This window comes from Mesoplodon mirus (genome assembly GCF_964341445.2).
Source record: "Mesoplodon mirus genome assembly, chromosome: 10".
NCBI lineage: Eukaryota > Metazoa > Chordata > Mammalia > Artiodactyla > Ziphiidae > Mesoplodon > Mesoplodon mirus.
The window spans coordinates 49,440,306-49,723,490 of record NC_138986.1 but is presented as its reverse complement, the minus strand read 5'-3'; the positions used below and the strand labels follow the sequence as shown (position 1 = coordinate 49,723,490).

At 41.4% G+C, this 283,185-nt stretch overlaps 2 protein-coding genes and 1 pseudogene across 3 annotated transcripts in view; 1 reads left to right on the top strand and 2 right to left on the bottom strand.

Moving 5' to 3' along the window:
- AK9 (adenylate kinase 9) overlaps nt 1-33,252 on the bottom strand; it is a 103,857-nt gene extending 70,605 nt beyond the window's left edge. The window contains exons 1-12 of the mRNA XM_082633552.1: nt 33,018-33,252; nt 31,686-31,749; nt 30,072-30,124; nt 29,875-29,971; nt 24,495-24,607; nt 21,138-21,320; nt 18,726-18,854; nt 15,019-15,093; nt 10,384-10,482; nt 6,773-6,912; nt 6,512-6,692; nt 1,632-1,776 (exon numbers count right to left, since the gene is read on the bottom strand). Coding sequence (XP_082489678.1) covers nt 1,632-1,776; nt 6,512-6,692; nt 6,773-6,912; nt 10,384-10,482; nt 15,019-15,093; nt 18,726-18,854; nt 21,138-21,320; nt 24,495-24,607; nt 29,875-29,971; nt 30,072-30,124; nt 31,686-31,749; nt 33,018-33,134 — 1,396 coding nt within the window. The 5' untranslated portion in view covers nt 33,135-33,252. The remainder of the gene's footprint in view (nt 1-1,631; nt 1,777-6,511; nt 6,693-6,772; nt 6,913-10,383; nt 10,483-15,018; nt 15,094-18,725; nt 18,855-21,137; nt 21,321-24,494; nt 24,608-29,874; nt 29,972-30,071; nt 30,125-31,685; nt 31,750-33,017) is intronic.
- On the bottom strand, nt 8,254-9,186 carry LOC309810896 (alpha-2-macroglobulin receptor-associated protein-like; annotated as a pseudogene). The gene has a single exon. The product of its transcript is annotated as an alpha-2-macroglobulin receptor-associated protein-like (transcript).
- A 7,805-nt stretch (nt 33,253-41,057) lies between the features above and the next one.
- FIG4 (FIG4 phosphoinositide 5-phosphatase) lies at nt 41,058-179,306 on the top strand. Its single transcript, XM_082633553.1, has 23 exons — nt 41,058-41,292; nt 67,039-67,137; nt 68,902-69,025; nt 74,760-74,916; nt 78,487-78,537; nt 83,084-83,232; nt 86,419-86,547; nt 88,825-88,925; nt 90,185-90,347; nt 90,791-90,888; nt 99,672-99,805; nt 101,078-101,194; nt 102,982-103,027; nt 104,123-104,271; nt 105,255-105,421; nt 122,631-122,769; nt 129,516-129,574; nt 131,548-131,695; nt 134,268-134,351; nt 136,119-136,314; nt 137,325-137,407; nt 139,487-139,573; nt 178,944-179,306. Exons 1-23 carry the CDS (start codon nt 41,227-41,229, stop codon nt 179,119-179,121), a joined length of 2,724 nt encoding a protein of 907 aa, XP_082489679.1. The 5' UTR covers nt 41,058-41,226; the 3' UTR covers nt 179,122-179,306.
- The last annotated feature ends 103,879 nt before the right edge of the window (nt 179,307-283,185 follow it).

The following is a 283,185-nucleotide window of genomic DNA, read 5'->3' as shown; positions in this document are numbered from 1 at the left end:
TCCAAACAGTGGTGGTTAAATCTAGTCTAAAATTGCTGGAGCTAATCTCAAATTTTGGATCCAGATCTTTGAATGTGAGGAAGATCCCACAAAGTGTACAGGAAGTGCTGCACTGAGAGTATTCCATTAAGAAGAGATGTTTAGGGCTTCCCTGGTGGCGCAGTGGTTGAGAGTCCGCCTGCCGATGCAGGGGATGCGGGTTCGTGCCCCGGTCTGGAAGGATCCCACGTGCCGCGGAGCGGCTGGGCCCGTGAGCCGTGGCCGCTGAGCCTGCGCGTCTGGAGCCTGTGCTCCGCAGCGGGAGAGGCCGCAACAGTGGGAGGCCCACGTACCGCAAAAAAAAAAAAAAAAAAAAGAAGAGATGTTTAGATTAAACTACTTTCATGTATTCTTTTTTTTTTTTTTTTTTTTGCGGTATGCAGGCCTCTCACTGTTGTGGCGTCTTCTGTTGCGGAGCACAGGCTCCAGACGCGCAGGCTCAGTGGCCATGGCTCACGGGCCCAGCCGCTCCGCGGCATGTGGGATCCTCCCAGACCGGGGCACGAACCTGTGTCCCCTGCATCGGCAGGCATACTCTCAACCACTGCGCCACCAGGGAAGCCCTACTTTCATGTATTCTAATGTGACTAGTTACATGCGTGCCAACTCTAGATAGAAATTCTACCAAAACCAATCAATAAATTTTCAAAAGTAGCCAAGAAATGAAAACTTTCATTTTTCCTGGAGAAAACTAGAAACTCGCCCCCCGTGCCCCAGACCAAAACTCTAGGTCTATTTTAAAATAATATGATAAGGAGTGAGAGTCAGGAAGAGGCACTTTGGAAACGAGGGTTCAAGTCTCAGCTGTGCCACCAGCTGGGTGAATATATCAGGAAGCCATTTACCTCCTGTGCCTCTGTTTCCTTATCTGTAAAGTTATGTAATTGTGTCAATGGATCACCAAGTCTTCTTCCGGTTTCACTGTTTTATAACTTTTGGACTTGAAATTAATATTCCCCCAATAGAAATATTTCATTACAATGAAGGCTGACACACAAGCCTAAAACAACGGCAACGGCAGCAAGAACACAAACTCCACAAGTCGGGTGAAGTGTTGTCACCACAACTGGTGTAAACAACGGCGCAAACTCTGCTCAGCCTCTGCCCAGCAAGCAGATCTCTTAAAGTAAAGAAATCTAAATTTGGAAACTCTGATTGCTTTCCTTAGCCGTCCAGAATTGAAATCTTTTTCTCTGTGTAAGATTCAGGTTTATGTATATTCATTTCTTCAACCACTTATTTTTTTTTTTTTCTTTTTGCGGTATGCGGGCCTCTCACTGTTGTGGCCTCTCCCGTTGTGGGGCACAGGCTCCGGATGCGCAGGCTCAGTGGCCATGGCTCACGGGCCCAGCCACTCTGCGGCATGTGGGATCTTCCCAGACCGGGGCACGAACCCGTATCCCCTGCATCGGCAGGCGGACTCTCAACCACTGCGCCACCAGGGAGGCCCTTCAACCACTTATTAAGAGGCTGCAATGCAATGTGCAAGGTGCCAGGGATATCAAGACAGGCAAACCGAGTTCTTGCCTTCAGGTAGTCAAGCTTAACTGTTGACCTAAGCTTAAAACACACATTTTAAAAAGATAGTTCACCTTGTTTTTTAGCTTGTAGTTCTGAGAGAAGCCGCTCTTTTACAGCTTTAATGGCTGCTTCAGTGGCCTCAGCTATAGCATTTCTGGCTAGCGTTTCAAGAGCTTTATCAAAACGTGGTTGAACAAGTTGATCGTAGTCAACTACCTGCAAAGAATATTTGAGAAAACCAACATAAGCACAAGTTACTCTGAATATTAAAGACACTGTTTATCTACATCTATTTCTATAGCTATACCTATCCATCTCAAAAATCTTAATGCTGCTTGAGGTATGTTATTCTCAGAATTCAGTGATTTTTCAGTATTTGCTTTCACAGAAATTCAATATATATATAAATATATATTTATATATGTATGCTCATGTAATATACATTCAAATTACATGTATATTTTTAAAATCAACATTTTATGGATAATCTACATACAATAAAAGGCACCCATTTTAAGTATAGAGTTTGATGAGTTTTTACAAATATATACATGACAACGACCACAATCAAAATATAGAACATTTATATTACCCCCAAAAGTTCCCTCTCATCCCACTTTATAGTCAGTTCCTGGCCCCTGGCAACCACTTTGTTTTCTGTCACTATAAATTAGTTTTGCCTTTTCTAGAATTTCATATAAATAGAACCATACAGTGTATAATCTTTTCCAAGCTTTTCTACCTTAGCATAATGTTTTTGAGATTCATCAGTGTAACTGTGTATCTCAGTAATCTATTCCTTTTTATTTTTGAGTAGTATCACTGTATGAATATATCATAGTTTTTAATCCATTCATCATGGACATTTGGGTTGTTTCCAGTTTGGGCTATTATAAATAAAATACCAATGAACATTTGTGAGAAAGTCTTTTTGTGGACATTACGTTTTCACATCTCTTGGATAAATGCTGAGGAGTAGAATTACTGGGTCACATGATTAAGTGTATGTTTGACTTTATAATAAACCACTAAACTGTTTCCAGAGTGGTTAAAGCTATTTTACAGTCCTAGCAGCAAAGTATGAAAATTGAAGTTATTCCACCTCATCATCAACACTTGGTTTTGTGAATCTTTCACATTTTAGCCACCCTAGTTAGTGTGAAATCTCATTGCAGTTTAAATTTACATTTCCCTAATCACTGACAATTTTGAGCTTCTTTTTATGAGCTTATTGGTCATTCACTTACCCATATGTTTTTAAGCATATGTTCAACTTTTGCCTAGTTAAAAAATTAGGTTAGAATTCTACATATATTTTGAATATAAGTCCTTTGTTAGGTAGGTAATATACTTAATATTGAATGTTGGGATGTTAGATTTATATATGCCTTTTAAGTTTAAATAATATTTCCATACTTCTAGATTCAATTTTGCTTTTCCTTCAGTATGCTTATATTACTTTATTCCATGCCAACAAAAATACATCCACACCATCATTTTTAATGGAGGAACAGTATTGTATTAGATGAATATATTACAACTTAATATTTAACTAAAATACCAATTATATTTAGATATATATGATTTTGTTATTATAAACTAGGTTATGAAGAACATACTTATGTATATGTCTTTGATAGTTTCTTCAGGAAAAACCTATAGTTCAAAGGATATGTATAGATTTTAGGCTTTTATATGTATTTCCAATTGCTATCCCTAATGATTATACCCTAACCAGCAATGTATGAGAATGTACTTTCCCAATCCTAGCCACACATCAATACTGGTTGTTAATATGATTTTTCAACAGTGAGATTGACATGACATATATCTGGTTTTTTTGGCCTCTCCCTGGTTATCAAGGTGATATCCCTTTTCTCATGTGTAATGGCTATTTGGATCAACTATTTTGTGAACTGTCTGTTTGCTATCATTTTCCGCTGGGGCTTTTTTTTTTTTTTTTGTGGTACGCGGGCCTCTCACTGTTGTGGCCTCTCCCGTTGCGAAGCACAGGCTCCAGACGCTCAGGCTCAGCGGCCATGGCTCACGGGCCCAGCCGCTCCGCGGCATGTGGGATCCTCCCGGACCGGGGCACGAACCCGTGTCCCCTGCATCGGCAGGCAGACTCTCAACCACTGCGCCACCAGGGAAGCCCTCCGCTGGGGCTTTTACATATTGATTTGTAAAAACTCTTTACATTTTAAAATTATAATTCTTTTGTCTGACACATACTGTGATGGTTTTAAAACATGTCCACAAACGCTTTAATATTCCTTTCTTCAGAAGGTGAAGCCTAATTCCCCTCTTCTTTAGTGTAGGCAGGACTCAATGATTTACTTTAAATGAATATAGAATGGTGCATTTTTCATTTAAAAAGGGAAATGGGGGCTTCCCTGGTGGTGCAGTGGTTGAGAGTCCACCTGCCGATGCAGGGGACATGGGCTCGTGCCCGGGTCCGGGAAGATCCCACATGCCGTGGAGCGGCTAGGCCCATAAGCCATGGCCACTGAGCCTGCGCATCTGGAACCTGTGCTCTGCAATGGGAGAGGCCACAACAGTGAGAGGCCTGCGTACCGCAAAATAAATAAATAAAAATAAAAAGGGAAATGGCAAACCACAGAGTGGTAGAAAATATTCATAATGTTTATTAGAAAATATTCATAATGTTTAGAATAAAAAAAATTTGTAGAGACAACATAAGGAACTCCTACCAATAATATGCAAAAAAGTTAAAAATGGGCAAGAGGCTTGAACAAAGTGAACAAACACTTCAAAAAGTGAATATCTGAATAACATGAAAAAATGTTGAACCTCATTAGTCATCAGGGAAATGCAAATTAAAACCTCAGTGAGGGGCTTCCCTGGTGGCGCAGTGGTTGAGAGTCTGCCTGCTGATGCAGGGGACACGGGTTCGTGCCCCGGTCTGGGAAGATCCCACACGCCGCGGAGCAGCTAGGCCCGTGAGCCATGGCCGCTGAGCCTGCGTGTCCGGAGCCCGCAACAGGAGAGGCCACAACAGTGAGAGGCCTGCTTACCACAAAATAAATAAATAAATAAATAAATAACACTGGGGATAGCTATGAGCGTTTATTGGTCAAAGGAAGGTGCATGGGCGGGGGATGGACAGGACGATTTCTTGGTCAGGAAAGAATAATCCACTTGACTAGGCCTAAACTCAAGTAGCTTAATAAAACCATGAAATTAACTTAAAAAAAAAAAAACCTCAGTGAGATATACCCACTAGGATGGCTAAAATTAGAAAGACTGACCATAACACAAGTTGGCAGGAATGTGGAACTCTCATACACTGCTGGTAGAATAGTAAATTGGTAGAACTAGTCTTGAAAACAGTTTGGCATTTTCTACACAAGTTGACTATGTATGTATACCTTATGTCCCAGAAATTTTACTCCTAGATATACCTTCAAACTATATAAAGATATGCATGTATATACCAAGAAACAGGTACAAGACTGTTTATAGCAATGTTATTCACAATTCCCCGAACTGGAACCAACCTAAGTTTTATTTACAGTCAAATGGATAATAAATCATAATATAATTAAATCAATAGAATACAATAAAACAATAAAAATAAGCTATAGCTATACTTAATAACATGCATAAATATCACAATTATAATGTTAAGTGAAAGAAGCCAGACACAAAAAACATAAACTGCTTTAAGTCCATAAAGTTAAAAAAATATGCAAAGCTAATCTATGGTATTTGAATGTGTACTTGCTTACATGGTAAAACCATAAAAGAAAAGTACAGAAGTGAGTATCATAAAGTTCAGGGCAGTGGTTACCTTTGTGGAAGGAGTAAGAGGATTGATATTAGAAAGAGGCATGAGGCGGCTTCTGGGGTGCTGGGGTTCTGTGTCTGACTTAGGTGGTGGTTACATGGGGGTTTGTTCTGTGATATTTCAATGAGCTTCACTTTTCTGTATGTTTGTCATATTTTACAATAAAAAAGTTAAAAGCAAGTAGGAAATGTTACTCCTGTGTTTAAAAGAATTCAATAGCATTTGGAATAAATTCAAACTCCTTCCCAGGGCCTGCACTGTCTGACTACATCTTCAGCCATCTCCACCTCGTGCCGTTCCTCCTTTCACACTACATGCTCCAGCCACACTGGCCTTCATATAATTCCTCTACATTCCAATCCCTCATCAAATCCTTTGGCTCTATCTTCAAATTATATCCCAAATCTGCCCACTTCTTACCACCTCTAATGCTATCACTCTGGTCTAAGCTAAAAGTAATTTCTCTTCACTTACCAAGGGTGGAGAATAAGATCACTGAGGGGAGGGGTCAAGGGGCTGTCAGGTCAAGGTGATGGGAGGGTCATCTTTGTATATAGTGAAATCACCAAGAATGATGACAGGAATGAGTGTGTGGAGGAAGGGTCGGTGGGCCAGGAGGGGTGTAACCCAGGGAACAGGAGATGAGTGAAACCAAGAAAGGTAATAGGTGGCACAGTCTGCATGACATAGCAGTCAAATCTGGGGACTTTCGGGAGTGGCTATGGTCTGGAAGCGGCACCAAAGCATCAAGGAAGACGCCTTCCCCACTCCAAGCCCAGTGGAACAATTACCCAGTTGACAGTATAAAATTAAGAAAGCTGAGCACAGGGAATTCCCTGGTGGTCCAGCAGTTAGAACTCCGTGCTTGAACTGCTGAGGGCCCAGGTTCAATCCCTGGTGAGGGAACTAAGATCCCACAAGCTACATTGTGCAGCTAAAATAAAAATTTTAACTTAAAAAAAAAAAGAAAGAAAGAAACACCTATCAGGCTGCATCAGAAGAATGATTTATTAAAGCTGGAGTTTGGAGGGTTTAAAAAAAAAAAGAAAACTGAGTACAAATGCTAAAAGTCCTACAATCCCACAAAGTATAATCAAGTATAGATAGGTAGAAAGCTAGCTAGGTAGCCAGCTAAGTAGTTACCTTTCCTTTGTAATGCTTGGCAAGCAAATTGCTAAGTGTTGTTTTCCCTGAAGACTGAGGTCCAAATATGAACACTTTAAATGGTGGTGCTGGCATAGGTGGAAGAAGATAGGGACGTGGGTTCAATAAAAATGTTTTTAATGCTTCTTCTGATGAAAGACAGTACATTTTACCTAGAAAACTTAAAAAATGCCATTATCATAAACAACTGAAAAGAGGTATGGGCAAGTTTTTAAATTAAATTATGAAAATCTTACTTACCTCACAGAAAAATCTGGCAATCCTTGAAAAATGTTACCTTCTTTTAAAGCCACCGGACATGTATGTCCCCATCTGCTTCTCTGCCATCTATATCTTGGTGCAAGAAGTTTACAAGCTGCAAGAGTACGGAACAGCTCATCCTGTTAATAGCAAACAACATTAAAAATGTGGGCATAAGTTTGGCTGAAATTCACATTATTATTTCATTTCGTATTTGATCATGTTCTACTATTTAAGAAATAATTCAGAAAGGAAATTCTGGGTTTTTTCTCCATTGCAACCATTCTGTACTTGTCCAAAATTTAATAAGATGAATAGTTTTCATTTGTTCTAAGACCTTGTTTAAATTTTACTGAGCATTTTCTCTTGTAGGTAGAATGAGCATAAGGTGGATAGAGCATTTTCTATTACCTGTTTCAGGAAACAGATTCTGAAAAATTCTTATTGAAAAGGTTTCAAAACATACCAGAATCTTAGCTAATTTACATACGTTTTAAAATAGGAAGATGTTACATGCAGATTTGCATTCACTTAGCTGTTTCATTCTTCTTGAATGTAAAGTCTCCCTCAGCAATCCTCCGTTCATCTCTTGCAGAGTAGCTAAGAACCACTTCTCTACCAACTGCAGACTGCTGAGAGGGTCACTGTCCTAGCGCTACCTTAGCGGGGACAAGAGAACTGGAGGAAACGACATGGTAGGGAACTGCTAGGGGGACAGGTCCAGGCTGGCTCCCTCCCACCTTCAGACGTGGATCTCACATGTATTGCTGGTTCCAGAACTGACTGTGGAGGACAGATGAGAATGGAAGCTCTGGTCTTGCCTGCACTGCTGCAGTATCTGAGAGCAAAGAGGCATGCTGGTGCGGGGATGTTGCATGGATGTCCCCACCAGAAGGCTGGAAGAAGCTAGATGGGAAGGAAACTGTCAGTGCTTAGGGGAGCTGAATGACACTGAGAACCTTGTCGGTGGGGCACATTTGGCTACCACCCTTCTCCATGAGTCCACAGACAATGAGCTAGGGACTGAAATGTACCCAGTTAAGTCAGGAAGCAGGCACTTTTTTCTAATCATCCCTATTTCCTGTCCAAACTTGGAGAAAGTGTTTGAATAGCAGACCATGCTCCTCTTTCAACTTTGAGCCCCTGAGGCTACATATCTAGCTGGGGGCTGAGGGGCGATGAAAAGATGAGCTTTCAAATGAATTTGATATCACAGCCGTAAAAATGATCATGACTGTCTCTGGTTAAAGGCAGACTGAACACATGCATTTGTGTTTGCTTTTTTCCTAAAACCTTGCAAAAATGACAGCAGAGCAATGAAAAAAGAAATGAACTCACGAGGACACAGAGACTGGGAGAAGAGACCAGACAGAGGAGCTGACAGCTAAGCAGCCTCAGCTATACACTTTTGTCAACTAGAAAGCAGAAGTATGTAGCAGCCGCAGCTACACACTTTTGTGTGTAGCTCCCTAGGCCCTCAGAGCTCACTGTGGTGAGCTCTGGAGACCCGGCTGGACAGATCCTGTCAATACTTCTTTACCTTGTAGCCTAGCTCCTTGGTCTTCTCCTCCAACAAGGCGTATCTCTCTGTTCCGTGCCTGCTGCGCTCCCGGCCGCCAACCACGTGTTTGTTCGTGATGAGAAATTTCCAGCTGCTTCTGATAGTTGATTATGCTTTTCGATTTTGGTGTCAAAGTGCTTAAGCTCTTCCCAAAAGGATTCTAGTTCCTTCTCTGTGAAGTTGGCTGACCTGGCCGGGTCCCACAGATCCATCACCTGGGGCTCGTCGAACTCTGCCTCGGCGCTGCAGCCCCGGTGGCTGACTTTCTGCAGGTGGTCGAAGTCCTGGCTGATGTCCCGCAGCCTGTCCTTCAGCTCGGCGTGTCTGCTCTGCAGCACGGCCTCCTGGCTGTGGGTCACATCGGCGGGACTGACGACGTTTTCCTTAATTTCTTCTGTCCTGCTCAGGGTCTCCAGAAGGACCTTATTCTCCTGGACCTTCTCCCTGTGATGCTGAAACTCCCACCACGACTGGTCCAGTTCTTCATTGAAAACCTTCCCGGAGGTCTTCGCCTCGTGCCACAGCTTCTCCAGCCGGGGGTCCTCCAGGCTGTGGTCCTTGGTGCCAGGGCTGAGGACGTTGCTGCTCACGGCCGGCCTGGGCGTCGTTTCTCCCGTCCCGACCGCACTTGGCCAGGATGACATTGAGACTGCTGATAAGTTTTGCTTCTTTCTCTCCATCTTCATCTAAGCCTTCAGCCTTCAATCTCTTCCTCTTGAATTCGTCCCTTTCGCGTATGCATCTTGAGGCTCAAGCTTGTATCTTGATCAGCATAGAGCTCGGACAATTTCACGGGAGAAAGATTAATCCGCTGGGCCTTCCCCCACAGCTGACTCTGCCTCTCCTGGCGGAACTACCCCCGACCCGGGCTCGCGCTCCGAGGGCTGCGCGGGCTCGTTCTTATCCCGCGAGAACTTGCCGCCGTGGCCGGCGGCCCGCCAGGCCCGGGCGGCTGCGGCGGCGGCGGCGGCGGCGGTGGCGGCGGCGGTGGCGGCGGCGGTAGCCGGCGGAGCTCGCGCAGCACAACCTGGACCCTCCGCGATACCGTCTTCCTCCTCTGGAAGCCGAGACCCGGGCAACTACGGTTCGGAAAAGCCCCCAGGTTTTCTGAATACTTTAAATTTTCCCTTCAGTTATGACCTAGAAGAAGTGACTCGGTACAGAGCTTCTGTGTGCATCAGGCCCACCTTTCCTCCTCTTCAGCACCAGTTCGTGTTACATATTCCAGCTATATTCAGCCATTAAGATCTAGGGATTACACAGTAACAAAAATGACCTCTTTCCTTAAATTTATTTCCATAATTTATTTGAATTATAATATCTATTTGTGATTCTGGTATTAGTTTTTTTATTTCTTTTTTTTTTTTTTTTTTTTTTGCGGTACGCGGGCCTCTCACTGTTGTGGCCTCTCCCGTTGCGGAGCACAGGCTCCGGACGCGCAGGCTCAGCGGCCATGGCTCACGGGCCCAGCCACCCCGCGGCATATGGGATCCTCCCGGACCGGGGCACGAACCCACGTCCCCTGCATCGGCAGGCAGACTCTCAACCACTGCGCCACCAGGGAAGCCCTATTTCTATTTTTATAGGTGAATCTAAACTTCCCAGAATAGATCAAATCCTCCACTTAAAAGTCCTGGTAGCCCTTTTAGCACTTGGCAATTATAATTTGATCACCATCACATCCACAATACATCAGGGCACAGTAGTTATTTTAAAAATTGGTTAAATGATTGGGGGAATGAATGAGTATAGAGTTGAGGGCTTTTATGTCTTTGCTTTCTTTGGTGCTGCAAAATTTTGAAACTGAACTTGGGTTTCTTTATTTATTATTATTCCTGTGGTTGATTGTTCTGATTTTATTGTCTTTGTTTCAAAACATTTGTTGTGTTTAGTGTCTACAAGAATATTGTGCCAATATTACAGCTTCCCAAAAATCAAATCCATTTTTATAAAAGGTATCCTGAGAGCCTTTTAAACCTTGAAAGGATGCAAATTAAGGTCACAACATATAGTGAAAGGGTAGACTTTCAAACAGTTAAAAATAACTTACATTTTCCATTGTGTCATTAATCTCTTCCTCTGTGCTCTGAAGTTTGGTTAAAACAGCTGCTCTTTTTAGGTTCAGATATTTAAGTCGATCCATAACTGTCTAAATTTAAAGAACAAGTCTTTTAATACATTGGCATTTGAACATCTCAAATGTCCTGAAAAAGTCATGAGCTCATGAGTAGAATACTTCCTTGTTCTTCCTAGCTTCTCGTAGTTTGCCAGCAGTGTTTGGTGTTGCTTGGCTTGTAGATGCATCACTCCAATCTCTGCCTCTGTTGTGACATAGCCATTTTGTCCCTGTGTTCATGCGTCTCTTCTCTTATAAGGATGCCAGCCATATTGGATTAGGACCAATCCTAATTCACTATGGCCTCACCTTAACTTGATTATATCTGAGAAGATCCTATGTCCAAATGAAGTCACACTTATAGGTATTGAAGGTTAGCTCCTCAACATATATTTTTGGGGACACAATTCAACCCATGAGTCTACCCTTTGGTCCCCAAATATTCATTCCCTTCCCTTGTTAGTTCCCTAGTTTATGTGAGAATCTTTATCTCATTGGTATTGAGCTTCTCCATGTAACTTGTTCTGGCCAATAGAATGTGGGCAGACGTGCCAGGGTGCCATTGCTGGCCGGGGCCTTAATAGGCTTGGCAAGTTTCAACCAGGCCTGTTGGAACTTCTGCCCTTTACCTTGAGGAAAGTGTGTCCCAGGTTGTAAAAAGTAGTCAAATTCTGGATATATTTTGAAGAAGGCTGCTGTATATGCTGATGGGTTGGATGTGGGATATGAGAAAAAGAGAGGAGCAGCTGGAAGGATGGATGTGACATATACTGAGAGGGGAGAACTGTGGGAGGAGTGTATTTGGGACACGGTGGTGGTGATGGCGGATCAGGAGTTTTATCTTGCACATTTAATCTGAGATGACAATTATACATCCAATTGGATATATTAGATATATTTAGTAGCAGTTGATTATACAAGTGTGAAATTCAGGGGAAAGGTCTGGTATAGTAATATGAATTTAAGAGTTGCCAGCATTTAGAAGGTATTTAAAGCCATTGGGTTGGATGAAGTCTCCTAAGAAATGAGGGTAGACAGAGAAGAGTGCTCAAGGAATGAGTTCTGGGATCCTCCAACTCTAGAAGTTAGAGATGTAGAGTGTAGAGGTAGAATGAGCTGTAGTAGTGTGGTGTCCCAGAAGACAAGGGAAGAAAGGAGCAGGAAGGAAGAAGTGATGAGCTGGGTCAACTATCGCTTCTAGGTGAATTAGATGAAGACCAAATAGTCACCACTGGCTTTGATCAGGAGATCACGGATGATCTTGGCAAGAGCATATTCTAAGTGAGGAGCTTCTCCCTAATTTGGTTGCACCGCCAGCATTATTACTTATGTGGCCACCAACCATATCAAACTAAAAATCTGGGCATTGCTTCTGACTTTTCTCTCTCCCTGTCCTCCTACATTAAGTAGCTCCCAGGTCTGTCTTCTGTCCATTCCCACAGTCACTACCCTGGGTTAGACCACCATCTCTTATCTGATGTGCTGCCAAAGTCAGAAGTAGTCTTCCTCCCACCAACCTGCTTCTCCTCAGTTTTTCCTTTGCATTGCAGTCTGAGTGATCTTTCTTAAATGGAAGTAGAAGCATTTTACTCTCTGGCTTAAAACCTCTCACTGGCAGCCCACTCTCTCAGGATGAGGTCTAAACTCTTCAACATGGCTTATGAGGCCTTTCTTCATGCAACCCCTGCTTATTCCTAAAGTTTTGGCACTATTCCACTCCTACTCCATCCCCCTAAAAACTCCTCTATCTTCCAGTCCTGCGTTCCGTTCCTAGAACTCACTAGGCTCTTTTTTGCCTCTGGGGCTTCACACAGACCCTTCCCTCAGCCTGGAACACTGTCCCACCTTCCTCCCCTCACCAGCCCTCATGGTCTAAGTCTTACTCACCCTTAGAGTGTCAATTTAGAAATAATTACAGACACATGGCCTTCCTCATGAGATTAGGTCCTGTCCTTTTGCCATGAGCTCCTATAGTACCTTGTACCTCCCAGATGATAACACAAACTGCCCTTTAAATATTTATTTTCCCCCAACATATTGGATACTGTGTGAGGGGAGGGACTCATCTGACCCCTTCCCATCTGTATCCCTAGAGCTTATCATAATGCTGCACACCTGTTAGGTGTTTAAGAAATAGGTAATGTATTTTTGTATTATTTTGTATTGGACTGTATATTTTTTGCTTTTATTTTTTTATGTACTGTATATTTTTGTATTTTGTAATTTTTATGATGCATATTATTTTGTATTATTTTTCTATTTTGTACTTTTGTGTTTTCCGGTTATTTTAAAACCATGAGTGTGTATAACTTTTAAATCAGAATGCAGATATTTTTTTAAAAAGGCACAAGCTTATAGATACAGAAAGCAGATTGGTGGCTGCCAGAGGTGGGGGGTGGAGGATGGGAGGTGGACAAAATGGTTGAAGGAATTCAAAAGTATAAACTTTCAGTTATAAAATAAATAAGTCCTGGGGATGTAGTGTACAGCATGGTGATTATAGTTGATAGTACTATATTGCCTATTTGAAAGTTGCTAAGAGAATACATCTTAAAAGTTCTCATCATAAGAAAAAAAATTCTTTATGTATGATGTCAGATGTTAGCTAGACTTATTGTGGTGATCATTTCACAGTATATACAAATATCGAACCGTTATGTTGTATACCTGAAACTAATATAATGTTGTATGTCAGTTATACCTCAGTTTAAAAAAAAAGAATGAAGATATTTACATTTTGGGGAAAAAAATGTACCTTCTCTTCCTTACATTCTAAGTGGGAAGTTATCACATGAAATATATTTAAATGATGTATTTAGTATGGTTACCATAAACAGAAGAATTACTATTATGTTTTCACCAAAAATCATGCATTAGTCTTTCAAATTCACACATTTAAAAAACCCCCTTTCCCAAACATTTTTTGCTTTTTTTCTGATCATAAACATCTTGAAAAAAATCTTTCTGTATATCTCCATGTATTTCCTTAGAATAAATTACTAGAAATTGAGCCTCTTTGGACAGATGATAGACATTTAAAAAAATCTTTTGGATACATATATATGCCCTATTATTTTCTGGAGGATTGTGCCCTGTATGCTCCTACCGAAAGGGTATAAGAGCATTTCGCAAACCCTCCCCACAATCCTGGATGTTGGATAAATTTGTTAAATCTGCTAAGAAAATGGTGCTTTATTCTTTGTGCTGTTTGCATTTCTTTGACTAATAATATGATTATAGAAGTTTAAAAAATATATTATTAGACATTTCTTGCTAAATTACCTGCTCATGCCCTTTGCCTGTTTTTTCTATCGGGATATTTGCTTTTTTCCTATTGAAATATCAGAAGTTTAAAAATATTTATAAAAGATACTCAGCATTTGTTTATAATAAGTATGGAAACTATTTCCCCTCATTGTTATTTGTTTAATAGTGAAAATAATATTGTATTTTCAAATATGCATATATTCTGTTTTAAAAAAGCTTTATTGAGATATAATTCATATACCGTATAATTCATCCATTTAAAGTGTACAATTAAATGGTTTTTAGAATATTCAGAATTGTGCAACCATCACCACAATTAATCCTAGAACATTTTCATCACCCTCAAAACATACCCTTTACCTGTTAGTAGTCACTCCACATTTATCCTGGGATCTCCCACAGTGGTAAACCCATGCCTCCCACCCCCTGCCACTAAGGAACCACTTATCCATTTTTTGTCTTTATAGATTTGCCTATTTTGGACATTTCATGTAAATGGAATCATGATATGTGATCTTTTGTAACTTTTCTTCTACTTAGCCTGTGTTCAAGATTCATCCATGTTGTAGCATGTGTCAATACTTCATTCCTTTTTATTGCTGAATAATATTCCATCGTATGAGTATACCACATTTTATTTATCCATTCATCAGTTAATGGACATTTGGGTTGTTTCTACCTTTTAGGTATTGTGAGTAGTGCTGCTATGAATACTCATACACAAATTTTCATTTGAACACCTATTTTCAATTCTTTTGGGTATATACCTAGGACATGAATTGCTGAGTCAGGTGGTAACTCCATGTTTAACCTTTTGAGGAACTGCCAAACTGTTTTCCAAAGTGGGCACACCATTTACAATCCTACCAACTATGTATGGGTGTTCCAATTTTTCTACATCCTCACCAACACTTGTTATTTATTGTCTGTTTTGTTTTTTGTTTTTAATTTTAGCCATCTTAGTGGATTTGAAGTGGTATCTCTTTATGGCTTTGGTTTGCATTTCCCTATGGCTCATGTTAAGCATCGTGTCCTGTGTCTCTTGGCTGTTATCTGCTTTTCCTTTTCTTTGAGGCACTTTTGGTCACACAGAGATTTTAAATTCAAATGCAGTTTTGATTTAAATATGGACAGATGAATAAATACCACATCAAAATTTTAAGTGTCAAGATGAATTTTTCAAAAATAAATGGCATTAAAAAAGTAAGTCTATTAATGATATTTATTAAAATAAGTATAATCCAGTCGATACTTTTTTGATTTTCCAAACTGTGGCATATTCTTACTGAGCATTGCACTTACCGTGAAGAGCTCCTCTGGGGGCTTATTTCCATCTAGCTCAATGAGATACTGGGAATCGTGTTCAGCCATTACTTCCTGCAGATAGTGGAAAAAGAAGCCTCATCATTCAAGATCATTGGCAAAAGATCAGAATCTTAATATACCATGAAGAAATATTTAAAGCTAAATTATTTGCTTTATACTTGACATAATAGATGTTATTTTCAGGAGAGCTTTTACAAAAGCCTAAACTAGTCTTCTTACCATGAATTTTACTCTCTTTCTGTTTTTTCCATTTTTCTCTACAGTGAAGTCTTAGAGTCTTTCCCAACAGAAGTGTTTTGGGGCATCTATCTCTCTGTATATATTCATAGAATAATTTCTACCAAACTGCTAGCTGAAGGATGGGGTTGGTTCATTTCACTTTTTATTCCCCTGGCTGTGGGTGATGTTCAGTATCCAGATATCCATCTCTGTAAACTGCCAAACCATAACCTCTGTGCAATTTTCCTTTAGACTCTTTCTTCTGCTTAACATTCATGGAGAATCTTTGGCCCTTATCTGCCATATGGTTTGTAAATGTTTTACCTTGCTATGATTTATCTTTTGACTTTGTTTATCGTATCTTTTGCAATATAAAATATTTTTATGATGAAATCTGTTCTCATTGTTTCTGGATTTCCTTCCTTGTTTAAATTAGATTTTCTCTATCTCAAGGATATATTAATATTCTTATAAATTTTCTTCCACTTTTTTTTTTACTATTAAAATCTAAAATCCAAAGGATTTTATTTTTTTACGTTGGCAATGTTGAACTCTATCTGAGTCTTGTGTTCCCAGAAAGTAGGGATGGTGGGGAGATAAGACCCACCTCCACCTTTCCTCAAAGACTCGGATAAGATCCATCTTCATCTTTCTTCATGATTCCCATAGGACCTGAGGATGGCTCCCTTGTTTACCTGCCTCCATAAAACCCCAGCCCCCTTACTTTTCTTTGAGAAAGTCCTCCTGAATGAACATTCTCCCTGTTGCAATGGTCTGAACAAAATCATCTCCTTAAACGTCCAGTACATTTTGTCTTTCATAATACTGCACAAGGTTAGGTTCTAAGTATTTCTTTTCTTATAGACAGAAGGCTCATTATGCCTGCATTATTTATTTAACCATAAATAACCATGTTCTGAACAAGGAAGTACATTATGCTTTTCTGCATTTCATATACTTTGCTTAAGCTAGATTCTTAAGAATGGACTTACTAAGTCTAAGGGTAGGAACAATCCTAAGGCTAAAGATCCTATACCAGGTCCGACCGGGAGTCAAGCTGGGATTCGAAGACAGGCGAGAATGAGGACTTAGCCTTGGATTACTCCTGAAGTAGGATATAAGCCAGAAAATGATGCAGGTTACTTTGCTCCCACTTGCTTTCCTCATGTCTTTTGAAGGAACACTGAAGTTTGGTGGTATTGGCCTTGCAAGTGAATTGACATCTCAGCCAGGTCAGAGGAGACTGGAATTGCAGGCTCCTACCTTTGAAGGCTCTCCCACCTCCCTCCACACACATCAGCACCTTGGAATTACCTTACAAGGCAAGCTATATACTATTCAGCTAGCATCACCTAGGCCTAACGTCTAGGTTCTTGGCTTTGAAATTCTTGCTCTGCTGGCACCAGGGTACTCGATTCTTATCTATGCTTTGCTGCAGGGTTTAGAATTTTTCCACTTCTGGGCTTTTTTCAGACAAGCTTTCTAAAAACCACCATACTAATTTCTATTCCTTTCAGCAGGGTATGAGAGTGTGTGCTTTACCATATATACTTGCTAGAATTAGTAATTCTTATTCCTTGTTCATCTTTTAAAGTTTAATCATGGAAATATCTCTTAATTTAGATTAGCCTTTCTTTATTATCAGTAAAGCTGGACATTTTTCTACAGGCCTGTTACTCTTTTGTCTTTCATTTTTGTGAATTGTCTGCTCATGTTTCTTGCCCATTTATCATCAGGAGGGTAAGACCTTACAGGTTTTAGAAAAATCATTTCTATGACCTTTTTTTCCACATTTTTAAAATTGAAGAAGAGTTGATTTACAGTGTTGTGTTAATTTCTGCTGTACAGCAAAGTGATTCAGTTATACACATATATACATTTTTTTATATTCTTTTCCATTGTAGTTTATCACAGGATATTGGATATAATTCCCTGTGCTATATAGTAGGACCTTGTTATTTATCCATTCTGTATACACTGGTTTGCATCTGCTAACCCCAAACTCCCACTCCATCCCTCCCCCACCCACCCTCCCCTTTGTTAACCCTGTCTGTTCTCTATGTCTGTGAGTCTATGACCTTTTAGTATATCAAAGCTTTAAATCTTTTATCATAGTTGATGTGGATATTTTTAAGTTTGTTGTCTTTTAATTTGAGTGAGGTGTTTTTTAAAAAATTATTTCCAGAAGCTTTACATGTAATGAAACAGAAGCTGTCATTCTTTTTCCTTTGTGATCTCATCACTTGTTCAGCTGACCATCTGTTAAGCATTTACCATTCACCAGGATTTGGGCATTGCATTGGGCATTAGTGATGCTAGGATGTGAGACCTGGTCCCTATCCAACCCCCTGCCCATGAATATAGTTTTCTAATCTTCTGAATCTGATATTAATTATGCTTTATTTGATACCCAGTGCCAGCCACTTAAGGAATATGTAGAATATTTTTGTTGAAGGAGAAAGAATATTATAGATAGACATGTAAATTACACTTAAGAAGCTATGTTTAAAGGTCAGGGATGGAAGAAGAAGAAGGAAGGAATCAAAGTCATACATAAGAAAACAAAAGTACTGAATCATTATGCTGTACACCTGAAACTAACACAATACTGTAAATCAACTATATTTCAATAAAAAAAGTAACCAGTTTGGTTCTCATTTTTTGGCGGGGCAGGGTGGGCAATGGTGATGAAAATGATCCACTCATTTGTCTCTAAAAATATATAAACATTATAAAACAGCATGAAACAAATTCTTTTAGTTTCTGTACCAGATGGGAAGAGGTAATTTGAGGACTGTTTTTTATTTTCTTTGTATTTCCATTGCTTAGCATGGTATCTGGCCAAATACCAGACAATAAATGTTTGTTGAATAAATCTCCAACATAAATTGGGCAGAGTCTGCCCTGAATCTGTAACCATAAAAATATGCTTTTCAATAATCATAATTTCAGTAATCATACTTTTAAAATGCTAATTATTTTAATTAAAAATTTCCTATTATAATATATATGGCCTTATCATGTTTACAAATAATCATCTTTGAATGGGATAAACAGAGAAACCAGTCTGGGATAGCTCTTCTTTAGACTGCAATTTAACTAAATTAACAATTCCTTTTAGAATAAAAGATACACCTTAAGTGTACATTTGTTTTGATAAACCCATAAAAGCTTTCACAAAACAATCTCTTGACATGGACTTTCCAACCTCCAACCATAAATAAATTCCCCTAATGACTTTTGAAAAATGCAATTTTCAGCAACATTCCTGCTTTGTAAGAGTAAAATAATATTGTTCTGTGAAACAGCTCTTGGAATGCAACCTTATTCTGATAGCATTTTACCAAGCTCAAGAGGAGGAGAATCAGGCAGATAATACATGAAGTGAAGAAATGTGAAAGTTATTTCAAGGATAAAACACAAATATCAACATTCCCATTTTTAGCAATATATCTTGTTCTTACTTCTAAAGGGTGAAGAATTATTTCCTTATAAAGTTTAACAATGTGTTCGATATTTTCCAAATAATCCTCAGGCCTCTGAACTAGATGTTGAAGAATTTCAGCCACCACCTGCATGTCAGCAATAAATGCCTAAATGGAAAAGATGTTAAATATCTTTATGTTAACTGTTACTTTATTTACAAGTCATATCCCTCCCTCCTTATACCTTGATGCCCTTTTGGGATGAGAAGAAGGGAGAATGGGAGATTAGAAACAGGATTTTCATTTTAGAGAGATAGAACACCCCTGAAGTTCCTTTATCAGATGGAATAAAGCTTTAAATTGACTTGGATACTTACTAATTTCTTTTTGCTCCCCAATAAGTAGGGAAGAGTAAAGGAATAACATCAGATTTTTAGAGACAAAGAAATTAGATCTTTTATGAATACCTGAGCTTGTAGCTCATTCATTCATTGATTCATTCATTTAGTAAAGCTTAAGTGCCTACTCTGTGCCAGACACTGTTCTAGGAGCTTGAGAGATGACAGAAAACAAAACTGGGGAACAGAACAGAACTGAGCCCTTGGGTTCAGAGAGCACATGTCCCAATTGAGGAAGACAGAGTATAAACAAGTAGACAACTAAATACATCACAGGTTAGGCTGTGGTGGTAAGAGCTAAGAAGAAAGATGATGCAGGGGAGAGGGGATGGAGAGTGATGGGAGAAGGTGGTCATGAAAGGGTTCTCTGAAGAAGTGACATTTGAGTAGAGCCACACAGATTTCTGGAGAAAGAATATTTCAAGGCAGAGGAAATAGTATGTGTAAAAGTTCTCAGCCCAAGACCTGGTAGGCATTCAATATCATATTTATTATCTTATTATCATATTTATTATCTTAATTACAATGGTATACTTTATTCAGGCTAAAGTGACACACTTTTATTCCTATTTGCTGTGAGGTTTACCTTTTTAAAAAAATCTGGTATATAGATGTTGACTATTATCTAATGCCTTATTTGCACAGGGAAGATTATTTTATATTTTTTAATGGGCTGTCTTATATTAACAGTTTTTTAAAAATTGAGATGTAATTGACATATAACATTAGTTTCAGGTGTACAGTATAATGATTTAATACAGTTGATCTTTGGGCAGCGTGAATTTGAACTGCATGGGTCCACTTATAGGAGGATATTTTTCAATAGTAAATACCATACTACTACATGATCTGTGGTTGTTAGGATGTAGAACCGTGGATATGGAGGTCGGATTGTAAAGTTAACTTGGATTTTTAACTGCATGGAGGGTCAGTGCCCCAACCCTGGAGTTGTTCCAGGGTCAACTGTATTTGTACATATTGTGCGATGATCACAATAAGTCTAGTTAACCTCCATCATCATACATAATTACAATTTTTTTCTTGTGATGAGAACTTTTAAGATCTACTCTTAAGTGAAAGAACGAATGTCAAAAAATCATTTAACCTATTAGTGAGGGAACCAGCAGGATGACAAAGCTGAAGTATCTATAATAACTGAAATCAGAGTGCAAAGTTTGATATCCTGCTTAATATCCTACAGGGCAATAAAACTGTAGCCTTTGGGGCTTATCTTTTCCACTAGACAAATGATTTGTGATGTAGCCATCTACAAATTAACATCTGACTTCACAGAGTCTAGGCCCTAATAGAAATAGTATTTATTCATAATAATTTACAAATTATAGAAATTATTTTAAATTATTAAACATTATAAATAAATAAATTTATAATAGAAATCACAGGTATATTTCAGTAGGGCAAGGACTGGCAAACTATGACCTGTCCCACCCCAGTGGGCTAAATCCAACCCATCACCTATTAACAGATTTCTTTATATCAATTTTCCTCATTAAGTCATGGTAGAAGATTCTTTTGAGGCCCTATTGCATTATGCTTACTAGTACTGAATTTAGGATTGTTGTATCAACATTATATGTGCAATTGGGCTATAGCTTTCTTTTCATGTGCTCTCTCTGTCAGAGTTTGAAATCGGGGTTATGCTAACTTCATAAATTGGATTCTCACTGGGCTACCTTCTTCTCCATATTACACTTGTCTTATATTGCTCTAACTCCTCACTCTAGCTTACATAGTGCTTGACACATAGTAGGTGACCAGTAACTCTCTGTTGCTATGAAATGAAGCAGATTAGCTGTCAGGATATGGAGGGACTTCCATACTGACAAGAAGGATGACCTTAAACTTGATGACCTCTACATTATGATCTAATGGTTCTTGAAAACATGAAATATTTTTGCTATTTCCTCCAGACTAAATGAAAACTTAAAGAAAGTGTAATTTTCTCTAGTAGCTGCTATTTTTTATTATTTATACTGTCATTTAATTTAATTATAGCAGTTTAAAAGTGTAGTATCTGGTATGGGGATATTACCTCTTCTTCTTGCTCTTCTTCCTCTTCCCTTTCCTCTTCTCCTTTTCCTTCCTTTTGGGCTTCTTTCTTTTTCCTCCGACTCTCAATGACTTCAGGATCCCACTGATCTCTTGTGAATATGTATCCTGTACTACTGTGCTGCCTTTGCCCCGAAATTCTTTGGCATAAATCATAGTCAGGACACTAAGGGACAACATTAGTAATTACAGAAAACATTTTGAATATGACTTTACTTCCTATTCACATATTATGCAGTATATAAACTCCCAAATTCCTCAAAACCCTGAGCAAATTCAATAATGTAAATGGCATTTTGAATCAGATTTTATCATATACCAAGAGAGGCACAAGATACAACTTTTATGCTATGACAACACTTTTCTTTACCCAAAAGTTATACATGTGAGAAAGTATCAGAAGCTTTAAGATTAAAAAAAAAAAGAGGGTTAAAATAACAGTAGAAAGAGCCAGAGAAATAGAATAGAAAATCAATTTAGTCAGCAAAGGTACACAGGAGGATTCTGTCAGATTAGTTTGAAAAAACTGAGAATGGATGAAAATGGGGGAATAGCCACAATCTTCTGACAAAAAATATATATCGTGTATTTATAGTATTTACTATCATTTACAGCTTTATGGATGAAGTATTTCATAAAATAGCATCAATGAGTGGGACCTGAAAGGTCATCTAGTTTAGTCTAATCTTTTCATTTTGTAAATGAGAAAACTGAATCTGGATAGTAAAAAAGGACAAAACCAAAGTCTATGAGTAATGTTCTCATTGCAAGCGCTTCCACGTGTGTAATATTTTACTCAATTCTTAAACTAACCCTGTAAGAGAAGTAATACAATATTATGATTAAAGCCATTTTGCAGATCAGAGAAGGACTGCTCTGGCAGGGTAAGGTCACAGTGTCATGAAGGGAAACTACAACTCGGGACCAGGCCTTCTGATCTGTAGCCCACGCTCTGTGACACATTATTAATGATAAACTAAGGTTTTGAGCTGTAAATCCTGCTCTGAATATTTTTCACGATAAACTCTGGATGACATTCTATAATAGTGGTTCTCAAACATTAGAGTGTAACTGTATACAGAGGACCGTAAAAAAAAGATTTCTGCTTCCCCTGTGATTTATTAAGTCTGGAGTGAGGCTCAGACATTTTAACAAACATTGTCAGTGATTCTGATGCCAACAGTTCATGCATCACACTTTTGAGAAACAAAGGAAGCAAGAAACTTTAGAACTTTTCGTGCTCATTTTCTGATTTCTTCAGACTACTTCTATATGGAGATGGGATGGGTATTTACTGAGGCAAGACTTTTATTTAGGGTTTCTAATTTTTTCACAAAAGAAGATCTCAACCCATTCTGGTAATTAAAAAAACCACACGTATATTTGCCCTCAGTCGGCAACCCAGAATACCCACATTGTGGGTCCTTGACAAAGACTATTGTCTCCTGTTTTCACTTATAGGAAGTGATTTATTAATCTTAAGGTGAATCTGAAGGTCTGCCTGGGAGCAGTGATCCTCAAACTTCAGTAGCGTCCGTGTAAACTGGAGGGCTTCTCAACACAGACAGCTGGATGCTACCCCAACAGTTTCTGCAGTTCTGGGGTGCTCCCTGAGAATCTGCATTTCCAACAAGCTTCTTGAGTGCTACTAATGCAGCTGGCTCTCAGACCAAATTCTGAGAACCACTGCTGTCGTAGATCACTGGCCCTTAATGCTTTTTTTTTTTTTTTTTTTTTTAGTATACAGACCTCTTTAGAATATGATGAAAGCCATAGGCTTTTGCTTCAGAAAAATGTCCATACACATAAAATTTGCATATAGCTTCAGAACGTTCATGGATGCTTAAGGATTCATGGATCCCAGGCTAAAAACTTCTGGTCTAGAAATACCAGACTCTATCCCCAAATAAGGCCAAACCATCAGAGAAGTGTGTGCTGTACTGAAGTTCTATCTCACATGAGGCCCTCTGATTATGCCCCAGCTACCTGTGGAAACTGCCGTGGACACCCACCATCACACAATATCAATGGGGTTAAGGACTTCATTCTCTATGTTAACAATCCTTATGTTGAGACCCATGTAAGATATATCTCTCATTTTGTTTTTCCTGAGGAATGGCTTGTCTTTTCATGGGCAATGTGGATTTTATATAACTGGTCACATTTCCCCTTCTGCTTTGGTTCATCAAACTTAGAACCAAATTTATGACCCAAATTTAGTGAGCATTTGGAGCCTTATGGCCTGTATATCTCTGTGTTCTTATTCCACCCAGTCTTAATTTCTTATATAATCTCTGTGTTCCATGGCCTAGACTTTATATTTGGTTTCAGTTAATTGTTTGAGATTTTTTTCTCTCTCCATTATACATATGTTCACATGGATGACATTCTGAAGGTCACACAGGGATTTTGATTGGCCTCTGACCATGACATTGGGCTGGGGCTGCAGATGACACCACACCCATCACTGAATGCCACCTGTCTCTCACAGCTGGCCCAAACACACCACTGAGTCCCTGCACTTGAGCTGAGGACCATCTAATTTATTTTGAGTTATCAAACCCTTTGGGGAATCAGGCAGGGTATTGTTCATATAAACAAGTGGTCCTCACCTCACTGTATTCTTACCACAACCCTATGAAGCAGCTATCTTTGTATCATCTTTGTGAAGAGGAAATTGAGGCTCCTAAATGTGATTTACCATGTTCTACAGTTGGTAAAGGAGAGAAATGGGAACAGGACCAACCCATCAGTGTTCTTTAACATTTGTACATCCAAATCATTTGTTCATTCTTTCATTTTATTTAACTGGCAAACGTATTAGGTACCACTTATTGTGCTAGTTGAGGTTTACAGGAGTGAGACATGGTTCCTGCCTCCAAGTAAGGCACAGTCTAGAAGAAAATGGACAATTACAATACAGTGAGGTAATATGATAGAAAAGAGCAACATGAATGGTCATCAGAGAAGTATTTAACTTTCCTGTGATGAAGCAGCTGTGGGGAAGAGAGAGAGAGGGAGAGAGAATGAGAGTTAGTTAATATTTGTGTTGTTGCAGAGGGGTTGGTTGTTGGGGAAAGTTCTGCAGAGATGATGCCTAAACTGGCGTTCAAAGGATAACTGTGATGAAGCCTGGTGAAGAGGCAAGGAAGTGTTTCCCGTGGATGGAGCTACAGGTGCAAAAGCACAGAGGTATGACAAAGTATACTTCAGACCCTATAACTGATGCATAAATTATTATTTTCTTAACTCCTTAAAACAATTAAGAACATTCCTTGAATTTAACTGTCAAAAAGAATGGTTATGTATACCATACTAGAAACACAACTAATATTCTTACCTTAATATTGATTATAATATCAGGTTTCAAATTTAAATTTCTAATTAATTCTATTTGCTGAAAAATAGTCATGGCATCCTGTGAAAGTGATGGTATTTCAGTGATAATATAGCCTGTAGAGTAAAACATAATTTTAAAAGTTTTATAATATTATCAATGTCTGAGAGCATGGATTTATTATTATTTATAAAAATATCATTTAGTTATTGATGAATACTAATGCTGGTCTTAAAATCATCTGTCAACATTTAAAAATTAATAGTTAAGGTTATTGCCACATGAAGTATAACTCTGAATAATGTTTTTCTGACAATAAATAAAACCATTGGGCTAGGAGGAGACATCTTTAAAAATTCCAAATCAATTTATTTTAGGCACATGAGGTGCCTAGAGAAGGAAATTCCATGCCAATAATTCTTTAACTCATGTTAGGAAAGCTCATATGATGAATGGTAAAGGTATATTATAGTGGGTTGCATGGCATATTATTTTTATTTCTTGAATTAATATTTCATAATACAATGGAATATATATGTATATGTTTATATAAGTTACAGAGAGTAATAAAATACCCATGTAACCCTCATACATTTTAAGAAACAACATTATCAATATGATTTTGGCTTAGTACATTTATTGGCTTGCATCCCTACCCAGAAACCTATATCTTCTCATTGAAATTCACCCTGGATACCATCATCATATTAGTTTCCTTAATATATTTCTTTAATTATGTCACTCTCTTGCTTGAGAAACCTTTCTCTTGTTAATAAATTCTTAACTCTGTCGCTGGGAATTAAAGGCCTTCGAACAATTTTTCTGCTGTTTTATAGAATATTTTTTTCTTGGAGGAACAACTGACAGACAAATTATGGTTATTAAGCTTTGATTTTTGGCAGACATTTTATAAAAACTGAATGGAGTGAGGCTGTCAAGACTGACCAGTGTCTCCTCTGGGACATGATGGCTGGCATTAACCCCTTGGTCTGACACATTGCAATTGTGGGTGCTGTGGTGAAGGGACTGCATGACTTAGCCCTAGATTGAATTCAACCTTGGATAATTCCAGAGACCAGTCAGTCCCCAGAGTTCATGCCCTCCCCTTCTAAGAAACAAGGGATTACACAAGACCTTCCTCCCATTCCCTCTGCTGCCAGCACTGCCCACATTTGTCTATTGTAAGTGGATGACAGAAAGATGCTTGGCAGTCTGTTTCCTGTGCTCTCCAGCACCCTGCCCATTACTACAACCACTGCCACTGCCCGGAGAGCTTATCAGGCATTCCAAGTGCGACTGTTTGCAGGCATGCCAAACCTTGGGTGCACATGTATATTTGAATGAGTTTCATACTTGGTCTCTTCCCTGGTGGAGGCAGCAGAAGAGTGGGTTGTTTCCATGGGGTCTGGCTCTCTCCTGATAGGCCATTATTTGGGTTGCCTTAATGTTCTGAGCAATGGATCTGGGGGCTCTACCCATTGAGAGGTGGCCAGTATCATCATATCCAGACCCTGGAAATCTGTCTATGGAAGAGTTGCGGCAGAGACGGTTACATCGCTTGTTTATCTCATCTTTGAAGATTTACAGTGGAATAACTTAGTTCTCTGGATCCAATTCTGGGAAGATCTCAGGGGGATACTTCTTAGAGCTGCTGAGCCCACTGTCAACCTCTCTAATCCCAGAGACATGTTGTGAAGATGGAAGCATAGGTGAGGATTCCACCCTCCGTCCCACTTCTCCTTGACACAATTACCAAGCCCTTGCACTCCATGCTGAAAACAGAGGAATGGTAGACCCCACGCCACTCCTTGCTGGAAGGCTCTGCATATACCATCATAGGCAGAATAGGCACTTGGCAGGCTAATGCCCAGCCTGCATCACCCCCACCAAGGGAAAACTCAAAGACTGTTCACACCACAGCCCAGGGGAAACCAACAGGCCCATACCGTCACTTTGCCCTCGCTTCCTGGCACAGTGAGAAGAAGAAGGTATTCCCTATAGCCACAAAACTGAAGATGGTATGCTACTGCTTTTAGATCGAAGTGTTGAGAGATTCATGGACATTGGGTAGCTTAGCATCCAGCCTGCCCTGATAGTCATCTCACCTCAGCCCAGCCTGGCATGAGTGGCCATATTGGTGACCAGTGACTTACAGTACCATCCACAATGTGCTATACCTGGGGCAGGGACTGCCCAGACCAGGGCTGTCCATCAGTCACTGAGGAAAATGATTTTTTCTGGAATTTAGAAGGAGGATGCAGAGCAGGGCTTCTCAGGGTGCCCAGGGATTGACTCTGCCATTTTCTCTTTGGTGAGGATGCAGTTCATGGAAGCTGATTTTGGCTCAAGGCCAACACAACATGACAGGTTGTGAATGAAGGGATTATAACTGTAGATTGTGTAACTTTTTTCTAAATAGTGACAGAACCTCCAAGTATAAAAGGGCTCTGGTACAGAAAAAAATTAAGATTGGATCTGGCAATACTTTACTGACAGCACATTATCTGTCTTTAGGAATCTTGGAGTCATCAATTACCCAGCCTTACCCAGCCGCTGACCCAAGTTAATATCTCTATTTTGAAAGCCCTTCACTTCCAATATTGCTTCTGCCATCTACCAGGCTGCTGGGTAAGACCAAACATCAAAAAGAATCCTTGCTTAGCAGAGACTTTCAAACTGTGTTTAGCAAAGTGCTAGGTTCCAAAGAAATTCCTTTGGGGCTGCTGTAGGACAGGTGAGGGGAGGCTGGGCAGAAGGGGCTCAAGGTCCTGCCTTCACTGTAGCCTTTAAATGAGCCCAGTTGTGCATGACTAGACCGTGGCCATGCAGTTGCATGCTGATAGTGTGGTCCTCAGACTCAAGAAATCATCTATAGGGACTTCCCTGGTGGCACAGTGGTTAAGAATCTGCCTGCCAACGCAGGGGACACGGGTTCGAGCCCTGATCCGGGAAGATCCCACATGCCACGGAGCAACTAAGCCCATGAGCCACAACTACTGAGCCTGCACTCTAGAGCCCGCGAGCCATAACTACTGAAGCCCGCGTGCCTAGAGCCCATGCTCCGCAACAAGAGAAGCCACTGCAATGAGAAGCCCGCGCACCGCAGTGAAGAGTAGCCCCCGCTCGCTGCAACTAGAGAAAGCCCGTGTGCAGCAACAAAGATAAATGCAGCCAAAAATAAATAAATAAATGTATATTAAAGAAATCATTTATAGCACTCTTCCTCTGCTAGCTCTCAGGATAAGTACCAGTGTACAGGAAGTCTAGGGGAAAGAGGAATACATTAAATGATAGCAGGAGGTGCAATCAGCAAAATCCAGAAGGTAGGAAACTCTAAAAGACAAACAACCAGTTTCTTCAGCATAGAAAACACAAGATGATGGAAAGAGGTAGGGGCAACTTACAGATTAAAAGGGACTTGTGACATACTGATCAGTAGCAATATGTGAAACCTGGTTGGTTGGATCCTGCTTCCAAAATCAAACAAACAAACAACACCAACTAGAAAAAAAATATGAGGTACATAGTGAAATTTGACAATAGACTGATTAGTAGATGATTTATTATTATTTTTTTAGGTATGATAATGGTAATGTGATAAGTTTTAAAAGAGTCCTTATCTTTCTGAGATACAGACTAAAACATTTACAGATGAACTGATATGATATGGATTAGCTTCAAAATAAAGTAGGTTGCGGGGGAATGTATGCAGAGGCATAGATGAAATAAGATGAAACAACAGTTGTCATTGTTGAAGCTGGGTTTTTGACACATGGGGGGATTTTATATCATTCTCTACTTTTACTTGAAATTTTCTGTAATAAGAAGTTAAAAGGGTTATGAACACTGTGAATGGCATAGCTGAGTAGATTTATTTTTCTCATGTTTTTTGCTTTCTCTTTTTGCCAATACTTATAATTTATGCCATTTTTTGTTGCCATGTAAGTCACTCTAAATTTTCTCAAGAGGTAATGTGAGGTAAAGAATAAACAAAAAGATATTTGCCTATCTACCTTTACATATGCATTTTCAGTTTCAATCATTATACTTTTTGAGGTCATTTATTGACCTATGTTGGAATTCCGTGATTGTCCTTTTTACCTTTTTATTTATTTTACTTCCCACATTCTGGGTGTTTTTCCCAAGTTCATCCTCTTTATTACTGATCAGTAGATAGATAAATGGATAGCATATTTATATGAAATAAAGGAGATGATATCTGGATATATATCTATATATGTATGAATAGATATAGTTCATTCTGTACATAATCTATATATAGACCTTTCTACCTGTAGACATAGATGATATACATATACATATATATATGGTCTTCAGTGACAAGTCTGCTGTTGCTATTTCCACTATTGATTTTCATTGTACTGCACTTTATTTGTATTCCTGTATTCTTTTTTTTTTTTTTTTTTTTTTTTTGCGGTACGCGGGCCTCTCACTGTTGTGGCCTCTCCCGTTGCGGAGCACAGGCTCCGGATGCGCAGGCTCAGCGGCCATGGCTCACGGGACCAGCCACTCCGCGGCATGTGGGATCTTCCCGGACCGGCTCACGAACCCGTGTCCCCTGCATCGGCAGGCGGACTCTCAAGCACTGCGCCACCAGGGAAGCCCGTGTATTCCTGTATTCTTAATAGTGACAATGTCATCTCTTAATTTACTGAGAATATAAAGCAGATCTCTAAATTTTTTTTCTCTCGTTCAATACATCCATTTCAGGTGGATGATTTTCTCCCAAACACATTTTGATTCTTCTTCCTTCTTTTGCAAATGCCATAGAGTTTGCTTTTTTCTTTTTAGTCATTCCGAACTTCAGTAGTCTTTCCTGAGAAATTATATCCAAAGCCCCTGCTCAGCATCCGTTTGAGGGCAGGGAGATTTCTTGGGTCCAGAGTCAGAGGGTAGACAGGCTACAGCCTGCCAATATCTGGAGCCAGAGGGTAAGCTGGTGTCATTCTAGTTCCCATTTCCAGCTTTATTAGTGTGGATTAATGCAGAGAAACCTAATCATTGTCAGGACTTAGTAATAAAACTCAGGGTGAATAGGAAAGCAATCAGCAGAGGCTGTCAGCACTGCATCAAGGACCACAGCAGATTTTTGATGCTTTTGCTGGATAACACATTACTAAAAGAAGATTGAATCATATAAACTTAAAATTTGAAAACAAATGTAGATTCTGAAGAATAAAAACAAGTGAACAAGCAAATAAAACTATTGGAGTTGCTCAACTGAATTCGGACTCTGGGATTCCTTTCCTATGCCAGGGCAAAAAAAAAAAAAAAATGCAATTTCAGAAATTACTTGTGCCTCAGATAAACCACGAGTTTTAAGGCTGCATTGATAGCCACTGCTGTATAAAAATAAGCATACCAAAGTGAGAGACTTCTGGGGAGTTGAGCTTCTCCAACATTAGCTTTGTGACAAGTTCATCTGGAATGCTTTGGCCACTGATCAGCATCGACTGCAACTAAGAACAAACACAGATATTGTACAATGATTGTATAATGTACCTGTGACACACAGCTTTTAAGGAAATCGTAACAATTTTGAAAGTTAGATTTGCTTACCATAGCTCCTGATTCAGTGTCACTGGCAATCTGTTCTTCCAAAATGGGTAAAGCTAAAATATGAATTCAAAATATTAGCACAAACTGTTATTAGAATTTCCAAGTTAAGAAACATATTTGTGTGTTTTTTAACTAGTAACAAAGATTAATATTTGTGTCACTTTAGAGTTTACAAAGCACATTTATACACATTATGTCATTTAAGCCTAACTAAAGTATAAGGTAGCAGAATGTATTCCACAGAAAACTTGTCTCTGACACTCACTAGCTAAAGGATCTTGGGGAAGCTAACTTCCCAAACACCTTTGTACCTTGCATGCTTGTGCCCTGTGTAGTATGCAAGGGAATACGAGGATGAAATGAGGTTGTATATGACAGTGATTTGGAAATTACAAAGTATCATACAAAGTATACAGTAGTATTACCAGTCCAGAACTTTTATAATCATACGTAGTTACATCTACAGCCCATTAATTTTGCACATTGATTGTATAAAAGGAAAATATCCATCAAGAAATGTTAAAAATAGATGAATACTGAAATTTATCTAGCAAAAAGGGGTCCTGAGGCTGAAATTCTAATAACTTGGTTCCTTTTTAAGAGGAGATATTTCATTCCATGATGGAAGATATCCTGGGACAGAAATGACAGAGGTATAACTTAGGGGAGGACCCAGGAGCTGATTATGTCCCTAGCTGCTAATAATCTATGGAAAGTTTGGTACTTTTTAAGATTTCCTACAAGTGAATTTTATTTTGATAAAAAAAGGGGAAATTTTTTAAGTTGTGTGTGTGTGTGTGTGTGTGTGTGTTACGTGTTGCAGAATTGTTCTCTCCCCCAAGTTGTACCAGATCACAATTTCACTAATGGCATGTGAAATCCTCATTTGATAACATTCTTGCCAACAATGATGGTAGAAACTTTAAAGATTCACTGCCAATTTATTAGGCAAATATAGATCAGCATTATTTTAATTAGCATTGCTTTGAGTAACAGTGAAGTTAAACTCTTTTCTTATATTTGTCCATTTTTATTTCCACTTTTATGAATTACAGATTCATTCTTTTGCTTATTTTTCTATTAAGGCATAAATGGTTTTATTGATTAAAAGAATATTTATATACAAAGACATCAACCCCTGTCATATATATTGCAAAGAATGCAAAGCAAATTATAAATAATAAAGAATAAAATTTATCATTAAAGATAATTAAGTCCTGGAAAATCTCCCCAAGAGCAGCTGTGAGAGTTCCATCTCTTTTCATATTTCACAGGGAGACACCCAAAACACACATATCCCCAATAGTTCTAAATTACGGAATTAGAGAATGGGAAGTAGTAGAATGGAGTCCAAGATGTTTCATAAACCTCCTAAATTCTATGACCAAAACTAAGACTAACAGAAGGGCAAAACATGTTTGATGCTATTTTAAAGATAATGTTCACTGGGTTGATAGTGATGTGTGACAAAGCAAATATAGCAAATGTTAATCATAGACTCTAATAGATAGTAAGTAGATGGGCATATGGGTGTTCACTGTACAATGCTTTACATTTTAATGCATATTTGAAAGTTTTCATAATAAAATATTTGGGAAAAAAGATAAAATTTACCTTCTACACGAATACACTTCCATGCCTGTGTTATCTGTTGGGCTAATGTTGTCTTACCAACCCCCTTAAAAAGAAAGATATTATTTAAAACCCAATAGAATAGCTATTTGCCAACAAAACAGATATTTTTAAAGATTCTATTGATGGTTACTATAATTACATAATATTATCAAGTAAAATTTTTTCCATACAATAAATAAAGAATAGACCCTAGATATTTATAGCTTCATTTTTCTCTATTAACTGTCCCATTTGCCACATTTTATGAAGCGATTTTTTTTTAAATTAAGAAAATAGCCCTGAAAGCAGGAAGCTGTACCATAATGGTATTCTAGGTATTGCACTCTTCCGATTGTTAAATTTTGTAATTTTGAGTACAAATCATTTTGATTATATTGAGATTCATCATTTTATTTCCTGCCTAAAGTTTATAATTGTGAATGTCTTGACAGACTTCCATTTAGTAACTTTCAAGAGCAAAAATTCCTTCTTAATGGACATCTTTGAAAAGTATCATAGTTTAAAGATAAAAGTTCACTTTAATGAAGTAACACTTGCATCTGATTGCTTCCACTGTTGACTTTTAAAATTCTATTCTGTTTTTTGAAACATAATAGAAGTTATTGGAACCATTTCTTGATCCTGTCCCGGAGTCTCTAGAAAATCAAGTCAGCCCTTAGACTCTGCTGTTTGGGAGAGGCTTTTATATTAACCGCCTTAGGCCCTCTAATGGTAACTACCAACTAAGCTCAGAGGCTGAAAAAAGCTCTCATCTAGAGGTCCTTACTAGAACTGCCTAGGAAGGCGAGCTATCTTACAACAGCCATTCTTGGTTTCTTCCTGTTTTGCAGAAAGATAATACATAGGTCCACTAACACACTGTGGGTAAAGATGAAGCACATCCCCTCTCATGAGCTTTAGACACTGATGAGAGTATCCTCCATTTGTCTCTTTAGTGTCCTGTCTTCACATATCCAGAGAGCCTCACAACAAATTTCACAGAAAGTTTTATATGAAAATTGAGTGTGAAATAACCTTGGATCACATACTACTAACAATTGTCATGGTGCAGTGCTTTGATGAGTTAATTTATTCATAATATAAAGCAAAGATAAATACAATCTAGGTTCCTTTTCAATAATAGTGTACAAGAGGAGAGAAAGTTATAATTTACAACCAATACTATATCAGAGTTTGTCATACAGTGAAAGTCTAACAAACACTCAAAAAAATTAGCACACGATGTGGTTTTCAATCTTGTATGGTCACATGAGATTATGACTTTAAAAATTAAAAAATATATTAAATAATAAGTTAGAAGAGATAACTTACTGGTTTCCCAAATACAACAAAGCAAACAGGTTTAGACAACATAAAGTTTTTGTCAGCTTCATCTTCATTAAATATATCCACAAAAGGATGCTCTTCTGTCTTCTCTTGAGAAGTCATAATACAAAATACTACAGTAAGAAAGAGTAAGATTGTTAAAGTGCCTAGTTTAGGAGGAATGGGTAGGCAGGTTAGGGAGAACTAGAATATTCTGTGAATTTACTTAGCCCAGAAGCCGTTCCATGCCACTAAGAGATGGATTTTGCCAATAATGGCAAATAAGTTAAACTGATCTATTAAAACAATAATAGGTTCATAGTTTGAGACAGAAAGCAAAAGCCAGCTATATGCTATATAAGACAGCTAAAATAAAGTATCTTTGAGAGACTAAAGGAAAAAATACATACATGTATATATCCACATGTATGTTTTGATGTGTATATTCTATTAAAGATCAAATTAGTGTACACACAACCAGCCAAACAAAAACCCAATAGCAAATGCTTTAAAAAATCAAACTAAATATGTTATATGTGTATACACATATAAATTTGTCAATGGGTATGTGTGTAGGGCCTACTAATGGCTCTAATTAGAAATCCTAATGGAAATGAGAAAATACGTAGAACTGAAAAATCATGGACATAATATATATCAAAATATATAAGCTCACAATTTAAGAAGTTAGAAAAAGAAAAATAGAAAAATATGTATTAAAAATTAATAAAATAGAAAAACATTATATAAAGAAGGGCAACAAAGCTAAATAGCGGTATTTTGAAGAGATTTACAAATAGAAAACTGTCAAGATTGATCAAGAACAGAAGATAGAAGGCACAATTAAATAATATGAAACATTGGTTTTTTAGAGGTGTGTTTTCTCACATCTCAAAACTAAGATTTTCCTACGTTTTTGTTGTTGTTGATTTCTTTCATTAATCAGAGACTCTTCTCCATATTATATTAATTATTTGCAATTTGTTGAGTCTTGCCTTATGGCCTACCACATGATAATTTTCAAAAAAATTGTCTACGTCCTTGAAAAGGATACACAATTTATATTTGTTTGATGTAGTGTTCTTTAAATGTTGTTTACATAAAGTTTGTGAATTTTATTGGTTAAATCTTCCATAATGCTTACTGATTTACTGTCTACTTGATCAAACAATATCAGACATAGGAGGAAGGACCACAGAGAAAATAATGCTGCAGATATATAGATAATAAGAGGCTATCATAAAGTTATCCCAAATAAATTTGAAAACTTAGGCAAAATTGACAAATTACTAGAAAAATCAGCTTCTTAAGAAACAGAGAAAACTTGAGTGGTTCTATAACAATTAAGGAAACAATCAGTAACTAAGAATCTTCCCATAAGGAAACCAGATGGTTTTATTGAAGTGCTCCAAGTCTTGCAATCTTATAGACACTCTTTCAGAAAAAGGATAAAGTGGAGACTTCTTACTTAATTTATGGCTCTCATATAACCTCCATACCTATACCAGAGAATAGTCCAAAAAAGCAAAATTATATGCCAACTTCATTCATGAACAAGATTTTAAAAAATCCTAATCAAAGTGTTAGCAAGTTGAATCTAGCAATATATTAAGAAGATAATAACATCATGGCCAAGTTGGGTTTCCCCAGGAATTCAAGGATGGTTAGTATGAGAAAATTAATTTATCATATTAAAATAAATTTAAGGAGAAAAACTATACGATTATCTTAATAGATGTAGAAATAATATGAGACAATTCAACACCCTTTAATGTTCAATAAAAGATAAACCTCTTAGCAACTAAGAATAGAAGGGAACTTCTTTTATTGATAAAGGGTATGAATGAAAGACACCCTTATATTTAATGATTAAATATTTAAAATGTTCTTTTTAAGACGAAAGAAAGAAAAGTGTAATTATTCCCAGTTGATATGACTGTCTACGTAGAAAACCCAAATATGTCACAGATAAATTTTAAGAATTAATAAGATTATCCAATTTGCTGAATTCAAAACCATTAAACAAAATTCAGTTGCATTTCTATATATCAAAAATAGCTAGAACATGTAACCAAATATAAATATGACTTAGCAGCAAAAATATAAAATAAACAGGATTAAATAGTACAAAAGATATACAAGCCTTTTATGGAAAAGTTACAAAACCTTATGAAAATACTTTAATGAATAGACTTGAAAAATGAAACAAAACTTTGTCCCAGTGGTCTGGGACATTGTTCACAGAATAATGAAAAATGGATTGGAGGGGGCTATATACTTCCAGGTAAATGAGATATGATTACATTTCTCTGTGGAAGTTAAGAATATTCAAATGGGCTTAATATACCAATATTATTTTAAGATGACAATATGAAATAAGATGTAGTAAGAAGTATTACTAGTATATTAAAAAGATTTGAGATGAAAACTTCAGGAACTAAAGGGCTGAAATTTCAAGGTTTTAAAAAATACCATCAAAATTAGTAATGCTAGTATAAAATGTAGTTGTAAAGGAGAAAATGCATCTAAACCTCTTAGAGAGATCATGCATTTATTGAGGAGTCTCCGTAAAGCACACTAAAACAAGGGCGATAAGGCCTGGGATGGGGATATCTAGTTGGATGTCTAAGTACCTTGAGTTTTGAACCCCAAGATTACCCCCAAATGCTCTGTATTAACAGAAGTAACCTCATTTATGGAAGAGAGCAGCCTCTCCGTGCCTCACCTGAGGCAGATGCCTCAGAAGACAATGCTCGACTTTTACAAGCTTATTTCCCCTCATAGCTTCTAGAGCAGTAACTGGGGTCAAGTGTCAGCCCAGCCCAACTGGGGAGGCACTGGACAGGAAGAAAGGTGTTATGCACCTAAAGAGCTCCAGGGCCTGGCTATGAGTGTACCAACAGGAACCAGGAGAACACGCCTGGGAAAGATCTTGAGGGTGTCAGGTGAGGGGAATGCAGACTGGATAGGAGTTTATTGATAGTGGGCTGTCTCCCATGACTCATAGTTTAACATCCTAGCTAGGACACCTGGAGCAAATCCTAATTCACTGCTGGTAATGATACTTGAAGCTTGGAAAAAAACAATGAGGTGTAAATTCCAGAACTGCCTTGACAGGGCACAGAGGCAGGTGTTAAATACTCACAGAAGTGGCATGTTAAATGGATTTATTATGTTAGGCCAGAGAACCATCAGCCTACTCTGCTCTTTGGGATGGACAGAGGGCACTCTTTTCATTAAGATGTTAAGGAATGAGCTAGTAAGGGGGCACTGGCATCATTAAGAAGCTCAGTGGTGGCTGTCCTTTTTTGGGCCAGGATTTAAAGTAAGGGAGAGGCTGCTATGATACTGGGTTCTCATGTGTCAGTGGGGATGACAGGGTCTGGAAGAGCAGAGGCCAGGTGGCAGCCCTTAACTGTCAGAAACAAAGTAGGTATAATTACTATAATGGGCAGCAAGCCCAGAATGGCCACAAGCAAGACCCACAGAGATCTGCGGTGATAGTGATAAACCATGGGCTCCCTAGGGGTGAGACAGATGAGCAGTCGATGAAAGTGTTGATTAACTTACATTTCTAAAAACAAAAAAGGGTAAGTGAACCAAAGGCTGATGTCAGCAGCCACAGTGGAAGTCATGACTCCTTGTTCATGATTCCAGAGCCCATTGAAGGGACGGCAAGGAGTCCTCGAGGATCTAGCCTACAACTCCATAGCAAGTATTTATAATAGGGATTCCCCAATCCTTCCCCAAGAGGACCTACAACAATTAACCAGAGAAATAGACACTGTGGAAATAGGAATATTCTCCTCTTTCAACAGTTATAGGACACAGGGTCTCAGCTGACATCAATACCAGCAGATCCAAAATGCCATCATAGCCTTGTATTAGAGCGAGGGCAAGTGGAGAACCAGTGACAAATGGAACCTTGGCTCAAGTCTGTCTTACAGTGCATCCAAAGGGTCTGAAGGATCACTCGGTGGTTATTTTCCTGGTCCTTGAGTGCATAATAGGGATTGCAGCTGGAAAAACCTTCACAGGGATTCCTTAACTGTGGAATAAGGGCCTCTGTGGTTGAAAAGGCCAAGTGGAAGCTCATGAAACTGCACACCTGCTCCTTAGCCTTTGCCCTAGATAAACAATAGTAAATCATCGTGAACGGAATGGAAGAGTGCTACCCCAAAACTATTTAAAAGATGCATTGTCCTGTTTAATTCTCTAGTCTGAGTTTCTGCAAAAACCAGATCATGACAGATGATACTGGACCACTGTAAATGTAACTGGGGCAGTCCCAATTGCAACTGCTGTGCAGAGAACTTTACTAGACGGACACAGCTTCTTATACTTGATATGTAGCTACTCAGCTGGAAAATGCATTTTTTTCCAATACACATCAAGGAGGAGGATCAGAAGCAGTCTGTATTTACTTAGAACAGTCAGCAATGGGCATTTAGTCTTACCCCGGGACTCTCCTGCCCTTTGTAACAAATATAGAGCAAAGGGGTCTTGTTGATCCACAATATTGACAATATCAGACCTGGTGAGCGGGAAGTAGCAAGTGTTCTGGATGCCCTCATAAGACGTATGGGCAGCAGAAAGTGGGAAATAAACCTACAAAAATTCGAGGACCTGTTATATTGGTGAAGTTTTAAAAGGCCAGTGGTCTGGGACATTCTGAGACCTTCTCTCCAAGGTAAAGGACAAGTTACTGTACCTTACACCTTCTACCTCTAAAAAAGAGGTGCAATATTTTGTAAGTCTCTTTAGTTTTTGGAGACAGCATGTAGCACATTTGGGAATATTGCTCTGATCCATTTAAGGGGTGACTTGGAAAGCTGTCAGTTTTGAGTAAGGCCGAGAGCAAGAGAGAGCTCTGCAGCAGTTTCAGGCTACGGTGCCGAGGCCTTGCTTCATGGGCCGTATACCTGGCCAGATCCCACGATGCTAGAGGTAGCTGTGCTGGGTAGGATACCTTTTGGAATCTTAGAATGTCTGGCCATGGGACGTCACACGGAAGTGCCCATCGTGAGCTGGGTATGTCATACAATCAAGTCCTCAAGTTGGGCAGGCACAGCAGTAATCCACTGAACGAGAAAAATGCAACACTGGGATCAGGCCAAATACATTTCATAAGCAAGCAGCCTAGACACCCCCATGTCACCTATCTCTGGCTCACCAGTGTCTCTTGGCTCATACCTCATATGGAATTCCCTAGGAACAGCTGATAAAAAAAGCGAAAAAATAAATCATGGATGAATCATGATATATTGGTGCAAGCTGTAAATGGAATGCTTTCAGGCTTTAGTCCCACTCAGGTGTAGCCCTGAGAGATGGTGATTAGGGGAAATCCTTCTGGTGGGTAGGGCTTTAAGCAGTATTCCTAGGTCCTCAATTTGGAGAACAGTGCTGAATGGCTTGGTGCAGGCCTGGAAGGAGCAAGACTGGATGATAAGAGAAAAAAGAGCTCTGGGGAAGAAGCATGTGAATGGGGCTATGAGAGTGGTGTAACAAACATGATATATGGTGATCCCCAATGAGTCACACCCTTGTATAAGGAGTTACTGCACTGGCAGGTGGAGGTAGTTGCTGCTGCATAATTGGGGGCAGGGAGATATCTGTATTTTTGTGCTTCCTTTTCTTTTAGAAACTGGGACCAGACACCACCTTGAAGAACCAGTGACAAGGTGCTGGAAATTTAATGTGTGGGGAGGGGAGTGACTATGAGTGGCACAGAGAGTGGAACGTAGCAGATGTTATTAGTGCCCTGCCCCTATCCACTTGATATGTGCCTTTTCCAGGGATGGCCAGCCCAACTTCCAAGGGCTGGCATGTGTGATTCTTTGTCTAAGGACTCTTTGTCTAAGGATTCTTTCTAGCTGCCAGAACTTATTCTGCCTGAGCACAGGGCAGACTAGAAGTTACAGGGAATTAATGTTCTGCCATAGCAGCCCTCAACCAATAACTGATGGGAGTTGGTGAATAAATACCCCAGCTCCCTTTCCCCTTACAAGGAATAACTGGGACAGACATCCAAGCATTCCCCAGTGAATTCAGCCCACAGAGAAATTTGCTTGATAATATTCCCTTTATTAGCTTCCTTCCCTTTCCTGCTGTTGTTCGCTAGATTATTGCCCATGTAAACGATTTGTCCTCAAATTTTGTCTCAGGATCTACTTCTGGGTGAACAAAACTAAGACCAGGTTCGAATGAAAGTGCTTAATTATAGTATAACATAATAACTGAAAACTAAATATTGGAAAACCAGAGTTCTACAGTTATTTCGAGTTGTTATCCTAAATAAAAACATGGTGCAAATACTTAACTCATGTTCAGAAGGGTTGGTTTCCATTATGAAGTGGAACAGAACTAAATATTTTTCCCAGTTAAAAGATCTAAGTCAATGCAAACATGGCCATCTTTCTAGTTCTTAATAAAAAGGGTCCCGAACTATGAAAGAAAATGTAAAATAAATAATTAAATGTTAATTTAAAAATTTTGTAATTTCTCAATTCTGAATTTACAATATAATCCCTAATGGCACATTATGGATTTTAAAGTTTAAAGTTTCCTTACACTTATAGCAGTTGAAACATCCTGTAGCAGTGGGTTCTGCGGTTAACAGGGGGCCCATCCCCTGGGAAACCTAGCACTTCTACTAGGCTGGGTTAGCTGTCACTACAGTACATCTTACATCTCACAGTAGGTGCTCAGTAAGTATCTGTGGAATGAAGACTTTGATACTTGAAAAGGGAACTGGGTTTAAAAAGCGGAATTTACGGAGATCCCGAAGTTTAGTTTTGCAAGAAAAGGAACTGGCCTGGGGTCCGCGCAGGAGGTGGGATTCCATTCGTGCGACACCAAAATGCATCCGAGCGGTGGACTCCGACCCCTACGTACCTGGCCGCAGCGGACCCCAGCGGACCCCACCAACAGGCCGTAGCCGCCTCCCGGGACTCTCTGTGGAGCGGTTAGCAAGGGATCTGCTGAGCGGTTACCAAGGGAACCCAGAGCTGAGAAGAGCGCAAAACCTCTCGGGGGGCGGGGCCTCGGGAGGTGGGGCTGTGATTTATTTTCTCATTTTCAATATTCACTTTTGTACCTAATTTTGTATTCATAATTATAATACACTCCTTTTCACAGAAATGGAAGGTGATGATCAAAGAGGGTACATGCATTGTCTATTTATGTTCGCGCACATCCAAAGGAAGAAACCTTTTTTTTTTTTTTTTTTTTTTTTTGCGGTACGCGGGCCTCTCACTGTTGTGGCCTCTCCCGTTGCGGAGCACAGGCTCCGGACGCGCAGGCTCAGCGGCCATGGCTCACGGGCCTAGGCGCTCCGCGGCATGTGGGATCTTCCCGGACAGGAGCACGAACCTGTGTCCCCTGCATCGGCAGGGGGACTCAACCACTGCGCCACCAGGGAAGCCCCGAAAACTTATTTTAACGCAAAACTACAAAGCCAGTGCTACACTGCACTGCATTACACTCGGCAGCTCATTTTTAGAATTTACAGATGGTTAACCTCGTGCACAAGTATGTGGCAGTTGGAAATTTCCAACTTTAGATGATTCAAAATAAATTGCTTGAACCACACACCCTCTGGACGATGTGGGTTTTGTTGACTCTTCTAAGGGTAAAACAGACAACAAAGAGAGCGAGGGCGGCGGGGGAAACACTCAGTGAAAGAACATTGTAGGTTTCCAAGAACACAAGGGCAGAAGTAGGCAGGGAAAAACAGACCAACTTGGGAATGGCTCTATCTGCAACTCGGAGAACCTCTTCAAAAGAAGCAATCCAGTCCCCAAATATCCACTTTTCTAAAGAGAAGGACCAAATAAACGAGAGATTCAACTAAGTAAACCAGCAGCTCTTTTCCCCGCCCACTTTTTCTCTTGCCAGTACCAAAGATGGCGCTCTTTGCGTCCTCCCTCGGCAGTACGCAGGTTCTGGGAACCTCTACACGACCTCTCTATGGTGCACCCTCCAGCCCCGCCCCCTCCGTGCCTGGGGCTGGGCTTGCCTGGAGGTGGGGCGTAGGATCCGGAAACACTTAAGCCGTATTAGCTGGTCACTATATATTTATCGCCCAGGCGGTGTTTTTTCCGACTGAAGCTGGGGGCCAGGGTCTGAGACGTGTTCTCTTCGAGTCTCCTGGGGCAGTCCACAACCTGGGCCGCGGCCTGGGGCCCTGCCGTGGGGGCCCCCATTAGCTCGGGCCATGCCCACGGCCGCCGCCCCCATTATCAGCTCGGTTCAGAAACTGGTCCTGTACGAGACTAGAGCTGTGAGTACCCTGCGCAGTGGAGCGCGGGCGGGAGGATGGCGGCCGAGTAGGTGTGGGGCAGAGGCAGCATTTCCACCCGACCCCCCGCCACCCCTATTTTCCCAGTTCCCTAATCCCAGCGGCGGGGAATATGCTCGAGGGGGCTTCGCCCAGTTACCGCACCCAGGGCTTTTGCACGTAAACATTTCCACTTAAAAGCCGCTGTCGGAACACACTGGCAACAGGTGTTTGTAGTATTTCATTAACTGTTAATGAGGTTTTATACGAGTTACTGAATTCTTTGCAACTTTCAGAAAGTCTTAAGAGTTCTACAGTTCACTGGTTACAATACAGGCAGGGGTATGGAGAATGTTTTTGACCTGTGAATCGGTAACTTGTCTGTTTTCCTATTCCATGGCATAGCATCGCTATGATTTATGTTAATTACGCGCGCTTTTATTGCTGACATTTTTGGTTCTCTTTATTTGAAAGGAAAGAAGAACTTATTCTGTTTAAAGACAGTTGATTTGTTGGGGTAACATTATTGTGCTTTTCACTTGACTTTTTTCCAACACATTTTATTTTGTTTTATTACTTCAAATTGCCATGAAAATAGTTGCTAGTAGAATAAGCAGATTCGTTTTTATGTTTAGGTTACTAGTTCCCTAAAATTTAGGGAATGGTGTTTATAGAAATATGTACTTTGTCATTTGTGTGGTTGGAAAATAAAGTATACTTTTTAAAATTGGGGTAACAGTGATATTAGGGTCTGTGTTTAAATTACACTTTATGGTAACAAGATTGCATGTGCTGGAAACCTGTACAGTACTCTTCCTTGTGCTATAGAGTGTCTTACAAGGCACAGTCAGTGGAACTTGGGTTGTCTCTCCTAGGTAGAAGAGTATAAGAAGGTACTTATCCTAACAGTTTCTCGGTTATAACAGGGTCCTAATAGCTTGTCTGCCTCAGGTCGTCATTATTGTAGAAACACTGTTGACCCTAAATTAGTTTTGGTGACAATTTCATTTGATTAGATCCAGACCAGAAGATGAAATTACCTAATATACTGTATTTGCAAATATCTTCAGTTGTCCTCTGAGGAGAGCTCTACAGAAGTATCATTTTGAAACAAAACCTTCTGCTTTCTGTACAAGTGCTGATAAATGTCCCTAGGTAGAAACATACATACTATATTTAAAACACAGAAATTTCAGCCCATTAATAAGCTGAACATTCATGAGGACTGGCTGAGATGCGAGTGTTCTTTCTAAAGCACAATTTGTATTATAGGGCTTTTCTGCTCAGAACCCTTCAGTGGCTCCCATTCTGAGGAGAGTAAACTCTGTATCTCGTAGTTGACTGTTTAGTTACTGGCAACTAAATAGATCCTAGGAATTAAAAAAAAAATGGTAGCAGGTTGTATTAATGAGACTAATAGCTAATGCTTTTGGAAGAGTTCTATGCCAGGCACTGGTCAAGGCACTCTACATACTTTATTATTTAATCCTCATAAAACTTCTAAGGGGCAAATGTTGTTGCTATTCCTGTTATTATTTGGTGAAGAAGAAAAATGAGGCAAAACAGGTTAGCACAGTGCTGTTGAATAGTGTGGGCTGGCAGCTGGTGCCAGGCATAGATAGTTTGTAACTGGATGGCAACAAATTGCATATAGAAATTGAGAGTGATTAGAAACTTTTACAGCAATTTGACAGAGTAATTGTATTTCAGATGAATCAGCTAAACATTGGGTTTATGGTTTATGTCTTTGGCTTTCTGTTTTTAGCTTTGTTATGGAAATTTCAAGCAAATACAAAGTAAACAGAATAGTATAATAAACTCCCATGTAGCCATCACCCAGCTCCAAAATTACCAACATTCTGTCATCCTCTATTATCTGTAACTTGTTCCACTTCCCACCCACAACTTATTATTTTATATGGTTCTTTTTCTTTAAAATTTATGTAAATCAAAATGCACAAATCTAAGCTATAGAATTCGGACAGAAGTATACATGTGTTAACCACACGCTTATGTTGCTGTGGAAAGTTCCCTTGTGTCCCTATCCAGTCAACTGCCCCCTTTCCCTTCCTGGCAACTAATATTCTGTTTTTTAAATGTTAGATTAGATATGCCTGTTCAAGAATTTTATATGAATGTAATTGTACAGTACACACTCAAGTCTAGTGTCTTTTGCTCAGCATAATGTCTTTGAGGTTCACCCATGTTGTTGTGTGTATCTGTAGTTTGTTTCTTCTTATTATTGAATAGTTGTCCATTGTATACATATTCCACAATTTGTTTATACGTTTTCCCTATTGACTGTTTCCACATTTAGACTGTTGTTAATAAGCCAGCTGTGAACATTCTTGAACAGTTATATTTGTAGACATATGTTTTCACTTCTCCTGGGTAAATACCTCTTAATGAAATTGCTGGTCACAAGGTTGATGTTAGGTGGTTGTGCCATTTCACACTCCCATCAGCAAGGTATAAAAGTCTCCATTGCTCCATATCACTGCTGGCATTTAGTGTTGTCAGTCTTTTTAGTTTTTCTAGCGGTGTATAATGGCATCTTATTATGGTTTTAATTTGCATTCCTCTAATGACTAGTGATGTTGAGCATCATTTCATGTACCTATTGGCCATTTTTATATCTTCCTTTTTGAAGTGTCTGTTCAAGTCTTTTGCCCACTTTAAAAAATTAGACTGTTTGCCTTTTTATTATTGATTTGTAGGAGTTCTTTCTATATTATAGAATCAAGTCCTTCATGACATATGTATTGTGAATATTTTCTTTCAGTCAGCGGCTTGCCTATACATTTTATTAATGATCTTTTTTCAGCTTTATTAAGGTATAATTGACAAACAAAATTGTAAGATATTTAAGGTGTGCAATGTGCTGATTTTATGTATATATATAAAATTTTATATACATACATACACATTGTGTTAGCAATCTTTTGACGAAGAGAAGTTTTTAATTTCAATGAAGTATAATTTATCAGTTTTTTTCTTTCATAGTTATTGCTTTCTGTGTCCTATCTAAGAAACCTTTGCCTACTCCCTGAGCACAAAGATATTTTCCTATGTTTCCTCTAAAAGATTTATACTTCTAATTTTACTTTTAGGGGTGTGTTTCATATTAAATTAATTTTGTGTATGATGTGATGCAGGGATTGCATTGCTTATCTATTGTGGTGTAACAAATTACCTCCAAACTTAATGGCTTTAAACATTTCGTATTTCACAGTTTCAGTAGATTGGGAATCTGGGTGTGACTTAACTGAGAGCTTCTTACTCAGGATCTCATGAAGTTGCAGATGTCAGGTGGGCTACAGTCCTCTAGACTGGGCTGGAGGATTTACTTCCAATATGGCTCACTCACATGCTTGGCAGTTGAGCTGGTTGTTGACAAGAGGCTTCAGTTCCTCACCTAATGGACATTTCCATAGGACTCCTTGAGTGTCCTTATGATGTGGTAGCTGGACTTGTCCTGAAAGAATTATCCAAGAGAAACAAGGGCGAAGCTGCAATGTCTTTTGTGACCTAGCCTCAGAAGTCACACGCCATCATTTCTGCAATATTCTATTGTTCATGCAGACCAGCCCTGTTCTGTGGTAGGGGACTATACGAGGGCATGAATACCAAGAGATGAGAGTCTTTAAGGGTTCTTGGAGGCTGGCAACCACAGGGATTGAGGTTCACTTCTTTCCATACATCAGTTGTCCAGCCTCATTTGTTGAAAAAATTATCCTTTATTTTATTGAATTTTTTGGTATTCTTGTGAAAAATTAGTTGAAGAAATGTGAATTGATTCCTAAACTCTCTATTTTGTTCCATTGATCCATTTGTTCTTCTTTATGGCATTTCCACGTTGTCTTGCTTATTATGGTTTTATAATTAGTGTTGAGATCAGGAAGTGTAAGTTTTCCAACTTTATTTTTTTCCAAAGTTGTTTTGCCTATTCTAGACCCTATGCATTTCCATATGAATTTTATAATCAGCTTATCAATATATAATAAAAAGCCTGTTGGGATTGTGATTTGGATTTCATTGAATCTATAGATCAAATCTGGGGAGAACTGAATCTTGATGATATTGAATCTTTCAATCCATGGTGTATTTCTCCATTTAATAGGTCTTTACTTTTTCTCAGCAATATGTTATAGTTTTCAGTAGAAATTTTATATGTCTTTAAAAAACCTATTCCTGGGCTTCCCTGGTGGCACAGTGGTTGAGAATCTGCCTGCTAATGCAGGGGACACGGGTTCGAGCCCTGGTCTGGGAGGATCCCACATGCCGTGGAGCAACTGGGCCCGTGAGCCACAACTACTGAGCCTGCGCATCTGGAGCCTGTGCTCTGCAACAAGAGAGGCCGCGATAGTGAGAGGCCCACGCACCGCGATGAAGAGTGGCCCCCGCTTGCCACAACTAGAGAAAGCCCTCGCACAGAAAGGAAGACCCAACACAGCAAAAATAAATAAATAAATAAATAAATAAACTCCTACCCCAACATCTTCAAAAAAAAAAAAACCTATTCCTAAGTATTTTATGAACTTTTATACTATTGCAAATGGAATTTTAAATTTGATTTAACAATTGATCATTGCTAGTATATAGAAATTGATTTTTATATATTGATCTTATATCCTGAAACCTTGCTAAACTCACTGTGTTGAGAAGCTGGAGCTGGTGTATTGAATTAAGAATATGCAGATTATGACTTGCTGAATGAGGGGGCACAAGCTATCCACAGGGGTTTGGCAGGTAGCTCCCTCAGTATCTGAGCTCTCACTTTGGGGACGTGAAGCCATGAGTTTGTTTTGATTGAAGGCATAGTTCGATTACATCCAAAGGAAGCAGGGTCACAAAATGTATTACTTATATATCTCAGAAATGTGGGGGGAGGCACAATGAACCAGGGGAAGGGCAGTCCTCCATCTCAGTTCACAAGCAAACAGGAGATAGAAAGAGTAGCAAGCGCCTAGTACGTTTAAGGTGGTTGGGGTAGAGGTCACTAACTTTTTGAGGGCTTAGCTCTAAGTGACTGTTTTAAAAGGTGCCCCGGGAAAAGCAAAGCAGGAATTTATGGCAGGACTCTGAAGCTTGGTCTTTATCTAAATGTCCGCACTGTTGGTATGAGCAGGGTAGAACACTGTAAAATGCCTAGGCAGCAACTCAAAATAGTGTTTTGTCTCATCACACTCACTTATTCTAGTAGCTTCTTTGTCATTTCCTTAGCATTTTCTACATGAATATTTCTATCATTTAGGAAGAGGAACACTTCTTCCTTCCCAGTCTGGATGCTTTTTATTTTTTTTTTTCTTGTCTTATGACCCTGGCTAGGACTTCTCATACAAAGTTGAATAGAAGTGGTGAGAGCAGACATTTTCTTGCTTTGTTCCTGATCTTAGAGGAAAAGTATTCAGTCTTTCACCATTAAGTGTGATGTTAGCTGTAGATTTTCATAGCTGCCCTTTATCAGGTTGAGGAAGATTTCTTTCTGTTACTAGTTCGCTGAGAGGTTTTTAAAAAATTTTATTTTATTAAAAAAATTTTTTAATGAGTATACTATTTTGTTGACATTTAAATTTCACCAACAATGAGCTCAAGTATATGCTGGCCATATGTTCAGATTTTTGAAATAAAGATAAAGGAACAGACAGCTTTAAGGGTGCAATGTATTTAACACTGCACAGTATATTCAACAATTAGAGACAATCTGGGGGGGTGGTTTAACTATATAACTATACACTTAGGAGCACAAGTATAGGGACAAGCCCTGCTATTGGAGGAAAAACCCCCCATGCAGGACTGAACAGAGGTCCTTGGTTGCTGACAGAATCTCCCCTTGACTTCAGACTTGAGACAAACCAAGGAGTCTGTCAGTATACAAAAACCACTGAATTCAGGACAAACAGGATAGATTGGCAAGAGCCAGTTAGGATTGTGAGCAGGGTTAGCTGGAGGCTGGACGTGTTGCAGGTGAAGTCCAGGATCTGTAGATTAGAGTAGCAGTCTTCTCAAAAATGCTTGTTTCCCAACAAGTTCCTAAGATGCTTTTCCCAAACAGGAGGAGGTCTTTTTTTTTTTTTTAAATCATGAATAGACGTTGAAATTTGTTACATGTTTTTTCTGCATCTGTATATGGCATTTCCTTTCTTTGCTTAGTATGGTGGGTTACATTAATTCATTTTCAAATGTTAAAAAAAAAACCCTTGAGTTTTTTTTGTTTGTTTTGTTTTTTGGTATATATTACTTGGTCATGCTGTGTTATTGTCTTCATATATTGCTAGACTCTATTTGCTAATACTTTGTTAAGGATTTTAACCTTTATGGTCAAGCTTTTGATTTATCGTTTTCTTTAACATCTTTGTCTGATTTTGGTGTCATGGTAACTCTGGCATCATAAAATGGGTTGAAGTGTTGCTTCTTCTGTTTTCTGAAAGTGTTTGTGTAAGATTGGTATAGTCAATTTACAATCTTATATTAGTTTCAGGTGTACAACATAGTTATTCTATATTTTTATAGATTATATTCTATTTAAAGTTATAAAATATTGGCTATATTCCCTGTGCTATACAATATATCCTTGTGGCCTATTTATTTTATATATACTAGTTTGTACTTCTTAATTCCCTACCATTATCTTGCCCCTCCCCCCTTTCCTCTCCCCACTGGTAACCACTAGTCTGTTCTCTATATCTGTTTGAGTCTGTTTCTGTTTTGTAATATTCATTCGTTTGTCTTATTTTTTAGATTCTACGTGTAAGCGATAACATATAGCGTTTGTCTTTCTCTGACTTACTTCACTAAGCATAATACCCTCCAGGTGCATCCATGTTGTTGCAAATGGCAAAATTTCATTCTTTTTTATGGCTGAGTAATATTCCACTTTACACACACACACACACACCACATCTTTATTCATTTATTGATGAACACTTAGGTTGCTTCTGTATCTTGGCTATTGTAAATAATGCTGCTGTGAACATTGGGGTGCATTATCTTTTCAAATTAATGTTTTTGTTTTCTTCAGATATATACCCAGGAGTGGAATTGCTGGATCATATGGTAGTTCTATTTTTAGTTTTCTGAGGAACCTCCAAACTGTTTTCCATAGTAGCTGCACCAATTTACATTCCCACCAACAGTGTAAGAGGGTTCCTTTTTCTCCACATCCTCACCAATTTGTGTTCTTCTTGACGATAGCCATTCTTACAGGTATGAGGTGATATCTCATTGTGGTTTTGATTTGCATTTCTCTCATGATTAGCATCTTTTCATGTACCTGTTGGCTGTCTGTATATCTTCTTTGGAAAAATGTCTATTCAGGTCTTTTGCCCATTTCTAATCAGGCTGTTTGTTTGTTTAATATTGAGTTGTATGAGCTGTTTGTATATTTTGGATATTAACCCCTTATCAGTCATATCATTGGCAGATATTTCCTTCTATTCAGTAGGTTGTCTTTTCATTTCATTGATAGTTTCCTTTGCTGTGAAAAGCTTTTAAGTTTAATTAGGTTCCATTTGTTTATTTTTGCTTTTGTTTCCTTTGCCTTAGCATACAGATCCAAAAAAAATATTGCTGCCTATGTTTTCTTCTAGGAATTTTATGGTCGCTGGTCTTATATATAGGTTGAGAATCCATTTTGAGTTTATTATTGTATGTGGTGTGAGAAAATGTTCTAATTTCATTCTTTTTCTTGTAGCTGTCTAGTTTTCCCAGTACCCCTTATTGAAGAAACTATCTTTTCTCCATTTTATATTCTTGCCTCCTTTGTCATAGGTCAATTGACCATAAGTGCATGGGTTTATTCCTGGGCTCTCTGTTCCATTGATCCATGTGTCTGTTTTGATTATTGTAGCTTTGTAGTGTAGTCTGAAGTTAGGGCAACTGATACCTCCAGCTTTGTTCTTTTTTCTCATGATTGCTTTGGCAATCGGGGTCTTTTGTGGTTCCATATAAATTTTAGAATTATTTGTTCTAGTTCTGTGACAAATGTCATGGGTATTTTGATAGGGATTGCATTAAATCTGTAGATTGCTTTCAGTAGTATGGTCACTTTAACAATATTAATTCTTCTAGTCCATGAATAAAAGATACCTTTCCATTACTTTGTATTATCTTTGATTTCCTTCAACAGTATTTATAGTTTTTAGAGTATAGGTCTTTCACCTCCTTGGTTAAGTTTATTTAACCCTAAGTATTTTGTTTTTTTGATGTGAATTTAAACAAGGTTGTTTTCTTGCTTTCTCTTTCTGATAGATCATTATTAGTGTATAGAAAAGTAACAGATTTCTGTGTATTAATCTTGTATCCTGCAACTTTACTGAATTCATTTATTCTAATAGTTTTTTGGTGGAGACATTAGGTTTTCTATATATAGTATCATGTCATCTGCAAATAGTGACAGTTTTACTTTCTCTCTCCCAATTTGGATGCCTTTTATTTATTATTCTTGTATAATTGCTGTGGCTAGGACTTCCAATACTATGTGGCAAGAGTGGGCATCTTTGTCTTGTTTCTGATCTAAGAGGAAAAATTTCAGCTTTTCACTGTGAGTATGAAGTTAGCTGTGGGTTTGTCATAAATTGCTTTTCTATGTTGAGATATGTTCCATCTATATGAACTTTGATTAGAGTTATTACCATGAAAAAGTGTTGAATTTTGTCAGATGCTTTTTTGCATCTATTAAGATGATCAGGTGATTTTTATCCTTTGTTTTGTTAATGTGATGTATCACATTGATTGATTTGTGGATATTGAACCACCTTGCATTCCTGGAATAAATTTCACTTGATCATGTGTCTGATCCTCTTTATGTATTGTTGAATTCGGTATTTTGTTGAGGATTTTTGCATCTATATTCATCAGACATATTAGCCTGTAATCTTGTTTCCTTGTAGTGTTGCTGTCTGATTTCAGTATCATAGAATGAATTTGGGAGTATTCCGTTCTCTTCAATTTTTTGAATCATGGAGAATGCTAGGTATTAGCTCTTTATATATTTGGTAAAATTCCCTTGTAGAGCCATCCAGCCCTGGACTTTTGTCTCCTTGGAGGTTTTTCTTTTATTACAAATTCATTTTCACTACTGTGATCCATCTTTTCAGATTGCCTATTTATTCCTGATTCGGTCTTGGAAGAGTGTACATTTTTAGAAATTTAACCATTTCTTCTAGGCTGTCCAAGTTGTTAACATATGAATGTTTGTAGTAGTATTCTCCTAAGATTTTTTGTATCTCTGTGATATTGGTTGTTATTTCTCATCTTTCATTTCTAATTTTGTTTGTTTGGGTCCTGTGTTTTTTTTTTTTCTTGATGACCCTGGCTAAAGGCTTATCAATTCTGTTTATCTTTTCAAAGAAACAGCTCTTGTTTTCATTGATCTTTTCTTCTTTTTTTTTCTTTGTCTCTATTTCATCTCTGATCTTTATTATTTCCTTCCTTCTGCTGACTTTAAGCTTTGTTCTTTTTTCCCTTATTCCTTTAGATGGTAGGTTAGGTTGTTTATTTGAGATTTTTCTTGTTTCTTAGGTAGACCTGTATTGCTGTAAACTTACCTCTTAGGACTGCTTTTGCTGCATGCTATAGATCTTGGAAAGTTGTGTTTTTATTTTCATTTGTCTCGGGGTACTTTCTGATTTCCTCTTTGATTTCTTCGTAGACTCATTGACTCATTAGTTTTTTAGTAGCAGGTTGTTTAGTCTCCACGTGTTTATGTTTTTCCCATTTTTCTTCCTGTACTTCATTTCTAGTTTCCTACTCTTGTGTCTGGGAAAAATGCTTGATATAATTTTTGTCCACTTAAATTTGTTGAGACTTGTTTTGTGGCCTAGAATGTGGTCTGTCCTGGAGAATGTTCCATGTGCACTTGAAAAGACTGTATTTTGCTAGCTTTGGATGAAAATTCCTGTGGATATCTATTAATTTCAAATGGTCTAATGTGTCATTTAAGACTGCTGTTTCCTTATTGATTTTTTTGTCTGGATGATCTGTCCATTGATGTAAGTGGGGTGTTAAAGTCCCCTACAACTAGTGTATTATTGTCAACTTCTCCTTTTATGTCTGTTAATATTTGCTTTATATATTTAAGTGCTCCTATATTAGGTGAATATATGTTAATGAATGTTACATTCTCCCTTGTGTTGATCCCTTTATCGTTATATAATGCCCTTCTTTGTCTTTTGTTAGACTGTTTCAAAGTCTATTTTGTCTGATACGAGTATTACTACCCCAGCTTTCTTGTTTTCGTTTGCATGAAATATTTTTCCAGTTGTTCATTTTCAATCTGTGTGTTTGTTTAGCTCTGAAGTGAGTCTCTTATGGGCCTCATATGGATGGGTCTTGTTTTTTAATCTGATCAGGCACCCTGTGTCTTTTGATTGGAGCATTTAGTCCATTGACTTTTTTTTTTTTTAATTTTTGGCTGTGTTGGGTCTTTGTTGCTGCGCACGGGCTTTCTCTAGTTGCGGTGAGTGGGGGTTACTCTTCATTGCGGTGTATGGGCTTCTCATTGAGGTGGCTTCTCTTGTTGTGGAGCACAGGCTCTAGGTGCACAGGCTTCAGTAGTTGTGGCACACAGTCTCAGTAGTTGTGGCTCGCAGGCTCTAGAGCGCAGGCTAGGTAGCTGTGGTGCTTGGACTTTGTTGCTCCACGGCATGTGGAATCTTCCCAGACCAGGGCTCAAACCCAGGTCCCCTGCCTTAGCAGGCGGATTCTTTTTTTTTTTTTTTTTGAGGTATGTGGGCCTCTCACTGTTGTGGCCTCTCCCATTGTGGAGCACAGGCTCCGGACACGCAGGCTCAATGGCCATGGCTCACGGGCCCAGCCGCTTTGCAGCATGTGGGATCTTCCCGGACCGGGGCACGAACCCACGTCCCCTGCATCAGCAGGCGGACTCTCAACCACTGCACCACCAGGGAAGCCCAGAAGGCGGATTCTTAACCACTGTGCCACCAGGGAAGTCCAATCCATTGACATTTAAAGTGATTATTGATAGATTTGTACTTACTGCCATTTTGTTTCTCGTTTCTGGTTGTTTTTGTAGTTCTTCTCTCTTCTTTTTTTCTTTTAGTTACTTCCCTTGTGGTTTGATAGTTTCTTTAGTGGTATGCTTGTGTTTCTTTCTTTCTTTTTTTCTTTTTTGCGGTATGCGGACCTCTCACTGTTGTGGCCTCTCCCGTCGTGGAGCACAGGCCCCGGACGCGCAGGCCCAGTGGCCATGGCTCACGGGCCTAGCCGCTCCGCGGCATGTGGGATCTTCCCGGACTGGGGCACGAACCCGTGTCCCCTGCATCAGCAGGCTGACTCTCAACCACTGCGCCACCAGGGAAGCCCTGTGTTTCTTTCTTGATCATTTTTGTGTATCTATTGTAGGTTTTTGATTTGTGGTTACCATGTGGTTCATATATGTTGACATATTGACTATATCTACTTGTTTTAAACTGGTAGTCATTTAAGTTCAAACACATTCTAAAGGTCTATATTTTTTTACTCTCCTCCCCACGTTTTGTGTTTTGATGTCATGTTTTATATCTTCATATTTATCCCTTAACTGTGTGTTGTAGTTATAGTTGATTTCACCATTTTTTTGTCTCTTAATCTTTATACTAGCTTATTTAAGTGATTGATCCACAGTCTTTACTATATATTTCTTTCCTATTGTGATTTTTTCCTTTCTTATAGATTCTTATTTGTTGTAGCCTTTTCTTTTCCACTTAGAGAAGACCCTTTAACATTTTTTTAGGGTAGGTTTAGTATTGATGAACTGTTTTAGTTTTTGCTTGCCTAAGAAGTTCTTTATCTCTCCTTTAATTCTGAATGATAATCTTGCTGGGTAGAGTATCCTCAGTTACAGGTTTTTCTTTTTCAGCATTTTAAATATATAATGCAACTCCCTGTGGCCTGCAAAGTTTATGCAGGAAAATCAGCTGATAATCATATCAGATTTCCTTTGTGTGTGATTCCTTGTTTTCTCTTGCTAGCTTTAGATTTCTCTTTTTTTCTTTAACTTTTGCCATTTTAATTGTGATGTGTCTTGGTGTGGGTCTCTTTGGCTTCATCTTTTTGGGGACTCTGTGATTCCTGTGCCTGTATATCTGTTTCTTCTTCAAGTTCAAGAAATTTTCAGTCAATTTCATCAAATACATTTTTTAAAAAAGATTTATTTATTTTTTAAAAATTTATTTTTGGCTGCATTGGGTCTTAGTTGCAGCATGTGGGATCTTCGTTGAGGCATGTGGGATTTTTCATTGTGGCGCGCGGGCTCTTTGCAGCATGTGGGCTTCTCTCTAGTTGTGGCATGCGGGTTTTCTCTTCTCTAGTTGTGGCACGCAGTCTCCAGAGTGTGTCGGCTCTGTAGTTGTGGTGTGCAGGTTCCAGAGCACATGGGCTCTGTAGTTTGTGGCACGCAGCCTCTCTAGTTGAGGCGTGCCAGCTCAGTAGTTGTGGTGCGTGGGCTTAGTGCCCCGCCGCATGTGGGATCTTAGTTCCCTGCCCAGGGATCGAACCCATGTCCCCTGCATTGTAAGGTGGATTCTTTACCACTGGACCACCAGGGAAGTCCCTCAAATACATTTTTGACCCCTTTCTCTCTTTTCCTCTGGCACCTCTATAATGTGAATATTTGTACACTTGATGTTGTTTCAGAGGTTCCTTAAACTGTTTTCATTTTTTAAATTTGCTTTTTTTTTTTTTAACTTTCTAGATGGGGCGATTTGCATTATACTCTATTCCAGATGACTGTGTGTCCTTCTGCATCATCTAGTCTGCTGTTAATTCCTTTTAGTGTTTTTCAGTTATTGTATTCTTTTGTTCTGACTGGTTCTCTTTTTATATTTTTAGTTCCTTGTTAAAATTCTCAGTTTGTTCATCTATTCTTTTCCCTAGTTCAGTTAGCATTCTTATTACTAAAATGGTTTGAACTCTTTGTCTGGTAAATTACTTACCTGTGTTTCTTTAGTTGTTTTTTGTGTTTTTTTCCTCGTTTTTTTTTATTTGAAAGAAATTCCTCTATCTTCTCATTTCACTTAACTTTCTCTGCCCTGTGAAATTAGGTGAAATAGTTACCTAGCCTGGTATTGAATGGTGTCCTTTTGTGGGAGTGTGTCCCTATACAGTCTGCATGTACCCAGTGGCTTTGGTGGGAGAGCTAGATCTGTTGTGAGCATGAGTCATGTCTTCCCCCATGGTGTGCTGGTAGCTATCACCTTGGTAAGAGGTGGGCCTGGGGATGGAGGGGTTGGAGCCACAGCCAAGTGTGAACCAGGGCTTCTCTCTGCTCATTGGACTACACCACCCTATCGGTGGTGGGGTCAGATCCCAAGTTGCTAGAGGGTCAGGTCTTAGCTGGTTCTGTTGCCTCTAAGTGTGTGCTCTCCCCACTCCCAGCTTTGGCACCTTCACCCCAGAGGGGAGCAGTGCTGGAGAAAGAGGGGCCAGCGTGGTGCCTGCTGTAGGCCAGGGTGCACTAGGGCAGTCTCAGCACACCAGTCAGAGTTCCATATTGCTTCCAATCTTTTGCCTCCATGAGCACCAGGAATGGCTGCCTTTGCCCCATTCAGATGTCCTGCTGGTCCAAGCTGGCTCTGTCCCCCAGAGTTGCACACTGTCCTCAGTTGCAGCAGCCTCTACCCTAGTGTTCCACAGAGCAAGAGAGTCTGGAGCCAGTGCTTAGCTCAGACCAGCGCACGGTCATGGGAAGCTGGCCAGAATCCTGGTCAGTTTCAGTCTGCTTCCTCTGCCTTGTTTCAGGAGTAAGTGAGCACGTGTGTGCTCTGCACAAGTGGAGTCTAGGTTTTTACAGCCCTGCTGTCAGTCCCACTGGTTTTCAAACCAGTTAAGAGGACTTGTCTTTCTGGTGTCTGACCCCAGGGCTGGGGGGTGCCCAATATGTGGTTCGAACTACTCACCCCCTGGGGAGGATATCTCCAAGCCCGTGTAACCCCCCCTCCTCTTCTGTGTCCCCTCCCAGGGGCCCAGGTCCCAAACTGATTGCTTCTCTTCCCTTCCTACTCGACACCATGTGCTCTTTCGTAGAGTCTTGGCTGTACAAGAGTCTTTCTGCCAGTCTCCAGTTTGTGTTCAGTGAGAATTGTTCCACATGTGGATATAGTTTTGGTGTGTTCATGTGGAGAGGTGAGCTCTGCATCCTCCTGTTCTGCCATCTTGATCTCCTTCCTGTTCGACTTTTTATAAGTTTGCTAGAATTTACTACTGAAAGCATTTGGACTTGGAGTTGCTTTGTTGGGAAAATTTTGATAATGAATCTTTTTTTATAGTAGGTATAGGGCTATGCAGAGTTTCAGTGGGTCTTGAATCACTTCTGATAAGTTGTGTTTTTCAGTGAAATTTTCCATTTCATCTTAGTTGTTGAATTTACTGGCATCAAGTTGTTCATAATATTCCCTTATTAACCTTTTGATCTCTATAGGATTTGCAGTGAAGCTTCTTTTTTCATTCCTGACATTGGTGTTTTGTGTTCTTTATCATTTTTTTGGATCCACCTTGCTAGGCATTTATCAATTTTATTACTCTTTTGAAAGAACCAACTTTTGACATGGTTAATTTTCTCTATTGTTTGTTTTCTGTATAATCAGTTTTTGCTCTTAGGCTTATAGATAAGCCTCTTCTTCTTACAGATTTTGGGTTGATCAGTTCATTTTTCTTAGCTTCATAAGGTACAAATTTAGATCACTGACTTAATTGTTTTCTTTTCTAATATAAAGCATTTAAAACTATAAATCTAAGTAGAAAAATAGCCGAAAGACTATGGAAAAAGTATTAGTAGCCTGAACAATAGATAAAGCAGTATATTCTTATGTACAAAATTTTTTTTCAGGTGCTTATTTTTAATTTTTTTTACAACTTTATTGGAGTATAATTGGCTCACAATGGTGTGTTAGTTTCTGCTTTATAACAAAGTGAATCAGTTACACACATACATCTGTTCCCATATCCCTTCCCTCTTGCATCTCCCTCCCTCCCACCCTCCCTATCCCACCCCTCCAGTCGGTCACAAGGCACCGAGCTGATCTCCCTGTGCTATGAGGCTGCTTCCCACTAGCTATCTGCCTTACGTTTGGTAGTGTATATATGTCCATGCCTCTCTCTCGCTTTGTCACAGCTTACCCTTCCCCCTCCCCATATCCTCAAGTCCATTCTCAAGTAGGTCTGTGTCTTTATTCCTGTTTTACCCCTAGGTTCTTCATGACTTTTTTTTTTCTTAAATTCCATATATATGTGTTAGCATACAGTATTTGTCTTTCTCTTTCTGACTTACTTCACTCTGTATGACAGACTCTAGGTCTATCCACCTCATTACAAATAGCTCAGTTTCGTTTCTTTTTATGGCTGAGTAATATTCCATTGTATATATGTGCCACATCTTCTTTATCCATTCATCGGATGATGGACACTTAGGTTGTTTCCATCTCCGGGCTATTGTAAATAGGGCTGCAATGAACATTTTGGTACATGACTCTTTTTGAATTATGGTTTTCTCAGGGTATATGCCCAGTAGTGGGATTGCTGGGTCATATGGTAGTTCTATTTTTAGTTTTTTAAGGAACCTCCATACTGTTCTCCATAGTGGCTGTACCAATTCACATTCCCACCAGCAGTGCAAGAGGGTTCCCTTTTCTCCACACCCTCTCCAGCATTTATTGTTTCTAGATTTTTTGATGATGGCCATTCTGACTGGTGTGAGATGATACCTCATTGTAGTTTTGATTTGCATTTCTCTAATGATTAATGATGTTGAGCATTCTTTCATGTGTTTGTTGGCAGTCTGTATATCTTCTTTGGAGAAATGTCTGTTTAGGTCTTCTGCCCATTTTTGGATTGGGTTGTTTGTTTTTTGTTATTGAGCTGCATGAGCTGCTTGTAAATTTTGGAAATTAATCCTTTGTCCGTTGCTTCATTTGCAAATACTTTCTCCCATTCTGAGGGTTGTCTTTTGGTCTTGTTTATGGTTTCCTTTGCTGTGCAAAAGCTTTGAAGTTTCATTAGGTCCCATTTGTTTATTTTTGTTTTTATTTCCATTTCTCTAGGAGGTGGGTCAAAAAGGATCTTGCTGTGATTTATGTCATAGAGTGTTCTGCCTATGTTTTCCTCTAAGAGTTTGATAGTTTCTGGCCTTACATTTAGGTCTTTAATCCATTTTGAGCTTATTTTTGTGTATGGTGTTAGGGAGTGATCTAATCTCATACTTTTACATGTCCCTGTCCAGTTTTCCCAGCACCACTTATTGAAGAGGCCAAATTTTTTTTTTTTATAAAACTAAAAAATAAAACACCTGACAAAAAAGGACAAGGACCTGAATAGGTGATTTGCCAAAAAAGTATGAATATGAAATGATGTTCAACTTGCTAATAATTAAAGCAATAATGTGAAAATAGATTCCCATTTTTCACTTGTCAGAATGGCAAAGATTGGAAAGATTGACACGACAATGACGTGTCATTGTCGACACGTGTGTGAAAGAAATGGGCATTCTTGTTTTAGTTGGTGGGGAGGGTGTTAATTGGTTGTGAAGGAGTTAGGGGACACATTGAGGAACAAAAGAGACAGTGAGCAAGATAGGGTGCCTCTCGTACTGAGCCTTCATTTAGAAGGGTAATTCAGTAGAATTGCCCCGAGGTGAGGTTCATATTGGCATTGTCACCTTGTGCTTAGAGGTGGATTTTGAGGACTGTTTGGAGAGGAAAGGGAGATGGGTTGCTAGATAGCGTGCAGGAGATACAGTTCTGGCCTTGGGAAGGTTCTGCTTCCTCCAAAGCTTTACCTGTTCTCTCTGTCACTCAGCACCTTCATGTTGTCCTTTGGCTCCTGTGACCCAGGCCTACAGATAAACTAAGGCCAGATCCAGCCCTGATGCTCATACACCCCAGTGCAACTAGGAGTTGCCCACAGGTGATTAGCAATCTGAAGTTATCCTGGAAAAAAACTGCAGGTTACCTTAGATGATTTCCAGTTTCTAGCCTTTAATACATGATGCCCTAGGGGTCTTACCATTGCAATAAGTGACCATTGCATAACAAAGAAATGAACACAAAGCAGTTAACTTTAAAATTGGTAGCTGAACAGAACTGTGGCAGATTTTTATGTCTGCATGATTTTTGTGTCTGCGTGTGTTTTGTGGGAGTGAAGTTGTTAAGATAATTTTTACTTTTGCTAGCTCAGAATTGTTAGTGTGTATGTATGTATCTTTGTGTTTATTTAATTCCTGCCTCGTTCTAAAAAGATTTAAGGAAGCTTCTCCCTCCTCCCCACCCCATCACACGAAATAGAATAAAATAAGTAAGAACCACTTCATGAGGAATGTAGCTTATTTAATTAGCCCTTGATATTAGTCTTGATTTGGGAATTAGGGGATAGGAGAGGACAGCATAGGATGTGGTTCACTAAGGGACTGTGGAACTGGGAACCAAATGATATAAACGGGAGAGAGAATCATGGTGATGATAGCAGATTTAGAAGATGTGGTTGGAGGTGACAAAGTTTCCACCTGTTTCTAGAGGTGGTTTGACACTTGCCCATCCGTAAAGCCCTGAAGCTGTGAAGAGTGAACTTGGTGACATCCCTCTCTATCAGAGGCTCCTTTCCCTTTCTGGGCTGTGTTACCCGTTGTGGGATTGCAGGAATCAGAGAGGTGGCAGGCCTGCAAGATTGTTAAAGATTGTGAGGAAGGGATGTGGGGACAGATGTATATGTATGACTGATTCACTTTGTTATAAAGCAGAAACTAATAAAAAAAAAATTCTGAAAAAAAAAGATTGTGAGAAGTAACTTCGTGATGATCTTTAAAAATAATACCTTTATTCTGAAAGTTCAAGTGAAGTTTAGTATTAATTGAAGCTGTCAGACAACCTAAAATGTCTCCTCTTTCAAGGAGGCTGATTTTTCTTCCCTCAGCTGAAAAGTGAGTGATTCATTAGCCTGTCATTATCAAAGGAGATGATAATGTTAGTAGATACCGAATTTCCTGTTAAGTGGATTACCTACTGTATTCCATTTGGAGTTCAGGTATATATTTTAGAAAGACATTCATCTTTAAACCAGGTCACCACTGTTAAAGCTACATATTGAAACTTTAAGCTTTTTCTTGATACTTAACTTGCAGAAGAGAGCCAGCTCAGATCATCTTCTATCTTAATAGGCATTTTAAGGTAGCTTTTGTTGGTATCCTGATTTTCCACCCCAGTTCTTGCCAAACCGCCACCCCCAACAAATCTACTAACATACACAGATGTTCCCCCCCGTGGAGTCGATTCATCTCATCCGCGTCTTATGCATGCATTCAGGCAGTCTAGCTGATGTGTGCCTGATTTATGGAAGTCTTGTACACTCCAATTACTGCTCCCTTTTCCTTCCCGGTTGCTTTTGGGCATTTTATTTACCTCCTTTTTCACCTTCACCATTTGAATTTCAGACTGCCAGTACTTGAGATGACCTTTCCTTCTTCCTACAATCTCTAGTTATTACTAAGAATTTACAATGAATTTAACCCCAACTTCCCAGATATGTAAGTCTCTTCTCAGCACATTCACACCTGTTAGGTATTCTTACTGGCTTCATCTTCTTGAAGCAGTGGCTCAAATCTGGACTGGTTACTCCCAAGGCCTCCAGCACAGCCGCCATCCTGAATCTCCCTTGACCATCATTCAACAACCTCTCTTGTGATGATCTCCTGACTTGCCCAGAGCCTGTAGTTTTTTCTCTCTTGATTTATGCCCTCATTTTGGTGGAGCACCTCCTTCAGTTGCTTCATGAGAAAGTGAAACTGTGTGACTCAGATTGGGACTTGAACGCACAGGCCGGGACTCGAATCCAGCCAAAACCCAGGTTGGGACTTGAACCCACAGTCTTTTAACTGAGATCATACCCTGGTCTCAGGACCTAGTGAAGCTCAGGTTCCTTGATGTCTCATCGCAGAAAGAATTCAGGGAGAGACAAATTGATAGGTAAGAAGTGGATTTATTTAGAGAGAAACACACTCCACAGACAGAGTGTGGGCCATCTCAGAAGGCAAGTGAGGCCCCAGGGTATGGGGTTGTCAGTTTAGGGGTGGGTAATTTCATAGACTGATGAGTAGGAGGAGTGTTCCAGCTATTTTGGGGAAGGGGAAGGGATTTCCAGGAATTGGCCCACCACCCACTTTTTGACCTTTATGGTCGGTCTTGGAACTGTCATGGTGCTTGTGGGTGTGTCATTTAGCTTGCTGATGTGTTACAATGCATGTATACTGAGGCTCAAGTCTAGTGGAAGTTGACTCATCTGCCATCGTGGACCTATTTGGTTCTAATCAGTTTATGTCATGTCCTCGAGCTATGTCATTCTTTTAAAGGTTGTGCCCTACCCCCTTCCCTCCTGTTTCAGAAGGGTTCATGGAGAGGAAGTTTTTTGAGCCCATACATTTCTGAAAATGTCCTTATCCTACCCTCAGGTTTGATTGATAGGTTTAATGTTGAATTAAAGATTGAAATTAATTTTCCCTTAAAAATTTGAAGGCATTATGTCCCTGTCTTCCACCTTCAGTGTTGCTGTGGAGACTTTCTAGTGTTCATTCATTCATTTATTTATTTATGGCTGTGTTGGGTCTTCGTTGCTGTGTGTGGGCTTTCTCTAGTTGCGGCAAGCTGGGGCTACTCTTCGTTGCAGTGCAAAGGCTTATTGCGGTGGCTTCTCTTGTTGCAGAGCATGGGCTCTAGGCATGCGGGCTTCAGTAGTGTGGCACGTGGGCTCAGCAGTTGTGCCTCACAGGCTCAATAGTTGTGGCACACAGGCTTATTTTCTCCACGGCATGTGGTATCTTCCTGGACCAGGGCTCGCACCCATGTCTCCTGCATTGGCAGGTGGATTCTTAACCACTGAGCCGCCAGGGAAGCCCCAGTGTTGCACTATTCTTGATCTTTAGTTTGAAGCCTTTTTTTTCCTCTTTAGAAGCTGTGCTAGCTCCTTTTTAGCTTCAGTTTTCCGAAATTTTACACTCCTACCTCCAGAGATAAAAGATGCCACAAATTTCCGTGCCTTTGGAGATTCTGTAGTATAAATTAGATTGCTTCTTGACTTCCCACTGCTCTCTTGGGCATGCTTTTCAGTTTCAAATGATTTTTTTTTGCTGCTACTTCATTCTTTCTCTTGCCCTTGGGGCTTATGTCTAAAAAAAATGACCATAAAAAACTTTATTATGATTTTCATAAGGCTTCTGGGAGGAATAGAGGTGTTCACTCCTCTGTCTTTAGCCAGAAGGCTACTCATTTGCTCTCCACCCAGCTCTCCTGTGGATTTTGCCCCCACTTCACGGAGACTGCCCCTTGCCCCTGGAACAGCCACTCACAGCTCTTATTGTCAGACCCCCTGGACACTTCTCTGTCCTCATCTCTCTTGACGTCTCAGCAGCATCTGATGTGGCAGTGACCGCTCCCTTCTTTTCCAGATCATCCCCCTTTGCTTCAATGACTCCAGCTGCCCTTCCTCTCAGTCTTCCCAGCAGGTTCCTTCTCCATATTCAGCCTCTAAATAATTTTATTTAGATTGCCTCAGGCTAGGGTTTTTTTTGTTTGTTTTTTGTGGGTTTTTTTTTTTTTTTTTGGCTCTGTCTCTATCTTTACTCTCCCAAGGAGGTTAATCCAGTCCCATGACTTCACTTTAAATGCCATTTATGTGCTGATGACACCCTCTGAGATCTCTCCTCTGAGCTCCACGCTCAGTTCCCACTTGATCCCTTTGGGAATGTTGTAAACAGAAATCTTGTTTTTCCTTCAAACCTGCTTCTTCTCCAGTCAAGCCTACATCCGTAAGTGGCACCACCATGTAACTAGTTGCTCATCAAGCAAAAGTAATTGGATTGATTACTCCTTCTTTTCCAATTTAATCCATTAGCAAGTTCTATGCCCAGAATCTATCTTCAATTTACCTTTGCCCTTAGGTGTCTAGCCCAGTGCCTGGCGCATATGAGACATTCACTGGTAAATGGCCAAGTGAATGATATCAATAGGGAACCAGGAAAATTGGTGTTAAAAATGTGAAGTTTTAAAAATGTTCTGAAAGACAGTCTTTGAAAGTAAAGGCAGAGGGACTGTTCTAGTTTAAAAGACATTTTTAAAAAAAGACCTGGGACTTCCCTGGTGGCACAGTGGTTAAGAATCCGCCTGCTGATACAGGGGACACAGGTTCGAGCCCTGGTCTGGGAAGATCCCACATGCCGCGGAGCAACTAAGCCCAGGTGCCACAGCTACTGAGCCTGCACTCTAGAGCCTGTGAGCCACAACTACTGAGCCTGCGAGCCACAACTACTGAAGCCCGTGTGCCTAGAGCCTGTGCTCCGCAACAAGAAAAGCCACCGCAATGAGAAGCCCACGTACCGCAACGAAGAGTAGACCCTGCTCTCAGCAACTAGAGAAAGCCCACGTGCAGCAACAAAGACCCAATGCAGCCAAAAATAAATAAATAAATAAATAAATTTAAAAAAAAGACCTGGTAACCAGATGCAATGCAGGATCCTTGATTGAATTCCATTTTGTTTTTTAAGCCAGCTATTTGGGGAAATTTGGTGGATTGTATATAGGTAATATTGTATCAATGGTATTATGATTATGTGGGAGTATGTCCTTGTTTTTAGGAAATACAAGTTGAGTTGTTTTTTTTTTAATTTATCTGTGGCTGTGTCAGCTTTTTTTTTTTTAAATTTATTTATTTATTTTTGGCTGTGTTGGGTCTTCATTTCTGTGCGAGGGCTTTCTCCAGTTGCGGCGAGCAAGGGCCACTCTTCATCACGGTGCGCGGGCCTTTCACTGTCGCGGCCTCTCGTTCTGGAGCACAGGCTCCAGACATGCAGGCTCAGTAATTGTGGCTCACGGGCCCAGTTGCTCCGTGGCATGTGGGATCCTCCCAGACCAGGGCTCGAACCCGTGTCCCCTGCATTGGCAGGCAGACTCTCAACCACTGAGCCACCAGGGAAGCCCCTAAGTTGAGGTTTTTAGGGATGGTGTATTATGATACCTGCAACGGGTTTTTCACGTGGTTCAGCAGGGAAAAAAAAAGCTTAATCTCAAGAAGGAAGGAGGGAGAAAACAAATGTAGCAAAACATTAACAATTGGTGAATCTAGGTGAGCGGTATATGGGTTTTCATTGTACTATTCTGTTCATTTTACTGTAGGTTTGAAAATCTTCAAAATAAAAAAATTAGAAAAAATCAGCAGTGGAGAAGAATTTAAGGAAAAGATATTTCAGGGCAATTTTTAAGCCCCCAAATGCTGAAATTCATTTTGAAGCATAATATTAAATATCATAAAGCCTAAGTATATACATAATTATAGAGCTGATTTATTTAACAAGATGGAAATAAAACCAAGTAGAAATAAGGCCTTTCTGGAAAAGTTACTTCTTAAAAATTTGGTGTGAAGGTCGATGGTGAACCGTCCACCAGAGGGCAGTGCAGGAGAGTGATTCTGTGCACAGCTGAGAGCTCTGGTTTTCTTTCTCACTCAACTGGATCCACAAGAGGTCGCTCCTCTCGGCACAAAACATTTTCAAGATTCTTAGACCACTTTAATAGAGAATGTGGTGCATTTAATGTTGTCCCAGAGGTCCCTTGTCAAGATGCTATATATAAGCTCAAGTTCTGACCACCCCTTTGAGTTACTCATTGTTGAGTTCTCCCACGTGTAGGCACGATGCATGTGTTAATAAACTGTTTTTTTCTCCTTAAAAAAAAAATAGAGAATGTGGATGGTTGCACTGCTTTCCGTTTCTTTCTCCCCACTCTGATCTGCTTCTGAATTCTTTGGATTTTTGCCTTGGCCCCTGTGCTTCGTGGAGTAGGCTTCATGCAAGGGTCTGGGTAAGGGGTGTAGATCTGCCCTCCCGTGTGTGCTCCAAAGGCCAGTAGTGCATTTGCCCACTCGCATCCCAGGAATTATATCTGTCTTTTTATTCCAAGCTGCCAAATCATAGTCCTACTACAGTTCATCTTTAGATTCCCTAGGATCTATTGAAATTCTAGGAATTTCACTCCGGGGTTTTACCTCTCTTAAAGCTGTGGTGTGCCTCCTTTTACTGAGTGGTTGACTTAAAAGGGCTGTCTTTCTGTGTAGGTAACCAAACAAGGTGGGTTAGTATAAATGTTGTAGAAAGTTACCCAGCAGATTAAATGATTAGTCCGTGATGAGTGGTTGTTCTTTCACTTAACATTTACCCAGTGCCTGTGGAACCAGATTGTGCTACTAGACTAGAATTAAAAACCACAGGGGTTAGGGGGTTAACCCCAGACTCCTGAGCTGTTTATATTTAGGTGAAGGGGGCAGACCTGCCCCAAACAAATTTGGACAAGGTGCTCAGAGGAAGTGCTAAATTCAGATATAAGCAAAAGTTATTTGGTGGGGGCAGGCAGGAGGGAGTGGGGGTCATGTGCTCTATCTTGGCTCAGTACATCAGGTCCTGTCTACAGGTCCTTCAAGGCCAAACTCAGCATCAGGACAATACCAGCCTCTCTGGCTAGCTTGCTCTGACCCTCCCCAAATGAGTGAAGTGCCCTTCGTGTGTTGTCATCATGTCCAGTTCAGACGTCTATTACAGCACGGTGTTCATGGTTGTTAATTTGCATGCTCATCTCTCCTGAGGACAAAGCCTGATTACTAATAGATTTGTGCATTTTCCCACTCTGGTTCCATTCTGGTTTTGCATATGCTTTTTTCCCTCTGGGGTATCTCTTTTTTCCTCTTTTTTGGGGATCTTTTTCTCAAATACAATGGCATAGACTCGCGGACATCTTAAAAAACAAAGCAAAGAAAAGGAAGTAACACTCCTTGAGTGCCTTCTTTGTGTTGAACACTGTTCACTGTGTTAGGTGTTTTATGAGCATCTTCTCCTTTAATCTTGTTCCTCTAACAAACTCGCCAAGCTTCTTCCCCTTTCAGGTCTTTGCACTTGCTATTTCCTTTCCTGGGAACTATTTTTCCTCAACTCCTCAAGAAGGTGGCTCCCTTTTATGCTAACAAACATGTATAGTTTACAAACCATTCTTCTGAGGTTGATTTTGTTAGGCTGGTGACCCTGTTCTCCTCTCAGGGGTGGGTAGGCTGTCGGGGAGGAATTCGCTGAGGTCAGCCCGAGAACGTTGGATGTACTCCCTCTCGCTGTGTCCTTGCCCTTCTAGCTGCTTCCCCAGTGCATCCTGGTCACTGGATGTCTCAAATTATTTTACTAATTTTTATTATAGTTGCTTTATTTCTACCTCATGATAATTGGTACCGTCATCCAGACTCTACCTCTCCCTAGGAGATGAGGGATTCAGTATTTTGGTTAGCTTTCCCCTTAAGTCTGGGCTAAGCCGTCATCTTTTTTTTTTTTTTTTTTTTTTTTGCGGTACGCGGGCCTCTCACTGTTGTGGCCTCTCCCGTTGCGGAGCACAGGCTCCGGACGCAAAAGCTCAGCGGCCATGGCTCACGGGCCCAGCTGCTCCACGGCATGTGGGACCATCCCGGACCGGGGCTCGAACCCGTGTCCCCTGCATCGGCAGGCTGACTCTCAACCACTGCGCCACCAGGGAGGCCCCATCATCTTTTAACATAGAGTTTTGTTCTTTATAATCTGGAAGTCTAGGTCAGATCTTTATAAACAGATATATACTTAATAATTTAAAAATCCATCTATTTCTACAGATTTAGCATTAAAACAATATAATCAAGTGCTTATATTCTGTTATACATATCTTCTGTTATAAATTCTTACTTTAAAAAATCTTCCCCATCCTTTGAGGCTTAATTCAAGTCTTAACTCCTCTGACGTTTTCTGTATCTGTAGTACCCAACATTAATCTTTCCTGCTCTGAGATCCTGTGGTCTACATACTTCAGTTTGGCCATTAACCTAGAGAATCTTATTTGTTATTTAATTGTTTTGTGTATCTGTATCTATGTGACCTATGAGATGGTTAGATGCTAGTTGATGGTGGCAATGTGTTCTCAGTTTTTGCAGTGTTTAAAAAGTGTCACTTCAGAGGACTTTTTTGAAGCAAAATATCTTTAAATAATTTATTTTTCCTAATGGAGTTTTACTTATTTTCTTAAGCACAATTCAAAACTTATTCATCTGGTTTAGGTTTTCTTAAAAGCATTTTCTTTGAATGTAGGATGATTATTTTTCTGTGTTTTTACACACACTCCAAGGAAGTGTGTCAGAAAAGAAAGAATATTAATTATTTCCTATGGCTTATCTATAAAAAGCATTTGGGAAAGTACACTCATTTTAATCTTTTATAGGACTTAGGGGTGGATTTTTATAGTTGTTATATTAAAGTCATTTTTAGTCTTCTACAGAAAATTTGTAAAGATTTGATTAAAATATCAATATTTGATATTGATTTATATCAATTAGCTATAATTGTCTAAGCATTCCTAATTATATGTTGAGCTTTCTAATTCTTACCAGAGCTGCTGCTTCCTGGTAAAGTTTAAACATCAGTCTCCAATCAGTTAGGTTAATCTCTGTATAATATAATTAAATTCATCTGACCTGGTTACTGGGTACATTTTAAATATCAGACTGATGCTTATCATGACACCACTACGAATATTTCAATTTTAAAGTTGACCTTTTAGAATCAGCCTTTCTTTAATCTGCCAGTTATACTTAACAGAAATATTTCTTTTAAAATGTAACCTGACTTTACTGTATTTAATTTAAAAAACTGAAGTGACTATAAAATGTGTATAAGGCAAACTGCCTTAAAAAACTAATGACATTTCTTTTTATTTATAGAGATACTTTCTAGTTGGAAGCAATCATGCAGAAACAAAATATCGTGTTTTGAAAATTGATAGAACAGAGCCAAAAGATTTGGTAATAATTGATGATAGGGTAAGTATCTTGAAAACCTGAATACAAACAGAAACTTTTGTACTTGTTGTTTACAGGGTATGAAATATCCTTACAGCTTCTAGTGATATATACTTTTCTTTATCATACATCTAAAAATTATAATTTTTCATGGTTGGCTAGAATTTGAATCTCTTATCTGGTTTCTAGAAATTACTGATGTCGGAAAGTATGCCAGGATTACACTTTGTCCCTCATTTTGATTTGTTTTACAAAGCAAATTCTTTGGATAAGATAATGAATATATTTTCTTAAAGGGGTGCCATTTTAAGGATTCAATATAACTCTTAATATTTCATCCACCAAAGAGATTATTTATTACTCTGCTTTAATATGAAGCTACTTGAAGTCACAAAGGACTGGTAGGGTCTCTTCTGATCACTTGCTGGAGAAATGTTAAGCTCTTCTTATCCAGATGTTATATTATCCAGAGTTGGAAATACAGACTTAATTCAGGTGGCACAAAAATATAAGGCTTCTAGTCAAAAGAGAAATACAATAAGGTGGAATTGAACAGTTAATTTTAACTCTCAAATGAGAGCACCTAACTAACCCTTTGTATTGAGGTTCCTGTCTGTGAATATTTCTGAATCCATGTAGATTCCTGGTTTTGCAAATATGTTAGTAGCTACAGTTTGGAAGCCATTTTACATAAGCTCTTTGCAAAGCTATTTTCTATATTATAATAATTTTAGATAAATTGTATTTTGTGACTTCCTGTACTCCTGGGCGTCATGGTTCCTATCCCATCCCCAACACACGCACCATCTGGGAGTTTTTATTAATATAATGTAATGATTCTTGGCTTTCTTTGTGGGTAGGAGTGGTTGATCAGGGATCTCTTTGAGAATCTAAGGAAAGCTATGGGCCTTCTCATAAAAATGCACATATGCACATTTAACCAAAACTTTGCATACAATTTTAAGGGGTTTATAGATTTCTTGAAACTTGTCTGTGGATACGTTAAATCTCTGAATCTCTGTCCAGAAGATAAGGTTTTGATACACCTTTTTAGTACAGCAGCCTGGGATCCAGGAACCACCCTTAACTGCTAACGTTAAAGAATTTGTTGGCTTTAATAAAAAGAAACGAAATTGAGTTATTTGTAGTGAGGTGGATGGACCTAGAGACTGTCATACAGAGTGAAGTCAGTCAGAAAGAGAAAAACAAATACCGTATGCTAACACATATGTATATGGAATCTAAAAAAAAAGAAAAAAATGGTTCTGAAGAACCTAGGGGCGGGACAGGAATAAAGACGCAGAGGTGGAGAATGGACTTGAGAACACGGGGAGGGGGAAGGGTAGGCTGGGATGAAGTGAGAGAGTGGCATGGACATATATACACTACCAAATGTAAAACAGATAGCTAGTGGGAAGCAGCTGCATAGCACAGGGAGATCAGCTCGGTGCTTTGTGACCACCTAGAGAGGTGGGACAGGGAGAATGGGATGGAGACGCAAGACGGAGGAGATATGGGGATATATGTATATGTATAGCTGATTCACTTTGTTATAAAGCAGAAACTAACACACCATTGTAAAGCAATTATACTCCAATAAAGATGTTAAAAAAATAATAGTTTGTTGGCTTTTTTAAATTGTAGCTTAGTCATGCACTATTTTATATACTTCTCTGAAATAACTAATGATGTAAAGTTGTAGGCAACTTGTAATTTTCAGGGGTAAATAAATAATGAACCTAAAAAGCGAGCACAACCTTACAGATTAAATTTGCTTATTTCTAGCATGTATATACTCAGCAAGAAGTGCGTGAACTTCTTGGCCGCTTGGATCTAGGAAATAGGACAAAGATGGGACAGAAAGGATCATCTGGCTTATTTCGAGCTGTTTCAGCTTTTGGTGTTGTAGGTAAGAAACATGCATCCCTCTTACTACCTCTTTTTTTTTTTTTTTCCTACATAGACTCCTTGAAGATAGTTTGCAAGGCTTATATTTATATAGGTTTATAAATATGACCCATCCTCTGTGGCTTTGGTTGTTTAACACTGAATTATCTATCAGCCAAGTATCAAACAGCCCTTATATAGCATCTGCTATGTGCTTAGGACTGTGTTCAGTTTCATGTAGGATAGGAACAAATGTAATGGTGGTTTGGACCTTTAAGGAGTCTGTCTTGTCAAGGAATGAAAAAGTAAAAATTGGCTTGGACTGTAAACATCAGCTGGAAAAACAGATACAGGTAAAACCAGCTTTTAAATTAAGAGGAATTTCTCCCAAGGATGTGCTAGTGTAAAGTGTCATAACCCCTTTCTCTGAATGGTAGTTGCTTTCTTACTCACTGAGGAACTTTGTTCTCTAAAATCACAGACTATGAGAAACTTTGCTCTTTACAATTGTGTCAGTAAGAGAAAACATGTCTCTCTTGCCTGGAAGAGCTAAGTCATTTTGACACAGAGAAGCAGCCTCGATGGACAACTCATGCAGAGTTTCAGATAAGGGGTTTCTGGACACAACAGTCTACATCTCTGCTAACTTTATTGCTTTCAAAGAAATGAGACCACGAGTCCGCTTCACAATCTAGACTTGATGTTTATCTCTTTACATACAGTCTTGCTTTGGTATAAGTCTCTTTGTTTAAATTCTACCTAATCGTGTCCCCAAATCCTATAATAATGCCTTTATTTATTCATGAACAAGTATAGAAATGGCCTTGGCCTTTAAGTAGTCTGTGGTCTGGCTTGTGGGGCATTTGTGAGATTCCCCGCAGTTCTTCTGGTGTGTTGTCCTTAGTGGGTCAGTAAACCTGTCTTTGCTCTACCATGGGTTTGTCCCGGGGAGTCTTAAGATGTTTGGACTAGGATGGGGGACAAAACCCAGTGCATATGAAAACAACTCCAGGATTGGAATTAAGAGCCCAGCTGTGTAGTCAAAGGTAAATGGTATTGGAGATTACATAAGAGGTAGACTTCTTGGACCTGGAATGACAAGGAAAGATTTCCTGAAGATGATGAGACTCAGGCTGGACCCTGGAGGAGAGGCAAGATTTGGATGGATGTGGGGAAGGGAGGAGAGAGCTCCAGTAGGGGCAACAGCAGAGGTGCCGGCATGAAGATGCCCATGGGTCCTGGGATGCTGGCAAGTAGTTGGGTGAGGCCAGGTCACTGGGACCTTGGAAGCCAAGCCAGAGGGCAGTTGTATCTCAGCTTCCCTGTTGGCAGAGCCTTATTTTGAGTCTTTTTTTTTTTTTTTTTAACACTTACAAAATTATCTCTCTGTTTCTTAAACCTACTGGACTTTATGCAATATTGACTGAGTGATTGCTGTCTATAGATGTTAACAAAATTAATATGGTCTGAACTATGCTATATAGTTTCATATTCTCTTATGTTAATTTTTCTGATTAGTACTTTCTATTTGGTGACCCTATATTTGTTGAGACTTTGATTATGCATGTTCTGCCGTATTTGAAGTTCATTTTTCTCGGTGTGCTCTCATAGCCCTTCATGTGTAATCCATTTAGGTGCATTTTGTGCCTTAGGTGGCTGCCAGGGAAAGTTGAGAGTGGTAGGTGTGATTGGTTTCCTCTCCATGGGACTGGCCCCTTCTCTGTACATTCTGCTCAGTCTTGACAAATCCCTTGAGGTTTCATGTTTAATGGGTACCTGTTTGTGGGCATGTGCATGTCGGTGTATGTCATGTGCGTTCATGTGTTTAAATTCCATATATTCTATATGTGTTAAATTCCACTTTAAGTGTTACTTATATGTTAAAGAAAAAAAACTTGTAAGTAAAATGTGTCTCAAATTCAGTAGGCTTAATTAGTTACTTAATAGGTTAAATTCATTCCTTTAAATGCTGATACTTTATTACAGCTTTTTAAAATGGAAATTTCCTAAAGTGTATGTAATATTGAATGCCTCATTAGCCAGGGTTAATTATTCAAAATTGAACCTTCCTTGATGATTAAGTATAACGAATTGAAGATCAGTTATTGAACTATGTTTAAAAATAGCTGCCCTTGGGTGTTCTGGAGTTGTGTTGGGCAGTTTGCCTTTATACTAAGTGGCCTCTAGATGCTGTACTGTGTTGTTGTAATGGTACTTTCATCATTCTTCATTGTTCTGGGCATGTTTGCTTTTAGCAATATTCCTTGCCTCATTTTATTTTATTTTATTTTGAATTTTATTTTATCTATTTTTATGCAGCAGGTTCTTATTAGTTATCTATTTTATACATATTAGTGTACATATGTCAATCCCAATCTCCCAATTCATCCTTGCCTCATTTTAAATCTGTTGATAACTAAGCTTGTAAAACCAAAGCTTTGTTTTAATCAATTGATGACCAAGTTTATAACCAGATACTCATTTTATACACAAGTATTAGTTAATAAACTTTGGGTAAGGGCTGAAGGTGTCTCCATGTTTCCCTTAGGTGGCATTCTTAGGTATTGTGGTAGCAGTTTCTCTCGCAATTTGAGGCCTCTTTGAGACTGTCATTGGATGGTGAAGTCACTAAAAGACTAACCTACCAGTAAAGTGACACAGTAATGTACTAAGTAAGCATTTGTTATTTTCAGGGCAGTGCACTTTATGTATTCTAGTTCAACCATGTAAATAAAGCTTAGAATCTTTAAGAGTAAATAAGGAGTAAATAAAAGGCTATGATTTGTCTAGTGCTGCCTTAGAAATAATGAGGGCTACTGAAATAGCAAAACACAAAATGCTTATCTTTGAAAAATGTATAGTCTGGTTGTCAAAATAATACATGTGTGAAAGGACTAGAGTGGTTGTCTTCTGTGACTGAAATATTTTCTCTCAACTTTTTCAGCATGCCTAATTTGTGAATAGTACTTTGGCTGGGATGTTTTGGACTGTTATCGTGGTTAATTTAATTCACAATCTATAAGAATCTAGAGCAGTGCTTCTCAACTATCTGTAGTAAAGGACCAATTTTTTTTCCAGAAATGTGTCACAGACCAACACAGGATCCTACTGTGCATAGCTTGTCTTCAGCTTGGGCCACGTGTGACTCATCACATAAGTTCAGTAATACCCAAACTAGTTCTGCCTGTTCAAGGCAAGTTCGTTGATCATGAACTCAGATGTTTCTAAACCCTTACTTTCAGTTTGTTTACTTGTCTTTTCGTGGGCTGGTACCGAAAGCTCAGGGACCATTACTGGTCCCCAGACATGGATTGATCCTGTCCTGTAGCTACCTTGCCCATTTCTGACCTGCTCCATTGTTATTTGGCAGCCAGCAGGAGGCTTGGGAGACCACTGGATGGGATCTTGAGCATCCCTCACGTAGTTGTCTTATCTGGTCCTGGGGCACTCGGATGGAGTCGGTGGCTGGTGGCCTGTAGTCCTTACTACTCTCAGCTCTGTGACCGTCCAGCCCCTTTTGATATATGTCCTTTTCCTGCCTGTGTCACCTGTCAGAAGATACTCTTGTAAGCTGCTACTACAATGTGTCATTATAGCAGACTAAGTGATGGACTCAGTTATTCTTTAAAGCAACACCCTTAGAAATAAATTGCAGATCCAAGGTACAGGGAAAACAACAATAAAGTGTGAGCCTCAGACTAGTAAGGGAACAGTAGATTTGGTGTTAGAGAGTCACTTTGGTCCCTTGTGGTTTTTTTTTTTTTTTTTTTTTTTTTTGCGGTATGCGGGCCTCTCACTGTTGTGGCCTCTCCCGTTGCAGAGCACAGGCTCCGGACGCGCAGGCTCAGCGGCCATGGCTCACGGGCCCAGCCGCTCCGCGGCATGTGGGATCTTCCCGGACTGGGGCACGAACCCGTGTCCCCTGCATCGGCAGGCGGGCTTTCAACCACTGCGCCACCAGAGAAGCCCCCTTGTGGTTTTTGATAATTCTCTACCAGAGTGCTGTTCTCCCTGAAGGCTTTTTTTTTTTTTTTTTTTTTTTTTTTTTTTTTTTGGCGGTACGCAGGCCTCTCACTGTTGTGGCCTCTCCCGTTGCAGAGCACAGGCTCCGGATGCACAGGCTCAGCGGCCATGGCTCACGGGCCCAGCCCCTCTGCGGCATGTGGGATCTTCCCAGACCGGGGCACGAACCCGTGTCCCCTGCATCGGCAGGCGGACTCTCAACCACTGCGCCACCAGAGAACCCCTTTTGGGTGTTTTTATGCTGCTCCCAAGACCCTTAACTTTGTAGGTTTTAGCCTTCTAAAAGGATAACTGCTTCCTAACTTGCTTTTAATGAGATTGACATTAGCTTTTTCTCCTATCTTAAATCCTTTAGCTTTAGTCAGGGAATTTTTAGCTAGTCTCCAAGGGGAGGTGGGGAGGAGCATAAACGAACATTTTTTAAAAATGTGCTTTGTGGATCTCTCAAATATAAGTATTTTTCATAGTTTTAATAGAAGTAGCCAGGTTCATAAAATCCCTGAGGTGTCTTTTATATATTTTGGCTCTTTTATGTTAATATGTTCAATTACTAATTTTCTTTTTTGTCAGTTAAGAATAACAAGACACAGACAATGGGTATTTGCCAATTCTAGAGCAACCATTTATAGCACCAAGATCCTAGCTCAGGCTTTATAGAGTGTAACACTCAGAGAGAGAGAGAAAAAGAGAGCGAGTGAGTACACCCACACATGCACATAAGAAAGTTAGTTTTGAAAAATGGTTATGCTGTATATAAGATCCTTGGCTGAGTTTTTCTTTCAGTGCTTTGAATATGTTATCCCACAGCCTTCTGGCCTCTACTGTTTCTGATGGGCAGTCAGCTGTAAGTGACCGTACCTGACTCACCCTGTCAGTGAGTGGGGGTGATGGGATCCAGTATTTGTGCTGGGGTAAAGACTCCACTCTACAAGTAGGACTGGTTAGAAGAAAGGAGCCCCCAGTTTCAGATGTGCTTGCCTGGAATAGAACATCTGCAGCACAGAGCTGGAAGGAATGGGAAATGCTGGTGCCCTGCACCTCCTGAGCAGAAACCAAGGCTCTAGACTGAGAGCTGGGGAGGAAGGAAGCGGTACTGTCTTTTTTGGCGACACCTGCCGGGAGTAGATATTCTGTCCCACTGAATTGGGAGAAGGGTGTAGAAGGGAAACAAATTATGGTTCGTATGTCACAGACTTGCTGTTCTTTCTAAGATCTAGTAGAGTTTCTTGAATAAATGTTTCTCCATTTGCTGTATGCCATTAGAATTTCCAGAAACTTTCAATGTTTTGTTTTGTTTTTATAATTTTTACCAGTTGTGGTTGTTTCACTGGGGAGAGGCTCTGCTGAGCTCCTCACGTAACCGGTTCAGAAGTGTTCCCCTCCCTCTCCCCCCAGCCAACAAGAGAGTTAGTTTTAACTCCCAAAGCAAAAGTTCTGGGAGCCAGAACATTTTTAACCAAGACTGTGTGGTTACTAGTGTGTTGCTGAAAACTTAGTGCTGCTGAACATTAATACATATGGTCTTTCTTTAATCAAGTTGTTTAGAGCAATATTTTTAAGTGAGATAAATATTTCTAGAGAATAATTCTAAGACAACCGAAAATTTGTATGGCTGTAAATCATAGAAATAATAAAGTAGGAAATGTATCAAAAGTCTTTTGCCCTTTAAACATGTATCTAAAAGCATTACTAAGTTTAGGAAATGTATTTATCTTTCTTTTTTTGTTGTGTAGGTTTTGTCAGGTTTTTAGAAGGCTATTATATTGTGTTAATAACCAAAAGGAGGAAGATGGCAGATATTGGAGGTCATGCAATATATAAGATTGAAGATACAAATATGATCTATATACCCAATGATTCTGTACGGATTACTCATCCTGATGAAGCTAGGTATGTACTGGTGGTAACTGCTATTTTTTTTTACCTGGTAGACCAATTAGAAAATAAAACGTAGTCAAAAGATTATAAATGTTATGTTAAAATGTAAAATACTGGCTCAGAATGCTACAGCTTTTGTTCAAGGGCTATTAAAAACCCTCCGTTAAAACAATTGATTTGGGCAAGAATCAACAAGGGCTCCTAAAACCATTAGGTGAGAGGTTATTATTGAGGAACAGATATTCACTCAGTCTCAACATACCATACTCCATAACTATCTTTATTATTTACAAAGAGAAAAAAATGACAAACATACTTACCAAATGATCAAACTTAGCATCACCAATAATGAGACAAAACTGACATTATTTGCCTCTTAACGTGAAGCAATGGGAAGGACACCCACTACCTGTGTAGTTTTCTTACTAAAAATATTTAACTTGAATCTAAGCATGAGGAAATAATCAGATAAATCCATATTGTGGGACTTTCTGTAAGACACTGGCCTGGACCCTTCAAAAATGTCAATGTCGTGCAACACAGGAAGAGCCAGAGAGTTGTTCTAGAGTTTAGAATAGACATGACAAGTGCAACACTTGAATTTCTGTTAGATCCTGGATTAAAACATGCGTGCATGCTCATGTACGCGTGCGCACACACACAGAGCTATAAGGGACTCTACTGGAACAATTTGTATATGGACTATATACTAGGGGATATTGGATCAGTATTAAATTTTGGGTGTATAATGATATTGTGGTTACTCAGGAGATTGTCCTTGTTCATAATAGATATATAATAAAATACTTAAGACTGAGGTTTCATCATGTCTGCTACTTACTGTAAATGGTTTAGAAAAATAAAATGTACATGTGTATTTAAGGAGAGAATGTATGTTTGTATAAATGTATAACGAGAAATGTTCAACAGTGAATTTAGGTGAAGGATATCCTGCTGTTTATTACACTATTTTTTCCCCCAATTTTTCTATGGATTTGAAACCTTTAAAAAGTTTTGGGGGGAAATTACTGGAACCTTGGGCATGTGGGGAAAGGCTATTAATAAATTAATAAAATGATAGAGAAAAGACTAGAATTGGTTTATTTTAATATTATAAAGGTTAAAATGGAACAAAGTTAGGCATGCTTATAAGTTTTTAGGGAAGGTAACAGTTTAGATTTTAATTACACTCAGTACTTTCATAGTGTTGTTCTAGATACATGAACCGGGATTTAAAGGTGGTGTGGCTCTCTTGTTTAAGACCCTCTTAGATAGTGGTTTTCTGGACCTTTGTGACATATATATGTATATGTCTGTGGTATTTGGAAGTGGAGTATTTAAAAAATAAGTTGTTTACACGAGGGTAAGTAGAGTTAACCGGGTAGAGTGGACTTTTGTCTTACACTAACTGAAAAAAATTATGTCTCTTGTAGCTTATAGGCAGGCATAGTATATTGAATAAAAGTGAATCAGAGAGGAATCCAAAAAAAATGATACAAATGGACTTATTTACAAGACAGAAATAGACTCACAGACATAAGAAACAAATTTATGGTTGCCAGAGGGGAAGGGAAACAAATTTATGGTTACCAGAGGGGAAGGGGGGGCGATAAATTATGAATTCGGGATTAACAGATACACACTACTATATATAAAATAGATAAAAAACAAGGACCTACTGTATAGCACAGGGAACTATATTCAATATCTTGTAGTAACCTATAATGGAAAAGAATCTGAAAGAGTATATATGTATATATATGTGTGTGTGTATATATATAACTGAATCACTTTGCTGTACACTTGAAACATTGTAAATCAACAATACTTCAATAAAAAATAAATTAAGGGGCCTCCCTGGTGGCGCAGTGGTTGAGAGTCCGCCTGCCGATGCAGGGGACGCGGGTTCGTGCCCCGGTCCGGGAGGATCCCACATGCCGCGGAGCGGCTGGGCCCGTGAGCCATGGCCGCTGGGCCTGCGCGTCCAGAGCCTGTGCTCCGCAACGGGAGAGGCCACAACAGTGAGAGGCCCGCGTAATGCAAAAAAAAAAAAAAAAAAAAAAAAAAAAAATAAATTAATTTAAAAAAGTGAATCAGATAGGCCAGTGCATATAAATCCAAGGGATGGGGAAAAATTGAAGAGGTTTATATTATTTATAAGCCTCATCTTTATGATTCTTTAGCTGACAATAGTAAAACAAATTACGTTCTTCTATATAGTGATATGACTATCTTTAAAGAGTGAACTTATCTTGTGATTAATATTGTGTAGTAAATGGAATAATCCAGAATAAGATACAATTATATTAATAGCTTGTTATAGGTGGACTTATACTATTACTGGATAGGTAAACTTTTACCATACTTACAAAACTATGTAATTCAATAATGCATTTAAGTAAAAATGTTTGGTATGATATTAGGAAATAAAGTACTGTAAAACATTTCATACAAAATGATAAGTAGAGGTTACCCCTTTAATGTATGGTTGTATCAACATTATAAAGTTTGCTAGAGCAGTTCACCATGTTAAAATATTGTTGGGAAAAATTATGATTATCTTAATATATGTAGAAAATATATTTGAGGGAATTCCCTGGCTGTCCAGTGGTTAGGACTCCACGCTTTCACTGCCGAGGGCACAGGTTCGATCCCTGGTTGGGGAACTAAGATCCTGCAAGTCGCACGGCGTGGCCAAAAAATATGTGTGTGTGTGTGTGTGTGTGTGTGTGTATTTATATATATTTTTTTCATATATATATATATGACAAATTCAATACCCATTTGTTATCAGTGTCTTTAAAAGGTTGAAATGAATATGAAAAAGTGTTAACATTTATTAATCCTGAGTGGTAGATACATGGACATTTTATTCTGCACTTTTTTTTTCAGTTAAAAAAAACTTTTCAGCTTAAAATTATGGTGACCCACAAACATTTGTGCTTGTTTTTGTTCCTCCACTCTCTCCAACCTCTCCATATTGTGAAAACAAGAACAGTATTTACTTCTGTCTGGCCCAAAGTCTAAGCGCCCTATGTATGTAAGGGCATGACTTTCCCTCTCTGGCATAATCAGTGATGAGGAAATGGTCAAACTAAAGTTAAGGGTCTCAAGTGATGATCAGGATACTTAGAAATTGCTCCAGATGAAATCTCTTCTCCAGTTATGGATTGAATTTCTCAGTTTCAATGAGTGTATTTATAAATATAAATGTATATATATATGTATATGTTAAGCTATGAACAAATAATGGTGTTGTGTGAATGCAGTATGCTTTGGGGTTTTTTGATCATTTTTTTCCCCAGTTTTATTGAGGTAAAATTGACATACATCACTGTGTTAGTTTAAGGTGTTCAGCATAATGGTTTGACTTAGATATTGTGAAATGATTACCGCAGTAGGTTTAGTTAGCATCTGTCATCTCATATAGATACAATAAAAAGGAAAAGAAAAAAAAGAAGAAAATTTCTTTCCTTGTTATGAGGACTCAGGATCTACTCTCTTAATTTTCATGTATATCATATAGCAGTGGTAACTATAGTCATCAGGTTGTTAACTATAGTCATCATTTTTTTTTTTTAGGTATCTACGAATATTTCAAAATGTGGACCTGTCCAGCAATTTTTACTTTAGGTATGTTTGAGCTGAATTTTCCTCTTATCAGTCTCTTAAATGTTTATATAATTTTCCATAGGGTAAAAACAGAATCAGTAGTACTTAAGTTATTCTTTTTTTTTAAATAGCCCAAAATTTTCATCTAAAATAGTACAAATACAAGTATTTCCTCCTTTTAAATATCTGATATTTGAAATTTTGAATGGATAAATTTTAATTATTCTCACTATAAAAATCATCTTTATTAGGATTTTAAGGAAATATTCTTATTTTTTAGTTTTGAACTACAAAAATGAAATCTACATTCAATCTATATACAGAGTTGTAACAGTTTCACAGTTTTCAATTTAACAATCTAGCAAAATTAGGTAAAAATAAATTCAAAATAGGAAGAACTGTTGAAATACCAACATACCCGCTATTGGCATTGTAAATTACTAATTTTCCTGGAGAGGAACGTAGCATTAAGTATATAGGAAAATATGCCTGAAGGTAATAAATCAGGAGAGAAAATATTAATCCTTATTTGTAAAGGGACATTAATAGCTTCTCTATTTATCATGGCCCAAACAAGCAAACCAACACAGGGACAACCCAAATATCGATAATTGAAAAATAAGCAAGCAAATTATAGCAGAACATCGTGATAAAATATTATACCACTGATGATGTGACCAATATGCAGGCCAGGTAAATAGAATTTTCCAAGTAGCCTAATAACTTTCTATCAGCTATAATGTTCAAAGTAAAAAGTAGAACATAAATAGCATAGAGCAATAAGGACTTGAGTCATGGGACTAGAAGAGGACCCAGAGTGCTGTAGCTATTGGTATTACATACTTTTGGGGTACTTTGCATTATTTTAAATTTATTTTTAAACTGTTAATATAGTTAACCATTTCTTTATGAAATAAAGAAAAACTTGTCTACTGTGTAGAGTGGATTATGTCTTCATTGATGTGAAACCGAAGACAATTAATTTAGCAATAGTATAGTGAAGGGCTCCTAAAGTAGTTTTTTCTTCCACAGTTGTTTATTGAAAGTATATTTCCATTGTATTTGTTTCCATCATTTGCTTTTCAGCCTTTATTGCTTAATTATATTTATAGTCTCTGCGAGTTATTACTGAAGCTCAGTGGTACCATTAGAAATGGTCTTCTGCTTCACAGTTTTCAACTTCGTCTGCATCCCCATACTGAGTTCTGAACAAGTTATTCCATAAGTAAATATATGAGGTTAAAGTCTTCTGAAAAGGTTATACTGCATTGTTATGATTCAGCTAGAATAAAGCAGGAAGAATTGATTGTTAAAAGTAAAAGCCCAGCTTCTCTCCACCCCCCAGCTTTATTGAGATATTATTGACATATCTAAGTTTCAGTTGTACAGTGTGATGATTGATACATATATAGATACATGTATATATTGCAAAATGATTACCACAATAAGGTTAGTTAACACCTTCATCCAATCACACAGTTGTGATTGTGTGTCTGTGTGTGTGTGCATGTAGTGATAACATTTAAGATTTACTCCCTTAACAAATTTCAAGTATATAATTTAGTATTGTTAATTATAGTTACCATGCTCTGTACATTAGATATCCAGATCTTATTTATCTTATGGCTAAGAGTTTGTACCCTTTGACCAACATTTCTCCATTCCTCCCCCTGCCACTGGCAACTACTGTTCTACTCTCTCGTTCTGTAAGTTCAGCTTTTTAAGATTCCACATGTAAGTGAGAACATAGTCTTTGTCTTTGTCTGTCTAACTTATTTCACTCAGCATAATGCCCTCCAGGTCCATCCATGTTGTTGCAAAAGGCAAGATTTCCTTTTTTATGGCCAAATGATACCCCACTATTTATATACGCCACATTTTTTTTATCCATTCATCTGTTAATGGACTCAGGTTGTTTCCATGTCTTGGCTATTGTCATTAATTCTGCAGTGGGCATAGGGGAGCAGATATCTCTTTGAGATAGTGATCTCGTTTCCTTTGGATATGTACCCAGAAATGGGATTGCTGGATCATATGGTAGTTTATTTTTAATTTTTTAAAATTTTATTTATTTATTGTTTTTGGCTGCATTGGGTCTTCGTTGCTGTGCGCGGCCTTTTCTCTGGTTGCTGCGAGCGGGGGCTACTCTTCGTTGCGGTGCGCGGGCTTCTCATTGTGGTGGCTTCTCTTGTTACAGAGCACGGTCTCTAGCCACGCAAGCTTCAGTAGTTGTGGCATGGGGCTCAGCAGTTGTGGCTCGTGGGCTCTAGAGCACAGGCTCAGTAGTTGTGGCACACGGGCTTAGTTGCTCCATGGCATATGGGATCTTCCTGGACCAGGGCTTGAACCTGTGCCCCCGGCATTGGCAGGCAGATTCCCAACCACTGAGCCACCAGGGAAGCCCTATTTTTAATTTTTTGAGGAACCTCCATTCTGTTTTCCATAGTGGCTGCACCAGTTTACATTCCCACCAGCAGTGCAAAAGGCTCTCTTTTCTCTACATCCTTGCCAACACTTACTGTTTCTTTGTTTGTTTTATAATAGCCATTCTAATAGGTATGAGGTAATATCTCACTGCGGTTTTGATTTGCATTTCTCTACTGTGATGTTGAGCAACTTTTCATGCACTTCTTGGCCATTTGTATGTCTTCTTTGGAAAAACGTCTATTCAATATCCATTCAAGTCTTAAAATTGGATTATTTGTATGTTTGCTGTTAACTTGTATGAGTTCCTTATGTATTTTGGCTATTAACCCCTTAATAGTTAGATGGTTTGCAAATATTTTCTTCCATAAGTTGCCTTTTTATTTTGCTGACTCTTTTTCTGTGTAGAAGCTTTTTAGTTTGTTTATTTTTGCTTTTGTTGCTTGCTCTTTTGGTGTCATATCCAAAAAACATCTTTGTCAATAACAGTGTCAAGGAAATTTTCTCCTATGTTTTCTTTTAATAGTTTTATAGTTTTGGGTCTTACATTTAAGGCTTTAATCCATTTTGAGTTAATTTTTTGTGAGTGGTGTAATACAGGGGTCCATTTTCATTCTTCTGCTGGTGGTTGTCCAGTTTTCCCAGCACCATTTATTGAAGAGACTATCATTTCTCCATTAGTCTTTTTGGCTCCCCTGTCAAATATTAGTTGACTATATAGGAGTGGGTTTATTTCTGGGCTCTCAATTCTATCCCATTAGTCTAGGTGTCTTTTTTATGTCAGTAACACACTGTTTTGAATGCTATAGCTTGGCAGTAAGGTTTGAAATCAGGAAGTTTGATGCCTCCAGCTTTGTCCTTCTTTCTTAAGATTGCTTTGGCTATTAAGAGTCCTTTGTAGTTCCATACAAATTTTAGAATTGTTTTTTTCTATTCCTGTGGAAAATGTCATTGGAATTTTGATAGGGATTGTATTGAATCTATAGATGGCCTTGGGTAGTATGGACACTTAAACAATATTAATTCTTCTGTTCCATGAACACTGGATATCTTTCCATTTATTTGTGTCTTATTTTTTTCATCCATGTCTTATAATTTTTAGTGTACAGATCTCTTACCTCCTTTGTTAAATTTATTCCTAAGTATTTTTTATGCTCTTGTAAATGCGATTGAAAAACCAACTTTTTAATACAGATTTTACCCCTGTGAGATTAGATGCTAGTAAAACTAATGGCTCTATCAAGCAAATGTGGTAAAATTTAATTTCGCAGATGAAATAAATCAATTTCAAACAAATAAATAGTAAACCAATAAATTTGATAATTAATAAATTAATGAAGAAATAATTAAAATATGTGTGTGAGTCTCCAGACAAAATTGTAACCATCTTAAAATATGACTAAAATACTTTCAAATTTGTATAGACCTAAAGAATTCTAGATACTGTCTGAAATTCTGTGCTAAAATATATCTAGGGCTATATATACATATATATATATATATATATATATATACATACATATATATATATATATATATATAGCTAGAGATACTTATAAAAATTGTTAATTTTGTGCAAATTTTGTTTGCACAGACTGTTACAATTTTTTGGATGACTATTATGCTTTTCAAACATATTTTACTGTGATGGCTTCTGTTATTTGCTTATTCTTGTTTTATTACTAAGTCAGTTATGGTACCACCAGTAATAATTAATAGAATTCTTTTCATTCATAGGTAAACTAGAGTACAGACCATGCACTGTTGCAGTGGATATTGTAACATTTTTAATACTCCATTCAGATACATATGAGAGTGTGACCCCTTTGTACAAAGCCCTGAAGTTAGATTAATTTCAGCGTGAAGCAAAAAATGCACATTGCAAATCAATTAATGTAGGTTACTCACATTGTATTGTATATTTCTAGTTATGCAAATGCCTAAGTCATGCAGTGATTTTTAAATTTCCAATTATATTCATGGTTTACTGTGTTTTAATGTGCTTATTTGTACAGCATTGCTTCCAAGGAAACTAACAGGTGATAAGTAATTTAGTTCATAGGTTTTAATTCCTCCTGGGAGCCAAGACTATGAAATATGTTTTGCTTTTCTAATTCTTATTAAGTTTCAGTTCTTTTCTCAGTTACAGCTATGATTTGTCCCACTCACTTCAATATAATCTCACTGTCTTGCGTATGCCCCTGGAGATGTTAAAGTCAGAAACGACCCAGACTCGCCAGGAGAGTTTCGACATCTTTGAAGATGAAGGATTAATTACACAGGGTGGAAGTGGTAGGTGGTTTTCAGCACATCCAGTATGTGTTAATGTGGCATCTATGAAACGGCATCTCATTAAATTCACTCACATTTCCCTCATATTTCTCCTTTCCTCTTTACTCTTTGTCCTTATGTCAGGTTGCTTCAGGTATATGAACTTGACCAATTCATTTTTATAGAGATCATGCATCACCAAATGAATTTCATTTGTGGGCAAGCCAGAAAATTGTATACTGATGTTTTCTAGCAAAATTTGATGCACCTTTTATGGAATACATTCAGTTTAGTCTTTGAATGGAGAATTTTCTTTTTAAATATTGGAGAATACACACCACCGCCATATTTTTCTTCATAGAGACCAATTGTGTAAGGATTGAGTTTTAGAAAACAGTTACCATGGCTTGCCTATTGCATCCTAGACATTTATATGTCATATCTCTAATCCTCATAAAAACTCTGCTCAGTAGGTATAATGCTACTTTGAAAGAAATAAAGGCTAAGTAGGAAACTGAGGCCTAGAGATTAAGAGCACAAGGCCAGGGCTTCCCTGGTGGCGCAGTGGTTGAGAGTCTGCCTGCCGATGCAGGAGACACGGGTTCGTGCCCCGGTCCGGGAGGATCCCACGTGCCGCGGAGCGGTTGGGCCTGTGAGCCATGGCTGCTGAGCCTGTGCGTCCGGAGCCTGTGCTCCGCAACAGGAGAGGCCACAACAGTGAGAGGCCCATATACTGCAAAAAAAAGAGCACAAGGCCAATGTCTAGAGGAACCATTGCAATAGGTCAGAGGCTGTTCTGACTTTGATTGGTCTCAACTTGCCCCTCTGGTCCCTCACAAGCCCTGCTTCTGTCAGGACCATTGTGGGATTACTGCAGGACCTGTGTGTGACTAGTCTAGGATGACCCTGGACATCTGGGACTAACCAGTCACAGAATAGAATTGGTACCTTTATCCCTAGATTTGGGCATTGGTCTAGAAATCTAAAGCCAGAGACATTGCTAGAGTTAATGTTGTAAAGGAATAGCTTCAAACTTAAGACAGTTTAGCTGAATTGGGCTTACTATGGAAACATAAAAAGTCAGTAGTGTCTTTGGGTGCCTTCCTCAGTGCGACTTCTATATAGTGATGGAGATGTGAGTGCAGAGGTAGAATGTAAGTTCCAGAAGGTTTGTCCTTACAGGACACACAGAAAGAGGCTGTACTCTGTTAGCATTTTGCCAAAGGTTCTGGTCTACTCTAAGAAGACTTAGACTGTTACTTAGACTGAATGCCATCTCTATTATTGCCTTGACTCTTGTTAGTTTATTAGATTGAATGTCTTTTGAGCTAAGGCCAAACCCAGTGCACCCTCCCTACCCCAAAACATCTAGATCACGTAAATTTGCCATGGTTCAGACATCTGGATTGTAACCTGTGCCACTAGAGACAGGTGGAGGGTAAAGTAATGTGTGCCTGAATATTTGTCACATCATTTCTTCTAAATATCATACTTAGTAATAGAAAAGCTAAAAGTATTACTAAATTTGCACTGTGTCTCATCTCACATCTGAATTTGAATATCTGTTCTGGGATCTGAATTAAGCCTCTGAAAGCTACTTAATTTTTTACTATCTGTCAAGCAGTTCTACTTGATAGATATGAATAACTGTGTATTGGGTTTTTATAGCTGCTATAAGAAATTACCACAAACTCAGTGACTTAAAACTATACAAATGTATTATCTTACGGAAGTCAGAAGTCCAAAAGAGGTCTCAGTGGACTAAAGTTAGAGTGTCAGCAAAGCTGTGTTCCTTTCTTGAGGCCCTAGGGAAAAATCCATTTTCTTGCCCTTTTCATCTTCAAAGCCAGCAATGGCCGGCCGAGGGTTTTCCCACATTCCATCACTCTGACACTCACACTCCTGTTTCCCCCTTTCACTTATAATGACCTGTGATTACATTGGGCCCACTTGGACAATCCAGAATAGTCTCCCCATCTTAAGGTCATCTGATTAGCAACCTTAATTCCATCTGCAACTTTAATTCCTTCTTGCCATTGTAACATAACATATTCACAGGTTCTGGTGATTAGGACATAGACATCTTTTCTGTAGGGGAGGGATGCATTATTCTCCTACTACACAGGGGGAGACTGATAGGAAAGAGAGGGTGAGGGTAATAGGTATCGGGGTAGGTAGAAAAGGAAAATAATACATTTTTTAAAAATCTCTAATGTGTCACGCAGCATGTTAGTCACTTTGCATATATTTTTTTAATCTGAATAATATCTCTGCGGTGAGTAGTACCATCATTTCAGAGTTTAGAAAATTGAGGTTCTGAGATGTTAAGTAACTTGCCAAAGGTCACAGAGCTGGTAAGTGACAAAGACGGGACTCCAATCCATTATTCATGCTCAGTGTAATGTCATTGAAGGGGTAGAGAAGGCTTAGTTTTTATGAATAAAACCAAAGTGTTTGTCATAGTGTATAAACACTCTTAACATACATGTTTTGAGAAGAAAAAGAGTATTGACTGCCTCTATCCAGAACTGTTAATGATCTTTTAAGCCATTATCTTTTAAATATACTTGTTTCTTATTTTGTACTTTATGTAAGTTTTGTAAAACTCATTGATGTTTAATAAATTTATTTGGATATCCTGAAATCATGCTTGATGGAATTAGTTTTGTTGTATAGAAAAAGCTTGATATAACAACTACCATTTATGGAAGTATCAGTAAGACACCAGACTTGTTCTGAGCACTTTATGTGCATTATCAACTTACCTCATCTTTATAACAATCCCATGATACAGGCGCAAATGAGGAAACAGGGGCACTGGGAGTAAGTGACCCTCTTGGTCACACCCGTCACCCTGCTGATGGGGCAGAGCTCGGATTCGGACCCGGGCACTCAGACACCAGAGCCATGCTCCCAGCTGCTGTCCTTGCTGTCTCTTGGCCTTATTCATGTATTTGTACACGTCTCCTTAAGTTCCCAGCTGTTTTCTTCTCTCTTAGGTTAAAAACTCACAAATCAGAAAATGTGTGTTTTCTTTAACTTTGTACAGAATCAGCACAGTGTTCTGGGCAACGAGATGAGTTGTATCTACTGAAAACAGCAATGATATTAATCAGGCATTTTGAAATTAAAAACAAAAGTTTAAGAACTTAAAAACAAATGTCAACCAATTTCCTTATCTTTCTGATACCAACTCTTATTTTTCAGGTGTATTTGGGATCTGTAGTGAGCCTTATATGAAGTACGTGTGGAACGGCGAACTTCTGGATATCATTAAAAATACTGTCCATCGTGACTGGCTGCTGTATATTATTCATGGGTTCTGTGGGCAGTCAAGTATCCTTTTTTAAAAAAATTAAGATACATATTATTAAACTTACACTGTACCAATTTGTAGAAAGCTATGTATGAATTATAAGATTACAATTATCTATGCATCCAACAGAACCTGTGCATTCCACGTAGTTGAAATACAAACAGGAATGCAGATCTACTGTGTATACAGACAAATAACAAGGAAGAAAACACTACGTGCATAGGAAGTGATACAGGTAGTAAGTATCATTCTTACCGGAGAGAAGGAGCAGAATCCCTGACAGGTGGGGAGGATGGGGCAGGCTCCCAGGGAAAGTTGAACTTGGCCTGGCCTCAGTCAAAAAGCAGGCCTTGGCAGTGAGATTGTGGATTGAGAAAGCACCGCGAATGTGGAGATGGAAACGTTCATGGGAGTGTACTTGTGGTTTGTATATATCGATAAAACCCCTGGAAGGTACAGGGTAGTGGGAAGGAGATCGTTTAGGGGGAGTCAGACTGCCAGTCACCAGATTGCTTTGGTAGTCGGACCAAGGACTTTGGGTTTGGTGCTAGAGCTTTTGAAAGTTTTTTTTCAAGAGGGTAACATACAAATTAGTACTTAGGAAGCTTGAGTGGATAGCTATTTTCAAGGTGGATTAAGTAAAATGAGACTAGAACAAGGGACACTTGTTAGGAAAAGATTGCCGTGGTTCAGGCATAATGTAATGAAGGTCTGGATTAGGGCATAATAGATTAAATAGACATAGGTTGAGCCTTGGGTTAAGCTGATGAGTTCAATTTTATAAATACCTTTTGTCCTTGTATTTAATTTCTCTATGATGAAACCTCTCAAGAATGTGCTATCATGTTATGAGGTTTAGGAAGGCAGTGTCTTCTTTCTAGAAGTGGTGTTTAGGTTTTTCCTGTCCCCTTTTGAGATCATGTAGGGCATTTGTGCACCCAGCCTGCTTTCTAGTTGACATTCTTCCTTGTGTACTAGGTTTTTAAAAAACTTAGAGTGAAAACTTTAAAGGAGTGGTTGTTTTGAAACCATTAAGTGGGTGAATGTGATGAACCAATATTATGCTTTCTTGCATCAGAACTTTTGGGAGGAGTGGAGTCAGGGGGTAGAGCTGGAGAGATTAGCCTTGATGAGGACCTGTGCTGCCTTCTTTGTGGCAAATGAGGGCAAGGAGAGGCTAGATGTAGATGCAGAGGACTTCTGGAATGAAGATGAGTGAGATTTGTGTGCTACACTTGAAATGGCTCATTACTTTGTAATCATTTTCAACCAGTGGGTGGTATTATCTGCTTGATCATTCACTGAATAATGAGATTTGGCTCTGAATTACTCTTTCTGCTTCCAAAAGTAAAATCAACCTGTAAAAGCACACAGTTTTCACCACCAAGGACAATAAAAAGAATGTGCTGCAGTTTCTAAGGACAGTTTCTAAAAGGTAATTCTAAACTGTTTTGTATTTCTCAAGAGCTAACTCAGGGCCTGGCATATATTAAGTACAATAAATGTTTTTTTTTAAAGTAGTGAATAGCAGCATAGATTATAATTGTAAAGCTCGTTAGTTGAAATGTTGACTCCAGTCTCCCAGTTATCAAGCATTTAATGAATTCTGGAAGTCTATAATGAGATCAAAGTCATTGCTGTTTACTGAACGTTTGCTATAGGCCAGGCAGTAGTAACCATCACACACATTACCTAACCTAGTCTTCCTAACCACCTAATAAAATTGGTTACTTTTTTTAGTACTTACACCATTTTACAGAAGATGAAATGGAGGCTCAGAAAGTTAAATAAGATGACATAATTAATAAACTTTATTTTGATTAAACAATTCCCAGTGTTCAGTTTTGCAGTTAGGTGACAAATTTGGGTACTCTCACTGTATTATACTAACTCCATTCCCTCAGAGTTACCTATTGCTTCATAATTCAAACACCCTGTTAAGTGACATTTGCTCACTTCGACAGGTATATGGTCTCTGAAGACTAAGGAAGGATTAGTTGTACCTGTTTACATCCATACTTGGCTATAAGGAGGGACCACAGGTGTTCCCTTGGCCGATAACCCTACATCTGGTTATCATTTCCTCTGAAGTTCATGGAAACCACTCCTTAGTGAGGTTCGTTTTTGCCTTAATACCTGCATAATTGGAAAGAACAGTTAGACCCAATGTTGTTCCATTCTTGGGTGGAGCCTTTTGGTGTTCTTTAACCTACTGGATAAAGTATATTGGGTATAATGATTCTCTTGGTTTGGTGTGACAGTCATGAATGGTAAACAGCTTTAACTTGATTTCCAAGAGCTGTTGATCTATGGACGACCTGTGTATGTCACTTTAATAGCTAGAAGATCCAGTAAGTTTGCTGGGACCCGTTTTCTCAAGAGAGGTGCAAACTGTGAGGTAAGATGGGAAAACAACAACACTGCTGGCAATTTAACTTTTTACATCAGCTTTGCTGGCGGGTGAAGGAAAGTGGAATTTTAGAAAGTGGAATTTCTTAGTTTGGGACATTCTCAAGAGAATAATGAGTTCTCTAGAGTATCGGAAACTTGTGAGAAATATGACTAATGTACAGATATTTTGAAAAATCAACTGCCGTAGAGTTATGCAATACCTTAGGGGGTTATGAAATGTCTAATGTTTTGGAGGATGAGTCATTTCTGTAATATATGAAAAAATGTAGTACCTATTTAGTGGAGAGACTAAAATAGCAAAGCACCTCCACCCAAGGAATAAATGGAAGGGAGCACTCATTGGGAATGCATCCTTGATCAAAAGACTGAGCAGAGCAAGGCATGGGAGACCCTTTACCCCCTTCCCTCTGCTTTAGTTTGGCTCAAGACAGACTCCTTCTCTACTCATCCCTAGAAAATAACAACAAATTTATCTGTCCTGCCTTCAGTCACGTAATGTCCTTTGAGTGTTCCATCTCTCTTTGCAATAGACAACTTGAATCTTAGGCAGATGTGTGATTGAGTAGACAGATTGAGCAAGACATTGGGTTTTGATCCTGCCTTAAAATAGCAACATTTGTTCTTAAAATTATATCAACAGTGAACATAGTTATAACTGGTGCTTTAAGAAAAAAGCAGAATTTTGCAACTCTATTTTTTACTTTTGAATATTTCAAGGGTAATTAAACAGGTACATTATTAATGCCTCTAAAATTATTCTTTGTCATATCATTCATATACTTTTATAGGTAAAGCTATCTGAAGATTTTTTTTTTCTCTCCGTCAGGCATCTTTTATTTGAATCTCACTCTTTCTTTTGTCCTTTTATTCCTCCTTGGTCTTCAGAATTGAATTTTCATATTTCACTGGTCTTCCTAACCTCCTGGATAATTTCATGTGATTTTTTTTTTTTTTGGTCTCCTTCTCTGCCATTTATATCACTCAAGCTGTTCTCTATCTATTTCTTGTATTATTAGCTATTTAATTTGATTTTTCCCTTGTCTATTCTCTGCTATTTTTAATTGCTTCCTTTATTGCATTTTAATGATTTTCCTTTTTTTAATATGCACATTGAATGTTGATCAACATTTACCTCTTTTAAAACATTCTAAGACTAGGAATTATATTTTCATTGTGTACTTGACATTTTTTCCATTAAAAAATTCTAAGGATATAAAATATTTTTAAATGCATGTTTCTTTCCAGGGTGATGTTGCAAATGAAGTGGAAACTGAACAAATACTCTGTGATGCTTCTGTCATGTCTTTTACTGCAGGAAGTTATTCTTCTTATGTGCAAGTTAGAGGATCAGTTCCCTTATACTGGTCTCAGGACATTTCAACTATGATGCCTAAGCCACCTATTACATGTGCGTGGAACAGTCTTTTTTAATAGTAACTCTTCTTTACCCACATTTAGAGATAGTGAACTACTATCACAGAAATCTCGTAAATGCTTGGGTTTTAATGAAGTTTTAGTACTGAAAATTAGATCATTTAGAAGAAGGACTACTAATATTTTTATGTAATAACTTTTATATATGTATTTTAAATTTTGGCCACTAGTAAATTATTTATATTATGAAATATAAATGTAATTATTTATATTCAGAAATGTAAGAATCATTCAAATTCAATAAATATATGAAGAATGATTGATAAGCTCGAGAGGAATTTGAGACATGAAACTACCAGAAGATTAGTAGAATTGCATTTCTTTAAACATTATAATGCAAAACAAAACACTGTACTTCTTTTATTCTTTCCTTACAGTTTTCATTCTGGTACTTACTCATTTTTTTTGTCCCCCCAGTGGATCAGGCAGATCCATTTGCCCATGTGGCTGCCCTTCACTTTGACCAGATGCTTCAGAGATTTGGCTCCCCCATCATCATCTTAAATTTAGTGAAGGTATGACGTGCTATCTGTTTGGTTATGAAATTCGGTTACACTGGACAACATGGAGAGGTTTAACAAGCCTGCTTTGCCTCTCCCCAGAGGAGAGACTTGTGGATTTATCATGCTGTGATGGCTCATGGTGTCTGAACTGTCTGAGCCTCTGTCCTTTGGCCTCTGATTCCATGTGGCCTCTTCCCTGGGTACGTGGGAGAATCCGTGGTGTGTTCCCTAGGGAAGAGAGCAATGAGCATGTCAGTCTCCTGATTTTCTGGGGTGAACTAGGTGCGGGTGAAATTCTGCCTCAGCTTCTAGGACAGCTTGGAGAAGGAAGCATGGAGATGAAACAGCCACAGCCTAGCCTTGATACAACCACTTCTGTTGACCATCCACAAGATCTGCTGGGCAAGATAATATGTGGTAATGGGATCTAAAGACTAGATTCAGAAATTGGGTGTGGTTGTAGCTCAAGGATCGGGTGCACAGAGTGGTGGTCTGGCTTCATAATTCTGTGCTTCCTTGTCAGAGTACACTGTCTGGTCAACGTATCTTGTGTATATGAGTAGGCAGTCAGGTCAAAGGCCTGGGGTAGAGGGCAGGGCGACTAGATAAGAAGAAATAAAAGGAATCCAAATCGGAAAAGAAGAAGTAAATCTGTCACTGTTCGCAGATGACATGATACTATACACAGAGAATCCTAAAGATGCTACCAGAAAACTACTAGAGCTAATCAATGAACTTGGTAATGTAGCAGGTTTCAAAATTAATGTACAGAAATCTCTTGCATTCTTATACACTAATGATGAAAAATCTGAAAGAGAAATTAAGGGAACACTCCCATTTACCATTGCAACAAAAAGAATAAAATACCTAGGAATAAACCTACCTAAGGAGACAAGAAATCTATATGCAGAAAACTATAAGACACTGGTGAAAGAAATTAAAGATGATAGAAACAGATGGAGAGATACCATGTTCTTGGATTGGAAGAATCAACATTGTGAAAATGACTATACTACCCAAAGCAATCTACAGATTCAGTGCAATCCCTATCAAACTACCAATGGCATTTTTCACAGAGCTAGAACAAAAAATTTCACAATTTGTATGGAAACACAAAAGACCCCAAACAGCCAAAGCAATCTTGAGAATGAAAATCGGAGCTGGAGGAATCAGGCTCCCAGAGTTCAGACTATACTACAAAGCTACAGTCATCAAGACAATATGGTACTGGCACAAAAACAGAAATACAGATAAATGGAACAGGATAGAAAGCCCAGAGATAAACCCATACACATGTTGTCACCTTATCTTTGATAAAGAAGGCAAGAGTATACAATGGAGTAAAGATAGCCTCTTCAATAAGTGGTGCTGGGAAAACTGGACAGCTACATGTAAAAGAATGAAATTAGAACACTTCCTAACACCATACACAAAAATAAACTCAAAATGGATTAAAGACCTAAATGTAAGGCCAGACACTCTAAAACTCTTAGAGAAGAACATAGGCAGAACACTCTATGACATACATCACAGCAAGATCCTTTTTGACCCACCTCCTAGAGAAATGGAAATAAAAACAAAAATAAACCAATGGGACCTAATGAAACTTCAAAGCTTTTGCACAGCAAAGGACACCATAAACAAGACCAAAAGACAACCCTCAGAATGGGAGAAAATATTTGCAAATGAAGCAACTGGCAAAGAATTAATCTCCAAAATTTACAAGCAGCTCATGCAGCTCAATAACAAAAAAACAAACAACCCAATCCAAAAATGGGCAGAAGACCTAAATAGATATTTCTCCAGAGAAGGCATACAGATTGCCAACAAACACATGGAAGAATGATCAACATCACTAATCATTAGAGAAATGCAAATCAAAACTACAATGATGTATCACCTCACACCAGTCAGAATGGCCATCATCAAAAAAATCTACAAACAATGAATGCCGGAGAGGGTGTGGAGAAAAGGGAACCCTCTTGCGCTGTTGGTGGGTATGTAAATTGATACAGCCACTATGGAGAACAATATGGAGGTTCCTTAAAAAACTACAAATAGAACTACCATACGACCCAGCAATCCCACTACTGGGCATATACCCTGAGAAAACCATAATTCATAAAGAGTCATGTACCACAATGTTCATTGCAGCTCTGTTTACAATAGCCAGGACATGGAAGCAACCTGTGTCCATTGACAGATGAATGGATAAAGAAGATGTGGCACACATATACAATGGAATATTACTCAGCCATAAAAAGAAATGAAATTGAGTTATTTGTAGTGAGGTGGATGGACTTAGAGACTGTCATACAGAGTGAAGTAAGTCAGAAAGGGAAAAACAAATACTGTATGCTAACACATATATATGGAACCAAGAAAAAAAAATGGTTCTGAAAAACCTAGGGGCAGGACAGGAATAAAGACACAGACATAGAGAATGGACTTGAGGACACAGGGAGGGGGAAGGGTAAGCTGGGACGAAGTGAGAGAGTGGCATAGACATATATACACTACCAAATGTGAAATAGATAGCTAGTGGGAAGCAGCCGCATAGCACAGGGAGATCAGCTCGGTGCTTTATGACCACCTAGAGGGGTGGGATAGGGAGCGTGAGAGGGAGACGACACAAGAGGGAGGAGATACGGGGATGTAAGTATACATATAGCTGATCACTTTGTTATAAAGCAGAAACTAACACACCATTGTAAAGCAATTATACTCCAATAAAGATGTTAAAAAAGTCACAAACCAATAATAAAATAATACTGAATTTTGTATTTTAAAAACAAACAAATCATAGCCGTCTCTGTTGCAATGAAATGAAATGGAAGAATCTCATTCTGTGGCCAGGAAAGCTCTGAGTGTATGAAAAGCAAGGGTTTTGTTATGTTATGTTTGTGGCAGTTGGCCGACAAACTAGTACTATCTGAGATTATTCTAAGAAGTTGGTTAGTAAGTATGATTCAATTTAATTAAAAACCAAGGAATCCTATGTCCATTTAGTCCACCATTTGACAAGCAGTTTTGAAGGTTTCCTTTGTGCCAGGGCAATCATAGAAGCAGTGGCTGCCTTCCCAGGGCTACCAGTCTAACAGAGGAGATGGTGAAGTGATGCAGAGGTACCGACACTGGGTTACGATGCTATGAGAGCTTATAAGGGGAAAGAAGTCTTCCCTGAGGAAGCGATGAGTCAGCTCAGCCTGACCGAAGAGGCATTAACAAGGCCAAGAAGAAAGAGAACGGCAGGTACAAAGGCCCTGAGACAGGAAGGGATTTGGTGGGTTTAAGGAAGAAAAGGCTTGTCTGGCTGGGTCCCAGAGGATGAGGGAGTTATGCCAGACATGCAGAGCCTTGTAGGGTGTGTTAATGAGTCTGGTCTTTATCCTGACTTTCCAAAACGATTGAAGGTTTTGTATGGCTGAGAGGATGGTGATCAGATTTCTGTTTTGAAAAGATTGTCCTGACCTCAATCTAGAGAATGAATGGATTGGTACAAGGCTAAAGTCTATGTTGGAAGACCACAGGCTGTTAGAATTTTCCAGAAAAGGGTAACTGGCCTAAACTCGGGTGGTGTGGTAGAGGTGGAGAGAAGTGGACACAGGCAGTAGACTCAGTGATGAGCTGGGTCTGAGATGAGGGAGAGGGAGATGTCAGGCTTGATTCCTAGGTTTCTGGCGAGTATCAGGTGGATGGATGGTGATGCCATTCACTGAGCCAGGGACCATGGACTCAATCTGTGAGGGAAGATGGTGAGTACAGTTTGGATGTGCTGAGGTTTGAGATGGATTGAGTCCTGTCAGAGGAGCTGGCAAGTGAGTGGCCGGTGTGTGAGATAGAAGCTCAGGAGAGAGGTCTGGGCTGAGATGTGATTTTGTGGCTCATGTGTGTCCCAGCGATATTTGAAGACATGGGCATGGAGGTGATGCCCATTTAGAGGGTTCAGAGTGGGAAGAGGGAAGAGCCTCCAGTCTTGTCTTGAGGACCCCCCAGCTCTTAATGTCCAGTTAGAGCAGGCGGAGTCTGTAAAGGAGCCTGGGAAAGAACAGACAGAAAAGTAGGAGGAAAACCAGGTGAGCGCTGTGTTATGACAACTAAGAGAAAGCATGTTTCATGATGAAGGAAGTAAGCAACCAGCAGTGGCAAAGGCTGCTGACAGGTCAAGTCAGATGAAAACAGGAAATATGCTCCTTGGTGTTACCCACACTGAGAGCACTGACTGAAGTGGACTGAGCTGTACGAGGACTTCCCTTGTCCTGGGGAAATGAAGTACCTAAAGAGAAATGAAGAAGAGTTGGTGTTTTCATCAGTATGTTGTTGTTGTTGTTTTTTAAGAGAGCATAATGCTGTGTTTAAAAGCCTGTGGGAAGGATCCATTTGGGATCCTTGAGAGGTATAAAACACAGGAGAGAGAAAGGATGATCAGGGGCATCATGTGCTTCAGAAAGGAGGAAATCTGAAACATGGAGGGAGGAATTATTTTAATGGGAGGACAGAGAATAGTAAGGGTGTGTGCGCGTGTGTGTGTGTGTGTGTGTGTTGTGTATGCGTACATGCTCCTTCCTGATGACTTTAACTTCTCCTTGAGGTAAGAGGGAAGGTCACCTGCTCAGAGCAGAGGTTTGAGGGTGGTGGAAGTTTCACAGCCTTCATGTATGTGCGAGGGTGGATTGACCAGAGACCTCCAGGCAATGCTAAGGGCTAATTTCAGGTTGGTGATCAGGATTTCTTTCTTTCTTTCTTTCTTTTTTTAAATTAATTAATTTATTTTTGGCTGCGTTGGGTCTTCGTTGCGTCACATGGACTTTCCCTAGTTGCAGTGAGTAGGGGCTACTCATCGTTGTGGTGCGTGGGCTTCTCATTGCGGTGGCTTCTCTTGTTACGGAGCACGGGCTCCAGGTGCGTGGGCTTCAGTAGTTGCAGCACACGGGCTCAGCAGTTGTGGCTCGCAGGCTCTAGAGCGCAGGCTCAGCAGTTGTGGCGCATGGGCTTAATTGCTCTGTGGCATGTGGGATCTTCCAGGACCAGGGATCGAACCCGTGTCCCCTGCATTGGCAGGCAGATTCTTAACCACTGCGCCACGAGGGAAGTTCCCCAAGATTTCTTTTTTTTTTTTTTTTTTTGTGGTATGCGGGCCTCTCACTGTTGTGGCCTCTCCCGTTGCGGAGCACAGGCTCCGGACGCGCAGGCCCAGCGGCCATGGCTCACGGGCCAAGCCGCTCCGCGGCATATGGGGTCCTCCCAGACCAGGGCACGAACCCATTTCCCCTGCATCGGCAGGCGGACTCTCAACCACTGCGCCACCAGGGAGGCCCCCCAAGATTTCTTAAATTCTGCTATTGCCTGACTTTTCCTGGCAGGGCTTGTGTATGGCTGTGAGCACAGAGGAAGTAGATAATTGGGTTCGTTCAGTTCTGCCAGGCAGGCATGATGTAGAAAGACAGATAATAGGAGTTTTGGATGTTGGCGGAAGTCTGATTGAAGCAGACCATGAAACCTAAGCTGGAGGAGGGGGAGTAATGGAGAGGGTGATGGAGAAAGCAGTGCTGTCGGTGGACTGGGGTCCTGGTGAGGTGGGCTGTTTAAAACAAGCCATCTGAAAATAAAAGAGGTTCTGGATAAGAAATGTTGAAGGCAGAGGAGTTACCTGTGGTGATGACTTGATCTGAGATGTGAGGGTGGGAAGGATGGCTTAGCTAGAGTGGAGGAGGAGCAGGTACTGGGAGCTGCCCAGGCCGGGGGCACAGACCGAGATCCAGTTGCGGGGAGAGGACCCTAGAACTAAGTGCGAGGGTTCAGAGGAGCAGGGCGTGTGTGTGCCTGCGAGCGTGTGGCTCGGGGGAGGGGAGTGGGGAGGAGGGGCTGGGGACAGTGAGGCAGGAAGCTTTATTTCTTCCTTTGTTGCTCTTTGCTTTATGAAATTATTGCATCCTATCAGGGATTGACTTTGTAAAATAAATCATTCAGGTATTAAATACATCATTTTTTAGACTTTTGTTCACATCAGTTCAGAAATTTCATTTTCACGTCTTTCCCCCTATCAACTCAGAGTAATATACGGCAATAGGTGGATGATCCACAACCTCAACCTGATATTGAACAATAGCTATAAGAGACATAATCAAAAAATTCAAAAAGGAAAACTCTAGTAATAACCCTCATGAACATTTTTCTAGTAAACTATAAGCAATAAGAGATTGTTAGTATAGAAATAAATTATTGCTGAAGCACTAAATTACAAGGTTATCGCTAGAACATAAACATCGACCTTAATTAGTGAATTTTCTTCATATTTTACAGAGTCCTTATAGTGTGGTTAAAAGCTATGGTTAAGTGGAAATTCAGTTTATGATATTTGAAATAATCTATTTCTCTATTAAATACGCAGGTTCAGAATATAATATCAGATACGTGTGGTTGTAAAGTGTTCCTGCCCAGCTTTCTCAAATGAACATTTATTTCTTAATATTTAAAGGGCAGTCAGTGGATTTTAAAATTGTCCTTGTTCGTTGTTTCATTGCCATAAAAATCCTGGCAACGACTAGAAAATTGTTTGGAGATTAAGTTGCTGTTTTGTAGAATAGAAAAAAATGTTCTGTTGTTTTTGTCATTAGTTATTTTATTCATAGGATAAGAGAAGATGTTTATTCAGTTCACTTAGAACTCATTAACTTGTCAGAGAATGTGTGTACGTGTGCGTGTGTGTGTGTGTAGCATGATATCAGCGAATATTCACTCTTTATTCTGCCTCCATATGAAGTGTCTAAAGTGGAATACTTTTCTTGATTTCTTTTCTCTTTTGCCCTGTGCTGTGCACTATCTCCTGCCCTCCCTCCACTCCACCATGTGGAGGTTTGAGACACTGCTTGTCAGACATTTTGGAGCAATCCTTATACTGTCAGTGCTGCTACTGGGGATCAATAGGAAGCCAACCAGGGATCTGATGTCATTGTACATCAGAGGACTTTAATCTGGGGTCCATGGACGGCCATTGGGGGGGTGTCTCTGAACCCTTTGAAACAACCACTTGCATATGTGAAGTTTTCATCTGGTTGTTAAAGGGGTCTGTGACCAAAGAAGGTCGATGAAACAATCCACTAGCTAATCCACTGTGGGCAGACAATGCATAAAGCAGATTCTTTACGTAGAGATGATTGAAAGTTGATGAAATAACCTTATCCCTCTGTCTCATTAAATGTCAGATTTGATATAAGAAATTCAAAAACTTTTTGTTTCTCTAGTTGGCTTAAAGTGCTTTTGAGAAAGTTACAGGTATACAATTGAATTTTCTCAGATGTAAAAATAAGCTAAATATTTGTTCATCCCAAACTGGTTTAATGCTGTTCTTAATCAGTTCTTATCTAATTCCTCCATATATACAGCTGTGCAAAATAGACACCCTTTTTCTGTTTCTCAGTGATTATCTAATTAAATTCATGACAGTTGAAAAGTAATCACCATGGTTGAAAACAGTGTAGACCTATTTTGATGCCAGCAATAGTACCTCAGTGCTGTATCCATATTGCTGAATTAATTGTTTTTTGTTTGTTTCTATGTGAAGTCCTGATCAGGATAACAATAAAGTTAATTTTTATTAATCCTTACCATGTGTCATATGCTCTGATAAGAAGCTATCATGTTTCATCTCATTTAAACCTCACATTAATCCTTTAAGTGAGATACTACTGTTACCCATTTTACAGACGAAGAAATGGAGGCCCAGGAAAGTTGAGAACCTTGTTCAAGGCCATGTGGCTGGTAAGAGGCAGAGCCAGCACTCCAACCACAAAGCTGGACACTGTGCACCAGCTCCTCTTGAATGGGAGGCAGTATGATATCTAAGGAGCTACAGCAGGCAAGGAGGTGGACAGCCAGGTTTAGTTCCATGAACGCCTCTCAGCCTCAGTTCATCCAGCCACAGTGTAAAAGGGGAAGACATGGCTGCCTTGGCTACCTCATGGGGATTTTATGAGAGTCAAGTTTAAAAGCCTATGAACAGGACTTCCCTGGTGGCCCAGTGGTTAAGAATCCCCTTGCCAGTGCAGGAGACACAGGTTCAAGCCCTGGTCCGGGAAGATCCCACATGCCGTGGAGCAACTAAGCCCGCGTCACAATTACTGAGCCTGTGCTCTAGAGCCCGTGAGGCACAACTACTGAGCCCGTGTGCTGCAACTACTGAAGCCCACGCACCTAGAGCCCATGCTCCACAACAAGAGAAGCCACCACAATGGGAAGCCCATGCACCGCAATGAAGAGTAGCCCCCGCTCGCCGCAACTAGAGAAAGCCTGCACACAGCAACGAAGACCCAACACAGCCAAAAAAACCAAAAAGCCTATGAAGCCTGCGAAAGCGTTCTCCACTCTGCCAGTTTGGGGATTAGCCATCTAGGCCCAGTTGATTTCTCTCTGGTCCTTAGCTGGCGGGTTGGAGGGTTGGAGGTTGGAGGTTCCTTTCTTCTGGTCCTTGGGAAGTTTTCCTTTGCCAAAGTGGAGTGTGCGGTGTGGAGTGTGTAGGACGGGCCTGTGTAGGGTGAGCTGGGCTTCTTGGGACTGTAGGAGGTGATGAGGAAGAAATCTGATCTCCTTGAGTCTTTAATGTTCATTATCTGTTGACTATAATTCAGTGATGCATTTATTTCTTTGCATTTATATTATTTTAATTTGAGTAGGTAGGTTTCATTTTTGTATATTTAGCACTTCAGCTTTTTGTCTTAGTGGCAAAGTTATGTTAAAAGTCTGTTCCTCTGATTTAAGGTAGTTAGAACACTGAAAATGTTTAATTTTTGGTAAAGGAACGAGAGAAGAGAAAGCATGAAAGAATTTTGAGTGAAGAACTCGTAGCTGCTGTGACCTACCTCAACCAGTTTTTGCCTCCCGAGCACACGATTATTTATATTCCTTGGGATATGGCCAAGTACACCAAAAGGTGAGCAGATGCTCATACGTCTGGTTATATTTTCCTCTTCTTGTGATGTAAAATAGCAGGAAGCTGATCTCTCTGGTAAAGTGAATGTTACTTTTTTCATTTCCTTTGTGAACCGGCTTGAGGGGCTGTTTAACTGCTGGTGTATAATTTGAGGGCTTAAATTAGTTGACCAAATTCTTTTTGCCCACCATTTTTACCATTTAGAAATTCTCTTTGAAGTATCTAGTGACCTCAGAACATCTTTACTCTGCTGCTTTTCCTTAAAGGCATTAGTTTCACTTTTTTCTATTTCATTCTTTCTCCCTGTTTAATCACTTTCTCAGACACCGCTTTCAGATTATCTCACGCATGGATGAACCAGCACTAACTCTTGACTGTTTATAGTAAATCCAAACCCCTTAGTGTAATGTTAAAGCCCCATCACCTGGTTGGTTCCAGAATGCATAACTTCTTCTTTATTCCCAGGGCTGTTCTGTTCCTGAAAAGCTAACCTTCATGTTCTGTCCCCAGTGCAGCAGCCAAGGTCCAGTTCTGGAACCTTTGTTCCTGTTGTTGTTTCCCCCTGCCCTCCGCTGGCTGCTTTCCCACCTCTCTGTCAAGATCTGATTCAAAACTCATCTCATCCAAGGAACTTGCATTCATTTACGAGGGGTCATACAAACATTAGGCTCATATTGAGGTCTCCGTTATTTTTAAATGTCACTGTATTGTTTTGCACTTGACTCGTACTTTTTTCTGAGTCATTTTATGTAGTTAGATACATGCATGTGTGCGCACACAGAAACATACACACACACACACACACACACACACACACATACATACTTTCCCATAGTATAAGCCTGGTTGCAGGTTGGTGCCATTAGTAGTAATTTATTTTCCAGTGTTTTCTTCCCCTTCCACTGCACTGCGCATTGTGCTCTCTTCACATTTCATGAATCCATATTTAACTGACTGTACTCTTGGGGAGTGAAAGGCTTTGGGAAAAGCTCTTGCAGGGGGATGTCATGCGCCCGAGTTTAAGGCTTGCCAATAGTTGCTGTCGAGTTACAGGCCCTTCATGTCTCCTTGCGCCAAATCTTGCTAGTTATTGAGTACACATTGCATTCTAGAAATTAATTCTTACAATGTTCCTATTGAGTACAAACCAGAGATTTAAAAAATTAAATCCCTGAGTGTCATTACTGTAGACTTTACTTTAGATGTGAGAATAAATATGTATTAAGACGTGGGCTCTTCTCACTTCTCTTCATTCTTCCTCCTTGCCCTCAGCAAGCTGTGTAATGTTCTGGATCGCCTGAACGTGATTGCAGAAAGTGTGGTGAAGAAAACAGGCTTCTTTGTAAACCGCCCTGATTCATACTGTAGCATTTTGCGGCCAGATGAAAAGTATGTATGGTGTTTTAAAACCTAAAAGAAATCAAGAATTTTGCTCTTACAGATAAAAAGTATTCTAAATATGAGCAGTTTGACTCCTTGGAAGATGGATGATTTTATTCCTTTGGGGAGACAAGACACGCAGCCCATGGGACTGTGGAATGAACATTCTTGATGGCATGCAGTTTCCTCTGCGGGTATATACCCTGAGATGGAAGCCATGGAACCTGTTGCTTCTTAGAATAAACATTACATAAAATATTTCTGTAAAGTAAAATTTTCTGTAATGAATTCTATTCTTCAGTATTAAATAGGAGCAGGAAAATTTTTCTAATAAACCAGTGTATACATTAGTATTTAAACTGACATTTTAATGAAAATGTATCATTGTATTATAGTTAGTTGCTCACAAGTCTTTCCTCATTACTACTTTGTGAGCTCCTTCAGATCAAGCAAATGAGCTTTATTTATCTTTTAAGGGACCAATATTATATATTTCCAGTATTTTATTTTCAGTTAGTAAAGTTAACTATAATGGTAAACACACACACACACACACACACACACACACACACAGGGAGAAAGCAAAAACAAAAAACAACCAACTACTAATGTGTACGTCTTTGCAAGTAATCCTTTTGTTATAGTTTGAATTTCGGGGCACCTGTGACCAGGGTCCCCAAGACCGCTCCCAGGCTCAGTGGTTCACTAGGAGAACTCAAAGGACCCAGCATATTGTTGTTCTCTTGGCTGTGATTTATTACTACCAAGCAAAACAAAGCAAAAGTAGCCAAGGGAAAAGGCACATGGGATGAAGTCCAGAGGAAATTAGGGTCATGCTTCCAGAGTCCTCTCCTGGTAGAGGCACACAGCGCTAATCCCCCCAGCGACTTGTGACAGTGTGTGTGTGAAATGTCACCAGCCAGGGGAGATGATGAAAGACTTGGTGCCAGGGTATTTATTGGAGGTGGTCCTATAGGCAGCCTCTGCCTGGCAGCTTCCAAAATTTCAGACTCGCAGAAGGAAAGGATGTTCAGCAAACCATGGTGTTTCTACAGACGGCTTAGGCACATTGATCCATTCTTGTCTGTTCTGGGAATGGTGGGAACTGAAGTTCCAGACTCCGGCCAAGGGCCAGCCTTGTAAGCAGGCCTTTCTGAGGATAGCAGTCAGGCCTGCTGTGTTAATTTTTTTCTTCACTGCACCTTGTTTTAAATAATTAAAATATTTTAAATAATTAAAATAGTAATATCATTATATAGTACTTACATAATAAGAACATTTCCCCAGGCATTCATTAGCACGTGGAGAAAGTATGTAGGAAAGAAAATAATAAGGAAGAGTGTAAAAACAACCGAAGGACTGTAACAAAGCTCCATGAAGAAAAGCTGGAGGAGGTGGGGCCTCCTAACGTTGAGGGGAGAAGAATCAGGCTTGGAAGATTTTATTATAAAATTGCCCTGCAATTATTAGTCATGTCTGTAGAGACCAAACAGGAAATGGGCTTAAATTAAAGCACGAGAGATTTTGGTTGAACATGGGTGACAAAATGCTAAGAGTGTAGGGCTGGAGCAGGTTAAGATGCTCCTTTCCTGGTCTCCCTTTAGAGCATGGATAGCATTCCATCTCTGTGACTTGCATATTCACTTTCCTGAGAGAATGAAAGTAAACTGAATCAGCTGATTATTCAGGGGCATTCAGCCCTATTACTTTGATTCTTAATAAAGAGCTAGTACCAAATATGAATAGAGATTATGTTATTAAAATTTTTTAATTAAAGCATGTATTTTTAAACACAGGTGGAATGAACTAGGAGGATGTGTGATTTCCACTGGTCGCCTGCAGGTATAGATGACATTGTATTAATAATGAATAGAATCTGTATCCACAGTGTATGATGTTTTCTGAAAGCAATCATGGAGAGAGATACTTCTTACTGAATGCAAAATTATTAATCATTTGAAAATGAGGGTTTTTTTTAAAATATGTTTATTTATTTATTTTTGGCTGCCTTGGGTCTTCGTTGCTGAGCACTGTTTTTTTCTAGTGGCGGTGAGCAGGGGCTATGCTTCATTGTGGTGCACGGGCTTCTCATTGCGGTGGCTTCCCTTGTTGTGGAGCACGGGCTCTAGGCGTGTGGGCTTCAGTAGTTGTGGCACGTGGGCTTCAGTAGTTGTGGCTTGCAGGCTCTAAGAGCGCAGGCTCAGTATTTGTGGTGCACGGGCTTAGTTGCTCCGCAGCATGTGAGATCTTCCTGGACCAGGGCTGGAAGCCGTGTTCCCTGCATTGGCAGGCAGATTCTTAACCACTGTGCCACCAGGGAAGTCCTGAGAATGAGGTTTAAAAGCCTTACTGCTAGTGTTTAACTCTTGCAAGGGATGTGTAGCTGAAATAATAATCGCCCACAGATTTTTTCTATATAGTATACATTTTGTTATTGGAAATAGAAACAGAAATGTGAAAAGAATAAATGAAAGAATATGAATGAAATATGAAATGAAATATAAAATGAATGAAATGTGAAAAGAATAAATGACTTTGGAAAATGAGTCAAATACAACAGTATATATATTAATTATGCTTTAAGAATGAAATGGCCTCACCCACTGAATATTTTAGTTTGTATAGTAAAGGAGATAGATCAGGGAAAAAAGCACATATTTTACTAATTGATACATGTGGAAAATGTTAGCTATTTTTATCTTGTTAAACTAAAGAAAATAATTCAGATATAGACTAGAGGGTGCAATGATGCTGTTGCGGCAGTATTAAGTGAACAGCAAATATAACCTTTTATAATGAAAAAAATGTTCTTCACTATTTGTTCAGGAATAATACCCTGCCTACAGCTATCTTCTACTGCTTAAAGAAATCTAAAGTAGGATGGAGGTAGTTTTGGTGACTGAATAATGAATGACAGTTCAAGGTGTTTCTCTTTAGACTGGTGTTCTTCGAACCAACTGTGTGGACTGTTTGGATCGCACCAACACAGCACAGTTTATGGTGGGGAAATGTGCTCTGGCTTATCAGCTGTATTCCTTGGGCTTAATTGACAAACCGAATCTACAGTTTGATACAGATGCAGTTAGGTAAGCTTTATTTTCTGCCTTTCGAATGCCTTTCATATTGACAGAAAGCAAACCTGATTAATAAGGACTTTTATGAACTTGTTTCTCCTTTCAGCTTCTTAAAAACTATGTTGTTAAAAGACATTATTCAAATTAATTTTGTAATATATATTTCTATTAAAGCCTTGTGTATTGTTACCATGGTTTTTATTTTCCTATTTGTGTTAATTATCAATAAACATTATGTACTTCAGATAAATCCATGGTGGGTTTTTAAAAAAACAAATCCAGACTGCATTAGGAAAAAAAAGTAATAAGGCTTCATATATTTTGAATTAAACATATAAGACAGATAAAAGATTGATTCTTCAGTAAGGAATACTGTTTATTCGCTGTCCATTGGGTCCATGACATTGTGTGAAGTACCATTTCTTGAAAATGCAGTGATCACTGTTATAGGTCCTCTGAGATAGTCATAAAGGCTCTGTCAAAAAAAAGTGATGAGCTTACAAATGGCCAAGTCCTCAGATATCACTGCACTAAAAAGTCTTTAACAGGCACTTGAAGAAACATAAGTTTCAGACGTGTATTTCTAGGAAATAATACGGTTTATTTGTGACAAGAGCATGTCCTTTTTTCCCGAAGGCAATTCAGAGAGAACAGAAAATTCTGTCGTGGGAGGTAAATTGATTTGGCAGGCTGCAGAAAGTTAGGATTCTTTTGATAGAGTTAAAACCACCTTGGTCTGGCTTTGATGGGTTATGCTTTTGGTGCCCCTGCTTTTTTTTTTTTTATAGCATTTTCTTTGACTTTGTTGCTTATTAGACCATTACTGTAAAATATATTTTGCATGTGCATATATCTTCAAGATGTTGAAGAGTCTACTTGAAAAGAAAGGCCTAGAGGAACTCATACAGTAAAATACTTGTTTCGAGTCCACGGCTAAGTGAATACGTGTGTAATACTTTGGGTGAAATTCTTTAGTGTTTGTGTGTTTTGCTCAGGTTATTTGAGGAACTCTATGAAGATCATGGGGATACCCTGTCCCTTCAGTATGGTGGTTCCCAACTTGTTCATCGTGTAAAAACCTACAGAAAGATAGCGCCGTGGACCCAGCACTCAAAAGACATCATGCAGACCCTGTCTAGATATTACAGCAATGCCTTTTCAGGTAATTCTGGAGTAATATGCATTTTTAAGACTTATCCTGATGTGCATTTTTTTCTTATACTTTTTTTTTAAGCTAACTGGATAAGTAAAGTCAAAATTAAATGTTTTAAAAGTTTAAATAAAACAGTCTGTCACTTAAGAGGTACTCAGTAAATATTTGTTCAGTAAATGAATGAATAAACTTTGTATTTTAAATAGGGCACTTTGGCCACCCACAATTAGAGCTTTTACGTACTTGAGAATATTTGATTCCTCGGCTTCTGCCTTGTTCTGAATTTCTGCTTGCAAGAAATAGATAAATTTGTTCAAGAGTGTTGAGTAATTATTTTAAATAGAGTTCATCATTTTAACAATTGTCTAAGAATGTAAATATCACTGATTCTTTGAAATGTCAGCTAGAAATGAGTTGTAACATCAACACTAAATTTTACTCTTTTCTTATTTTATGACTTGGGAATACTAAAAGAAACAGGTGGTTAAAATGGCGCTTTTCCTGCCTCCATTCTGATGGGATTTCCAAAACAATAGATATCACAGACCAAAGTGATTGTGAGACAGATCCCAGGCACAGAATTATAAAGGAAGTGCTCAGGCTGATTCCATGAGTCTTGGACTCTTGAACCAGATCAAAGATAAAGATGTTTACAGGGGCTTCCCTGGTGGCACAGTGGTTGAGAGTCCGCCTGCCGATGCAGGGGATGCGGGTTCGTGCCCCGGCCCGGGAGGATCCCGCATGCCGCGGAGCGGCTGGGCCAGTGAGCCATGGCCACTGGGCCTGCGCGTCCGGAGCCTGTGCTCCGCAATGGGAGAGGCCACAACAGTGAGAGGCCCACGTAACACACACACAAAAAAAAAAAAAAAAAAAAAGATGTTTACAGAACGTAGAGAAGAGATTGGTAAACAGAGTCTTCGGAGTGCACTGTTGCCATGCAGTGACCGTCATCCACCCCTACTCCTTCACCTCCAGCCTAGAGAGAACTAGGACTCTGGACAAGCTTAATGTAGTGTTCTATTGTTGGAGGGACCCCATGGAGCTGTTGGCTTTGGACTGCTGTGTAGCAAAGCTGAAGCAGAGGGATGGGCTGAGGAGAGGGCTGCCATGTTGGGAATGGCCTACCCTCCCAGAGTTGGTTAGGCCAAAGGATCCTTGAGTGTTTATAGGTGCCCAGAGGCAGGCCTCATGGGGGAGAGTGCTGGCATGGTGTTGGCCTAGGTCCTGGCCAGAGGGACCGTAGCAGCAGGAACCAGGAAGTGATCACTGGATTCCCAAGGAAGGAGTAGCAAGAAAATGCCTGATGTGAGAAGATACATGTGCTCACACCAAGGGAACTGCAGGAGAGTCCCCAGTGTTGGGAACCTCAGAAGAGTGCCTGAAAATATCCATAAGAGTCAGCTTTCAACATTTCCTATGCCCAGAGAGAATGCAAAGGCTAAACTACTACTAACAGTTTGGTATACTATGGTTCAAGTGTATTAGTTTTCTATGCTATCTAACAAATTACTAAAAAGTTAGCAGCTTAAAACAACATGTATTCATTATCTCATGATTTCTCTGGGTCAGAATTCCAAGCACAGTTTAGCTGGGTTCTCTTCACAGGGTCTCACAGAGCTATAGTCAAGATGTCAGTCAGGCTGTGGTCTCAACTGGAGGCCTGATTCAGGAAGAATCCACTTCCCTGCTCATGTGTTTGTTGGTGGAATTCAATTCCTTGCAGTTCCACGTGGACTTGTTCCTTGTAGGACTCATAGCGACTTGCGTCTTCCTAGTTGGTATGGGGAAGATGGTCTCTAGAATGAGTCTGCTAGCAAGACAGAGTCTTGTATAACATAATTAATCATTGGAGTGACATGCCATCACTTTGCCATATCTCGTTGCTCAGAAGCAAACCATTGGTCCCACCCACACACAAGCAAAATCTGTATCAGTTTCCTAAGGCTGTTGTAAAAAAATAATACAAACTAGATGACTTAAAACAATAGAAACTTATCTCACAGTTCGGGGGTAGAAGTTCAATATCAAGTTGTCAGCAGAGCCAAGTTCACTGTGAAACCCATAGGAGAAAGCTTCTTCCTAGATTCTGATATTTTGCCTGCAGTCCTTGGTGTTCCTTGGCTTGCAACTGCAGCACTTCAGTCTCTGCTTCCATTGTCACGTGGCCCTTCTGCCTTTGTATGTCTAGGTCTGTGTCATTTCCCTCTTCCTGTAGGGACACCAGTCATATTGGGTTAGGGTCTACCCTAATTCAGTATAACAACATCTTTGTTTTTATCTTTTTTTTCCTGAAGCTGAGACTCTTTTTTTTTACATCTTTATTGGAGTATAATTGCTTAACAATGGTGTGTTAGTTTCTGCTTTATAACAAAATAATCAGTTATACATATACATATGTTCCCATATCCCCTCCCTCTTGCGTCTCCCTCCCACCCTCCCTATCCCACCCCTCCAGGCGGTCACAAAGCACCGAGCTGATCTCCTTGTGCTCTGCGGCTGCTTCCCACTAGCTATCTACCTTACGTTTGATACTGTATATATGTCCATGCCGCTCTTTCACTTTGTCAGAGCTTACCCTTCCCCCTCCCCATATCCTCAAGTCCATTCTCTAGTAGGTCTGTGTCTTTATTCCTGTCTTACCCCTAGGTTCTTCATGACATTTTTTTCTCCTTAGATTCCATATATATGCGTTAGCATACGGTATTTGTCTTTCTCTTTCTGACTTACTTCACTCTGTATGACAGACTCTAGGTCTATCCACCTCATTGCAAATAGCTCAATTTCGTTTCTTTTTATGGCTGAGTAATATTCCATTGTATATATGTGCCACATCTTCTTTATCCATTAATCTGATGATGGACACCTAGGCTGTTTCCATCTCCAGGCTACTGTAAATAGGGCTTCTATGAACGTTTTGGTACATGACTCTTTTTGAATTATGGTTTTCTCAGGGTATATGCCCAGTAATGGGATTGCTGGGTCATATGGGAGTTCTATTTGTAGTTTTTTCACCTTTTTTTTTTTTTTTTTTTCCTGTATGCGGGCCTCTCACTGCTGTGGCCTCTCCCGTTGCGGAGCACAGGCTCCAGATACGCAGTCTCAGCGGCCATGGCTCACGGGCCCAGCCGCTCCGCGGCATGTGGGATCCTCCCGGACCGGGGCACGAACCCGCATCCCCTGCATCGGCAGGCAGACTCTCAACCACTGTGCCACCAAGGAAGCCCTATTTGTAGTTTTTTAAGGAACCTCCATACTGTTCTCCATAGTGGCTGTACCAATTCACATTCCCACCAGCAGTGCAAGAGTGTTCCCTTTTCTCCACACCCTCTCCAGCATTTATTGTTTCTAGATTTTTTGATGATGGCCATTCTGACTGGTGTGAGATGATATCTCATTGTAGTTTTGATTTGCATTTCTTTAACGATTAAAGATGTTGAGCATTCTTTCATGTGTTTGTTGGCAGTCTGTATATCTTCTTTGGAGAAATGTCTATTTAGGTCTTCTGCCCATTTTTGGATTGGGTTGTTTGTTTTCCTGTTTTTGAGCTGCATGAGCTGCTTGTAAATTTTGGAGATTAATCCTTTGTCAGTTGCTTCATTTGCAAATATTTTCTCCCATTCTGAGGGTTGTCTTTTGGTCCTGTTTATGATTTCCTTTGCTGTGCAAAAGCTTTTGAGTTTCATTAGGTCCTATGTGTTTATTTTTGTATTTATTTCCATTTCTCTAGGAGGTGGGTCAAAAAGGATCTTGCTGTGATTTATGTCATAGAGTGTTCTGCCTATGTTTTCCTCTAAGAGTTTGATAGTTTCTGGCCTTACATTTAGGTCTTTAATCCATTTTGAGCTTATTTTTGTGTATGGTGTTAGGGAGTGATCTAATCTCATACTTTTACATGTCGCTGTCCAGTTTTCCCAGCACCACTTATTGAAGAGGCTGTCCTTTCTCCACTGTACATTCCTGCCTCCTTTATCAAAGATAAGGTGACCGTATGTGCGTGGGTTTATCTCTGGGCTTTCTATCCTGCTCCATTTATCTGTATTTCTGTTTTTGTGCCAGTACCATACTGTCTTGATTACTGTAGCTTTGTAGTATAGTCTGAAGTCAGGGAGCCTGATTCCTCCAGCTCCGTTTTTCGTTCTCAAGATTGCTTTGGCTCTTCGGGGTCTTTTGTGTTTCCATACAAATTGTGAAATTTTTTGTTCTAGTTCTGTGAAACATGCCAGTGGTAGTTTGATAGGGATTGCATTGAATCTGTTGATTGCTTTGGGTAGTAGAGTCATTTTCACAATGTTGATTCTTCCAATCCAAGAACATGGTATATCTCTCCATCTATTTGTATCATCTTTAATTTCTTTCATCAGTGTCTTATAATTTTCTGCATACATGTCTTTTGTCTCCTTAGGAACGTTTATTCCTAGATATTTTATTCTTTTTGTTGCAGTGGTAAATGGGAGTGTTTTCTTGATTTCACTTTCAGATTTTTCATCATTAGTATATAGGAATGCCAGAGATTTCTGTGCATTAATTTTGTATCCTGCTACTTTACCAAATTCATTGATTAGCTCTAGTAGTTTTCTGGTAGCATCTTTAGGATTCTCTATGTATAGTATCATGTCATCTGCAAACAGTGACAGCTTTACTTCTTGTTTTCTGATTTGGATTCCTTTTATTTCCTTTTCTTCTCTGATTGCTGTGGCTAAAACTTCCAAAACTATGTTGAATAAGAGTGGTGAGAGTGAGCAACCTTGTCTTGTTCCTGATCTTAGTGGAAATGGTTTCAGTTTTTCACCATTGAGGACAGTGTTCGCTGTGGGTTTGTCATATATGGCCTTTATTATGTTGAGGAAAGTTCCCTCTATGCCTACTTTCTGCAGGGTTTTTATCATAAATGGGTGTTGAATTTTGTCGAAAGCTTTCTCTGCATCTATTGAGATGATCATATGGTTTTTCTCCTTCAATTTGTTAATATGGTGTATCACGTTGATTGATTTGCGTATATTGAAGAATCCTTGCATTCCTGGAATAAACCCCACTTGATCATGGTGTATGATCCTTTTAATGTGCTGTTGGATTCTGTTTGCTAGTATTTTGTTGAGGATTTTTGCATCCTCGTTCATCAGTGATATTGGCCTGTAGTTTTCTTTCTTTGTGACATCCTTGTCTGGTTTTGGTATCAAGGTGATGGTGGCCTCATAGAATGAGTTTGGGAGTGTTCCTCCCTCTGCTATATTTTGGAAGAGTTTGAGAAGGATAGGTGTTAGCTCTTCTCTAAATGTTTGATGGAATTCGCCTGTGAAGCCATCTGGTCCTGGGCTTTTGTTTGTTGGAAGATTTTTTATCACAGTTTCAATTTCAGTGCTTGTGATTGGTCTGTTCATATTTTCTGTTTCTTCCTGATTCAGTCTTGGCAGGTTGTGCCTTTCTAAGAATTTGTCCATTTCTTCCAGGTTGTCCATTTTATTGGCATAGAGTTGCTTGTAGTAATCTCTCATGATCTTTCGTATTTCTGCAGTGTCAGTTGTTACTTCTCCTTTTTCATTTCTAATTCTATTGATTTGAGTCTTCTCCCTTTTTTTCTTGATGAGTCTGGCTAATGGTTTATCAATTTTGTTTATCTTCTCAAAGAACCAGCTTTTAGTTTTATTGATCTTTGCTATTGTTTCCTTCATTTCTTTTTCATTTATTTCTGATCTGGTTTTTATGATTTCTTTCCTTCTGCTAAATTTGGGATGTTTTTGTTCTTCTTTCTCTAATTGCTTTAGGTGCAAGGTTAGGTTGTTTATTTGAGAGGTTTCCTGTTTTTTAAGGTGGGATTGTATTGCTATAAACTTCCCTCTTAGAACTGCTTTTGCTGCATCCCATAGGTTTTGGGTCATCATGTCTCCATTGTCATTTGTTTCTAGGTATTTTTTAATTTCCTCTTTGATTTCTTCAGTAATCACTTCGTTATTGAGTAGTGTATTTTTTAGCCTCCATGTGTTTGTATTTTTTACAGCTCTTTTCCTGTAATTGATATCTAGTCTCATAGCATTGTGGTCGGAAAAGATACTTGATACAATTTCAGTTTTCTTAAATTTACCAAGGCTTGATTTGTGACCCAAGATATGATCTATCCTGGAGAATGTTCCATGAGCACTTGAGAAAAATGTGTATTCTGTTGTTTTTGGATGGAATGTCCTATAAATATCAATTAAGTCCATCTTGTTTAATGTATCATTTAAAGCTTCTGTTTCCTTATTTATTTTCATTTTGGATGATCTGTCCATGGGTGCAAGTGGGGTGTTAAAGTCCCCTACTATGAGTGTGTTACTGTCGATTTCCCCTTTTATGGCTGTTAGTATTTGCCTTATGTATTGAGGTGCTCCGATGTTGGGTGCATAAATATTTACAATTGTTATATCTTCTTCTTGGATCGATCCCTTGATCATTATGTAGTGTCCTTCTTTGTCTCTTCTAATAGTCTTTATTTTAAAGTCTATTTTGTCTGATATGAGAATTGCTGCTCCAGCTTTCTTTTGGTTTCCATTTGCATGGAATGTCTTTTTCCATCCCCTTACTTTCAGTCTGTATGTGTCTCTAGGTCTGAAGTGGGTCTCTGGTAGACAGCATATATATGGGTCTTGTTTTTGTATCCATTCAGCCAATCTGTGTCTTTTGCTGGGAACATTTAGTCCATTTACTTTTAAGGTAATTATCGATATGTATGTTCCTATTCCCATTTTCTTAATTGTTTTGGGTTCGTTATTGTAGGTCTTTTCCTTCTCTTGTGTTTCCTGCATAGAGAAGTTTCTGTAGCATTTGTTGTACAGCTGGTTTGGTGGTGCTGAACTCTCTCAGCTTTTGCTTGTTTGTAAAGGTTTTAATTTCTCCATCAAATCTGAATGAGATCCTTGCTGGGTAGAGTAATCTTGGTTGCAGGTTTTTCTCCTTCATCACTTTAAATATGTCCTGCCAGTCCCTTCTGGCTTGCAGAGTTTCTGCTGAAATCAGCTGTTAACCTTATGGGGATTCCCTTGTGTGTTATTTGTTGTTTTTCCCTTGCTGCTTTTAATATGTTTTCTTTGTATTTAATTTTTGACAGTTTGATTAATATGCGTCTTGGCATATTTCTCCTTGGATTTATCCTGTATGGGACTCTCTGTGCCTCCAGGAGTTGATTAACTATTTCCTTTCCCATATTAGGGAAGTTTTCAACTATAATCTCTTCAAATATTTTCTCAGTCCCTTTCTTTTTCTCTTCTTCTTCTGGGACCCCTATAATTCGAATGTTGGTGCGTTTAATGTTGTCCCAGAGGTCTCTGAGACTGTCCTCTGTTCTTTTCATTCTTTTTTCTTTATTCTGCTCTGCAGTAGTTATTTCCACTATTTTATCTTCTACGTCACTTATCCATTCTTCTGCCTCAGTTATTCTGCTATTGATCCCATCTAGAGTATTTTTAATTTCATTTATTGTATTTCTAATTGTTGCTTGATTCATCTTTAGTTCTAGGTCCTTGTTAACTGTTTCTTGCATTTTGTCTATTCTATTTCCAAGATTTTGGATCATCTTTACTATCATTATTCTGAATTCTTTTTCAGGTAGACTGCCTATTTCCTCTTCATTTGTTAGGTCTGGTGGGTTTTTATCTTGCTCCTTCTCCTGCTGTTTGTTTTTCTGTCTTCTCATTTTGCTTATCTTACTGTGTTTGGGGTCTCCTTTTTGCAGGCTGCAGGTTCATAGTTCCCGTTGTTTTTGGTGTCTGTCCCCAGTGGCTAAGGTTGGTTCAGTGGCTAAGGTTGGTTCAGTGGGTTGTGTAGGCTTCCTGGTGGAGGGGACTAGTGCCTGTGTTCTGGTGGATGAGGCTGGATCTTGTCTTTCTGGTGGGCAGGTCCACGTCTGGTGGTGTGTTTTGGCGTGTCTGTGGACTTTTTATGATTTTAGGCAGCCTCTCTGCTAATGGGTGGCGTTGTGTTCCTGTCTTGCTAGTTGTTTGGCATAGGGTGTCCAGCACTGTAGCTTGCTGGTCGTTGAGTGAAGCTGGGTCCTGGTGTTGAGATGGAGATCTCTGGAAGATTTTCGCCGTTTGATATTATGTGGAGCTGGGAGGTCTCTTGTGGACCAGTGTCCTGAAGTTGGCTCTCCCACCTCAGAGGCACAGTGCTGATTCCTGGCTGTAGCACCAAGAACCTTTCATCCACACGGCTCAGACTCCTCAATTTGGGATGATTTGTTGTCTATTCATATATTCCACAGATGCAGGGTCCATCAAGTTGATTGTGGAGCTTTACTCTACTGCTTCTGAGGCTGCTGGGAGAGATTTCCCTTTCTCTTCTTTGTTCTCACAGCTCTCAGGTCTCAACTTTGGATTTGGCCCCACCTCTGCGTTTAGGTCGCCGGAGGGCGTCTGTTCTTCGCTCAGACAGGACAGGGTTAAAGGAGCAGATGCTTCAGGGACCCTGGCTCACTCAGGCCGGGGGTGGGGGGAGGGAGTGGCACGGAGTGCTGGGCGAACCTGCGGCGGCAGAGGCCGGCGTGACATTGCACCAGCCCGAGGCGCGCCGTGCGCTCTCCCGGGGAAGCCATCCCTGGATGTAACATCATCTTGACTTGATTATGTCTGCAAAGACCCTATTTTCAAATAAGATTACATTAATGGGTTTTGGGGTTTAGGGCTTCAATATATTTTTTTAGGGAGGCACAATTCACTACACAGCACAGATTATGACACTAAGGCATGAACAGCAGGAAGTGGGGAGCATGGGGTCACTTTGGAGTCCACCACATCAAGTAAGACCATCTCTACTTACACACTATGGAGGGGTCGGAAACTGGTTGGCAGCCTGGCGGGCGTAGGAAGGACGTGCAGGACAGACCTAGAGGTTCTGGGTGGTCTGGCCCCGCCTACCTTGCCATCCTGCCTTTCACGCCATTCCCATCCCCCATCACCGCTCTCCAGACACACGGACCTTCTCACTGTTTCCTGAGTAAGTTAGGCTTCTTCTGCCACAGGCTCTTGCTCCACCCATTGGAACACATGACTGCAGTCTTGAGCTTTAAAGCTCACTCTCCTTTCACTTCCTCAAGGAAGGTACTCAGTTTCTGTTCTTGTAACATTCTCCACCTTTGTAGCACTTGGCACAATTGCACTTAACTTGTTAGCTGTGCATTAGTCGTGTTGTGTGTCCCCCCAGCCCCTACTGTGACACCCAAGTGCTCCGTGAGCATCTCGTTTCATATGGTGTCCCTAATGCCTTGCTCATGGCACAAGAACTATTTATGGAATGAATTAATAAATTAATCCATTCCCTGTGTCTTCTCAACTTCCCCTTTTCCCTGAATTAAAAAATTGACAGGACTGTGTATGTCAACCTAATAACATGTAGCCTATCAGTCATGCTCTTAGCTGCTCAGATCATGTCTTTCGAATTCACTGGGAATTACGCCCATTGAACAACTCCGGGTCAGCTCAATGTATAACATAAACAAAAAAGCCACTATAGACCTTGAGAGTATTTAGATATTCCTCTGTATGCATGACTCGTGAGCTGGACTTACGAACTTTACAATCGAAGTATATTAATCCAAACAAAAACTAAGAGTTAGGAAAGTCAGATTTAGAAATTCAAGCCAGTGGCATAACTTTAAATTCTAGATTTCTAAAGCAAAAATGTTAAAGTATTCCCATCATCCTTTGTTATACCTACTGCTGTGGTTCTCAATGAAGATACTAATATTTATTGATGTATTCCAATTGGCTATACCATGTATTGCAAATAATTATTATAAAAATAACACATGGTTTCACTTGTTTTTATAAATTAGGATGGTTTTAAGATGATCTCTCTAAAGGCATCTCACTGGCTATGCTTCATTGTTTTACTAGTTTCCTAGGGCTTCTGTAACAAAGTACAGCCACAAGCTGGGTGGCTTAAAACAACAGAAATTTATTATTTCACAGTTCTGGAGGCTTGAAGTCAGAAATCAAGATGTCAGCAGGGCTGTGCTCCCTCTGAAGTCTTCAGGGGAAGATCCTTACTTGCTTCTTAGCTTCTGGTGGTTTGCTGCTGATCCTTGGCTTGCAGCACTTTAATTTCTATCTCTGGTGTCACATGACATTCTCCTCTCTGTTGTGTCTTCGTGGCGTTCTCCTACCTGAGTGTGTGTGTATGTCTCTTCTTATAAGGACACCAGTCATACTGGATTACGGGCCCACCCCACTCCAGTGTGACTGTATCTTAATAGGATTATATCTGCAAAGACTTGATTTCCAAATAGGGTCATATTCACAGCTACTGGGGCTTAAGACCTCAACATATCTTTTGGGGGGGGACACAATTCAACTTGTAACAGTTGTGTAAGTTATGTGCCAACAAATACATATACCTCTCGGTGTGTGTTACCGTGAAAAAGGTTTAAAGCTGCCCTGATGGAAAGGGTCGTCCACTCTTCTGCCCTCTCCTGTCATGGTTGTCCCTGAATTGGGAGTCATTATTGACACTTAAGGATCAAGTAATGTGGTTTTATTTTAAATAAATTTATTTGTTTTATTTATTTATTTTTGGCTGCATTGGGTCTTCGTTGCTGCGTGCGGGCTTTCTCTAGTTGTGGCGAGCGGGGGCTACTCTTCGTTGTGGTGCTTGGGCTTTTCATTGCGGTGGCTTCTCTTGTTGCGGAGCATGGGCTCTAGGCATGTGGGCTTCAGTAGTTGTGGCTCGCGGGCTCTAGAGCGCAGGCTCAGTAGTTGTGGCACACGGGCTTAGTTGCTCCACGGCACGTGGGATCTTCCCGGACCAGGGCTCGAGCCCATGTCCCCTGCATTGGCAGGCAGATTCCTAACCACTGTACCACCAGGGAAGCCCAAGTAATGTGTTTTTCAGTAAGATTAGAGCACAATGAATGTGTAGCTGTGCATGATTAAAAAAGAAAGGAGAACCATTAAAAGACAGAAGAAGGTCATGAATAAGTAACATGCACCTGATGGAAAGGTAAAGCAAAATTATGCACAACTGAAAGAGGAACTATTATGAAAGGAATTATTTTATGAATAATGTGGCTAAAACAGATTTCTTTATTTTGAGAAGCATGGTGTCATTGGGGTGTACAACTTACTTTTAAGTTACAATGGATATTATATAATGGTAATATAGTAATAGAACCATTTTCTTTAAAGCACTCAAGATAACTTTGTAGAAGTTAATCTCCTCATGTTATGCTTCTTGGGTAGGCGGGAAGGTACTTGAAATTAGGTTGTTAGGAATTTTATCCTTGGTTCATATAGACAGATTGATGCAATGTGGGTCACTCACCTGACTCCCTTTCACGCTTATTTTAATAAAACCTGTTCTTGAGGGTTCACATATTACCATTTTCTGGGGTTTGTCTCTAAGAAATGTCCGTTGGTTTCTAATATAACTGACTACATAAGCAGTTATGGGATGCCAACAAGGAAAGAATAGGTACCTCGGTACTCCTTTTGGATATTAGGAAGAACTTTGTCATTATAATTCACTGAAGGACCCTGTCAAGCTCTTTCTAATTTTTTTTTTTTACATTTATATTTGGGTAAGCCTGACTTTTTTTTCCCCTGAAGCTTGTTGAACTGAAATCCTATTATAAGAAAAAAATAAAAAGATAAGATACCTGCAACGGTTAATAATAGACCAGCTGTATATATATACACACACACACATATATATACATACATAGATGCACACAGGTGTAATTTAAATGTGTGAATGTGTGTGCATGGAGGGGAGCCATATTCTCCTCAAATAGAGATTAAAAAAAAAAAAAAAGCTCGTGGGGTAAAGACTTCAAAGCTCACCATGCATGGAATGCAGTGATTACAGAAAACAGTGTCGAGATGGCATTGCCAGCATTATGGTAGTGCCGTGAGATAATGGAGCGGTGTCTTCTCCTTTCTGCCCACCCATGAGAGAGGGACATGCAAAGGAGCATCTGAACACATTTTTGTTTATCAAGAACACTGAGCTAGCCTTCCAAGGTCATCCTTCTAACAGCAGGTTTAGAGTGAGTAAGCTATATTTGGCTATAGCAGAAAGAAGACATTTGGAAAATGTTATGTTTTGATAACATTTGAAATCACATTAATAAAACTCTGGCTAAAACCCAACTGTCCACCTGTTCTGCCACCAAAGCAGTTAAACGTGGCAAGAGAAAAAGTTGGAATTATGACCCTCAGTTTAAACTGACTGCAGTTCTCTGAAGGATACTCAAAACAGCCTGACAGTCCCGCTAAATTTCCCTAATATGTTCATTCTTTCACTCTCCAAAGTGACCATTCATACCTTGTCCTCTCTCTCCCTAAACCACTCTCAGCTGGTATCTTTGCTTCATTCTTCGCTGAGAAAATAAGTCATTGGGGGGGAACTCCTTCTTAGCGCCAAATGCAGAGCGTGTCCTTCCCTGCACCCGCTGTTTCTACCTTACGTCGCACAGCTCTCTGTCATATGTGTCCATTGCTCCCCTCTGCTGCCGCATTTCTGTTAGCATAAAAGCACACCTTATGTTCTTCGTCTGATCTTCCCTCCTGCCCTTAATTCCACACCCACCACTAGCTAACGTCCTAGTTCTCTGCTCTCCGAAAGCAAAACCTCTTGAAAGAGTTATCTGCACACCTGTTTCCTCTCGCCTATCCTGTTCTCTCCACCTGCCTCACTGGGCCTCTGCCCAGTCATGCCACCGAACCAGTGCTTGTCAAAATCACCAACAATCCCCCGTTGCCAAATCCAGTGACTCCTTTCCTGTCTTCATCTGACTCGGGCTTTCGGCAGCTTGTATCACAGTTGAGCGCTCCCTCTTTCTTGAAACTCACCTCTGTGTTGTCTCACTCAGTCTCCCTGGTGACTTCTCCTGCCCTATTTCTAAACCTTCCTCTTCTCTTTCTATACTTTCACCTTTGGGGCATCTTACCCAGCTTTTAAGTACCATGCATTTGACACTCAAATTCATATCTCTTTCCTTGACTCCTCCACTGAACTCCAGACTTATTTATCTACATGCCTACCTAGCAGGCATTTCCTCCAGAATACTGTGGTAGTTTTCTATAGGTGCTGTAACAAATTGTCACAGACCTAGTGGCTTAAAACAACACCTGTTTGTTACCTCACACTGCTTGTGGTTCAGAAGTCTGGGCACAGCATTACTCAGCTGTGTTCTCTGCTTAGGGTCTCACCTGGCTGAAGTCAAAATGAAAGCAATGAAGTCAGATGAAATCAAAATCAAGTCAGAATGTGGATGCTGATCCAGAGGCCTCCAGGCTCCTTCAGGTTGTTGGCAGAATCCCAGGCGGTTCTAGGGCAGATGTCCCTGTGGCTGGGGCTCGTTCTTGGTTTCGAAAGGCTCCTTGGCTTGTGGCCCACTCCATCTTCAAAGCCAGCAACGGTGCATAAACCCTTGTGCTTCGAATCTCTCTGCCTTTAGAGGATTCCTGTGATTACAGTGGGCCCACCTGGATAAGACAAGATAATTTCCCTATCTTGAAGTCAGTGATTAGTAATTTCAGTTACATCTGCAAAGTCCCTTTTGCCATGTAATGTAAGATATTCATGGGAAACGAGGGAGGAAAGGTCATGGGGCCAAGTTTCTCCCTACCGCAGATATCTAAGAAGAATCTCAAACTGATCATTTCGGAGACAGGAGCTCTTGACTCTGCCCAGACCTGTTTCTCTACTTGTTTCGTTTTTTGTTTTGTTTTCCACCTCAGCTCCCGCTGTTCAGTTCAGAATCCTAGGAATCATCCTTGATTTCTTTATTCCCCTTATCCTCCCCCATCTCATCTCAGCAGATCTTTTTGGCTTTAGCTCCAAAATATATCCCAGACCCTTCTGCTGTGTTTCATCCTTACTCCTGCCGGGCTGGTGTGCACAGCTGCTGGCTCTCATCTGAACACCTGCAGTGGCTCCTGATTCCTCCCTCTGCCTCTCTCTTCTGCCCTTGCCCTTCACAGCAGCCAGAGTGATCTTTTCAAGACTTAGATCTTATCACTTCGCTCTCAGAAAACCCTTACAGGGCTTCTGATTGCATTTAAAAATCACACTCTTTACCGTGACCGACTAGGCTTTGTGTGCTCCGCCTTCGCTGTCCCTAGTCCTGCTCTTCCCTTTGCTCCCTGCCCTCCAGCCCCCTGGCTTTCGTGCTGTTCCTGGAGCTGCCCAGCCTCCACCCACTTCCCTGACCACCCGACCTAAGTTTCCCTCTCCTTTCTCATCACTCTCTCGTCACTCTTTTATTTTTTTCATAGAACTTACATCCTCTGGAAGTACCTTGTACATTATTTACTTGTATATTATTTTTGTTCCCCACTGTGGAACATAAGCCCTACGAGAGCCAGAAATCAGTCTTGTATAGACTGTATCCCTAGTGTGGGACATAGTAGGCTCTTGGATAAATGAATGAATGGTGTATTTTTTTAATTATGAAAGTAATATATGTTAATTATAAGAAGTATAGAATAACTCACAAATCATGTAATCCTCACCTTTCAGAGATAGCAACTTGTTCATATTTAGCAGAACGTGATCCTTCTAGTTTTACTATACAGGTACTGTGTATCTGTTTTTGCCCTTTTAGATAATGTGAGTAATCTTTATGACCCTAAATATTCTTTTACAACATGATTTTTGGTAGCCTTGTAGCAGTCTATCCTTTAGAAGCACCATAGGGAGGTTATTTGTTTTTAGTGTGCATTTAGGTTCCTTTTAAACAAACATCTTTGAACGTATACCTTTTTTTGCATATTTTTTATCTTATGAAAATTTCAGAAGCATATTTATTAGGTCAGAGTATAGATATTTTCAGGACCTTTTAAAAATATATATATTGCCAAATAGCCTTACCAAAAGGATATAGCAGTCAAGTCCCCCTCAGCAGAGTATAGGAGAGCCCATTTTGAAAAGTATTTGCCAGCTTAAAAGGTAGAAAAGATGGTATATTGTTTTCAGTTTGCATTTGTTTAATAACTAGTACAGTTGAGTTTATGTATGTTCATTGTCTATTTGTTTCTTTTAAAAATTGCATGTTTTTCTTTTTCTGTGAGGGTGTTGATCTTTGTTTTTCTTACATTTAATTGGTATTTGTTTCAACGTACAGTGTGAGGTAGGGATCTAACGTCACTGTCCACTCCCCCACAATGGTTAAACAGTACTGTTTATTGAATAGTGTCCCTTTCCATTACTGATTTTAGAGGCCACTTTATCACGAACTTAATTTAATATTAGGTCAACAAACATTCTAGTTTCCAAGTTAAAATTTTTGGCTAATTAAAAAGAATTGTTATATTCAAGCCTGACCTATTTAAATACAGTGCATAATAAAACTGGTTAGTGTTTAACCTGTTTGGATGGAGTTTGAAAGGTGCATATTCTTTTTTCCTTTAGAGCATGATTGATTATAAAAGTAGATAGTCATTTTGCCCTCTTGTTATCTGCAACTGCAGAGAACCTACCTGTTTTAAGCTTTTGTCTGTGTCCAAAGTACTGCTGTCTTCCAGAAGGTGATAGCCTTATTTGCAGTCAGAAGTAGCCAGGAAGATTCTCAGGCTCATTAGGGCTGGCCTTAGATTCCAAGCTTAGTAAGTGACCATAAATACTATGGATATATTTTAAGTTATAATAACAGCAGGACATTCAAGAAGTGTCCAGTATGATCCTTGGAAGGAATATCCTTTATTTGGTTATGTTTTTCAATCTTACATTTTATCATACTTGCTAAAAATTAAAGGAAGCTACTAGTAAGCTTAATAAGGAATAAAAGAAACTCCTTGAAAACAAGGCTGAAAATGGAAAGCTTCTTTAGATAGTATTGATATTTTGGGGTACTGCATAGTGTGAATTATTGTGCCATTAAGGCCATTCAAGAAGCATAAAGAATATAATTACTATAAAAGCAGTATGTTTACTTTCATATTGTGTTAAGAGGGTGAAAATTGGAGCAGTAATGCCTGTATCATTTAGTACTTTGATGTTTTCTCTCAACAAATGGAAAAAAGGCTCCAAATATATTGATCATATAAACACATCCCTTTTATATATTACTTTTAGCCTAAAAGGTAAGTGCTGTTTTAATGGAATGCTTCCTGTCAAAATATATAACTGGAATACATGTTTGATGTACTGTATTTCATTTATGCTTCTGCCAAAATGACCAAATAGCCCAATGAGAACAATGTTGCTAATTTCAGATTTTTCTGTGTTTCACTATAGCTGTTGGAAGGAAATTGATTTTATGACAATGTTATCCTGTTTCAAAGAAATTGATTTTATGATAATGTTATCCTGTTTCAAAAGCAGTCATTTCTATTGTGCTGTCTTTTTGGTTCTGTGCGCATTTTCAGAAAGAGGTTATTATTTATATTGTGGAAGCCTGCCCCAAACTTGAATATACAAGGGAGCGGAGATGAGAATGGAAAGAAGGAAATGAGGGGAAGGAGTGAAGGATGCTGGGGAGGGGACAGTGCAGAGTGGGAAGGATGGCTCATGAGGCTGCTTCAGTGCTTAGCATCATTTTTACCAAAATATAATGGGGAAAAAGAAGAGATGCAGCATATATATATGTAGTCGATTTTATTAGTTCATAGTATATTTTGAAAAGGTAATTTTGGAGTGGTTGAATGGTTAGAAGGAGACTGTTTTCCACGTGCTCACTCTGCCTCCATTATCAAGCACAGCTGTAGGAGACAGAAAATGTAAACATTGTCTCTGCTAAAGAAATGGAGAATGTCTTTCCATGGATTAAAAGCAGAAACTTGGAAGCTGACTTGTTCAAGGTTGTGCAACAGAATATGGATAGAAATTGGGTCACTTTATTTGTCTTTGACATCTCTACTTGTCTTTGCAATAAAGTGAAGATGTCCTTTGTTTCAGGTAAACTAACACACAGTGAGAATGTTTTCTAAAAATACAATCACTAAGGTACTCTGGCAATTCTTCAAGATGTTTAAGAGTCTCTCAGAATTCAAGAAGCAGTTTATGTTCACTATCCTCTGTGTTATGAGAGGTACAGAGTAAAAAGGAAACATTTTGAAGCAAGATTTTAATTCTCAAAATTTTGGTTGTTTTAGATTTTGTGTATGTGTGACTTTTGAAGTATAAATGCTATTATTTTCAGAGGGTATGTTCTATGAAATCACAGTTGTACCATTATCCTCCTAAGAGAATATGCCCCTGAGTTGTTTATGTCAGTAATGGATTTCCTGAAATACATATTTTTGCTTTTTAGATGCTGATAGACAAGATTCCATTAATCTCTTCCTGGGAGTTTTCCATCCCACTGAAGGGAAACCTCATCTCTGGGAACTCCCGACAGATTTTTATTTGCATCATAAAAATACCATGAGACTTTTACCAACAAGAAGAAGGTATTTGTTTTCCTAGTCTACTATGTAAACTCAGATTTGATGTTATTATGAATGTGAGATAGTTTTCTTTTTGAGAAATGGTCATATAGGCTAACATAGTCAGTCTGGCTACATGTTTGCCATGAGGAATTTAGTATTGTCGATGTCCTGATAGTAGGTTTGGGAAATCATCATTAACAAATGCAGTTGTTTGGCATTTTCCATAAGATATAAAGTTTCAGAACTTAACCATTGATTGTAAGTTGAAGCTACACTCGAGCAAACCATTAACATCATTTTTGACTGCTTCCCACAAATGTGGAATGGTAAAGAGCTCAGCATTTCAGGAGTCAGTCTTTGGTTTTTAAGTGTGGTGTCTAAGCAACCTCACTTTGGAATTCCAGCGCTCTTTCCTCCAAGAAGCACAAGGAACTCTTGGTGACACTAGGGAGGACAGGAAACTAGAGCGGTGGTGCGAGTGGCAGATACCACTCCCACCACCCCTACTGCTCAGTCTGAGCTTTCTAGAGTCATTCACCAGTATCGGTTATTTTGATGACAGTTAAATTGGTAGTAATAGTCCCCAAAGAAATGAACTGTTTCCCTGAGGTATTTTGACAGAACGCCCTGTGGCCCAGGCCTCAGGGTCAGGTAGAATTGGAGTCTCTGCAGTGATGTGACCTTGAACTAGTCATTTAACCTCTCTAAGCCTCAGTTTCCTCATGTACAAAAAGTAAATGACAGGACACACATCACAAAGTCATTGTGAGGATTTAATTAGAGGACTCTAGCATTTTTAATTGAAGAGTCATGTACTAATAATGGGCAGCATTTTTCACATGTGAGGTTGGAGCCTGGTGCCTTGTGCTCAAAGGCCTGTGATGTCAGGTTTGCTCCTAACGCTTTCCTCTCACAGGATCGGTGTGATGTAGTCCTTATTTTGCACAGCGATGCCTCTCAAGCACTACAGGGGTCATTGCCAGTCTGGGCTAACTGTGTGGACAGACCACAAATAACTGGTGAATTAGCAAGTGCTGATGTTACAGCTGTTACCAAATTCTGTGTTACTTCAGGAATATTTACAATATTAAGGAAACGTCAGAGTTTATATGTTTCTCAGCTTTGTACTTTTAAGTACATATATTATTGGAATAGCCAGCTTAATACTTGAGCTTACTTTCCCTATAAATGAAGCAGTGCTGGTTTTTCCACTACATTTAAGATTAATAAATGATTGCTGTGAATTTTTGCTGACAAAAAATCTGGAGCTAATTATGTTTATTTGATGAGAGATAAGTGTAAATACCTATATTTAGCTTTGTTGATGCAGCTGACTATGAGTAAATGTGGTTGACTTTCTAAAACTTTATATTAACTTAAAGTATTGAAGCTATTCAAATACAACTTGGGAACAAACAAAACTCGATTTTCTGTTGCTGAAATTAGCTAGTAAATTACAAGCGTAAGTTAAAACCACTTGCTTACCTTGAGTTACATAACTGAGGCAGGCGGTGTTGGCGCTTATTTGTGGGAATAAAAGGAAGCTGATGTTACATTCCCATTTTAAAAAAAAAAGGAACTGAAGTGCGGAGAGGATGTGTCTTGCCTGAGATTATTCAGCTGGTTAGATCGTCAGCAAGAATCAGCTAAAAGTCTCCCACTGAAAATAAACTTTTATCAAAGTAGATACTGTGTCTCTCACAGTTGACTTGGTCTCCTGGTTTGTTTGTTTGTTTTTCTCTAGAATGTCAAAATTCCAAAAATTGGTTTTTGGCATCAACAATTGATACTCCTCATCCACAGTACTTATAAAGACTGTCAGATAAATGTCAGTGCTTTATTTTGGACTTCCTAGTGTCACTACCTCTACCAGTTATTTTGATGACAGTTAAATCAGTATTATAATTCTCAGAAGGAATGAACAGTTTAGCCAGAGGCAGTAACCAGACAGGAGCATGGACGTCAGGGTAGAGCTGAGTTGGAATTTCTGCAAGTGTGTTACATCTGGAAAACTTGTTTTCTAAACATCTGGAAAACTTGTTTTCCCAACTGTAAAATGGAGATGACCATACACACCTCACAGGTCATTTTGAGGATTAAATCAGAAAATGGGTGGGAAGTACCAAGTACTGGGTCTGACACACAATCAACACAGTCCTGAAGCAGCCAGGCTCTAGAGAGGCTGCCTGCAGTTAATACCTGTGTGACCAGAGGCAAGTCACATAACTGGTCCAGTTCTCAGTTTCCACATCAGTAAAATAGAGATAATGATAGTGTCTGATTTGTAGGTTTTTCTGAGAATCAGATGAGATCATATAAATCCTGAGCACATAGTAAGTCCAACAGATGTTTGTATTGTTATTATTTTTTAAAGGGATTACATTCCCTAGTTGTAACATTTATTAAAAATCATATAGGATGGCCATAAAATCTAGAAACTTAGATAATATTATTTTATCACTTATTATAACATAATATCAATGAACACTTTATTATGTATTCGCTTGTGTTTCCAAACTTGGTGACCATCATGTATTTTATACTGTGTTTACCAGTGATTTATTCTGAAATAACATTTTTATTGAATGATAAGGGAAGGGGGAATAAACCTAGCTCTGCCTAAAGTTTGTCCAAACCAATCCTCTTGAGGTAACTACTTTTGTGACTCAAAACCCCATGTTTATTGATCTGTTCAAAACCACCGATTGAAGCTTTGTTCTGAAATAGGTTAATATGTCATATATCATCTCAGATGCCATTTATTGAATGGGTGTTGATAATGTCACCACGATATTTTTAGACATTAAGCATTAATTATCTCATTGACTCAGAGTTGGGAGGTTTCCTGGCTCGATTCTCTGTCTGATATGTGAGTTCCCTCTGTGTATTCCCAGACTATGCTTGTCTGGCCCTGGTTTTTCAAAAGGGGCGTGTCTTGTTGAGAGGTAGTTGTTTTCGGACAGTTCACTTACACGATTCTTCCTCATATCATGCCGATGTCTGCTTCTCTATAACTTTACCTACTAATCTTCGTTCAACCCCTGAGACCTTGAGAACACAATTTCCTCATCCACTTGATAGTCTTTTAAATAGATGAGGACAAGTTCACACGCTCTCAAAATCTCTTCTTCTCCAGGTTAAATATGGCTCCACTTTCTTAGCTGTTTCTCTTATACTGTAGTTCTAAGTCTGTTTAGCATTCGGAAGTCTCTCTTCTGTATTCCAGCCTATGTCAGTGCTCTTTTTAAACTCTGGTATCCAGACCTGGGTCCAATAGTAGCCAGAGTTTGGTCTGATTTGTGCCAACTGTTATGGGACCATTGGTACCATTATTCCCCTTGTCCTGGATAATCTGTTTTTTAATCATTAAGTGTAAGATTACATTAACTATTTTCAGTAATGCCATTGTAATGTTAATTCCTTGGGCTTCCTATCCAGTGGGGCTCCCAAGTCTTTTTAACATGTCCTATGCCACGCCTTATCTATGCCATCTTGTCATGCTTGTATATGCTTTGCCTGCTTCCCAAAAAAGTATGTAAATATATATCCTTTTTATTAACTCTTTCCTCGAGTTTTGTAGCTTCTTCAGAATTAATCAGCTGGCCATCTTGATCCTACAAGTCCTTGATGACACAGGGTAAGTCCTTGAATAGAATAGGGTAGATGGCAGAGCCCTGTGGGATACCATCCCACAACTCCTTCCACCTTAACATTGTTTTGTGATGTTTGGTTGGAATCATTTAAACAGCTGTAACTTACTATGCTGTCAACACTTGACTATCCTGTCATCCTGCTCACATTTCTCTGTATTGTTCACATGTATCAGTTGCTTTGCTCAAGTCCATATATATTATTTCAGAGGGCTCTCAAGTTTACTAGGGGAATTAAAGAGTCTTTTATTTATTTATTTATTTTTTTTTTGCGGTATGCGGGCCTCTCACTGTTGTGGCCTCCCCCGTTGCGGAGCACAGGCTCCGGATGCGCAGGCCCAGCGGCCATGGCTCACGGGCCCAGCCACTCCGCGGCATATGGGATCCTCCCAGACCGGGGCACGAACCCGTATCCCCTGCATCGGCAGGTGGACTCTCAACCACTGCGCCACCAGGGAGGCCCTAAAGAGTCTTTTAAAATCTTCCTAACCTTTGTATGTGAGCCAATGGAATTGAACACTCTTAATACTGGGGACTGAAAAAGAGAAAAGAAGCTGACTTACTAGGTATTTATGCAAAGGAGGAAGTGGCACCAACCTGCACTCTCCTGTCCTCTGATACCTGGTCCCAAAGCAGATTTCTGTCCCAGTGCAGGTGCTCTTCCTCTGAGTGAAAGTGCCTGGTGGGTCGGGTGATGGAGGTCCCCCAGTCCTGGGCTCAGTCCTCTTAGATGCCCTCCTCATCCATCCATCTCAGCCCAGCTTCCCCAGGGCAGGTATTTCTTTGGGCTTCTTTGCTTGAGACCCACTCAGAAGAGTTGGACCTTTATTATTTATTTGTTTGTTTGTTTATGCCTCACTGCGCAGTATGCAAGATCTTAGTTCCCTGACCAGGGATTGAACCTGTGCCCCCTGCACTGGAAGCGTGGAGTCTTAACCGCTGGGCCGCCAGGGAAGTCCCAGAGTTAGACTTTTTAAAAAGTATTGTTAAGTTGCTTTATCTTGCTTAGGGAGATACAGTTTAGTCATATTAAAAAAAAATTTATGGCCTGGTCTCAAAGCACTAATACTAAAAAAAAGCACTAATTAAGATGATCCTCTTAATTCTTTTTCTCCACATGGTACATTCTGAGTTAAAACACCTTCTTTATAATGTTTACTTCTTTTTCCTAAGTAAGCTCATCGTGTGCACCATTTTTTAGGAATTACTTAACGCAAGCAGATACCTTCTCTTGCTCACATGCGAATTCTCTCTCTCTCTCTCTCTCTCTCTCTCTCTCTCTCTCTCACACACACACACACACACACACACGTCTTTTTCATTCCCCTGATCTGATAGTCTGAGTAGCCTGGTGTGGCTTGTTTTTGTGAATATATGTGGATTCATAGAAGCCACTGGTCATCTTTTTAGGTTACTCACAGTACGTCTCTAGTAAGTATTTGTTTCGTTATCTCGCCTGCACTGACATCACACTTATTGCTCTACAGTTTTTGGAATCTTTCACCCTCTCACGTTTGAACATCAAGACTGCATTTGCCCATTCCCATTGTCAGTTCTCTTCTTCACTGTTCCTTAAAAGATTATTGATCTCAACTGTACCAGGACACTTGAGTGCTCTTAGGGATGTTCTGCTGCTTCCTTCTACCTCTTGGGCTGTGCACAGTTCCCTCTTATCTTGTGTATTTCTCTTTCCAGCATGAAACTTACTATGCCTGGTGAAGATGGAAACAATACTGGAACTAAGTAGCTCTACACTCTCTGTCATTATTTTCAACATGGCATTTCTAACACATAGAGCAGTATTTGATACACAGTAGGTGCTTAATAAATGTTGAAAGACTGAATTCTCTGTAAGCAACAGACTTATCCCTTTTCTGTTCTTTTCATGCTTTTAAAGCCTTGCTATTCAAAAAGTAGTCTAAGGACCAGCCCCTTTGGCATCACTGGGAGCTTGTCATAAATGCAGAATCTCAGGCCCCACCTGCTGAATCAGAATCTGCCTTTTCACAGGATCTCCAAGTGATTTTTGTGTGTACACTGATTTTGAGAAGCACTGCTCTAAAGCATAACTTCAGTCTCAAGCAAAACTTTAGGAGTCTTTCCTGTTATCATAGTACTACCCACCCTACCCCCACAGTTCACTAGGCTCCCCGGTTCTTTTGTTGGTCATCCTTGGTCATGTATCTGCTTGCCATCTCTAGGAGAGTTCTCTACGTTGCCTATTTCCTTTAAATACTCCCCATTCATCATAATTGGAGTTATTCAAGGTCATAATGTCAACATTTTATTTTTAGAAAGCCTTTCATTTATTTTAAACGATCTTTTAGCATTTTTGGCTGTAGGCTCTTTTTTCTGAACCTTTTGAAAATCTGTTTTTTTTTAAATTTGATATCCCATTTTACATCATTCCCCTTCCTAGCTCTCATTAACTTTGATATAGCATTTTCCTCATAAATATCCATTTCATCGGAATTTGATTTAGAATTCAGTGTTCAGAGAAAAGGCAGTTCAGGATTCTTTCAGATTCTCTGAGTTTTCTAGCAGAAATCCAGATGATTGAAATTCCCAGCCTTACTCTGACTGGCCTCTATAATCAAGTAGTGAATGTTTATAGTTAAAGATTAACAGGGGCTGTACTATTTTTTAAGGAAATTTGTTCTTTAGGCTTATCCATTTACTTAATGATTTTGCTGAACTGTTTAACCATATACACAGACCCAAACACATAGAGCAGAGTAGAAAAAGTAATCTAACTCTCAGATAACTACACGCAGGAGAATCCTACTTGTAGGACTTGGGTCACAGTCGCGCTGCTCACTGGGTGGCAGGGTAATAAAGTAGGCACAGTAAACAGCAGCTCATAGAGTCTGGCTTAGTATACCCGAATCATTTTTAGCTAAAAGTAGGTAACATCACAGTTTTGTAGATCTATGATGTAGTTGAAACAAGAAGGGGTTGGGAAAGGAGTGAACATGTTGAAGACCTACTGTGCCAAAAGCTTCACAGCCATGTTTTTAAAAGCATCTTACTCTAGACCATACACCCTTTTATCCAGTGAATTGTAGAAAATCTACATTTACATTTGGGCCATCTTATCCCTTTTTTTTTTTTTAATAGTTATACTTACTGGTGGACGCCAGAGGTAATAAAACATTTACCACTGCCTTATGATGAAGGTAAGTCTATTTTATATATAGTAGTGATATATGTCAGTCCTAATCTCCCAATTTATCCCTCCTCCCTACTCCCCTGGTAACCATAAGTTTCTTTTCTACATCTGTGACTCTACTTCTGTTTTGTAAATAAGTTCATGTGTACCTTTTTTTTTTAATTCCACATATAAGTGATATCATATTTGTCTTTCTGTGTCTGACTTATTTCATTCAGTATGACAGTCTCTAGGTCCATCCATGTTGCTGCAAATGGCATTTGTTCTTTTTTTATGGCTGAGTAATATTCCATCGTATATATGTACCACATCTTCTTTATCCGTTCCTCTGTTGATGGACATTTAGATTGCTTCCATGTCCTGGCTATTGTAAATAGTGCTGCAGTGAACATTGGGGTACAACATCTTAGCTTTTTTTTTTTTTTTTTTTCCATCAGAGGCATAGCATTTTACTTTCAATCAGAATTCAAAGCTAGTACAGAAACATTTTTACCAAAAGGTAAATTTGTTCAAAAGGTAGAAATTTAATATAAAGATCATTTTGGAGGTTGTATACTCGACAGAGGAGCCACCAACTGCATTTGGAGTTCCTTACATGCGCTCTGTGTACCATTCATCACTGTCATGCTCTGAGGAGCTCCTAATCTTCCTCCTAAAGCCTTCCTCCAGCCTCACAGAGGAGAGGAGTGAACTACTCAGAGGGAACACGCTCAAGATTACAACTCCGGGCCACAGAATTTCCTCTGATCTTTCAGGAGGAAAACAGTAAATAGAATTAATTAATGAATTAATCAAAATTTTGAATTGCCTCCCCAAATCGCAAGCATTTATTGTTGGGAAGTTCTAGTGCTAATTTTTTTTTTTTACATCTTTATTGGAGTATAATTGCTTTACAGTGGTGTGTTAAGTTTCTGCTTTATAACAAAGTGAATCAGTTTTTAAGGGCAGAGATTGTGTTATACTTTTATCTAAGTAGCCTGATACGTTATATTGTATCTTACAGTTATTAGGTATGTCCCTCAACAGTTTAGTAGATATAATATGTTAGTTCATCATTTAAAATTAGTACTTGATGTATGTCTAGATATTTAGGGGGAATGGGGAGGAAGTGAAGACCCATTCACAAGGAAAAATAAAAACTTTTCCTATATCTAAGCAGTGAAAAAAAGTACAGATGTGTGTGTAAAAGTACATTTTAGTCACTGAAGTTTAAATTTTCAATTTGTCTGAAAGGCAGGAAAATTTTTATATTAAAAGAATATAATTTGTTTCCAAATAAATAATTGACCAGTTTGCAATAGAGTTTATTCTTGATTCTGTTACTGATTCCCCTGACCACAGGCAAGCCAGTTTTCCCAGTTGTGAAAGGATATTAAGATCTATTGCCAATCTGGAACATTCCAGTTGAGGACTCCATCTAGTCATGGTTGACCATCCCAACTTTGGGTGGTGAAGGCCATAAAGTAAAAAAGGTTGCAAATGACTTTTGGTTCTTAATAAATTATTAATTAACTTTTAAAAAGTATTTGTTACCTTGAAATTCTGGGCAAAATCATAACTCATTGCTAAGATTTGGTTGTTCTGGGAAAAAGGATGGGACTTCAGCAGCCTAATATTGCCCATAAATAGGATTTGAAATATAAAGGAAAATTTAGTGAAATTGCATAATTTTTATCTAGAAGGCAGAGGGTATTTATTTAAGAGCAAAAAGGAATTTAAAGAACTGAATAATTTGATTTCTAAAATAATTCCCCACTCCTACCCCAGCTTCCAGAGGTCCCCACTTCCTTAGAGCTTGTCATGCTCAGCTTTGCAGTATACATTCTGTGCACATATCTTGTTCCTCTTCCAAGCGTGAAAGTGCCAGAGGCAGGAGCTGAACTTGTTCAGTGCGCTCTCTGTGAACACAGTTGATATTACAGAAACATTTGAGAGATGTAATCTAAAGGCTTTAAGAGTAACAGGCTGTATCTCTCTCAGTTATCTGTGCTGCGAACTTAAAGAAGCTGATAGTGAAGAAGTTTCACAAATACGAAGAGGAGATTGACATCCACAACGAATTTTTTCGACCATACGAGCTGAGTAGCTTTGATGACACCTTTTGCTTGGCTATGACGAGTTCAGCGCGGTATGTTGTGAGTTCTCTGAAACTGGAAGAATTGGGGAGCTATAGTTTTCCTAGTTTGTACAGCTATATCTTACTTTACTCGGAATCTGTTAGCCTGCTAGCAGGTGGTTTTCCAGCCTCTGAATTCCTCCTGCGATTGGGAGCCCGCTACTCAGGAGGCTGTCCTACAGTTAGACAAGTGGAGTTAAATTCTTGTCTTAGATAAGTTGAAATCTGCCTCCCTTCGGTCCTAATTTGTCATTTGGAATAAACTCAGCTTTTTAAGTTGAACTTAGAAATTGAGAGCCAGCATAAATTAGTGGACAAAAAGCATAGTCTTTGGTATTAGAAAGGCCGGAATGTGAATCTTGGACCAGCCATTGCCTACCTGTGTGACCTTGAGAAAATTATCCAACTTATGTGAGTCTGTTTCTTCATATAGAGAGGGGTGTGTATCACACAGAAACACATGCACCAAGTGCCTAATGTAGTACCTGACACAGGTGGGTTACTAATAAATGGTGACTCTTATTATATTACTATTTTTATTAGGCACAGGACAAGTCTAGTTCCTCTTCTGTGTGACAGCCCTCTAGATATTTGAGAAAGCAATATTAATTTTTTTCAGGGTAAATATCCTTCTTTCTTTCATAACTCATATGACATTGTAGACATCTCTCCACCTTTGAACATACTTCATTTCTCTGTCTCTTTTTGAGTTTGGCAGAGCCTTTTAGGAAGATGATGGTACTAGATTAAAAAATTAGGCAAAGAAAATCATTTTTTGATCACTATGTTTTATACTAAAGTTTATATTTTTGTATTTACATTTTGTATTTTTCATTTACTTCAAATGTGATATATATATGCCTAAACTTAACATGGTACATGTAGAAACATATTCCATGGTTTGTTTCCTAGAAATCACTCTACATTTTGCTTCAGTTTCAGATAGAAAGTTTGGAATTTTCACTTGCTTGATTTTCAGTTACACTTGTTAAAGTTTAGCAGTTGTAACTGTAATGTTATTGTCATTTTCCAGAATTTTTCAGCTCAGCAAAGGGTGAATGATATTACGTATATGTGTATGTACAGATATACAATCGATTTTATTTATTGGCAGCAGTTACGCTCTGTAAAGTTCCTACAAACACTGAGTTAGAGGACACTGAACCATTGCTCTTCGGAGAAATACAGGGTTAGTTTCCTGAAAACATCTGGTCATAACATTTTCCTCAACCAATCAATACGTAATCTTATTTTGTATGCTTCTGTTAAAGATACCTTGTATAATATATATTGTCAATTCATTAACATTGATCTCACAGCCAACAGCACTATAACTCATGCCTGAATGAAGCTTCTCTAACTCATGTATTTTCTCTATAACATACAACTTTCTTCTGCTTAGAAACACCAGGCAACTTCCACACTATGCTTGGGGGCCATTGTAGACAGTGAAATCTCCAAAAAGCACAAAAATGTGAAAAACATGGCACTAAATAGACTGTGAAAAGGACACTTGTTTTCAGTATGAGAGCTAAAGCAAGAAGGCAGAGGGTCACCTTGTTCTCCCCTGGTTGGGAATGTGAGCGTTGGGTTACTCTAATTTTTCACTGCTCTGCACATGCGCTTGTCTGCGAGTGATCACAAAAGCTCTGAGTGTTGCCTTTGGGGTAACAAATAAATTTTAGTGAGTAAGCAGATTCTCAAATATGGCATCCACAAATAATGAAGATGGACTGTGTATGTTCAAAAAGAAAGAAAGAAAAAGTAAACCACTTGCATTTTGAAAACAACATTTTCAAACTGTTAAGTAGGCATTTTGAGTCAGATTCAATATTACTTTCTTTTCCTTCAAAAAATGTAATATTGAATCACACACTTGGAGCAGTATCCTTGCCAGAAGTTATGAGTCTTATCTGCATAAATCATGCAACTGTTGCCTTTTTGGCATCTAATATAGGGTTTGGTCTGGCTTCAGTGGTAATAATAAGGTAGGCCCTGTATCATGAGGAAGTAGCTTCAGCTTATCTCAGTAAGTGGTAAATTAACAGTTTCTATTTAAAGTGTTCCAACAGTGTTTTAATGAATTAACCCCAGCCTAATGAGGTGGGTGTTGATACTTCAATTCATACCACTGCGTTTTTGATCATTATGTCCACCTCCTTAGGTGGTATTGTGTTATAAAAACATTGTCCATAAAACTGAGCAGCTAAGTGTCTTGCCATTGGTTTTATGAGTTTAATTTTACCCGAAAACGAATTCGTGATACACAACCAGAGGGTGTGCATCTTAGCAGTAACTCAGATACCAACTCTCCTCCAGTAAACAAAATCTTAAATTCAAAACTACTGGGTCTCTTAATCAGAGAAAACTCACAGTGAGGACTGCTAACGTTGAAGTTACTGAGTACCATTAGTTCATGGGGTTTTATGGCCCAGATTACCTAAACTCCCCTGATTATTTGGCTTAGAATATATATACCTCCTAGGGCTAAGAAGGAATCGTGTAAGAATGTGAATTGAGATGGAAGTGGACAGTCATCTGGATGGACAGTGATTCACATGGAATTTTTTTCCCCTTTCTTCAGTGACTTCATGCCTAAGACTTTTGGCATTGATCCAAGTCCGTTTACAGTGCGTAAGCCAGATGAAACTGGAAAATCAGTATTGGGGTAAGATTTGCATATAGAATGAAATTTTAAAGATTCATGTAAAATAATACAGCGCTTACAATATAATTTCCACCAAAAACTAATAACTTCAAGTCACATAGTTTGGAGCAGTCCATTCACTGCATCTATACAGGTAGCTTTTTTATAGCACTGGGATCATTAAAAAGTGTTAGACACTGAAAGTATAATTCATGGGAATTCCAGCAACATGACGCATTTACTGTTTTAAATCAGGAGTTTCACAGATGGCATAAAGGCAGGTAGCAGATATTATGTATGTCCTTTAATAACTCAGCATCCTGTTTCCCACAACATAAAATGCTTAGGTAAAAATTTATATTAGTTGTATTTATTTTCGTTGGCATCCTGAGGCAACATTAAAGCAAGTGCTCAGAGGACTTAATAGATTTTCTGTGTATTACTGTAACATTGTTTTGGGGATGACTGTTATTATATGCAATAATATGAGGAAGAGAACAAACCATGTTTACAGCTTTGAGACTGGAATGAAATGTGTTCTAGCGTTAAGAATCTCTGTTACTGCCACTGACCTGAATAATCCCAGTGATAAGATTTCTCCTAGGCCCTGGCCAGAAACCCTGGCCAGCCTGTAGATTCTGAGTCCTAACTGTATTTGGGAGTGTGTACAGGGGCCTAATTGGATTCTAGCTACGTGTGATTTATACAATGAGATATATATTACTGTTTTCCAGATACACCATTTATGTGGCTTAAATATGTGGCCTTAAATAGCTGCATGTTAAGCCCTGGACCAGATGCTAAGAGGAATTTAAAAGAAGGTTAACATCCTCAGGACATTTAGAATTTAAGGAGTTCCTGGGACAAATACATAAATGATCAGCTATATTAGTGTATAGTACTGAAAAGTATCAACTTTAATTTTTAGTTGCAGAAAGTTAGAAATGAATTTATTTTCTGTAATATCTAACCCATGGTTAGATAGTATTGCATGTTTCTTTCCTAGAAAATGCAGAATATTATGGTATTTTAAGTTCCTTGCAGAAAATTTTTTAAAGTAAGAGTGAAATATTAAATATATTAAATATTTTTCATAAAAGCCAAAAATATTACCATAAAATGTTTTCTGAATTAAAACAATATTCTTACTACTCTCAAATTTGGCACTAAAATAAAAGTAAATAAGTGTGGGCTTTTTCTATGTTTTTCCCCCCATCTACTCCCTATTAATAGAAGGAATGTTCAGAAAATATAGTTATTTAGTAATAAAACAATTTAAAATCTTAGTTTATGTTCATCAGTTGCTCATTACTTTGGTACAAGTAATCAGCTGCCACTGTGATTGCTAAAAATTCATAGGAGGGACAGAAATATACTACATGGATTTGGCTATCGACCCTTTCTTGAAGCTTCTACAAATTATAGGTAATTTTACTAATATCTCAAACATAATAGTCTTCTATTATGGTATTATAAATTTTGAAAATACTGATTTCACTTACCAAAGGAAGACACAGTAGCCAAGCGGTGAAAAGACTTTTCTGCACACTACAAGCACATACTTGTTTATTTCTGAATTTATAACAAAGCTTAAATTCATATAAGGTCAGCACGTACATGATAAAATATTAAACTTTTCCCTTTAGCACAACTTGAATCCAGAAGCTGGCTTCTCACGGTCATTTTCTTATGCTTCACCAGGACTAAGGCTTTGGGACAGAGCGATACACAGTAAGCGTTGAGGGTTCGGTTTACAGATGGTTCACATCTGTATTCATCTTTTTAAAGAAACAAGAGCAACAGAGAAGAAGCTGTGTTACAGCGGAAAACGGCCGCCAGTGCCCCACCGCCGCCCAGCGAGGAGGCCGTGTCCAGCAGCTCTGAGGACGACTCCGGGACCGACCGGGAGGAGGAGGGCTCCGTGTCCCAGCGCTCCACGCCAGTGAAGATGACTGACACGGGCGACAGTGCCAAAGTGACGGAGGTCAGGGGCCGAGGAGAGTGTGCAGTCCGGCATGAGGCTCATCTCCAAATTCCCGCTTTCAGTTAAAAGGCTGAGAGCAAGAAAAAGTCACATTACCTCACTCACACCTTTCTAATGCACAGTGTTGCAGGCACTGCAGAGATGAATACATTTGACAAAGACATTACTGAAAATGGTTTCTGAAACTGGTGTTTGTGCTTCCATGTGTAACAGTAAATTTCTTGTCACTCCAGAATTCTTAAGAGAGTCCTGTCCCTCTTTGAGCAGCCCATCCACTTATTACTTTGGTACAGTAGCCCATCCGTTTATTCCCTTGCTCAGCACATTGTTGGAATGCAGGGTTTGGATCTAGGCCTCACAATCTTTGCATAACCCCAGTGGGAAGTTCATCCTGGTCAATTCGACATTACCAATATATTGAGGGGAAACAAGAGGCAAGTAAACCACAGAAGAACCAAATTTAGCTTTTGGGAAATTTGCTTTCTAGAAATGGCCAAAAGTCATTAAAGCTAGACACGTTGCCATGGCTTGGGGTTGGCAAACTACAACCTATTGGCCAAAACATCCTGCTGCCTGTTTTTGTAAATAAAGTTTTATTTATAACCAGCTGTGCCTATTTACAGCCATACCTATTTGTTTATATATTGTCTATGGCTGCTCTTGCCCTATAACAGCAACAGAATTGAGTAGTTATGGCAGAGACAGTATGACCCAAAGAACCTAAAATATTTACTGTCTGGCCCTTTACAGAAAATGTTTGCCAACTTCTGCACTATACAAAAGCAATTAGTAATTACCTAATAGTTTTTTACCCTAAAATAAACTAGTTTAGTGAAAATGAAGTCAGATTTTAAAAAACCATTAACTGAGAAATTTAATGAACCAGGTTGAAGAAACATTGTGATTGCCTTTGTGGGAAAATTCACAGGTTCATTTTCTTCATCTTTGGAAATTATTAATATTCTAGATGTCTAAAACTTCTTCCTGGTTCCCTTTTCTTTTGACCCCAGAATGTGGTCCAGCCCATGAAAGAGGTGTATGGAATCAACCTCTCAGATGGCCTCTCAGAAGAAGATCTCTCCATTTATTTAAGGTAAAGTATTTTCATGAGAGATTAAGGACAAATGCAAATGTAATACAATACCTTATATCTAGTGTAACGTTTAAAAATTGATAATAGTCAACAATACAGAAGGAAGTGAATTCCACTTGGAATAAAAGAGTAGCATTTAGGTCACATTCTGAAACAATTTATATTTGGAGTTAAAAGGCCTACTTACTGCCTGAGACTCTCAGGGCCCCTCAGTGATAAAAATTTATGATGCTTACATGTATTTTCACTGCCCATAAGCTGCAAACTGAAGTTCATATACATCTCTGCATTCCTGCATTAACAAATCCTCAAGATCAAGTACCTTCTTACAAAATGAACTTGGGATACAGACAGCTGAGGACCTTGTATTCCCTTCGGCTCGGGGTTGGGGTGGAGAGCTGCTGGTGGGAGTGGAGGCTGAGGAGGGAGAAGGAAGCAGTGATGTAGGGGCACCAATTCAGAATGTTATCGACCTTTATTAGGAAGACGTAGCTAAAAGGAGGCGATCTACCAAAAGGTATTCCCTGAAATCACGTATATAATTTTGTGTGTCTGTGTGCACTTGCAAAGATTCATAGTTACCAGATTCTCAAAAGAACTCCTCAGCTAGAAATCCTTAAAATGCTGACGAGGCCACTGTAAACACCCCCTCAACCTAATGTATGCATTAAGAAGACTTAATTATTGCAAGTGAACATGGACCCACTTCATCTAAGTTTGGCTTATGTAAACTAATATACATGAGCACTAACCTCCAGGTCTTTCTTAAGGAGGGTGTTTGTTTTGCAGAATCCATTGAACTGGATATTTTCAGCTGTGTGCTTCAAACTAGTAAGACCTGCTGTAGAATATACGAAATACAAAAATGTACAGCATTCCTTGACTACAGAAGCACTGGTATGACTGTGCATCACTGTCTTCCTGGGAGCCAATTGAGTCATTCAGAACTCAGCCACACCCTCCTCCCTCCTGGATACACAGACACGCAGTGACGTTCATACAGCTGTCACACTCTGTAGCTCAGCTCTTTAGTAGTTAGTTGAAGTGGGCCTTCATGAGCAACATGATCTGGAAGAATGATTTATCTGGGGTTAATGACTGAGTAATATGACTTTATTGCAGAGAGCATAAGTGTACATGTCAAGGCTGTTCACTTGCTGAAGATAAAAGTTTGGATAAGAGTAATCTAAAAGTTTTTCATAGTGCTGTACTGATTTAATAATTGGTAGTTTTTTCAGCACTTTTCCTGACTTTTAAAAAAAGCTCATAAAAACTACAAACTGCATCCCTGAGGGGAAGATGGGTGCATGTAGCACAGGGCACACTTCAGAGGGGTACACTTGAGAAATATCAGTGGCCCATTGCCAGGCATCCTCTTACCTTGCTGAGCTGGCCTGGGGCGAGTCCCTTTGGCCTTAGCTGCAAGTCTGGATTAGTGTCATTGGAGGCTTCTCTGAGGGGGATGGGGGGGCAGTGGTGCTCAGCAGGTGGTCTCCTCAGTCCCCTCCAGCTCAGATGAAAGTACTCTTCTGAGCAGCTGGCATATGTATACCTGGGGATTCCTGTGGTCCTGAGGAAACCAACTCCATGCCCTGGGTGCTTAGCAGCATCCTCGCTCCAGGAGATGGATCCCTAGCCCGGTCTGGCGTTTCCTCGTCGTCTGTCTCACTGCAGATGTCCCCGTCCCGGCCACGGCCTCGTGTTGCCCCATGCTTCCTGCCGCTGTCACCCGTAGGTACGCGAGGCCTTACGAGATCATCTCCCGGGCTTCAGGAACATTTTGGCTCAAGTTCCGTATCAGTTTGAGTAAACAGGATGCGACGAAGCACACGTTTTGTTTCATTCCTATGTCCATGGTTACGACTCACATTTTAACCCATTCCTCCTCCTTTTCTTCTCATAAACCCACTCTAACATCAGGCAGTCATTTACAAATCGAGTCTTGTGTCACATAGGGTACTCTTGTGTGCTTTTCTGACGTAAGCATAGAAGTGTCGTTTGAAGGCCCATATCATTTTGTGCGATCTACTGAATTTGTGGCAGGTAGTTCTTTAGCTTTGTATCTGTTATAATTTGTAGATTTGTGCAGCTGGGGCAGAGTCAACATAAACAAGACAAGAGCAGCCAGCAGTTCTGTTCCAGGTGCCCAGATGGAGTTATAAAATTGTAAGTACTAGATTAGACCTTGTAAAAAAAAATTGTATTCATGCCATTCAGGGTGCTTTTTTTTAAGACTTTATGAGAAAGACATTGTCTTGTCCCCAAATTAGTATAAGCACTAAAGCGTCTCCTCCTGGTGTAATACCGTATGCGAGGAAAACTGGGTAGCTCTGGGGATGGGGAAAAGGTTGGGAGCCTTGCCTGTGCTTGAAATGCACCCTTTGGAGGTGGGACTGGAGTTGGTGGGGGTTTTCCTCCAGAAACTCTGCTCTCCAGTGGATAGCAGTGAGATGAAAAAACAGCTCTGACCCTGGAGACAGGCTCCTCAAATTCAGTGCAAGACCCTTGAGGGCAGGAGTGGTTTGTCTTTTCTAGCTCTATATCTTCACCAGTTCTATTAACTTGCTGTTTAGTGAATAACTTGGAGTTTAGTACATTCTTAAATAAATAGAACTAGGTTCGTATCCTGACTTAACACTCTGCCACTTCTTTTTTGTTTTACCTTGAGCAAGTAATTTAAGTCCTGTGGGGCTCAGTTTATTTATCTGCAAAATGGGTTAATGGTAGCACCTGCTTCATAGGAGGATGGTGAGGCTGAAATGAAATCATGCATACAAAGTGCTGAGATCAGTGTCTGGAATACGTCCTCAATACGTTGTGATCATCACCATTGACCCCTTCTTCTTCATATTTATCATTGTTCTCTGCTTGTTGGGACCAAACAAAGCAAAGGTTGTGACCAGGAGTGGCTCCTGATGCCATATGCTCAGCTGAGTTTCTTCTATAAAAAGGGGTCACTGTGGTGATTAAATGAGGTAGGATATGCAAGGCATCTAGATCAGTGTCTGGCACAGAGTTGACATTTAGTAAATGTTCTCTTCCCTTTTCTTGGTACAACTTTATCAGTTTGTTTAATAAATTATTTGATAGATACTGACTACCTGACTTCTCCATGTACTACATCTGCATGTTCCTAATTGTTAAGAGGCTACTATACTGATCCAGGCAAAGACTGGTGCCTTAGAGAACAGTGGCTGGGAGGATTTTGGAAATGGGATGAATCTAGGAAATATTAAAAAGTGAAATAGACTGGATAGTGAAATAGTCGGATATGGGGAAAAGGCCTTACCAAGGATGGCCGTTAGGTTTTTTGGAAACAACAGGTTTGATTCATTCATTCATTTAGCAAATGGTATTGAATACCTATTTGGACCTGTGTTAGGACCATGGACAGGTGCCATTTATCAAGGTAAGGAGCACTGTAGGAGGAACCCGTTTGCCTTTCAAGGGGGATCAAAGTGGCCATGGTTAGGAGGCAGTTGAATCAACTGATCTGGAACTCAGAAAAGAGCCTCTGGGAATGTGAATGCATGTTGGTGATAATTAAAGCCTCTGGTTAAAGATGACACCACTTAGGAAAAGAGAATAACAGAGTGAGAAAAGGTCTACAGCTGAGTCTTGAAGGGATCTGAGTTTAATGCTGAGGAGAGAGAGACAGAGATGGCTAATCAGAGAAGGGGAGGGAAACCAAGACTGTTTTATCACAGCCTCCAAAAGGGCTATTTATCCCTTCTTTCTCTCCCCTTCACTATTTTTTTTCCTCTTTTTAAAAAAACATATGAATGGGCTTCCGTGGTGGCGCAGTGGTTGAGAGTCCGCCTGCCGATGCAGGGGACACGGGTTCGTGCCCCGGTCCGGGAAGATCCCACATGCCGCAGAGCGGCTGGGCCCGTGAGCCATGGCCGCTGAGCCTGCGCGTCCGGAGCCTGCGCTCCGCAATGGGAGAGGCCACAACAGTGAGAGGCCCGCATACCGCAAAAAAAACCCAAAAAACATATGAACCCCTATAAACTTAGAGACAGTTTTTCTTTCATAGGTCTAATTAGCATATGGAAGTATGAGCTCCCAAATGAACTGATAAATATGTGGCCAAAGAAGGAAAGTATTTCAATGTGTTAGTAAAGTAAGAGACTCTGTTAACCAAATTGTATTATTCAAATGATTCTTCCATTAAAATAGTATGGCACAACTCAGGAGGAGCAGGTGATGAAGTGAATATAGTATTACAAAATAAAAGGAAAACATGTTCCCGCATTTCCTTCAACACTGTGTCTACTTTGATCTGTAATTAGTCTTGCTGTTAAGTTACTTTTAAATTCCTTTTCTTAAAACAGTGTTTGCTTTTCTGAGTCTTAGCACAGATAAAAACCATGTGAATCTAGGATTTTTTTTTAACCTTTTCCACTTAATTAGTAAAGAATCGAACATAAGTGTGTCTTGGTGCAGCATCTTCAGCAGGATAACAAAGAGCTTGGTAGGCTCTGCATTATGTTGTCATGGCAACTGCCCGAGAGAGTTGTTTTCTGGTGTGTGTGCACGCGTGCTTTAAATTGAAACTGTAACTAGGTTCTTAAAATGTCAGCTATTCAATTTTAAATTTCTAAAGCTATGCCAAAACCAAGAGAAATTAGATTTATATGAGATCCTGGAAATTCTCATCTTATTATGTTTTGGGTTCTGGTATTTTTTTAAATATATTGATAGTAAGTTTATTTTAAGTTTATATACATATGTATCGACTCATCTCTGGACAATTCATAATCTTACCAGTTTTTCTTGAAATTATGAGGCAAACCAATACTCCTTTTCTAAATATGAGGTATACAACAACCAGTGTAAAATATACTGACAGTAAACAATAGGCAAAGGAGCCAGTGGATTAGGGGCTCCTGAAGCAGAGGTGTGGAAACCTGCATGGGGAGCTGGGCACGGTCACCCAGGCTCTTGCAGGACATTTCCTAGAAGCGGATGTTAAACCCCAAACTAGTCAAAGTCTGCACCGGCAGCCCAAACACTCATAGCTGTATTCTGTGTGTGACCCTCCCTTCGACTCATGCCACTCCCTAAGTGTATGGGTGGTGATTAGGGAGAAATGACATCAGCCAACATTTCCTGAGCAGTGTGTGATGGGCACTATGCTATGTACCTTAATTTGTATTAACTCAATTCTCACAGTAACTCTAGGAACTAGGTCTTAACTATCATCTTCATTTTACAGATGGGGAAACTGAAGCACAGAGAAGTTATGTAACTTTCCCAAGGTCAAACAGCTAGCAAGTGGAGGAACCAGGATTCAAACCCAGACGAGCTGGCTGTCCATCACTAAGCTATAAATGCCTAGTGTTACCAGCTGCTCTTATACCCACAGTGGTAAAAATACTGGGTTATTAGTGTGAACAACCCTCATTTTGATCTTCTGACATGATCTGGTTTGTAGGCAGCTCTGTATGCAGACATAATGTTTTAGCCCCATTGAGCTTGAAAATTGTTTTTAATATTTAAAGAGAATATACCTTTACTCTTTTCCTGGTACCCAGCATATTGTCCCAAATGTAGACATGCTTCCTGGGCAAGTATACTTTGCTTGACTCATCCCATGATGTGGAGGTCGTTTAAGCCATCATGAGAACGGTGCTACTGCTCTTTAGAGTTACTGTCATCCTAATAAGTTGTAGGTTCTTAGAGGGCAGCCCAGCTTTGTGTTCCCTGGTGCCTCCTGAACAGTACCTAAATTGAGCGCTCAGTAAATGTTTGTTGAAATGTACTGACTCTCACCCCCCCACCCCTCCCATGACCATCAGAGCCTGCATGGGGCCCCAGGAGCATCCCTAGAGGCCCACCTCAGCCATCCTTGAACACCTTCTAGTTCTTCCCCTATTCTATGTCCTGCTCATAAACCCTCTGCCCTCTCCTGCCTTCTGACAGAGGAAAAAAGGAAGCACACCAAGGTTTTAGCATTTTTTTCTCTCTGTCCTGCTTCCACTTGCACCTGTGACCAAATGCAGAATGAGAAGGGCCTGCATGGAAGGACTCGCTGTGCCAGGGCGGGCGGGGTGCTGTGCAGCCCAGTGGTGATTTGCTGTATTCATGCCAGACCACCCTGCCCTCATTGTACACTCCCACCAGTTCTGAGGAGTTTGTAACTAAGCAGCAAGTGCCAATCAGTGTAGGTTAAAAAGAACATGAACACTCCTATTATTAGAGCCTGCTATTGCATGGTTCACCTATTCTAGGAACATGTCTCACTTGTTTAAAATTACCTCTAAGAAGTGGTTCAAAATGTAATACATAGCGTTTGGGTAAAATGTGTCTAATTTAGTATTCTTCCAATGCAGGATGAGCTAAATAAGTGTATTTACTGTTTTAGGACCGTAAGGTTGAGTTTATTCCCTAAGTACATCTCACAATAAGTAGCATTTACTGACCTTAGAGGGAAGGCCCCTGGGAATGGGCTTCTGCTAGGGGAAGCATTTCACAAATCAGAGCTGCTGTTACACAGAATTAGGGCACCTTTTCACACCGATGAGGGGAGCATGACACTAGGCCATGATTAGCTCAACTTTGTTGACTTTTCACGGTATCGTTTTCAGCGATGAGTCCCTACATAAAAGTCACTCTCTGGGGTTCCCCACCCCCGCTCCTGCCTCATTGATTTCATCTAGTCCTCTGCAGATAGCGCTCTCTTCTCTGCTGCAGGCTAAAGAAGTATTTCTGCCTTAATGGCCTTGTTATCTTTCCCAAACACCCGGGAGTGCAGTCTTTAAAGGTTTAAGGATTAGAGCAGTTGGGAGGCAGTGATCAATGATTAATCAGCTAATTCCCTCCACAGGTGGGAGATGGTAGGTGACAACAATTCCTCAGCCCATGGAAACTAGGCTGTGACCTCTTCCCTCACCCCAGAAATTACCATAGAAGTCTTTCTTTCTCTTTGATTCTGGCCTTTACTTTTCTCTCTTTAACCCTCTCGGGCTTTTCTTATAAATACTTTTCTAATTATCTCTTTCTGCTTTCCCCTTACTCCCTATTTCTTTTACTTTTACTTCCTCTCTTTTCCCCTCTTTTTCTTTTGCCATTCTCTCTCCAGCCCCGCCAGGGTATTTTTAGCTCTTTTTATTTTTAAATACAGTAATCTCTCCACAACACAAATTTCCTTCCTGTATTTTCGGACAGTGCTTTTCAGATTGTAATCCTGGACTCATTAGCGGGCCATGAAATTAATTTAGTAGGCCTCCACGTAACAAAATGAAAAAAAACTGAACGGAATCCAATAGAAGGCTCCAGTGCATGGCACATAGTATGGTTAAGTCTTGTTTCATGAAATTTTATTTCTATACATAAATACAGCATTGTGTACCAACTGGCCATGCAAAGTGCATTTCTCACTGTGGATAACAGTCACAGGTTGGATTTATATGAATGCACCTTTTCTGAAACCACATAAATTAAAAATCTTAACTCTGTTCCTTATATCTAGGCACTTAATGAATGTTTGTTGATTGAATGAAAATATGTGTGAATGATTCCTGTTGAGAATAATTAGGCAAAGAGAAGAGAGAGGTCACGAAGAGGGGTCAGGGACAGATGAGAGGTTTCTGTGGTGTATCCAAAGTGGGTAAAATAAATGCAGGCCTTGGAAAATACACTCTTGTTACTCACAGTGAATTGAGAGCTGGGATGACTAAAACAAGGGAAGGAGGGGGCAGGAAGCTACAGCTGAAAGTCAAAATGAAAAGCTGTTAGATGGATAAAGGAAAAACAGAAAAAAGTTGAATGCCTCTTTGTTTGAATATTATCTACACTGGCACTATGTATACTGTGTAAAACAAGGAAACTTAATGGAACAGGGTGAATTTTTTGCATCTTTCATAGTAGGCTATCCTGAAAGGTTTCTAGCATATAAGGAATAATAAATGGAAATTTAATTGTAGGTACTTGTATAATTAATGTATCTAAAATGATACTTTGATACTTTAAAAATTTGATATATTGACTTTGTTTTTGGTGACTACAAAGCATACCATTTATGGGGATTCTGTAGGTTCACACGAGGACTTGAGTACCTCCCCTTAATATGGGTTTTTCTTTTTTTCCAAGAACCTAGCTAGCACTTCTATAAGGTAAGGTATACTAACCTTCTAGGTAAGGCATTATAGGCATTAAATGACACGTATTTATTGACTGTTCACTATGTTCCAGGTTAGGTGTACGTACAGTAATACACAGTTGAGTGAGATATAGTCCCTGCCTCTGAGGGTTTACATTGACCCGGGGATGGAGGGGGGGTGTCAGTGATTCCAGGTGTAGGAGGTGCTGTGAAGGTGTTAGCAGAGGAGGCTCTGGGGGTGCAGAGAAGAATCCAAATCAGACAGATTCCTGGGCAAGCTGACCCTCAGGCTAAATTCTAAGGGGAAAATGGAGTTGCCCGGTTAAGAAGGCAGAGAGGGCAGAGAGTCAAGACCACACACCGCTTTTGGAGACTCATGGAATTCTGTGTCTAGTGAAGGGGATTGTCAGCAAGGAGGCCAGAGAGACAGACCGGCAGGAGCAAGATCAGAAAGAGATGCTAAGTGAGAGAGAGTGACCCTTGTCCTAGAAGCCTGTGTTAATCAGGGGAGTGATAAAGGTCACTCTGGAAATAGCTTGGAGAATGGATTGGAGAGAGAGAAACAGCATATCTGTTGGAAACATCAGGACAAGAAAGTGACTGGAGTCTGCTTGCTATTGGCAGTTGAAATAAAGAAAGGGATTTATTTTGTAGGCTCCGTAGGGCTTGGTAAATTTTGGTAATGGATTAGATGTGAGGAATGTGTTAGAGGCACGAGTTTTCTAGCTTAGTTGAGTAGGTCTGGTTACCAGGATTGGAAGTACATGACAAACGTAAGTTTGGGAGCTAAGGTCATTCGTTTTGGACAATAATAAGGTCAAGATGATATGTCTGGGGCTCAAGAGGTTTTAGATTAGAGAGATTCAGTAATTTTGTGGATTTTTTTCTGCTCTTGATTTAAAAAGTGAGTAAGTTAAATTTTGTATCTCTCTGATGGGGGTCTGAGTTAAATAGGTTATTATACATGGTTTTTAAATTTTCTTGAGATCCACAGTCTGACTAAAAGGAAAAAAATCCTTCAATTACTGATAGAGATGAAGAATTTATTAGGGTTTTAAATGTATTTTTAGCCCATAAAGCACTGACTTGTTTTTTTTACATGAGCAAGCAGGTTAATCCTGGGGGAACAGATTTGCATATCTGATATGGCCATGTGAGGGTTATTACTCATTGGTTTTCTTAGCTCTGCATACAAGAATCACATTTTGTAACTGTTTAACCTTTTATTATTTTGTTAGTTTACCAAATTATCATCAGTTCTGTGTATGGAAGGTGAGTGGGATGGTTTCGGGCAGCTGGAGTGGCCACCGTACCTTCCTGACAGCCTTTCCTTTTGCACAGTGATGTTGTATGCCCAGGTATGATGTGTTCATTGCCCTTGTCTCCTCTGAGCTTATGCAAGAAGTCTTTCCAGTTAAGATAAAATCTGGGTTGAAATACAACAAAAAACATTTTAATTTTATATTTAAATGTAGGTCTGTCATCCTGCGTGTGACTCAGAACCCCTTGGGGCTTTTACACATGATTTTAAAAATAAAGTACATATCCCATCAAGTCCTAATTGTGTTCAAAATCCACCAACAGGCATCACTAGTCTTTTAATGTTGTATCATAATTTTCTGTGGTTAACATTTTAGTATTATTATTCATTTCCCTTATGGTTTTATGAAGAAATTTGAAGAATACTACCATGCAAATCAATTACATTATTTTCAAAATTAAAGATGCGCTCATATTTTGTAATCACCCTTCTTCCATTCCTCCCAATTTACGGGAACAGAAAGTCCTTGGTTAAAAAAAAAAAAAAAAAAAAAAAAAAAACCCACTATGTGGTATTTTTAATCTGAAATTAATCTAAAAAAACCTGTTAGTTACTTGAGGCAAGGCTTAACTGCCTTTGGGTCCCCAGTCCCTAGCATAATGCCTTGTGTGCAGTAAGCATTAAATAAATTATGAATGAATAATATTTGATATTCAGTAGTTTTACCTCTTTAAGGAATATCATGCAGTAGTTAAGTGTGAGGGAGAAAAAGGGAGAAATGTCAGTGTTAACAAATTGAAGCAAACGGCAAGACAAATGATAAATATTTGTAAGTTTTTATTTCACTATAGTATATTTTCAGTTTTAGATGTAACAACAGTTCTTGGCAGGTCTCTCATGATTTTCTCAATTGACAAACCATTGATGTCCTTATTAGTCAATTTATACATTATGTTAGTAGGACAGGCTAAAATAGGATCATGATTTTCTTTTTAAATTTAATTTTGTCCAGCTTTATTAAGATATAATTGACATATAGCATGTGTAAGTTTAAGGTGTACAATGTAATGATTTGATATCTGTATATACTGCAAAACGGTCACCATAATAAGGTTAGTTAACACATCCATCACCTCACCTAGTTAAAACTGTGTGTGTGTGTGTGTGTGTGGTGAGAACTTTTAAAATCTATTCTTAGCAACTTTCAATACACAATACAGTATTATTAACTATAGTCACCATGCTGTACATTACATCTCCAGAACTTATTTATCTTATGAGTTTGTACCTTTCGACCACCTTCACTCATTTCCCCTATCCCTCACCCCCTGTCTCTGGCAACTACCTACCAATCTGTTCTGTTTCTATGAGTTCAGTTTTTGTTTTTGTTTTTGTTTCGGAGGGGGTGGTTAAGATTTTACATATTAGTGAGATCATATGGTATTTTTCTTTGTCTGACTGACTTCACTGAGGCATAATGTCCTCAAGGTCCATCCATTTAACAAAAGGCAAGATTTCCTTCTTTTGTTTTTTTATAGCTGAATAATATTCTTTGTGTATATATAACACATCTTTATCCATTCATCCATTGATGGACACTTAGGTTGCTTTCATGTCTTGTCTATTGTAATTAATGCTGCAATGAACAGGGGGGTACATATATCTTTTTGAGTTAGTGTTTTTGTTTTCTTCAAATAAATAGCCAGAATTGTGATTGCTGAATCATATGGTAGTTCTATTTTGAATTTTTAGGGGAACCTCCATACTGTTTTCCATAGTAGCTGCACCAATTTATATTCCCATTAATATGTACAAGGGTTCCCTTTTCTCCACATTCTTGCCAGCACTTGTTATCTCTCTTTTTTTAATATAAATTTATTTTTGGCTGCATTGGGTCTTCGTTGCTGCACGTGGGCTTTCCCTAGTTGCAGTGAGCGGGGGCTACTCTTCATTGTGGTGCGTGGGCTTCTCATTGCAGTGGCTTCTCTTGTGGCGGAGCACAGGCTCTAGGCACATGGGCTTCAGTAGTTGTGGCTCACGGGCTCTAGAGCTCAGGCTCAGTACTTGTGGCACACGGGCTTAGTTGCTCTGCAGCATGTGGGATCTTCCCGGACCAGGGCTCGAACCCGTGTCCCCTGCATTGGCAGGTGGATTCCTAACTACTGCACCACCAAGGAAGCCCTCTCTCTCCTTTTTGATAATATTCTAATAGGTGGGAGGTGATATCTCATCATGGTTTTGATTTTCATTTCCCTGATGATTAGTGATGTTGAGCACCTTTTCATGTTCCTGTTGGCCACTTGTATGTCTTCTTTGGAAAAATATCTGTTCGAGTCCTTTGCCCATTTTTTAGTTGGACTACTTGTTTTTGTGCTATTGAGTGGTATGAGTTCCCTATATAGTTTGGCTATTAACCCCTTATGAGGTAACGTGGTTTGCAAATACTTCCTTATTCCGTAGGTTGCCTTTTCATTTTGTTGATCACCTCTTTTACTGCTCAGAAGCTTTTCAGTTGGATGTAGCCCCATTTGCTTATTTTTGCTTTTGTTGCTTGTGCTTTTGGTGTCAAATCCACAAAATCATTGACAAGACGGGTATCAAGGAGCTTTTCTCCTATGTTTTATTCTAAGAGTTTCATGGTTTCAGGCCTAACATTTAAATCTTTAATCCAGTTCTGCTTTTGTGTGTGATGTAAGAAAGGGGTTCATTTTCAATTTTTTTTGGATGTGAATATCCAGTTTTCCCAGCATTTTTTATTGAAGAGATTATCTTTTCTCCATTGACTATTCTTGGCTCCCTGGTCAAATATTACTAGACTATGTATGGATAGGTTTATTTCTGAGCTCTCAGTTTTGTTCCATCAGCCTATGTGTCTGTTTTTATGCCAGTACCATACTGTTTTGATTATCAATAGCTTAGTAATATGGTTTGAAATCAGGAAGCGTGATGCCTCCAGTTTTTGTTTTTGTTTTTTTTTTAATATTTATTTATTTGGCCGCGCCGGTTCTTAGTTGCAGCATGTAGGATCGTCATTGCTGTGTGGGGGATCTTTTAGCTGTGGCATGTGAGCTCTTAGTTGTGGCATGTGGAATCTAGTTCCCTGACCAGGGATCGAACCCGGGCCCCCTGCATTGGGTTCCTGGAGTCTTAACCACTGGACCACAGGGAAGTCCCGATGCCTCCAGTTTTTTTTGTTTTTAATTCTTCTTTTTCAGGATTGCTTTGGCTTTTTGGGATCTTCTGTGGTTCCATAAAAAATTTTGAATCATTTGTTTTATTTCTATAAAAAATGCCATTGGGGGCTTCCCTGGTGGCGCAGTGGTTGAGAGTCCGCCTGCCAATGCAGGGGACACGGGTTTGTGCCCCAGTCCGGGAAGATCCCACATGCTGCGGAGCGGCTGGGCCCATGAGCCATGGCCTTTGAGCCTGCGCGTCCGGAGCCTGTGCTCCGCAATGGGAGAGGCCACAACAGTGAGAGGCCCACATACCGCAAAAAAAAAAAAAAAAAGCCATTGGAATGTTAGAGATTGTAATGAATCTATAATTACTTTTTAACATTATTTATTCTTCCAGACCATGAACACTGGATACTTTCCATTGAATTATGTTTTCTTCAGTTTCTTTCATCAGTGTCATATAGTTTTCATTGTACAGCTCTTTTACCTCCTTGGTTAAATTTATTCCTAAGTACTTTATTGTTTTTGATGCTTTTGTAAAGGGGACTGTTTTATTTCTTTTTCAGATAATTCATTGTTAGTGTATAGAAACTTAACTGGTTTTTTATATCTTGATTTATTACCCTGCAAATTTACTGAATCCATTTATCAGTTTTTTCCTGGAGCTTTTAGGATTTTCTATCTATATATCAGCTGCAAATAGGAGTAATTTTACTTCATCCTTTCTGATTTGGATCCCTTTTTCCTCTTATTCTTGCCTTATTGTTCTGGCTAGGATTTCCAGTACTGTGTTGAATAGGAGTGGTGAGAGTGGGTACCCTTGTCTTGTTCCTTCTGATCTTAGAGGAAAATCTTTCAACCTTTTATCCTTGAGTCTGTTAGCTGTGGGCTTGTCATATATGGTCTTTATTATGTGGAGGTATGTCCCTTCTATACACAACTTGTTGAGAGTTTTTATCATGAATGGATGTTGAATTTTGTCACATGCATCTATTGAGATGTCATGTGATTTTTGTCTTTCATTCTATTAATGTGATGTATCACATTTATTGAGTTGCATATGTTGAACCATCCTTGGATTCCAAGGATGAATCCCACGTGATCATGGTGTATAATAACTTTAATGTACTGTTGAATTTGATTTGCTAGCATTTTGTTGAGAATTTTTGTACCTATATTCATTGATGATATCGGCCTGTAGTTTTCTTTTCTCATAATGTCCTCATCTGGCCTTGGTATCAGGGTAATGCTGGCCTCATAAAATGAGGGAGTGTTCCCTCTTCAATTTTTTAGAATTGTTTGAGAGATTGATATTAATTCTTCTGTAAATTTTTGGTAGAAATCACCAGTGAAACCATCTGGTCCTAGGCTTGCTTTGTTGGGAGGTTTTTATTACTATAATGAGTAAAAAGATTCAATCTTTTTACTCAGTATTAGTACAAATTTTCCATTTCTTCATGATTCAGCCTTGGTAGGTTGTATGTTTCTAGGAATTTATCCAGTTCTTCTAGATTTTCCAGTTTGTTGGTGTATATCAGTTGTTTATAGTTGTCTTGTATGAGCCTTTGTATTTCTGTGATATCAGTTGTAATGTCTCCTCTTTCATGTATAATTTTATTGATTTTGGTCCTCTTTCCTCCTTGGTTATTATAGCTGAAAATTTATGTATTTTGTTTATATTTTCAGAGAACCAGCCTTTGGTTTTGTTAATCTTTTCCATTATTTTCCTATTCTCTATTTCATTATTTCTGCTTTAATCTTTATTGTTTCCTATCTTCTGCTAACTTCTGGTTTAGTTTGTTCTTTTTCTAGTTCCTTGAGGTGTAAAGTTAGATTGAGATCTTTCTTTTTTCTTGATAAATGTGTTTCTCTCTGTAAACTTGCCTCTTAGAGCTTCTTTTGCTGCATCCCATGAGTTTTTTGGTATGTTAGTTTATATTCTTGTTTGTCTCAATATGTTTTACTTCTCTTTTGATTTCTTCTTTGATCCATTGGCTGTTCAGGAGTGTGTTTATCACAGTCTTTTTTGTGTCTACTACAGATTTTTCCCTGTGGTTACCACGATACTTACAGAAGATATATTTGTAGCATCCTATTTTAAGGTGATAATAACTTCAATAGCATGCAGAAACTTTATACTTTTACATCTCCCCCGCCACCCGTTATGTGGCAGTAGGTTACTGATGGTATGATTTACACCTTTTTAATATTATATACCCAATAACAAATTATTCTAGTTATGGTTATTTTTAATACTATTTTTTAACTTTTAAAGTAGAGTTGCATGCGAACTATGCACCACCATTACAACATTAGAGAATCTGACTTTGACTATATATTTATATTACCAGTGAGATTTACACATTCATATGTTTTCAGTGTTAATTAGCATCCTTTTATTTCCACTGCCCAGCAAGCTCCCTGGACAGACAGGGCCACCAGCTCAGCTCTGCAGATGCAAAGAGCCTCTGGCTGGGATCTGTGTTCAGTTGTAGCTGCAGGGAGGAATATGTTCTGCCAGGATTTGAGTGCTGATTACTGTAAGCCCTGCCCCTCTTCTCCATTTCTCTCTGATTCTCCATGATCAAGCTCCAGAGATTTCCCCAGTGATCCCTGTGAGGTGAGACCCAAGTGGGCCCCCTGGGAAGTACCCTGCAGGACTGGGGGAGCTGGATATTTACTTTGGGCTCTTTTTCCCCCCACTGTAGAAACTACACACCTGGGGGCCCTCTTGTGTGGCCTTGTGACTATCCAGGGGATGAGCAGTGCAGTCAGAGTGTAGCCATTCCTCTTATTCTTCTAATGCTTTCCTTCTTGGTCTCTGTGGGTCCAGGGGGGTGCTTCCACTTCACCCCCTGGATTCTGGGATTTTCACAGTGGTGACTTGTCTAAGGATAGTTGGTTTTCTTGTGAGGGGGATGATGTTGGGGACAACCTACAATGCCATCTTGATGCATGATTTTCTTATTTTCAGTTCAAATTGCTGAAGCTCTTCAAAAGAATCCCTTGATCAACAGGCCTAGAACTGAATCAAGATTTCTTGATTTCCATTTGCCTATTGTTTCTAAATACATGAAACCCTAAAAGTTTTGCTTTTTGTTTTTAACTTACTCTTAGAATCTTACAATTTAAAAAAATTATGGCAGTTTGATCTCAGTTGGAAAGAAGGGAAATTTTTACATTAAAAAAACCTTCCTTCTCAAACCCACTTTCCATTTGCTTGCAAAAATACTCTTTATAAGATGGTTTACATCCATTAGGAAAGGGTCACAGTTTCTATTCTGTATGTGTGATGTCACCAAAACACTAATTAAGCCCCAGAATATCTGAATAAAATGTATCCTGTCCTTATGCTGGAAAAAAGAGGACTTGAGACTATCTTGACTTTCTTAACCATTTTGTTTTACTATTTATAATTGTGTTTGTTAGAAGTTCATTACTTAATGTCAAAATTAAGTCAGTGCTTTTTAAGCATTGTACATCAAAGTAGTATCTCTTTAAAGATAAAACTTTCAGGCTTATTTCAAAAGATGAATAGCTAAATTGGTAGTTCCTTTATCTGTGGTTAGAAAATAGGAAAGTAAATTGACTAACTAGTTAATATGTTCAGATACATTTACTTTCAGTAATAGAGTAGAGTTAGGGAAAAAAACTCTGATATCTTTTTGGGAAACTCTAAAATTATATTTGAAGCTTCTCAAACCAATAACTTTGTCCTTTATACTCTCTTCTACTCATTATTACTCTTACTTGTCCAAAGATTTTGCTTTTACTTGTTTCAAACAGTTTTAACACAGTAGGTATTATTCTTCTTGGATTTTCTCATGCTGTAACAAAATCAGTTATTGGTTTATATCACGTAGATGGTATAATTAAATTGAATTGTTTACTAGTTTATTTTTCATTTTAGCATTTAATTTCTGTTTTTACATATGGAATCTTGGATATTTCCTAACAGTCTCATATGAGAAAATCAATTGGTGTCATCTGAATTCTTCACATACTTCTTTCCTCCCAAAAGCCATCTGTAATGGCTTCTAGAGATCCATAGATAGTCAGATTTGTGTGGAAAGGTGCAAGACAGCATTCTCAGAATGTCCCATTCGTGTACACATGTGTGTTTAGCATGTTAGGACTGTGAAATTTGGGAGCTGGAAGATGTATAGGGGTCACTGGACTCAGTCCTATGATTTTCTAAGAAAACAAGGCCTGGAGAGGGTCTGCAGCTCATTCAGAGTTACAGAACTCTTAAGTGATAAAGCCGGGACTCAACTTCATTTCTTTGGGACTTAAACCCAAAGTCCAGTAACATGATAGCCTGAGCCAGGCAGCTGGAATTCCTCCAACCCCATACTCCTATTGGGTAAAGCTAAAAGTGGGGGAGCCTCCCACAGGCAGCATGGACAGTAACAAATAGTGACAACTAGCACCTTGTCACCAAAGGAAGAAAAAGAAAACAGTAAAAAGCATAAAGCAATGAGGCTCAAAATGTGGTTTGCAAACTCCTGGGGAGTCCTCCAGCCCCCACTGAGTCAAGTCCTTCTCTGGCCTGGCTCCTATAATGAATGCACCTCCATCCCAGGCAGGCCTTCAGCATTGGAAGGGCCATGAGGGAAGGGGCAAAGGCCTGGGAAGGAGGGGGCAGGGAGGCAGGCCAGTTACACTTAATAATTTTTATTGCTTCATTAAGTATCAACCCTTGAATGTATGTCTTTCTAGTATTCTTTGGGGCAGAATGGGAGATATACAAGAGAAGTCTTTTATGTGTATCAAAATATGATGGTTGTCGAGGAAAAGCACATGTGAGAGCTGAACTCATCACTTTTTTCACAGAACACCAATTAAAATAATGACTGACAAACTATGGTTCTTCAGATGAGTATTTGGCAGACACTTTTTCAAAAATGAACAGAGTAAGCCTGTCACTTCAAGAAAAACAATTGAAAGTATTTGTTACAAGTGATAAAGTTAGATATTTCAAGCCAAAATCAGAATTTTGGAAAACTTGTATCCACCGTCATTAGCAATACTTAAAGGTTTTTCTGGTGAGATTGGTAACGATCTTAACAAATGTGATTTTTTTTGATATTGTGTAATGAAATGCCTTACATTTGGAGGATCTTCATAACTCAGTGAGTCAATATTGCCCAAATGACCAATGCATGCTATTAAAAAAATCATCCATGAATAAGAAAACCCATTCCAAGTGTAAGACAGACCAATGGGTTTTTTTTTTTTTTTTTTTTTTTTTTTTTTCTTTTTGCGGTATGCGGGCCTCTCACTGTTGTGGCCTCTCCCGTTGCGGAGCACAGGCTCCGGATGCGCAGGCCCAGCGGCCATGGCTCACGGGCCCAGCCGCTCCGCGGCATATGGGATCCTCCCAGACCGGGGCACGAACCCGTATCCCCTGCATCGGCAGGCGGACTCTCAACCACTGCGCCACCAGGGAGGCCCGACCAATGGGTTTTAAGATAAAAGCATATGAAAAGTTCAATGACATGATTTCAGATTCTACACTGCAACTAACCTTTAAGAAATTTGTCAAATTTTGATGTAGCATCAAAGAAAAATATCCTCAATTATCTGGGATGACTATTAAAATACTTCTTCCTGGGCTTCCCTGGTGGTGCAGTGGTTGAGAGTCCACCTGCCGACGCAGGGGACACGGGTTCGTGCCCCAGTCCGGGAGGATCCCACATGCCGCGGAGCGGCTGGGCCCGTGAGCCATGGCCGCTGAGCCTGCGCGTCCAGAGCCTGTGCTCCGCAACGGGAGAGGCCACAACAGTAAGAGGCCCACATACCGCAAAAAAAAAAAAAAAAAAAAAAACACCTTCTTCCTTTTCCAACTACATGTCTCTGTGAGGTCAGATTTTCCTCATTATACTTCAGCCAAAACAATGTATTATGACTGATTCAGCCAGAAGCAGATTTGAGAATTCAGTTGTTTTCTATTATACCAGACATTGAAGAGGTTTGCTAACATGTAAAATATCACTTCCTTTTAAATTTTCTTTTCTTTTGGAAAATATTTTTCATTAAACTATGTTAATATTTATTAGGTTTATTATTTTTAAATTTTATTTTTATATTTATTTTTGGCTGCGTTGGGTCTTCCTTGCTGCACGTGAGCTTTCTCTAGTTGCAGCAAACGGGGGCTACTCTTCGTTGTGGTGCGCAGGCTTCATATTGTGGTGGCTTCTCTTGTTGTGGAGCGTGGGCTCTAGGTGTGCGGGCTTCAGTAGTTATGGCTCTCAGGCTCTAGAGCACAGGCTCAGTAACTGTGGCACATGTGTTTAGTTGCTCCATGGCATGTGGGATCTTCGCAGACCAGGGCTCAAACCCATGTCCCCTGCATTGGCAGGCAGATTCTTAACCACTGTACCACCAGGGAAGTCCCTATTATTGTTACTTTTTTTTTTTTTTTTTTTTGCCATACACAGGCCTCTCACTGTTGTGGCCTCTCCCGTTGCAGAGCACGCGCAGGCTCTGGACGCGTAGGCTCAGCAGCCATGGCTCACGGCCTAGCCACTCCACGGCACGTGGGATCTTCCCGGATCCGGGCATGAACCCGTGTCCCCTGCATCTGCAGGCGGACTCTCAACCACTGCACCACCAGGGAAGCCCTATTGTTACTTTTAAGTGAATTAATAGATTTTAAAAATTTCTCATACCGTAAATATCAGTAGATATAACCCAATAAATCAAAGTTTTTTGGGATCCTAAATAATGCTTTTAAGAGTATAAAGGGGTCCTGAGACTAAAAAGGTGTAGAATATTTGACCATTTATGTCAGTATGCAGCACTAAGGCAACCAAGGCATTACTACATTATAGCTTTGTTCAGTCCTTACCAGAGTGATATTCCTGACTGGCTGAAGAAATGTTTCTTTTCTATAGTCTTTTGTTTAAGGAATTAAGGAAGCAGATAGTTCTGAGACCCTCTGATTCACTGGTTCCTTTATTCATTTGCTCACTCCTTCATTCAATGGCTTTTTTCACAGAAGTAGAACAAAAAGTTTTTAAATTTGTATGGAAACACAAAAGACCCCAAATAGCCAAAGCAATCCTGAGAAAGAAAAACAGAGCTGGAGGAATCAGGCCCCTGACTTCAGACTATACTTGCAAAGCTACAGTCATCAAAACAAAGACATATAGGTCGGTGGAACAGGATAGAAAGCCCAGAAATAAACCTACACATCTATGGCCAATTAATCTATGACAAAGGAGGCAAGAATATACAATGGAGAAAAGACAGTCTCTTTAATAAGTGGTGCTGGGTAAACTGGACAGCTGCATATCAAAGAAAGGGAATATTCTAATTTCAAACACCATACACAAAAATAAACTCAAAATGGATCAAAGACCTAAATGTAAGACTGGACACTATAAAACTCCTAGAGAAAAACATAGGCAGAACGCTCATTAACATAAATTGCAGTAATATCTTCTTTGATCCATCTCCTTGAGTAAACAATAAAGTAAACAAATGGGACCTAATTAAACTTAAAAGCTTCTGCACAGCAAAGGAAACCATAGACAAAATGAAAAGACAACCCACAGAATGGGAGAAAATATTTGCAAACAAAGTGACCGACAAGGGATTAATCTCCAAAATATACAAACAGCTCCATATCAAAAAAACAACCTGTGGCTCCATATCAAAAAAACAAACAACCCAATCAAAAAATGGCAGAAGATCTAAATAGACATTTCTCCAAAGAAGACGTACAGATGGTCAAAAAGCACATGAAAAGATGCTGAACATCAATAACTATCAGAGAAATGCGAATCAAAACTACAATGAGGTATCACCTCACACCAGTCAGAACGGACATTATTTTAAAAATCAACAAATAATGCTGAAAAGGGTGTGGAGAAAGGGAACCCTCCTACACCGTTGGTGGGAATGTAAATTGGTACAACCACTGTGGAGAACAGTATGGAGGTTCCTTAAAAAACTAAAAATAGAACTAGCATATGATCCAGCAATCCCACTACTGGGCATATACCCTGAGAAAACCATAATTCGAAAAGGTACATGCACCCAATGTTCAGAGCAGCACTATTCACAATAGCCAAGACATGGAAGCAACCTAAACGTCCATGGACAAAGGAATGGATAAAGAAGATGTATATATATACCATAAGTTTGTTTTATTACTCAACCATAAAAGAGAATGAAATAATGCCATTTGCAGCAACATGGATGGACCTAGAGATCATCATACTAAGTGAAGTCAGATAGAGAAAGACAAATATCATATGATATCACTCATGTGGAATCATTTTTTTTTAAATGATACAATTCTTTTTTTTTTTTTTTTTTACAAAACAAACAGATGTATAGAAAACAAATTTATGGTTACCAAAGGGGAAATGTTGGGGGGAGGGAAAAATCAGGAGCTTAGGATGAACATACACACACACTGCTATTTATAAAATAGATAACCAGCAAGGACTTACTGTAGAACATAGGGAACTCTATTCAGTATTCTGTGATAACCTATATGAGAAGAATCTGAAAAAAAATGAATATATGTATATGTATAACTGAATCACTTTGCTATACAACTGAAACTAACACAACATTGTAAATCAACTATACTCTAATAAAATTTAAAAATTACATAGAGTGCTTACTGTATTGCAGAAGTCACAGGGAAGGATACAGATATGCACTAGAATGTTGCCTGTTTAATCACAACAGATGGTCTTCCTCCTGCACTACACACACTGAAAGCCCCAAGGGGTGTAAGAGCCAAACTGTTTTTTCACTGGTAGAATAAATGGTTTAATGCCTTCGGCAAAGAGCCCTTGCCACAAAGCTCATTAGTGAACAGTTACATCATGAAAGTTCTCTCTCATCTCATTAAAATATAAAATTGATTCAGAAGTGAGAACATATACTCACAAATACGTTCTGCAAAAGATAAGTCTTTGTCTCAGGGAAGATGCTTGTGGGCTTGGCTGTCTGTGATTGTTGCAGTTCCCTCAGTATCAGAAAGAGTGTGATGCAGAGAAGCAGTCTGTTAAGAACAGAAAGAGCCATGAGAAATGAGATCATGTTCTCTGAATACCCAAGGGCATGCTTACATTTTACTTTTCAGATAAGATGCTTAGAAAGGTTTTATTTACTTAAACCAAGCTGCTAAAATTTTGCAGACCTTTCTCATGTGCAGACTTGGTTAATTTTTCATGTCACATGAAGTGTTGAGATAGCTGGGAGTATTTATCTCAGAGCTTAGAATCGTGATCATTCCCTCAAGTAATACTTGAATTACTGTCCAGTGAAGCAGGGCTTTTTCAAGTTGTTTTGCGATCAATAAGTGGAACATATAGGGAGGAAGATTTAGGGTCACTGAAGAGAAAACCTTTCCAACAATTAGAGCCATCAACAATGACATGTATGGATGGACCTAGAGACTGTCATACAAGTGAAGAAAGTCAGAAAGAGAAAAACAGATATCGTATATTAACATGTATGTATGTGGAATCTAGAAAAATGGTACAGATGAACCGGGTTGCAAGGCAGAAATAGAGACACAGATGTAGAGAACAAACGTATGGACACCAAGGGGGGAAAGCGGGATGAACCGGGTTGCAAGGCAGAAATAGAGACACAGATGTAGAGAACAAACGTATGGACACCAAGGGGGGAAAGCGGGATGGGGGTGGTGGTGGTGGGATGAATGGGGAGATTGGGATTGACATGTGTACACTAAGATGTATAAAACAGATAACCAATAAGAACCTGCTGTATAAAAAATAAAATAAAAATTCCAAAAAACAATGACATGTAAACATTCCATTATGAAAAGTCATGAGTTCTTCTATCACTGAGAGTCCTCAAGTAGAGGCTGGATAACCTTCTACCAGCAGTGTTGTAGAGTTTCTTCTTGTAATCTGAGGTTGGATAAGATGATTTGGAAGGAAGGTCATCTCTGGGATTCTGTAATTATCATTATCACAGCCATGAGACATCTGCTGGGTGGGATCATTAGCAGAAAGTACGTGATTTATTCATCACATATTTATTAAGCACCTACTATGTGTCAGACACTGGACTAGACACTGGACTAGAACACTATGTGTTCTAGACACTGGAGATACAGTAAAGAACAAGACTGACAAGGTCTCTCAAGGCACTTATGTCCTAAGATAGGCAGACAAGCACTGAACTAATAAACAAGACAATTTCATATTAGGATAAATGCCTTGAAGAGCACAAACCAGGATGATGGGAGAGAGTGGTTGGGGCAGGTAAGAGTCAGGAGCTGCTTTAAATTAGGTTTTGAGGAAAGTCTCCTTGAGGAGTTGAGGTTTGAACTGAGACCTGAATGCAGAGGAGGTGTCTGTCCTGAGATGACTGGGGAAGAGTGTTCAAAGCAGAGAGAACATGCGCAGAAGACCAGGGCAGAAATAAGCTTGGCATATTTAAGAAGCAAACAGAAGACACAGAGATGGTCAACAGACACATGAAAAGATGCTCAACCGCTAATTATTAGAGAAGTGAAAATCAAAAATACATTGAGGTATCACCTCACACCAGTCAGAATGGCCACCATCAAATGTCTACAAACAGGGCTTCCCTGGTGGCGCAGTGGTTGAGAGTCCGCCTGCCGATGCAGGGGACACGGGTTTGTGCCCCGGTCTGGGAAGATCCCACATGCCGTGGAGCGGCTGGGCCCGTGAGCCATGGCCGCTGAGCCTGCGTGTCCGGAGCCTGTGCTCTGCAACGGGAGAGGCCACAATGGTGAGAGGCCCGCGTACCACACACACACAAAAAAAAGTCTACAAACAATAAATGCTGGAGAGGATGTGGAGAAAAGGGAACCATCCTACACTGTTGGTGGGAATGTAAGTTGGTACAGTCACTGTGGAGAACGGTGTGGAGGTTCCTTAAAAAAACTAAAAGTTGCCATATGATCCAGCAGTCCCACTCCTGGGCACATATATGAAGAAAACCATATATACTTCAAAAAGATACATGCGCCCCAAGTTCATTGCAGCAGTATTTACAATAGCCAAGTCATGGAAGCAACCTAACTGTCCATCCACAGAGGAATGAATAAAGGAGATGTACATATATACAATGGAATGTTACTCAGCCAGAAAAAAAGAACAAAATAATGCCATTTGCAGCAACGTGGATGGACCTAGAGATTATCATACTAAGTGAAGTAAGACAGGGAAAGACAAATATATCACTTATATGTGGAATCTAAAAAAAATGATACAAATGAACTTATTTACAAAAAGAAAAAGACTCATAGAAAACAAACTTATGGTTACCAAAGGGGAAGGTAGTGGGGGGAGAGAAAAATTAGGGGTTTGGGATTAACAGATACACACTATTATATATAAAATAAACAATAAGGTCCTACTGTATAGCACAGGGAACTATATTCAATATCTTGTAATAACCTATAATGGAAAAGAATCTGAAAAAGAATGTGTGTAAGCATAAAACTGAATCGCTTTGCTGTACACCAGAAACTAACATTGTAAATCAACTATACTTCAATTTTTTGAAAGCATATAGATTAAAATACAGCAAAAACATTTCACTAAAAAAAAGCAAACAAAGCCAAGTGAGAGAGGCACAGAGGAATGTGCTTTGGGATGGAGTGAGGCATAGGTAGGGGCCAAGTCTCGTAGGAGCTTCGCCGTTATTATCCAGCGGGAAGCATGGGGGGTTGGCGGGGGGTCGTTTTCAGAGAGGAGTGGCATGCTCTAATGCACTCTCTAAAAGATGACTACGGGTGCTTTCTGGAGGGTGAACTGTGTAGGGCCAAGGGATATAAGCAAAGAGGGGAATAGGAGGAAACTCTTGAGAAGTGTGGTTTCACAGAAGCCAAGAGAAGAAAATGTTTCGAGAAGGAGGGAGTGGGCAACAGTCTTGAATACAGAGAAATTAACAGGGCGGGATTGATGGCCGTGAGGAGCAAATGTTTATGGGTGGTGGCTTTGCAAGCCCACTGCAGTGAATTTAGGAAAAAATGGGAAGGGGGTAAGAAAACATGGGGAGGAGAAGCCATTTCAAAAATGCTGTGGAGGGATGCAGAGAGATGGGACATTGGGAGGAGGGTATAGGGATCATTTCTAGGATGGAGCTACTATAGCAGTTCTCTGTGCTGACAGGTGGGGGTCTGCAGAGAGTCAGATACTGGGGGTTCTGGACAGAGTAGTTAATTGCAGGAGAGAGATCCTTGAAAGGGCCCTGTGAATTGTTTTGCCGCTTTATTGGAATCCAAAATTTCGTTATCTTTGATGTTGATTAGTTTGTCAGAATGTTCTTGTATTAAGTTGAACCATATGAAGTTACCAATACTCATACATTTTTGACCTACGAAAACAGCAGTGGCTTATAATTCTACCTAACAGATTTAGGATTTTCGACCTTAATTTAGACAGTTTCTCCCATAGGTCTTTATAGTTTCTATACATTCTTAATTTGGAAACAGTCTCAAACTTATCTCAAAGTTGCAATTACAGAACAAAGAATGTTTCCCTCCCTGACCCGAACCATTTGAGAGTAAGTTGCAGACCTGATATTCTCTCTCCCTAACATTTGAGTAGGTATTTTGTATAAAGAAGAAGATTCTCCTATAAAATCCCAGTACAATCTAGTAAAATCAGGAAATTAACAGCAATACATTGCTGCCAACTAATCCTTCAACCCCATTCAAGCTTTTGCTAGTTGTCCCAATAATGTCCTTAATCTCAAAAGGAACTAGTCCGGCATCTCACATTGCAGTTAGTTGTCATGTCTCTTTAGTCTCCTTCATTCTAGAACAGTTCCCCAGTCTTGATTTTTCATACCTTGACACTTTGAAGAATACAGTCTAATGACTTTGTAGAACAGCGCCCGGTCTGAGTTTGTCATGGTTATCTTTGGCACTTTGGTAGCCAGCCTTCAAATTGGCCACACCTCCTGTTATTCAAACCCTCATGCAGTCTCCTCCCACACTGTACCAGAGTGTGTGACCAAGAGCATAGAGCATAGAGCAGAAGTGGTTAGGTTATAGAAGTGATCTCTTGGATCACTTGTTCTGGGGCAAACGTCCTATGGATAGGCCCAGATGGCAAGGAACTGAAGCATGTAACCAGCAGCCAGTGAGAAACTGAGGCCTGCCAACCATGTGAGTGAGCATGGAAGTGGATTCTCCAGCCCCAGTTAAACCTCAAGATGACTGTTGCCCCAGCCAGCAGCTGGACTTAAACCTTATAACACACCTAAAACCAGAATCACCCAATTAAGCCACTCTCAGATTCCCGACCCCCAAAAACTCTGACACCATAAATGTTCGTTGGCTTGAAGTACGTAACGAATACAGGCAGGAATATCACAGAAGTGATGGTGAGTTCTTTTTATTGCATCCAATCAGGTGGCACAAAATTTCAATTCATGCCATTACTAATCATCTTTATTTCAGTCCCTTGATTAAAATGGAATCGTCTCGGCTTTTCCACTTTTTGCTCTTCCCCCCCCCCTTTTAATTAATGAATATTTTGTGGGAGATACTTTGAAATGATGTAAACATCCCTTTCTTCATCAAACTTTCAATTATTTCATTTATTTTTCTCAGTATGAGATCTTGGTTTTCTGTTTTATTCGATGGGATATAGTCTGTTACTGTCATTATTTATTTTGATACTCAAATTGTTCCAAATTTCACCTGCATCCCTTCATCCTGGCTCCTGTGTTCTCTGGACACATCCTCATCATTCTTTAAGTATACCCTTGATTTCTGGCACAAGATGTTCTAAGCTCATCATATTCTTTGCCTGCCCCAGCCCTGAAATCATTCATTTCTCCAAGGACCTCAGGTTCTTTTTAGTGGAAAATGGTATTAAAGCCAAGGTGTGGGCACTATTGCCATTGGAGTGTCATTGCTCCCAGGCCCACTCAAAGGACATATATATATACTTACATATACTCATAGATGTAAATATATACAGACATATGCAAATATATACATATATGTATATACAAATATATACTACATATATATCATATAATATAAATTATATATTTGTAAGTATAATACAAATAAAATATAGATATATATCTTTAAATTCATACTGATGCCTCTAATTGGAGGGTACTCGGGGATTATTCCATCCGTCTCCCATTCCACATTAGTGACCTCCCTCTCCAACAGTGAGAAACATGGCTCCGTTACCCTCATTATATTTATCTGATTCATTCCCTCGTATATAACCAGTCTTCCAACACCACTGCATCCACCCCTTCCCCCACAAGGATGCCCCCTATTCAGGCACTGACACCTTTTCAGAGACACCACCCCCATGAGTGCCCTCCTTATCCCCTTGGGCCCCAGGCCGCCACTCCACCTGGATGTTCACACCCACTTCTCCCTGCTCAGCCTCTGACATACCGCCTCAGGCTGCCCCTACACGTGGACGCCCTCCTCACTCAGGCCTAAACTCCCCACGCTGGATCTGCCCTTCTCACCCCACCTGGGCTCCAGCACCCCACAGGCTGTCACAGGCTGCCTCTCCTTGCTCTGCCCCCATCGAATGGCTTTAGGGCTGACTTGTTCGGGGGAGGAAAGGGAAGAGCAGGGCTTTGTGATTTCAGAAGGATGCCAGCAAGGAAAGGGACATTCCCCTCCCCCTCAGCTCAGTTGTGAATTTCGTCTGTACTAGTGGATTCCAAATGTATCTTGGGAAGCTTGCTGAAATACAAATCTCAAGCAAACAGAAGACAATGCTAAAAACGGAGCAATCAAAGCGTCCTTAGACAATGGTGAAGTAGATTATAGGGAGGCAATTCAGTTTTCATTTTAGACTCTTGGTTTCTCTTTACATTTTCTACATTTATACCTTTATGTTATTAATACTAATGGATTATGGGCCATGTTTTATAATTTTCTATATTAAAAACATAATTAGCAAGACTGTTGTTTTTTTTAAGCAATACAAAATACAGACTTCCAGACCCTATTGCTGGAGATTGATTCAGTACACCTGGGCATCTGTGCTTTGTAAAATTCTCCTTTGAATGTAGTGATCAGCCAGGTTATGGAACCCCCGCTCCATCAAATCCTCCACAGGAGTTCCCTGGGCAGCTGTGTCTGAGTATCCATGGGGCAGCGTGCCCAACACCCCATCACAGATGAGCATTGACAGAGATGAAGCCATATGAGCTTTCTGAAAACTCAGGACAGGTAGGTTGTGGTTTGAAGGCTCAGGATCCTACTGATGGCTCCTTCCAAAAGTCAGTTGTGTCTGATCCTTATTGTTATTAAAGGGAAGGATAACTCTGAAAAGATGCAGGTTAAGTACTCTTCAAAACTATCAAGGTCATCAGCGACAAGGTCAGTCTCCTGTCACCTCCAAGAGGACCCTAAGCGGAGATGACAACTAAATGTAATGTATCCTTGATAAGTTCTTGGAAAAGAAAAAGGACATTAGGTAAAAACTAAGTATGGATTTTACTTAATAATAATGTGTCAATATCAGTTCATTAATTGCAAGAAATGTGCCATCCTAATGGAAGACGTCACTAATATGGGAAACTGGGGTATGTATGGGGAACTCTCTGTATAATAGTTCTATAAATCTGAAGAGGTTCTACAATTAAAAGTCTTAGAAAAAAGATGCAGGTAACAGGAGATGTAATGAAGTGACATGGCAGACTCAGTGATAGCACTCTGTAAATCATCAGGAAAAGGTGAAAATATTCAAATGGGCGTGAAGAATCTAAGTAGGTGTCATTACTTCCATGTGGGAGATAAGACACAGGGCCATTACTGCAGCCCTGCGTCTCCAGGAGTGACAGGCCACTGCTGCTGCTGTTCCAGGAAATTTGAGGACAGCAGCAGGGACAGATTGCTCCCAAAGGTCACCGTGGAAATGGCTAATAGATGACCAGTTGCCCTGAGGGAGTCTGGGCCTGCGTACAGGCGGGGAGAAAGGATGACTCTGGGAGGGGCAGTTGTATTCTTTGCCCTTTGAGAACAGCTGTTACAGGCTTGATGTGCAACCTGTCCTTTACTGGCAGAACAGACCCAGTGCTGTGCAGGGTAACCAGTTCCTGTTGCCTGTGGCTCAAAGCCAAGCTCGGTGCTTTGTGACCACCTAGAGGGGTGGGATAGGGAGGGTGGGAGGGAGGGAGACGCAAGAGGGAAGAGATGTGGGAACATATGTATATGTATAACTGATTCACTTTGTTATAAAGCAGAAACTAACACACCATTGTAAAGCAATTATACTCCAAAAAGATGTAAAAAAAAAAAAAAAAAAAAAAAAGCCAAGTTGTGCTCTCATTAAACAGCAGCTGAAATGTTCACGTTATGGCCTACAAAACAGTGCAGCCAAATATCATTGGGTGCTCTCCTGGTGTTTGTAATACTAGACACAGCTGAAACAGGAAAAATTGCATTTCTTTTTATACTAAGGCAATATATCCTACAACTTATAAATTGCATCCTAAATTGGAGGCATTTTACCTGTCTCAGGCCCAAAAATCATCTTACTTTGTCTAAAACCAAAAGTCCTTTTAAAAATACAAACAACATTTAAATTTTACAGTTGTCAGAGAGAATATAGAAGAGTATCATTCTGCCATACATGGACCAATAAAAATACTAACAGCTATGGCCCAAACATCAAAAGTACCACCATTGCCACTCATATATGTGCTTGTAGTAGACTCTCCCTTCTGTCTCCTAGGGCAGTGAACACAAATGTGCCCAACTGCTGGAAGTATCCTCTTGTTGCTAGAACCATCCAGGAACAGGGTTACCTAGGCGCCTGTGTGCTTGTTCCCGGCTAACGCAAGAAAGAGCTGGAGCTTCCTGTGCTTTTGCACATTGGCTGGCTATGTGGTCAGAGTTCAGTTGCAGAAAACATAATCCACTCTAGGTAGATTAAACAGAAAGTGATTATGGGATTTTCAGTGGCTTTCAGAATCACCAGAGGGCTAAAGAGACAAACTGTAGACCAAGCTGCCAGGAATGACTCCTCAAAGCACATGGCAAATCATCAGAGTGGCTGCTGCATCTGCCTAGGTCCGGAAGGTATCACAGCAGCTGCTGGCTGCAAAACCAGCCACCTCAGCTATAATCAGGAAGCTGCCACTGGGGTGGCCAACTCGAGAGCACGTTGCCCTTGCCAGAGTCTGCAAAAAGGACACCCTACATGTTGCTTCTTCGCATATGAGTCAGTTCCAAATCAGACTCCTGTGAGTACAAGTGGTGGGTAGAACCTAAATCACATTTTGAACCCAAATTACAAGGGAGTCTGGGACGTTATTTTTTGTTTTTCAGCCTCTGCATGCAGGAAGGGGAGTTCAGATGGATACTGAGGAATCTAATTTATGTTATCTGTCGGAGTCTGCCCTGCTAGCTACCCAGTTACCTATGCATATTCCTCTTGCTATAATTAGAACCCACTCCCTCCCCCATACATCACCACATCCCACTCAAAGTCCAGGATCTCTGGGTTTTGTGCAGCTCTCTTTAAGTCCAGATGAGGCTTTTTGTGATCTAGTGACCTATAAATTAAAAGACTGCCTGTCTGCTCTCAATATACACTGGTGGCAAAGGAGGATTAAAACTCTCCAGAAAGGGAGAGAATAGAAACATACAATTGCCATTTGTATTAGCAGTCATCAAATGCCACTAGGCAAGAATGGTGAAAGCACCCTGGCTCGCATGATGGAGTGAGGTCCTTGAGTAGCCATCGGAAGGACTCCCTTGTTCCAATGACCCAAATCTAACTGATATCCTAGCCATCTCCCATTAGCTGCAATAAAAGTAAAGCTGATCGGCAGTCATTTTTTAATTTTCCTAACTTTACTTGTATTTCTTTCTGCTGCCATAGTTGTAATAACGCTTGATTAGCCAGATGTAAGTGAACCCTGAGATTAAGGGCTCTACCACATTCTCTGCACTTCCCCCAAGTCTCTGCATCACTAGGATAGCAGCCACATCTGGACCCTGTGGTATTCAGCTGTCTCTGAGGAGACCAAGTCCTGATGGAGTAGAAATGGGAGTTGAGCTGGAAAAGAGTTTCTCTGAACAAAGCCCTGGGTAAGGAGAAGTGGTGTGGCAACGCCTACCTCAGCAGCAAGGACAGTATAGCCATGCAGGCAACAATATGTCACATTTAGGGACCGTCCAGCTTTGGGGATGGGTGAAAAATATACTTTAAAAACAGACATGCCTAGGACTTCCCTGGTGGCGCAGTGGTTAAGAATCCGCCTGTCAATGCAGGGGACACGGGTTCGAGCCCCGGTCGGGGAAGATCCCACATGCCGCGGAGGAACTAAGCCCGTGCGCCACAACTACTGAGCTTGTGCTCTAGAGCCTGCGTGCCACAACTACCAAAGCCCGGGCACCTAGAGCCTGTGCTCCGCAACAAGAGAAGCCACCGCAATGAGAAGCTCACACACCGCACGGAAGAGCAGCCCCCGCTCGCCACAACTAGAGAAAGCCCGCGTGCATCAGTGAAGACCCAACACAGCCAAAAAATAATAATAAAATAAAAAGTTTAAAAAAAAAAAAAAAAAAAAACAGACATGCCTAGATGGTTCTGGGAAGAAGACGGCAGCAACATAGTTTTTAAATCTCTGAATCATCACATAAAACAGAACTAGGGAGCACAACCAAATACTCACGGGCAGCATTTACCTCAAACCGCGTAAGTTATCCACAAATCACAAAATATAAGCAGGTGGTGGAGGTAAACCGCCAACAGCCACAAGACCTGCATGATATTCGTGCTGTACGAGAGGAAGGAGTCAGGAGGGCACAGCAGGGCATCTGACAGACCTGAGACCAGGAGAGCCCCAGAGTAGCTAACAGGAGTGCACTGGAAATGACTGCGGGCTAATCTGAGCACAGCAGCTGAAACTGGGAGGGGTTTTACCCAATTCAGTGCCAGGTGAATGCAGGGGCTCTTGGTGGGTTCTGAAAAGAGCTGAGGCAGTCTGGGCCAGATTAACTCCTGAACCCGAAGGCCAAAGCTCCCTTCCAGGCCAGGGCACCCGTCTGAGGAGAAAGTGCTGACAGTGGAGTCAAAACTGGGCAGGATAGTGGCAGGAGGCATGAGGGAAAGAGAAAGTCCAGATAGAAGAGGGGAAAGAGAAGAGGTAAAGGAAATCTCAGAAAGCAAGCTGCCATGTTTTTAAACAAGTTAGTCAGATTTTCCTGAACTACACTCCATTCTAAAGGTTCAAGAAAATTTAATTTTGCATAATGAGCAACAGAAAAGTATCGAGGTCCAAACCCATATAAAGTTATTAGGAGAATGAAAGAACACAGCAGAATAACATCCCTCCGATGAAAGCATGCCAGAAAGACAACTTGATAAAAGAGGTCAAAACTGAAGCATACTATTTCAAAATGAGCTTAAAATACAAAACTTTAAAATTCAAAAAGAAATGAAAAAAAGATTTAAGAGAAAGTGTCAAATATTGGCAGTAGGCAAGGAAGATTTAGCATGGATAGGAGGAGTCTTGATGAAGAAAAAGCAAGGGAACAAAAAAACTAAAAACAGTAATGCCAAATTTTTTTTCTGAAATATAAAACTACGTATTTGAATAGCACAACACATACCTGAGAATAGTGACCAAAAATGATACAGTATAGTATGTTAACTGGACTTTAAAGGAAAAAGATCCTTTAGACATCTAAAAAGAGAAAGTGACTTTTAAGGGAAAGAAAATTAGATTATTCTCAGGCTTTATGTCAGAGAAAAAAAACTTTATGTCAGAAAAAAAAAATGGAGCACAGATGGTCTCCAACTTACAATGGTTCAACTTAAAATTTGGGGGCTTTACGACAGTGCAAGAGCGATATGCGTTCAATGGAAACCATACTTCAGATTTTGAATTTCGATCTTCTCCTGGGCAGTGGTACACAGTATGATACTCTCTTGTGATACTGGCTACCACTGAACAAAGATGGGAAAATTTGCACTTCAATAGGATATTAATTACAGTAGGATGGAACTCATCAAATACGTTTAAATCCATGAGTTTATGATGATTTTTTAAAAATCTGGTCACCTTAGAAGGATGATAAGGAACTATTTCATTATCTGGAAAACAGACAAAGAATCAAGCATATGACTCTGAATCATATGAATTGTACCGTTGGGTAACCAAACAAGAGATGAGGAAAAAAATCTTTTTAAAAAAGTGTGACAGGGCTTACCTGGTGGTGCAGTGGTTAAAAATCCACCTGCCAATGCAGGGGACACGGGTTCAAGCCCTGGTCCGGGAAGATACCACATGCCGCAGAGCAACTAAGCCCGTGTGCCACAACTACTGAGCCTGCATTCTAGAGCCCACGAGTCACAACTACTGAGCCCACATGCCACAACTACTGAAGCCCACACACATGGAGCCCATGCTCCGCAAAAAGAGAAGCCACCGCAATGAGAAGCCCGCACACTGCAACGAAGAGTAGCCCCCGCTGGCCGCAACTAGAGAAAGCCCACGCACAGCAACAAAGACCCAACGCAGCCAAAAATAAATAAATAAAATAAATATATATATATATATCTTAAAGTGTGACAACTGATAAATGAAAAAAATAAGATAATTATCATCTGGCAATCCCCAGTGAATTAATGGATCTAGGCATTGCATATCAATGACTGTGGGCATCTAAAAAGATAAACAACTAGACGCTGTGGCCCTCCTGATGACACAGCACGCCACCGCCTGTGGTCTCGCCACAGCAACTGAAGCAAATTCTCACCAAGCCTCTGGATCCAGTTGCTGGCTTGCAGGAAATATAAAGGACAGAGGGACATTTTTGAACTGCATCATGAATATGCCATCAGCAAAACCCAGATGAGAGAAACTCTACAACCTGGTTTCTTTGACAAATTGTAAGGAAAAGATAGGAGGGAGAATCTGTAGATTAAAAGGCCTATCACACTTCTAAATTATAGGGATGCACATTTGAATGAAAAAAAAATCTTTTTTTTTTAAGTGCAAAGAAGTGATTACTGTAGAAGTCAGGTTGATGGCTACTTATGAGGGGAGGGAGGGGTTGTGATGGGGATGGAGCACATAGAAGGGGCTTCTGGGTTGGCTGCCAAAATTTCTGTTTCTTGACCCAGCTTGTGTTTGCCTTCTAATAACTGTGTGTGTTTGTTTTGTGTGGTTTTCTGTTATCTGTCTTATTTTATAATAAAAAGGTGAAAAGCATTGATAGATTTGAAGCACAGTAGTTTTCCATGATAAATATTAGGTAAGCATTGTTAGTTTTTTTTTTCCAATGTATATGTATGGCAGTGATGTTATGACATTTTTAACCAAAAACTTTACTTTTACTCTCACAAGCTCGTAATAGTCTCTAAGGCTCTTATGTATAACAGTGTAAAATAGAAAGTCACATGTTAAAAGCAACTGTACTTTTGTTTCAATGTCTGCACAGTGGAATGGACATTGTAAAAATGAGGTCACATGGACTCATTTGAAGTATATCACTGGGGAGTGTTGAAATATATATATATATATACACACACACACAGCCCTTCCCTCAGTGTTATGTTTAAAGAAAATATATGTATATTAGTATATATAAGCATAACTGTTACATATATGTGTATATAACATACATGTGTATGTGTATGTACATACATACACTTTTTTCATCTAGTTGATCCGATGAAAAATAAGTCTTCACAAGATAGTTTTTTGTCAGTCGTACCTCAGTAAAGCTTAAAAAAAAAAAGTTTAGCAGCCTGAGACATTCACGTGCATGGATTTCTTTGAGCTATATTAAGGTCATTGTGTACTTCGATCTATACATAACTTTTCTCTCTTGTTAATGTGGCTTAGGCATTAAATCCTAACTTTTGTGAGACTGCAGAGCCTTTCTGGCTGGCCTGTCACTGACATGGCTGCCTGACACGTTGAAGGCAGATAAGTGTTTGAGAAACACACACACAAGAGTTTTGCTGTCCTCACACTCCATAATCAAATGACATACTCCTCTCCTATCAAAATCTATAAAGACCTAGTCTACAGTAAGCAGTTGAGATTCCTTGCTGCTGAGCCTTTGAAGGGCCTTATATACAGACAGGGCTGCCTGCACCCCTGGTCTACAAGACTGTACATTTTATGTTCCATCATCACCGATTATATTGTTTAGTTCCTTCTCATCACCCCTTTTGCTCCTTCTAATGGTGGGTTGTTTAGGGACTGGCATTATTGTCATATTTGCTTTAATACATTTTAACCTGCTTGTGAAATTTCTAACCTCTCTTCCAGTATCTCTGCTGGAGGACGGTTCAGTCATCCCATTGTAATAGCAGCTGTTCAAAGGATTTGGAATTTGTTTGGATTTGAAGGAATCAGATTTATGCACTATTCTGTATCTCGCTCAGTAGCTCTCAATGGCATAACAAGACTGAAAATTTAATTGGACTTTGGGGAAATCATGCATTAGGTTTGTAGCATTTTGTGTGTATTATATAGACTTGCTGTTTTAGCAGGAATAAAAAGTAAATTTTTTTTACCTTGATGTTTAGAATGTCATTAACAGCTAATAGCATGGTTTCATGTCCTAATACATGGATAAGTGTTTGCCCCTCAAACCTGTTGCCTTTACTGTGATGTCATGTATGTCTACCCAAAGACACATGCAAGTGCCCTTGGTTGGGGGGTTGGGGCAGTGCGTATGTGCGGAAGGCAGCAAATGTGCTTGCCCATATCTCCAACACTGAAACTGGCTTGACAGGGTATATGAAAACAAATTACATAGGCAGAGCCTGCTTTCTAGAATCCCAGGATATAGGGACTATTTTGCCTTTTGTTTCGTTTTAGTAGAGGTGGTTTGAAGATTGACACATTCCTCTTAATTTCAGCCCATTTAGTGAGTTTGTTAATCTGAGTCATTGTTTTCTCACCTCTAAAGGGGGATTAGAACGCACCCCTCCTGCCTCACCCTTGTTTTTTGAACTACTTGGATAGTTTTGCCCTGCTAGAAGGCACCTCAGCTTCCCCTCAGTGCCCCTGTCCACCTTATGGTTTTCTGAGGAAACGAACTTAGAAGCCAGACTTCTGCTGGAAATCCTACCTCCCTATCATCTAGACTCTAGATTCTAGAGTAATCCAAATCACACTGCTTTCAGGTTTCACCTTGGATTTAGAAATCCAAGGTAAAATCATCTTCCTTAAACAGACGCCATTTATTCATTCAGGGAGTAATTATTGAACACTTACTATATGCCAAAGATTCTTCCAGGCATTGGGGATAAAGAGGTAAGCAAGATAGAATTCACATCCTGGAAAGTATATAAACAGATAAATAAAAGATCAGATAGTGATAAGTGCTATGCAGGGACATTAATATTAAGGCAATGAGTTTAGAAAGAGATACTCAGAATTTCTGAGAAAAAAATAACAGGAAAGAAGTTCTAGAACAGTCTGTCCAATGGCACTTTCTGTGATGAAGGAAATGTTCTATACTGCACTGTTCAATGCACTAGCCACGTGTGGTTATCAGGAACTTGAAATGTGGCTAGTGCTACTGAGGAACTAATTTAAAATTTTATTTAATTTTAATTAATTTAAATAAATATAAATTTAAATAGGCACATGTGGCTAATGGCTACCATATTGGACAAGCATGATTTGAGAGCTACATTTTGGACTTAGGTGTCTATACTTGTACACTGAATGGGAGGAATATGCAGCATTATATTGATTTTTTAACATGAAGACACAAACACATTCTCACCGTATCATCTTGGTAGAATAGATTCGTGACTAGGCTTCAATGTATGAGTACTTTGTTGGAAAGATACAAGCAACCTAATAAGGGAACTAACGAGAAGCAATGGATGGTCACAAAAAGATGTTAGAATGGCACCCACAAACTGAGGGCTAAAGGCTCTGAGCAATATTAAAAGCTAGAAAGAGAGAAAATCATTGCAGGGACTTCCGTGGTGGTCCAGTGGTAAAGAATCCACCTTCTGGGCTTCCCTGGTGACTCAGTGGTTGAGAGTCTGCCTGCCGATGCAGTGGACATGGGTTCATGCCCCGGTCCGGGAAGATCTCACATGCCATGGAGAGGCTGGGCCCGTGAGCCATGGCCGCTGAGCCTGCGCGTCCGGAGCCTGTGCTCCACAATGGGAGAGGCCACAACAGTGAGAAGCCCACGTACAGCAAAAAAAAAAAAAAAAAAAAGAAGAAAGAAAAAAGAATCCACCTTCCAATGCAGGGAACACGGGTTTGATCCCTGGTTGGGGAACTAAGATCCCACGTGCCGCAGGGCAACTAATCCCGCGTGCCACAACTACTGAGCCTGTGTGCTGCAAACTACAGAGCCCACATGCTCTTGAGCCTGTGTGCCGCAACTAGAGAGAGAAAACCCACATGCCACAACGAGAGAAGCCTGTGCACAGCAACGAGGAGCCCGCACACCACAACAAAAGATCCCACGTGCCACAACTAAGACCAGACGCAGCCATAAAAATAAAATAAAATTTTTTTTAAAAAAATGATTGCATGGCAATGTGTGCCATAGGCCCCCCTGCCAGTTAGGAAATAATAGCCCTTATTGCTTAATAGAAATTACAAAGCTGGCAGAAAGACAAATGGGATAATAAAGGGCTTGTGCTATTAAGACATTTAGCTGAGGTTTTTACCCCACTGAGACTGGAGCATCTGATCAACTTTGATCCTGCCCTAATGATTGTTTTCTCCCAGAAGGTAGAGGAAAGTAATGAGAGGAATGACCTAATACTGACCATCATCTGCAAATAAGGCTGTTGGTCAGGGTCTTCCATAAGGGCCTCTTCACCTGTCATATTCTTTTGATTCTGTCACTCAGTCATGAACCAACAAAACCATTTGGTGATGTGAAAATAGCAACTTGGGAAAACTTGGAGTTTGTGGTAGCAACAGAAGGGATCACCAGGAAGGGAAATATATCCTGTGATTAGAACGATTACTAAATTTTCTGGAAAAGCCAAATGGGTTTGGTGTGTGCCAAAATGCTCATCATAGGAAAAGTATAAGATTTTAACATATTGGAAAAGTATCACATGTATAAAATTATTGAAATTATACAAGTATTATCTAGTTCTTCTATCACCAACCAAAAATCGTCATATCATTACTAAATCCAGAAGACATATTTCAGTCTGACCAATTAAATATTTTCTTGTCAAACCAACATATGCTTATTGGGTATTCAATATGTGTAAGTCAGAAATACCCTCAATGGGAATTGAACTTTTAAAGGGACTCAAATGTTCGTTATGCATCCAAGTGTAAGATACCATTACTATAGGACATGGTCATATTACAACCAAACGAGTAATAACACATTTAAGAAAGAGCATAAAAGGGCACCAATAAGGATCTTCTTTAAAAACATGTAGTGTGTCTAATGAATTTCTGCCTAAAGTGTTTCTCTTCTGTGAATGGGAACTGCAGTTAAGGCTAAGTGTCATCAATCCTTGGTGTTGAGTACACTGAGCAGCCCATAAATGAACTAAAGGCGACCGCAACATTCCTTGAGAGGAAATTCAGAGGCTTCCTTGAAGATGGGACTAGGTTTTGTAGATAAAAAGAAATGAGCCTGCAAATTTGTAATTATAATAATTCATCTCCAAAAAGACTACTAGCATTTGAATTAAGGGCAATAAGTCTTATCCCTTTGAGGACTGGGGGGAGAAGCTGAAAACAAAACTTCTGTTTATGGACAGGAGAGAAATGTCGGACGTTTTTTCCACCATGAAAGTGCAGTAATAAGCCACCTCTCTCTACTGGAGTGAACAAAGGAAAGTAGCCTTACAATTTCCACATCACTTAGTGTTTAAACGCTGGTCTTTTCACCCAGAAACAAATGCCATCTACGCTAATACAAAGACCGTTACATGTACTGTTGGAAGTGTTATGGGGTCACCTCCATCTCTCTCCAGTGCCCTTCAGAGACAAGGTGCCCACCAGCAGCCCCTTGGGAGGGTCTTGGATGTCCTTGTATTTCTTCCTTGCCTTGCATAAGCCAACGGGGAAATCAAGTGTGAGGACATTAGGAAATGTAATATTGCTACTCATGTCTTTACAGTTAAGTGTTCAATGATGCCTGCTCAATGTAGGATTAGTGGTAGTATATCATTTAAGAAGAAAGTTTCTACTTAAGAATGTTCAATGCTGTTGACTGACCACAAATAAGATTTTATTTAGCATTTTAGATGACAGTTTGGTCTCCTTAGACCAAAGATTCTCAAACTTTAGCGAGAAGCAGAATCAACACCACAGTGAGGTGGTGTTGAAGCCCTAAACCTACCTGCCACTCAGTCTGATACCATTTAAGGCTGATGTTGACATTTCACATTTAGAGTGTTTGTAATGGTTTTTCATTACTCCACGGGACATTGAAGCAGTTTACTGAGAAGCAGAGTGAGGACTCCTGATTGATTTACTGATAAGAAACCCCAGGCAGTGGGTGGAAGTGGCTGGTCTGTGGCCCTGTTCATGGTTGTCCCAGCCCTGCTGCTGTTCCCCCTACAGCCTGCCCACCCGTGTATTCAGCTGAGCTGCTGAAGGACAAAACAATGACTTGATGACTTGGATTCTCCTTTTCTCCTTTTCTCAGTTGCATTAAGGTTTAGTTCCCAGATGGCATCTCTCTGGTGTGATGCCTGCCGGGAAGCTCTTGGTTAATGCACACAGGGTTGCAGGCAAAGGCCTGGCTTCAAAGCACAGAAACCATTAGTCCCATTTTTAAATTGACGTTAAATGTCTCATCTGTGAAATGGAGGGTGTAGACACTAGACAGGTGTGGATGGTGTGGTCCAGGAGTTGCTGTGGCCGGCACTTTGATGACAATCTCTAAAACCGCTAATGAAGCCTCCTTTTTAAGTGTTCAGGTTAAAATGGTTTGACCCTGAATATTAACAACCGTTAAAGAATTCTAGCATCTTGCTTTGAATTATGTACATGACTGAAGAGTTGCTATGATTTTGTGAGGGAAAATTGAGAAGAAGAGTTCATATATTAATCATCCTAACCATTGTCATTATAACGTTACTTTTGTATTTTGAAGAAAAGCACTGCTGACAAGCTGGAATTCAAATTGACTCAGCTCAGGATTCTTTCACCTGGGTCTTTTTTTTTTTTTTAAACTTCAAGTAAATCACTATCCTTTGGTTTTTCTTTATTTAAATAAGGGTGTAGTCTAAGATCACGTGAAATTATTAGAGTGCTTTGGAAAAATGAGAGTATTTCATAAGCCATTTACCAAATTTGAGTTTAAATATATTACCCCAAAGTCAAAACAATTGAGTTTGACTTCCAGAAAGAATATTCCACCTTTAGTTGTATTTTAATTCACAGCGATTTTAAGCAGAGTCTCCAGCCAAGGCAGGATGTGTTAGTTTTCCAAAGGCAAAGTACAGGGAGCTACCTTGACTGTTTTCTAGGAGAGTAAGAAAGACCTAAGTGTAATTGTAACGCATCCTATGAGGATGGAGGGTTTTACTGGACAACTCTCGTCTCCCTTTGTGTGTCGCTCACTGCACCTTCCTAGTGTCCCACAAAATGCTGACGTTGCAAGTACAGTCCTAGCTGGGTCTGAGGTTCAGTTCTGCTTCTGACTGCAGGGAATCCCCCCCAGCTCACCAAACGGCCAGGCGTCCAGGATGCCTTTCTGGTCCTCTGATAAGATGTACATGAGCAAGACTGAGGTCCCAGCCCAGCAGAATAGATTCTCCAGATCCTTTCTCTTTGTGGTCTTGGTACCCTGATGTGGAGAACCAACCCCCCACTCCTCCGCAGGGCCAGCCCTGGGCTAAGTGGTGGAGTGTGCTGTCGCTGTACCCCCAGTCCCACAGGGTATAGCGTACCATCCTCGCCTACCCATGGCCTGCCTCTTCTTGACCTTCCACACACACACACTCTGAAGCACACCTGACTTGGTGGTTGATTCATCCCTAGAGGGCCTGCCCCCAGCCAAGGAGCTAATAACTAGCAGGTGCTCACGCTGCAATGAGTTACACGTGTGTCAGGCACCCAGCTGCATTTTGACAAGGCCTTTTTTGGAGACAGCGCCTTCCCCAAGGGTGGATGGAAATTTCAAGCACTATGGCAGTCTAGGTGGGGTGGGAATGGAGGGATATTTTTGAATAGAGAAGTTCTTGGGTGCTTTTCAAATCACCCCAGAAAGGAAGGAAGCTGCCTATTACAGATTTACAGTCTCTCATCCAAAAGATCTGAAGCCAGATGTGTTTCAGAATTCAGAATTTTGGGGATGTTAGCATATACCTTATAAGAACATCCCCAGTGTGATCTGAGGCTGATAAATAAACACGTTAATATTCACATGAAGTGGGCCGAGTATTGTATGTTGTACCACCAGATGAGTTTCAGTTGGGTCAGGTTTTGCTGGCAAAGTAACGTTTGGTTATTACAGCTTTTAGGATTTCAGAATTGCAGCTAAGGAATTATGCACCGGTAATTACTAACAATAGTACACTTTTTTGAGCACTGACAGTGTGCCAGGCACTATGCTAAAGGAACACTTTACAGATATAAACTCATTTACTCCTGCCATCAACCTATGAGGTAGGAATTATTAGTATCCCCTACTTCACTGATTCCTATTAATAAGCCCTACTTAAGAAAACTATTGAGTACATACCAGGCACCAAGGAAAGAGAGCAAAGAGTCTGTACAGCCCCTACCTCAGGTTACTTAAGTCATGTGAGGGAGGCAGATGGGCACACAGACATGGGTGTGCCCAGGGCTGCGGGAACAGAGGAGGGGTGCCCATCCAGCCTGCATGCCAGGGAAGGCTCCCTGGGCAAGTGCTGGTCCTGCTCTTTCAGGCAGAGGAGGTAGCCAACTGAGAGGGAACAGGGAGGTCACTACCACCACTTGTTACTACTAAGTTCACTCGTTCAAGGTCAGTGGCTCTCAAGAGCTTTTGAGGTCAAGGTCCCTATGGTCCTTTATTTTCTTTAATGTAGCTCTGTCCTCGCTTCTCTTCTATAGAACACCCATCTCAGCTTTCTCCCAAGACAACATCTATGAAGTTCAGCCTCCACAAGTAGACAGAAAATCTACAGAGATCTTCCAAGCCCACATCCAGGCCAGTCAAGGTATCATGCAGCCCCTGGGGAAAGAAGACACCTCCATGTACCGAGAATACATCAGAAACCGCTACCTGTGAAGAGACAGCGGTTCCCCAGAGTGGCCCAGAGGGGGACCAACAGAGTCGCATTTACTTATGCTCTAACGTGTTTGTCTCATCTTAAAAAGGTAATTTCCCGTCAGTCCTTTACATCAGAAGGCTTTTACTCTTTTTGTAACTGGGGAATTACAAATCATTGGTAGTAAAGAAATGACTGAATATTTTGCTGTCATTGCCTTTGCTTTATTTTAGAAATACTTTGCTTAGAAATGTGGTTAATCTAGTATCACACCATCACATTAAGATGTTAACAGGTATTTATTGAGGACCAGCTGTGTGCCAGGCCCTATGGTAGAGTCTGGGAATATCACAGTAAGCAAAACAGGCCAAAATTTTCCTCCTGTGTGAAACGAAGGCAGAGTATTTTTCTTTGTAGTTAACAGTTTTAAAATTTTATTCTGATGGTTATGTTAACTTTATGTCTTGATTAAAAAAATGTGTTATGTTGAAAGCCCTCGTTCTTAGGAAATAAACACTGAAATATCTATAGATAAAGAGACAAGATGTCAACAAAATGCTCTCCAGTGGTTCAGGAAAAAAGAACACATGATAAAGCAAATGCAGCAAAATATTAATAAATGGTAAATCTGGAAAACAGTAAACAGAAGTTCTTTGAACTTCTGTGAATATAAAATTATAGCAAAGTAAAACATTAAAAATGTATTACTGGGCTTCCCTGGTGGCGCAGTGGTTGAGAGTCCGCCTGCCGATGCAGGGGACACGGGTTCGTGCCCCGATCCCGGAAGATCCCACATGCCGCGGAGCGGCTGGGCCCGCGAGCCATGGCCGCGGAGCCTGTGTGTCCGGAGCCTGTGCTCCGCAACGGGAGAGGCCACAGCAGTGAGAGGCCCGCGTACAGCAAAAAAAAAAAAATAAATGTATTACTGGGCTTCCCTGGTGGCACAGAGGTTGAGAGTCCGCCTGCTGATGCAGGGGACACGGGTTCGTGCCCCGGTCTGGGAAGATCCCACGTGCCGCAGAGCGGCTAGGCCCATGAGCCATGGCCACTGAGCCTGCGCTTCCGGAGCCTGTGCTCCGCAACGGGAGAGGCCACAACAGTGAGAGGCCCACGTACCGCAAAAAAAAAAAATTATTACTCTGCATAGCTTTTGTGGTGAGCCGTTGCATTACATAATTTGATATTTGATGTCTAGTCAGGGTTGACATGCCATGTATACGTATGGTTTGCTCTCCACATAGCCAAATATAATGTGGACAACTTTCTGCATTTTCTGACAGTTTTACACAAATGATTTGATCTTATTATGTCTATGCTTTTTTTTTTTTTTTTTTTTTTTTTTTTTTTTTCTTTTTGCGGTATGCGGGCCTCTCACTGTTGTGGCCTCTCCCGTTGCGGAGCACAGGCTCCGGACGCGCAGGCCCAGCGGCCATGGCTCACGGGCCCAGCCGCTCCGCGGCATATGGGATCCTCCCAGACCGGGGCACGAACCCGCATCCCCTGCATCAGCAGGCGGACTCTCAACCACTGCGCCACCAGGGAGGCCCTGTCTATGCTTTTTTTTTTTTTTTTTTAAATAAAACAAGTTGTCTCAGTTTTCCTTTCTCACAAATAAAATAGAGAAGAAAACCAAGCCATCTAAAGGGAGGACGAAAGTTGATCAGCCTAAATTAAGTGACCTTTAAGGTATCACCAACCCCGAGATTCTGGGATTCTATGCAGGGTTCTGTGTTGCAGATAAAATTCACAGATGGTTTTGATCGATGCCATCGTAAAATCAGGATTAAAGGATGATGAAACAGTTGGCAAGAGGAATTTGGGTTGGCACAGTTTGGATATTGTTGGGCTGCACCCCGCAGGCCTGCAAGGCCTGTATAGGCCCAGCTTCAAGACTGAAGAAAGAACCTGGAGTCAGCCACAGAGACGTCAATGATTTCACGGATAGGGGGAGCTTACACATCTGAAGCAAGGTCCCGGAGTGACACCCCACCATGTGGGCCTGATGGCAGGCAGGACGTGGTGGCAGTCTTTGCTCCCAGGGAGGGGGGCTGTTACCAGTTATAGGGGGAATCGATGTCATGTGGCTCATCGGTTACCAGAGAAACGAGCAGAGGGCCAGGCCCCTCACTACCCCTTTGATAAGCTGTCAGGTGGAGCTGTCCTAATCTAAAGACTAGAACAGTCGCCAGCTGCGGGGTTCGGTGGGGCGAGTATGTAGGAAGGGCGGTCATGTGAGTAGGAGGTAGGTGAGACAGGCGCTGGTGGAGTGGGGGACGTACAGAGAGCAGGAGATCAGCCACCTTGGGCGGCCTGCTCGTACACTCCGCCTCTGCATACCCTGCACAACCCTAACAATCTTGGTCCAGCCCTCTTCTGCGACATTCCTGGGGTCAGGTATGTGGCAGGGGTGGGGGCGGTGGCGGCTAGGGGGTGGGGCCTGCAACCAGATACCACGATACAGTACAGGCAGCAGCCGCCAAAGAGAATCGAAAGCAAGATAGTACCTAGTATGCTAAGAACAGTCATTCGCCAGGATGTGGGCAAATTTTGGAGCCAAGCACTTACCAGGTCAATGGAGAGGGAGTCATTGTAGCTGCGCCCTATCCACTTACCAGGAAGGTAAGGCCACCCCTGGTTTTCACAGACCCAGACGTACCCTCATGGGGAGGGGAAGGCCCAGCTCTAAAACATTCCGGTGCCCTAGCCGGGAGTCAGCACAGTTTCAAGTGTGCCACCCCATGTTATGTTCAGTGCCACTAGGGGTGGACCCATTAGGTCTTTCCAAACAAAAAATAATTAATCCCGCTAGTCGGAATTATGTGTCCAGAAGCCAGCCTATTCCACTCCACACTGCACAGTCCAGGGAGGCTCACGGGCAGTCACCCCGGTAAAACGTCTGATTTGTGGTATGGTAACATTTACCAACAGGGGTCCTTCTGACATACTGGCATGCAGGACAGGAAGATCGTCAGTCAGTCTTCCCACCCCCCCCCCCATGGTCAGTCATCCCCACACGGTTGCATTAGCTGGGTCAGTTTTTCATGGAAGTCCAGAGGAAGACGACAACAGTATCCCACTGTAGACCCAGCAATTAGACTCATGTCACAGTGAGGCCATTGTTGATGCTCAGCCCTTGAGCAGACTTCCTCTGCTCAGGACGAAATGTAAGCCATCTAACACACAGCAGAGATCATGACAATTAAGCAATATACAAACAGTAACTGCATTCTGAGCACCTGTGGTTTCTGTCCTGGTCTGCAATACAGTTCAGAAAACTCAGGTTTTCAGTAATACAGGAATGAGTCTAAAATCATGTTCACAATAACCACCTAGTTTTACCCTTGTAAGAACCACAGCTACTCCATTTTGACTTTCAAATGCATTCCCCTCCTTAGTGGCCAAAGTAGATGTGCAACACATGTTCAATAGGCCACAAAACAGGCCACTGTGTTCAGTAAAGTTTAAGTTAAACCATGTGTAAACCGGAATAATTTCACCATACCTCCACATGTGAGTATTTTTCCATAATTTCCCCTTTTGATTGCAGAACTTTCGGTAGCCCAAAGTACATATCCCACAAAGCCAGGGTGAATGCTGCCTGCCTGCCCTAGGTCCAGATCATGTCCCTTTGTGTTAGACCTCCTTTATATTTGCCTAGTTATCCACGTTGGGGAAAAACTGATATGAACAAGCTCAGAGGTAGTTGATGCAGAATTAGAGGCTATACATTTTACCAATTATTGAATTGTTACACAAGCAGACTTAAAGCAAGCAGTGTTACACATCATGAGTAGTTATACTCTGTAATAACTAGATAATTTTCTTTTCCTCCTGAACATCAGGACAAAAGTGTGGCTAATGCAATAGCTTTCATACATCTAGACCTCAGTTAGCAGAACTAGAATTTAACATCCACTGAAACATAATATTTTTCTCTCTAAAACTACCCTTATTTCCACCAAACACAAATCAAGACTAATTTGCTTGCAGAATAAGTCTGGTCAGTTGACCACATAGGCTCCTCCAAACTGGCTGTGGTGGAACTCCTCAGAAGGAGTCTCAGACTGAATTCCCAAAAGGCTTCTCAAAGCCAGGAAAGCAATGCCAAAGGCCTGCCATCAGACTCCACCTCAGTGGATTTCTCTCTTCTAGAGGTCCCCAAAATACCGAGATTCCTGCACATGCCAGGAGACAGTCTTTCCCATTCACCTGATCAGGCTGCTCTGAACTACGAGTCTCCAGTTTCTGGAGGGATCAGGCAGAGAGAAAAGAAATACGTTTCAATTCTACCCACAGGTGTAGTTTACCAAATTGCTGCAAGTCATAACTAACTTGAGGGGAAGGGTTTCCCTATATCTAGAAAACAGAGATCAATCCAGTAATATTCCAGACAAAACCCATAAAAATTATAACGATATTCACCAGTTCACTCAGTAACCAATCCTTTCGTTAACTTTTTATTAAGCCATCAGGTTTTCCACTAGGATTCTCTCATTTCTTAGCCAGTTCAGCAGTATGATCTGAAATTTATCAGAGACCTCTACTTGTCAAAAAGTTCTTCTTATGAACTTTCTTGAAGATGAAGCACTTTTTGCAAAAGCATCAGAGTACAACAATAACTGTCTATAAACGACTAAAGACTTTAAAAGGCATGGTTAAACACCCGATTACAATGTAATTGATAAAGAAACTTTATTACAGTAACTAGAATTATAACTGATTGTAATCTTAACCCTGAAAAGCCTTAATCTCTGGCAAAAACCAAGAAGCAAGTAATTGTGAACTGTTTTGTCATACCCACATTTCCTGATTGCAAGACTTATGCCTTAGTCTTCCTCTCCTAAGAAGGCAAAAGTAGGTAAACTTAGACCCACCCAGCAATTAATGTTCCAATACTTTACCCTATTTGAAATGACCCAGATAGTCAATGAATTCTCTTCATTTAACTTAGTTTAGTTTTAAGATACCCAAATCTGGAGAGACTATTTTAGACAGACATTCCGAAAACATGATTATTCCTATAGAGTTTACCTAAAGGCTCTTACCTCATTTACATTTGCTTTAAATTTCATCATATCAAGTTATTTTACTTGCTGACAAATTCGCAACAGATATAAGGTCTTACTTGACCTCAAGTAAACCTAGGTACAACAACATTATACTTAACATTCATAACTCTAAAGACAAGTCTATATTAATGAAACCAACAAGCTTAAACTAGTTTCAATACCAGGTATCCATTCAGTACTGAATATGTCCCAGATCACGTGCACCTGAAATTCATTATGGCTAGTTTCCTTTATATCTCTGAGAATTTATATAAGTGCTTATTTTCTTTTAAGCCAAATAAATAGAGCTCATCCACAAACCAGTCTTGGCAATGCCATTTGGAGGCAGAGACACATCATATTTATAAGGTACACATGACATATGTATATCTATATAGACAGATCTCACAGTTTTCCTTCTAGCATTTAAAATGGTCTCTTTTCTGACAAAGGATTAATCTCCAAGATTTACAAGCAGCTCATGCAGCTCAAAAACAGGAAAACAACCCAATCCAAAAATGGGCAGAAGACCTAAATAGACATTTCTCCAAAGAAGATATACAGATTGCCAACAAACACATGAAAGAATGCTCAACATCTTTAATCATTAGAGAAATGCAAATCAAAACTACAATGAGATATCATCTCACACCAGTCAGAATGGCCATCATCAAAAAATCTACAAACAATAAATGCTGGAGAGGGTGTGGAGAAAAGGGAACCCTCCTACACTGCTGGTGGGAATGTGAATTGGTACAGCCACTACGGAGAACAGTATGGAGGTTCCTTAAAAAACTACAAATAGAACTCCCATATGACCCAGCAATCCCACTACTGGGCATATACCCTGAGAAAACCATAATTCAAAAAGAGTCATGTACCAAAATGTTCATTGCAGCTCTATTTACAATAGCCAGGACATGGAAGCAACCTAAGTGTCCATCATCCAATGAATGGATAAAGAAGATGTGGCACATATATACAATGGAATATTACTCAGCCATAAAAAGAAACGAAATTGAGATATTTGTAATGAAGTGGATGGACCTAGAGTCTGTCATACAGAGTGAAGTAAGTCAGAAAGAGAAAGACAAATACCATATGCTAACACATATATATGGAATTTAAGGGGAAAAAAATGTCATGAAGAACCTAGGGGTAAGACAGGAATAAAGACACAGACCTACTAGAGAATGGACTTGAGGATATGGGGAGGCGGAAGGGTAAGCTGTGACAAAGCGAGAGAGTGGCATGGACATATATACACTACCAAATGTAAAATAGCTAGCTAGTGGGAAGCAGCCTCTAGTGGGAAGCAGCCTCATAGCACAGGGAGATCAGCTCGGTGATTTGTGACCACCTAGAGGGGTGGGATAGGGAGGGTGGGAGGGTGGGAGGGAGGGAGGGAGATGCAAGAGGGAAGAGATATGGAAACATATGTATATGTATAACTGATTCACTTTGTTATAAAGCAAAAACACACCATTGTAAAGCAATTATACACCAATAAAGATATAAATATAAATAAATAAATAAATAATAAAATGGTCTCTTTTTTTTGTTCTTCTCTTCACTCTCAGGGATCAGATGATTAAAGTTCCTGAGAGCCCAGATAGATCATTTACATCTCAAAGGCACAAGAAATATCAATTCCTTCTAGAAAGCTAACTTCCTCTAAGGGCATATGAAAAAAAGTTTTAGAATGTCAAAAGAGTCCCATCTTGGACATCTTCAGGGATTTCTTTCCCTAAATAGCCAATTCAGTTTAAACAAATGACAGTAATAGATAATAATACATATCATTCACTCACATTCACATGCCTCACTTTCAGAGGAACATGAATCAGCATTCAAGTTAACCTTCACTTCAGCTGTTAGCTCAGCCTCTGTGGCTTTTCTTAATATAAAAAGCAATAGCCAACCCCCAGCTTGCAGCCACCATCTTATTGTCTAACCGTTTTCCCCACTGTAGTTGTTGCCAGAGCTGCTCCAGGTCTTTGCTCAAAACCCATCAACCCCCCTCCCCACCTTTAGCAGGAGTGTCCTTGCTCACAACCCTTCAACCCCTGCTTTAGCAAAACTGTCCTTACTCAAAACCTGCCAGCCCCCCTCCTCATCTTCAGGAGTTAACATAAATCTTTTAAGTTAAAGGGTACAGAGATAAGGAAGCTACAAACAAAAAATCCCAGATGGAACCAGCTGAGACCAAGATAGCAATGAATCTGACCTCCAACAGACACTGAGTCTCATTATATGTTGATTTTACTACATTAGCGTATTAAATGACATCTACCAGAGACCATGACTGAACATTAAGGACCAAAAAAGGATAAAGAGGAGGTGGTACCCCATTCCTTCAGAAAGAGCCATGCCCCGTCCCTGGAAGACTAATGCATATGCCTCCCCTTTATTAGCCTCACTCCTCCTCCCTTTGTATTTACTCTTTAAAATTAAATAATTTTTGCCAGGTGGGTGAGAAGTTGATCTGTGAGCTAAGTTCTGCTTTTCCATTCTTTGGCCACTGAATAAAGCTTATGCTGTGTGGACCTCAGCTTCAGATTTGTTATTTGCCTATTCGAACCCGAACAGAAAAAGAACCCTCCCTTGCCAAGACAGAGAGCCTCAGCCGGGCTAGAGCTCAAGCAGGGTCCATACAACTTAAATTGGTAACAAATGTTGGTGCCCAATGTGGGGCCCATTCCATCAGGTAACTCAGGGCTTACTCACTGACTCAGGGCCAACAAAGCTGGCTAAATAACTGGGCAGTTGGCCCCAATTTGCAATCTCTGGGCCAGTGAGGGCTCCTAAATTTAGCCTGAGATCAAAAAGCAGCCAAGGATCAAGTGGAGTGCTCCCCAGGTAGACACCCCCTCCCCTAGCACATCTATAGCAAGGATGCTTGCTACCGATTGAGGTATTGTCCAAGGTTACACCCGACACAGGGGGCCCCGACACAGGGGGCCCTGACCACACTTTGGCTGATAAAGCCAAGATTGGCTGTAGGGATTAGCTGGCTAAGGGAAAGCATCTTGGCCATCTAGTTGGAGCCAGACCTCTGTCTAGAGAACTGGACTGGGTGGTTGGTTGTCCAAATTGAGCCAGTCCTCTGGTGAGGGGCGAGGTGACATACAATTGGTCACCTGGTTGTACCAGTTCCCAGTAAGGGGATTGCACTGGACATGAAGCCCTCCAGAGGGCATCATGCAGTAAGAATATCTCTTTGTTTTGTGTGTGTGACCTAAGCCCTAGTCTCTGTTTTTGATGCAAGTGAATCTTCAATCTCTGTTCTATGTGGTTTTGTTTGTTCTAATGCTCTTGGCAATACTTGCTCCATCTGTGGGCACAGGCTGGGCACTTAAAGGCCACTAGGAGACTCACCACCAAAAAGACTCCCATGAAAGTATAAATTGGTCACGGACCAGGGTAAATGATCATTAGGCAGTCTGCTAGCCAGAAGCAAATGTCCGTATAAGTAGGCACACTGTAAAACACTCACAGCCCCAACCCCTGAGGTGTTCCCACCTCTAGGGTATAGTAAAAAATGCAAGAGCATGTCTTCTGTGTTGGTTCATCTTGCCCTAACTTGCCATCCCAAGGCAGGGTATATGTCTCTGTCAGATAGGTCTCTCCACACTACCCTTCATCACAGATGCCTAGGGATCCCTCCTCTGAGACACAGATCCTTTAAAAATCCTTGTTTTTGCTAGATTTCAGGGAAATCACTTTGCCTGGCTGGGGAAGGAAGATGAGGACCCCCACACTGTCCAAAGTCCGTGGATCCTTGTAGCTGAGAGTGTAGAGAACTGGACACATGCCAAATGTGCATTCAGTCTCCCTACCTGATTACCTGTAACTGAGCAGGGACAAGCCCTTTTTGAACAAGCCTCCTTGACTGCCGGAGAGGCTCTCTGGGCAATTTATCTGATTAGAGAACCCTTATTTCCCACTCGCCCTTCACCCTATCTCTGGGGGCTGCTCACTGAAAGCACTCACCCACATCAGGTATCTCCTCCAGCCCCACAGTGGATCTGGGAACATCTAGTTGCTGACTTAAGAGGGGACTTTATTAACTAAGGCCCTCTTAGACAGCGTCACCCCTTTCAGCCCCTGCAAAGATTTGGTTCAGATTTCAGTTAAAGCACCTAGACAGCTTGGTGTGGGCCAGATCTTGTGGGATCCGCATTGCCACCAACCCTAGGGAAGAGATCACTGGGAAGCTGGAAACAGACTAAAAATAACAACTCCCCCATATGGGTAACCAAGCCTCTATCATGGCAAAAGAGCCACTAGGGTGCATTCTCCGTAAATAGAAATTATTCAAGTACCACCCACTAACAAAGAGACAGCTTATTTTCTTTTGCAGCACCATATGGCCCCAATGTAAATTGGCAGATAGAGAAAGTTGGCCAACCAACGTCTCTCTAAACTCTAAAATGGACCTCTATTGCCAGTGTTTAAAGAAAAATGGGATGATCAACACCTATTTATGATAAAAAGTCTCCAGAAAGTGGGCTTAGAGGGAACCTACCTCAATATAATAAAGACCATGTATGACGAAACTACAGCTAACATCATAATGGTGAAAAGCTGAAAGCATTTCATCTTAGATCAGGAACAAGACAAGGATGTCCACTCTTACCACTTTTATTCAACATAGTGTTGGAAGTCCTAGCTACAGCTATCAGAGAAGAAAAAGAAATAAAAGAAATCCAAGTTGGAAAAGAAGTAAAACTGTCACTGCTTGCAGATGACATGATACTATACATAGAAAATCCTAAAGATGCTACTGGAAAACTACTAGACCTCATCAATGAATTTGGTAAAGTTGCCGGATACAAAGTTAATACACAAAAACCTCTTGCATTCCTATACACTAACAATGAAAGATCAGAGAGAGAGATTAAGGAAACAATCCCATTTACCATCACATCAAAAATAATAAAATACCTAGGGATCAACCTACATAAGGAGGAAAAAAAACCTGTACTCAGAAAATAAGATACTGATAAAGAAATCAAAGATGACACAAACATATGGAGAGATATACCATGTTCTTGGATTGGAAAAATCAATATTGTGAAAATGACTATACTATCCAAAGCAATCTACAGATTCAATGCAATCCCTAACAATTACCAAGGGCATTTTTCACAGAGTCAGAACAAAAAACTTTACAATTTGTATGGAAACACAAAAGACCCCGGATAGCCAAAGCAATCTTGAGAAAGAAGAACAGAGGTGGAGGAAACAGAAATATAGATCAGAGGAATAGCATAGAAAGTCCAGAGATAAACCCACACACCCATGGCCACCGAATCTATGACAAAGCCAAGAATATACAACGGAGAAAAGACAGTCTCTTCAATAAGTGGTGCTGGGAAAACTGGACAACTACATGTAAAAGAATGAAATTAGAACGCTCCCTAACACCATATACAAAAATAAACTCAAAATGTTTTTTTGTTTTTTGTTTTTTTTTCTTTTTGCGGTATGCGGGCCTCTCACTGTTGTGGCCTCTCCCGTTGCGGAGCACAGGCTCCGGACGCGCAGGCCCAGCGGCCGTGGCTCACGGGCCCAGCCGCTCCGCGGCACATGGGATCCTCCCAGACCGGGGCACGAACCCGTATCCCCTGCATCGGCAGGCGGACTCTCAACCACTGCGCCACCAGGGAGGCCCTCAAAATGTTTTAAAGACCTAAATGTAAGGCTGGATACTATAAAACTCTTAGAGGAAAACATAGGCAGAACACTCTTTGACATAAATCACAACAAGATCTTTTTCAATCCACTGCCTAGAGTAATGAAAATAAAAACAAAAATAAACAAATGGGACCTAATTGAACTTCAAAGCTTTTGCACAGCAAAGGAAACAAAAAGACAACCCTCAGAATGGGAGAAAATATTTGCAAATGAAGCAACTGACAAGGGATTAATCTCCAAAATATACAAACAGCACATGCAGCTCAATATCAAAAAAAACAAACAACCCAATCAAAAAATGGGCGGAAGGCCTATATAGACATTTCTCCAAAGAAGACATACAGATGGCTAAAAAAAAAAAAAACACATGAAAAGATGTTCAACATCACTAATCATTAGAAAAATGCAAATCAAAACTACAATGAGGTTATCACCTCACACCAGTCAGAATGGCAATCATCAAAAAATCTATGAACAATAAATACTGGAGAGGGTGTGGAGAAAAGGGAACCCTCCTACACTGTTGGTGGGAATGTAGATTGGTGCAGCCACTATGGAGAACAGTATGGAGGTTCCTTAAAAAACTAAAAATAGAACTACCATATGACCCAGCAATCCCACTACTAGGCATATACCCTGAGAAAACCATAATTCAAAAAGAGACATGTACCAAAATGTTCATTGCAGCTCTATTCACAATAGCCCAGAGCTGGAAACAACCTAAGTGTCCATCATCGGATGAATGGATAAAGAAGATGTGGCACATATATACAATGGAATATTACTCAGCCATAAAAAGAAACGAAATTGAGCTATTTGTAATGAGGCGGATGGACCTAGAGTCTGTCATACAGAGTGAAGTAAGTCAGAAAGAGAAAGACAAATACTGTATGCTAACACATATATATGGAATTTAAGAAAAAAAAATGTCATGAAGAACCTAGGGGTAAAACAGGAATAAAGACACAGACCTACTTGAGAATGGACTTGAGGATATGGGGAGGGGGAAGGGTAAGCTGTGACAAAGCGAAAGAGAGACATGGACATATATACAGTACCAAACGTAAGGAAGATAGATAGTGGGAAGCAGCCGCATAGCACAGAGAGATCAGCTCAGTGCTTTGTGACCGCCTGGAGGGGTGGGATAGGGAGGGTGGGAGGGAGGGAGACGCAAGAGAGAAGGGATGTGGGAACAGATGTATATGTATGACTGATTCACTTTGTTATAAAGCAGAAACTAATAAAAAAAAAGAAAAAGAAAAAAAAAAGATGTGGTACATATACACAATGGAATATTACTCAGCCATAGAAAGGAACGAAACAATGCCATTTGCAGTGACATGGATGGACCAAGAGACTGTCATACAGAGTGAAGTAAGTCAGAGAGAGAAAGATAAATATCGTATAATATTGCTTATATGTGGAATCTAGAAAAATGGTACAGATTAACTCATTTGCAAAGCAGAAAATAGTCACAGATGTAGAAAACAAACTTATGATTACCAAGGGGGCAAGGGGGGTGGGATGAATTGGGAAATTGGGATTGACATATATACACTACTTTATATAAAATAGATAACTAATGAGAACCTACTGTATAGCACAGGGAACTCTACTCAGTGCTCTGTGGTGACCTAAATGGGAAGGAAATCTAAAAAAGAGTGGATAAATGTATAACTGATCCACTTTGCTGTACAGCAGAAACTAACACAACATTATAAAGCAACTATACTCCAATAAAAATTAATTAAAAAATTTTTAATTAAATAAAATAGGATGAGATCCCCTATGTCCAATTTTTCATGGCATTTAGCCAAAACAAGGGCCTCCATAAAAATTGTGAGTCTAGCTCAAATATCACTCTCCCATCATTGGAATCTCAGCCTGAGAATCCTCTTGACTTCCTCCCTCTGCCAAGGATAGCTGCCTCACCTTCCAACAGTTCACCCAAGACTCCTGAGTCATCTACATCTACCCCTACCTCTCCTGAATCCCCAATGTCCTCCACTCCCTCAAATTCACCACTTCCCTACCTGGTGCCCCCTCCTCCTCCCAACAGGTGAGCCCCCCTCCCCTACTCTCCCACCTTCATCTCTCAGTGGGCCTCCCTCAGGGACTAGTCCAATGCACACCCACAGCAGCGTTCAGTACCAGCCCTCTGGAATAAATAAGCTATCCCCCTTCAGGAGGTCCCCGGTGGAGAGGGCAGACTCACCACCATTTATGTACCCTTATCTTCTTCAGATCTACACAACTGGAAGGATCGATCCAAGGGTTTACAGGAAGACCCTGAGGGAGTCCTTAATTTAGCACAGGGAATATCCCACTCATTTCCCACTTGAGCAGATGTCCAAACCCTCCTAAGCATCTTATACTCGGGGGAAGAAAAGGCACTGATTATAACTGATGCAAGGGAGGAAGCTGATAAGACCAATCAAAATAATGTGGGGCATGTTGTAAACCAGCCTGGAGTCCAGGCCATTCCTGACACGGACCCTGGGTGGGACCATCAAGAACAAAGCGGTCAGCAGCACCTCACACATTTCAGGGATTCTTAAGGGCATTCAATCAGCAGGAAAGAAACCCATAAACTGGAGTAGGTTCAGGGAGTCATCCAGGGATGGAAGGAAAATCCCTCAGCCTTTCTTGAGTGCCTAAGAGAGTGCCTCTGAGCTACACAATGTAAAGCTGGAGCCAGGGGAAGGGCAAGCCATTTTAAGTCCCATTTCATTTCCCAGAGCATCCCAGACATTAAGAGAAAATTACAAAAGTTGGAGATAGAGCCCACCACGTCCACTTCCCGGCTGGCAGAATCAGCATCTTGGGTGTTCAACAACCGGGATCCAGAGGCTGATGCAAAGGGAGATACACGAGAGCAATGAACTGTCAGTTCTCTGGCCTTAGTGATTCAGGGTCAGTGGACCTCCCAAGGATGACGTCCCCCCCTCCCCAAAGGACCCTGTGATGTCTACGAGTTGCCCCAGGTTTTGAAGACCATATGCACAAGGGAGAGAACGGCTTCAAGCCAATCAGTGGGCACACTGCATGGAGGAGGGCCAATGGAAGGGGAATGCCCCAAACGTCTCGGAAGGATACTAAGTGGACCATCATGTCCTGGTCCATCCTCACTGGTAGCACACATAAAAGAGGAGGAGGACTGAAGGGCCCAGGATCTCCTCAGAGTGCCCTGGAAATTACCCCCGAGGAGCCCTGGCTGACCCTGACTTAGGGGGTAAAAAGTCTGACTTTATAGTTGACACAGGGGCCACCTACTCAGGCTTGAATACCTGTCAAGGCAAAATGACCAAAGATAAATGTAAGATAATGGGAGTGGAAGGGAAGCCACGGGAGCACAATTTTATAGAGCCCCTTGAGTGCGATTTGGAAGGGAAAATGTTATCTTACGCTCTCTTATGTGTCTCGGAATGCCCAATGCCTCTAATAGGAAGAGACTTACTATATAAATTAGGAGCTACAGTTTATCTCAGAGACAAAAACCTTACCACCGAAATACCTAGAACTCCTTGCCATTCTGTAGCTCTGGCGCTACTGCCCTCTGCCAAGAATAATGGCTCAATTAACCTTGGGGAGATTAAAACCTCCATTTGGGCCCATGACACCACACTGTAGTCAGAGCCAGGAGAGCACCAGTAATTGTAGTCAAGCTGGGACCTGGCTACAATCACCCAAATAAAAGACAGTACCCCTTAAGCAAAGAAGCCCTAGGGGCATTAAGCCTATAATAGAAAGCTACTCAAACAAGGGCTCCTTAGACCCCACCAGTCCCCTTGCAACACTCCTATACTGCCGATAAAAAACCAAATGGAAAACACGGGCTAGTTTAGGACCTCTGAGCTGTAAATGAAGCTATGGAGGAAATTCACCCCCATGGTGCCCAACCTGTGCACATTACAATCTACCTTAAAACCCTGAGAGGATCTGGTATTCAGTATTAGACTTAAAAGACACCTTCTTCTGTGTGCCTTTAGCCCTGAAATCTCAACACATTTTTGCACTTGAATGGCAGGATCCTGGAAACCTGAGAAAGCAATTGTGCTCGACAGTTCTGCCTCAGGAATTAAAAATCTCCGCCACCCTTTTCAGAGAGGTTTTATCTGAGGATCTTGATGACCTTGAGTTAGAACAGGGGTTATACTTCAATACGTGGATGATATTCTAATCCCCAGCCCCACCAAAGAGCTTTCCCACCATAACACAGTTAACGCCTTAAATCATCTGGCTGAGAGATGATGTAAAGTTTCAAAGGAAAAGGCCCAGATCTCCCTCCAGCAGGTAGAATACTTAGGAATCATAATAGAAAAGGGGCACAGGACATTATCCAAGGAAAGAATTGATTTGCCAGGTGTCACCCCCTTGTATGAGAAAACAGCTCCGAGATTCCCTGGGGATGGCTGGGTTCTGCTGCATATGGATCCCCAACTTTGGATTAATTGCTAAACCCTTGTATGATTAAAAGGGAAGGACCTTGACCCTTTTCAGTGGATCCCCGATTGTGACCAGGCATTCCTGGAATTGAAATACCATCTCACGGGAGCCCCAGCATGAGCTTTACCCGTCCTGAGCCACTCCTTCCATTTATACGTACATGGGAGGGAAGGAATGGCCCTTGGGGCGCTTACACAAAAACTGGGACCTCTGACTCAGGTTGTAGCCTATTTTTTTAAACAATTGGACCAAACTGCTAAAGGAGGGCCCCCATGCTTACAGGCTGTAGCTGCTACTGCTCAGCTTCTCAGAGAGGCTAACACATTAACTTTCGGACAGCCCCTGACCATCTGGAGCCCACACTACCTCCAACCCCCCATGAAGGAAAGGGGAGCAGATTGGTTATCCCCTGGTCAAAGGCTCCAAGTCCAAGCCATGCTTCTAGACAACCCCCTGTGACTCCGAGGACCTGTAACATCCTTAACCCCACCTCCTTGCTACCTCAGACAGGTCCAAAATTAACTCATGATTGTGAGGAAGTTACAGAACAGGTTTACTCCAGCAGGCTTGACTTAAAGAGCTCCCCTAGAGAGAATGCAGAATTGGAATGGTTCACTGATGGAAGCAGTTTTGTGAAAGAGGGAAAACTAGAGGCAGGATGTGTGGTGGTTTCCATCACTGAAGTGGTGTAAGCTAAAGCCTTGCTCTCTGGCTGCTCTGCGCAGAGGGCCGAAATTAACTGTCCTAATCAGAGCACTAGAACTGGGGAAAGGGAAAGTCGTCAATATCTACAGTGACTCTAAATAGGCCTATTCAATCCTACATGCCCATGGGGCCATCTGGAAGGAGAGAGGAACGCTGACCTCAGGAAATAAACAGATGGAAAGGGGGGGGGGGCGCTGGAGATTATGCAACACGCCAAAGAGGTGGCAGTTATTTACTGTAGAGGCCATCAAAAGGGAGAAGCAGAAATAATAAAAGGCAATAACAGAGCAGACATGGCAGCTAAAACAAAGAGCAGAGGGTGGGGACAGACTTCCCTCCTACCGGCTCCCCCAGACCCTAAACTCCTACAGTCCCATATACACCCCAAAAGAAAGAAGAAAGTCTTTGAGATGGGGCTATTTTAAAGGCCCAGGATACTTGGGATGGATGGTTAAGGATCACGGGCGGCCGTTCCTTCCGTCAGCTTTTGCACTCCAAGCCCTCCAGGAAGCTCACCAGAGCAAACGTTACAGGCAGGAGGCCCTATATCAATGGCTCATCAAATCCAGGACTACTCCCAGTTTCTGAAGTCTCCTTAAACAGGTGGTTGAAGCTTTCCCTATCTGCCTCCAGAATAACTCCAACACTCACCCCCTCCCAAGGTCAAGGGAGTGACCCCCACCCAGTATAGAGGCACATAACCAGGTCAAGACTGGCAAATTGTTTACAGTCATGCCCCAGGCATGAGGAAATTTTGGATATTTGCTGATTTTGACTGACAGCTCCGGCTGGTTGGAGGCACTCCCCATCCGAACTGAGACTGCCTTGGAGGTCTCTAAGGCCCAAGAAAATAATCCCTGGATTTGGACTCCCTAAATCCATTCAAAGTGATAATGGGCCCGCCTTTGTTTCTCAAATTACTAAGGGAGTCTCTAGAACCCTAGGAATAAAATGGAGTTTACACTCCGCTTAGAGACCACAATCCTCAGGAAAAGCAGAAAGAACAAATCAAACTCTCAAAAGAAATTTAGTCCCAATACGACAAGAGATTCATCAGCCCTGGGTCTCCCTTCTCCCCATAGCACATTTGAGAATGCAAACAGCCTCTAAAGGAAAGCTCAGGTTAAGCCCATACTAGATCATGTATGGGAGGCCCAATCCCAAAGGACCTGGCACAAAGCACTCTGAAGTGCCATGGCTCTAACCAGTCTTGCTGCCACTGCCCCTATCAAATGCCCCTAAGGGAGGAAATGGCAATAACACACTGGGGCTGCACTGGATTCTGAGCAATGCTTCTTCTATTACCCCACAATTTAAGTGTCCTGGGATCGACTCCTATGGAAAACTCACCCATTGGTGCCCTCTGGACCAATTCCATGGATACACACAAGAACCAGATGGGAGATGTACTTATTGGGGAGGGAAAATGCCCGTCGTCTGGCGTTTAGTATGTGGCCCTCCTGAGGCCAGGGGAAAAGCCACTGGTTAAGAATCCCCCAGGGACCCCTGCTATGCAGGTGGGCCTTTCTCCCCACACTGCAAGGAAAGCCCCCCTTGGGCTAGCCACTTAGGGAGGTGGTTCAACTCCTCAGAAGTGCACCAGGCATGTGCTCCCCCTGGGTACCTGTTCCTTTGTGGCCCGAGAATAAACCAACTGCCCCATGAGAACAACCCCAACTCCTCCTTCCCTTCTCCAGGATGGGGTCTAGCCTGTCCTTGTTTAGATAATGCCCAATGTGGGGGACAATGCATGCGAGGCCAGCTAAGTTCTCGGAACCTAGGTATAACCATTCATAATATCACTCAGCCCCCATATAAAAGGGCAATAGGACTCATTCTGGCAGGAGTAGGGATTGCTCTTGCACTGGTGGCCCCCTGGGAGGTTTCACTTACCATGAAATCACTTTACAAAATCTCACACGGGGCCTTTGAGGACTTGTCTAAAAATAGAGGGGATGCCTTACAAGGACTCTGAACTTCTTGGACTCACTAGCAAACGTTGTCTTTTTTTGCGGTACGCGGGCCTCTCACTGTTGTGGCCTCTCCCGTTGCGGAGCACAGGCTCCGGACGCGCAGGCTCAGCGGCCATGGCTCACGGGCCCAGCCGCTCTGCAGCATGTGGGATCTTCCCGGACCGGGGCACGAACCCGTGTCCCCTGCATTGGCAGGCGGACTCTCAACCACTGCGCCACCAGGGAAGCCCCCAAACGTTGTCTTGATAGTGGGCTAGCCCTTGACTATCTCCTGGCTGACAAACGGGAGGCGGGAGTGTGTGTTAATATGCTGCACATGTTAATCACTCTGGTCACATTGAGGTAAACATAAAAAAGATATATGAGCAAGCTCAGTGATTACATAGATATAACACACAAGGTCCAGATCCAAGCTCTGTCTGGAATATGGTCAAACAGAGCCTCTGCAGTTTAACTTGGTTTCTTCCATTTCTTGGCCCACTAATTGCTATTATCCTCCTGCTTACTTTTGGGCCTTGCCTCCTTAACTGCCTTGTCAACTTCATTAGCAAACAGTTTGAAGCCGTCAAACTTCACATGATACTAACACAAGGGTACCAGCAACTGGGACTGCAGCTGGGTGACAATCAGACATATTTTAGGCTAGTGAGATAATCGTTCTGCTCCTCTAATCCAGGGGGAAACTGCACCCATGTTCAACAGGAAGCAGCTTCAGAAGACAGACTTTCGCCCTCAGTGCCCCTCAAGAATGAGGAGCAACAACAAGGAAAGGGGGTATTTGTTGCCAGAGCTGCTCCAGGTCTTTACTCAAAACCCATCAACCCTCACCTTTAGCAGGAACATCCTTGCTCAAAACCTGCCAACCCCCCTCCCCACCTTTAGCAGGAGTTAACATAAATCCTTAAGTTAAACGGTCCAGAGATAAGGAAGCTACAAACAAAAAACCCCAGATGGAACCAGCTGGGACCAAGATGGCGACAAATCTGACCTCCAACAGACCCTGAATCTCATTATACATTGATTTTACTACATTAGCATATTAAATGACACATGAGCATATTAAATGACACATCTACCAAAGGCCATGATTGGACATTAAGGACCAAAAAAGGATTAAAAGGGGGTGGCACCCCACTCTCTCAGAATAAGCCCTGTCCCTCCCCTGGTAGATTAACACATATGCCTCCCTGTCATTAGCCTCAATCCTCCTCCCTTTGTCTTTACTCTTTAAAATTAAATCCCTCTCTCCAGGTGGGTGAGAAGTTCATCTGTGAACTTAGTTCCAGCTTCTCCATTCTTTGGCCACTGAATCAAGCTTGTGCTGTGTCCATCTCACCTTCGGTTTTGTTATTTACTTACTCGAACTCGAATGGCAAAAGAACCCTGCCTTGCCGAGGCGGAGAGCCTTGGCCAGGCTAGGGTCCGAGCAGGGTCCCTATGACTTAATTCGGTAGCATAACGGCGGCCAACATCTCCCCAAGAGCGTTGGGGTGGCTATGAGCTCTCTGTACTCACTTGGCGCACCCCACTCATCAAGGACAGCCACCACGGGGCCCCACAAACTAGTGGACGGCCACCCCAGGATGCCTCCTGGAATTTTTGGGCGCCCTCCGCCCCCACCGCGCCGCCCCCCCCGCCCCCCACCCCACGCCCCCCCCCGCGCCGCACCCCACGCCCCCCCCGCGCCCCCCCTGCGCCCCCCCCCGTTAGTGGACGCTCCCACAGGTTTCCAGTCCCTGTCCTTTTTCCCAACATCTCGGCACTCACAGGAGTTTCCTCAGCACCCTGGCTGCTCCACCAGTTGCTGGGCTGGACTCCACAGGCCTGCAAGGCCTGTACTGGCCCAGTTTCGAGACCGAATGAAGAGGCCAGAGTTAGCGACAGAGACATCAGTGGTTCCATGGATTGGGGGAACTTACATGTCTGAAGCAAGTTCCTGGAGCGACACTCCACCCTGTGCGGCGAACAGCGGCAGAACAGGGCACGACGTGGCGGCAGCTTTTCCTCCCGGGGGTAGGGGAAGGTTACCACTTATAGAGGGAATTGATGTCAGGTTGGCTCATGGGTTACCAGGGAAACTAACAAAGGGGCATGACCCTCACCACCCCTTTGAAAAGCTATCAGGTGGAGATACTCTAATAGATTAGAACAATCACCAGCTGGGTCGGGAGCAAGTATGTAGGGAGGGCAGTAATGTGAGAAGGGAGTAGGTGAAGCGGGCCCTAGTCAAGCAGGCCCTAGTGGAGCAGGCGAAGAACAGAGAGCAAGAGAACAGCCATCTTGGGTGGCCTGATCATACAGATATCTATAGCGATAGCTTGCTGCTATGGTGTGGGATCTCACCCCAGTCTTCCCAAATCCAAGAATACTCCCAAGTTGCAGGGGAGATGTCAGGTTATAGATCAAACGTGGATCTTCATTTTTAAAATTTATTTTTAATATGGTTTCTCCGAGGTCCACCTCCTTATGATAAGAACAGAATCTTCATGAAGATCTGGAACCTAGCTCTTCTTTCATAACCTTTTTTTTTAGCTGTAAAGTAAGGATAATAATACTAATTTGTTGGTATATTGTGAAGTTTCGAGGTAATGTGTGTAAAACAGTTAGCTGTGGTTCCTGGCACATAAACAACCTTAGCTGTGCAAGGAAAGCCTTACAAATTGATAGCAAAGCAAATATAACATTTAACCTCCAGAAAGAGGTTAATGACCTCAAGGAGCATGTAAATGAAGAGAATATATATTACATGGAAGCACTGAAAAGCTAATATGTGACAGAAAGTATAGAGGCTGCTCTAATTTTCAGACCCAAAGAGGAGAAATATGTAACAGTTAAGAACATGTACTGAGGCCCTCATCACTTACAAGTCACCATGGGACTTTGAACAATCACTCACTGTCTCTAAGCCTCAATTCTCTCATCTGGTCTAGAGAGTTGTTGAAAGAAATAATATAATACCTGTAACGCATTGGGCATGGTCTACCACACAATAAATATTCACTAAATGTTGGCTTAAGATCACTGATAATGTATAATCACCAACACTTGCTAACCTGGTACCTGAACATGATCTCAAACCAGGGCCATGTATGCACCCATCATGCTCTAGTCACTGAGAAAGGAGAAGCCTCCCTACTACAGCTGAGCATTGTAGATTTTAATTCTTGAAAATGAGCAATCTGAATGAAACTTGAGATGTAATAGATAATAAATATCAGCAAAAAATGAGATCCTATGAAATAAAATTTTGTTGACCATGCTATCACACGTAAGAGCAAAGTGCAAATGTTCACATTAATCTGAGTGTGACTCTCCTAGGGGTGTGCATGTGATGGTGAGAGGACATGCTTTTTTTTTTTTTTTTCTCATTAGGACATGCTTTCTTAAAGACCCTTTGTATAAATCTAGATGCGTCAGAGGAAACCATGCTTCATTTTGTCAAACCTAGAGATGTTTGGTCTTGGTTGGACTTTTCCATCCTGCATGCCGCTGCCATGCTGTTGGGAAGGCTGGAAGCATCTGGCACGAACGGTCTGGCATGAAAAATCTTTTTGTTTTGCGGCAAAATTCACATGACTGTAATCTGTCCTCAGAAGAGCTTTATTTTAGATTTTGTAGGTCCAAATTGAAATTACTTTACATGAAATCCATTTCTCCATAGAAAAGTGACTCCTCTCAGGATTCACATAGACTTTGTTCTTTCTTACATGTGCATAAATTAATTGCCACTTGAAGATGAGATTCTGACTTTAGTTCTGCAGGTGGAGAGTTCGAAAGTCATCCTGTATCTTACCATGTCTCACCGTAAAGCCTTTCTTCCCAACTCAGTTTTCTCCTTCCTAGAGTTTACCAGATGCTGAGTCAGAAGTATTTTCTCCTTTTGGAAAACAACGTGCGTCACAGCTGTCCTCACACGTGTCTTTGGGGTTGGCTGCTCAGAATGAAATTGCTAGAGTGGCCAGAGAAGGCGAAGCTGGCCTCATGTCCCAAACATGTTGTTCTTGAAATCACGTTTTGCTCTTTTAAAATCAGTTTAAAAAACATTCTCTTTTACCGGTTTACCCCCGTGGCATTTTTCATTTGTTATGTTGAGATAAGTATGCTTGTCACAATCTCTCCTGCCTGACAAACAATACAGCTAACTGATGATTGTTATGGTTAAATAAATCCTTCATTGAAAGAAGAATGATCTGTTTTACCTTCTTATTGAGACTTAATTCCCTCCCTTTGGAAGAGGTGATGGACTGTTTTGGAAGCTGCACATATTGCCATGTGCTCTCAGGTAGGTCAGGTGTCTCTGTCTGCACATGAGCAGCTTTCTTCAATAGACTCTTGATTCCCCTCATCATTTCCAGAAGCTGGAGGGCCATTAACTAATAAAGAACAGCGAGCTATCATTTAACTCTTGCTACCCCTACACAAAATATTTTTATGGATTCATTTCTTCAGTATATTCATCTGAGTGGACTCCCATGTAACTGCCATCCAACTGGTAAATAAAACTGTAGTCTGAATTGATCCTCGGTAGTTGAAGAAGACTTGCATCACAAAGAAAATTACAAAACTAAACCACTTGTATTAGTTTATAAAGAGAGAAAAGGACTGGAAAATAGGATTTGCTAAACTAGGCAGCAGCCAAGACGTTGGTCAAAAGCAAAAGAGACATGACATGGATGATGGGGAGAGGATCAAAGATACGGTTGCCTCAAGATTAGTTGCAGAAACAAGGAAAGTGCCTCAGTCTGCATTCTCTTTACTGCTAAAAAGCAAGTCATTCTGGCACTCCCTTAACACAATCATTTTTTCTTTTAGAATGGGAATTATAATTTGAAAACCAAGTTTTCTTCTCTCCCTTGTCCTTCTCCCCGTCCCCCATTGTATTTTAGAAGTGTCTGGGATGATGATAAAATGAACTGTCTGGTCCCAGGGTAGCAGAATATCTAAGACAGGCACATCCCAAAGATCCTGCATTCAGGCAGCAATGGCGTAGTGATATCACCTCTGACTACAGTAGCTGGATGGGGCTCTGGGTGATCTCCTGTGGGGAGGGAGTACATGCTTAAATTTGTTTGGGAGATACCTGGCTTATGTCAGAAGATGCTTCTGGAAGTGGATGGAGGAAGGAAGGTTTGTGTGTGTGCTGGGCAGCTAGTATGTGCCTGCTGTTTTGTCTAGTGTATCCCTTCTTCTGAGGGGTGCCCACCCTCCACACCAAGCACCTCTATCCCTCCTTCTGCCCTAGAGTCGACAGGGCAGGGCAGGGGAGTGAGATGAAATTCCACTCCTCCTTTCTTCCTTTTCTTGAATTTATTGAGCACCAGCAGTGTGCTTGGAGCAATGCGAGGAGGAGCCCTGAGGAGCCTGGAGCATAAAAGGAAAGACAGATGTGTAAACAAGCTTGTACAAGATGATTTCTCAAAATCATGGCTCTGCACCAAGCTGCTGGGGCCCGGAGGAGGGTGCAACTAACTTCTAGGGTAATGAGGAAAATTTCCCTGAACTTGGTTTTAAGAGAATAAGTAAGGGTAGCAGAGAGGGCATTCAAAAGAACCATGGAAATAAGGAGTACAGCCTATTTGGGGGGCTGGAAAGTCATGAGGCATTGCGGGACATGGGGATGGTGGTGGAAGGAGGGGGATATAATGGGAAGGGAGAAGGCAGGAAACAAAGTTGGAAAGATAGGTCAGGTGAGATGGGGAAGGGCCTGATAGGCTAATGCAGTGGTTCTCAAACGTTTGTTCTCAGAACCCCATTACAATCTTAAAAATTACTGAAGACCCCAAGAGCTTTTGTTTACATGACTCCTATCTATCAGTATTAACCACATTTAGAAATCGAAAGTTATAACTTTTAAATATGTATTAATTCATTAAAAATAACAAACCAATCCCATGATAACAAACAGCATATTTTTATGAAAAACTTTTCTGAAACAAAAAACCACAATAATAAAACCATCACATGTTAACAGAAGTAGCATTGTTTATAAAAAGTAATTTTTCCAAAACAAACAAAAAAATGTTTAATGAAGATTGGCATTGTTTTACATTTTCAAATCTTTTAATGTCTGGCTTAATGGAAGACAGCTGGATTCACCTGTTTTCTTCTGAATTCAATCTGGTTTTTTTTTTTTTTTTTTTTTTGCGGTACGCGGGCCTCTCACTGCTGCAGCCTCTCCCGTTGCGGAGCACAGGCTCCAGACACGCAGGCTCAGCGGCCATGGCTCACGGGCCCAGCCGCTCTGCGGCATGTGGGATCTTCCCGGACCGGGGCACGAACCCGTGTCCCCTGCATCGGCAGGCGGACCCCCAACCACTGCGCCACCAGGGAAGCCCTTCAATCTGTTTTGATATGTTGTTTTGCTTAAAGCTTATGAATAAACTGATCTTCATACAGATAAGAAGTTGGAAAAAGGAGGAGTATTTTAAGTCTTTGCAGATAATTGTGGATATTCTTTCTTACTGCACCAAAACTCAATAACTGGTAGTTTCTTAAAGGATTAGTTGCACTGTGGACTCTGAAACTGTATAATTGCAATTTTCAGCCTGTGACATTAAAATCCGTTGGTGTATCTTGCACTTAGGATGGATCTTTTACCCATGCTTGATTTTATAACACCGTGCATTGGTTATTTGGAAAGTACTGGCTCATGAGTTAGGCAGATCTTCCAAATATTGATACATTCATTTACAGCCAACCAATCCTCTAGAAAAGCTTTTAAGCACTGGGAAACAGCCAAGCTCATAGTGTAGATATAAGTTTCCCAAAATTCTAATGTTTGCTTGAAAGCTCAAATTTTATCAGTGGCAACAAATACTGCCAGTTTTCCAAGTAATGACAGGCAGGCTCACTTTGTTCATTTTCCAAAAAAAAAAAAAAAAAAAGGGTGTGTGTGTGTGTGTGCCAAATACTCAAGGCTCATAGTTTGTTTGATAGTCCCTCTTTCAAGTAAAAATGGTCTTCCATGAAAAGAGTGGCTAGTTCAGCTCACAACTCAAATCACAACTCAAACAATTGCCATATTCCTCAAGGCAACCACAGTACTTTAGGTATACTTTCCATATCATCACATGGAATATTTCAGAAGACTGTATTCAAGGGTGGAGATTTAATAAAATTAATAATTTTTGCTGCTTTACTGGGGACATTCTTACTTGAAGCTGGTGGTTTACTGAGAGTGTGCGGTGGTGAAGCCCACTATCCTGCAGATACAGATAGTGTCCCTGCTTTGATTCGTGCTAAGATTCCAGCAGTTTTACCCCCATCGCATTTGCACCATCAGTGTCAATGTTAACATAGTGAGAAAGGCAGATAATATCATATCATTATGAGAAGAGTTTGACTTGGCTGACTCCTTGAACGGGTCCTGGGAACTCCAACAGATCCACAAGCTACATTTTGAGAACTACTACGCTGAGAGATTAGAGGCTTCAAGTGGTAAGTAGTGGACAGTTCGGACCCACTGAGGGTCTTGAAGAGAGTGCTTTGGTTGGACATGTTCCCCTCTGGTCACTCACAGCACTTGGGCGTCTTACAGCACTTACCACGCTGTTCTGTAGAGTGTTATGTATCTGTCTCCCCAAGATCGTACCCTGAGAGAGAGCCACGTCACACTCACCTGCACCTCCCAAGCCCAGAGGCCCCTAGCTGGGACTCAATAACCACCGTTGCATGAATGCTTTGAGGGTGACTCTGGCTGCACTGTGACACTGTGGAGGCTCAGGACCTGCAAGTGACTTGAATCATCCTCTTGCCTATGAGGGTTTAGCCCATTTAGAAAAATGTGAGCCCATTCCTGTTTTTTGTTTTTTTAAATAAATTTATTTATTTTTGGCTGCGTTGGGTCTTCGTTGCTGCACGCAGGCTTTCTCTAGTTGTGGCAATGGGGGTCTACTCTTCATTGCGGTGGCTTCTCTTGTTGCGGAGCATGGGCTCTAGGGACATGGGCTTCAGTCGTTGTGGCATGTGGGCTCAGTAGCTGTGGCTCACGGGCTCTAGAGCGCAGGCTCAGTAGTCGTGGTGCACAGGCTTAGTTGCTCCGTGGCATGTGGGATCTTCCTGGACCAGGGCTCGAACCCGTGTCCCCTGCATTGGCAGGCAGATTCTTAACCACTGAGGCACCAGGGAAGCTCCCATTTCTGTTTTAAAATCTGTCCAAGGAAGCTTTGACTGTACTTTCTTTTAACCCCTCACTTTCCAACCTGTTTCAAGACTATCTGCTGCCAGCCAGGGGTGTTCTAATTACAGACTATATGCCTTGTTTTTCTGGAGAAGAGATTTATGTGACTATAGCATTTGCTTTTATTTATCACATCCAAAAGGATCAGCTAGTGCAGCACCTTAGTTTTGTTGGATTTGGTCACTGTAACATACTAAAAATTGTATTGACAATGTTAAAAATTCTTAACTATGTACTTTTTCAACCCTTGTTACTGACTTTTGATGGCTTTTTAGCAGGGCAAGGTAGACTAGAAATTATATTAATGTGCCTTTTTTAACTATTCACTTAACTGTGGAGAATCATAGTGTAACTTTCCACTTCCAGATGAACTAGCTGCAGGGGTCTGTTTTTTTCCGAAATATGGATGACCATTTTGTTAAGTTTGGTTTTGCCTCAATAAAATCTAAAGCCTCTGAAAAATCAATTTGAGAAAAGACACTGCGTGTTGGCAAATCATGTGTGCTAAAAGCTTTATGAATCTCTCTTCCCTGATTATGAAGTCATCTTTCACTCAGTTCAATAAAACATTTAATTTTGTCTGTATCTTCAGAGACAGAAATTCACAGGTCAGCTTGTTCACAGAGAACATTTAGTAAATGGAAGTATATGACCTTTCTAATCATCATTTCAGGTCAATTAAGGTTGTGTAAAAAATTCTGTTTTATCTTTTCCTCATGACATTTTTGGGACAGAGATCTGGGTCAGAACTGGCTGCAAGTGGAAATGTCCCATATCCACATTTACCCCGGTGATTTCATGCACTCTAGGGGGCCAGGAGCAACCCAGGGCTATACGGAACTATTTTTTAATAGTGGCACTAATCTCCACCTTATGTTCTGGGGTGTAATATTTTTTGATTCGCAGTTGTGGCCCTTGAGAACAGGTTTCCACTTGGCCATCCCCACTCTGAGAACTTCTAACTCACTGTCCAAGGATCTAATGTGGAGGTTACTCCAGCTACCAAGTATATCTGTTCCAATTATACACTCAAGGTCTGGAGAAACATCCGCCATGGGCCCACTGGGTCCACAGTGAGCTGGATGATAGGCTGGCCTCCATTTATTACCTGGCCCCTGTGAGTCCTCACTCTAACAGGGAGAACATGACAGCACTCTGCATCTCCAGGGATCGCTGTCAGCTCAGATCTGTGTATAAGAGTTGTTGAAATGTCTGAGTAGTTCCCTTTCCCCAGTGTCCAGTCACTGATGTAAATGGCCATAGGTCACTTTGGAGAAAGTGAGGGGGAATCACCACAGGATACACAGCTGTGCGTTGCAGCACTTCTTCAGTTGGTAGGTGCTAGGTCTGAAAATTGCTCATGTCTGGGGACTGAGCGAGGGAGTGTGACTTTTTATTGGGGTGTCCTCGGCCTCCTGCGCCTTCCTTCTTTCTCTGATTGTTAAGCAGCATTCTTTCTGGTTGCCCATTTTTCCCCCAGGGACACCACACTCGAGAAATTATCCTCACCTTGTGGGTCAAATTCCTTGGCTGCTTGTCCCGATTTAGTGCTCATTACAGCATTTGTAACCTCCTGGCTCTGGCAGGTAAGTGCTGCGGCCTGACCTCTGCAGTTTAGGTCCCCTCCCTCCCCTTGTTGTGGTTATCAACAAGCTCAGCTCTGCAGCAACCTCTCCTGTGTACACTAAATCCTGGCCAGCAGAGGAGACCTCCATAGAGCTTCCTAATGTTGCCGGTGCCCCCCTCAGCAGTGCGTTCCTGACGCCCTTGCTGAAGGGTATGTCTTTGGGCCTCACATCATAAATTCGTGCCAGCGTTCCCACTTCCCTCAGCCTCTTTACTGCTTCCTCTAACAGCTGCCAGAGCAATTCAAGCATTTCCACTTTGCTCAGCACAGACCACCACTCCCCTGGGCTTCTAAGAGCCACCCCAGCAGTAACTTTGTCTCATCCTATAGGGTTCTTGCCAGGGTGTTAAATCCTATATTTCAAGAAAGTGTCCCCAAGTCAATGTACCGAGTCTACATTCTGGCCTCTTGACCAAGCCCCTCAATAGAGGTGAAACCCTTGTAGATGTGATGATTTAGGCATCAAAATCCAAACCTAGGGCATTCTCCTGGCTCCTGCCATGCATGCATGCTAATCATTACAGGTCCTTTGGTGTAGAGTCCCATTCCTCTCTTACCTGCCTAGCACATCCCCAGCCAGGTTATGCTGGGATTTGACCCTAGTTGTAGGCCTGGTGACCAGGCCAGAAACTGTAGGGACAGCCCATGAAGGGTTCCTTGTTGCCCTGCAGCATCTTCTAGCATGGGGAAGTGCTAGCTCTTACCATGGAGAGTAAGTTCTGCAAGGCCTGTGAATTCAGGGGGTCTTGCAGAGCCACTATCTTCAGGGGCATCCATCCATATGTCCCTATCCCACCATCCAGAGTCCCAGATTTTCTCAATGGGGATTCTGACCTTAGCATAACAAACCTGCCCTGACTGAGCATTTAGGCATTTCTGGAGCTCTGTGACTCACCTCAGCTCTCCAGTCCTCAGAAGGCTGCTCAGCTGGGTCTATTCTTCACAGAAGAAGAGAAGCGCCTCTTTTTAGCTCCTCCCCAAGAGGCCCTCTGGTGCTCACACTAGCCTTTAACTGCTTGTTCATGGCCTTCCATTTCTCATTAGCCCTCTACAGAGCATCAACACAACTCAGCATTAACCAGCTAACCTCACTGTCCACGTAGGCACTGTTCCATCCATGCCTTACAAGTTCCTCCATCATCGCATCTTCCAGGGCACTCACCTCTACCGGAACGTTTCCCAGGTCACCACCAATGACATCTTTAGCAATGGTGCACTGCTAAGGAATGTGGGGACAGTGTTCTCTTTGTCCCCCATCACGTGCATGAATTCATCTTAATACCTATTTTCTTGGGTTGCTCCTGGCTAGTGTTGCTGGATAAAATGCAGAATATCTAGTTAATTTGAATTTCAGATTAACAACGAGGTTTTATTTTTTGTTTTCAGCGTACGTTTCTATGCAATATTTGGGACATACTTAGGCTAAAAAAAAATCATTGTTAATCTAAAATTCAAATATAGCTAGGTAGCCTGTATTTTTATTTGCTAATCTGGCAACCTACTCCTGATACCACTTGTATTGGTTCAGGTTCTCCAAGAAGCAGCAGAGATGTATTGGGGACATGTCTGTAAAAGATAAAGGAGAGGAGCCCAGAGAAGGCTCTGGCACCTGTGAAGGACGGGGCACATGGGAGGAGGACAGGGTAGGAAGAGACTCAGGCTGTACAGTTTGAGGAAGGTTTGACCAGGCTGCTGGGGAGTCCTCAAGCCAAGGTCACCCCTCAGAAGACTCCTGCATCACTCTCCATTGCCCCTGCCCCTCGTCTGGGAGCAGACTGCAGGAAAGTGGCCTCAGGATAAAGGCAGTGGTGGACCCAGAGGGGCAGCAGCTGAGGTGTCAATCAATTATGCTCCCCATAGCAGGAGATCTAAATGGCGCATTTCCTCAGGGGTCACAGCATCAGATTGGTTCCTCTGGCAATTCAAGTTCTTTAGGAAGCAGATTTGAGTTAGGAATGTGAGAGGTTTACTGGAGGACAAGTCTGTGAAAGATAAAAGGAGACAAAGCAAGACTGGGCAGTGAAAGTCTTCAGATTGCCATGCTGACCCCAACCTGATGTGGAGCTCCAAAGTAAGAATGTCCATTGCCTCACTGAGTGGAAATGACTAGTCCTGAGCACCTGTGCCATGCCCTGTCATTGGCTGGGGGCTGTCCACCAGCGTCATGGCCTCAGCTCCAACACTGCACCGATGCAGCTTGGGTGTCAGCCAGCTGCACTCCTCACAAATGAATGTCATCCTCTTTCTTTTTTCTTTTTGGCTGTGCTGGGTATTCATTGCTGCACAGGCTTTCTCTAGTTGCGGCGAGCGGGGGCTACTCTTTGTTGTGCGTGGGCTTCTCACTGCAGTGGCTTCACTTGTTGCGGAGCATGGGCTCTAGGTGCGCAGGCTCAGTAGTTGTGGCTCACGGGCTCTGGAGCGCAGGCTTAGTAGTTGTGGTGCATGGGCTTAGTTGCTCTGTGGCATGCGGGATCTTCCCGGACCAGGGCTCGAACCCATGTCCCCTGCATTGGCAGGCGGATTCTTAACCACTGCGCCACCAGGCAAGTCCAGGCACCCTCTTTCTTGAAGGTAGGTCTGAAAGGTGCACCTCCATGGCTACCAGTCACCACTAGACAGAGTTCTGCACCATTTATCAAGTACCCTTGACTGTGCTGCTGCACTGACTGGAACAACGAATAACACCTAGTAACGTCCCTGCCCTCAGGACCTTATGGTTTAGTTGAGCAAGGAAGAAACCACAAGGAAGAAACCCACAAGGAAGAAACCACAAGGAAGAAACCACAAGGAAGAAACCCACAAGGAAGAAACCCACAAGGAAGAAACCACAAGGAAGAAACCCACAAGGAAGAAACCCACAAGGAAGAAACCACAAGGAAGAAACCCACAAGGAAGAAACCACAAGGAAGAAACCCACAAGGAAGAAACCACAAGGAAGAAACCACAAGGAAGAAACCACAAGGAAGAAACCCACAAGGAAGCAACCACAAGGAAGAAACCCACAAGGAAGCAACCACAAGGAAGAAACCCACAAGGAAGCAACCACAAGGAAGAAACCCACAAGGAAGAAACCACAAGGAAGAAACCACAAGGAAGAAACCACAAGGAAGAAACCCACAAGGAAGAAACCCACAAGGAAGAAACCACAAGGAAGAAACCCACAAGGAAGAAACCCACAAGGAAGAAACCACAAGGAAGAAACCCACAAGGAAGAAACCACAAGGAAGAAACCCACAAGGAAGAAACCACAAGGAAGAAACCCACAAGGAAGAAACCACAAGGAAGAAACCCACAAGGAAGAAACCACAAGGAAGAAACCCACAAGGAAGAAACCCACAAGGAAGAAACCACAAGGAAGAAACCCACAAGGAAGAAACCACAAGGAAGAAACCCACAAGGAAGAAACCACAAGGAAGAAACCCACAAGGAAGAAACCCACAAGGAAGAAACCCACAAGGAAGAAACCCACAAGGAAGAAACCACAAGGAAGAAACCACAAGGAAGAAACCCACAAGGAAGAAACCACAAGGAAGAAACCACAAGGAAGAAACCCACAAGGAAGAAACCACAAGGAAGAAACCACAAGGAAGAAACCCACAAGGAAGAAACCACAAGGAAGAAACCACAAGGAAGAAACCACAAGGAAGAAACCCACAAGGAAGAAACCACAAGGAAGAAACCCACAAGGAAGAAACCACAAGGAAGAAACCACAAGGAAGAAACCCACAAGGAAGAAACCACAAGGAAGAAACCACAAGGAAGAAACCCACAAGGAAGAAACCACAAGGAAGAAACCACAAGGAAGAAACCACAAGGAAGAAACCACAAGGAAGAAACCCACAAGGAAGAAACCACAAGGAAGAAACCCACAAGGAAGAAACCACAAGGAAGAAACCACAAGGAAGAAACCACAAGGAAGAAACCACAAGGAAGAAACCCACAAGGAAGACACCACAAGGAAGAAACCACAAGGAAGAAACCCACAAGGAAGAAACCCACAAGGAAGAAACCACAAGGAAGAAACCACAAGGAAGAAACCACAAGGAAGAAACCACAAGGAAGACACCACAAGGAAGACACCACAAGGAAGACACCACAAGGAAGAAACCACAAGGAAGAAACCACAAGGAAGAAACCACAAGGAAGAAACCCACAAGGAAGCAACCACAAGGAAGCAACCCACAAGGAAGCAACCACAAGGAAGACACCACAAGGAAGAAACCACAAGGAAGAAACCACAAGGAAGACACCACAAGGAAGAAACCACAAGGAAGAAACCCACAAGGAAGAAACCACAAGGAAGAAACCACAAGGAAGAAACCCACAAGGAAGAAACCACAAGGAAGACACCACAAGGAAGAAACCACAAGGAAGAAACCCACAAGGAAGAAACCACAAGGAAGAAACCACAAGGAAGAAACCACAAGGAAGAAACCCACAAGGAAGAAACCACAAGGAAGAAACCCACAAGGAAGAAACCACAAGGAAGAAACCACAAGGAAGAAACCCACAAGGAAGAAACCACAAGGAAGACACCACAAGGAAGAAACCCACAAGGAAGAAACCACAAGGAAGAAACCCACAAGGAAGAAACCCACAAGGAAGAAACCCACAAGGAAGACACCACAAGGAAGAAACCACAAGGAAGACACCACAAGGAAGACACCACAAGGAAGAAACCACAAGGAAGAAACCCACAAGGAAGAAACCACAAGGAAGAAACCCACAAGGAAGAAACCCACAAGGAAGAAACCACAAGGAAGAAACCACAAGGAAGACACCACAAGGAAGACACCACAAGGAAGAAACCACAAGGAAGACACCACAAGGAAGAAACCCACAAGGAAGAAACCACAAGGAAGACACCACAAGGAAGACACCACAAGGAAGAAACCACAAGGAAGACACCACAAGGAAGAAACCACAAGGAAGAAACCACAAGGAAGAAACCCACAAGGAAGAAACCCACAAGGAAGAAACCACAAGGAAGACACCACAAGGAAGACACCACAAGGAAGACACCACAAGGAAGACACCACAAGGAAGAATTCTAAAGCAGCCTGGAGTGGTAGCAGTACTGCTGTACCACAATTTCAGGGTATGTTGTTGGTCTAGGCTCAGCTGTTGGGTTGCTGATGACTTTCAAATGATGTGGTCACCATCCTGATTGAGACAGTGTAGCACAGAGGCTAGGTGCAGGATTTAGAGGCAGAGAACTTGGGTTCAAGTCCCTGATCCAGCGCTCAGTGAACAGGGACTTTGAGCAACATTCAACCTCTATGGGCCTCATTTTCTGTTTCTACTAAATGGGTAGGATATAACTTTTAGAACCTCCTTTAATTTAACCTCATGTAATACCATAGGATTACATGAGACATTTTGTAATGTTTAGAAGAATTCCTGGCCCATAGCAAACACTTCCTTATCCTAGAATTCTTACTAAAAACTCATCTGAGATTCCCCAGCTGGGAAAAACTTGCTGAAAGCTTGAGAAGTCTACAAAGATTAAGTGATCCTCTAAATCTCAGCACATAGTTCCGCTCTGGTTTGGAGTAAAAGATTAGAAGAAGCAGAGTGGGAGGTGGTGAGAGGACAAGGAGAGCTACCATTCTCAAGAAAAGTCCTGACCACAGCACTAACAAGCCAGGTGGCTGAGAGGCAGTTTTCAAAGAGGTGGGGTCCCGTCTCAGACACATAGCCCTGGGGTGTCACTAAACTTCTGCCGATTGCCAGTGCCCTTGTAGCAATGCACCCCACTCCTGGGACATAAACCCAAGAAAAGCAGAGGCTAGAAAGGTCCTTTCAGCCATGCAAGAGGCTCCTTTCTGGACTATAAAATATTTGCTGGGCTTCCCTGGTGGCGCAGTGGTTGAGAGTCCACCTGCTGATGCAGGGGACATGGGTTCATGCCCCGGTCCGGGAGGGTCCCACATGCCACGGAGCGGCTGGGCCCGTGAGCCATGGCCGCTGAGCCTGCGCGTCCGGAGCCTGTGCTCCGCAACAGGAGAGGCCACAAGAGTGAGAGGCCCGCGTACCGCAAAAAAAAAAAAAAAAAATATATATATATATATATATATATATATATATTTGCTAAAAGAAGGGTACAGAGTGGTTAAGACTGGTATTTGGAGGAAATGTCATGGGCTCAGAAGGGCAGGCTGCACTGGATGGGAGGGCAACCTGCCTCTGGGGGGAGGACATAATTGGGCAGCCTTATCCATCTGCATATAGCAAAGTGGAGCATTTTTATTCGTTATAATTCCAGAGTGGCAAATTTTCTCTGGGAAAAGTATCAGGGAGAGACATCACATGGTGGGGAAGAACACATGTTGAGGGCTTGGAGTGTGTGAGCAATGAGGCCTGGTGGGTAAGAAGGTGGGGAGCATAGTGGCAAGAAAAGTCTACACTGTAGGAGGTAGTAGCGAAAGTCTTAAAAGGATTTTCAAGAACTGGGTTTGAGGAGGGACTTGACTAGGTTTTAAGTGTGCGTATGCGTATATTTTTTGCATAAGCATATTTTACATAAATATATCTAGTGTACTGGTTTTTTCAATGTGACACCAGACTGAGACTGGTCTTAGAAGTGGCTCAGTTGTATCTGGGTTACCTGCATGTGCCCCCGAAGGCTGAGCTGACTGTGTCAGTGGAGCCAAGGAGTAGGGAGTTCACCCTGGCATCAGATAACCTAGGGCTGTGGGCGAACGCCTAAGGTCAGGAGCCTGAGGGCTCTTACTGTTCGCACAGTGCCAGTGGGGCAGCAGTGTCCCCTCCCTCCTGTCCCACAGTGCTGCGAAGCGCAGCTGAGGCTGCTTCTCTGGTCAGGCAGCACCTTCCAGAACCACAGAGGATAGTCACACTCTGGTGGCTGGACTGGGTAGTCCACAGCAAAGTGACCTTGAGATTTTCCCTCAACTGAATGCATGTCGATAGGATGGAATAAGATGTTTTCCAGTCTCTAGGATGCAGTCTGCCCCTTGGGCCCTTTCCACCAAGAGTTGCACTGCTGAGAAGTTAGGAAGAGGTGATTGAGAGGGATGAGACCCTAACCTCAGCCCAGCAAACAAGGATTCCAGCTCCTGGGGATGGTGCACACATATGAAAAAAAAAGGGCTTCTCTTTATTGGGGTGGGGATTTCGGGGCAAAGAGCAGGAAGGAAGGAACCCTGCAGAAGGTGGAGCCCTGGCACCCACACCTGGCTGATGAGGGCCCCTGTACCTGGGAGGGAGCCCAGTTAGACACGCTGGAGCCCTAAATGAATCCTCAGCCTTAGGAGTGAGCCACAAATCTCAACACTTCCGGAGATGAGCACTCCCAGGAGCTTTCTGAGTCAAAGACTTCTGGCTGTGGACCCTTACCATCCTCCAACCACACAACCAAATTTCTACAAGTCTCTTCCTGTCTTAAGAGGTCCCCACCCTCCTCCAGCTGAGGCCCCCAAAGGCTATGAGAAGATGGCTGCCTAACTAAAACGAATGCATTCACTTATTCCATGGCTTAAGCACATCTCCAGCTAATTCATTAAACAAAAAATTTTTTTGGGGGTGCCTGTGCTATGTGCTAGACTGGATGGAAGCTTAGAGAGACTACAGAATTAGGGACCAGGTCTCCCCAAGTGTGTCTGCCAGTTGTCAAAAGGAAAAGGTGGCTTGCCATATGGCAAAGTAGGACCATTATAGGATTAGACCTGCCCACCTGCTCTGTCTAGGCTCTTTGCTAGAAACTGAAAATACACTGGCAAGCAAAACATAGTTCCTTTCCTCAAGGGATTTACGTTCTGTAGAGAAGGCAGACAAGAAAGGGGCACTTTGGATCTGTAATGTAAGCGTGGTGATAGGTGGTAAGTACAGGGCATCAGGAGAGAGCACACAGGAGGGCACCCAGGCCAGCAGGATTTCGCTGGGTAGGTAGAGACAAGATTTAAAATAAGGATTCACGTGGACACATTATCCATTGATTCTCCATTGGTGCGCAGGAATCCCTTCATCAAGGTGCTATTGATTTTTTAAATTAATTAATTAATTTACTTTTTTTTGGCTGTGTCAGGTCTTAGTTGCGGCATGCAGGATCTTTTTGTTGCAGTGTGTGGGCCCTTCATTGCGACGTGTGGACTTCTCTCTAGTTGTGGCGTGAGAGCTCAGTAGTTGTGGTGTGAGGGCTTAGTTGCCCCAGGGCATGTGGGATCTTAGTTCCCTGACCAGGGATTGAACCCACGTCCCCTGCATTGGAAGGTGGATTCTTTACCACTAGACCACCAGGGAAGGCCTTGTGCTATTGATTTTTGATCGGTGTGTACAAGTCATTTAACAACCCCTGAGTATTCATACAGCAGGGCTGTGTTGTCAGACTGAAGGGGACCTGGGCTGGTTGGGCAGCGTGACGTGGAGCAAGTACCATTGCTGCAGGTAAGAGGTGAGAAGCAGAGCTCAGTCAAGTTCCCTAGAAAAGGAGAACTCCTACACGATGGGCCATAGGAGAAGCTGGCCCCAGAGCACTTGCCAAGTAGCTCAGGCAGCAACAGCTCTGCTCAAACTGCCAGGTCACATTGGAGGTCATGATGGGAATCAGACAATCACTGTGCTATGTCGTGATAAGGTTTGTTTTGCAAAGATTGTTGACCATTTTTTCATTGTTTTCATCTTTCGACACCGGCACATATATCACCAAAGGTTTTGGTATTAGAATGTTATGATCACACACACAGAAAAAAAAATGTTGAAGATTGCTGCATTATAGTCTAAACCTCAGAGAAGCGAAGGGGTCACACTTTCTGCTTCCAACCTCGGTAACAACAACAACCCAGTCTGAGCCCACCGCACGCCACTGTCTTGCTCTGAGAGGGTAAAGCTCACCAACGAAAGGGATTAATCAAACTTTGCCTTTTGTGTAAATGACAAGGTGATTTCTCTACACATTTTTTGAAAAATTGTTTTCATTATGAGAGTTTAACTTCACTCCCACTTTCTGAAGAAAGGGCAGAGGAGATATTAACAGAGTCTTTGGCACTGCAGGTGACAAATTATCCACAAAAACTTTCAAGGCGGTGCAACTCTTCGTTGCGGTACGCAGGCTGCTCATTGCGGTGGCTTCTCCTGCTGCGGAGCATGGGCTCTAGGCATGTGGGCCTCAGTAGTTGTGGCTCGCAGGCTCTAGAGCACAGGCTCAGTAGTTGTGGTGCACAGGCTTAGCCGCTCTCTGGCATGTGGGATCTTCCCGGACCAGGGCTCAAACCCATGTCCCCTGCATTGGCAGGCAGATTCCTAACCACAGCACCACCAGGGAAGCAGTGTAAACACAACCCAGGACCACAGCCTCCTCACAGATTAGCTGCCTGAGGACGGAGAGGCAGCTCCTTGCCAGGGGGGTTCTTATGTTCCTACACTTCTGGTGTAGAGTGCTTTGAAGATTCCACTCTTTGGGGATCCAGACACTGAATTTGAAAAAGCGCCACTCACTCTGCACCAGGCTCGGCAAATGCCCCCAAAGCGAGCTTCCCCTCAGGTCACACAGATGGTGTAGTCTGAAATGAGGAGCTGCCGGAGTGACTCTGGGGTGCTGGGAAGCTGTGAGTGGAATGGCCTCTGAGAGCTGGAGAGGCAGTTTAGAGCCATAAAGGGCCTTAGGAAATAGCTGTTCCCTCTCCAGATGCTCTTAAAGGACTACTTAGATATCTCCACCATCAAGTCCAGGTTTATCTTAATTCACTCTCCTCAAGTCAACCCTGCCCAGCGACAGACGGCAACTCAGAGGCTGGGCCCTGCTGTGCTCGGGTTTGTCCCTGCAGAGCACAGGCAGACAAGTCCAAGTGCAAGTTTGATTGACAGGGCTTTGCACCATCATTCACTCCTTTGCTCCCCCTCTTCCCTCCAGCCAGGCCACTTAGGGACGACAGCCATGACAAAGGAAACGAGAGGAGCCTTTCTATACTGGTTTTCAAGAGCCAGTGACAGGGAAGAAAGGGGAGGACTAAAATGTTTGCAGATTTTTAAAAAAGGGGAAATTCTCTTTTGCTCCCCTCCCCCCACTGGCCTCAACCCCCCCACACACACACACACGGGAAAAATGATGGGGAAACAAGAATAGACTTTGGAGGGTCCTGGAGAGCGGGGCTGCGGTAGGTTAGAGTTTCCAAAGATATCCCCCATAACAATGTCCCCCATCCCACATGCTGTCCTTACGATGTGACTGTGACAGTTTTCCCAAAGAGAGGTAGGGTCTATGTCCCCTCCCTTTGAGCGTGGACAGACTAGAGACTGTCCAGATCTCTAGGTCCTGTCTGATCGCTGGGCCCTGCAGAGTTCCGCCACCACACCTAGCCCATATTCTTTGCAGATGTCTCTGGTGATAGCTCTATTCCAAGAACAGGCCTTCTATTTAAATTTTTTAGGCAGTTAGAAGGAAGGTTAAAGGTTCTTCCTGAGTCTTTTGGGTCTTGATTGTTTTCCGCTCAAGGTAAACTCTGTGGCATTTGGGGGTGGCCAATTTTGCTCCCCTATAGTCTTCAAGCTTAATTCTCTAAATTTTTCATTTGAAAATCATATTGTGGGGACTTCCCTGTTGGTCCAGTGGTTAAGAATCCACCTTTCAATGCAGGGGACGTGGGTTTGATTCCTGGTTGGGGAACTAAGATCCCACATGCTGCAGGGCAACTAAGCTTGCGTGCCGCAACTACTGAGCCTGTGTGCTCTAGAGCCTGTGCACCACAACAACAGAGCCCGTGTGCTATAACTACTGAGCCCGCGCGCTCTGGAGCCTGTGCGTCACAACTAGAGAGAAGCCTGCGTGCCGCAACGAAGAGCCCACCCGGCACAATGAAAGATCCCCACATGCCGCAACTAAGACCCGATGCAGCCAAATAAATAACTATTAAAAAAAGATAACTATTAAATCATATTGTGGCTGTCTCTAGTCAGAGGAATTGTGGGTGAATCTGTTTTGAGATGAACTTGGTGAGCTTCTCTAGTTCTGATTGGGACAAAGCCGAGGGAATGTTTTATTTGGTTCAGGTCATTAACAAGAGAAAACAAAGCAAAACAACCAGAGTAGAAGGTAACACAAAAGTTGGTGTTTGATTCTGACCTCCGACAGCTCCCTGGGAGTTCAAAACTTTATACAATAACTTTCCAACTCTGGCTTCACTTGGGAAAAAAATTTTCATATGTTGCTTTAAAGCGTTGGATCAAATGAGGTAAGACTCCTTTAGGGATTATAGTTAAAATGTTATTATAGTTAAAATGTCATTGCTTTCCCTGATTCTTGTAATTAAAGTCTGCAGCCTCATTCTGGGGAAGATGAGGAGTTTTAATGTTTTTCCATGAATGATGCAGTGTGTGAACCAATAAATATGGAGAAGGATGATATTAACACACATTTACTGTGCCCACACGGTTACTGATGGACAGAGCTCCCTTCCACAGAGCACACCACGTTTTCTAGAATCAGGGAAGTATTTCCAAGAAGGGTGATACAGCCCCTGACGTCCCAGCACTGGGGGTGGGGAAATACAAGGTATAAAATTATAGCTGGCAGGTGTGGTAGAAAAGACAAGGGGGGGAGAGAAAAAGGAGAGGGGCAGGGTCTTGTGGAGAGTGGCCTGGAGCTGATATTCCCAGGAGTGACTGCCTGTCACCCAGAGCACTTAGCTCTAGACATGACAGTGGGCACATTCCTGGGTGGGAATAGGAACTATACGTGCAGTGAAATTCTGCCGTACACGCAAGTGGGGTATGAAAACTTCAGCTGTCCAAATGCAACCAAGCAGGACCCTATGGGGCCTTTCTGGAACAGACCCCTCCCCCATATACCCTGCTTTAGCTCCTCTCTGAGGTGCACAGATAATAGTATCTAATGCACATTTCCTGAGTTGTTTTACAGATGCCGAAACCCCGATCAAATGGAAGATGTTAGGGGCTTCCCTGGTGGCGCAGTGGTTGAGAATCTGCCTGCTAGTGCAGGGGACATGGGTTCGAGCCCTGGTCTGGGAGGATCCCACATGCCGCGGAGCAACTGGGCTCGTGAGCCACAACTACTGAGCCTGCACGTCTGGAGCCTGTGCTCCGTAACAAGAGAGGCCGCGACAGTGAGAGGCCTGCGCACCGCGATGAAGAGTGGCCCCCGCTTGCCACAACTAGAGAAAGCCCTCGCACAGAAACGAAGACCCAACACAGCAAAAATAATTAATTAATAAACTCCTACCCCCAACATCTTAAAAAAAAAAAAAAAAAGGAAGACGTTAACTACTTGATGACCATGAGCATGTAGCCCCCAGACCTACTGGAGCCTGAGGATTGATAATGTTAACCCCTGTGACCCCACCCTGTTACCTCACCATCAACCAATCGGAGAATTGTGCGCGAGCTAATCACACACCCTGGGACTCCCCTCCCTCACCTGGCCTTTAAAAACGCCTCCCTGAAATCCATCGGGAGCCTGGTATTTTGAGCGCTTGCTGCCCTGGACTCCTTGCTTGGTGCCTTGCAATAAATGCTGCCCTTTCCCTCACCACAAGCTGGTGTCAGTAGATTGGCTTTACTGCGCATGGGCGAGTGGACCCAAGTTTGGTTCAGTAACACAAAAGCAGGGTGAATAGAAAACCTTTTTCTATCTGTATTGTCACATAAAGCACAGAAATAGAGAGCGAAACACACACAACTGACTATATAAGGAACTTGAAGTCCCAAATGACTGAACGCATCTCTTCCCAAGACCCTCATGCCCCCCAGCCCAGGCCCTTTCTAACCTTCCCGTCCTCCAGGAAAAGGGCTTGATTCCACCTTTGAGAACAGCGCTGCACAGAGGATGGGGAGCAGTCACAGTAGAGCCAAATCCCTGTCGTATCCAAGCTGGCGTTGCCTTCAGGAGCATTCCCGGGGGGGTTACTGTTTGCAGTTCTGCTTGTCCTGTTGTCCCCTCCTCTCCTCTCCCAGGAAGCCGTGGAGGCCTTGGAGCCTTCCCGGCAGCGGCACCACAGTTGTTCTTCTGGTTGGTTGTGTAGGGAAGCTGAATTTGCCACCTCGCTCCCCCTCCACCCTTAGCCCCCAATGTATAAATGAGGAGACTGAGACCTGGAGACACTGGGTGACTCACATCACATGATGAGGGGGTTTGACAGCCAAGTCAGGACCCCTTATGTACTTCCCTGTGCTCTTTTGTCTGCTGTTATATATCACCAGACTATAAACATGAGGGTGGGATTATTCCTTACCTTTGTGTTGTCGAACCCAAGTTCTTGTACCTGATGCACAGTGAGACCAAACAGACTGAAATGTCAGAGTTTGGAGCCGAGAAAAATTTGTTGCAAGGACTGAGCAAGGAGAACAGCAGGCTTGTGCTCAAAAAGCCCGAACTCCCCCATGGATTTTGGGGAAGGGTTTTTATAGGCAAAATTGGGGTGGGGAAGGGCTGCAAGGGTGTGTGACCTTCCGCTGATTGGTTGGTGGTGAGGTAACAGGTTCCAGGAATCTCAGTCATCAGCCTCTGGTTCCAACCAGTCTGGGGTCCACGGGCTCGTGCTCAGCCTGAATTTTTCACCTGGATGGGGGCCTTAGTTCCTGTATAAGAACTCAAAGATACACTGTTATGTATATCCCTTGAGGAGGAACCAGGACCCTGCCCCAACTCTGCACTATTGTTTGACTGCTCTTCCCTTGTCTCTGCATCCCATCCCTTCTGTAATTAGTAACTGTTTGAACCTGCCCTTTGGAACTCAGGGAAGTTCTAGGAGGCTGAAGCCTTTTACCTACAAACAAGAAACGGGGGACATGGAAAGGCTTTTGTACCCAGGAGAGCCCCACGATCTCAACCCCCCTTTTCTTAGATACTCCTCAGTCTTGTGGGAAGCAGGTATAAGGATCATAAACTCCGCAGAGGAACTTGGTTTTCGGGGGACTTGGCTTTATTTCTTCGCATCTACCTCAGTACCTAACGCATGCCTGCTACACAACAGGCCCTCAAGGAACGTGTCTGAACCAGTGAAGGACCAGTGGTTGTTCTGGATGTGCAGCTGGAGAGGCGAGTGGGTGTGGGCTGAGGGCCCAAACTCCCACTGGTTCCCAGCATGTGTGTGTGGCTGGCAGGCACGGGAGCAGTGGCTGATCCACAGGTTTTCTCTGGCTGGTCTTCTAGCCACTGAAAAGATCTCACCTCCCAGAAGAGTCTGATTTAGCAACTCACCCTTCACTTTTTAGGAAACTTTTCACCAAAGAAGATGGCTTCAACCTCTGAGATTAGTTGGATTTGCTATTCATTTATGGTTTAGAGTTTATTCTTCAATTTCAGCACTCCCTTCAAGACCTTCTTTTCCAAAAATAGCCCGTCAGTTCAGCAGTTTGATTTCTGCTGTCCTGTTGTTTTAATGCATGTCTCTGTAACCTAAATAAAAAACCAAAAAACACCTGTCTTAGCTACTGATCTCAGCTGTGCTCTCTCTGTGGGAGCTAGATTTATTTTTGTTACAGAGGTGTTTTTCCTCCCCTCCCTGTTTAGCAGTTTGTTTGCTGCCATTAAGAATAGTTTTGTGATTTGGGGTTTTTTAAATATTTTATTCACCCAAGAGCAGTCAGTGCTGGGAGGAGGAGCTGGTAAAGAATCCCTGATACCAGCCCAATTGCACCATGCCAGATTCATGCAAATCCCCTGGCTGAGGACAGAGATGGCAGCAACCCCCATCCCATTGCTAACAGGGCGCTTTCGCACCTGAGCTGGTCCTCTGCGACATCCACCTGGCCAGGCCACTGTCCACCTTGGCAAAATGAGAGAGTATCTGCTCTCCTGACACTGCTAGCTGATTGTGCACGTGAGAACCACCTTGGAGCTCTGATAAAATACCGCAGCCCTGGCTCCGCCCCAGGACTCTAAATTAATTGGTCAGGGGCTGGGCCTGGGCACCAGCATTTCTGAGTTTCCCAGGGAATCCTTAAGGGCAGGAACTGGGGAGCTAGGTTAAAGCCAGGACTGAATGAGGAATACTCTTGTTGCCTGTAGCATCAAAACTTCTCACGAAGGTTGAGAGTAGTACAGAAGTTTGGATAAGCTGCTAACCTGGAAAGTCTCTGACTCAGTGAATGATGATGGTTTGAGCCCAGGAAATTCAGTGGGGAAAAGAAAAAAAGAAAGCCTTGATCTATACAGCTATTAACAGGCTCTCAGCCAGATGCTTAAAAAAAAAAAGTTAGAATTAAACCATCGCTTTGGAAACAACCTTCATGTGAAGTTAAAAATAACCACCACCACCACAACAAAAACACCAGTTATGTTTTAAGACATTAGCAGGGATAAAGGATCCTTAAGTACAAAAAGTAGAATAGAAGTTAGCGGCCCTGACCTCAGTCTTTCTTACTTACAAGGTGGCTTTCCAAGAAATTGCTCCATATCTTTGTCAAACAGCCTCATCTCTGGCCTCTCAATTTGCTCTGAAGATCAGCCAGTGAGAGGCTGGAGACATGGTGGGCTAAATTGTACCCACCCCTCAGCCCAGACCAGGGAAGAGTGTTCTATCCTAGGCTCTGAGCTTTAAGGGGCCCAGCTCTGGCCCGAGCCCCACCATGCTCCTCCCCATGGACCAGGAATCCAGTGGGTCAAGGGGAGGTGCGCGCTCAGAGTTGTAGACCCTCTCCTTCTGGGCCAGGCACCAAGTATCCAGAACTCAGTATACCCTCCCTCCGCTATGGACTGAATGTTTGTATCCCCCCAAATTTATATGATAAAACTCTAATCCCCAATGTGATAGTATTAGGAAGTAAGGCCTTTGGGAGGCAATTAATTGGTCATGAGAGAGAGAGACCTTGTGATGGGATTAGGGCTCTTAAAAGAGACACAAGGGGGCTTCCCTGGTGGCGCAGTGGTTGGGGGTCCGCCTGCCGATGCAGGGGGGCACGGGTTCATGCCCCGGTCCGGGAGGATCCCACGTGCCGCGGGGCGGCTGGGTCCGTGGGCCGTGGCCGCTGGGCCTGCGCGTCCGGAGCCTGCGCGTCCGGAGCCTGTGCTCCGCAACGGGAGAGGCCGCAGCGATGGGGGGCCCACGTACTGCAAAACAAAAAACAAAACAAGAGACACAAGGGAGATGATCTCTGTCTTCACTGTGTGAGGACACAGCAAGAATGGGGCCTTCCATAAACCAGGAAGAGGGCCCTCACCAGGCACTGAATTAGCTGGCACCTGGATCTTGGACTTCACAGCCTCCAAAAGTATGAGAAATAAATGTCTGTTGACCAAGCCGTCCAGTCCATGGAAGTCTGTTAGAACAGCCCAAGCAGACTAAGACACTACCCCAGTGTTCCTGAGCCCTCTGCTGGGCCCTGAGTGGGCCTCTCCCCCAGGCCATTGTCCCACAGTTGACTGCTTTGCTGGCACTTGTCTCCCAGGGCCTGAGGAGTGGCCAATGGTAGCTGTTTGCAAGGATATGGACATGTAGGCTGGGGTGACACTTGTGTGGAGATGGAGCCAAGGGTAGGACAACAGGATGAGGTGTGCCATAGGCTGGCCTCGCTGTCCCACTGCATTCAAACATTGCACTGAGATCCTAAATTTGAACCTGGTCCTTCCAAGCCATTATGAAGACATATTTGTCAAAATGGGAGGATAGAACATGCTTTTCGGGGCAGTTCATGAGCCTGATTTATAGTTTCTACAGAGTTAGACCTATGGAGTATGGGCCTTCCTTTGTGCTCCTGTGTGGAGGTTCATAATGTAATGTATACATAGTGCTACATGTACGAAACACACAATCCAACTGTCTTGGAAACACACAATCCAACGTGTCAAGGGCCTTTCTGCATTTTTATTACATATTATGAAGAACCTGTATATAGAGGTCATTTCTATTAGTCAAGTGTTTCTATTCATCGTGATCAGATTTTCCGCCCCTTGACTTGCAAATGCATTGTGCTCCTACAGTTGTGTGAGAAGCAGTTACTTTATGAGGAGTGGGCCGACGATAAAACCCCTACGGCAGTCTTCTGAACAGCTGGGCGAATGTTAACAAGTAAATAATTTCTTCTTCAGTGGAAAAACAATTCCACAAGCACCTGCTTCCTAGCTCAAAGTTAGTCACTCTTCCTTTGAGTTCCAGTTGGTGCACATTTCACAGTCCTTGCAGAAATGTGTTTTGTTCCTGTCCTCTCCACTAGGTTCAGATCTCCTCAAAAGCAGGTATTGCACCTTCCCCCTCTTTAGAGTCCCAGCACCCACGGTGCTGGAACACGGTGTCCTTGCTTCTGTAATGGTCAGCTTTCTAAAACATTTTTTCTTTAGTATGAGCGATTCTATTTATTATTAGCACTGTGGTATATTGCAACTGTATATAAAAATTAAACCATCAGAATTTTGTTAACTGTTATTAAAAGAATAGATAACTTTTTAACATAAAAACTTATGTTAAAGGATGTGGGGAAATATTTTACATATATGGCAATTCTCTTACTACGTAAATTTTCCTACATATCTCTGATTATTCTCTTAGATAAACTCCTGGAGGTGGATCTGCTGGGTCAAGGAACATGCATATTTTAAACGCTATTATTGATTCACATGACCAGGCTACTGTATTGACTGTCTAACTCAGTGCCCTCCCTCCTCCAAGGCTTGGGAACCCACCTGCGGAGAGGGCCTGAGCTACTCTTTGACGCTTCCTCCTCCCTCTCATTCTGCTGCTTCCAGGTAGCAAGAGGTGGGAGAGAGAGAGAGAAGGGGCAAAAGCCTTAGCAGCTGGTGTGGTCTTGTCTGGGATGCGTGTCCTCTGGGTACTGGGCATCCAGATACTTACTGTCTTGTGGAACATGTGGTTAAGTTCTTCAAGACTCTGGGGGATGCCTCCCCTCAACAGTTATGCTACATGGAGATGTGCTTCCATTGGACCTTGCCCCCCCGCCCCCAGTTCCAGCCCACATTACAGCACCCCACAGGCTCTTGCTGCTGCTTGTCCCCTGGACAGGGAGCCAGAAAAGCAGCACAGCCTGGCTTCCTTCCATGGCACCCACTTGGCCCCAGGCAACTCATGCCTCCTTATCACACCAGATGACAGTGGTGGGGTGAGAGCAGGCTGCTGCTTCTCTTTGTGGAGCCATCCCTAGCCAGTTCCTTTTTTCCTGCTCAGTACAGAACACAGACCAGTAGTTGCACCTTAAGCAAATGTTCAGGGGTTGAGAGGCCTTTCTCCCCTCAAAGACACTCCCAAACTCTGCAATCCGTTCAACTGGGATGTGGGGACAGGGGAGCGCTCTCCCCTGGGTCAGGAACTCCCTATGCCACATCTAATTTCCTCGTCTTGGGCTTATAGAGATTTGTGAGGAGCGGGGGGATAGTAGGCATGGGGTTAACAGAGTCTGTGGGGACAGGTCTGGGAACCCTCTGTAGGATGGAGAGATAGGAAGGCTTTCTGCACCTGGCTTTTAGCCGCAGAAATCAGACGATAGGAAAAGTTCCACTGGAAATTCTCTTACAGTGATTGGTTAAGTAATCATGATAAAATCTCTATGAAGGAATAAAATATGGCTGTGATTTTGTGATTTGAAGAAACATGTATTTGCTAATTTAGAGGACTAAAACATATTCCTCATATATATTTGGTCTTTGTCTACAGTTCCTGGCTCACAGCTCCCCAAACCCTTGAAATTTCCTGAGTGATAAGAGCAAGGAGAACACCTTTTGTTATAATATTTGGTCTCTTGACTTCAGTTCTTGAAGTGCTTCAGAGCCATAAATGTGAAATGGGTGTCTTGTTATTCATAACAAGCCCCTTTCCACTGCAACTGAGTTTATGTTAATGAGGTAACTTTTGGAAAGCATCTAAGGATGGGGGGCTGGTTGCCCGGGCAACCAATCAGGAATACAGGGTTGGAACTTTCAGTCCCACACCCTGATTTCCAGGGAGGGGAGAAGAGCTGGAGGTTGATCAGTCACCAATGGCCAATGATTTAATCAATCATACCTATGTAATGAAGCCTCCATAAAAACCCCAAAGGAAGGACAGTGTTCAGAGAGTTTCCTGGTTGGAGAATACATGCCATTATGTCAGTCTTCAAACATCGCAGGGACAGAAATTCCTTTGCTTGGGACCTCATCCTGTTTCTCTTCATTTGGCTGTTGATTTGTATTCCTTAATATCTTTTGTAATAAATCTGTAATCTATTGAGTAAACAGGTTTCCTGAGTTCTGTGAGCTGCTCTAATAAATTAATTGAACCCAAGGAGAGCGTCATGGGAACCTCTGATTTATAAGCAGTAGGTCAGAAGTACAGGTGAAAATCTGGACTTGTGATTGGCATCTGAAGTGGAGGGCGGTCTTATGGGCTGAGCCCTTGTGGGGAATCTGTTGCTATCTCCAGGTAGATAATGTCAGAACTGAGTTGAATTGTAGGACACCCAGCTGGTGTCAAAGATTGCTTGCTGGTAGCAGGCAACCTCCCCTGCTTCCCCCTGCAACTACACACTGGAATTGGGGATTGGGAACAGAATCCTCTTAGAAGCCATTTGAAATCTGAAGACGACTTAATGGGAAACATTTATTGAATGCACTTATTGATATACATTTAATGATTTTTGCTACACGAAGAACTTAAGCTCCAAAACCACATAATCCCATGTTTGTAAAATACATATTTTATATCTATAGATGCACAGAAAAAAATCATTAGAAGAACATTCACTACATCATTGTTTGCCCAGAAGGACATAATTATAAGTGATTCTCTTCACTGTCATTTTGAGGCTTTTTACATTTCTACGAGCACGTTACTTATTTTGATAAGTTAAAAAAAAATTATTTCTGAAAAATAGAATTAAATGTTAACCTCCCTCCTATCCACATCCCCCTCCAAATGTTCTTTTTCCTTATTAACTTTTGAGTTTTCAGTACCAATGAAGCTGTTCTCCTTCCAAGCTAATGAAGGAGCTGAAATAAAAGCCACAAGTGCTGATGCTAAATTCTCAGCAGTCAGCAAGAGCACACGCATGCAGGACCTGCTTCAACAGAGGCCAGTGGAGCTCAAATACAGCAGCCTCATCAGCAAGTGTTTGAGGAAGAGTGCCTGGAACAGAGGTCTGCATCTGGATGCACACTGGAACCACCTGGGATGCTTTAAAAACAACTGATATGGGGGCAAAAGGAGTAAAAACCTGGAGTGATTCCAATGTGCAGCCCAGGTTCAGAACCCCTGCCCAGGGGTGGGAGCCTCACCTGCAAGCCTGTTTGCCCCATTGTCCAGGCACCTTCTCTGGGAGTTTCCTGTGTCTTTTCCTATGTCAATTGTCTGAAAGTATTTGATTACAAATATAGTCCCCAAAATTATAACTAAAAGTAGGAGGCAGGAAGGTAAAGATTTTAGGCTGTATGCTGGATTGATTAATGTCCCCAAAATATTCATGTTAACCTGGAACCTTTAATGTGACTCTATTTGGAAATAGGGTCTTTGGAAAAGTAATCAAGTTAAGATGTGGTCATACTGGCATTAGGGTGAGCCCTAAAGCCAATGACTGGTGTCCTCATAAGGAGAGGGAGATTTGGAGATACAGAGACACACACAATGGGAAGAAGGCAATGTGAGGGTGGAGACAGAAATGGGAGTGATACAACTATAAGCCAGTGAATGCCAAGGAGAGCCAGCCACCACAAGGAGCTAGGAGAGAGACAGGACATGGAGTCTCAGAGCCTCCGGAAGGAGCCAACCCTGCTGACAGAACTGTTTCAAAATTCTTCCCCAGAAGCAGAGAAATGATGCCCCATTACACCTCTGTAAGAGGGAAGTGCTCTCCTCAGCACAGTTCTTTTCTGGACCTCAAAGGTCTCACCTCTGCGTGCCCAGTTCTCTTTGTGTGCATGGAAAAAATGCATCTTAGATAATACATGTCAATTTTCTTTCAATTATGCGTAGCACAGGAGCTATTTGGTTTGCAAGGTGGGAAAAACCCCCACTATACATTTTTGTGCCATTGCTTTTCCTAGCTCAGTCAGGAGACTTTTCTTATTAAGAGTCACACTCACCTGGTAACTAATGAGAATTGCCAGCCTTTGAAAAGCAATTACTTCTAAGTAAAATAAGCACTTCTCTGAAAGAGTCAGAAAAGGCTGTACATATTATAAACAAGGCACTATATGAGCAGGAGTTTGTTATTTCTGCTTCAATCTTGAAAAAATTCTTTCATCAGGATTATCTTTAACAGAGAATGGGAGGATGGTGAGGGAGGCCTTAGGTGGTCATGTATTTCCTAGCTTTTTGGGCAGCACCAACTATGTAAATTAAGTTCCATTCAACTGGATGAATAATTACTGCATGCCATCTATGTTAGGGGCTGGGGATGCAAAGAAACTGCTGCCCTCAGGAAAACCATAGTCCACAGAGAAGGTGGACAAGCCACAAAGGATTAGAGCACAAGGGTAGTGCAGCAGCATCTATGAGCTAGAGACATGGCAGGGAGTGACCTTCTAACTAAACACGGTGAATTGAACGTGGATGTTTACCTCTGCTTCCTCCTGAAACTGCACTCAAACGAGAGTAAAGGAATACAAATAAATATGCATAAACCCCAAAGGACAGAGAGAACTGGGGAGGAAGCCACAACCAATGTGAAATATCATCCAATTTGGCAGGATGGAAAATAGAGGCAGGAGAGGAAGAAATCTGACTACCAAGTGCCTACAGAGGATGGAGAATCAGAGACACCTGAACTATGGGATGTGACGGTGGGCACGACGTGAAACACAAGAGGTTTGGTTGAAATTCTGTTTAAGGAGAGATTAGATCCCAGGTCACTCGCCAACTGGAGTAGCTAAGAGGCTATCCCTCTCTACCCAAGTAGGTAGGAGACTTATTGTTGGAGAGCAGGACCTAGAGGGGCTGCAGTCACAGCAGAGAGTGGGGCAAAGTGCTGTTCTAAGAGTGAACATCGACATCTGAACCATGTGACTCTCTGCCCTCTTCCTCTGTCCCCACTTCCAGGAGGCTGACACCAGGTGTACAGTCCTCAGGCAGACTAGTAGATTCCAGAAAAGATGAATGGCCCCAACAAAAAGACATGCCTATAATGACAGGTGGCGCTTCTGGGGTCTGGGGAATGGAAAAAGAAATCCAGGTCCTTCCTGAATCATCTCATAATCCTACAGATCTCCAGCCTAAAGTCTACACATACATGGACAAGCCCCTCCCCTCATGGCCACAAAGAGCTTCAGTCAACCTTTCAATGTTTAGTGAACAGTGTACTCAGGGAATTCCCTGGGGCTCCAGTGGTTAGGACGCTGTGCTTTCACTGCTGAGGGTACGGGTTCAATCCCTGGGTACAGGTTTAATCCCTGGTCGGGGAACTAAGATCCTGCAAGCCTCGCGGCCAAAAACAAAAAAACAAAAAGTATACTCAGACGTTAGAGGAATGTTTTTAACGTGAAAAATAGAAATCAAAATAAATAAACAGCAAAATAACCAAACTCAGAAGAAAGAGAAAGGAAAACTAAAAGCAAAAAGTCTTAATAGCCTTGGAGAGAATGTATCCCCAAACCAAAAAGAGCCTGCTATTAAAAAGGAATGCTATTCACACTAGCCAAGATGTAGCAATAGAAGTAACCTAAATGTCCGTAGACAAATAAATGGATAAAGAGAATGTGTTGTATACTACATACAATGGAATATTTTTCAGCCTTAAAAGAGGAGGAAACCCTGTCACATGCTACAGTAGAAATGAAAATTGAGGACATTATGCTAAGAGAAATAAGCCAATCACAGAAGGACAAATACTGCATGATTCCTCTTTCATGAGGTATCTAAAGTAGTCAAACTCATAGAAGCAGAAAGGAGAATGGTGGTTGCCAGGGCTGGAGGGAAGGGGAAATGAGAAGAGTTGCTGTTCAGTGGGCACAGAGTTTCAGGCATGCAAGATGAAAAAGTTGTACAGATTTGCTGTACAAGATATAGACGTGGCTAATAATACTGTACTATACACTAAAATTGTTAAGAGGGTAGAGTTCATGTTTTGTGTTTTTTTTTTTTTTACTAAAATTAAAAAAAACAGGGAATTCCCTGGCGGTCCCATGGTTAGGACTCCGGGCTTTCACTGCCAAGGGCCTGGATTCGATCCCTGATCAGGGAACTAAGATCCCACAAGCCACACAGCACAGCCAAAATAAATAAATAAATTTTAAAAACAAACAAACAAGAAAACAAAGCAAAACTCTGCTCTGACATATACCAGCTGTGTGACCTTAAGTTAGTTACTTTACCTTTCTGAACCTCCACTTCCTCATCATTGTGAGGTGGGGATAATAACTACCTTGCAGAGATGTTGAGAGGATTCATTGACAGAATGTACATAAAGCACTAAATCCAGCAGCAGAGGACCAAAAAGAGAGGAAAAAAGGAATGTTGGGAGAATGCTATAAAACTCATTGGCATTAAAAATATGATAGCAGAAACAAATAATGATGTAAGTGATGATTTACTTATATGGAAAATAGCATTCAGAGGTGTTTTATAGCTCTGTTGAAGAATTTGTGATGATATAAAAACCAAGCTAGAAAAAGAAAAAGGCAATTAATATCTGGGAAAACAAGAAAACTGTATAGGAAAGGAAATGGAATTGTATTATATGTTTGCGTTGGCAGTGAAGGACAGTCTTGTGATAAAAATAATATAAACACTGAACATTCACTGAAAATGTGGTATCACTGAATTGCAAGGTTGCAAGCCGGGAAAGTGATGGCAGGGTAACAGAATGCTAAATCCTCATAATAGGAAGTCAATAATTACTGTATAAAATTGATAAATCAGGGAAGAGTGCTGTAAACATTACTTGGAATCACTGAGTGGGCCCCCAGCTTATAAGAAATAATTGGAAGAGTTGAGAGTGCTTTTTTTTGTTGGGGAGCTAGGCTCAAGCTAGGAATTTGGGGAGAGCCATAGACTACTATTTTTATTATATGCTTTGTAGTATCATTTGACTTTTAAAACTATGTAAATGTCTGACTTTGGTGAAAGAAAGAAAGTTTACTAAAAGGAGGTAATACCAAGGAGGATGTGATTACCTTTATTTGGAATGTGCTCACTGTACTAGTCAGTTTGGACTGCATAACAAAATACCATAGACTGGGTGGCCTGAACAACAATTTATTTTCTTACAGTTCTGGAGCCTGAAAGTTGGAGATACAGGTGCCTGCATGGTTGGGTTCTGGTGAGGTCTCTCTTCCTCCCTTGTAGATGGCCACCTTCCCCCTGAGCCTTCACATTACCTCTTCTTTGCACATGCTCAGGGAGAAAGAGGGGGCAAGAGAGCAAGATCTTTGGTGTCTCTTCTTATGAGGGCACTAATCCCATCTGGAGGGCCCCACCCTCATGACCTCATCTAATCCTAATTACCTCCCAAAGGTCCCATCTCCAAATACCATCTATCTGGCATTAGGGCTTCAACATATGATTTTTTTTTTTTGCGGTAAGTGGGCCTCTCACTGTTGTGGCCTCTCCCGTTGCGGAGCACAGGTTCCGGACACGCAGGCTCAGCGGCCATGGCTCATGGGCCCAGCCGCTCTGCGGCACGTGGAAGCCTCCCAGACCGGGGCACAAACCCGTGTCCCCTGCATCGGCAGGCGGACTCTCAACCACTGCGCCACCAGGGAAGCCCCAACATATGAATTTAGGGGGAACACAATTCAGCCCAAAGCACTCAATAAAGACTTCTTAAAGGGGGTAACATTTAGGCTGGTACAGAGGGTAGGCAAATAGGAAAGGGTGAGCTTTGTACACAGACATTTCATAGCCTGTGGTATGGGTGCCTCTTTCCACTCACGGTGTTCTTCAGGAGAAATTTTCCTTAAGCACAAACCTATAAATTCTCAGCCCCTTTTCCTCCCGACCTCTGGGGAGGTGCAGTCTCACCCTCTGGTTGACAGACCTGAACCACATCCTCTAGCTTAGCTTCACTCAGCAATAGGTATTTGTACCTTTATCTGCCACTTCTTTTATTTCTTAATTCTTCCATTTTCCAGATTGTTCCCAAAACGAGAAAGGAAGAGGAATGACACTTTGTGGGGGCCTCCCTAGAGACCTTGATAAGGTATTTGGGAACCTAAAAATAGTTCAGAATTGTTGGAACAAAGGCTGGGTAGGGAGTGCAGTGGAAAGAGGGAGTGCAGTAGGAGATGTTGCTGACCTGAGAGAGCAGCAGGGATGGTGCACATGAAAGCCCCGCCAACAGCCAGGCTTCATTCACTTTGCACCTGGCTGAGGTGGGAAGGATGGATTGGAGGGGTTCTACTGCAGGTTAGGAAGTGACACAGAAATGCAGACAAGGAAGTCAGGACTTTGGGAGAGGATGTTGAGGGGAGGGGATGAATCTGAGTTTTAACTAAAAGTAGAATCAATAGAATTTGGTACTTAGTTGAATGAGTGAGAGATTGGAGTTGAGAGTGACTCCTGGATTTCTGGTTCCAGTTTCATGGAAAGTATCTTTCTCCTCTCAGAGATCTCACTGCTCACCTGGATGACTCAATCCAACACAGCTGGGGGACCAGGTCCCCGGACACTAATCTGGAAAAAAGGTCTCTAGTCCCTGCTAACCCTCCCTCCCAGCCTAAATCCTTTGGCAATTCCACACCTTATATTGTACTCTCTAATCCTCACTTCTCCAATAGAGAGGTTAGAGAATCAGAAGACTTTAAAATATATATATTTTTTTATTTTAAAAAATATTTCAGGGCCTCCCTGGTGGCGCAGTGGTTGAGAGTCCGCCTGCCGATGCAGGGGATACGGGTTCGTGCCCCGGTCTGGGAGGATCCCATATGCCGCGGAGCGGCTGGGCCCGTGAGCCATGGCCGCTGGGCCTGCGCATCCGGAGCCTGTGCTCCGCAACGGGGAAGGCCACAACAGTGAGAGGCCCGCATACCGCAAAAAGAAAAAAAAAAAAAAAAAAAAAAAATATTTCAAACACAGAAAAGTTGCAGAAATTATAGTGTCTTCCCATATGCGCTTCACATTGAGTTACCAATTATCATCTCTCTAATTGTTATGATTATTACTGCTAAACTATTGATATATGAAAGGAAATTGCATGATTTTTGCCTCTTTATCCCTAGACGTTTCAGCATATATCTCTTAAAAACAAGAACATTCTCTTCACAACCACAGTATAATGGTCAATTTTAGGCACTTTAACATTAATACAATATTATTATCTAACATATAGTCTATATTCAAATTTCACCAATTGCCCAATAATGTCTTCTGTGGCAACTTTCCCCCCAATCCAAGATCTAATTTAGGATTATGCATTACATTTAGTTGTCATGTCTTTTATTTCATTGAATCTGGAAAATTTTTGGAATTATTTTATCTTTGCCTTTTATGACATTGACAGCTTTGATGAACGCCGGCCAGTTGTTTTGTAGATTGCCCCCAATTTGGACTTGTCTGATGCTTCTGGATGATTGATTATACTCAGGTTATGCATTTTTGGCAGGATTACAACGTAAGCAATGCTGTGTCCTTCTCAGTGCATCACATCAGAAAACACACCAATGTGGGTGTGTTCCATGTTGGTGATGTTAATGTTGATCACTTAGTTAAGGTGGTGTCAGCCAAGTGTTTCCACTATAAAGTTACTATTTTTCCCTTTGCAATTAATAAGTTATCTCTGGGGAGAGACTTTAAGGCTTTCACTGATGATGCTTACCTGAATCAATTAGTACTATGATATTGCAAAATGTTGATTTTTGAACTCTGTCATCCATTCTACGTCTATTGGTTGGCTTTCTATTCTAAAGATGAGCCTTCCCCTCTTCCTCATTTGTTTATTTAATATAAATATGAGTAAATAAAATTTTTTCATGGTTGAAATCCATCATTAACCTTATTTATTTTGATGCTCAAATTGTCATAGATTTGGACACTAGGGGTCCCTTCAAAATGTTTCCTGTATTCTTGCAACATACGGCCATCATTTTATGAGCATTTCTTACTTTCAAGAATAACACTATGCCCATCCCTGGAATCAACAATTTCTCCAGGAAGTCCTGGCTCCTTTTGGTGGGAAATGGTATTTAGAAGGCAAGATCTGTGTTTATTATTACTGAGGTGTCACTGCCCCTTCAGTGGTCAGAACCAGCAGTACCCACTAATCCCAATCCAACACCAACCACGAATCCCAATCCAAATAACCCTTTTGCTTCTCCCTCGTCCATATTTGTGTCTTCCTTCTCACATAGTGATAGTCCTGAATCCTCTGTCCAAATCAAAATATTTATATCTTTGCTGATTTCTACAATATCCACAAAATAATTTCAGAATTGCCACATCCTTACCTCTACCAACAACAAGCATACTGAGAGTTTAAGATTTTTTTGTCTTTATACTGAGGATGTATAGTTAAAATACTGCCTTCAAAAATTAATTGAATTAGTTTTTTATTTCTCTTCTGTGTGATTACATTACTCACTTGAAACCAGTCATTTGTTTCCATTTGAATTCAATTTTCCTCAACTCCCATCCTTGTCAGCTTAGTTAAGAATAACATTAATGGGCTTCCCTGGTGGTGCAGTGGTTGAGAGTCTGCCTGCCAATGCAGGGGATATGGGTTCGAGCCCTGGTCTGGGAAGATCCCACATGCCGTGGAGCAACAAAGCCCGTGAGCCACAACTACTGAGCCTGTGCATCTGGAGCCTGTGCTCCGCAACAAGAGAGGCCACGACAGTGAGAGGCCTGCGCACCGCGATGAAGAGTGGCCCCCACTCGCCGCAACTAGAGAAAGCCTGCGCACAGAAACGAAGACCCAACACAGGCAAAAATAAATAAATTAATTAATTTTAAAAAATAATAATAACATTAGCACATTTTCAAAATCAAAACTAGGTAAAACGTTATTCTCAGAGAAATGTTACTCCCTCCTATACCTCTTCTACTCCTTCCTACCTTTCTCTCAAAGGTAACCAATTTCACTAGTTTTTAATTATTTTTCCTATGTTTCATTTTGCAAAATACACACACATGTGCATGCATGCACATGTTTGCACACACACACATATACATTCTTATTTCTCCCTAGTAGGCAGAGTATCTTTATTCAACAACTATCTTGAACAATATCTGAGAGGTACTCTATGGACACAAGAGATCAAAGACAGGGTTGTGATCCTCAAAGACAAACAAAAAAATATACAGAAGAAAAAATAGAATGCAAGGCTTCACATGAGAGAATAGTTAAATTGAAGAAGAATTTAAGCATCTCTTCTGTCCATCTCTGGTCACCCCTTGATCGATAGTCATCCCTCTACTGCTTAAGTACCTCCAGAGAGGGTTAGTGAGGCAATAAAACATGGTGGTAAAAAAGCAAACACTCTGGGCTTCCCTGGTGGCGCAGTGGTTGAGAGTCTGCCTGCCAATGCAGGGAACATGGGTTCGTGCCCCGGTCCTGGAGGATCCCACGTGCTGTGGAGCTGCTGGGCGCGTGAGCCATGGCCGCTGAGCCTGCGCGTCCGGAGCCTGTGCTCTGCAATGGGAGAGGCCACAACAGTGAGAGGCCCGCGTACCGCAAAAAAAAAAAAAAAAAATCAAAGCGCTTTAATTGGATGGCTCAACCAGAAAAGGAAGTAATTCAGTGATTTACATGGCAGATTGCCATAGATAATGCTTTGTGAAGAATCCCCAAATTAAACCTTTTGCATTAGAGAAACCACATTTAGAAAAAGTTTTAAATTATGGTAAAATATACATAACATTAAACTTTCCATTTTAACCTTTTTTTTTTTTTTTTTTTTTTTTTTTTTTTTTTGCGGTACGTGGGCTTCTCACTGTTGTGGCCTCTCCCGCTGCGGAGCACAGGCTCCGGACGCGCAGGCTCAGCGGCCTTGGCTCACGAGCCCGGCCGCTTCGCGGCATGTGAGATCTTCCCAGATCAGGGCACGAACCTGTGTCCCCTGCATCGGCAGGCGGACTCTCAACCACTGTGCCACCAGGGAAGCCCCATTTTAACCATTTTTAAGGGTACAATTCAGTGACATTAAGTACATTCACAATGTTCTGCAACCATCACCACCATCCATTTCCAGAACGTTTTCATCATTCCAAACTGAAACTCCTCACCCATTAAACAATAACTCCTCATTCCCCCTCCCCCCAGCCCCTGAAAACCCCTGTTCTACTTTCTGCTATACGGATTTGACTATTCTAGATACCACATCTAAGTGGAATCAGAAAATATGTGTCCCTCTGTGTCTGGCTTATTTCACTTGGCATAATGTCTTCAAGGTTCATGTTGTAGCATGAGGAGCCACATGTTATAAAGACAAGTCAATGTCCCAAAGATGACTAGGCAGGAAAAAAAAATCCTTCCCACCTGATTTCAACCCTCCACCTGTACTTTGATGACCAGTCTTACTGAGGCTTATTATTCACCTTAAGAGTACAGGGGTGGACTTTGATTTCCTTTGTGGCATTTTCATTACCTACTTCATCAATCGATGTTAAGAGAGGCCCTTCCTTTCACCATTTATTAAACTCCCTTATATTCCCATATACTCTGGGGTCAGGGAAAGGGCCGTGGACTTTATGTAACCTTGGGCAACTCAGCTAACTTCTGTGACCTTTAGTCATCAGTGAGATGGAGATAAGAAAAGTCATGACCTGACAGAGTTGTGTGAGAATTGGAAGGCTACGTCAAAGTGCTTTCCAAACTGTAAAATACTGTACAAATAACAAGTCAGGCTGATCAGAGGAGGTCCTTGTGGGGCACATGAGTAAACCACTGTCCTTCCACAAAAAGCCGCCCAAACTGTTTTTAAATACAATCTACCCTTTAGTCCAGAATAAGACAACAACTAGGATGGTTGTGGTGTCTGAGTTACATGAGATATTTTTCCTCCTGCAGTCTCACCGTTACCTTGAGGATCACAATATTGGCAACTCACTGAGTTATTAAATAAAGTGGATAATACTTAACAAAAAATACTGCCTTGCTCATTGCTCTGTGAGACTAGCAGACAGTCAACTCTGGGTGACCTGCTGACGGCGAAAGGACTAGAATGGATAACTGTGCCCTCAGAGAAGCAGACTCTCATTTTGCCAATAGCTTCAATCTTCCCCCCACTATCTGTCCAGAGTTGCTAATGAGCGGCAAAATTGACTGCTCTCACCTCCTCGAGAAGCAAGGGCTCGCCTCTAGTGCAAGTGCTAATGGGCCCGGACTCTGTCTCAGCAGGAGGCTGAGGAGGAGAAGTAAGAGTCCTGAAGAGTCCACGCACTGTCACAGAATATTCCAGAGCCAGCTATCAAAGGGGAACAACCATTCTCTCCCCAGCTTCTCCTGCTTGCTCAGAAGTCTCCAGATTCTGCTTTTTGCACCAGGGTCAACACAGGTATCTCACTGTGTCAACTCTCATGTCTTCAGCAAGCTCAGATCAGCCAGGGACTCAGCGACGTGATGTATTTGATCACAGGCCCCTCAGAGAGCAGAGAGCACTGACCCCGGGAGCCCATCCCTGGACTGGATCTCCTTCACCACTTTCCATCCTGTTTCCCCAGCAGATGGGATAATAGCTGCTCTAGAAATGCTGAGCACATTGGACATGCATAGGATGAAGGAAACGTTAAAAACTTGATTTCAAACTGGGAAGTTTGGAGATGCCCACAAAAAGAGGTAGACTGACATCCATTGCTGCTCTGATGACTGTGTGCTGGTATGTATGTGGAAGCACTTTGAGAAAGACGTGAAAGGACGCACAGCAGGCTGGGATGGACTTTACCACAGGTGATGATGGGTCAGGTGGAGGTGGGGACCCAACTGTCAAAAGGCAGCTTCCTCCCAGTCTGCTTCATAATAAAAAGCATGGGGGGCTTCCCTGGCGGCGCAGTGGTTGAGAGTCCGCCTGCCGATGCAGGGGACACGGGTTCGTGCCCCAGTCCGGGAAGATCCCACATGCCATGGAGTGGCTGGTCCCATGAGCCATGGCCGCTGGGTCTGCGCGTCCGGAGCCCGTGCTCCACAATGGGAGAGGCCACAACAGTGAGAGGCCCGTGTACTGCAAAAAAATAAAAATAAAAAAAATAAAAAAAATAAAATAATAAAAAGCATGGATAACTTTTGTATTAAAAAATTCAATAAAGTGAAAGAGAATAAACAAGGCTTTTCTTGTTGAACAACGGTATTTCATATCCTGCAGAACACTTCATTTTACAGTGGAGATGAATCACTCCCAGTCTCCTGAGAGCCTAAACCACAAAATGTGGGTGTGTTTGCCCCTTCCTAGGTAAAAACAATGAATTTCAAAAGAAAATTGGTTATTTCATAACACCCCAAGGCCCTGGTTATCTAAGAAGAGGGTGTTGGAGATGGGAATCCTGAACGGCTTAGAAAGTAAAGTGATGTGTGGCCCGTGGTTATAGTTCCCGGTTGGCCTGGCCTGTCAGCCCAGAGGCATCACGAGGACACTGAGTTCACTGGCTCAATAACCCAGGCAGTTACTGATGCAGTTAAGTTGCTGTGGCCTTTTGCAGCCACTTTACAGCTGGAAGACACACTGGGAGCCAGCAACGACTTAAGCTTGGTTCACTCTGAGGAAGCAAAGTGCCCATTCTAAAGTTCTCCCTGCCTGGGGCTCCCTGTACCTGGAAGACACAGCCTCAGAACCTGCTATAAATTTAGCTATAAACTAAGCAGTGTGCACATATCCTTTGCCTTGAAACCCATCTTCTCTGGCCTGCTGGAATCTCATAGCCCCTCTTACAATCTTTTCTATTACATGAGTTTCATGAAATTCTGCAGGGAGAAATAATGGTCAGAAAAGTAATCTTCGTAACAGAAATTTTTACGATTTAGGGAAGGAACTCATTAATATTGTTGGATGAAGCATCCCTTATTCAAGGATGACAACAAATGCAAACAGAATAAAATAAAACCTATGCCTTCTGTCACATGGCTCTAGAGAGTCCTGGGTCAAATTATGCCTCTTAGAGTAGAACAGCAACATCAGTTTTGTGCTATAACAGTCAGCCCTGTCTCCCAACAGCAACACCAAAGGAGTCCTGCCATAGATGTCAGATCAAGAAGATAAAGAATGAGGGACTTCCCTGGTGGTCCAGTGGCTGACTCCATGCTCCCAATGCAGGGGGTCTGGGTTTGATCCCTGGTCAGTGAACTAGATCCCACATGCCGCAACCAAGAGTTTGCATGCCACAACTACAGATCCTACATGCCGCAACTACAGATCCCACATGCTGCAACTAAAAATATCCCACATGCTGCAACAAAGATACCACATGCTGCAACTAAGACCCCACACAGCCAAATATATATATATATATATATATATATATATATATATATATATATATATATATATATATATATATAAAGATAAAGGATGAGAAAAGAAAAAGCAGAGACTCCAAGGACACAGAAGGAGGTTAAGTTGTATATAACAAGGGATTAAGTTGATATAACAGAAGACCCTTCCTGAGGGAAAAATTATCAACTGTGGACTGGACCCCTAAGAACCATTAGAGGCCCTCTTTTTCTTGGCAGTTAGATACCTCCTTCTTTTTCTGTGCTGCTATAGATCACTCCTTCCCTGCAGAGATTAAAGACACTGGGGCTTTAAGGACTCTTCTTGTTTTGTTCCCTAAGACTTTCTCCCTTTCTGGCTTCCCAGAATTCATCTTCTATTTGTCATCAGTGATTTGAATACAGCCTTGGCTTCCTACATGGGGCAATGCATGCTCTGTCCTGCTCTGAAGATTTATGAAGGGATATAGATTACTCAGGGTTCCAAGAAGGTCTCATGATTTCTTTTATCTCCATCCACAGGGGTGAGTTACCAAGATGTAGTATATTCAAATTTATCATTCCCTTTCCAGCTTTTCCCCAAAATACATTTTTGCCCCTTGTAACCTGCTTGGCCTGACATCACATGTTGAATGAGTCAGAGCTGTCTCACTTAAACGCAGCTAACACTAAAATTGCGTTATCGATTTCTGATGCTCTCTTTACTTTTCCTTGGTGTTGGTTTGTAAAAGTTGGTTCAACTAATATTACTCTAAATATGTAATGCTGGCATTAGCCCTCTTTCCTCACTTGCCTTGCTTACCGTCATTTATTAGAGTCATTTTTACGTCAAAATATTTTTTCTTAAGATTTCAAATAATGGATTTTTCCATTCTAAAATAGTTCCAAATGTTATCTAGTCTTCCTCTTTTTTTTTTTTTTTGGTCATAACAGGACACATCCATGTTGATATGGTATATTCCTTCTGACATGCATAGGGTATTAGTAAACCAGTATTGATAACATACAGTATTGAGTATTGAAAACCTACTTGAAATCCTGGTTCCATTTCTTACTACCTGCATGAGTTTAGACAAGTTGTTCAGCTTCTTTCAGCCTCATTTATAAATTGTGTTTCCTCATTTATAAATTGAGCTCTTTGCCTTTATCACACAGGGTTTTGTGAAGCTCAAATGAGGTCATGTAGATAGAGGCGTTTTGTTAATATCGTTCCTACTACTCTCTGACACCCCTACTCAGCTCTCTTAAGTTGGAGACATAACCCAATAAGGGCAGAATGGTCATATGGAGGAGACCATGAGAAAGACCTGAATGTGAAAGAGGCTATGATGTCTGCTTCTTTGTCTCCTGGCTAATGTCATCTCATCCTTCAAGACCCAGCCTAAAAAATCCCTCCTGCAAAGACACCCTTGAATTCTCCAGATAAACATGGACTTGCCTTTCTTTGTTCTCCAATAGTATCTACCATAAAATTCTCTCCAACTCTGTAACATAGGTGCCAGAAACCCACAACCCCTAGAAAATTCAAGTGTTAGGAAATTAACACCTTATTTGAAAATGTAGATTGAGTAGTGGAGGTTATAAGTGACTCTGTGACACTATTTATTACATTCACTAAAATAAAATAATAAAGGTGGCATCTTAATATTAATAACAGTCTGCATTAATAGTAAAGTACATTATATGATTAACATCCATTTAAGAGAAAAGTCTTTAAGCTTTCTCTTCCTGAGCTGTTTCAATGATAAACACTTAAAAATGAAAATTTTACTTTCTCATAGATAGTATGCCCAATAAAAGGGATTCTCTTTTGTGTCTGCTTTGACACCCAAATGTTCAAAGCTTTTCTGATTTTATATCTTGGAGTTGTTGGCTCCTGACTTCTAGTTCTCACTAATTCAGAATAGCTTGGAGAGTTGAGAGGCTTGGCTGCACAGAACTATCTCAACTCCCCCACTCTTACACAGGCTAAAGTCTATGCTCTGTCCATGATAACTTCATGCACTTCCCTTCTGAGAGCCAACCTGGTAAACATCTCCACTGCTCTCTCTCCTGAGGGACTTTCCCTGTTTCTTTGCTCTCTCTCTCTCTCAACGTCGTGATAAAAATGTCTCCATTTCAACTCTGCCATTCACAATATCTCCCTTGTCTGCTCTCAACCTCAAGCTCTATCCTCTCCACTTCCTGCATCTAATTACCTCAAATGGGAATGATTTAATTCATAGATATTGGAACTGGAATTCTAATCACCTCTTTAGCAACTGTCATTCCCACGGACGATGAGCTTCTTGAGGGTAGGGCATTTTCTTATGCACCATTTTGTCTTTTGCATCAAGTACAAACTCTGGGGCAAGTACAGACCCTTGATTCATGTTGATTGAGGGGACACATACTCGCCAAGAGATCACTTTTTTTGCCCTGGTCTACTTGTCAATTTCACTCAGATAAAGTAAACTTTCTTTAATGTCCTCTTCCCAATTATAATTTCAGTTTCTAAATTAGAAAGCTGTGAAAAAAAAAAAAAAAGAAAAAGGGAAAAAAAAGAGCTACAGAAGGGTAGGAGGAAAAGAAGGTAAAGGATATAAAGAACAGTTCTACCTAGTTCTAGGGGTAGGTGGAGAACCAGGTTGGCAGGGAGTCTTTGTAGAGCAGCCCAGGAGGTTGGGAAAGGCTTGGTACACTTCAGGGGAAAACTCCAGGAATGTGCCACATGTCTCCTGCTATCTGCTCTCACAGTGAGGACTGTCTGGGATTCTGACCCTCCTGCAGGCTGACCTAGCCATATTGGATACCTGGGATGTGGCCTGTATATGGGGTTGGAAGCCCAGGACCAGTGCATCTGCACAGATTGTTCTACCATATCCATCCCCGACCCTTCTTAAAGGTCCAGTCTTATAGCTTCTTACGAAGCCATTAATATAAGAGTTCACTCCGAGTACTGATTTACCCTCAGCTTGGGTACTATCCCGGACTGCCCAGTGCCAAGGTATGCACAGTTACAACCTCTCTGCTCAGCATGAATGCACTCTGGGGGTGGGAGCAGGCTGTCTTTATAGGAACTAAGCAATACTCTAATATTTTTTCTCTTGCACATGAAAAAGAGAAAAAAAGCTCAAAGAAGCCAAGTTTTCAGGACAGAGAAGCCAATGCCATTCCATCACTAGGAGCAGGCTGTGTTAGTACAGAGGTGATGTGCAGAGAGGGAAACAGATGTACTGAGACTCTTGGCACTGGGGACAATGGGTACCAAGCATTCAAAGAGAAATCACTTGTCGTCACTATCACAGGTTGTGAAAACTTCCCAGTTTACCAGTGCAAACTTGTGGATATTTTCACAGCAGAATTAACACACAGAGTCATGTTAGTCAAAGGACCTAGAAAAAAATAATGTTCCACAGGTTACAGTTACTCCAAGACCATGCCAAAATACTGGATCTACTTTTTTTGAGAAGTCAACTCAGTGAAACAATTGGTTTGACTCTTTTTAAAAAAATTAATAGACTATTTTTATAGCAGTTTTAGGTTTACAGAAAAATTAAGCAGAAAGTAGAGTTCTCATATAACCCATTCCCCACTTCCCCCCCCACAGTTTCCCCCAAATTACTCTCATCTTGCGTTAGTGGGATACGTTTGTTACAGTTGATGAGCCAACATTGATACATTATTTATTATTATATATTTATATGTTTACTGTATAGGTATATACATATTTATTATATATTATATATTTATTAACTTTTATTATTACATTAATTAAGATCCACGGTTCACATTGATTCTCTCTTCGTATTGCACATTCTATGAGTTTGACAAATGTATGATATCATGTATCCACCATTACAGTATCTTACAGAATAGTTTCACTGCCCTAAATATCCACTGTGCTCCATCTATTCATCCCTCCCTCCCTCCCCGCCAGCCCCTGGCAACGACTGATTTTTTGCTGTCTTCATAATTTGCTTTTTTAAGAATGTCAATCGTATAGTATGTAGACTTTTCAGAGAGTCGTTTTTCACTTAGCAATATTCATCTAAGTTTCCTCCATGTCTTTTCGTGCCTTGATCACTCATTCCTTTTTACTGCTGAGTAATATTTCATTATATGGATGTATCACAGTTTGTTTATACACTTACCTATTGAAGGACATCTTGGTTGCTTCCAAGTTTTGGTAGTTACAAATAAAGCTGTTATAAACACCTGTGTGCAGGTTTTTGTGTGGACCTAGTTTTTAACTCCTTTGGGTAAACACTGAGGCGCTCTATTGCAGGACTGTATGGTAAGAGTATATTCAGTTTTGTAAGAAACTGCCAGCCTGTCTTCCAGAGTGGCTGTACCATTTTGCATTCCACCAGCAATGAATGAGAGTTCTGTTGTTCCACATCTTTGCCAGTGTTTGTTGTTGTCAGTGTTTTGGATTTTAGCCATTCTGATAGGTGGGTAATGATATCTCATGATTTTTTTTTTTTTTTGCGGTATGCGGGCCTCTCAGTGTTGTGGCCTCTCCCGTTGCGGAGCACAGGCTCCAGACGTGCAGGCTCAGCGGCCATGGCTCACGGGCCTAGTTGCTCCGTGGCATGTGGGATCCTCCCGGACCGGGGCATGAACCCGTGTCCCCTGCATCAGCAGGCAGACTCTCAACCACTGTGCCACCAGGATAGCCCTCATGGATGGACCTAGAGATTATCACTAAGTGAAATAAGTCAGAAAGAGAAAGACAAATACCATATGATATCACTTATATGTGGAATCTAAAATTTGACACAAATGAACCTATCTATGAGCAGAAACAGTCACAGACATAGAGAACAGACTTGTGATTGCCAGCAGGGAGAGGAGGTGAGGGAGGGATGGACTGGAAGTTTGGGGTTAGTAGATGTAAACTAGTATATATAGAATGAATAAACAACAAGGTCCTACTGTATAGCACAGGGAACTATATTCAACATCCTGTGATAAACCATAATGGAAAGGAATATAAAAAAGAATGTATGTATATATATATATATATATATATATATATAACTGAATCACTTTGCTGTACAGCAGAAATTAACACAACATTGTAAATCAACTATACTTCAATAAAAAAAGAAACTTCCTTTTCTCTTTTTTCTGACATTTTAAAATACCACTTTTTTTTCTCATTAATAAACTAATACATTTTATGAAAGAGAAGGAAAACTCAAACCATTTTTGAGCAATGAATGGAATTTTTACTTGCAATAACAAAGCATAAGCCAGGTTCTGTTCCAGCTAACAGAACAACCGGCTCACAAAACAAAGAGGGAAATCTTTAGAGTTCAGGTTGTGTGTCCTCAGCAATACTGATGGGATACAGCTGGGTCATTTTGATAAAAGCTAGATGTTCCTGACCTTGAGGCTAACTCAGGATACAGAGAACTGTCCCCTTCTTGGCCTTTAGGAAAACTGTTATTTGAGACTTGTGCCTGAATGCAAGGTTTTCCATAATGTAAGCTCCCTCCATCACCTTTGTTAACACTTAGATAAGTATTTCCAAAATCTTCCAGAAACATTGATTTAATTCACATGCCTACCAGGCAGATAAACAGTACCTGCATCCTTATCCAAGTAGTTTAATTGTTTAAAATCTTTGCTAATTTGACATATGAAAAATTGGCACCTTGTTTTAATTTTCATTTTTAATGACTATGTTGAACATTTTCCTTTCTTTCTCTCCCTCCCTCCACCTTTCTCCCTTCCTCCCTCCCTCCCCTCTCTTCCTTTCTTCCTTCTTTTTCTTTCTTCTTTCCTTCCTTCCTTTTTCTTTTCCTTTCTTTCTCTCCCTCCCTCCCTCTCCCTTTCTCCCTTCCTTCCTCCCCCCCTTCCTCCCTCCCCCTTCCTCCCTTTCTCTTTCTCTCTTCCTCTCTTTCTTTCTTTTCTTTCTTTCTTTGTTTCTCTTTCTTTCTTTCACCACTGGAATATTTCTTTAGAGAATTGCCCACGTAAGACCTTTGCCTATGACAGGTAGCTAGGGCTTTGTCTTTTGTGGCTTCCTGCAAGGGGAGAGGTGACCATAGCAGGTAGGGGGGTTGCTGGTGCATCACTGAGGTAGGATATAAATGATCTGCCAGAGAGAGCATCCTCCACACTGGAGTACCCTAGAGCAAGAAGGCACCACCTTACAAGGGTCTACAAGGTCTACAAGGGTAGATTCATTATTTGGAGTGACTATAATCTGTGCCCCATAGACTTCGGACATCTGGCTTATATTTAGAGAATCCGCCATCTGGTAATAAGTGCACACAGATAAAGTCTCTTTTGTTCCCAGTTTCTTATTTGCCCCCTTGCTCCAACCCTGGAGGCAAAGTGAGGCGGAAGGGAGGTGGCCTGTCAGGTGGGGAAATAGTGAAGAAGCCAGCTATGCTGTCTTGTACTACTGCAGGTTTCTGAGCTTGACTTAAGGATACAATTGGAAATGAAGACTGAAGTTTTGATTTTAGACAGAATTGGACTGTTCATATCTCAAAAGACCAGAAAAAAAAATGGGATCTAGAGATTTCATCCAGGGATGGGAATGAATGGTCTAGCAGTGTGGCTATGGAAAGGCAGTAGAGGAAAGAAAATAAAATTGGTTTTTGTTTATACCCCACAGAATCCATGTATTAGTTTCCTTCAGCTGCCATAACATAGACATCCAAAACCAGGGTGTCGGCAGGGCCCTGCCCACTGTGAAATCTCTGGTGGGGGGGGACCCTTCCTTGCCTCTTCCAGCTCCTGGTGGTCCCAGAGGTTGGGACTACCTTGGCTTGTGGCAGCAGAATTCTGTTTTGTTTCCATCTTCACATGGAGTCTCCCCTCCGTGTTGGTATACCTCTGTGTCTTCACATGGTGTTCTCCCTGTGTTTCATGTCTAATTTCCCTCTTCTTATAAGGATGCAGTCATATGAGATTAAAGCCTATTCGAATGACCTAATCATAACTTGATTAAATCTGCAAAGACCCTATTACCAAATAAGGTCACATTCACAGGTACTGGGGAGTTAGGTCTTCAGTATATCTTTTTTTTTTTTTTTTTTTTTTGGTTGGGGGACACAATTCAACCTACAATAGTCCACATTGTCGATAAAGACTCCGGCTGTGCTGACTTCTGAAGCCATCTCCATGTGATGGTGCTTTGTTTTCTGCTCGCGAAGGGGCTCACTGTTTCGTTCTCCTTTCCTTTTGTCCTTCCTCTTGTCCTCTCAGGCTGTCCTCTGCCTGACTGTTCTCTGAGAGAGTAAACAGGGCAGAGACTACTCTGAGCAACTTTCAGTATCAAGTCCATCGCAGAGCTTCATGTCCATGGGGCCCTAGTAAATGCATTTTGGTTGTGATATGTGTGTTTTATACATATCTCCCTAAAACTCTCATAGTTAATCAGGTAAGTGAGCATGGAAATGTTAGCCCGGAGGCAAGATCAGACACAATTTTAAAATTTCAGTCTATACTACACCATATCATTCAGCAAACCTTAGGTTCTTACCATTGCAACAAAAAGAATAAAGTACCTAGGAATAAACCTACCTAAGGAGACAAAAGACCTGTATGCAGAAAATTATAAGACACAGATGAAAGAAATTAAAGATGATACAAATAGATGGAGAGATATACCATGTTCTTGGATTGGAAGAATCAACATTGTGAAAATGACTCTACTACCCAAAGCAATCTACAGATTCAATGCAATCCCTATCAAACTACCACTGGCATTTTTCACAGAACTAGAACAAAAAATTTCACAATTTGTATGGAAACACAAAAGACCCCGAAGAGCCAAAGCAATCTTGAGAACGAACAACAGAGCTGGAGGAATCAGGCTCCCTGACTTCAGACTATACTACAAAGCTACAGTAATCCAGACAGTATGGTACTGGCACAAAAACAGGAATATAGATCAATGGAACAGGATAGAAAACCCAGAGATAAACCCACACACATATGGTCAACTTATCTGTGATAAAGAAGGCAGGAATGTACAGTGGAGAAAGGACAGCCTCTTCAATAAGTGGTGCTGGGAAAACTGGACAGGGACATGTAAAAGTATGAGATTAGATCACTCCCTAACACCATACACAAAAATAAGCTCAAAATTGATTAAAGACCTAAATGTAAGACCAGAAACTATCAAACTCTTAGAGGAAAACATAGGCAGAACACTCTATGACATAAATCACAGCAAGATCCTTTTTGACCCACCTCCTAGAGAAATGGAAATAAAAACAAAAATAAACAAATGGGACCTAATGAAACTTCAGAGCTTTTGCACAGCAAAGGAAACCATAAACAAGACCAAAAGACAACCCTCAGAATGGGAGAAAATATTTGCAAATGAAGCAACTGACAAAGGATTAATCTCCAAAATTTACAAGCAGCTCATGCAGCTCAATAACAAAAAAACAAACAACCCAATCCAAAAATGGGCAGAAGACCTAAATAGACATTTCTCGAAAGAAGAGATACAGACTTCCAACAAACACATGAAAGGATGCTCACCATCATTACTCATTAGAGAAATGCAAATCAAAACTACCATGAGATATCATCTCACACCAGTCAGAATGGCCATCATCAAAAAATCTAGAAACAATAAATGCTGGAGAGGGTGTGGAGAAAAGGGAACACTCTTGCACTGCTGGTGGGAATGTGAAATTGGTACAGCCACTATGGAGAACAGTATGGAGGTTCCTTAAAAAACTACAAATAGAACTCCCATATGATCCAGCAATCCCACTACTGGGCATATACCCTGAGAAAACCATAATTCAAAAAGAGTCATGTACAAAAATGTTCATTGCAGCTCTATTTACAATAGCCAGGACATGGAAACAACCTAAGTGTCCATCATCGGATGAATGGATAAAGAAGATGTGGCACATATATACAATGGAATATTACTCAGCCATAAAAAGAAACGAAACTGAGTTATTTGTAGTGAGGTGGATGGACCCAGAGTCTGTCATACAGAGTGAAGTAAGTCAGAAAGAGAAAGACAAATACCATATGCTAACACATATATATGGAATCTAAGAAAAAAAAAAGTCATAAAGAACCTAGGGGTAAGATGGGAATAAAGACACAGACCTACTAGAGAATGGACTTGAGGATATGGGGAGGGGGAAGGGTAAGCTGTGACAAAGTGAGAGAGTGGCATGGACATATATACACTACCAAACGTAAAATAGCTAGTGGGAAGCAGCCGCATAGTACAGGGAGATCAGCTCAGTGCTTTGTGACCACCTAGAGGGGTGGAATAGGGAGGGTGGGAGGGAGGGAGACGCAAGAGGGAGGAGATATGGGAACATATGTATATATGTAACTGATTCACTTTGTTATAAAGCAGAAACTAACACACCACTGTAAAGCAATTATACTCCAATAAAGATGTAAAAAAATCATAAAAATATTTTTAAAGTAACATTTCCAAATGGCAGAGCCATTTTTCTGAGAAAAGAAAGGGAAATCTCCTCCCCCAAGAAAATCCTCTGACAGGGGTTTGAATGATGGGGAAAGGAAATTAAAGGTAAAGGGCCATTAAAAGCAAAGTCTCAGCACTTCTCTCCTGGGAACAGCGAGTAGATGGAGAAGGGCAGCCTCATCGTATGTGTGCTGGAACCAAACTGAGCTTCTTCCTCCAAAACTGGGAAGGTTGGGGAGGACACAGAAAATAAACCATTGAGGGCATGACGTGTGTGCAAAAATTAAAATCAGCAATCATCTGATTTTGTAATTTTATCACTGAAACACATCAAAAACTGTTAACAATGTTGGAATTTTAGAGATGATGAGTACTGAACCCAGACGCTGGAGTGAAAAGGGCGTGGAGAAGGAATTGCCTTGCTGAACTTAGAGAAAATATTTATCTTCAGACAAGCATAATATCTTGCAGACTTCCCACAGTCTCCTGCATCAATTTCCAAGTTCATTTGCAGTTTTAAAAACTCTTCATTTCTTCCCAGGTCCCATCCACCCATCTGTCCCTCTATTTATAAATCCACACATCAACAGTGTTTGGGTTTAAATATTGGCTCTACCTCTGAGTGACCTTAGACAAGTAAAATAATCTCCTTGTGCCTCAGTTTCCTCATCTGTAATGTGGAACTATACTTATATGGATCTTATAGGGTTTTGTGAGTATTACGTCAATTAACAACTATTTGTCCCTTAATAAGCTCTCAATAAATGTTAGCTATATTGTTGATTGTTAAGAGCAGACAAATTAAAATTAAGAGGCTTAATTCTCCTTGTTGAAAATAAGGGAAGATATTTCTCTTCCCCTCATGTTTTTGTTTCAGAATTTCTTTCTCTTTCCTTTTAAGTGTACATAAATCTTTATTATGACTAAATAAGTTGTTTAGTAAGGTTTGTTCTGTAGATTCCTCTGGTGCCATCTCTGGGCTGGTAACAGTCTAAAGTTGTCTCCTGTGATTAAAAATTGTCCTACATTTCCTGGTAGAAAGGGGAGGGCACAGAGTTTTTCTTGTGTCTCCTCTTTCTCAGTTGATTCCAGCTCAAGATAATCCTTACTCCAGAGTGGCATATTTTGGGGTAGCATACTCTGACCCCCTTCAATGTACATCACATCCTGGTTTAATGCTTATTCAACAATAAAACTTTTTTGTCTCTACTACCTCTGTAGAGCGGCTTTCTGGGTTGAGAGGAGATTTTGTTTGTTTTACATTTCCCCAATACTATCCAATAAGATGCTATTAAGTACTTGCTCTGTGCTCTTCCTTTTCATTGTAGCAGAGAGCTGGGAGCACCATGGGGGAATCGCCTCAGCTCTTTTTTGGCCAGTCTCTGATGGACAGTGATCCAGTTGCTTTTCAGAGAGCAAGTGTTGTAAGGGGTCCACTATCTCTTAGTACCCTCATAATTATATTATTCCATTAGTTTAGTTTAAAGATTCCTCCTCACTAATTCTAGTTAATGCTTACTAAATGCTTGCTATGCACCTGCTACTGTGCTGTGCATTTACCTACATTATCTTATGTAATCTTAACTATCACCCTATAAAGTGGGTACTATAATTCTCACTATTTTATGTTTATGGAAACTAATAAAAATAGATTAAATGACTTGCTCATGGTCACAATGGTGATGGAGCTGGGATTCAAACCCAGGACCCTCAGGCCCTCAACATCTGTTAGGACGCAGCAGCTGTGAGACATGAAGGAGGAACAGAGCGAGGGGAGGCTCTTAGAGGAGGGTGGTGCCCAGGAGATGGGCCAAAGGGGGGACAGGGAAGTGGGGCTTTCAACAGTCAGTCTTCCTCCCACCCCAGGTCCCAGTGCCCTTCTCCAGAGAACCACAACTCAGAGATCCTCTTATCTTTCCACAGCTGGAGGAGGGAGTATCCAGTTGTCCCTCCCCAGATATCCAGGTCCCACCTACTTTTCTTGATTGTACTGGGACACTGCAGGGGCATGAGGGAAACTTGGATACATTAAATTGGTCAGAGATGGAGCCAAGTCATGGGGGCACAGCCAGGAGCTATTGGGGGTGGAGGTTGCACACCTGGCTGGGATGTAGTGGAGTCCTGTTTCTAGGCTACTGGCCTAAGGGGTAGCTGTCGTGGTTCCTGATGGGTGTTCTGGGGCTGCTGGTTCTGGGCAGAGTCATCATTGGCTCCCCCAGGGCTCCAGGGCCTTGAAGTCACCTCCTGGTGGGGAGCCTTTGCCAGTACAACACTTGGCTCTTCCACCTGGCAGGCCCAAGGCAAAGGAGGAAAATACAAGGGTACAAAAGACAAGTTAGGGGCTTCCCTGGTGGCGCAGTGGTTGGGAGTCCGCCTGCCGATGCAGGGGACACAGGTTCGCGCCCCGGTCTGGGAGGATCCCACGTGCCGCGGAGTGGCTGGGCCCGTGAGCCATCGCCACTGAGCCTGCGTGTCCGGGGCCTGTGCTCCGCGACGGGAGAGGCCACAGCAGTGAGAGGCCCGCGTGCCACAAAAAAAAAAAAAAAAAAGACAAGTTAAAATCTCAAATTACTGCTCAGCCACACAAGCACACACATAGCCCTATACCTCCTTTGATTTTATACAAGAAGGAACGTACTACATTAGTCTGCTGCTGCTGTCCTCTCCTCTTTCTCTCTCTCTTTTTTTAACAAGATAGTTTAGAGCTCTTTTCATGTCGGTACATATAAGTCTGCCTTGTTCTTTTTAATCATGGCTAATTTATTGAATATTTATCCTCCTGACAAACTCATGAGGTACATACTTTCTTATCTGTATTTTATAGGTGAGGAAACCAAGACTGCAAGGGCTTGAGTACTCAGTCCAAGTCACAAAGGCTATGAGTTCAGGACAGTAGCACCAGCACAGGGGCCACAGGAGACGATGCTTTCGAAACTTCCAGCCCGGTGTCTGACACCAGCAATGCTCAGTAGTTGCTCCTTCTCACTCGCCCTGAGGAGCACTCTGTGAGGCCCTGGACAAGAACTGAATGGGATGTGGGGCACCATGTCTCAAACTTGGGGCAGAGGAGGCCTTGGGACGGCCTTTCCTATTATGCCCCTGACCCCCATCGTGGCCCTGTTCTTGACAAGTCAGCAGAGCTTGTCCAACCCTCTCAGCGCCCCCTACTGGCTAGAGAATGAAGGCCCCTCCTCGTGAATGGCTCCCTTGGAAGGATCTGCCTGGTGGAAAGATTCTCCTCCTGAATGAACCACTGCTGACAAGCTGGGAGCCACCAGCTTCAGAAGGGGGCAAATGAGGCTGTAGGGGGCCATCTGCTACCAGCACACCCCTTCTCCGTGCTGTCCCACAGAGGGATTAATGCAATAGAGGCCAGGCCCTTGATGGGAACTGCACTCTTGCTTTCTTCCTTCCACAGAGATTTGCTTTCGTCTCTTTGGCTTTTCTCTTGGGATAAAACGTTAATGAGAGGAGGCTGCCACAGCCCTCTTGTCTGCCTGCCCCCTCTCCTCACACACACTGCCATTTGTCTGAAGTCCAGCTGCCTCAGGTAGGTAGGGGCCAAAGTCGTTTTGTGCAGGAAGGCAAAAGCAGCTGGGAACTTTTTGAGTGGAGTGTATTCAGAGTCTGACATCCTTTCATTCGGAGTGACAGAGAAAGATTAGGCATCAGAAAACCATCAGTGTGGGCAAAGCAGCCGGACCACTGAGGACATGTGCCAGGCTGTGCAGGGATCTGGAGGGATCCTGAAAGTGCTCTGAAGAGTTCTCATAAGAAAAGCTAACATCTTACATGTGACCAAGACTCAAATATTCATTAAGTAAAAATAGACTGTCTTTTCTTTTGAATGGAATCATTTTCAGAAGCCCTGATCAATTTCCAGTAAAACCCTATGGGTTTGGATGTTCATTATTCTCACGATAGTGGGTTTTTTTTTTTTTTTTTTTTTTGTGGTATGCGGGCCTCTCACTGTTGTGGCCTCTCCCGTTGTGGAGCACAGGCTCCGGACGCGCAGGCTCAGCGGCCATGGCTCACGGGCCCAGCCGCTCCGCAGCATGTGGGATCTTCCCGAACTGGGGCACGAACCTGTGTCCCCTGCATTGGCAGGCGGACTCTCAACCACTGCGCCACCAGGGAAGCCCTCTCACGATAGTGTTTGAATTAGGCCCACGGCAGACTGGCTGCAGGCCAGTCAATTACGCAGTCGGTCCTCAGTGCACAAGGCACAGAGAGCCAGGGGACACGGTGGCAGCAAACAGGCATTTGAAATCTAACCATGCAGGGAAACTCAGTTTGAGGGTATTGCTTTGTCTTGCAATTCTATGTGAAAACTCATATAAGAAATATCAGGTTGTTTTAAAATAAATTAAACTGAAATCTCCTGAAATTCCTCCACTCTGAGAATAACCACTAGAAGCATATCCTTCCAAACTTTTCTCCACTGTTTTAGTTTGCTAGGACTGTGCCATAACAAAGTACCACAGACTGGGGCTTAAATAACAGACATTTATTTTCTCACAGTCTTGGAGGCTAGGAGTCCAAGATTAAGATGCAGGCAGGTTTGGTTTTTTCTGAGATCCCTCTCCTTATCTCGCAGATGACTGCCTTCTCTCCATGTCCTCACATGGTCTGGCCTCTGTGTGGACGCATGTGTGAGTCTGAATTTCCTCTCCTTCTAAGGACACTAGTCATATTGGATTAGGACACATCCTAAAGACCTCATTTTAACTTAATTACCTCTTTGAAGACCTTGTCTCCAAATACGGTCCAAATACAGTCCAAATATGGTTCTGAAATATGGGGGTTAGGGCTTCAACATATGAATTTTAGTGGTATGCAATCCACCCCATAACATCTACTAATCTTTATGTAAAAATATTCATTTTTTCCCCAAAATGGGCACCATAACGAAATTACTTTTTGCGAAATTACTATTTTATAACGTGCTTTTTAAAAACTTTAATATGTGTTATTTCTATGCCAATAGTTGATGACTACGTTCTGATTCAAGATTAATGGTCTTGAATGAGTAGATGCATTAGCTTCCCACTCCCTCCTAAGACTGAATTAATAACAATAGCTCACATTTACTGGGTGCTTATTGTGTGCCAGGCGCTGTTCTGACTACTTTGTGTGTGTTCAATTATTTAATTCTCACTACTCTGTGAGATGGGCATTATTATCTCCATTTTTCAGATGCTGAGGGGTGAAGAGTCAGTGCTGTCTCGAGTGAGGAATTAGGAGGATTTTTCTTTCCTGCAGGGAGGGCCTGGAGTGAGTTAATAGAAACAAGGAAGGACCAGAGAGGAGAAGGAGCCGAGGTGGCTCCCCTATGGTAAGGAGGCGATGGCATCCACACCCTCCAGCGTGGTCCTGTCCCACTGCAGGTACCTGAACGTTTTGACTCCCACTCTAATCCCTGGGTGCCCTTATTCCCAGCACCCAGCAGTGCACCGCATGCACAATAAACTTGTATAAATATTTGTTGAAATTAAATAAACACTAAGATAAGCATCCTGAAAGGCTCTCTTAGAGAATCATTCTTATGTTTTTAAAGGTCTTTAAAATATTTAAAAACTTCCCAGGGGTAGGGGGCGAGCATTCTCAGTTCAGAGAGTTCCATTTCTGGCCACAGTTGAATGTAACACATTTTTATTATTAAGTGGGAGAAAGGAACTAAAGAAGGGCAGAAAATCCCCCTGTGCTGCTTCAGAAAAAAAAAAAAAAAAGCTTCAGCTAAATGCAGCAGCATGAGTATGATTTCACTTGACCTTTTTCTTTTCTAAGTTTTTGTTGTTGTTGTGGACCGCTTTTAAAGTCTTTATTGAGTTTGTTACAATACTGCTTCTGTTTCATGTTTTGGATTTTCAGCCGTGAGGCATGTGGGATCTTAGCTCCTGGACCAGGGATCGAACCCACACCCCCTGCATTGGAAGGTGAAGTCTTAACCACTGGGCCACCAGGGAAGTCCATCACTTTACCCTTTGCAAAGCATTTTCAAGTGGTGGAGGTACTCCAGGCCTAAAATGGAGATACTTGCTCACGTAGTATGAATGACAGTGCTTTCACTTTCCCCCATCACCATCTAACTCCGTTTCAGACATACTTTTCCCACAAGATCATCATCAGCCTGGATCTCTCATTCCAGCCCAGATAGCTTCATACACTCTTCCCATTATAGTGCATCCCAGGATGCACGCCCAGCCTGAGTACAAGCCAAGAAGCCTTCCCCTCTTCTCTACACCAGCTCTCTCCACTAAAACCCTACAGAAAGGTCACTTCCACCAGGAAGCCCTCCCAGACCCACTCTCCCAGCTCCTCTCACTCAGCCCTTCCTTTGCCCCATGAGTCCACAGATGCCTGACACAGACACACAAAAATCCCATACCTGTGTCACCAGCCCTGATGCAGCTATATTGCCAGAAACTCCTGAGTCACAGTCCCAGTGCCACGTCTACACACTGCAGGATACTTTGTCATGATGACAGATGAGCATTGTCAAGGTTGGCCAGTCACTGTCCCTGTCCTTGCTTTCTGTTTTACCCATCAGCTTTCTAAGAGTTCGGAATCACTGGAATGGCTGTTCAAAGGGGACATTACAAACATTCACCACCCTCATCTTAGTGATCAACATATACTGATGCTTAGTTATATATAAAACATTTACAGTGTTATTATAAAGGACACAGCTCAGGAACAGCCAGGTGGAATAGGGCAAGGTCTAGGGAGTGAGGGAGTCCTGAGTGCCAGAGCTTCTGCCCCTGTGGAGTGGGGGAAACCTGATGCTTAGTTAAAGTTTAAAAGCCATTTTGTTGCCTTCTTTTCTATCTGTCTCCTTATTGCATGAAATAAGAAGAAATGAAGATGTGGAGAAGGAATGGTTGGCTGTGTCCTTTGGCAGCTCGTCCCTCCTATTTTTCTATGCTACCCAGGCTGGATAGACTGATCTCAGTCATAATTGTGAAAAAAACAGTCCTAATCAGTCCACCAGCAATTTCCCATCTATCTTACCAAAAAGATAATTCCCAGGTTCTGAGTGATTTTTCCTCTCTCTCATACACAAAATATTTGCTAAGAGAACAAAAAAATGTGCATAATCCTTATTTGTATGGCTTCCCTGTGTCCCCTGAAGAGGACACACTGTACAGGAAACACAAAGTACTACACTTAGGGGAGTATAAACAGGCAATTCTGAAGAAATGATTTTAAACAAATAACTGCTGAAAAAAATAGAGCTTGAAAGTATTTTTAAAAAGGAAGAAACCCAAGAGACAACGGATTGCCTATTGTCGTATGTTGCTTGTCCTTCAAGGAGGAAACAGGTTCAAACTTTCCTTCTACTGCTGTTCAGTATGTGCATGATGGCCATAAGCCACTCTTCTCTCCTCACTGCTCGGCTTTCTTCCCTTGCATTGTACAGGTTCTCACAGGGTGAGAACACCCTGGGCGTCCACAGAATGATGCAGCCTATAGGACACTGGGATGCAAGATAAGGGGTTTTCTATCTACCTGATAACTGGTCTGAACCAATTACAAGCCGTGTGTGTGGAGCTGGCAGCTTCCCAAACTTCTGAGAAAGAAAATGGTCTCTTGCTCCTCCAAAGTCGGGGGTGTGGAGGGAGCAGTGAGCAATGGGCAAGAGCTGCTACCAGCACCCCCTGAGCCAGCGGTGGGCAGTGGGGTTCACTGAACCACCCACCTTCTAGGCATCCTGGCCAATCACAGCCCAAGAGGCACGCTGGAGAGGGAGCAAGCAGAGAGGGCTGCCTGCCAGGGGCTGAGATTCAGCCCTGGTGAAGGAGTTCTCTTCCCAGTCAGGAGATCTGTGGTCCAGTCTGGTGACCTTGGGGAAGTCACTTTAGCTCTTGGAGTCTTGATTTGCTAAACCATTAAGTGTGAGATTTACCCAAGTAACACTAGAGATTTACTCTGAGGATAAAACCAGAAATGTGTATTAGACACTCATTAAACTAAACACACTCTTACCATATGATCCAGCAATCATTCTCCTTGGTATTTACCCAAAGGGGTTGAAAACATGTCCACACAAAAACCTGCACATGAATGTATATAGCAGCTTTATTCATAATTGCCAGAACTTGAAGAAAACAACCAAGATATGCTTCTGTAGGTGAATGCATAAATAAACTAGGAGATCCAGACAATAGAATACTATTCAGCACTAAAAAGAAGCGAGCTATCAAGCCATGAAAAGACCTTAAATGTATATTGCTAGGTGAAAGAAGACAATCTATAAAGGCTACATTCTGTTTTATTCTAAATGCATGACATTCCGTAAAGGCAAAACTATGGAGACTGTGGGAAATCCAATGGTTGCCAGGGGTTTGGAGAGAAAAGAGTGAATACATAGAGTACAGGGGACTTTTAGGGTAGCAAGATTATTCTACCTGATACTATAATGGTGGATATGTGTCATCATACGTTTGTCCAAACCTACAGAGTGTGCAACACCAAAAGTAAACCCTAATGTAATCTGTGGACTTTGGGTGATTATGATGTGTCTATGCAGGTTCATCAAGTGTAACAAATGTATCACTCTGGTAGGGGATGTTGACAGCAGGGTAGACCATGGCGGGTGGGTTATATACGAACTCTGTGCTTTCCTCTCAGTTTTTCTGTGAACCTAAAACTGCTCTAAAAAAAATTAAGTCTAGGGCTTCCCTGGGGGTGCAGTGGTTGACAGTCCGCCTGCCGATGCAGGGGACATGGGTTCCTGCCCCGGTCCGGGAAGATCCCACATGCCGCGGAGCAGCTGGGCCCGTGAGCCATGGCCGCTGAGCCTGCGCGTCCGGAGCCTGTGCTCCACAACGGGAGAGGCCACAACAGTGAGAGGCCCGTGTACCGCAAAAAAAAAAAAAAAAAAAAATTAAGTCTAAACTATAAAGTCTAAAAATATGCCTGGTAGCATTACTTATTTTTTTTTTTATTACTCCTGATTGGTGACCTCAATTGTAGAGTCAAGCTGGTACTGCTTGACTAAGTAATTAAACACAGTCATATCGTCAAACTCATTTTTCCTATACTGGAAACTTTATAATTAACAGTAACACCTACAGGAATAAATGACTATTACTCACAACATGCCCCGGATTGAACTGAAGACAGCAACGTTTGGAAGCGACTTGAAAAGTGAACTTCTTATCACAGCTCTCAAATCTCACATTCAAATAGGACGATGGTGGCTGGAGGAGTGGGTGTGCAGGTTCCTGTAGGAGACCCCAGGCTTTGAGGGTGGGCAAGCTCAGGAGGCCACAGGCCAGTGTACCCTGTACATCTGCAGTGACTCTGCTTGAGCTCAAAGCAGGCCCTCTGCCTGACACACCCGTGAAAACACCAAGGGACCACCCAATGGCGACGAAGGGCAGGAAAGGAAAGCTGAGGTCAGGTTTTGATCTGGGAGGCAGGGGAAGAAAGCCCAGGCAGGGGAAGTGCTTGCTGGAGCCAACTGCTGCGGCAGAGGCAGGCGGGCAAGAACAGGGAGGCTTCTGTAGCGACTGGAGCAGGGCCTGGGGAGGGCGGGTGCAGGGGAGACAGCCTGCACCCCCGCTCTAAATGTACACTGCGGGTTCTCACTGACCTCCCAGGCCTGCCCCTGCCTTGTGCACAGCTCAATATTGGATTCTGCTGAGGTTTCAGGTGAACGTGGCCTTTTTCCAGCACCACAGATAAAGCTGCTGGTCCCCACTTCTCGTGTTTAAGAAATCTTGAGGCCTTTTCTTGCCTCGTTGCTGCCTCTTGCCACACTCTTGTCCCTCACTTTGGCTCGACCGATCCCCTGCCTACAGTTGAGGCCTGCCTGCTGCAGCCCCTGTCTGTTTAAAAGGCCACATCTCAATCCAGGGGTGTGGGTGAGACTTTTCTGTTACAAGGGACAGAGGCACAGCTCAAACCCGCTTATGCCAGGAGGAAATTACAGCAAGAAGTGGCAGGAATGTCACCGAGGGCCTCAGGACCCCCTGGATGGAGGGGCCCAGAAGTCCGGGGGACTCTTCTACCTACTGACTTCTGCCTACTTCTCTTCTCTTGCCTCATGCTATGTCTTGCTACAGACTAGCTTATCTTCATGGCAAAACAAACACGACTTCAATAAAACTGATGAAAAAGCATGATTTCCATAAAAGTTTCCAAGTTTTACTATCTACAGATTCAGCTTTCAAAGTCTCTCTTAGTCCAAAGTTCAAGGATCCCATGAAAGCCCTTCATAGACAACTGGGGTTATATACCCATCCTAGACTGATCCGTGATGGCCTCAGGGAAGACTCATACATTCCTGGGGCCAAATTTAGTAACCTATTGGTATTTCTGACCTTTCCTGTCTTCTCCACCTGCCCACCAAAAAGACTGTTGCTTTACCCAGAATTATTAATTTATGCAGAATTAAATTAGAAGTCAAAAACTGATAATATATGTTAAGGTACTACATACATGTCCAGTGATGTTATTTTTACTATTTTTATTCATTGGGGAATCCCCCAGGCTGCTGCCTGAGGTGAATTCTCTCTTGCTAACCAGCTCTGGTCTACATCTTTTATGAGCAAGAATAGGGTTCAAATGGATTGTATGGAGAGGCTGCAGAGGTTGAAAAAGAGACAGGGGTGGGAGGGAAGGAGAAGGGAGGACTAACTGGCCACAGAGGCGAGAGTTAGGGGGTGGGTTGCTTGGACGAGGCTCCGGAGAATCTGGGGGCGGTGAGGGAACTGGGGGCCGGCAGGAAGCAGGGTTTGCAAAGTACTGGGGTGGGCTAGGGGCTGGACCATATTTAATGTTCTTCAGGAAATGTGAATAAATATTGGAATACCTCTATATTTAATATTGGCTCCTGAACAATATATAACTGTATGCAGAGAAGGGGCCACGTGTGGCTTTATTAATGTCAGATACAAAAATGTACTGAATTCTAGGGCTCATAAAAATGCTGATGGTGGTGATCACAGTGGCAGTGACGATGCTGATACAAAACATTTATTGAACATTTCGCATGTGCCAGGCTCTGTGCTAAGGGCTTTACATGCATTTGATGTTCCAAACAACGCTAGAGGGAAGGAATATCCTAAAAAAAAAATATGAGGAAAATGAGGCTTAGAGACATCAAATAACAAGTCCAAAGACACACCTGTTAAGTGCACTTGGGTGGTGTGACTGTGGCTGTGAAGTGGAGCCTATGTGAGGTGCTGACAGGGTGGGGTTTCTGCATGGTAAGAGATTTGTCCATTTCTAGAAAATGGGTACTGGACAGAAAACCCCGCTAAGTCAGGTAACTTTAGCCCCGGCAGGGTTATAGCTTCTGCTGGACTTCTCTCAGCTGTCTGGGTCATTTTAAGATGTCCTTGTGCTGTTTTAAAGTCCTTCCTCAGTCCCCATTGACCTCTCTCCCTGAAACCCAAGCCCTGATCTGGCCTCCCCAGTCACCACTGGCAGTGTGGCCCAGTGCCTCCTGGACCTAGCCATCTCGCCATCTTACCTGCATGCCCTCCTCTAAGTAGTAACTAGCTGGCAGCACCACCCCTCACCTGAACTGTATTCTTGTTAATTTAAAGCAAAGTGATATGGGAGGATGGGGCAGCATAGAGCTAGGCCCCAGGGGAAGCAGGAGAGTAATCTTCGGGAGGCCTTACAGTAACATTGGACCTCTCCCTTGCCCCACCACAGTGAGCAACAGAGGTCTCGCGGCAGAATCGTGGGGAGAACCCAGAGAGAGAAGAAGCTATCAATGGTCACCACTCTGCCAGGAGGGCTAGGATTGTGAGAATGTGTAGGACATAGCCTGGGAATGCAGCAGGTTCCGGGGGGGCTGAAGTTCCTGCAATTTCAGGTTGAGGTAAAGACAATGGAATGTTTTACTCCAAGGTGGCCCAGGACCATAGGTTCACTGTGAACCTGTTTGTCTTAGGATGCTTTACTGATGTCGCAAAGTCCTTACACAGGTCACATTTCTAAGTCCACAGTCCTTGTTTGGATCATCCCCAAGCCCAAAGTTCATTCATAGAGCAACTCACTGAGTACATGTTACACAGAGACTTAACACTATGCAGCCCATGGTCAGGGGAAGAATTTGAAATGATAGAAATCTCCTCTCTAGCAAAAAGGCTACAAGCTGGCAGACTTCCTAGGGTGGTAGTTAGCCCAGGCCCTTCTCCAAGAACTTCTCAGGGTATTAGCAAAGGACTCGTGTCTCTATCCCTGATTACCACCGGCCGCAAAGAGGACCAGGCTTCCCTTGGAGCAGCAGGATGAGGCTGGAAGGAGGACCCCATGGGGCCATCGATTCCCTCATCATTATGGTCAAGGCAGTTGTTAACTATGACAGCCAAAGACCCATTAGTGATAATGCAGTCAAAATGGAAACTCAAAATGGCTCAAGCCCAAGACAAGGGCAGAATCTGTGAATTAAGAGATTGAGTCATCCTTTCTAAGCCTAGGAAAAATATATCAATTTATAGATTGCCACCTCAGTACCTGAGAGGGAGTTCAGAGAAACAGAAAAAGAGGAATTTGAAGAAGTTGAAGTTGGCTTGTATTCTGCTAGGTCATTATTACTATTACTATCGATTTTATAATATTACCATGAGCCAGGCACTGTTCCAAGCACTTTACATGCATTAACTGATTTCATCAGACCACTATATGACCACCTCGCTGATATGGCCAGTATGGGACTGCCCATTCCTTCAATTCTCTCCTTGATTTCTGCCCTTTACAGTATAATGCTTTCAGGACCAGTAACTACAGGCAATATGGGCTCATGTGATGTAAGGAATACCTTAGTCATTAGCCTCTAGTGAATGCTTGAAAATCTATCGCGAGACACTAGATAAAGATATTGACATTGGTTACATGCAAATCCATCTGTAATGGATAACTCTGCATTTTTAAAAAAGGCTGTGAAGTATTAATTATGTGTTAGGCGCACCTGTAAACATTATTTCATTTAATTTTCACACGAGGCAGGTGGTATTTGGCGGAAATTAAAGTTAAGAGAGACTCAAGAAACTCATGCAAGTCCTCCTAGTTAAAAGGTGGAGGGAGTAGGATTTGAGGCCAAAACCTCTAACAACACCCAACATGTTCTTGCTCCTGTACCTTACAGCCTAAGCTCTGTATTAATATGTTTTCATTTATTACTACTTGATTATATATTTTAATAATGACTTTTTAAAACATAACGACAGTACAATTTTCACACTCAACAAAATTAACAATAATTTACAATAAAGCACATGTTCCATTTTCCCTGGTTGTCTCAAATATGTCTTTTTAAATTAGACTTGTTCAAATTAGCATTCAAATGTGTGAGGTGAGCTACACACCTCATTTGGCTAATAGGCTTTTTTCCCCCTTTGATTTCTAAAAAAATTTGAACTGAAAAGTGGAAAGAATACTACAAAGAACACCTGTATATCTTTCAAGAAGAGTCACAAAAGTTGATATGTGTCTTAAATCTCTTTTTTATCTATAATTGTTCCACTTCTCTTTTTAAAAGAGAGTAATTTATTTCTGAATTAAACTACATGATTTGACCTGTAGAATTTCCCACATACTTAATGTTCCTGATTAAATTACTCACAGTGTCATTTAATGTGTTCCTCTATGTCCCATATTTCCTGAGAACTGGGAATTACATCTAGAGTTTGATTACATTCAGGTTTTCTGCCTTGGGGGAGGGGGAGGATAAAACTTCATAGGTGATGTTGTGTACTTCCATTTGTATCACATCAGGATGTACATAATACCTGGGTCATTTAGCCTTGATCTTTGCATTTAGATGGTGTCAGCAGGATCCATATATCATTTAATTTCCCATCAACTTTTAAATTAATGGCTTTAGCTGCCATTGGTGATTGTTGCCTCGAACCATTATTTTGTTAGGATTTGCACATTGGAGAGAGCCCAATTTTATCATTCCTACTGCATTTACCAGTTATGTTTCTTACATAAAGAACTTCCCCATAGCAAATATTTGGTTGCTGTGAGGTACAAACCATGAGGTTTATTTAGGAAAGGCAGGATAACTACTTGATTCCTTTTCTTTCTTTGTCAATTTTCAGAATGATGAGTTGGTGTTCTGGCAACTTCCAACGTAACTAAGGAGCTTTTACCTACTGTGGTACTCGGGCGGCAGGGTGGTGTGTGTGTAGCAGATATGGAGTATTATTATGAACCCAGAGAATTTTACATATTGATGTAGTTCAATCCATTGCAGTGTTTTTTTGTTTATGTTCAAACTGTCTTATTTTTGGTAAATGGGGGCCCCTTCAAGTTAGCTACCATGTCATTTTGATGTGACAGTAATCTCTGACAGCTTCCTTGTTTTCAGGCATGATAAGATGTTCCAGCTCAAGAAGGCCTTGTTCCTTTTAGCAGGAAATGGCATCTGGAGACTACAATCTGGGGACTAGGGGTGTTTGTTGTTATTGAGTTACCATTGCTTCTAAATCTTTTCAGTGGAAGTCACTAGGAAATATCAAAGTTTTAGAAAAAGAAAAGTAATCATGAGTTAATACTGATATTTTCAATTTGAAGAATTACAAGGTTTTATTTAAACTTCCGATTTTATTCATTTATATGTCTATGTTTTATATTTTTACATAGAAAATCTTGGTTCCCTCCTAGTGAGATTTGGGCAAACATACTTGTTTTATCCTATTTTCTGGTTTCAAAATAATATTGCATTGACCAAAAAGTTCATTTGGGTTTTTCTGTAAGATGGTATGGAAGAACGGGAATGGGAACGAACTTTTTGGCCAACCCAATAATATCAATATTACCACTGCTAACAAGACCACTGAATGCAGAGTCAGGTTTCTTGACATCTTTGTGGTTCTTTTACATCCTTGTGACAGATCCTACTAGGGGTGTGTAATGAAAATACTGTGGCTTAAAGTCATTTGAAATAAGCCTCCTATAAGTGGTTATGCCATCCACTAGATACACAAATACTTCTTTTTTCAGTTTACTGTCCATGTTTAGGGGATTCTTTTTATTTAGTTAATTAAAAATTATATAAAATATTTACTGGTTCTAAAATCAAACTATAAAACAAGGTGCATTCAGAGAGGTCTAGTGTCTATTTGACTCCCTTCCCTCCTGTTCTCTCTCCTGTCCAATGGTAACTTTTAAAAAAATGAGTGTGTGTGTGTGTATGTATATATATGTGTACACCCATATTATATGTATATATATACACACATATCATACATATACTATTATAGTTGACCCCTGAACACCACGGGGGTTAGGGGTACCAACCTTGGGCATAGTCTGTCTATAATTTATAGATGGCCCCCCATATCCATGGTTCCTCTCTATCCAAGGTTCTGTATCCTCTGATTCAACCAACCACGTAATTACTATTGTATTACTGTGGAAAAAATTCACATATAAGTAAACCCTTGAAGTTCAAACCTGTGTTATTCAAGGGTCGACTCTGTGTGTGCGTGTGCATGTGTGGGTGTGTGTGTGTCCTAGAGATCACTCCATAGTAGTTTATGGAGATCTTTCTCATTGTCTTTGACAGCTGCATTGTATTCTATTATAAGCATATTCATAGTTTATTCAACAAATTCCTTGTTTATAGACATTTGGGTTGTTTCCAGTCTTTTTTTTTTTTTTTTGCGGTACGCGGGCCTCTCACTGCTGTGGCCTCTCCCATTGCAGAGCACAGGCTCCAGACGCACAGGCTCAGCGGCCATGGCTCACGGGCCCAGCTGCTCCGCGGCATGTGGGACCTTCCCGGACCGGGGCACGAACCCGTGTCCCCTGCATCGGCAGGCGGACTCTCAACCACTGTGCCACCAGGGAAGCCCTGTTTCCAGTCTTTGGCTATTACACAATGGGCAGAGCAAACAGTTTTATGCGTATATCATCTAGTATTTTTTCTAGTGTGTTTTGAGGTAGAATCCTAGAAGTGGGGTGACTGGGTCAAAGGGCAAATTCACTGGTAGTTGTGCTAGATATTGTCAAATTCCTGTTCCTAGGAGTACCATTCTAAACCACTCATAACTAGTGTGTCCTGAGTGCCTGCTGTATGTTCAACACTGTGGTGAACTGTTTGAATATTAACATCTGGGAGATTGTGCTGCACTCGATCTTTGGAAAACATGACTGCTTTGCTAACCAGCTAAGTTTTCAGTTAGCTTGAGCCTCCTGCTTTCCTTCTCCTCTTCTTTGAAATGATACTTCAGTTTGGTGTTATAAGCATCAGGGCTATGGGTATGAGCAGACATGTTCCCCTCAGAGTGAGCTCCAACGCCTTGTGAAGCTGCACCACCTGCAGTGAGATTTGATCTGTAGCTGGAGATAATATCTATATTGTGTCAGGCCTGATAGACAGACGGTTCCAAGCATAAAATCTATCACACAGGTGGGACTTATCCACAGCAACCAAGAATGAAAGAAAACCACAAGCGAGTCAGTATTTCTGGGCGCAGATTCTGACAAGGCTTATACTAGAGATCTGCAGTTAGGAGGGGATTAGAGGTATATAGTCCTTACAACCCAACTCCATAGCCCCCAGCTCCTTCCTGCACTTGCTTTCCAAGTTCCTCTTCTATTGTATCATTAAAAACTGTCCTAGGTAGGCGCTCCTATTTTCCATTTTTTAGATCACCTTTCCATACATGAAGTTGTTGGTGGGAATGGGAATCTTCCCCTATACTTTACTTATTTAATCCTCATAGCAATAATTATATGAGACAGGTTATCTGCACTTTCTAGATGAGAAACACAAGGTTCCAAAAGGGTTGGCACAGGCCCACTTTCAAATATTACATAAGTAGTGAAGTAAACCTATGCCTTTAACCACTGCACCGAGATTGAAAGCCTGTGACGGGGACGCACAAGGAGGCCAGCTCCAAGAGCCTGGTAATCGTTGCACCCTCTAATTTTCATGTATTTCTTACTCTGAGGAAGTGGACCCCAGAAAGGCCAGATAATAGCCTGCACCATGGGTTCATTTTTTTCATGAAGTCCCAGAGATCATCATTTGTCCCTGTTCACGCTGTCCTGCTCAGCCATTGATACTGATATCCAGCCACCCATAGACGCAGGCCTCTCCTGTTACTGAATCCAGGGGAGACAGGCCAGGCTGGCCAATGCCCTCGGTGGGCAGATGCTGGAATGCATCTTCCATGGCAGTCATATGGCATGGTGTGAGCACCCAGTGCACCTTCTCTCCCTTACTTCTTGTCCCTTTCCCCATGCACTTGTTTCTGATCAGATTCTTGATCCTCATCATTCCCAACCAGAAACGAACCCCCAAGCAACTCCAAGGGCCTCTGATTTGAACTCTGTGCGAATCTGGACAGCCAGTCCTAGGACTAGGATGCGCCCACCCACTTCTAAGTACAGAAGCCGACCACAGTGTCCAGATGCTGGGTGCCTCCACATATTTGGCCGATATTCAATGAATGTCCATTATTACTATTATTGGCAATAGTATTCAAATTCTTAAGTTTGGCATGTGATTATTCCAGGTGATAACCGACACCTACCAACTTAGCCCCAGGATTCCACAGATCTATGGGAATGCTGGGGGAAGGGAATGGGTGATCAAGTAACATCTGGAAAAACCACTGCCTCATGGATTTTGGTGGTCATTAGGTCCTATGTCACTGACCAGGAGATCCACCACAATTATAGGGAGGCTCTTCTAAGCCAAGGATCACATCTGCCTCACCTTCTCTTGGTCAATGGTGCCTTCCAAGGTTTTGGAGCCTAATAGCATCTGGATCATTAACACTTGCTATTCCAAGTGGTATGACTTTACCAGAAACCACAAGTGTGCAGTGTGAAGGCTCTGCAGACCCCAATTTCACAGCCCAACCCTTTGGAGGGATATCGTGATAGTCTTCTCCATTGCTTTTGTGAAAGACTTATAGGAATGATTCTAGCTGTGGTGCTGGACCCAGGCTATGGCTGGGACACATTATAGAGGAAGAACCTGGAAGCTTGAACCTGTGGACTTAACCTTCTACTCGGTGTAACAATAAGCTCTTTTGGGAAATTGACAGGAAAAAGCCAATAAATAATCTGTCACACAAACCTGTCCACCATCATGAATCCTGGTTAATGATGAAATGATCATATAGCCATCTAAGCCAAAGACCAAAAAGTCATTCTACACTCTTCCTTTTCTTTTTCTCCATTCATCTAAGCAGTCACTAAGTCTTCTTAGTTTCACCATATTAACATTTTTTCAACTCACTGCCATGGCCTTAGTTCAAGCCTTCGACATTACTCAGCAGCTTCAATTATCTCTTAACTGTCAGCTGTCCTAACCCTTCCATCCAGCCACCAAACCTGATCATGTCACTCTCATTTTTAAAGTACCTTTCACATCTCCCCATGGCCCAGAGTATCCAAACTCCTTAGCACAGAGAGAAGCTGCTCCCAAATCCCCCTCCCGAGCTCTATCTGCTGCCAAACTCTCCAGCCTCATTTCTCATCACTCCCCACATGTACTCTACAAGTCAGTATAAGCTGGGATATACTGTAGTAACAAACAACTTCCCAAATCTCTGTGGCTTAACATACCAGAAATTTATTTCTTATTCATGCAAAGACCACTGTGGGACCACATCCTCACAAAGGAGATGAGAAGTATAATCCTGCATGTGCTCAGGAAAGAAAAGAGAACCAGAAACTGTTAAACAGTAGTAATGTCCAACTTGTGCTGTGGCCTCCTTAACATACCCTGCCCTGTGAGGCCTCTGTGCCTTTGCATATGCTGTTCCCACGCTCTGGAATGCCTCTCTTCTTCCTCCTTTCCCATCTCTTTCTGCCTTTCTTTCTCTGCCAACATCTCCTGGGAAACTCTCCTACTTGGTTTATGGAATCCAGACTTTGTCTCCTCCATGAAGCCTTCCCTGACAGCCCTCAGGCCCAAGGATGAATGGTTTGCACCCTCTTCAGTGCCACAACATTCTTAGAATATGGACAAGTTATTGACTTCCCATGTTGATGTGGTTTGTTGATCTGTTCTTCCTGCTTCCCAAGATCCTAACAGAGTCCCTGGCAGTGGCAGTTGGCCAATAAGTGTGTATAGAACGACACTGGGTGAGTGAATGTGGCCCTTACTGGGGAGGGCTCAGGTCTTTCTCGTGGACCTCATCTCCATTAGACTTTCCAGGTCCAAGCATGTTGGACGCAGTGGTCCATGTCAGAGCTGGTGTCCTCGTGTCTCTCTAAACCCTCCACCTGTAAGTCAGAAGGGCCTGTTATCTTCCTTGGGCCTAGCAAGCACTGCTAGGAGCAAACAAAAGGTTAGGTTAATTCTTTGGATTTCTATCAATATTCTTCCCACTCATTCTTGAGGCCAGGCCCAGGGTTAACAGAAGAGGGAAATAATACTAAGAGGGTAGGAGCTTTGGAAAAAGGAAGAAAAGGTGAAAAGTAGCTTAGGTCACCCAGGGGGTAAAGGCATTTCTGCCCTTTCCCTCTTAGGCATAATCACCACACATTATGTCAACCTCTGCCCAATCAGACTCCCATTGACCACTTACCCCCAGGACCCTGAGAGAAAGAGATACTACATCAGTTCTTTCCTGGAGAAAAGGGAGCCCTTCTACACTGTTGGTGGGAATGTAAATTGGTACAGCCACTATGGAAAACAGTATGGAGGTTCCTTAAAAAACTAAAAATGGAGCTGCCGTATGACCCAGCAATCCCACTCCTAGACATATACCCGAAGAAAACCATAATTCGAAATGATACATGTACCCCAATGTTCACTGCAGCACTATTTACAATAGCCAAAACATGGAAGCAACCTAAATGTCTATTAACAGAGAAGAGGATAAAGAAGATGTGGTACATATATACAATGAACTATCACTCAGCCATAAAAAAGAACAAAATAATGCCATTTGCAGCAACATGGAAGGACCTAGAGATTGTCATACTGAGTGAATAAGTCAGACACAGAAAGACAAATATCATATGACATCGCTTATATGTGGAATATTAAAAAAAGGTACAAATTAACTTATTTACAAAACATAAGTAGAGTAACAGATGTAGAAAACAAACCTATGATTACCAGGGGATAAGGCAGGGAAGGGGTAAGGGAGATTGGGATTGACATATACATACTACTGTGTATAAAATAGATAACTAATAAGAACCTACTGTATAGCACAGGAAACTCTACTCAATACTCTGGAATGGCCTATATGGGAAAAATCTAAAAAAAAAAGAGTGGATATATGTATATGTACAACTGATTCACTTTGCCATAAACCTGAAACGAACAAAACATTGTAAATCAACTATACTCCAATAAAAAAATTTTTTTAAATTCTACTTTCCTTCGATTGCCTCCTGGACTTCCCCACTAAGGTGGGCTGCTTCCACTGGCCTCTACTTCTTCTAGTAGGGCTCAACCAACTAGACCTCAACAACCCCATTCTGTAAACTTAGTCTCAAACCACCTGGCTTCCTCTTTCCTGTCCTTGAAAACTAATTTTCCAACTAATATTCCAGTCTTTTTTCTTTTTTAACATCTTTGTTGGAGTATAATTGCTTTACAATGGTGTGTTAGTTTCTGCTTTATAACAAAGTGAATCAGCTATACATATACATATATACCCATATCTCCTCTCTCTTGCGTCTCCCTCCCACCCTCCCTATCCCACCCCTCTAGGTGGTCACAAAGCATGAAGCTGATCTCCCAGTGCTACGCAGCTGCTTCCCACTAGCTATCTATTTTACATTTGGTAGTATATATTCTCTGGAGATCCAGTTTATGGGCAGGGCCATGCTAACTCAGCATTCTTGGTGAACTATAATGATCGTTAATTGGCATTTCCTTCTTTTTATTATCTTTCTGATAGCCTGTGCGTCTAGGGTATTTTTCCCCTCACCTTCCTTCTCTGTCGTCAAAACTCATTTTGCTGTTCTCATTCCATGTACTTAACAGCTCAGAGTGAGTTAGTGTGGCATCTGTGCTTTCCCCCTGGCTCGCTGTGCCTTCTCGATTAGTATCCACAGTAGGTTTAATTGGGACAACATTTACCTCTGCTTCTTGCTCATTAATAAAGATATCACAGAAAAGTAGACTCCTGTGACAGCCCTCCTAAGCCATATCCAGGTGTATGAATGTGAGAAGAGGGCCATTTGATTATTTGTGTGATAACTGACATAATAATATGTTCATAACCTTTTCCCCGAGGCTCAGCAACCTCTTCAGAAGCAACTGTCATACAATTATTAGCTACTTTCAAAATCACATTTTTTAAATCAATAAAGCACTTAAAAGATCTTTAAAAAATATTCCCTTCACTATTCCACCCTCTCCACATCTTCTCATTGATCCAGAGCCCCTAAAATGGAAGAATCTGAAAACAAGGTCAAAGGTACAGAGCAGGAAGAAGAGAAGAGGAATGGTGAGCAAGCCTTTTGTGGGGTCACCGGTGGCTCCCTGACATGGGTTGGAACATATCTTGTTTGCCCTGCCTTGAAAGGTGACTGTTGAGGTGTTTTTGGTTACCTACTGATTTTCTCATCTAAACCAACTGGAATTCATGTTTGAGCAGGGAGATTTCATAAATCAATTTAGAGCCCTCTATCTGCAATATTTACTGTGAACTCTTCAGTTATTAACTCCAGAGCTCCAAGGGTATTTGGACAATGCAAAGAATACTTGTATGTAAAATATCTCAGTAGGGTCACTGAACATGATTGTTATACATTACCAGTGTAACTGGTGATAAGAACATAAACTGTCCTCCTACAGAGATGTCCCTAAGACATCTGTAAAAAGGGTAAAAGTGACACAGAATATACTTGGGAGGGGGACACAGAGGTATTAGTAATAGTAACTTACAGTTGGTTTTACACAGAGGCTCTTAATTAGGGAGGTGTCAGAGGTTTTTCAAACACCCCAAAGGTTTGCATCCAGTTGATCAGGGGCTGAATCCACACATGTGTATTTTGAAAAAGCTCTCCTTGTGTACCTCTTCCTTTGGAGAAGCACCCATAGCACCTCATGGTTTTCAAAGCTCTTTTCCATCCTACACAACCGCTTGATGAGACTGCCTCCACATTGTCAGGTTCAAGGTCATTTTTCTTATCTTATCACTTGGCCTCTCAGTTGACCACTCCCTCCTTCTGGTCAGACACTCCCTTCTTTACTTGCCTTCAGGGACACCACATTCTTCTGCTTTTCCTCTGACCTAAGTGACTTGTTGTTTCTGTCTCTTTTGCTGGATCCTCTTCCTCACCATCATCTAAATGTTGAAGAGCCCCGGGGCTCAGTCCTTGCATATCCTCTCTCCTTAGGTGACTCATCCAGTCCCATGGCTTCAAATACCTCTTTTACATTGTGAATTCCTCATTTCTATCTCCATCTCCTATCTCCTCCTGCATTTTGGACCCCTATATCCAACTGCCTGGCTAACATTTCTCCTTGGATATTTAAAGGACATTGCAAACCAAAAGTGTCTTTAAAAAAAAAAAAAAAGAATTCTTGATCCCTCCAACTCTGCCCCTTTCCTAGGCTTCCCCATTTCACTCAACCAGCAACTCAAGCCAAAAATCTGACCTAACCTTTATTCTTCTTTTCCCCACATATCCAATCCATCAGCAAGACTCATAGCCCAGAAGTGTGCTTTCCTGTCCATCTCTCTCTTATCGCTCTGGGCCAATTCACCATCATCTTCTGCCTGGACTCATGCAACAGCCTCCTAACTGGTTGTCTTCTTTCCACTTGGTTTTCACTTTCCTCACAGTGACCAGAGAAATCTTTTTAAAACAAAAATCAAATCATGACATCCCCCTCTCATGAAAACATTCCTTTGGCTTCCTATCTCTCTTAGAATAAAATCTCAATTTATTACCGGGTTTACAAAGGTCTGCAGGACCTGGCCCCTGGCTCCCTCACCCCTTTGCTCACCATATTCCAGGCATGCTGCCTTTTTGGTTTCTCGAACACTCCAAGTTTATTCCTGTAATAGACCTTTGAACTACATGTGTCTTCTACTGATTGACCTTCCCCTTCAACTTTGCATGGCTGGTTCCTTCTTGTCATTCTGATCCCAGCTTAAATGTTACTTCTTCAGAGATGCCTGCTCTGACTGCCCCCACTCCCAGTCTAAAGCAAATGCCCAGTCCTTTCTTCCACGCTCCCATGTTTATTCATCTGCATACTATTTACCCCCTATTTATTATTCTTTCATTTATGTATGTACCTTAGAATGAGAGGAGAGACCTTGTCTCATGCTCATTTGAAATATCCCCAGCCCTAGATAATCGTTGAATGAATGAACCAATTTAACTTAACTGTAACAACCTGGCTGTGAAGGAGGCTTGATCACCCTTTTCTACAGATGAGAAAAATGTCATGCATTTGGGCCAGATGACTTGCTCAAGATCCCACAGCTAGATCAGTGGCAGGACAAGTCTTTCAAGTCTTACTCCAGCCCTCTTTTCTGCATATGTTGAGTCAGCCTCTATATGGGGAATTCCACCTTGCAAAAATGTCCTCATCTTCCTTTAAAAATTAAATGTCCAGGGAATTCCCTGGTGGTCCAGTGGTTAGGACTCCACGCTTCCATTGCAGGGGGCACAGGTTCAACTCCAGTTCAGGGAGCTAGGATCCCCAAGCTGCTTGGTGCGGCCAAAAAAAAAAGTTAAATGTCCTGCACATCAATGCAAAATAAAAATGGTGTGCAGACTGTGGATCTCAGTGAAAGGAGAAGCAACCTTTGTTGGAGTCCTAAGGTTCGGTGGATTTCTTCTGACCAAATGTGACGTGACCTCCAGGACGGGAACATAGTAGAGCACAGAACAATTACACTGGGGCTGTGTGTGTGTGTGTGTGTGTGTGGTGTGAATGAGTATGTGCACACACCACTCCTCATCTGCAGCTTCTTTGTGCTTGTACCAAACCAAGGCTCCTAGGATGATTCACAGTCACCAGTATGCATTCCTTGAACTGAACCTGCAGCACCTCCTTCACCAATCACTGCTCACCTAGGAAACAAGCCCAAGGAGAAAGTCTGAATGCACCACAGGGCAGAACCTGTAGGTACCCCTGTGATTAGAAAAATGGGAATGTCAATTCGTTTTCAAGTTGTGAAGAAAGTCTTCAGGTTCTGTCTTTGGTAGGTGATCACCTGGCCATTCTTTTTCCAGTTGAACCAGTTGAAGTACATGCATTGACAATTGGCAGCATTTACCCTAGCCTGAGTGTCTCAGAAAATGTGTAGGGAATTGTCCCCATAGCAATGAGGAGATGGCAGTTCAAGTCTGCTGTTCCTGCTGGGTCACAGAATGCAGCAGGTGAGTTCTTCTTCAGACCAAAGCTCTCCTTTATAAGGAAATGTTCTTAAGCATACCTTAACCTCCACGTAGCTTCCAGATCTGCCAGTTCAGAAAACACAGCCAGGTCCTCACAGCCGTATTTCTAAACTCTTCCATAGACATCCAAGGAGCAAAAGAGGTTTGAAACCTGCTCACTCCTGATGGCTTTTTTTTTTTTTTTTTTTTTCTTTTTTTCTTTTTTTGCGGTATGCGGGCCTCTCACTGTTGTGGCCTCTCCCGTTGTGGAGCACAGGCTCCGGATGCGCAGGCCCAGCGGCCATGGCTCACGGGCCCAGCCGCTCTGCGGCATATGGGATCCTCCCAGACCGGGGCACGAACCCGTATCCCCTGCATCGGCAGGCGGACTCTCAACGACTGCGCCACCAGGGAGGCCCCTGATGGCTTTTCTTAACCCTCTGATTACTCTGGGCTCTCTGGTCTGTTCTGTTTGCCAGCTAATTGCAAGTGTTAGCACCTGGACTTGAAACCCCAGCTGCTACCCTCCATTTCCTTTGGTCTCCATGCTTGAGCCATGGAGAATAGCTGGCTATGAATAGCTATAAGGATTAGCAAACCCCTGTTGTTCTGGGGACTCTACCCTGAGTGGAAAAAACTGACTGAGGAACAGAGGAAGTTAGCTGTAGGTTCTACCAGCTGTATGACAGTGAACAAATCCCTTAATCTCTCAGAGTTTTAGCTTCCTCGTTTCTAAAACAGGATTTACACATTAGAGGATTGTTGAAAGGATTTAGTACAAAAAGTAGAGAAAGCGCCTAGTGCAATGCCTGGCCAGTGTCAGCCCTCCATAAACTCTGGTTATCTTCCCCTTGATACTCCACTCCTAAGACCACACCTTCCTCAGAAGGACAGACTTTCTAGACAGAGGCAAAGAATTTTGGGAGGAGAGAGCTTCCTTGATGGGCAGGGAGGGAGAGAAGAGGGATGGTGGGGGCTAAAGGATGTTGTTCTTTGCAGTGGAGTTGTGTGGCGTGTGCTGGGTGACATCCAGCCAGAAAAAACCCATGAACGTGTTTTGGGATAGTTGGTAGAAATCTTTCAGTTGGTTTTTTAAAGGCTGCTGAATAGCACTTTCTTGGTTAATCGACATTTTCTTTAATCCTGTATTGCATATGAGTTCCACCAGAGCTGTGCAAACAAGGTTTGAAATCCAGGGGCATAGGAGGACACTGAATAAAGACTGATGAGGAATGGAGCAGCACCGGGCAATCTTTGCAGACCCTCCTGATGGAGTTGCCACATGCCTCCTATTCATGAAGAGTAAGAAGACCGGGGTGGGGTGAGTGTGGTTTATTTAATATTTCACTTCCTAATTCTGTAACCTGTTCATCTTCAACCACACAAGTGAGAAGGCTTTTATATCTATCTATCTATCTATCTACACTCAATAGCACATTGTCTCCTGTAAGGGAGGGAAAAAAACTTTTTCCATTGCCCTCCTGGGTTCTCCATCTGGGGCCCTGGAAATTAAACTGACAAAAGACAGACTAACATGAGAAAAAAAATTTTTTAAATTATGTGCAGAGGTGATTAGGATTTGGGGGTTTATATACCACTCCAAAGGGCAACAGAGGCTGGAGAGGAGGCTAGACAAAGGAAAAGGGATTTGGGGCTTTCTTTTTTTAGGTATACGAAGGTATACCTATTCCAGTTTTGACTCAAAATCAAAACCAATAAGCCTTTTCATTGCTTAAACAGGGACACAAGAGGAATTCCCCAAGACAGTGCAAAAGATGCAGTCCTCATGGTCCACAGCCACTTGCAAAGGTAGCTGAAAGAAAGACTTATATGAACCCTCTGGAACAGGCAACTGTCAGTAGGACATCAGCCACATTGGGGCGCAACCCACATCTCTGTATGGCCATCTACAAATTCTGAGGGCCTCCAACCTGATGGTTGGCCACCTACAGATGCAGACCTACCAACCTGTGCCCTCTGGCAGGCAGAAAGCCAAGCCAAGCTCTCAGGACAGGAAGCAGGACAAACTGTAAATGTCCCTAAGAAGGAAAGGACCAATAACCAGTGAGCACTCAAAACCAAATTCACAAGAGTCACAGCGTAAATAAGTAGTTCTTACTAATGTTTTTCTCCTGATAATCTAAATTTGGAAAGGAAAAGACAAAGAGACTCTTAACTGCCCTCTGTCGATTGGACCCTACAGGTAGAAACCTGGGAGGCTGACTTAGTGAGACTTCACCTTTCGCAGGCTTTGTCTGACATCCCAGGATTCCAGCTGTAGCCTCCAGAGTGAGTGGGGTATCCCAGTCACCCCTCTGTGGTAGAAGGAAAATATTCTTCCTCAACCCTCCTCGTTCAATGGCTGGGGCCTGCGAATCAAACTGATAAAAGATTAACAAGAGAAAAAATAGATTTAATTACATATGTTAGATGGAAGTTCACAAAGAAAAATGTGGGTCAAGGAGGAGTTTAGAATCTGGGGACTTATCTACCACCCTAAAGGGCAACAGAGTGTGGAGAAGAGGCTAGACAAAGAAAGAGAGGTTTGGGGCTTCTGGGCAGTGGAGGCAAGGTATAGAAAGGTAATCAGGAAAAGCAGGTAAATGAGGGTTGTTTAGTAAGGTTTGCTATGCAGATGTAGGTCCCCGCCTTCTCCATTGATGAGTTATCCCTGCCTTCTCCACTGATGTGTTATTAAGAGTCCTTCTCTTCCTACTTCAGGAGAGGGAGACACCTTTACAAACTGGAATTGCATTTATAAATGTAAATTTCCCTTACGGAAGGGAAACATTCTCTGTTTTTAGAGCTTTTCCTATGTCTGCTGTTCCTCAATTGCCTTCAGCTCAAAATAATCCTTAAGCCAAGGAGGGGTATTTTGGGGTGGCATGCTCTGGTCCCTGACACTCCCAAACCAAAATCATGGCACATAGGTTACTCTTCTGTACCCAGAGACCTCTGACTCCTAGCAGAAAATGGCCAGAAAATAACAGCATGAGACAGAAGAGGAAAACTTTCAGATAACCCATGGATGAACTAGTAAACCCTTCCATAATGAGTTGCCTCTGGAATACACATATTTTAATGTGATAAAATGGGAATACTAGCAACATTGGAAGGTGGAAGCTCCTAAGGGGCAGTGACTAGTTCTCAGGGAGGATCTTGTTGGAGGGAGCACCCAGGTGTCCCACACGAGTCCTGCAGAATCTCTGGTCCAGGTCTGGCCAATTCTGCTGCAGGGAAGATGGACAGAGACAGGGGTATCCAAGTGGTGAAGTCTAGAAACCACAAGGAGGATGTCAAGATGGCTTGTTGTCTAGCAACTGCTCCAGGCTCCTGTAGGTACTGCCCACAGGTGAGGCAGAGGTGAGGAGAGCAGAAATGGAAAGTCAGGGAGACCCTGGGACTTTTTCTGAGGGAACTCTGCACACAGAGCTAAGCAAAGTTCTGCCTGTCCTACACAAAGCTACCTTTAATTTGCAGTGATAGAGCACTGAACTGGTTTACCAGTTGCCATGACCAAAAGGCGGCAGTCCTGCACCTTCACTACCTCACAGGTTGCCTGCTGCCGCAGGAATAAGACTAAGGCTTGGCCTACCCTGAACTACAGATTCCAGGGACCCTAAGCTTCCAGCCGGGTTCTCACTCCCAGGCCGAGAGATGACTGTTAGATATAGAGGTGGGAGCAAACACAGTGAGGCTGAGGGCCCAAGGATCTACAGCATCCTCCGGGGTTGTTAGTTACTGAAGAGCCCATCTCTGGTCTCAGTTCACAGATGCTTCAATCCCAGAACCACCAGAGATCCTGTGCCCACTCAAGGGTGTGGAGGCGATTTAGGGACACACACTGTCCTCACCCTAATTGGTTTGCTCCAGAGAAAGCAAATATTTGGCTATATTTATCATTGCTGATTATTACTATTGTTACTGCTCATACAGAATTTTGCCAATCAATCCTTATCCTAAAAGACTTTCAGCCCCCAAACTATAAAACTAGCAACATTCAGCCCCATTCCTCCCTGGCCCCAACCCCAGTACGTGTGCACATACGAAAAAATTAAATGAAATGGTTAAGCAAGTGGGTTCTGAAACCAGCCTGGATTCAATTCCTAGATCCTTACTAGTTGTATGATTTTGAATGAGTTATTAAGTCTATGTGTTTTTTTAATGTAATTTGTAAAATAAAGATAATCAGAGTATCTCCCTCATTTTTTGGAAATGATTAAATTAGATGACGTATGTAACTTATGTGCATGTCGAGCTCATAGTTATTGTGGGTGTTATTATCGTTATTAATATCTGATACACACTGCGCCCAGTGAAATAGAAAGAGTAGCAGTTTTGGTATAAACTAGTCCTGGGTTCAAACTCTGGTTCTGCTACTTATTAATGGTGTAACCTTAGACAAATTACTTAACCTCAGTTAGCTTCAATTTCCTCCTGGAAAAAGGAGATTAGAGACGTCCCAGGGATGCAGTCATCCCCTAGGGAGGTCATACAAATAAAGCCTCTGGCCATGCTTGGCACCTGAAGATGCTCCATAGTCATCAGCTAAAGTTCCTTCATTTCTTCAAGACCAGCTTAAATATAACCTCTTCCTCAAAGTCTTCCAGACCCCATAGAAGAAATGCTTCTCTCCCTTACATTTCCATACCATTCACTTATTTGTATAGTAAAGCCCTGTATTAGTTTTCTAGGGCTGCCATAACAAAGTACCACAGATTAAGTGACTTAAACAATAGAAATTTATTTTCTCACAGTTCTGGAGGCTGGAAGTCCGAGATCAAGATGTTGGCAGATTTGGTTTCTCCTGAAGCCTTTCTCCCAGCCTCGCAGATGGCTACCTTCTCTCTGTCCTCACATGGCCTTTTCTAGTCCTATTGGATTAGGACCTCATTGAACTGATTTAGGTCATATAACCTCATTTAACTTTAATTACCTCTTTAAAGGCCCTATCCTTTAAATACAGTCACTTTGTGGGTTAGGGCTTCAACCTATGAATGTTGAGGGGACACAATTTGGCCTTGACCAAAGCCCTGCCATAGTGCCCGGCACAGTCCACAGAAAAGATGGAAGGGAAGCTGGCTAGACTGAGCTTGTGACTGCCAATGCCAACTACCTCCACTCATGGACACACAGCTCAGAAGTGGCCTCGTCTCAACCAGTGAGGTCTGGACTGTCATGCTAGTGAAAGAGGAAGTTAGTGAAATGCTAGTGAAGAGCATTTTATAATGTGTCATGATGAAGAATTTCATAAAACCCTTCCCCTTCCAGGAGCTGCCAAGGCTGCTTAACAACATTTATGCAACACATGACATGGCCCAGCCTCTAGATACAACAGACATGCTCTTTCCTCATGCAGCTCAAGGTCCAGTGGAGGAGGTATTCAACAGGAGAAGACTGCAGATGTGTCTTGCAAGCTCTGGTAGTGCTATGGAGGAACAATACAGATGTGAGAGGCCGTGGGTGGTGTACCTGACCTGGGTTGAGGACAGAGAGCTCCCCTGAAAAGCAGTCAGAGGAATCCGGAGCTTACTGGGGGGCCAGATGACAGGCCGGCTTCCCTCTTCAGAAAGCACCCTGAGTCCACGACCCTGAGTCCACTCCAGGACAGCACAGCTTTAGTGAAATCGGTCTGGACAAGTCCTGGCTAGGGCTACTGCTTCCACACGGGTCATCAGGGTTGGTCTGCTGACTACCCCTCCCATCTCCCCAGAGCTGTGTGCTGGTCCAACAGTCACCTTCTTAGAACCTTAGTGAAAATTCTTTAAAGAGGAAAATTGTTTTTAAATAGCAAGAACAAAAGCTATCCTACTGACACAATTTCTGGCAAGGTCGACTGGGAAGGAGAATCAGCCGGCTCAACTGCACCTCCGTTAACAAAGCCCCCTTCCTAGTCACGTGTGTACCGTGGGCAAGAGGAAGATGGTGGGTACATGCACTGCGGTCACCGCTCCTCCGCTCATACGCGGCAGGGCCACGGAGCGCCCCCAAGGAAGCATTCTAGAGCTCTTTGTGATCAGTTGTGTCTTGTGAACACTCTCTCCCAAGAAAAAGACAATTCCTAGGAGAAACAATTAGGCAAAGGAGGCAGGCAGAGAACAATGAAATGCTCAAGTGGAATTCAGCTTTGTTTAAAAACAAGGAGGAGAAATCTCTAGTTCTTGTGAGAATACTGGCCAAGTGGGCTGTTGCCCTTCTGCTAATAAAGCAGCACCAGCCTTGGGAGGGTTGTGAAGCCAAAAAAGCCTTCTGACATTTCCCTGCTCTCCTTTCCTGGTGTATCTGGGCTTCTTAAAACACACTTCACCCTCACTCCTGCCCACCTGAAGGCAGGACAATACATCATCATTCAGCTGGGGTAGGAGTTTCCCGTGTACCACATTTCAAGAAGTATCTGTTGTGTGCCTACTATGTGCCCACCATGTGCCAAGTGCTGGGGAATAAGTAAAACATGGCCCGACCCAGGGCAAGACAGTCAGAGACTGAGAGTCCTGCTGTGGCCTGTGCCGGGGCCAGGGGGTGCATATTCTCACCCTGTGGTGGAAGAAAGGCTCTCATGTGCCTGGGAGAAGCCCGGACAGGCTTTGGAGGAGGGAGGTTGCCCGGCTGACAAGTAGGGAAAGTGTCTGAGGCAGAGGGAACAACATGGGCAGAAGCTCAGAGGCATGAAATTGTGTGATTTTTTAAACCATAAGTAGGTGTGTATTGCTAGAGTGGTAAAGAATGAAGAAGAGAAAAGTCATACTTACAGAAGCAGAGAGAAGAACAGTGGTTGCCAAGGGCTGGGGGTTTGGGGTGAGGAACAGGGAGAGGTTGGCAAAATGTTCAGTTATAAGATGAATAAAGTCTGAGGATCTAACGTATAACTTGGTGACTATAGTAACTATAATAAAAATAAATTTAACTACAACTGAAATTTGGTAAGGGAGTAGAACTTAAGTGCTCTTAACACCACACCATCCCCAAAAAGGTAACTATGTGAGGGGATGGATGTGTTAAATTAACTCGTTTGTGAGTCTTTTCACAATGTATACATATATCAAATCATCACGTTATACACTTAAAATATATTACAATTTTATTTGTCAACTATATGTCATAAAAACTGGAAAAAAAAAGAATGAAGGAGAGAAAAGAGGCAGGAAGAAAGTGCTGGGGAAAATTCTGGATAGAGAGGTAGATCATAACGGACCATAGGTGCTGCCATTAAAGGAATTTGAGAAGAAAAAAAAATTGTATGATCAAGTTTGCAAATTTAGAAATTCTCTGTGATTAAATATAGAGGCAGGGAACTCTGTAGGAAGATCATTATAAAAATCTAGGCAAGTGATGAGGAGAGTCTGAACCAAGGTGTGGTGGCAGGAAATGAAGAAAAGGTGAACAGACCCTAGAGATTTTTCAGCCTATAAGTAACAGCCTAGGGAAAACCGAAGTAGTCAGTGTTGCAGGTAAGAATGTGGAGTCAGCTCACTTGGGTTCAAGACTCAGCTTTGCTCCTTATTAACTGTGTGTCACTGGGCAAGCGGCTTCATCTCTTAGTATTTCAGTTTCTACATCTGTGAAATGGAGATGAAAATATTACTTGCTTCACAGTGTCCTGGGATGAAAAATGAATCAACAAAAGTAAAACACTTGGAAGAGCCAACCTGGCACATAGTAAGCCCCCCATAAATGCTGGCTACTATTAGTTTATTAGATGTAGAGAAAGAGAAAGAAGAGGAAGCTAGGAGAACAACTGAGTTTGGGGAATGGTCATGTCTGTGTCAGGTTTGTACTTTGTCCTCAGGGCAGAGTCCTTACCCTTGGAGGTGGTCCTTTCTCTTAAGATGTAGCCTTTCTTAGGTCTCACTTGAATACTTGTCATTCTCAGGATGTTTTCTCTGTTCTGACAGAGCCCGAGCTCCCATGTCTTCTAGCACTGTGAGCCTTGGCCTCCCCACTCAGCCCTCAGCCCCCGAGCACAGGCCTCTCCAGGCCTCATGATGGCTCACCCTGCACCCTCCAGCACTGAGTGGCCAGGGCTCAAGGGGATTCCCCCTGTGTGCATCTTCCCACATATTCCGGCCCCACTCAGCAGCCCCCAGCTCTAAGCTCAGCCTCCCCCATCTAGACAAACTGTAGCTTTCTACTTGGCCTGCACCTCTCTGCACCGAGGTCTAAAAGCGCCCAGGAGGAAAGTAGGGAGAGGAGAGGGGAGGGATGGGATGTGGAGCTAACTTTGGGTATTTCCCTTTTCTCCAGGGGCATGGACTGTGCTGTCTGCCTGAACACAACTGTTTCCTTTCTCTTGTCCAGCTGTATTGTTGTTTAGGACTAGAAGATAAGCCCATTGTCGGTCACTCTGTCATGGCTGGATACAGAATTTCTAGTCTCAGTCCTTCAGTGAGGAGGTGTGGTTAATCCAAGGAAAGGACTAAAGAAGATCATTTATATATCAGTGCATAATGTGGCATTTGTTACAAGGTGGATGCACTATAAATGTGATTTCCTTTATTCTCTAACTCCATATTAATTGATTATGATAAAACAAACCAAAAAACCCCACACTTAAGCACATCATAATAAAATTCTTGAAACCAAAGATAAAGAGAAAACCTTAAAGGCAACCAGAAAAAAAAAAGATTTGTTATATACAAAAGAACAATAATAATAATGTTGATTGACTTCTCATCAGAAACAATGAAGTACAGAAAGGCAATGGAAACAAAGACTCAAAGTTTTTTTGTTTGTTTGTTTTTGCGGTACGCGGGCCTCTCACTGTTGCGGGCTCTCCCGTTGCGGAGCACAGGCTCCGGACGCACAGGCTCAGCGGCCATGGCTCACGGGCCCAGCCGCTCCATGGCACGTGGGATCTTCCCGGACCGGGGCACGAACCCGTGTCCCCTGCATCGGCAGGCGGACTCTCAACCACTGCGCCACCAGGGAAGCCCCTGACTCAGAAAGTTTTCATAAAAGCATTCTGAGAGAATTAAGCACCAGCTGAACTGTTCTGTAAGAAATGCTGAAGGAAGTTCTTCAGACTGAAAGTAAAAGATAGCAGATAAAAATTCATATCTATAAGAAGGAATTAGTGGAAAAGCAAATATGTGGGTAAATGTAAAAGACCACCCTTTTTTATTTTCCTTTAGAAGACAAATGACTACTTAAAGAAAAATTATAATTTTTTTGTAGAGTTCAAAATATAAGTAAAATATATGAGAACAATAACAGAAAGAACAGGAGGAATAAATCAAATACCTGTTGTAAAAGCCTTACATTGTAAGTGAAATGAAATGATATTAATTCTAAGTAGTCTGTGATAAGTATGGATGCATATTTAAAACTACCAAGCAACTATTAAGAAAATAATATAAGAATGTATAGCTAACACATCAATAGCAGAAATAAAATGGAATACTAAAAAACCCCAATTAACCCAAAAGAAGGCAGAAAAAGGACAAAGGCACAAACACCAACTAGGACAAATAGAAAACAAATACCAAGAAGACTGATTCAAACCCAATCCTATCAATAGATACATGAAACATTAAAAACCAAGATATTCCAATTAAAATCAAAGCTCGTCAGAATGGATACAAGAGCAAGATAGAAGTATATACTATCCCTAAGAGATACATTTTGAATTCAAAGACCCAGATAGGTTGAAAGTAAAAGGATGCAAAAAGATACACCATGCAAACAGTACAGCATAAGAAAGGCAGTGTGGCTATGATAATATCAAACAAAGTAGATGTTACAGGCTGAATTGTGTCACCTTCCTCCCTCCAAAAATCCCCTCACATATTGAAGTCCTAACCCCCAGAACTTGAGAATATGACTGCATTTGGAGATGGTCTTTGTCGTTAAGGTGGGCCCTGATCCAATCTGACTGATGTCATATAAAGAGATTAGGACACACACATGCACAGAGGGAAGGCCATATGAAAACACAGGCAGAAAACAGCCATCTGCAAGCCAAGAAGAGAGACCTTAGAAGGAACGAACTCTGCTGACACCTTGACTTCTAGCCTCGAGAACTGTGAGAAAATAAATTTCTGTTGTTTAAGCCACCCACTCTGTGATACTTTGTTAACGACAGCCCTAGTGAACTAATATAGTAGACTTCAAGATAAGTGTGCAAGAAGGGATAAAGAGAGATATTTCATAATGAACAAAGGGACAATTCATCAGGAAGATATACTAACACTAAATGGACATGCACCTAATAACAGAGATGAAAATACATGTAGTAAATGACAAAACTGAAGAGAGAAACAGACATATTCACAACCACAGAGATGTCAACACTCTTCTCTCAATAACTGGTAGGACAAGTAGACTAAAAAATATCAGTAATGGGCCTCCCTGGTGGCGCAGTGGTTGAGAGTCCGCCTGCCGATGCAGGGGATACGGGTTCGTGCCCCGGTCTGGGAGGATCCCATATGCCGCGGAGCGGCTGGGCCCGTGAGCCATGGCC

What these genes read in the sequence shown, in the direction of transcription:
- FIG4 (XM_082633553.1), top strand. Translation starts at nt 41,227, where the DNA reads ATGCCCACGGCCGCCGCCCCCATTATCAGCTCGGTTCAGAAACTGGTC. An exon ending in TCCAGCAATTTTTACTTTAG is followed by an intron (nt 78,538 to 83,083) that starts GTATGTTTGAGC and finishes TTCTTTTCTCAG; the next exon opens with TTACAGCTATGATTTGTCCC. An exon ending in CCAGATGGAGTTATAAAATT is followed by an intron (nt 139,574 to 178,943) that starts GTAAGTACTAGA and finishes TCTCTTCTATAG; the next exon opens with AACACCCATCTCAGCTTTCT.